The sequence below is a fragment of the Spermophilus citellus genome (assembly GCF_964194105.1).
Source record: "Spermophilus citellus genome assembly, chromosome: 2".
NCBI lineage: Eukaryota > Metazoa > Chordata > Mammalia > Rodentia > Sciuridae > Spermophilus > Spermophilus citellus.
Window position 1 is genome coordinate 225,012,085 of NC_138183.1, and position 249,896 is coordinate 225,261,980.

Below are 249,896 nucleotides of genomic sequence, written 5' to 3' on the forward strand. Positions count from 1 at the left end.
GTTCATCTTATTTGATAGATGGTAAAACAGAGGAAGAGAGAGGTTAAGTGACTTGCCCAGTCTCTCACCACTTCACTACATCTGCCAGAATTATCTTCCTCAAAATAAATATAAACATGTCATTCCCCTGCATAAAATCATCAACAGGACTCTGGCTGTCCACAGGGTAAAGTGCAAACTCCTTAGCAGAGCATGTGAGTCCCTTCATATCCTGGCCCCCTGCTCCTTAGCAGCTTCATCTTCCACCGCTTCATCGGGCACTCCAACTCCCCCAGCCACATGGAACTCCCACCAGTCCCTGACATCAGCAGCTCTCAAGGCTGCATGTCTTTACACATGTGGTTTCCTCTGCACATGTGGTTTCCACTGGTGTATCCCAAGCACCTAGAATAGTTTCTGGCACACGAGAAGTACACAGTACCTTCAAAAGGCATTAATTAGGGGCTGGGGTGTAGTGGTAGAGAGTTTGCCTAGTTTGCAAAACCCCAGCTCTGAAAAAAAAAGGCATTAAACTACTACTACTATTCTGGCACTGAGGCTACATAAATGAAGGAAAGTTCCTTTATCCTAAAAGAGAGCCATAAATTGAACCATTACAATGCACAGTGGCTAAGTGGAGTGATAGAGACAGAGGTGAGGGCTGTGTGAGCTGAGGAGGCAGATAAGGAGCAGCCAAGGAGACAGAGGCCCAGGGAAGGCTGAGGTTCCTTCCAGAGGAATATGTAAAGGGACCCTTGACAATTGTGTACAGGTCAACCAAGTTCAAAAGGAGATAGGGAATCATAAGTAATTTTTTAGAGCTTCATTAGGGTGCACATGGGATAAAATATAAAACTAGAGAAATATTTATATCTGTATGGAAAAGGGAGACAGAGCTCCTGAGCAGAAGGGACCATGTCTCAGGCTCAGATTTTCTACTTCCAGAACAACTGTGTTTCACAACGCCCTTTCTTTGTAATGAAAAACTGCTGGAAATTATTAATTCTTATATTACTAATTTAGAGATAAAAACAGTCAGGGCACTTCACCTCGATCACCTGTGACTTTACAAGAAATCCTAGAGCACATATCTTCAAATATTAAAGCTTAAATATTAAGCCTGCTCATTGATGGAGCTTCTGGATCAGCAGAAATTTGATATGGTTTCCTTCCTTAAAAGCCCTTTCCTTCACCCTTTTTTAGTTGGAAAGAATTTTCATAGAGGTAGATCTAGCTAGAAATGAATTGTAGTATTTGGCTTAATTTCAAGGAGGTGATATTTTCCACCCCTTTGGCTCCTTTTAAGCCATCTAATGAGCATTAAGCACTGTGCTAGGTCCCTTGCTACACAGAGTAATAACTCATAGACTGGAAGTATAATATAATGCTATAGAGACCAAATATGGACGTATGCACAGGGTCCAGGGGGCAGACCAGAAGGGAGTGCTTCATTCCTCAAAAAGAAGAGGAGCAGGAAGCAAGCACAGTGTCTCAGAAGAGGTGACATGTGACCCAAGGTAACAGTGGGCTACTTTATGCTTTGAATATAGACCTTGCTTCTCTACCACTGCGACTTATTTATAAAATGACATGTTTCTTTCTCTTCCTCTCTCTCCTCATCTCTAATCTAGGTAGGGAGGGTAGAACAGGAGTATCTTTGTTCCTCATCCTAGGCAGAGCTATCTGTTCCTGAGTATACACCCACCACAGGAGCAAAGTAATTTAGATTTGGGGATAACACCAGAAGATCTAAGAATTGTCCATCTTCCAAATTAACAAATGAATTACAACTCCAGAGAACCCATGGAATGTTGCCTCTGAATCACCTCTTCAAAAAACCAGTTTCCTCTAATGGGCAGAGAACCACAGCCTCTGGGACAGGAGTCCCTGGTGTTTCTCCTTTGCTAGCAAACCCATAAAACTTCCTCTGTTTTTTAAAAACCATGTCTTTATTATTGGATTGGCATAAGGGACAAGAACTGAGTTTTTGGTAACACTGAGGTCTGAAGTAGGTGTGTGTTCATCAGTGAACATTAGACAGTGAACATTCAAGGAAGAGATAAGCATGGGCAAAGGCTTGTGATCTGAAACAGACTGGTGCATACAGGAAAATACAAAGAGTTCAATACAGCTGGACTCAGTGCATCTGTATGTGCATGCAAGCACATGCACATCTAAGCCCTTGTTTGTGATACATGCCATGGTAAGAAGTTGGGATTTAGTTCAATAAACTAGTGTTTCTTTCTCAAATTGTGGTTTGAGGAATACCTGCCTCAGATTCTTTAGAACTTCCTCATTAAACTGTAGCTCCCTTGGGCTGGGGATGTGGCTCAAGCGGTAGCGTGCTCGCCTGGCATGCGTGCGGCCCGGGTTCGATCCTCAGCACCACATACCAACAAAGATGTTGTGTCCGTCGAGAACTAAAAAATAAATATTAAAAATTCTCTCTCTCTCTCTCTCCTCTCTCTCTTTAAAAAAAAATTAATAATAAAAAAAAACTGTAGCTCCCCTCCAAATCAGAATCTCAAAAATGGTGGATGAAATTAAAAAAAAAAAAAAACCATGAATGTGCAAAACTCTCTAGGTGATTCTTAGGTACAATGAAAGTTTGAGGGCTGTTGTCATAGACGAAACAGCCATTTAAGGTTTTAAGCAAAAGAGAAACAATCAGATTTGCTTTTAAGAAGATTTTTTTCTTGGTAGCAGTATGACACAAGATCCTCAGCTCAGATGTTTACAAAAAAGGGACACATAATTAAAAAATAAAAAAATAAAAATAAAGTAAACCACAGTTATGAGAAAATGGGGCGTGGTGGTAACACAAACAGCACAAGACTTGGCTAAAGTTGCACAATTGTGCAACTTCAATTAATTGTCCCTAGCAGGAATTTCAATCCAGTGCTGGGGACTATTGCTTTTTCAAAATAAATTGAATATCTTAGTCAGTTTGCTGTTGCTATAACAGAATGCTGGAGACTGAGAACTTATAAAGAAAAGTTTATTTGGCTCCCAGATCTAGAGGTGGGGAAGTTCAAGGACATGACATTAACTTCCAGTCTTTCATACTGCCTCAGAGTATGACAGAAAAGCAGAAGGGCAAGCAAGTACATGTAAACATTTACAAAGGGGGCCAGATCTACTTTTTAACAACCTACTTTCATGATAAATAACCTACTAATATGAGATATGCATTAATCCCTCTAGATAATGCAATCAACTCTTAAAGGCCTCACTTCCCACACTGCCACAGTGACAATCAAATCTCAACATGTGTTTCAAAGAGGACAGACCATATTCAAACTATAGCACTGATCATCCATACTTAACATAAAATCTCCCAATATTTACACTGCAACTATAACCAGGAAAGCTCTAAGTTGTAAGGGACAAAAACTGTTCCTGGGTTATAAATCAGAAAATATATTACTAAAAATGTATTTGAACAGGGAGTTGTGGCACATGCCTATAACCCCAGTGACCTGGGAGACTGAGGCAGGAGGACTGCAAATTCAAGGTCAGTCTTAGCAACTTAGCAAGATCCTGTCCCAAAATAAAAAATAAAAAGGGCTAGGGATGTGGCTGAGTGGTAAAGCACCCCTGAGTCCAATCCCCAGCACCAAAATAATAATAATAATAATAATAATAATAATAATAATAGGGCTGAGGTTGTGGCTCAGTGGTAGAGTGTTCCCCTAGCACATATAAGGCCCTGGGTTCCATCCTCAGCACCACATAAAAATAAATAAACAAAATAAAAGTTTTGTGTCCAACTATAACTAAATAATAAAATATTAAAAAAGAAATACTATATTTTCAAAAAATAATAATGGTAATAATAATTGTATTTGGCATATTAAAACAAATAGCTTGGCAACAAATACCCTGTGTTCCAACAACCTTATCCTTAGACCTATTCCTAACCAAAATGCACAGGTTTATTTCCTAAAAGACCAAGTGTAGCATATCCATAGCAGGACTATGAATCTTACAAAAGCAGAGAACTACCCAAAAGCTCATTAACACTAGAAAGGATAATACAGTGTGATACATTTACACAGCAGAATACAACACACAGAAATCCATGATATACAATTATATGCAACAATACTGATGATTCTATTAAGCATAATGTTGAACAGAAGAAGACAAGAAACAAGGGTACATGTAGTATGATTCCATTCATTTTTAAAGCAAAGATAGGCTAAATTAATCCAGCCTGTTAGAAATCAGAATGATGGTTACCCCTGGGAAGGAGCATGGTGGGTATTTTTAGGTTATGGTGATATTGTCTCTCTGGATACAGTAGAATGTTCAGTTTGTGCAGATTGATTTACCACACATTCATGATAAAGTGCAGGTATGTACCTAAATTATTATTATTTAATATAATTATAATAATATTATTAACTAGTATTATTAGTATTATTTATTAACTAGTATTCATTAATTCATAAACTATATATACATGTATAACATGTATATGTTATACATATATGTATATATACATGTATAACACATATACATTTATACACACACACACATACACACACACACAGAGTAACTGAATCAATTGCTTAAAACTTAACCATCAAAAGGTTTTTGGGGGAGGACTATTTTATCACTGACATTATTTAAACGTTGATGGTGATGAAAAGCAGTGACTTTTAATCAGTTTTACTATTATTTTTAAATAATTTACAGACAATGCATCTTCTTATTGGCTGCACCTTCTTATTGGCTGAACCTACATATGGCCCCTCCCATCATCAGGTCCTCAGTGTACTATCAGATATGTGTGCTTTTCTATTAGTATATTGTGCTTCAATAAAAAGAGGAGGAGGAGAAGGAGAAGGAGGGGGAAGACGGTGAGGGGGAGGGGTTGGGGTGTGGCTCAGTGGTAGAGGGCTTGCCTAGCACTGTCTTTTCTTCTCAGTACCGCATGAAAATAAATAAATAAAATAAAGGTATTGTGTCCATCTATAACTAAAAATTTTTAAAAAGGAGGAGGAGGAGGAGAAAAAATAGTATTCTAGGCAGCTCACAGAATTTTGGGAAAGCTGGACATACAAGCTTGAGGCTATTCTAGAAACAACAGCCCAACCCACATGGTCCACCTGGCCTAATATGAAAACCCTCACTGCTGCAGCTTCCCCAGGGAGAAGAGGAAACCACTATTGCCAGTTTTGTCACTGGTCACAAAAACTGTGCCACCACATTGCCAACAAAACAGGTTTTGCACATAGCTCTCTTCTTCAAGTTGCTCACCTCTAAACATTAGTTTCAAGTGGGTTTATCTAAATGATGGAGCCTAAGTCAAATTTGGGGGGGATTTGTTTTCTGGATTCACCCTCAGGAAAAATGGTAATCAGAAGACTGGCAATCACAACAAGGTGTTCAAAAAGTGCTAGATATTCCCCACTCCAAAATATATGAAGGTCCACTACCACACACCATTTAGCTATTCAACATCAATATGTCCTTATTCTATGTCTAAGAACACACTAACAATCACATAAAACTCTCCCATATAACAGTGCAAATATCCCTCATGCAAATAAAAACACACTAACTCTCTGTCTGAAAGGGAAACAATTTTTTAAAAACCAGACAAAAAAATACCTTATCCAAATACTGCATCCAGCTCAAAATATTAGCTCTCTGGATGATGTGCACATCTAGACATGTCTTGTTACAGTCCAGTGAGCTTAACACAAAAAAAGATAAGGTAACCACCTCCAACACACTGAAGATACAACAGAGAAGGAGCAGGATGGCAATAAAGCACTCCAAGTGAAGAATGAAGAGACTAGGAGCACACAGAAAGCATGAAGTATCAAACCTGTTTCTAGCAGAGAACAAGGACTCCTTGGTTTGATGGTGGAACAAGATTGTGGTTGGCACCTCAGAGCCCTAGGTTCTACTTTCTGAAGGAGTCCCCCATAGCCCATTATTATCCATGGCCTCATCTGACAAGGGTTTTGGAAAGGATGCCTTTCTCAGTGCCTTTATAAAACCATCATGGCTCAATTCTGGTAGGTGTATGATTAGGGATCTGGCATGGCTATCAGGGTTGAAAAACCATAGCTTGCTGCCACCTAAGCCTGGAATTTCTTTCATAACACAGATAGTTCTCAAATTAGGATGGTTTGATTTAGGCTCCCAATTATTATTATTTCACTTAACAATGGAAAAAAGTGAGAGACATTCAGCAGAAACCGTACTGGAAATTTCAAATATTGACTATATTTTTTCAGGCTGGTGATATTCGGTAAAATACTCTCTCATCATGCTAGGCAGCTTTAGCACATGATTCCAAGAGAGAACAACTCATACTTTACATTGTGCTTTGTTGCTAAGCTAGGATGCTCAATAGGTTAGGTGGAGTAAATGCATTTTTGACTTAATGATATTTTCAAATTACTATGGATTTGCCAGGGTATTAACTCTACCATAAGTATCATACTATTGGGAAACAAGTTTCCACGGGTCTCTTGTATCTCTACATCTCTTTCATGCAGAATCATTGACTGCTCTGTTTCAAATGAACTTTTCAAGGATGTTTGTAAACAATCTAGGAAGATACAGTGTCTTTATATAGAAAATGTATGAAATATTTGGGTCTTCTAAGCTCTGGTTATTCTCATGTAACACAACCCACACTGTAAGCTGGCAATGCAGCTGGGTCCATCCACATAGCCCCCATGGGAACTGGGGGTAAGGGAAACTGATGAAAATGTGCTAAGTGCTCATGGTACTTATTCTCTGGTAATGAGGTACTTTGCTTCTGACCCATGAATCTTGTTGTCTTCTACCAACATCCATGAAACTATGGTAAACTAACTTGTTATCTTGCAAGTAGGATAAAGTCTCAGAGCCTTCACAGTTCTTAATACAACCAGCCTCAAACATGTGGAAGGTTTCCCATCACCTTTATGCAGGAGTAGTCATAACCATAGATTTTTCCTAGAGCTATTAAGTCTTTTCTTCCACCTATTAAACAATGTGTTCTACATTCTCCTAGCACTTTGATAAACAGTTTTTTAGTTAATTTTCACAAGGGCAACATCACCCTATGTTGATCTTTCTGTTCTCCGTAATGCCATTTCCTTTTCTTCTCCTCCACCATGTTATGATGCAGCCAGGGCCCGGGATCCTCACTAGGCACCATTCTCTTGGACTTCCAGAACTGTGAGTTAAATAAACCTCTTTTCTTATAAAATATCAAGCCTCAGACATTTTGTTATTGTAACACAAAGTGGACTAAGATGGTGGCTGTCAGACGAGTTGTTTTATTGTCCATCTCTGCTTGCAAAGTAGCTAGCTCTAGTTTGAATTTCTCTCTATCCTTTGGGACTTTGCTGAAAGTGAGAAGAAGTAACCAGGATCTATCAACACAAATTATATCTATTCTTTTCTCTAACAAAAATGTAAAACATTATGGTTTATGTCCCAAGAAACAAAAAGAGACAGTTGTCCATGAAGAATGTTTTCACACCACCATGTAACAAGAGTCATGTACTTTCTAGCCTGTGAAAACTGTGTCCTCATTGTCAAAGTCTTATTTCCTTCTTTAAGCCAATGTCATATTTTAGGTTCTATTTCCTGATGTATTTCATTTATGGTACCAGATCTCTTCAGTACGATTGACTAAAAGTAATAAAATTGAATGGACATAAAGAGGCTTAGGCAAATAAGCAGTATATTTTCCTTATAAAACTAGAAATCTAGGTAAGATATCCAGGGCTGAAAAGATGGTTCCACAATGAACCAGGACCCAGGTTCCTTTTAGCTTTCAACACTATTCTTTTAGTTTATGGAATTCATCTTTAGCTTGTTAACTTGAGTTGCAAAATGGCTGTCCCACCTCCAGCTTCATGTCTATTCCCAAGTTATTAAGGAGAAAGGCAAAATGATGAAGGTCCTACAAATCAAACCTGTCTCCATTTAAAGACCTTTCCAGAAAGTCTTACATTGCAACTTTCTTGTCTTTTTATCAAAGATGTCACATCTCCAATCCCAACAGTAAAGGAGACTGAGAAATATAATTATTCAGCTTGGCACAATAATACCACCCTGAGCAAAAGCAAGATTCTACTAGTGCTAGATAAATGTCCAATGTCCTCAACAGCTTATGCATTGGAGGCTTGGCCCTTAGCCCATGTTGCTTTTGGAAAGTGGTGGACCTTTAAGATGTGAGGACTAGCTGGAAGTCTTTCAGTCATATGGGGACATGGCCTTGAAGACAATATTGGGACCATGGCCCCTCTTCTCTCTGTCTTTGCTTCCCAGTGACCATGAGATAAGCAGCTTCTTCTACCATGCGCTCCAGCCAAGATGCACTGCCCTCACCACAGACCCAACAGCAATGGGTCCAACTGACTGTGGACTAAAAACTTTTAAAACTGTGAGCCCAAACAAACCTTTCTCTATAATTTTCAGGGACTGAGGCTGAGGCTTAGTGGTAGAGCACTTGCCTAGCACACGTGAGGCACTGGGTTTGATCTCAGCACCACATAAAAATAAAATAAAGGTTATTGTGTTCACCTACAACTAAAACAAATATTTTTTAAAAAGATAATTTTCAAATATTTGTTATAGCAACATAAAGCTAACACAGCTAGAAAAGTAAAAAAATAGATATTTTCAACAGTGTCTGCCACAGCAATTAATTTAAAAAATTTAAACACTATATAGGACAAATAAATCTTTCAGCTCTGTATTCTGAAGGTCCTCTAAGCACAGAGAATAGAAAGCAAGACAATGAAAGTGGAGGTAAGGGGAATGGTTAAGAGTTGACTTCAATAGTCCTAATAAGAAATAATGAAAGTCTGAATAGCAATGCAAAATGAAAAAGATGGAAGAACCAGGTGTTGGGAGAAACAGCCCCTCCCCTCTTCTAGGTGAAGGGAGCTCTACAAAGTGTCCATTGATACTTCTGGTCTTTTCATATCTTAATCTTACTCTGCCCCAAGGGGAAGTTGAATGATTTATCAAATTGGTATGAGCCCATCTCAGGTCTGCCATTTTCTACTAGGGAAGAATGACCTTGTGCTGGGAAGTGGAGGTTTCCCTTCTGATCCTGCAGAGTCAAGGTCAGTCAGTCTACCACTTTTCCCTCTTGGGCAAGTTGGCCACAGAGAGCTTGAGTCTGGACTCCATGGTGCCTTACCATATTGGAGACCACCTCCCTATGCAGTCTTGCCTCTGCCTAATTCTGGAGTTGAGGATAACTCAGCATATTTAGTTAACAAATCAAAAAACATATTATATGATCTAGCCTGTAGCAGTAATGAAGACATTATCCCCCATATGCCTTTCCTGTGTGTGCACTTTTTCTTTTTTAAAAAAAACAGTTGTATTCATGTAATTCACATACTATAAAATTCATTCATTTAAAGTACATAACTTGGTAGTTTTCAGGACACTCACACAGTTGTTCAACCATATCCACAATCAATTTGAGAACATTTTCATTGCCTCACAGTTAGTTGCCACTTTCCCCTTCCCTCAGGCAGCTGCCACATGTAATTATATAATATATATAAATTATATAATATGTGTTGTTTCTGGATTTTGTCACTTAGTGTAATGTTCTCAAGATTTGTTTTTATTGTAGCATCTAAAAAGTCTTCAATTACTTTTTATTACTGAATAGTATTCCATTTATAAATATGCCATCTTTTATATAATCCGTTAATGGACATTGGGATATCATGAATATTTTTATTTGTATGAATAATGCTGCTATGAGCATTTATGTACATGTTTCTGGGGCTAAGTTTGGTTTGTTTACAGTGCTGGGAATCTCACCCAGGGCATCACACATGCTAAACACATGTTCTTCCACTGAGACTTTGTGTATGTTTTTGTATGGATGTATATTTTAAATTTTCTTGGACATACATAGGAGTGTAATTACTAGGTCATAAAACTCTATGTTTCACCTTTTAAGAAACTACCTGGCTATTTTCCAAAGTGGCTACACCATTGTATATTTACACCATTAACATATGAGGGTCTCAAATTCTCTATATCTTTATCAACGCTTGCTGTTTTTCTTCCTTTTTTTAATCATAGGCATGCTGGCAGATATGAAGTGGTATCTCACTTATTTGCACTTGCATTTCCCTTACAGCAGTGAGTCCCTTTTCTAAAATAAAACAACAAAAAACCCTCGGATGATGGCTACATTTCACTGTGATACCTCATTGAAGTGTGTACTTCATGTTTGTGCATTTTTCTAAACGTAAGTTATACTTCGATACAAAAGTTTATCCCCAAAGTACATATTATTTATCTGGTAAAAAATTCTTACATTCTATTTTTAAAATGAAAGCACCCACAACAAAAAGAAAAGAGTATCAGCTTTTAAGTGAGAGACCTGGATAGGAATACTTGCTGATCCATATTCCATGTATCCTGGTAGCTTGTACAATCTCAATTCTTCTTGAGCAGGTGTTATTTTTTTGCTACTGCCTTTGTCCATGGACATAAGACTTACTTCTTTAGCCTTTGAAAGTTGGCTCATATCCTCAACTTCCCAGGGAGGTTCCAGATCTTCAACCTCAAATTAGGGCTGCATCAATGGTCCCTCCTGTTCTAAGGTTTCCAGCTTCTGGAACTGGGCAGCTACTGGTTTCTCCTGTTCTTCGGCCTGTATATAGTTCATTGTGGGACTCCCCAGCCTCTGATCAAGGGAGCCAATCTAATAAATTCCCTCTTGTAATTATATACACACATATATATTCTTTTGGTTCTGTTCCTATAGAGGACCCTGACTAATACAACAGGGTTGTGTTTAGTGTAGCTCCTGTAGAGGCTCAAAAATAAGTTTTTCCCCCTAGAGCATAAAAATTATTAGCTCATAAAACTACTCTTATATGTGCATTGTTTGCAGTTGATAAGCCTCTTGATGAGCACATTTAGTTTTTTTCCCCTTTGGTACACATATGCCTTTCTAAAGCCATTTTAAAAACATGAATGATGATATGTCTACCTTGAATTCAACAGATTTATGAATGTTTCGATAACTGGCTATGTCACGTGAATTGAAGAGGTTAACCTTATGAATTTTCTCTTACTACGAAGACTAATGGGAAGATTAATGCTTTCTTGTGGTCAACCTGTTGAAGATTTAAGGTACTGTATTACTTCTACTGTTGGATCCTCATCTCAGGTGTAATATATATCAGCGAGGCAAAAATTCACCTGGTTTAAACATCATTTGTTTCACCTATAAAGTCACTATAATCATATATTGCATCACAAGTATAAAATTTAATTATTAGCTATAAATCTCTAAGATTCTAAAATGAGAGCAGCTTTGTAAATTCAGTGTTATACCACAACAGCTATGAGAGTCTAAGACTCACACCATAAATATGCACTATAAATTTTTTAAAACTTGCTCTTATATAAACCTTTTATTTACAAAATCATGACTCTGGACTTCAAATTTTCTCTCTGTGCCAGTTAAGATTAGGTTCGTCCATATGGGAGAAAACAATGTAACAATACATAAAAAAGACAAAAGTTTATTTTTATCTGATGTTAAGATAAGTGCAGAGGTAGGCAGTGGTGGGTTGGCACCACTTCCTCCTGATATCAGGGATGTGGGCTCCTTCCATCTTTCCTCTCCACGATCATGACTTTCACCTTCAAGACCACGGTTCAGTCTGGTTGCAGCAGCTCCTACTACCAAGCCTGTGTTTTAAGCAGCAAAAAGGAAGAAACAAGGGAAAAAAAATCAGCTTTTAGGCTAAGTTAGCTTCTGTTTAACAGCATTCCTACAAGCCCCTCTCAAAATTTTTATTTACATCTGATTGGTTATGTCTAGCTATTAGAAGTCTGATAAACTTAGTTTCATAAGAAAGGTACACTGCTACACCTACTAAGGTACACTGCTACACCTACTATTAAACCCTAATTTGCTACCAAGGAATAAGAAGATGAATATTGGATTGGTAAGTCTTTGCCACATTTCTTGAAAATTCTTTCCCAGGTCTTTCTAGAACATCATAATTGTTTTCACACAAAATTAAAATTTAGAGCCCAGAGATCAGGAGGAGAGGCCTGCCTGCCTTGTCACACTATGGCCCAGAGATCCAAAGGACAGGCCACCATGCGCTGGGGTTCCTTATTCACCAAAGTGTGGCTCCACAGACCAATATCAGGGTACATAAAGGCTTGAGGCTGCCATCACCATGAAACTGGGATATTGCCGCTTCTCTCAAAAGACAACATTAAGGACCTGGTAAGATGTCACCAAGGTCCCTGTGGGCCTGGCTGCACCAGAGGTTTCTCTACTAACAGTTATCCTATTTCTCTGCTAACAGTTTTCCTGTTGCTGAGGTAACAGGGAGTCTTGCATGGGGTTGACTATCTCTTGTTTCTTCTACTAACAGCCAACGTCTTATGATTACCCTCTCACTTGTCATACAATCTAATACCTCCATATTCTCACATCCTACCTCATAAACATCTCAGCCAACACCCTAGTGCCCCTTCTACCATTAGAAACTGTAAACCATTAGGCAAACCTAATGACTATATGGTAGAAGATAACCGAACTCATCATTTTTTATTTTAGTGACAAAACTGTAAATGTAAAAATAGAAGCTAACTGCATGTTGGGTACATTGAGTGCTGTAATATTGTTCTTTCCATTAAAAGTGAGGTATTGGTAACCTGTAGGGACACTATAAGACAATAAGGCAGAAGCTGTAATAGCTCAGATCTATACTTCAAGAGAGGAAGACACATAGACATCATGAAAAAACAAGGAAGGAAAGTGCCCCAAACAAACCAAGATACTACAACAATAGAATCCATAGATAGTGAAGTAGGTGAAATGTCAGTGAAGGAGTTCAGAATATATATATAACTAAAATGATTTGGGAATTAAAGAATGACCTAAGTGAGCAGATACAGGCAAAAACTGATCACTGCAACAAAGAGATAAGAGAACAAATACAGACAACCATCAATAATACCAACAAAGAGATAAGAGAGCAAATATAGGTTACAAGAGATTACTTCAAGAAAGATATAGAGATACTGAAAAAAAAAACAGAAGACTTGAAATGAAAGAAACAAAAAGCCAATTAAAAAACTCAACAGATAGCATCACCAACAGACTAGATCACTTGGAAGTTAGGACCTCAGACAATGAAGACAAAATATACAGTCTTAAAAATAAAGTTGACCTCACAGTGAAGATGGTAAGAAACCATGAACAGAATATCCCAGAATTATGGGATACCATCAAAAGACCAAATTTAAGACTTATTGGGATAGAGGAAGGTTCAGAGATTTAAACCAAAGGAATGCACAATCTCTTCAATGAAATAATATCAGAAAATTTCCCAAGCATGAAGAATGAACTGCAAAGTCAATTATAAGAGACCTTTAGGACATGTACAAAATTACAATAGATCTGCACCAAGACACAATATAATGAAAATGCCTAGCATACAGAATAAGGATAGAATTTTAAAGGCCAGAAGACAGAAATATCAGATTACTTATAAGGGAAGACCAATTTGGATACCAGCAGATTTTTCAACCCAGACTCTCAAAGCCAGAAGATCCTGGAACAACATATACCAAGCTCTAAAAGATAATGAATGCCAACCAAGAATCTTATATCCAGTAAAATTAAGGTTCAAATTTGATGATGAAATAAAAACCTTCCACGATAAACAAAAGCTAAAAGAATTTACAGCAAGAAAGCCTGCACTACAGAACATTCTTGGCAAAATGAAAAACAACAATGAAAATCTGCAAAGGGAAGATCTACAATAAAGAAAAAGCCAACCAAAGGTGAAACCAAGTCAAGCTAAATACCAAAAATAAACAAAAATTACTGGTAATACAATCCATGTCTCTTTCAGCCCTTTTGGATAAATTTTTACCCATAAAAATTTTAACTACAATATCTTCTAATTTTTCAGGTGTTTGTTTATTTTGTATTTTTTTTTGTTTTCCATTTCTCTTCACAAAGTTATGTACATATTTTCTTTAAAAGTTTTAGCATTTTAGGAGCTTGGGTTGTGGCTCAGCGGTAAAACGCTCGCCTAGCATGGGCGAGGCCCTGGGTTTGATCCTCAGTACCACATAAAAAGAAATTAATTAATTAAAGATATTGTATCCAACTACAACTAAAAATAAATATTTTTAAAAAGTTTTAGCATTTTATGTATTTTAATATACAATTAATCTTGTGTGTGTATATACATTGCCTATGATATGAGATGAGGTATATTTTACATTCTTATAATTTAAAAAGCCATTATTCAAGATTCAAGGATGATAAAGATCAATCAGGGTAAAAATTATTTAATAAGGCATTTATAAAGGTAAGGACAAGGTTGAAGGAAGCAAACAAATTTTGTGAAGCACCTTTTCTTCTGTAGACTTGGAGAGGTAGGACGTGAAAGTAGAGAAAGCCATTATGAAAAACTGGTAGGAGAAGGTGACCTAACTGAAGTTATTCCCACCAAAAGCATGTAGAAACCAACTCATAGTCTTATAGGGAGGAATAAAGCACCTTGTTCTACTCTTGTATATTCTAAGTTCTTCTCCTTGGTGTCCCTTTCTAATGGAACTCAACAAGAAACCACATAACAAGGGGACTTATCATGCATCCTACAGCATCTGTCTCACCAAAAGGTGAAAGACGGAGAAAGGAGCCAATATGGCAGCCATTGGTTACATGAGGCTATTGAGTATTTGAAAATGTGTCTACTCTGAATTGGTGTGCTGTGTGTTAAATAGATTCCAAAGAATTACTAGGACAAACAAAATGAACATGAAATATCTTACTAACAATTATTTTCTTTGCAAATTATGTCGGTAATCCATTGGGTTAAATGAAAATATATTAAACTTAATTTGTTTAAAAAAATAAAGGAGAATAAGGTAATATGCTCTGTATCTTGACTATAGTACTATATATCCATATAAGTATGTTGTCATTTTTTATATTCGTGTTGCCAAAATTCATATAACTATAAAACTAATTAGGGAAAATTGTACCACATATAAATTATATCTCAACAAACATGACTTTAAAAAGAAATCTAGTTCATGAAGTGTTTTAACAGTATTGAGCACATTCTAAATATCTGATAAATAATGGCTATAATTATGATTCATTAAAACAACTAGCATCAGGCTGTTTCATAGTGGGGTAGGGAGGGGCAGCATGGAAGTAATAGATGAACTCTAGATAGGGCAAAGGTATGGGAGGGAACGGGAGGGGGCATGGGGTTAGAAATGATGGTGGAATGAGATGGACATCATTATCCAAAGTACATGTATGAAGACACGAATAGAGTGAATATATTTTGTATTCAACCAGAGATATGAAAAATTGTACTCTATATGTATAATATGAATTGTAATGCATTCTGCTGTCATATATAATAAATCAGAATAAAAAAATAAAATTTAAAGCATTTATTAGAGATTTGTTACCAATTTAATAGATTAATTCTTAGACTGTCTTTCATTTATACAATAAATACTTATTAGTAAATTAGAAAATTAGTAAAGCTGCTTTATATTAGATATTTTGATAAAAAGTGACAGGATATCATAGTGAACACGTTTTCAGAGCTCACAGTTCATTGATTCATTACAATTATTATGTATTATTGTTGTTATAAGTGATGCCTATTTGGGATAGGTTACCCTTTCTGTATAACATTAGTATTTAGGTAATCAACTGCCTGTATTATTTTAACATAGTATATATTTTATTATATGAATAACTTCATAGTTTTGAGATACCTGACACAGACTTGAAGACAAGTTTTATATACTGGTATCATGCAAATTATTCTCTTTGTTCAAACCAAAAAAAAAATGTTTGTAGTTTTGGTTCAAAAATAAAAATTTCAAGTGAATACATTAATATGGTCTTTGTAAAAAGAATTAGAAATATAGCTAAAGCTATGTTTTCCAGAATTTTAAATCAGAAATAACAAAGAAATAACAGAGAGAAAGTAAACAAATAATTAATCAAGCTATAAATATTAGGTTGTATTTTTCAGGTTAAAAAATGAGCTAAAGGAATATTGTCTTGCAAAAGATGGGGGGCTTTGTTCATATTCCTGGTAGTTCTTTTTTGTGAAATTCCTAAGAATGTGTTTAAAAACTCTAAAAGAGAATATGATATAATAATAACAAGTTGCTATCATGATGGTATATAGACAGCTCTTGTTTTATAACCTTAAACACACCAGTAACCTATATTTTATTTCAAGTATAGGGTCAAATTAGAATTATCCAGCTCCAATTTCAACTGTCTCCAGACTTCTCTCTTTATCTAAAACATTTGGAACTTTTCATGCCATATATAGCAGAATAGACAATATTTCTCACACCACTTGTCTGAGTTAAGGGAGATTTAAATGAAAAAGAAAAACAAATGGCCATAGAACATTCACATTATTTAATTAAAAGCTTACATTTTGTGATTCATTTTAGAATAATTTGACCTGAGATGATAGTATTAAAATTGAATATAGGGCTATGGGTATAGCTCAGTGGTAGAATGCTTGCCTCATATGCACAAGGCCCTGGGTTCAATCTCAGCACAACAAAAATAAATATTAAAAGAGAATATATTGGGGCTGGGGATGTGGCTCAAGCGGTAGCGCGCTCGCCTGGCACCACATACAAACAAAGATGTTGTGACCGCCGAAAACTAAAAAATAAATATTAAAAAATTCTCTCTCTCTCTCAAAAGAAAAAGAAAGAAAGAAAGAAAATATAAAGCACAGGCATACAGAGTGAGTATATACCTTTTTCTATGAGACTGGTTCCAATCTCCCTCTAGAGAGTGGTTCCCTTCTCAGAGGTTATTAAGAATGGAACTCAGTTTCCCAACTTCTGAGAATTAAAAGAAAGTTAAGAAAATGGATTTCAGACTGGGAAACATAAGCATTCCTATCTCCATTCAAGATGCATCCCTTCATTTGTTCTCTCTAGTCTCTCAAGTGCCTAGAAGTGTTTGGCATATAATGGAGATAAATACTTTCTTTGAATGATGAAGTGTAAAGTCTCAAATAATTTTGTTCCTATTCTTTTACAGTCTTCTAGTCAAGAATTTCCCTGGGAGCAAAGTTCTTTTTACTTGAAAAGGATCATAGAATGAAGAAAAAAATAGAAAAAGGACAAGCCTTTTAAATATGCAATGAAATGCATGTATTTTTAAAAATATCTTTATTTTTATTTTTATATGGTGCTGAGAATCGAACTCAGTGCCTCACGCATGCTAGGCGAATGCACTACTACTTGAGTCACATCCCCAGCCCCAATGCATGTATTTTTTAGTTTCTATTCCTAGAGGTGTGAAATAATACATTATTTTGTGGGAGAACTCAGGAACTATTACTTCAGTACCAACAGATATTTATTAAGTGCTTGTGGGTGCTGGGTAGTGAGGCAGAAGCAGGGAATGGAGGTGAAATGTGACACCCAAGTTCTCTGCCTTCAGGTTCAGTTTCTACATCAGTTTTTACATCCATGCAAGAATGAATCATTTTAAGTTTTAATTGTTATGTGTCCTCCCTTTCCATACATTTTTAAAAAATATTTATTCTTTAGTTTTTAGGTGGACACAATATCTTTATTTTATTTTTATGTGATGCTGAGGATTGAACCCAGTACCTCATGCATTCTAGGCAAGCGTTCTATCACTGAGCCACAACCCCAGCCCCACTTCCATACATTATCTGTGCCTGACATTTTTTTATGTTGAGATATAATTGTGATATCAACAAACTGCACATTTTAAAAGTTTACAATTTGATAAATTTTACATATGTATACAATCATAACACAATCACCACAAAATGATGACATATCCATAATCTGCAAAGGTTCCTCATATCCCTGTGTAATCCACTTCTCCCTCTTCTTTGCCCAGTCCAAATCCCTCAGGCCACAACAATCTATAGTGCTTCAGTATAGATTAGTTTGATTAGAGTTTATATGAATGGGATCATACACTATGCCCTGCCTCCTTAGACAGCAAACTTATTGTTTAAAGCAAATTTGCTTTAAATAGCAAATTTATTTTGAGATTCATGCGTGTTACAATTATCTATAGTTCATCTGTTTTATTGCATGGTAATATCCCATTACATGAATATATAACAATTTGTTTATTCCATTCATCTACTGATGAACATTTGTCATGTTTCCTATTTTCAACTCTTAAAAATAAAACTGCTGCCTTTTTTGAAAAATAGTTCCTCAAAAGGTTAAATATATAATTATCATGTAACCCAGCAATTCCACAAAACTTATATATGCATGGTTATTGAAGCATTATTCCAAATCACTGAAATATGGAAACAACTAAAAAATCTCAAAAATATCTGTTGGTACTGAAGTAATAGTTCCTGAGTTCTCCCACAAAATAAGCATTATTTCCAAATCATTGAAATATGGAAACAACTCAAAAATGAATAAACAAAATGAAATACTGCGAAGCAACAAAAAGAATGAAGGACTGATACATGGATAAATCTTGATGCTATTATGCTAAATCAAAGGAGCCACATATAGAAGGCCATATGTTTTATGCTTCCATTTATATGGAATGTTCAGAAAAGGCAAATTCATAGAGACAGAGAGTAGAGTAGTGGTTGCCAGAGACTTGGATTGGGGATGGGGAATAGAGAGTAACTGTCAATGGGTGCAGGGTTTCTTTTGGTGTTTTTGAAATGTTTTAAAATTAGTAGTAATGGTTGCACAGTTCTGTGGACATGCTAAAAACTACTGAATTATATACCATAAAAGGTATATGGATTTTATTACATAGATTTTATTTCAATAAAATAATAGTAGAACTTTAAAAAGATGCAACGAGCATTTATATAGAAGTCTTTGTATGATTATATGTTTTCATTTTTCTTGGGTAAATAACTTGGTAGTAGAGTAGCTGGGTCATATGATGGTTCTATGTTAAATGTTCTAGGAAATTGTCACTGTTCTGCCAACTGCCATTTTACATTCCCAGAAGCAGCATATGAGAGTTCCAGTTCTACACTTAGCCACCAACACTTGGGTATGGTCATTCCTTTAGATATTCTAGTAGATTCTTAGTGCTATGTCACTGTAATTTTAATTCATATTTTTCTATTGACTAATGATGTTAGTATCCTTCCATTTGCTATTGGATATTTGTGCATATTCTTTGGTGAAGTCTGTTCAAATTTTTTGCCCACTTTCAAATTGTTTTCTTTTCCCTCCCTTTCTCTTCATACCCTCCATCACTTTTTTCTTTCTTGAGGACTGAACCCAGTGGTGCTTTATCAATGAGCTATATCCCTAGCCTTTTTATTTTTTGAGACAGAGTGTTGCTAAGGGCTCAGGCTGCCCTTGAACTTGCAATCCTCCTGTGTCAGCCTCCCAAGTGTACACCATCAGAATTAGCTTATTTTCTTACTACTGAGTTTTGAAGATTCTTATTTTCTTACTACTGAAGTTTTGATTATATAAATTGGCTCTCCATATCTGCTGGTTCTGTATCCACAGATTCAATCAACAATAGATCAAAATGTTCAGGAAAAATTGTGTTTGTAATGACTATATGCAGACAACTTTTTCTTGTCATTATTTCCTGAACAACATAGGATAACTACAATTTACGTTTATTTTGTATCAGGTATTGTAAGTAATCTAGAAAGTAAAAGTATAAAAGAGGATGTGCATGGGTTATATATAAATACGACATTGTTTTGTTTCAGGGACTTGAGAATCCATAGACTTTTGGTATCCTGGAACTAATCCCCAACAAATACTGAGGGGCAACTGTATATTCTTATCAGAAATGTGGAGGTTGACCAATATTTTCTCCCAGTCTGTGGCTTGTCTTTTCATTTACTTAGCAGTGTTTTTCAAAGAGCATAAGTTTTTAACTTTAATGAATTCCAATATTTTGGTCAGTTTTGTTGTCACCAAAAGAACTAATAATAACATTTAGAGAAGGAAAAGTTTATTTGGGGGCTCATGTTTCAGAAGTCTCAGTCCATATAGAGCTGGCTCCATTCCTTGGGACTTAAGGCAAAACAGTGTAGCAGAGGAAAGCAGGTCAGGACATGGCCACCATGTAGGGGAGAGAGAGAGAGAGAGAATGCTTTGCTCAATGACTACAAAATATAAACCCAAAGGCATGCCCTCAGGGACCCACCTCCTCCAGCCATGTCTTACCTGCCTACAATTACGATCCAGTTAATCCCTGTCAGTGGATTTACACACTGATTATGTTAAGGTTCTCATAACCCAATCATTTCACCCCTTAACTTTCTTGCATTATCTTACACATGAGCTTTTGGGGGACACCACATATTTAAACCATAACATCCAATTTATAATTTTTAAGTTCATGAATCATGATTTCAAGCATCTATCTAATTAATCTCTATATAACCCAAGATTTAAAGTTTTTCTCCTAAAAGTTCAGAAGTCCTAAATTTAGCATTTAGGTCTATGATCAATTTTAAGTTAATTTTTCAATCTGGGACAAGGTATGGATTCAATTTCATTTTTCTCACATGTGACTATCCAATTGTTCCAGCACTATTTGCTTTTGTATCTTGGTTAAAAATCAGTTCATCATAGCTAGGTGCAGTGGCACATGCCTGAAATCTTTGGAAGGCTGATGCAGGAGGATCACAAGTTCAAAGCCAGCCTCAGCAATGGCAATGTGATAACAACTCAGTGAGAACCTGTCTCTAAATCAAACACAAAATAGGATTATGGATGTGGCTCAGTGGTTGAGTGGCTCTTGGGTTCAATCCCAGGTAAATCCCCCCACCAAAAAAGTCAATTCACCATATATGTATGAGTCTATTCCTTGACTTTCTATTGTTTTTTGACCTATTTGTCTATCTTGAAGCTAACACCACAATATCTTGATTACCTTTGCCATTTTGCATTTCTGCCAGCTAATAGCTCCAGTTGCTCTATGTCCTTGTAAGCACTTCACATTTCTGATTTAATTTATTTATTTAGCAGTACTGGGGATCAAACCCAGGGATAGTTTACAACTGAACTATACCTTTTTAAAATTTTGACAGAATCTTGCTAAATTGCCCAGGCTGGCTTCAAACTTGTGATCCTACTGCCTCTGGAGTTGCTGGGATTACAGGTGTGATCCACCACACACAGTGACGTTTTTGGTAATTTTTAAAAATCTATTATGAAAAGTGTGTAGTGGTACCCCATACTAATTTGAATTTGTATGCCATTTTCTTACTACTGAGTTTCCCATCACTTTTTCCTAGTTTCCTAAACAATAAGATAACCATTCCAGGTGTGTATCAAGTCTCTTGTATATCAATCCTCTTCCAAGGATTTCTTGCGATTTCAAATAAGAGGAAAGTAGTCATCCTTGGATTGTTTGAGGGTACTGGCTTAAGTCCAGGTGAAACTTTTGGAATCACCTTGATTTCCTTTATTTTACACCCTATATCTGGATCTATCAGTAAATCTTACCAGTTTTATCACTAAAAGAACCAGAATTCAATCAATGTCTAACTACCACTCCACGGTCCTCTTTACTTGGATTTTTTTTTTTTTTTAAAGAGAGAGTGGAGAGAGAGAGAATTTTTTAATATTTATTTTTTAGTTCTCGGCGGACACATCATCTTTGTTTGTATGTGGTGCTGAGGATCGAACCTGGCCGCCCGCATGCCAGGCGAGCGCGCTACCTCTTGAGCCACATCCCCAGCCCCTCTTTACTTGGATTTTGTAACAATGTTCTAAGGGGAGTCTTCCTAATTTGGTCCTCACCCAACTGAAGTCAGTTTGCAATACACCTGCCAGAGTGATTCTCTCTCTCTCTCTCTCACACACACACACACACACACAGCTGGGCTGGGGTTGTAGCTCAGTGGTAGAGCGCTTGCCTAGCACGTGTGAGGCACTGGGTTCGATCCTCAACACCACATAAAAACAAATAAATAAAATAAAGAATGTTTGGAGCATGATATTCCCTTTAAAAAAAAAAATCTGACCACTGCCCTTGCCCTTTTTGGCAATGATTATCTCACGCCTCTCTCTTCTTCATACTCAGCCTAGAGGCCTCCTCACACCTGCCTCAGGCCATTGGTCCTTGCTGTCTTCTGAAAGAAAAACTTTCCCACATATTTCTGGGTACTTTCGTCATTTCCTTCAGGTCTCAATATCATTTCAGCTGTTTTCCTTGATTACTGTAACTAAATAAGCATGCATAGCCACACACCACGCTTTGTTTTTAACTTCTTAGATTTTACCTTCTTAGTTCTACTTAACATGTTCTTTAATTATTTAATAACAACGCAGACAGTGCTCACCGTATACTAAATGCCTTCTATAATTACTTAATCATAACAATGCTGAGGTAAGTACTTAAGTCCTCTTATATTTCCAAGAAGAAATAGAAATCCAGAGGTTAGATAATTGCCTTAAGTCATACCTCCATTCAAGGGTGCAGCTAGGATTCCACCCCACAGAACTAGGCAGGATGACATTTAGGACGGCCTTTCTAATTCTTACTAATGTTTATATTCCGTGTGTCCCCACTGGAATGCAGGCTGCACGCGGGAGCTTCCTTGGAAAACTATCGTTGACCCCATCACAGGGAACATTGCCTGCCCGCTGCTCCCTCAAAGATCGAAAATCCTAACTGGCGGGATTGAGGGGGGATGTCAGACTTAGCACCGGACGCCTATCTCCATGGCTCTCCCGGAAATGCCAAGAGCGTATTAGGATCCACGAATAGACAGAGGCAGGCCCGCTTGACTGGTAGGCAGAAGGGGACGGGGCTAGAAAATAACAACTGTTCTTGGCACACGTAATCTTCATTGGCAGAACAAGCCTAAAATTTCAGAGAAAAGGTGGATTCGGAGCGGCGCCGGCGGAGAGATTAACTAGACGTCCAAGCGGCAACGAAACGCTGAAGACCAGAAGCCGCGAGGGGCGGGCGGGAAGTGGCCCAGCTGGTGCCGCCCACAAGATCCGTCTGCCACGCCTCCAGCTGCGGCAAGAATACGCGCTAGGATTGGCCCCGTCCATCTCGGTGACCCCCGCCCCACCCAGGCCGGCGCGGGGCTGACCCGGAAGTAGTTGTGGAACCGCCGCGCGGCCCTGCTTTCTTTTCCGGTCGGCGTGGTTTGCTGGGGAAGCGTCCTCGGTTCCCGGGCCTTCATCATGAGCGTCCCGGCCTTCATTGATATCAGTGAGGAAGATCAGGTGTGCTCGCGGGCCACAGTGTCGCTAGAGGGATGTGGAGGTTGTCGTAGGGGTATAACGAGTCGCTGCCGAGACTGGGCCGAGTGGACAGGACGCCGCCCCACGGAGCCGCCCCGGGGATGAGACCTGGAGTTCTCGCCCCCACGTGTACGAGTAGGGAGGCGGCCATATGATGGAGGCGCACATCTCTTGAGTCTTGAGTCGCACCAGGCGGTCCACCCGCGATCGCGGTGTGGGGTCCAACGTTCCACCGCCAGCTTCCTGGTCGGCGTCGAACTCCCAGCTGGCGTCACTTGTGACATAGTACTCCTTGACCGATTAGAATGGGGTCTGCTGCTTTCCCCAGCGCAGCCACATCGGGCGCGGGTGGGGTGGAATCTGTCTGTAGTCTACATTAGCAGTTCAGGGGAAAACAACTTTGTAGTAAGAATTAAAAGATTTTATTGTGCGGTCACAAAGGAGTAGGTGGCCCATTATTCATGTTTAGGGTTTTCTAGTCCTAGTTATGAAAGTACTGTAACCCCCAAATCATATGCTGTGAGGCATACCTGTTGTGAAACATCCCGATACTTTTTAAGTTTACTTATTGGCGTTGTTCTTTGGTAGGCAAGGGTGCTGTTTGTATTTTACCTGTAACATAAGTTGAATTGGTGAGAGCTAAACTGAACATGAAATGACATTGTTTAATTTTGTGTAAATGAAGTCCTAAGTTTATCTTTTTTTTTCTGTTACTCCGCTAGCAGGGAAATTTTGATTTCTATACCTTTAGTAGCATAAGATAATCCTATAGAATTGCAGAAGTGATCCGTTCCCCTATAGTAGAATTGCGATCCTGTAGCCCTGTAGAGCAAAGAAAGAAGGGGAAATGAAAAGGGAGGTCAAAAATGTGGAGGGAGGACTGGTGTTGTGACTCAGTGTTAGAACACTTGCCTGGCATGTGTGAAGCACTGGGTTCATTCTCAGCACCACAAATAAATAAATAAAGCTTCATTGACAACTAAACATTTTTTTAAAAATAGGGAGGGCGCTAAGCACAGATAGAATGATGTGAAGCACAGGAAAAAAAGCCAACAAACTAGAAATGGAAGTTGATACCAACAATTCGCTGCTAGGTTAATGAAAAAGCATTTGACACTTTCTTTTAATTAATTTTTTTAAGTTGTAGTTGGACGCAATACCTTATTTTTTATTTATTTATTTTTATGTGGTGCTAATGATCAAACCCATCTCCTTGTAAGTCTTAAGCAAGCACTCTACCACTGAGCCACAACCCCAGCCCCGACACTTGTTTCTAACATAGTGAATTTGTGAATTGAGAAGTTTTTGTCACTGATTGGTCTTCAGAGTCTGATATCTGTCTGTGTGGTGGTGCATGCCTATAACCCCAGCTTCTCCAGAGGCTAAGGAAGGAGGATCCCAGGTTGAAGGGAACCCTAATCAACATAGTGAGACCCTGTCTCCGAAATGAAGTGCCATTTCTTATTGTAATACATCAATTTCATGTTAGCCATTCCTTTCAGGGAAATATTCTAATTGTTTCAGGGTTTCAGGTTTAGTCGAATTGTTTGATTAGAGTTAAAAAGTGGAATTGTAATCCTTGTTTGTTTTCCTTTGTCTTGTACTGCTGCTCAACTATTGTGGTCTGTGAAAATGATATAAAAAGAGTAAACTTGATTAGTTCATAGAGAGTTTAGTATCCAGAGCCGAGAACACCTTTTTTTCTCGATTGAGCCAGATATTTCTGCCTTAGGGAAGTATGCTTTCCAGTGGTATTTTTGTTCTAATATGGTGACAGGTAACTTTTTTTTTTTTTTTTGAATCTTGCTTATAATACTAACTCTTTAATGAAGTTACTATGTGTTGCCCAAAAAAATAGCACCAAGAAGTCTACAACTTAATATATTTACTAAAAAACATATTTGTGGGTTTAAAAATCTCGATGGCTGAGCTGGGGCCATAGCTCAGTGGTAGAGTGTTTGCCTAGCGTGCATGAGGCACTGGGTTCGATCCTCAGCACTACGTAAAAATAAACAAATAAAGGCATCTGCCCATCTACAACTACAAAAAAAAAAAAAAATCTTGATGGCCTACACCAAGGTGGGTTTTTTTTTTTTTTAATAATTTTGTCTTGAAAATGTGGGGCCTGTGCATTTATTAATGGTATCCTTTCATCTGCTTGTTTTAGTTTTTCAGTTTATTATCTTTAAAACCATTTATATTCATATTTGGCTACCATGAATATTAAGCACTCAAATGAGAAGGATTATTAAGTATCAGCTGGTGTGGCATGCCTGTAATCCCAACTTCTTCAGAGACTGGGGCAGGAGGATTACAATTTCAAGGCCAATTTAGGCAAAAAAAGGGGGTACTGGGATGTAGCAATATGTATGAGGCTCTGGGTTCAATTCCTAGCACAGCAAATAATAAATAAATAAATAAAATAGGAAATGTCCAAATGACTAAATGTGGTACTTTAGTTATGTTTTTATTGGTCCAAATGTACTTTCTCACCCAGATACTTTTTTAAGAGATTTGTTACCTCCTATGTCCAGTTTTATACATTTTATTCGAGGCAATATTCAAAGACATGTCTTTAAAATATCTTTGCATCTCTCAAAATTTATGTCTCAAATAGATTCTCAAAAATTAAGTTAACAAGTGATTACCCTCTTGACCCAGATGATGTTTTAAACTTTCCTAGTAGCTGTGTGTATATATATATGTAGTTGAGAACAATAAAATTTTCATTTCTTTCTAAAGAAGTTGAATTTGCCAAGTCAAATCAATTTCTTCTCTGTGCCCCCCACCCCATATACATGTACACATGGAAGGCCTTTGGGTTATATTAGAAAGCTTTTTGCTATATATTGGAAGTCTAACAGGATATAGGTGACATAAGAGACTTTGAAGGTGATCCTTGTGGTGCCAAGTGTGTCTGGGGCCATAGGCCTTGTGGGGGAATCCTGTGATTCCTATAGTAGAAGTGAGGAAGAAGTCCTTCAATATAATTTGAAGTAAATTAATTCCTAAATATAGTATTTGCTTTTTGGTTTTTCAGAAGTAGGACAGAATGGTTTGAGTTTTTATATTTTGACATTTATAGTCACCTTTGTAAATATGCACATAAAAGAGACTTGTGACAATCTTATTTGGTTCAACAGGCTGCTGAACTTCGTGCTTATCTGAAATCTAAAGGAGCTGAGATCTCAGAAGAGAACTCAGAAGGTGGACTTCATGTAGATTTAGCTCAAATTATTGAAGCCTGTGATGTCTGTCTGAAGGAAGATGATAAAGGTTTGTTTTATTTTTTCTAATATTACTAATTATGAAAGAACCTACTTTAAATATTTTCATGTTAATTTTGTGTTTTTCATTTCAAGCCAATTTTGAGAAAACCTTTAACATTGTGTAATCCTTGAATGTTATTACACACACAACTGCTAGTGATTTTAGAAGGAACTGAAGAAAAACAGTGAAGCTCTTTGCTCTTCATGAGGTTTAGATAAATGCCAAAGGGGGGGATGATAGCGTTTCAAGTAGTCTAAAAGCCATTTAATTATTAGACCAGTTTCACATGTACTGAGTTAAAGTGGGGAATTTTTAAAAATTGTGGGTTCCGAAATCTCTTAGAGATTAAACTTGGTATATGGATAATCTCTATGAAACTTGAAAATAAGCCCATCAACCAGAAAGTTAAGACTTTTCATCTCTTAATAATTTTCTACACATAGATGAAGTTTTCCTTAATTGAAACAACATCCTAACCAAAAGGCTAACAAATAACTTCCAGAATGATTGAATATAATGCCAATGTTGAAATAAAAAATATGCATATAGATACTTGCAAATCACTCATTTATTTTTCTAAAATAGAAACCAAATCTTGGATAACAATTTTCTTCCTCACTAATAAGATGTGTAAATTGCTCTGTGAATGTTAGCTGTGCAGAAGAGCTAGTTCAGTTTGAACTCATACTGAGTATATTTTTGCTGCTGTCCATTGAGGACAACTGTTTTATAGTAGCCAGGTTTTCTCTTTCTAAATTGTCTTTTAAGTTTTGTGGCTTTTGTTGTATTAAAACCCTGGAAATATACATTTAACTAGACATTATATCACAATAGTTGTGTTATTGATACTTGTGTAGATGTGGAAAGTGTGATGAACAGTGTGGTATCCCTCCTGTTGATCCTGGAACCTGACAAACAGGAAGCATTGATTGAAAGCCTGTGTGAAAAGCTGGTGAAGTTTCGGGAAGGTGAACGCCCATCTCTGAGACTGCAATTGTAAGTTAAGAAGGAAAAGAGGTCTGGTTTTTCACAGGGGCTATTTATGTGTCACTACCTGTTAATGGTTAAGAACAGGCATTCTGGAACTTGACTGTCAGCTGTGACTCTTACTATCTGTGAACTTGGGCAAGTCATTTAACCTTTCTCTGCCCTAGTTCCTTCCTTAGTGACATGAAGTTACTAATAGTATGATTCCAGGTTTGTGGTGAGAGCATATCCCCTCATCTTAATATTATGGTTGCTGATCTCAAACATTGTTTATTGTTTGTTAACCAGGCTAAGCAACCTTTTCCATGGAATGGATAAGAACACTCCTGTAAGATACACAGTGTACTGCAGCCTCATTAAAGTGGCAGCATCTTGTGGAGCCATCCAGTACATTCCAACTGAGCTGGATCAAGTGAGTTACTATGGGTAATAGTGTTTACAAGAAATGTAGCTTTATGTTGTAGCTAAGATAGGAAGAAGCTATGTGTATTCTAAAAAAATTGTCTTTTAGATTGTGAGAATATATTCAGCGGTGTTACTAATTTTTCTCCTTTTGCCAATCTCATTATAGGTGAGAAAATGGATTTCTGACTGGAATCTTACCACTGAAAAAAAACACACCCTTTTAAGATTACTTTATGAGGCACTTGTGGATTGTAAGAAAAGGTATTCAGGAGTAATGAACTTACAACTTAAAAGCGTATAAGTAGTGGGAGTTTTTTTTTTTTTTTTAAGACAGGAAGGGCCAGTAATTTTGTTCTATTGTTCTCCACAGTTAAAAACATATTTCTGTAAATTTACCTACTAAGTTAAAAGATTACTGCAAAGATTGGAGTGATTTTCCTCATCTTTAAACTGTTTAAAAAGCAAAGTCTACTTTTGTTCTAAAAATGATAAAATTGTTAATCCTAAAACTGTGAAAAACATTAGCCTAAATTATTATTTTTTTGTAGTTGTAGATGAACAGTATGCCTTTATTTTGTGTATTTTTTTTTTTTTTTTAATGTGGTGCTGAGGATTGAACCCAGTGCCTCACACATGCTAGGCAAGCACTCTGCCACTAAGCTATAGCCCCAGCCTCTGGCCTAAATTATTTAATGGTGCTTTGTTGTCTTAGTAGGGATAGCGCTATTGCTTTTGTTGAATGATGGTGAGGGCCCACCAATCAAATGTTACCACAAAGTCTCATATAAACAATGACCCTGAGCTGAAACTTGGCATTGAGCTGTACTAAATGAGTATCTGTTGGGCTTTGGCAACATCTTGGGTTTCTAAGGCTTCTGTTTAACCCCATAAACTTTATGCCCAAAATATTTATTCTTCTGCATACTCAGTTTTAGAATGCCTACAAATGATATGTTTGGCTCAATTTTTAAAAATTAGTGATGTTTTTGTTTAATGAAGGATAATTCTAACTTTTTGACCTACTTTTTCTCTTTTTTCATAGTGGTCAAAGACTTTCAGGAAAAGTAATCAATCTTCAATTTTAGTTTTCTTGCACAAATTTCTCTGTCCTGGCTTTCAGGGCTTTTCTGTTGTGTTAAAAAACTGAACTTTGCAAACCAAAAAGAAGAGGAAATGTTATATTTTTGTTGTGAAATTTGGAGTGTTTTGTCATAAAGTAAGCAGGAGATTCTTGCCCTTATAGTGTAGTCATTCAGAAATAGTGGGTACTTTTATATGCTGGTGTGCTTCTGACAGCATTCCAGCCAGTTGTCAGTACAGTATTAAGAGGAAGTAGTTTATACCAAAGACCGTTTCAAATGGAGAACATTAAAAACTATTAGAAGGGGCTGGGGATGTGGCTCAAGCGGTAGCGCGCTCGCCTGGCATGCGTGCGGCCCGGGTTCGATCCTCAGCACCACATACCAACAAAGAGGTTGTGTCCGCCGAGAACTAAAAAATAAATATTAAAAATTCTCTCTCTCTCTCTCTCTCTCTCTCTCTCTCTCTCTCTCTCTCCTCTCTCTCTCTTTAAAAAAAAAAAAAACTATTAGAAAAAGAATCTGTATTTTAATCCAACTATTAAATGTGCATGTGGAGTCAGACTACTGGAATTCAAATCTTGGTTTTGCCACTTATATGACCCTGAATAAGAGACATAATGTTGCTATGCTTTAGTTTCCTACTTCAAAGTAGAAGTGATAATATTAGTGCTTATCTCAGGGTTGTTGAAAAGATTAAAGATATGTACATTACCTTAAATGAATATTATCTATATATTGATGATTTTCAACTATTTCCCTCTGTTTCTTGCCTGAACTTCAGATGTTATTCCTATTTGACTTCTCCATTTAGGTGTTCAAAAGGTGTCTCAAATTTGACACCTACAGAAGTAAACCATAGATTTTTGTTTTCTTCTAAACCAGTTCTGTTTTACTCAACTTACGACAAAACCATTTTTATACTTTCAGTTGCTCAAGACCAAAACTGGGATTCATCTTTGACTTCTCTTATTTTATATCCCACATTTAATTTGTCAGTAAATCTAATCAACTTCTTACCACTTTTTTTTTAACTTAAAAAAAATAAATGACACCAGAATGCATTGCAATTCTTATTACACATATATAGCACAATTTTTCATATCTCTGGTTGTATATAAAGTATGTGGACACCAATTTGTGTTTTCCTACCTGTACTTTGGATAATGATGTGTATCACATTCCACCATTCTTACCACTTCTGATGCTACTATGTGGTCTCAGCTACCATTGTTTCTTATTGTGATTATTGAAGGAGCCTCTTACCCAGTCTCTTTTGGTCCTTGTCCCTCTATAGTCTGTTCTTAATGTAGTTGCCAGAAAGTTCTGTTTAATGTGGAAGGTCAGATTGATTATTTTTCCCCTCTGGCCGGGACCCCCTAGTGGCTTTATTCAGAGTAAAAGGCAAAGCTACCTCCAGTACTGTGGTTCTGGCTTTTCTTCCTAGAGTACTCTCCCAGGTTTCCATGTGACTCCCTCTTTTCAGATCTTTAAGTACTTAGCAAGCATAAGAGCTTGGACATAACTCCCAGTTTTTAGACATGTGAAAATTAGTTTCCAATATTTGAATTTCTGTTCCTTCATTTTTAAGAACAGATACAGTCCAGTGGACATCTGCACTCTTTGTCATCTTGACCTTTCAGTAGCATGTGGCCATGGTACCCCTTCCCTCAGAAACTCTTCTCTCCACTTAGGTGACACCACTGTCCTTGTTTTCCTCCAGACTCTCTGAAGTTCAATCTGACACATTTGTAAATTAGTATTCCTCTGTTCCTTTAAAGGTTGGTGTTACTCAAGATGTTGCCTTGAGACCTTTTCCTCAGTCTGTTCTTTCTTCTTAGATCATCTCATCTATGGCTTCTGTCACAAAATGAAAATCCATGTCTTTAATGCTGGCTACTCTTCTAAGCTTCAGATCTATACGTCCAACTGTTTTCTGTTTTCACTTGGATGTGTCCAAAGGTGTCACCAACAGTGTGACCAAAATGAATTTATTATTTTCTCCCTCTAAGATAAATCTTCATGTTCAGTAAATGACAGGACCATTTCCTTAAGCAAGAAAACTTAGTGATATCCTCGATTCCCTCCTCTCCATCTCCTTTATCACCACATCTGGTTATTTCTGCTTCTGCAGTGATTTTGTCTCTACCAGCCTTCATCATTGCTTCTCTGGGTGGTTTCAGTAGTCTTCAAAGTGGCCTGTATTGCATTGTACAACCACAGGAATTTTTTTCTGAAACAAATTTCATCTTATTTTTTAGGCTTTATTTTTTTTAGGAAGTGCAAAATTCTTAATGTGGTTTATAAAAGTATATAAAAGGGTAATTAACAATGAGTAGAACGTGGTTTTTCTTAGTTTCCCTTTGAATTTTTATAGTTCTATCACTGAATTTAAAAAGCTAACTGCCACTTAATCATCCTATAATTATATTTATACATCTTAAGAAACCTTGATTTTGAAAGAATTTTGGAGTACCATTAAAGTTTTAAAGATAAATGATGTAGTTCCAAGGAGTTGAAGTTGAATGAATGCATTTAATTATTTTATGTTTTTTTGTGGTGGTAATGTGATCATCTATGTAATTTTAGTGATAATTTAATTGAAAGATGATCTTGAGTAGAATGACTTAAATATATGATGTTGGCTCAATAGCCATACTGTCCTAACAGTTTCTGGGACACACCAAACTTTTTCCCTACCCTGAGCATTTATTTATTTATTTATTTACTTATTTATTTTGGTTGTCAGTGGACCTTTAATTAATTAGTTAATTAACTAATATGTGGTGCTGAGAATTGAACCCAGTGCTTCACACATGCTAGGCGAGTGCTCTACCACTCAGTCACAACCCAGCCCCACCCTTGGTATTTATAATACTTGGTCTTCTCTCGGCCTAGAAATTCATCTTATTCCCATCTTCCACCCCTAGATTTTATTACACCCAAGAAAAGAACATTAAAGGGATATTTACATCCTTTCAGTATCAGCCTACCTTCCTTGCCCTGCTCATGATCTCTAAAATACACTCTGCTTTCTGCCCTATTCTGTTGCATCACCTTATATTTCCTTCCTAACACTTACTTATTATGTTTCCTTGGTTGTCTGATTTTCCTACAAAAAGGAAAGTTCCATGACTTTTTTTAATAGGTGGGGACTATGTTGTGTTTCTTGGTCACCATTTATACACACACACACGTATATATCATCAGTACGGGCCTGCCATTAGAGTATATTTTTTAATTAAAGAATGACAGTTATGATGCATTCATATTCCTAAAACAGTATTTCTCCTTAGTGATGCTGCTTCAAAAGTCATGGTGGAATTGCTTGGAAGTTACACAGAAGACAATGCTTCCCAGGCTCGAGTTGATGCCCACAGGTAACATTAAACATTGTTATAATAAGGACTGAGGCAAATTGGATTATTGAGTTACATGATTCTGAAATCATGTCTGCAACCAGTAGTGAGCCAAAGCTATTCAATAATGTGTTTCCTGGTGGTTCTGATGTTGATATTCAGATTCAAGATTGGGTTTTGGAAGAACCATAAATTGTATGTGAAATAGCCACTTGGTGTATATGGGATCTTGCTGGTAAGGGGTAATGATTCCAACCCAAGAACTAGAATCTAGTCTTGGGTCAGTTTATCTTAATATTGTCATGTAAGTGGGGAAAAGTTGATGAATTGCTTAAAGTTGGACATTGCAAATGAGAAGGGCTTTAATACTAGCTTTAACAAGTGAAAATAAGAAAAGTTATTGATACACATGGACATGTACAGTGGTAGGAGTTGTTAAACAGAGTAGATAGTGGTAAAAAATTTTGACGGGGTTAACAGACCGAATTCAAATATTTACTCCATCCTCTAATTAGCACTTGTTCTTTCTGAGCCACTTTCATCAGTAAAACAGTAAGATAATATTGTGTCTCAGTGCATTGTTCTCAGGGTAAATGAGATATGCTTGTAAACCACTTTTCTAGCACATGGTAAGGTGCTTCTGTTGGCTATTTGCTTACCATTGTTCTTTCTCTTCAGCTTTTTAATCACAACTTTTTTTTTATCATGTTAAAACAGACCTGATAAAAATATTCATCTGTTAAAATCCCTTCCTGTACCATTTTTAACGGTGTATACATTGGACTCTTACTGAATTAAATACATTTTGTGACTTGCAAAAAAGTTAGTGAAGAACCAGAATTTCAAAACTCTGAGCTTGTGTTTTTGTTTTCTGGTTAAGGTGTATTGTACGAGCATTGAAAGATCCAAATGCATTTCTTTTTGACCATCTTCTTACTTTAAAACCAGTCAAGTTCTTGGAAGGCGAGCTTATTCATGATGTAAGTAGTTCTTCAATGTGAAAATTTTTCGTTTCCTAAATATTGCATACTGAAGCAGCCGTATTTTTTTTTTTTCTTTCATTAATGAACATGACTATGGATAGATGTTACTCTCTCTATATCAGGAACAGGCTGATATTCTCTAACCACTACATACAGTCTTGTTCTTCCTCCCTTTATTTGTCTCCTAACTTAGCCTGGCCATTATGGACCTCAATAATACACATTTCTTTTTTAATTTCTTGTGTCATTAGCCCCAAATAGGAAGATAAGTCTGATATTTAAAAACACATGAACATACTTTAAAGTGCAAGTATAAATATTTTTTGGATTATTTTCCATTTGGGCTCTACCAAATGTTAACCACCATCTTTCAGTATTGATAATTTAGAGCTCACTATATTTACTGATTGTTTCATTTTAACAAAGAGTCATATGAAAGGAAGTGGTTTGGTAATTTGATGAAACATTGATATTTTACACTAAAAGAAATGTGGAGTTTTATTGTTAGGAGTCAGTGTCTTAAAAAGTATCTTGAGTATAAATCTTGATTCTATCTTGATAATTTTTTTTTCTCAGCTTTTAACCATTTTTGTGAGTGCGAAGTTGGCATCCTATGTCAAGTTTTATCAGAATAATAAAGACTTCATTGATTCACTTGGTAAGTTTTGAAGGATAGAGGTTGGAACATATTCCTTTGATATAACATGTCATATCTGAACATAATTGTTCTGTGAGATCCTGCGAATATGGTTACAATTTTATCTGTTGATGGCCCTAGCAAGCTTGATAGAACAACAACAAACAAGCAGACAGTTTTAAGATTATTTAGAATGAATTGGTAACTAGAAACCAAGTATATAAGATAGCATTTGTGATTTTAAAAATAGACAAGAGAGCATGAAAACCCATAAAGGAGACCGTGAAAGCCTGCTCAGACAACCTGGGCTTATTGAACTTGAGGCCCTTCCAGCTCTACTATCCCAAGTTCTAGCAGGAATCAGGTGCTTAGGAGAGATTCAGATAGAAATAGTTCCATTAATAATGGGTGTTTTTTAAAATTGGGATGAGAGAGGGAGCAGCAAAGTAACTAAAAGGATCACCATGACTTTGATCATAATGGTGACCTTTGGAAGTATGTGATAAAATTCAGTGATGAAAGGTACTTCATTAAGCTAAAGGTTGTTTATTTGTAGAAGACTTCATTCCTTAGATGTGCAGCAATTTGTATTTTTATTTCTTTTTTTAACTTTTTAAAGATGTAGTTACAAAATTGTAGGAGAAAATGTTTTTTCCCCTCTACTATGTATTTTGTGGTTGGATTATGATTCCTCCTCTGTCAAAAAAATTTAAACTACAAAAGTATATAATAGCATTGCTTATATTTTATATGTATAATTATGTATTATATATTAGTTCTGGGGAGTTAAAATGGATACGTAGTGATTTTACATGATAGAAACTTTGCTAACTTCAGTTTATGAAGACAGCATAAGAATCTGATTTATATCTTTGAATTTTGTTGTCTGAATGCATCAGAGTTCAGTAAATGTTTGCCAAATTGAATTGAACCTTATCCTCTTGAGCAAACCCATGTATGTTCAGTATTTTAATTTTCTTCTGGAGCATGTTTTAAATAATAAAATTATAAAGAGAATATTTAGAAAACCTGCAGTTGAACAGATTTTAAATGTCCTAAAAGTACCAGTTTTTTGACAGCTTTATGCAACTACAGGGATTTGATATCCTCTTAGGCAATAATCAAAATATGTTAGAGGTCAATTATATGTTTCATATTAACATCGATTATTAGTCATCTTGGTTGTTTGAGATATAGATGAAGAGTACATTTATAATCTACTTGGTTACGCTTAGCTTTCCATTTACTGATCAGTAATTCCTATCACCTATAAATTTATGCAGCCAATAGAATTGGTGAAGATTGGCTTATTCAAACATAGGCATTTGAAATACACCAAGATTAAGTAGATTTGAAAGTGTGTAGAATGCTTTGCCAGGTGCAGTAGACCCAGAAAACCACATTCTGTCCCAGTTAATTTGCTTTGTGGCATGAAGTTGTGTGATGGAATGTTAATGTCAGCAACCTCTTTATTTACGCACCAAGGCAAAAGGAGTAGTAATTAACACTTTGACACTCCCCCATTGATGTGTAATTGACTGTTTCAAAGGAGCACTGGTTCATAAGCTATTGCATGCATTAAAATTGCGTTTTCTATATTGCAGCATTTTAAGACAAGGGTCAGTGACAATGCAGAAATTGCTCAATGATGCACATTTTTTTATTACTGCATTAAGGTTTTGACATATTAGTAATGAATAAATGTTTCCATAAAATTAGATTTTTTATAACTTTAAATGAAATATGACACAGAACACCATGACTTACTCTTTGAAGGTAGTATTCTAGTTTTATGAAACAAAGAATGACTTCCTTCTCATCTTTAACTCCTACTGCACCAGCTTAAGAGTTTGATTTTTAAAATGGGTATAAAAGGCTTTATAAAGTATGGTTCTTTGTTTTACAAAGCAATGAATGACTTTAATCATCAATATGAGATGTTTTTAGAGACAAGTTTTCATAGGTAAAATAGATACTGGTTTTATATAATTCATTTTAGAAATAGTTCATTCCTCTATAGGTTTTTTCACTTATGCTAAGAGTAGCAGTAACCTTGATTTTAAAGAGTATTTTGGTTAATATCTTAGAAATATAAGGAGGTTTTTTATCATTCATCGTATTGCAAGGAAACTCTATGCCCAAAGAATTGGGAATGTTAAGAAATTTTTGAGAATCTTTAGTATTCTCTGATCGGAAAAAATTCCCAACATATTACTTTATTGTGCTAACTGGAAATCAAACTCCCTAATTTGCTTTTGTTTTGGGTATACCTATTAATTTTCTTCTATATTAGAAATTTGTTTATAGAAGATGCTTTTGAGAAAACATTTTATTAAATTTGTGTTTTGTGTTTTATAGATGCATTGCTAGACATTTATTATAGTTGAAAGATTACAAATGTCCAGATTCCACAGGTAGCATCTGTTTGTCAAAACGTTTTTTTATTAATGCTGACACCACTTGGGCCAACAGTATCATTGTCTTGTGTCAACTGAATTGCCCTAACATGTCCACATGTAATCTGGTATTATTCAGTTGCTACCTTTTTGCTTCAGAAAGTTAATCAGCATCTGATTTGCATTTGTTAATTAGGGTTAATGTGCACTAATTGATTTTTTGATGCTTGTAGATTTCCATTAAACCCAGTTAGTAATACTTACTTGTGTACCTCATTCGTTTGAGTTATGATGATCATGTTTTTGTTGAATCTGTGCCAAAGAGGAAGCGTGCATCATAATTACAGCTAATTAATAGATGATCTTGCCCTATATTAATGGGCTTCCCTAGTCTTCTACTAATGTATGAATGTTATAAATTTCAAATTTATTTATGGAGTGTTTAAATAACTTTTTTTTTTAAATACAGATTTTAGGCCCTGAATTAGTAGAGGGCACATAATTATTTACTGAGTTTACATAATTTGAAAGTTCAAAGAAAAGGAACATGAAAACAATTCAAGATAAGTTTTAGAAACCTGTTTTTATTAATATATTATCAAAACAAGTATATGTGATACTTGTGTTTTAATTTTTCTGTTTAGGACCAGTTTATAATTTGGGTAACTAGAATTTGCAAATTATTTTGTATTGTCTTTTTTTTTCATACTGGGGATTGGACCCAGGGTCACTTTATCACTGAGCCACATCCCCAGCCCATTTGTTTTGTTGAGACAGGGTCTCCTTAAGTTGCTGAGGCTGGCTTTAAACTTGTGATCCTCCTGCCTTGGCCTTCCAAGCTGCTGAGATTACAGGTGTTTGCCACCGAACCCAGCTGTCCTGTATTTTGTAAATGAAACTATTTTGTGGGTCTGAAACTGCCACTTTATAAGTCCTTTAATGTCTTTGCTCTTTGGTTTTCTTTTTGTAAAGTAAAAGTATCAGGACTAAAACTTGATAAGTTTTGTTCTAGGCTTAACAGTTGTTTGTGATCCAAATAAAGTATAACGGCATATTTTACTAAAAATTAAAAGGCAAGCTGGGGTTGTGGCTCAGTGGTAGAGTGCTTGCCTCTCGTATGTGAGGCACTGGTTTTGATTCTCAGCACCGCATATAAATAAAGAAAAGAGAGTTCATTGACAACTAAAAAAATTTTTTTTTAAAAATTTGAATTTTTTAAATTATTTTCTACTTCAGCTTTATAAAGAAAAAGTATCACTGCTAATGGTATGGTTTAATTTTATTTACTAAGTATATTGGCCTCTAATGTTTAAATGATAAGCACATTTTGATTTTCATTTGTAAGTATTAAATCCAAAGTAACCTGAAGGGAAATTGAATGTTTTATAACTGACAATGTTTATGAAAGTATTTAAAATTCACATTTACTAGTAACAGTGACACAGAACAAGTTAATATATATATAAGGAATCCTGTGTATTTAAATAACTAATAGTGAAAATAAGCTTAAGTACTTTAACTATGTAATGTATTTTGATTTTATCTACTAAAATATATAAATAAAAAATGTGAAATGTTCAAAACTTCCAGGGCCTCATTATTTATAGTCCATTCTTAACTTTGAACCTATCAGTCACCTGTGGCAGTGACTTCATTATAGGGTCACCTTGTGGTCTGCAAAATTAAATTGTGTAGGTCTTTAACTAGTATGGATACTTATTAGGCTTCGCTATCTTTATTCAGGCCTTTTACATGAACAGAATATGGCAAAAATGAGACTACTTACTTTTATGGGAATGGCAGTGGAAAATAAAGAAATTTCTTTTGATACAATGCAGCAGGAACTTCAAATTGGAGCTGATGATGTTGAAGCCTTTGTTATTGATGGTAAGGCAATTAGAACATTTTATTTCTTCTATGTGGAATGTAAGATTTTGATCTTGAAATGAGCCTTGTGCAGATGAAGCTAGACTCTTGTTGCAAATGTGTATGTTTAGTAGACAACTAGGTATATTTGTAATAAAATGAATTCAGTAGGTATGTAAATAATGTGGGTTTTGATGTTCTAGCTCCTGAAATTGTATAGAATCAAGTCCTTTAGGCAGTGTAGTGTTGTGGTTAAGAGCACAGATTTTAGCATAACACCTACGTTTGAGACCAGGTCTTCCTGGCATGTGGGAAATAGTTTGTACCTATTAACCATTTCCTTTTTGTAATAAGTGTAGAAATAGAACCTTCTTTCCCTGACAGTAGTATTATAAAGTGACTTAACTATTAGTCAGGAATTTTTTCCCTGAACTTTCAAAGTTTATACATTGATGGAATTTAAGATAATTAAGATAAGTGTATAGAACTATTGGTATTGTTTCTTCTAATGATCTTGATCTCTAGTGGTCATATAAGGAAGTAATATCTTGTAAGGAAGTTCATTTTGTTCCACCATATGTAAGTGCAGGGAGAACAACTAGAATCTTAATAAAAACTCTGAGCCTGTAATGAGCAAGGCCCTGGTTCAAAATAAAACTGGGGATGTAGTTCAGTGGTAAAGAACCTCTGGGTTCTATCTCAAGTGCCAACCCTGCGCCCCCAAACTGTGTTAGTGAATATTTATTATTTATTGGGTGTATGAAACCTTTCTCTTTGTTACATCATATTGTTTTGCTCATTATATTCAAAGAGTTGGTTTGTAAAATAATGTTGGTAACAGCGTAAAGTTTTATTATGACCAGTTGGACATACCCTAGCAGTTTTTCTTGAAATTTTCTATATAACATTATCATGTAAAAAAAAAATAATATATTTTTTTTCAGCAGTAAGAACTAAAATGGTCTACTGCAAAATTGATCAGACTCAGAGAAAAGTAGTTGTCAGGTAAGACATTTAATACTTGCAGCATTTTGTAGAATAATTTAGTTTGTTCTGATTATTTCACTTAAATGTTTAGAGAACCAAGGTGGTGTTCTTATCAGTTGACTGTAGTTAAGTAGTTGCTATTTATCATAATTTTATTAAAGTTCAGACTGAATGTGATTAGCTTATTTAATGAAAGAGTCCTATTTTCCAGCACATTTCATTTAATGGCTGAGCATTGGCTAGAATACTAATGACTTTTGTGTCTGCTTTATATAGTTGTTCAGGAGAATAGAAGGTTTCAGATCAGTGTGGTAAAGGTGTTTTTAAAATAAGTGTCTAAAATTCTCTTATAAATCTAAATCATGTCTTATACTTAACTTTGCTTGTAATTAGATTCAACTGTGTAGTGTTATAAAAAGAACATCAGAGGATAAAAGATTGACTAATGCATTGTTTTTAATTTTTCAATTTTTAGTCATAGCACACATCGGACATTTGGAAAACAACAGTGGCAACAACTGTATGACACACTTAATGCCTGGAAACAAAACTTGAACAAAGTGAAAAACAGCCTTTTGAGTCTTTCCGATACCTGAATTTTAATGTAAATGATTTTGTTCTTTCGGGAGAAAAATCAAAACCTTAGTAAAACATTATAAACTAAAAATTTAACTAGTCTGGGCATTTATTGTCTCAATTCTAAAGAAAAATCACAAACCCAGAGGATAGAAAGTAACACATTATAAAGGGTCACTTTGTTTTTTATATATAATGACCTAAGTTCTGTAAGGAAGAATATTAAAGGAACAAGCAGCACTTTGAAAGAAATACATAAAGAAGGGAAGACAAAAGTTTGAAGTTAATTGGGTGCTTAAGAGCAAACTGCAAAATAAAGGCAGCTATCTTAAATGGTGTATTTGCAGAATCAGATAACATACAATTTTAATAACGACAGAAACAAAGTTAGAAAAGTTGAAGACAACTGTAAAGCTTTAGGTGTAAGTTATTTTATTCTGGTAATAACTGTGCCAGTGTTCCAGTTTCATTTCACTACTGAAAGTATCTGTTAACTTCACTTAATCTGTCTTTTCAAACATCTCTTCAGCTTTTCTTTTTTTGAATTGGTTGCCATTTTCTAAGCTTAAAAACTTTTCAGTTATCTGATTTGTCATGAGGCTCTTCCAGTTGTTGTTACCAGAAAAGGCAGCTAGATCAGGAGCATCTTTGGCCTTGATTGCCTGAAAATGGCTTTGTAGCACAGTGGAAATCAGAGGCTTTGCTTTGACCTAGGAAAGATAAGTCTGTTTTACCATTTAAATTTTACAAATGACTTTTTATAAAGAATCCTTTTAGCCTCTGCAATTACAAGTAGATGATAAAAGCCAAGGTTTTCATGCTGATTTACAATTACTTTAGTAGTATTGGTACAATACAATATATAGTACCTCTTCAAAATATAAGATATTCCAAGGATACCACAATTATTTTCTAAAAGGTCTTGAGTTTATGGTGGAAGGTATTTAAAAATATTATGAGGTAAAAATTAGTTTCATCTTCTATATCCTTTTCAAATGTCTTTCATCAAAGCTAGGAGAAAATAAAAATTCAGATAGAAACAACCTATAAAATTTGCCTTTTCATGTTTCCTCTCATGCTTCAGTGTACTATTGTTGAAGAAACAGGAAAGAGGAATGAGGTATTTTTGAAGTTGGCATGTCTCCAGGAACTGCACTGCCGTATTTATACTGTGTTTAAAAAAAATAACTTGTTTTAAAGATTTTTTTTCCCCCTGATAAAATACTGGACGTTCAGAAAATGGACAAAAGTATTAAAAAAAAAAAAAACTTAAAATCATTAATCCATTGCCCAAAGAAACCTGTCAATACTTGGGTATTGTTTATGTCGTTCTTTTTTCTGGTTTTATCATATTGATTGTTCTGTAGAATTTTCTATTTTGCTTTTCTTCTGTGAGCAGTTTTCTGGGTCTTAAATTTTTCATGAATAACTCTTAAGTGGCTGCAAAATAATCCCTGTAGAAATGATTTAACTTCTTCAATTAAATGTTTACTTTGTTTGCAGTTTATGCCTCTTAAAAATATGATTGAGGTAATTTCATGGAAAAGAATCTTTGGTCTTCACATACATTACTAGATAAAATCTTCTATTCAGACTTGGATCATATTTTTATCAGTTCACATAGCTGTGTTGAAAAGCATTTTATCATCTTCCCTTTTTTTCTTTTTTAAAGAGAGAATTTTTTAGTATTTAATATTTATTTTTCAGTTTTTCGGTGGACACAACATCTTTATTTTATTTTTATGTGGTGCTGAGGATCGAACCCAGCGCCTTGCTCATGCCAGGCGAGCGCATTACCACTTGAGCCACATCCCCAGCCCTCCTCCTGTTCTAAAGTCTTTTAAGAAGATGTTTCTGTCCCATTGTTCCATATTTAATCCATTTTTGGACACTGAAACTGTAGATCAGGCTATAATTAGTATCATTTGTTCATAAATTCTTACGAAAAATCTGAGTATTGCTTTACATTAAAATCTTTTCCAGGGCTGGGGTTGTGGCTCAGTGGTTAGGGTGCTTGCCTAGAACGCATGAGGCATTGGGTTCGATCCCCAGCACCACATAAATAAATAAAGGTCCATTCACAACTAAAAGATTTTTTAAAAAAAGTTATTGTGTCCATCTACAACTGAAAATTTTTTTTAAAAAAACCTTTTTCAGTTTTATTGGTAAAGGTGGCATTAACATTTTCATTGTGAAATATTTTTTACATGAGCTTAAATGTTTGTTAGAATTTAACCACCATTCCCTAAGAGAGTGCTCTGTTTGGCTCCCTGAAAAATTCTACCAGTCCCCTCTAAGCCTTGCCTCTGATTTTGGGGTTGATACTTTTGTATTTGTCTAATTGCTAATGTTCTTTGAAAAGTGTCAAGGTCCTCAGTTTTCTCATCAGTTTCTTTTACCTCCCAGATGCTATTACTGAAAAGAATGAGTAGTATGGAATAAACATGTTCGTAGATGAGTGTATTTCTGATAATGGTCTGATAATATGTGTTTAATATACTTCCAACACATCAAAATGGATTCTAAGTGACCCATATGATAGACAAGATAAGGAAAGATAGGTAAAATCTAAATCTAATCTTGAAGTAAAATGATTGTTGAGCTGTGTGATTAAATGGCCCAAAATGCTTGGTACTTTTGGCATCTCGAGCACAAATTAGCAAGCACAAATTAGAGATTTCTCCAAATCCTGATTCTTTTATTACTTTTTATCTTGATGATAATGGAAAGGAAGGACAGATCTGTTTTAGCAACCCTCTTGGTGGGAGGGGTAAGAACAGGGATTGGCTCTACAGAAACAAAATACAGATTAAGGTTTTTTGCACTTAGCCTGTCCTATATAGCATAAGAGGTTTCTACCGCCAACTGCAATAATTTTAGTTCCATATGTTGGCACATTTCTTTGCTCTTTCCCTTCTTTTTAAGCAATTTATTACCTCCTACCCTTAACATTTCCCCTAGCTTGGTACTAGTCCTTTAGAATTGAATGAATAAAATATATAGCTCTGAATCCTCTCTCCATCCTCATTCCTGGATATGATAAAGATTATAGCACACTACCAACCTAAATCCAAGAATAAGAACACAAAAATCGTATCTTTTCAAGTTGCTCTAAACCCATATGGAAAAGTGGATTCGCACCTAAATTTAACAAAATTGGTGTGAAGAGTGTATAAAAATGTTAAAACATAAAAATTATTTTTCTTTTCTGGCTACAAATACAAAATTCATTTGTGTTCATTTACAACAGATTTGGCAAACTTTTTCCCTGCCAAGAATCAGATAATATATATTTTGAGCTTTGTAGACTTCATGACTGCCTAATCCTGTCATTGCAGTGCAGAAGCAGCATATGAAAAGGAATGGGTGTAGCTTTGCTGTACTGTTTTACTTACTAGGAAGATCTACTTTGATTTTGTCCCATGTTACATGTGGTGCTGAGAATTGAACCCAGTGCCTCACACATGTTAGGCAAGTGCTTAGAGCACTGAGCCACAACTCCAGCCCCATGTACCAGTATTTTTGAGAAGAAATTTTTCTATTATGAAAGTTGAAAAAGCGTAATTCAACATTTGATTAAGAGCCAAGACATCTAGCATAGATTCACTGCAGATAATGTCTCAATGACCTTGAAAAATAATTTTACTTTTATATCACTGTTTCCTCATCTGTAAAATAGAAAAATGTATTTACCTTACAGGATGTTGTGGGAATGTTTCTTTCAAAAGGTTATAAATTCTACTAATGTAAATTTTTAAAAATAACACTAATTGCAGGAAGAAAACTAGGAATTAGACACAAAGAACTTCCGTATTAGGTTACTTATAAAAATGGACTTTGAAGGAAATTGTGAATTTTTCATCATCCCCTAAGATGTTTGAAGGTAGAATGTGGGGTTTTTTTAATATTTATTTTTTAGTTATAGGTGGACACAATATCTTTGTTTTTATTTTTTTATGAGGTGCTGAGGATTGAACCTGGTGCCTCACACATGGTAGGCGAACAACTCTTACCTCTGAGCCACAACCCCAGCCCATATTGTGGTTTTGATCTAATTAGCAACAGAGTATCTAGCTTTGCTCTCTAGCTTCCTTTTTGCTTTAACTCTGACTTATCCAATTGACCAAGACCACAACCTAGGTTTTCCAGTGCCAGATTTACTGATCTCTATTATAAATACATACTTGTACACACCAACCTGAAATTAGACTGCTGTTTTCCAGTTTCTAAAATGTGAAAAGTTGAAATGCATTCTGCTGTCATATATAACTAGTTAGGAAGAAAAAGGACAGATCTGATTTTTGTTTCAGCTCTGCCAAAGAAGAATTATGCTATCTCATTTGAGGTTCTCCAATTAATAAAGTACATTATTAACAGTTGTTACTTATTAAGGATGTGTTAGTGCTATGGTTTTTTTGTACATGCTAAAGAGAAAGCTGTCTCTCAAATATAAAATATACAGTAACTTTAAAATCTCATTGTGCAGTTGGTTGTTTATAAATAACATTTTAGATCATCTTTGTCAGTTGTACTTGTCTTTTAAGACTTAACAGTACAGACTTTTTGCTAAAGTTCTGCACAAGATATAGAACTTAATAAATTTAACCAAATAACCTGTCAGCTGTAGTTAGTTGCTTTTCTTTATGACAAATGGACTCCTGGGAACCATATGAGCTGTACAAATACTTCAGTATATACATTCATACTTACTATCATCACATTATGGATATTTTATCCTTTTACACTGTATTCTATTTTTTTCTCAGTTTCCAAAGATAATATAAACTAAACAAGGCATTATTAAAAACTAGACTTGCTTAGCTTATTTCTAAGCGTCTTTATTATAAAATTTAAACACTAAAATGTCACTTTCTAAACTTAAGTGACTAAAAAGTAGAAGTACATAGTATGATGCCTCATCCTCTCCTTCCCCAAACAGGCTGGATTGTATCTATTTGATTTATACACTGTGACTTTTTCCTGCTGTTTTCTATCAACCTTAATTGTGAAAAATGGTGCCATGTTGCCCTCTTGATATTATTTTGGAGATCAGTTAGGTCTTAAAGCATCCAGATGCATACAGTTCTACACATATCTGTAGAATTAGCTCACTAAGGTCTGCTCGGCAATATTTTTAATTGACTTACATGTTCTGTGGGAAAAGAGGAATCATAAAAAGTCTTTGCAGTTGCATTCCTCTCTTCACTGGGCTCTCCCTTGGGATCTGGATGGATACTCCAGTTATTCAAAGTGTCAGCAACTCTGTTAATGGTGGTAGTATCTGATTGACAAAGAGGAAATGGCAACAACCGAATTTTATTCTCTAGGCACTCATTTTAGTGACTGAACTTTCTCTCTCATCCTGTGCTTTTGTATTTAAAAAGCAACAATATCTCTTTACTATGAATCTTATAGTTTTCCTAGACTTTCCTATTACACTAAGCATTTCATTTCACAAAACAAGATTTTATTATTGCTCCTTTATAAAACCTAATCACTATAATTTCACATAAAAAAATAAGGTGGTATAAATATCTTCTAAAATAAAACAACTTCTAAAATGCTAGCTTCCCTTCCCCCATTACTACTTTGCCCACACACACACATAAACATTTATAAAATGACCATTTTAAGTTTGAACAAGCTCAGTGCCAGATTGATAAACTAATCTGAAGAAACTGGTTGTAGTAACAAGCCCTCAAAAAGGCTATTTAAAAAAGAGATCAGTGGGCTTTAATAAACAGGTTAAATAAATCAACTGTAAAAATTAGAAGATAACAGTATTTAATGAGTATTTTACAAGTTCAATTTCTACAGAATGCTAGACATTTCTCCTTAATATCTAATATCACTGAAATGTAACTTAAGAGGAAACAACCTCTGAAAAAATAGAAAGTGTTACACCAGACCCTAAAGCAGCAATTGACTAACTCAATAGAATATGAAGTAAACTTTTATTATATTTTAAAAAAATGACAATTTGGGAAATGAGATTATATGGTATTTTGGTGTTTTCTGTTTTCCTCTACATTCCTTCCTACTGGTGCTAGTAAAGGTATGATTATTTTGGTTTTAACCCCCAAATATTATTTAAATTTTTTTCTCAGTTTACTTTGTAAAAGAAACCTGTTTAATCTGAGACCATAAAAAACCGGATTTCCTTGTAATACACGTTTCTTTAATGGGTCTAAATGTACATTGTTAAACCCACAGTTTTCTTTGTGTGCTGGTGCATGCTTGTAATCAAGAGGGTAAGGCAGGAGGATTGCAAGTTCAAGGCCAGCCGGGGCAATTTAGCAAGACTCCATCTCAAAATATAAATTAAAAAGGGATGGGGATAGGGACTGAGGTTGTGGCTCAGCGGTATTGTGCTCACCTAGCATGTTCGAGGCCCTGGGTTCTATCCTCAGCACCACATAAAAATAAATAAAATAAAGGTATTGTGTCCAACTACAAATAAAAAAATATTTAAAAAAGACAAAAAGGGATGGGGATATAGCTCAATAGTAAAGTGCCACTGGGTTCAACCCCAGTACCAAAAACAAACAAGCAAAACTTAAGAATTTCTTTTTTAACACTCTTGACAACTTTATGAGATAGCTATTAGCAAACATTTTTTCTCATAATTACTAATTATTGCTTTTATCTTCAATTTATTTAAATTTAAACATAACAGGTACATAAGTGTTTATATACTACCTATTCTTAGCATGTTTTTAAATATTAAAACTATGAAAAACACATTGATTATGTGAACCTCAATGTACCTACAACCAACTTCAACATCAATATTAAGTAATGTAAGTTCATCTAACAGCTCCCTCCTACTTTTTTCCTAGAGTATTTTAAAGCAAAACTTGGACACCATGTCACTTCATGTGCTTATTTTTAGGAATAAAACAGCCCCTCTGCTCTGAAAGGTGTTTAAATTTGAACATAACAGGTACATAAGTGTTTAAAGAGTGACTGATATCAATAATATAAACTGTGATGCTTCACTTGCTTATAAAATGAGAAGAACAAAATGAATTTGTGGTGGTGCTAAAGGAACAGATATTCGAAAAACTGAAGGAAAGGAGAAAACTAGGAGATGAAACACATAGAAATTATAATGTGGTTTTGAGGGAAAGAAGTTTTTAAAATTTTTTATTGGTGCATAATAATTATGAATAATAACAGGATTCATTATGACATTCATACATGCATATAACTTCAATTTGGTCAATTTAATTCCCCAGTACCTCTGCTTGCCCTCCTTCCCACTGATTCCCTTCCTCTACACTACTGGTCTCTTCTATTCTCATGAGATCCCTTTTCTTGGGAAGGAAATCTTTAAGGATGCTGAGAGTATAGAGAGAAAAGGAGTAAACATGCACATTGTCAGAACCCTCATCACTAAATTCATTTGCTCGAAAAAGTAAAAAAAGGAATCAGATTAGGTAGTTATTCCTAATTTAAAATTAATGACTCAGAACTGTTGGTTGTTTTTGCTTTTCTTGATAATGGTAGGGAAAAAAAACTTTAAAAAAATTTCCAAATGTGATTGTACATTAATAATACTGGCCCAGAATTAGGTTAAAAGAAGCTCACTTACATTTAAATAAAATCTTTCCTGCTTTTACATATCTATGTGTTTGTAGTATATTAGCTTAGGGGCAAAATCATTTAGTATAAACATTTTCACTGAACACAATCTTTTTAGAGACTTTATCAAGAATAATAATTAGTAAAACAAATTTGGGGAATTAAAATATAACCTTATTTTCTTACCTGGTCCAATATCCTTTCTGTCATCATCCATACCAGCTTTTTCACAAATGGTCTTTGAAACTCTCTTTTTATTTTCTGTTGGAGCTACTGGTTTCTCTTTCAGCAACAAAGGAATGCTAGAAGTTGAAGTGTTCACTGTTTGACTCTCAGTTTGATTTACTTTTGACCAAGGATCAGGGTCTAAAAAATTCATGTACACTGGAGTTTTCTCAGTTTTTTTATCTGTAGTGAAAAGATCAAAGGTTGACCTTCCACTTCTGTTTACTAAATCACCAGATGGCTTTATGTGAAATGAATCTGATTCTTCCAGCTGACCTTCACTGTACATTTTTCCTGAAACTATGCCATTTAATGACTCTGTTTTCTCTGTGTTATTTAACAACATATGCTGTGTTTTGTTCACATTTACAAAAAGGAAGAGGTCATTTTTTGTGACTTCAGTTATCTGATTCTCATCAATCTGACTCTCATTGGAAAACTGTATTTCTTTGGAAGTTTTCATATGAACATCAGTTTTGAAATCTCTGGCTTGTGAAGTATGACTATTCTCATCATTAACCTGAAGATGGGAAATGGTGATATTGTCTTCTAAATATCCCAAACAGTTCTTAAATTGATGATTTTGCATATCATTCATATTTTTCCACACAGCTCTTTCTCCGGGGATTGAGCTGAATTTCTCCAATGTAGGTGTAATATTAATACTGTTATCTGTATTCTTAAGTGCTTTCACATTATCACCGAAGGCAGCAAATGAAATGAGATGGTTAATTACTACATCACAGGGAGGAATAAGTTCAGTTTTCTCTGAAGTATCTTGACATATTTGCTGAATATTCGAAGTTTGTTTAAAAGGTAATATGCTGTATTCACTTTTTTTATTGAATAGTTGTATTTGTTTTATTTTATACTGTTTATCATCTAATATAATATGACTTGAATCCTGTGAACCATACTTCTCACACTGACCAGGAATCATTTTTATATCTGGAGATGAATCTAAATCTGTTTTGGTTTGGGCGCTATTAATAATTTCCTTCCCTGTAGCATTTTCTTGAGTCTCCAGGTGCAATCTGAATTGTTGTTCAAATGGTTTATGTTCAGAAACTTCTTTATTATTCCTATTGCAAGCTGTCTCATTTACAACATTGTTAAACGAGGCTCTGTTATTTTCAATTTCCAGATGTATATCTGTGTGATGAAGATCTAATCCTTCCATTCTTTCTAAGGGTATTTTTTTGGTTTCTGTTGATAGATCCACCACTAAAAGTGGATTATTTTGTGCTTTAAATTCTGTACATTCATTGTCTTTTTCCACGACTGCCTTGTATTTTATTTCTGCAGTAACTGATTTTCTACAGTGAGTAACATTCACAGTTTGTTTTTGACTAATTATATCTTTATCTAGGTAGAGGGCTTTGCTTAGGGAGATTTCACTTTGATTTTCATCCTGAGAGACAGTAGTATCAATTTCATTCTTGACACTTTTTTCAAAAAGCTGTAAACCTGTCATGATGAAGACACAGTTAAATTTTATTTTATATACTAATGCTTTTATAAAACATGTATCACCAGTATTTGTAAAAACATTTATCCTTATTTTATTGACCAATAATTACACAAACATAACAATGTCAATTTTACATAAATATTGAGTTCTCTTTAGTATAACAAGCATATATTTAGATGCTACCTATTCAACTTTTCCCTATTGAATTTTTATTATATAACAGCAAAAGTATTTTTTTAAAGAAAGGGGAAGTAAGCTGGGGTGCTACAACATGTTTTTTTTTTTTTTATTTATCTCTTGTCTATTGTTGTTTGGACACAACACAGTCTTATAAACAGAGAGCTGATAAAAATTAATCTATTCTGATAGGTTCCACTCTAATTTCTATTATACCTAGTCCAGTCCAGCAATTGTGCAGAAGAAACTGCCTTCTTTGAATCTAACAACTGTCACTTTTTTTATTCACTACCCTATAAATATTTTTAAATTCTGGAAGAGTTCTGAGCAAATGAATAGGATATCTACTTGACCAAGACATTAATTTTATTCCTCTGTGTTCTAACCATAGATAACAAATCTTAAGTATAGATAAAATAATCTAGAATTAAATTTAAGGTCTTGAAGGGCCTTTTTAGTCCATTCTTTCTACAACATCTCCACCAAGTGGTTGTTCACCTTCAATCAGTACCATCTTTAAACAACTATTTTCAAAATGGAAGCATTAGTAAATAATTTCAATAAAGAGGGTCATTTGAATTAAGAAAAGTACACTAGTCATTCATCAGAAAGCTATTGGTGACCCAGAGAACATTCTCAAAGAAATGAAGGCAAAATAAGAATGCAAAAATAGGTCAAGGAATAAGAAATGAGGAGAGGCAGAAATAGTACCTTTTCCCAAAACTATTGATAAATATTGACTGTTTGAAGGTTGCTTGTTTTCTTGATATATGCAAATGAAAAGACTATCCTATGTGGTCCTCAAAGCAAAGACTATAATCAATATTCCCTCAGATTCCATAGAGGGCCCTGCATGGTGCTTTAGCAGTTCCTTTGTGTGTGTGTGTGGGGGGGGGGGAAATCTCAATACACAAGTTAGAATTAACCTTAATTTTATGGTTACCTTCTGTGATGATTTCTTCTATAGGTAGGTCTTTCTTTTCCTCCTCTTCTCTATCTTCAACATCTGAATAAAAACTCTTAGTATTTTCTTCCATTATTTCTTGCCCAGAATTGTATTTCTGTATGATGGCATTTTCTGATTTTTTAGTTCTTTCACTGTTTTCATTATTTATTTCTGGAACATTCTATTATAAAATGAAAGAGAGTCCTTCAATGTAAAAAAAAAATTGTTAAAAAGTATAAAACAATTGGGCAAACTTTGTTGAGAGAAGAGGAATCTGTATTTCAACTCAACTATTCATCAATTTCTATTTGAAAACCAGACAAACTTACTTTATAGTATTTAAACAAAAAACCCTTAAACATGTTGCGTGCTAAGGAGTTCCAACCTTACCAGGAAGACACGGAGAAGTCACTGAAGGACTTTTAAGCAAGGAGTGAATAACATGATCTGATCAGAAAGACCACTCTGGCTGCAATGTAAGAATGGATTAATATCCCCAAACTTCATTAACTAAAACCAGCCACGAGAATGTTTATAACTCAGTGTGTATACCAAAATATTTCCTATGATACACTGATGTTTTCTATGCTACTTTATTTTTAGCACAAACTACTAGTCAAATTTTCATGAATCACTGATAGGTTGCACCTAGAAATCTGAGAAACAATAAAAGGGAGACAGTACCTGAGGCAGAGAGATGTATCGGAGAGTGCCATAGTAGTCTAGGTGACACCAGTATAGAGGAAGAGTGATAAATAGTCTCTTAAATCATTATAAACTAACAGCAATAAGATTTGGTCAACATTTAAATGTGAGGATTGAGAGAGAAGTTAAATTACTCAAAAAGTTTACATTGTGTAACTAAGTGATTGGGATGTCAGTCACTGAGCTACTAAAAAGCAGGAGTAGCAGATTTGATGAAAATACAAATTCAGTTTGAACCTGTTTAATTTGAAGAGTTTGTAATACAATTACAGTGGTGATGTGAAATAAATATTAGATTATGAATGTGAACTTAAGAGATAAAAATAACCTGCAACTGTAGATCTGAAAATTAACAGCAGGTGCACAGCAATTGAAGATGGGGGTATTTTGAGGGGGGAATAAAAAGGACAAAGGATAAAATGCTGATGAAGGGGCTGGGGTTGTAGCTCAGAGGTAGAGCGCTTGCCTAGCACATGTGAGGCACAGGGTTCGATCCTTAGCACCACATAAAAATAAATTTTTTTAAAATAAATAAAATAAAGGTATTGTGTCCAACTACAACCAAAAAAATTTTTTTTAAATATTGCTGATGAAGTCTTCCAAGGGAAAGACAGAAGAAGAGACTCTTACAAAGGAAATTGAGAAAAATAATATGGTAGTTACCAGAAATAGTGTGCACATCCTGGTTTTCATATATATTAGTTTTGAGATCCTAGAAGGAAACTTGTAGTGGTTATGAATAAACAAAATTTGGTATACCCATACAGTGGAGTACTATTCTACCATTAAAAGGAGTGAAGTTCTAATACAGGCTACCAAAGGATGAAGCTTGAAAACATTATGCTGATTGAAATGAGCTAGAACAAGAAGATAAATACTATATAAACACTATATGATTCTACTTACATAAAATATACAGAATAGGCAAATTAGAGTCAGAAAGTAGATGAGAGAGTACCAAAAATGGGGTGAGGGGAGCATGGGGATTTACTGTTTAATGGTTACAAAATTTCTGTTTGAAGTGATGAAAATGTTTCGGAAGTAAGACAGCAATGATGGTTGCATAACATTGCAAATGTAATTAATGCCACTGAATTTTAAGTTTAAGTGTAAGCACTTTAAAATGGCACACTTTGTATTATATATTTTACCACAACAAAAGAAACTGATAAATAAAAAGAACTACAAAATAGCACAAAAATATTATCTTATTTTTTAAAGTATCTTATATGAATATTTGTGTTTATTTCTATATGAACACATGTATAGAAAAATTCTTAGAAGGTTCATCTATCAAAACTTTGGCAATTATTTCTGGAGGTGATATTATAAATGACCTTCATTTTCATATTTTATTTTTTAGTTTGTTCTAATTAGTTACACATGACAGTAGAAGCATTTTGACACATCAGACATAAGTGGAGTATAACTTCTCATTTGTCTGGTTGAACATGATATAGAGTTACACAAGTCATGTAATCGTATGCACAAAGGGTAATAATGTCTGATTCATTCTACTATCATTCCTACAAATACATGGAATGCTTCATGAATTTGCATGCCATCCTTGTGCAAGGCCATGCAAATCTTCTCTGTAACATTCCAATTTTAGTATATGTGCTGCCGAAGGGAGCACTCATTTTCATATTCTAAAGTTTCTACATTGTCTACATTTCTTAAAATGAAAACATTACTTAAGATCTGATAAAAGAGCTATTTTCAATTTGAAAGTAAATGGATGCTGAAAGATTTATTTATGAATGCAAGTTTGTATTCATTTCTATAAACAATCAGATGGTATAAGAATTTCTTGCCAGGCTGGGGTTGTAGCTCAGTGGTAGAGCACTTGCCTTACATGCGTGAGGCACTGGGTTCAATCCTCAGCACCACATAAAAATAAAGAAAGAAAGATATTGTGTCCATCTACAACTAAAAAAATATTAAAAAAAAGAATTACTTGCCATTCACCACTCTCAACCTGTATTTATGAATATTAAAATATTATCTTAATATTAAAATATTATCTTCTACTGTCATGTATAACTAATTAGAACAAATTAAAAAATAATGATTCAGAGAAAGATAATATCTCTCTCTGGAGCCAGGAATAGTGGCACGCACCTGTAATCCCAGTTACTTGGGAGGCTAAGATAGGGGGATAGCAAATACAAGGCCAGCCTTAATAGCTTAGCGAAATCCTGTCTCAAACTAAAAATAAAAAGGGTTGGGGTCTGGCCCAGCGGCAGAGTGCTTGCCTAGCACATGCAGGGTTCTGGGTTCAGTCCTCAATGCTGCCAAAACAAATCTGCCTGCACTATTGCAGTGTTCTCCAACCTGCCACATCTTTAGTCTCATCTCATTCTAGTCTCTCCATATATATCATCATTAAAATCATCTTTCAAAACAGTAAATCTGATCACTTTACTCCTCTGCTTAAAACCTCAAAAAGGTTAGAGGTAAGAACAAACTTCTACAAATGGACTATTCAGCTCTCTTTAGTCTGCTTTCTGCCTGTCTTTAAAGATTTTGTTAGTTAGCTTTCCATCACTGACAAAACACCTGAGTAAATTAACTTAAAGGATGAAAGATTTATTTTGGCTCCTGGTCTCAGAGGTTGCAGTCCATGATTGTGTGGCCCCATCACTAGAGGCCTGTGGTAGGGCAGACTATCATGATGGGGAACACACAGCAGAACAGAATTACTCACCTCATGGCAGCTGGTAAGGAGCGATGGGAAAAGGGATGAGGATAAGAAGGAAAGAGAGAGGCAGGGGACAAGACACAGACTTCAAGGATGAACCCTAGTAGCCCATCTCCTCCCATTCTGCCCACTTTCTAAAGTCTCCACACTTCTCAACAGCACCACCAGGTGGGTATCAAGCCTTCAACACATAAGCCTTTGGAGGACATTCCAGATCCAAATTTTAACAAAGATGAACCCTATCATTCTTCAAGTTTACTTCCTAGGGATATTTTTTACATTACAGCCCCGGGGAGGGAGAGGGTAGGTATAAATCAAGACAGTCTTGCTTATTTGAGAAGAGAGATCCCAGAGATCAGAGTTAAGAGAAGCTGAGGTGGCCTCAATTTGTGAGGCAAAGTACTCAAGGTGAGGGAACTATGAAGAAAAAGAGCTGTAGAAAACTGCACAGTCTGTTGAAAAATTAAAGATACCCAAAAAAAGAATCAAATGGAAATTCTGGAGATGATATGTATAGTATCTGAAATAAAAAGTTATTAGACTTAGTAGCAGCTTAGGCATTTTAGAAAGATAAGTGGACTTCAAGACCCAATAATGAACAATACAGACTAGTGTAGAGAAAGAAAAAAGACTGAAAAAATTTTGCAGTAGAGCTTCAGTAATCTGTGGGACAACCTCAAGCAGTCTAACATGTGTACCTGAAGTTCCACAAAAGAAGAGGGGAACAGAAAGAAATAACTGAGAAACAATGACCCCGAATCTTCCAAACTTGACGAAAACTATACCTTGAATTTACAGATACAAGAAATTCAGTAAGTCTCAAATAAGACATATACAAAGATCATGCCAAGGTATATCAAAATTAAATTGTTTAAAAATGGTCATGAAGGAGTAATCTTAAAGGCACCCAGAAGTAAAAGACATTTATAAAGAGAGGGTATAAATACAAGATTTGTCCCAGTCTTCCTTCCAGAAGCAATACAAGCAAATAAACAAATTTGAATCTTCTATTATTAATTAACAAGAGAAAAAAACCTGTCTACCTAGAATTTTATATTCCATGAAAATATATATCATTTACAATCAAAGAAAAATAGGCACTTTTTTCAGAGAAACAAAATTTGAATTCCTTAACAGCAGATATGTACAAGAAGAAACATTAAAGTTCTTCAGGTTGAATGAAATATTACCTGGTAGAAAACTGGGTCCACACATGGGAACAAAGAATGACAGAAATAACAAGTGTGGGAGTGCATATAAAAAACTACATAGTATTTTATTTTTCCTTCTTCTTTTTTTTTTTTTTTTAGTATATGTGTGGTACTGAGGATTGAATCCAGCAGCACTCTACCTCTGAGCCACATCCCTATTTCTTTAGATTTTGTATTTATTGAGACAAGGTCTTACTAAATTGCCACTGCTAGGCTTGAACTTGTGATCCTCCTGCTGACTCAGTCTCACAGGTGACTGGCATTATAGGTATGTGCCAGGCTAATTTTTACTGTTTAAAGTAAAATTCCAAAAAATAAACCAAAATTAAAAACAATATTAGGACAGGGTTTATAACAAGTAGAGTAGCCTGGTACAGTGGCACATGCCTGGAATCCCAGCAACTTGGGAGGCTGGGGCAGGAAGATGGCAACTTAGCCAGCCTTGGCAACTTAGCCAGCCTCAGCAACTTAGCAAGGTCCTAAGCAACTTAGTGAGACCCTATCTCAAGATTAAAAATAAAATTAAAAAGGCTGTAGATGTGACTTAGTGGTAAAGCACTCCTGGGTTAAATCCTCAGTACCAAAAGGGGGGGGGGGGAATTAAGAAAAAAAAAAGAGGGCTGGGGATGTGGCTCAAGCAGTAGTGCGCTTGCCTGGCATGCGTGCAGCCCAGGTTCAATCCTCAGCACCACATACAAACAAAGATGTTGTGTCCGCTGAAAACTAAAAAATAAATATTAAAAAATTCTCTCTCTCTCTCTCTCACTCTCTCTTTAAAAAAAAGAAAAAAATTATGTTCTGGTAATAATTTGAAGAGTAAAATGTATGATCACACTAAGACAAAAGACAGGAAGGAGAAAATGACAATATGGTATTGAAAACTTCTTACCTTAACAAAAATTGGATATAATATTACAAATTTGGCATAATATTATTTGAAAGTATACTATGATAAATTTACCTCTAGAGGAGAAGTTGACAAACTATGCCCAGAGGGTCAAATCCAACTCACTTTCTGTTTATATAAACATAATTTTGTTGGTATATAACCATACCCACTTGTAAATGTACTTAAGGCCATTCAATAATACATATTAAAGATGTGCTAAAAGAGTAAACTTTATATTATATACATTTTACCGCAATAATAAAGTACAAGATGGGTGTGGTGGCAAATGCCTGTAACCCCAGTGAATTGGGAGGCTGAGGCAAGAGGTTTACAAATCCAAGGCTAGCCTCAGCCAATTAAGTGAGATCCCACCTCAAAATAAAAACTAAAAAGGAATAGGGATATAGCTCAGTGCCCTCTGGGACTTTAATGAATCATCATCATCATCATCATCATCATCATCAAACAATAGTTCTCAAAGAAAATAAAGGACTTCCTCATGTTATTACTCAATAAAAAATGTGCATAATTCCTTTAAAAACAAGATGAAAAAGATATGTAATGCAAACCCTAATCACAGAAAATGTGGTGGCTATATTAGTATAAAAAAAAATAGACCTCAGGACAAGAAACACTAGTAGGATAGAAATGGATATTTTGGAATGACAAAAAGGTCAATTAATCAGGAAGCCATAACAATCATAAATCTGTCATAACTATCAAGAATCATATATCTAATATCAGGCTTAAAACAGATGAAGCAAAAACTAACAACTGGAGGGCTAGGGTTGTGGCTCAGAGGTAGAGTGCTTGCCTAGCATGTGTGAGCCACTGGGTTCAATCCTCAGCACCACATAAAAATAAAATAAAGGTATTGTGTCTACCTACAATTAAAAAATAAATGTTTAAAGAAAAACCTGACAACTGGAAAGAGATAAACTCATAGTTACAATCCAAAATTCAAAACTCTTCTCTCACTAATTGATAGAACAAGTACAAAACATCAAGATAGCCAGGTATGGTGGCACACTCCTATAATCCCAGTAAATCAGGAGGCTGAGGCAGGAGGATTGCAAGTTTGAGGCCAGCTTGGCAACTTAGTAAGAATCCATCTCAAAACAAAAAATAAAAAGGACTGGAAATATAAGTGAGTGGAAGAGTGGCAGAGTGCCTCTAGGTTCAATCCCCAGTACCTTAAAAAAAAAAAAAGATAGAATATGAACAAAATTATCAACCAACTTGACCCTAATTTACAGTTATAAAACATTCTATATATCAATGGCAGAATATGTGTTTTTTTCCCCTCAAGGGGTACATGAAATATTCACCAAGATGGACAATATCCTTAGCTTAAAAAATCATATTTAAAATGATAAAAATCTTATATAGATTGTTCTCTGACCAGTCAAATTAAATTTGAAATCATTATCAGAAAAATATTTGGAAAATCTTCAAGTACTTATAAATTCCACAACATACTTCATAAAGGTCATACCTATATTCATGGGTTAAAGAATACTTCACAAGAAAATTTTTAAATATTTTGAACTGAATGAAAATGAAAATATATATTGAAATTTGTAGGATACAGCTAAAGCAGTGCTTAGAGGATATTTCATAGCTTTGAAAGTTCGTATTAGAAAAAAGAAAGGCATAGGGGCTGGGATGTAGCTCAGTGGCAAAGCGTCTGCCTTGCATTCACAAAGCCCTGGGTTCGACCCCCAATTCCAAAAAAGACAAGAAAAAGAACCCCACCAAAAAAAAAAGTAAGATTAAAAAAAAGCCAACCTCAGCAATGGTGAGAAACTAAGCAATTCAGTAAGAAAAAAGAAAGGCAAAGAATCACTTTAAGTCTAACAATAAGCAGCTAGAAAAAGAAAGCAAATTAAACTCAAAGTAAGTAGAATTAAAGAAATAAGAAAGTTAATAGCAAAATTCAATAAAATAGCAGGTAAACAAAAATGAGAGGAAAATCAATGAAACCAAAGCCTTGCTTTTCAAAAAGATGAAAAAAACTGTAAAACCTCTAACTAAACTGATCAATAAAAATGAGAAGACTCAAATTACTAATATCAAGAATGAGAGACATTAATGCAGATCTACAAAAGAATATAATGATAGGGAATATTATGAGTAACTCTTAGTCAATAGATTTGGCAACTTATGGAAAGGACAAACTTATTGAAAGACAAAAATTATCCAAACTATGTTGGGGGTCCCCAAGATCACTTCCAGTATTAGTGATTTACTAGGAAGACTCACAAGGTTCAATATATAATATTGAAAACATATATTTTTTCAACATATTATTCAATATATTGTATTCATTATATATTATATTCACTATATTGTATACATATTCAATACATAATATCTCATGGCTAAAATTATTACAACAAAAGGATAAAAAACAAAATAGGCAAAGGAAAAGTCACATGAAGTAATAAAGTCTAGAGAAAACCAGGTATAAGCTTTCAAGAGTCATCTCCTAGTAAAGCTATAAAAGACATGCCTAATTCCTACAGCACTGAATTGTGACAACATATGTGAATCGCTGTCTACCAGGGAAGCTCATTAGAGACTTAGTGCTCAAGGTGTTCTGGAAGGGCTGGTCTTACAGGGCACTCTCTACCTAGCTCATGCCAAACTCCAGACTCCAGAAAAAAAGAAATGTCCAGAAAAGGCCAGCTTTTTATACTAACAGTGAAGGCACTGTCAGCCACTCTTGTTAGGAAATGGTGAGAATGCTCTCAAAGTTTCCAAGCATCAGACAAAGGCCAACTTTTCTAAGAATAGCATTCTCAGGCCTGCTATGGTAACTCTTTTCTGCATACCAACATAATAAGTAATTGATAATCTGAATAGCCCTATAAATAATTTAAATACTTAATTCATCTAAAATATTCCCACAAAGAAAAAGCCCAGATAGCTTCATTGAGAGAGAGAGAATGAATCTTTTTTTTTTTTTTTTTTTTTTTTTTGTAGATGGACACAACACAATGCCTTTATTTTTATGTGGTGCTGAGAATCGAACCCGAGTCCCACCCATCCTAGGGGAGCGCTCTACCACTGAGCCATAATTCCAGCCCCAATTCATTGGTGAATTCTAACAATTAATAAAGAAATGATACCAATTCTACACAAACTTTTCGAGGAAATATAGGAAGAATGGACATTTTCCAACTCAGTTTATGAAGTGGCCAGTATTACTCTTGACACAAAAACCAAATAGTAAGGAAAACAAAATAAAACTTACAGGCTAGTATTGTTTGTCAATGCTAAATCTTCAACAAAGCATTAACAATTCAAATCCCGTCATATATAAAAAGGATAATATATTATGACTGATTGGTCTTTATCCAAGATGCAAGGTTATTTTAACATTTGGAAAACAATTAAGGTAACTAATAGATAACAGAATTTTTTTTTTTTAAAATGATCATATTAAAAGATATAGAAGGGCTGGGGTTGTGGCTCAGAGGTAGAGTGCTCGCCTAGTGATACCGCTGTTGACCGGTGACGAGTCCTTGCTTCCCCGATGTTGAAGAATAACACCAAAGAAGCACGCCGAGGCAAGGTCAGAGTAGAAATTACAAGTTTATTAAAGGACAGCAGAAAAGACTTCTCCCGGAGGAAGAAGGGGACCCAAGAGGTGGAATCCGTGGAAGTGCGGCTGTTTCCCCTTTTTGTAGTTTTGGTGATGGAATGTAGGTGGGAAGGGTTAGGACACAGGTGGGCCAAACGGGCAGGAAGGACTTTTGGGATGGGCTTATCACTTCTCTGGGATGGGCTATCTCCAAATCTGTTGGGGGCTGTTTCTTTGAGGTGGACTTTGGCCTAGGGCCTTTTCGGGACTTCATTAACATTCCATGAGTTGTCCTGTGTTTTCCCTGAGTCATTCTCAGCATGGCCTCCATTTTAGATTTCACTTGATATTAGACCCGATTTACCTAACTACACTGACTACCTAACTTTAAATCTGGCTTCACTAGCATACATGAGGCACTGGATTCGATCCTCAGCACCACATAAATGTAAAATAAAGATATTATGTCCACCTAAACTTAAGAATAAATATTTTTTTAAAAAAGGTACAGAAAAAGCATTTGACAAATTTTTTTTTGGAGGGGGGTACTGGGGATTGAACTCAGGGGCACTCAACCAGTGAACCACATCCACAGCCCTAATTTTGTATTTTACAGTGAGACAGGGTCTCATTGAGTTGCTTAGCCCATCCCTTTTGCTGAAGCTAGCTTTGAACTCATGATCCTCCTCCTCAGCCTCTTGAGCCCAGTGCATTTGACAAAATTTTATACCTATTTGTGGTAAAAATTCATTCATGACAAAAGCTCAGCAAATTAGGAATAGAAGAAAACCTTCTTAACCTGATAAAGAATATAAACAAGGGCTGGGGTTATAACTCAGTGGTAGCACACTTGCGTACCATGTGTGGGGCATTGGGTTTCATCCTCTGCACCATATAAAACTAAATAAAATAATAATAAACATCAACAATTAAAAAAAATTTTAAAAAAGAATATAAACAAAAAACCCCAACAGCTATAATAATACAAAATGATGAAATATTAAGTACTCTCCATCTGAGATGAGAAGGCAAGAATGCTCAGTATTGTAACTTTTATTCAACACTGTACTAGAGAGTCCTAGCTAATGAATGCTGTTGAGATACAGCATAATACTACATGTTATACTAAACCACTATAACAATAAATTTTAAAATGAGGTCAATGTAGAAAAATCAACTATATTTCTCTATGCAAAAAATGAACAGTTAGAAAAACAAAAATGTAAAATACAGTGTGGTAGAATCTGTGCTTAGCATGCATGAGGCCGTATGTTCCATCCCCAGCCCCAATACCCAACAGGAAAACCAAACAAAAAATACAACAGGATTCCAAAACATGAAATACTCGGATGTAAATTTAACAAAATATTTGAAAGATCTATACAATAAAAATTACAAACATTTCTGAGAGATTTTTTAAAAATATTCCCCTAAATGGAAAGCAATACCATGTTTATTAACTATAAGATTCAGTATTGTTATGATGCCAATTCTTCACAAATTATAGATTTAACATAATCCCTATCAAAATCCCACAGACTTTTTAAGTCTGATTCTAAATGTGATTAAAATGTAAAATGCTGAGGGCCATTGCCAAGTAGGAATGTCAACAGCGAAATTCCAAGGCTTGTTGTTTAATTAATCAGAAGGGGGGAGATGCTGAGGGCCATTGCCAAGTAGGAATGACGCATCGAAATTTCCTTGCCAGCGTACCCCATGTTAAATGGACTTGCCTTGGAATTTCGCTGTTGACATTGCATGTAAGGTGACCTTGCTCAAGGACCAGGGCGGATCCGGGTTTAGAGCTGATCAGGTTTGAGGAAGTATCCCGGTCCTTGGGTTTAGGGCGTTCCGGGTTTAAGACAATATGGGTTTTAGGGAAGTTGGAGGTTGAAGATTATTGCTGCTGGAAATAGGGCATTCCTGCTGCCTGAGCTCCCGTTGAGTTCTCGGGAGATTCAAAAAGTATTTTTGGGAAGAAAGCCTCGTGGAGTAGGTGAATTGGGCGGCAGCAGAACTGGGATTTCCCCAGAACGTGTGTAGAGGCCGGTGTGAGTTCAGGAATAAAGAATTGCTGTTTGAATCTACAAACCTGTGGTGGCTGGTGATTCTGTGCCAAGACATTGGCAGTAAAAGGCCTAAAATAGCAAAAAAAAAAAAAAAAAAAAAAATTGAAAAAGAACAACAAAATTGAAGGACGTATACTACATTTTAAAGCAATACTAGGGGCTGGGGATGTGGCTCAAGCGGTGGCGCGCTCGCCTGGCACGCGTGCGGCCCGGGTTCGATCCTCAGCACCAAATACAAACAAAGATGTTGTGTCTGCCGAGAACTAAAAAATGAATATTAAAAATTCTCTCTCTCTCTCTCTCTCTCTCTCTCTCTCTCCTCTCTCACTCTCTCTAAAAAAAAATAAATAAATAAAGCAATACTAATAAAGACAATGTGGTATTGGCTTAAATATAGACATATAATCAATGAATGGAACATGACAAAGAGTCAAAAATAGACCTGTAGATATTTGATCAACTGATTCTCAAAGAAAGTACCAAGGTATAATGGTAGAAAGAACAGTCTTTTCAATAAATGTGTGTCTCCAAACAACTGGAAATCCATATCTAAAAAATGACTCTTGATCCTTATATCAAGAGCCTGTCAAAATAAAAATAATTTATTCATAAAGTTGAAAAAGAATCTTCACACAAAAGTTAACTAAAAATGTACTTCAGACAACATATGTATACTCACTGAAAGCTTAAAATATAAAACAGGGAGAAAATTATCAGTGATGCAGGTTGTACTCCCCAATGTATTTTAATTTTACCTGAAACTTCTTATATTCTTCAACTTTTTTCTGACAGCATAACTTGTTGTAATGTTCTTGAAACTTAATATGAATTTCTTTAAGTGATGATAATTCATTTTTAATCTTGTTAATTTCTCCAATAAGTTCTTCAACCTATTATAACATTTAACCAAAATGAGCAAGTATATAAACATTTTTTTGTCTGAAATTATTAAAATAAGGTTTAGAAATACTGAGAAATAAAAACAATCACAAAATAATTAATAATACTAAATACTAGTTATTGGAATTATGCTAACCCTTAATAAATGTAATTGCATACTCATAAAACTCTATAAAATATTTTTATGCCAAATTTATGGGTAAAAAAATGAGAGTCTCGGGCTGGGGTTGTTGCTCAGTGGTAGAGCACTTGCCTAGCACATGTGAGGCACGGGGTTCGATTCTCGGCACCCTATATAAGTCTATTTATAAGTAAAATAAAGGTCCATCAATAATTACAAAAGTATTTTTTTTAAAAATGAAGTTGTTAAGTAACTTGCTCCCTATAATGCAGATATGAAATGTCAGGATTCAAATCCAAAGATAAATCTAGGTGCTGTGTTCGTAACTACTACACTAAGCCACCTCTTATTACAATCGAAAATTTATAATTTTTATTTTTAAAAATTCTACAAAAGTTATATCTTTCTTGCTTTCTTAAAGTTTTCTTTTGTTGTTGCAAATTAGATATAGAGATTTTTAACTCAACCAAATGAAGAGTATTGAGCACTAATGGTACAACAGAAAATGACACTTTAGCCTGATATTTACATCCACAAACTGAACTTAAGCTGCCTATAAAATTTAATAATATTTTTCCTGGGGGAGTATTCTTTCATGGAAACCTCAAATATGAGACACAATTCCACTGAAGAGGAAAACATAATTTTTAAATTAAAGATAATAATTTTATCTTGAAAACTTCTATCATAAATCTCCCAAATGCAATAGTAGTTATAGAAGCCAACAGGTATAAACTCACATTACTTTCCTTTGCTCATCTATTTTTAAAATATCTTTTAATTTGTTTTTTCAAGACTAAACTCTCCATTTGGTCTTCATCCCATCCTCTTCTATCTCCTTACTGCAGTGAATTTCTCTTCTGCCCATTCTCATGCTCTCACATTATACCAGCATTCTCTCCTCAGTCCACAAAGGTCCTCTATTCACATTCTTAATTTTTTTTCTCCTTGACCCCAGTTACTCTTTCTCATTTTGTAAAATGAATAACCCAGGACTGGGGATGTAGTTCAGAGATAAAGCACTTGCTTAGCATGCACAAGGCCCTGGGTTGGACACCCAGCATGCATTCATAAATAAATCATCAATCAATCATTGTTTTTCTTGGGAGAAAGTCATTGTTATAGTCTTATCAGAGAAAATGAATGTTTAAGTTTCTCAGCTCAACCAATTTCTTTTGTGGCATGTTTAGCCTATTTCAGTTTATATTTTTTTGCACTTCACAGTTTTCCTTATTCTGACAGTACCATTTCCATAATCTTTTAATCATTGTGGATGAGAAGAAGGTACTGGGATGCAATGGAGATTAATTGAAATTACTATGCTTATTGCTTAATGATAAATTTTATTGGTAGAGATTATTAAGCATTTTTTGGTATTCTCAAATAATTAAATATATAATACTTTTCTTAGATTTGAGAAAAGCTTATCAAAATCTTATATCAGTGATGACTTGGTTTTTCCAAACTATAAAGTAAGAAAACATGTTAGCTACAAATGAACTATATCAAGAGTTATTTGTATCATAAATCAAACAAAATCATCTACAGAAAATGATACAAAGCTGATATTAAAATACACATTATATTACTATATCAATATTGCATGTACTTTCATTAATACAATAGTCTTAAAATATAATCATACATTTCAAAAATATCACTTCCCTAAACTCGTAAGTAGTGACTTTCAATTGTTATTATTATTATTATTTGGAGTGCTTCAGATTAAATCCAGGGCTTCATGTATGCTATAGCCCCAGCCAATTGTGTTAATTCTTTAAAAGAACTGAAGAGGCAATGAAAATTGATATTAAAATAGAATAGTCAATTTTGTGGTCCACCAATCTTTAAAGTGAACCTTTGTATTTCACAACTTGAATTTACATCATTTATAGCATTATTTTATCTACTTCACTGAAATTAAAATAAATGCTTATAAAAATATTTATTAAAAATAAATAATTTTGGGTTAAGGAAATAATAATGTTTAAAGATGTTAATATTACAGAACTACTGCACACATGTTCTAAACATGGCTCTAATATATCTCAACAAAACTGCTGAGGAAAGTAAATAGATCATCTAACAACAGTAGATATATAAGCCTTTGTTTTAATCATTTACTAAAATACAATGCAGTGGTTTCATGAAAAGGTAAATTTTATTTGCCACATATGGAAGGTCATTTGATACATATTCATATATACACATATATATTTATGTATAAACACAAACATATATGTATGATCTTTTATGCATGAAAACATTACGGGAAATTTTGTTAAATTTAGCTCTTAAAAAGCACTCACTTTTTGGAAAAATAAGTGCAAGAAGAAAATGTGTCTGACTTTATTCCTGTATTATTTTTGCAATATTTTCTTAGCACTAAATAGGTATTTTAAATGTCTGCAGTTATTTAAAATATTTTAATATTTTATAGTTTAATAAACCTACATGTCTCTTCCAAGTTCCTTGTGCTTTCTCATGCTCATTCTGAAGATTAAGGAACTTTTCTTCATTTTCTTTTACCTTCTCCCTTTGCAGCTCATTATCTCTTTCAAGGGTCTGCAATAAAATTAATTATCCAAAAAATAATCAATACCACATTAATGAATTTTGATGTGTTTTATGTTGCTTGGACCTTTGCTTTCAACATGCTGAAAGTGCCATACAGATCAGTGATAATGTGCTATCTCAACAATAATTTTCATAAATTAACAGAAAGGTGCTTATAGTTTAGCTAACAGGAAATAGGGGGAGGTTATGATAAAGAAATGGCTATAAAAGGGTATAAAAACATTGCCATTATTCAGTTTCACTGCATAACTTTTAATGTACTGAAAAAGTAATATAAAGTACAGCACTGAAAAGTATGAAATGTAGCATAATCCAGTCTAACACTACTAAAAAATTTTAACTACCACAGAATAGTATTTCTTATCGTTTATTTTAGAAATTAACTGGCTAGAAAGTCCTGAAATACAATTTTAATTTCAAATTCATACTTCTTAGCATAACTTAACTATTTACCACATTAACTTACTTACTTCATTAATTTCACCACACTACCACACTACTTCCCCACCCCAAATAAAACCTTTAAAAAGTAAAAATAGTACCAAGTATTTTCTAAGATTAGGGTTTGTGAACTATTAAATTCTTGTCACCAATATTATTAAGTTTCTTCAATGTGTGCTTATAAACTTCTGTGAAAAATAAATAGTAACAACTTTCATTAACATGTCTAATATTCGGTGTTTAAAAGTTTATTTGTTTATTAGATGTCTGCTTGGTAAAATTTTCAAGCTACACAAAAGGATATCCAAAGAAAAGGTAAGATTATCCTCTATTAGTTATTCTTCCCCCTAAATAATTACTTTAGCATTTTTTTCTATAATTATAGAAACTGCCTATAGTCGTACAAGAATTGTTATGGTTTAGATATGAGGTGTCCCACAAAAGCCCATCTGTGAGACAATGCAAGAAGGTTCAGAGGGAAAATGATTGGGTTGTGAGTCTTAACCCAATCAGTGAATTAATATCCTGACAAAAATTAACTGAGTGGTAACTGAAGTGATAGGGTGTGGCTGCAGGAAATAGGAATTGGGGCATGACTTTGGGGTATATATCTGTATCTGGCAAGTGGAGACTTCTCTGCTTCCTGATCATCATGTGAGGGGCTTCCCTATGCCACACTCTTCCTCCATGACGTCCCGTCTCACTTCAAGCCCCAAGAGCCTACTGTCTATGGATTGAGACCTCTGAAACCATGAGTCCCCAAATAAACTTTTCCTCCTCTACAAGTGTTCTGGTTGGATTTTTTAGTCACAGCAGTGAAAAAGCTGACTAAAACATATATATATGTTTTAATATATACATATATATATATTTTAGTATATATATATATACACACATACATATAAATGCATATATATATTTAATATTTACTTTTTAGTTGTAGTTGGACACAATATCTTTAATTAATTAATTTTTATGTGGTTCTGAGGATCGAACCCAGGGCCTCGCCTGTGCTAGGTGAACAATCTACCATTGAGCCACACCCCCAGCCCCTATATATATTTTAAATACGGATGAACCATGTTACATGTACTATTCTATATTCTTTGTAAAAAACAAAATAATGCCTTGCTTACTTTTTTTTAAAAGAGAGAGAGAGAGAGAGAGAAAGAGAGAATTTTTTAATATTTATTTTTTAGTTTTTCGGCAGACACAATATCTTTGTTTGTATGAGGATTGAACCTGGGCCACACACATGCCAGGTGAGCGCGCTACTGCTTGAGCCACATTCCCAGCCCCCTTGCTTACTTTTCATACTATTATACATAGATCAATTTCATTTTAAGGCTTCATAATATTTTATTTAAAGAGTTATCAATTACATCTAAAGTATTCAATATGAAAATACACAATTATTCAAAATAACAGCAACTTATCTAACAAAAAGCATGTTACAACTTGTAATATGAAAATTCCCCTCTATTTCATAAGAAGCTATGCACCTTGAGAGCACCCAAATGAATACCTATTTCGATTGCTTCTATTTCAGGATAATGAAAATGTTAATACAAGATACATTTCCTTAATTTATGTTACATATAACAATGGGGAAGTTTCTAAGTATTTACAATAGTGTATAATTAAGCCTTTTAGTACTTTTAACAATTAAGCAAATATTTTATAGTTTTTAAATCAGTAACATACTGTATTATTAAAAATAGACAAAAGTTTAGGGAAGAGAATGGAAGAATATAATATAGTCTATATCCTAGTAATAATAAATAACCAAAAGCAACTTTTTATTTATTGAATGATGTTGAATAAGGTGATTTGAACAATAAAAATAAATAGAAAATCAAGACTGTAGTATTTGAGTGGCTTATGTTTGAGTTGTAGAGGTAACTGAAGGGCAAGATCTAGGAAGAGAGCATCATAGTCCTGAATCAGTGTACTGGAGACATAAATCATTTCCTGTCCCACTTCCCCATGTAAAAGAAACTGCCTCCTTCAAGTATTCTCTCAGTTTGTTTTGGACACACCCCATCCTTTCATTATAATTTAAATTGATTGCTTTCAGTCTACTGTACAAAGCAGGTTATCAATTAGGATTCCCTTCTCTCTTCTGTTGTGTATCTTCCTGTTTCCTAGATCCATGGTTTTCTCTTTGGGTTTACTCCCTTTTCTTGGTAAACTTTGTTACTTCTCAATAAAGGAGACATAGATGGTAAATTATCTGAGACCTTGCATGCCCCCAAATTTGTTTTTCTTCCAATACTTGGCAATTAGAGTAGCTGAATACAATAGAACTCTACTTTGGAAATCAATTTCTTCCCAATTTCAGCAGGCATGATTATTTTCTTATATCTTCCAATAATACCATTAAAAAGTCTAACACAAATATGTTACCATTCTCATTCTTAATTCTTTGTATGTAATCTACTTTTTCTACACAGAATTTTAGAATCATCTTTTTATGTATAGTACAAAATTTCATGATGATATACATTGGTATCATTATAAAATCATATCATTCAGGTGTGGGTAAACTTTTGTATTTCTCTTTGATTATTTTTTCCCTCCATTTTCTCCATTGTTTCTCTGAAACCAGACTCTTTGGACTGATTCCCTAATTTTCTTTCTCTCATTTTCCATCTTCTATGTGTTTTGGTTCTACTTTATAGAAGATAAATAACATTATAGGGACATCAACATTTATAGAGATATCAACATTATCCTCCAACCTTTCCATTGCATTTTTATTTCCTGAGTGTTTCTCTATAGACTCCTAATTCTTGTTTTGTGGATTATATATTATTTTCACATGGTTTTTCATTATTTTATTTGTTCTCTGAAATAGAATGTATTTTGACATTTTATTCATATATAGAATATAACTTCTCATTCTTCTGGTTGTACATGATGTAGAATTACATTGGTTGTGTAATCATATATACACATAAGAAAGTAATGTCTGATTCATTCTACTATCTTTCCCATTCCCATTCCACTCCCTGCCCTTCATTCCACTTTGTCTAGTCCAAAGTACTTCTATTCTTCCTGCCCCTCCCCATTCATTGTGAGTTAGCATCTGAATATCAGAGAGAACATTTGGCCTTTTGTTTTTTGGGGACTGACTTGTTTCACTTAGCATCATAGTCTCCAGTTCCATCCATTTACTGGCAAATGCAATAATTTCATTTCTCTTTGTAGCAGAGTAATATTCCATTGTGTGTGTGTGTGTGTGTGTGTATATATATGTGTGTGTGTATATATATATATATATATATATATATATATATATATATCTATCTCACAATTTCTTTATCCATTCATATGTTGAAGGGCACTTAAGCTGGTTCCATAAGTTTAGCTACTATGAATTGAGAAGCTATAAACATCACTATAGGATGCTGACTTTAAGTCCTTTGGGTATATGCTGAGGGGTAGGGTAACAGAGTCAAATAATGATTCCATTCTGAGTTTTCTGAAGTCTCTCCATAATGCTTTCTAGAATGATTGCACCAATCTGCAGTCCCACCAGATCCCACATCCTCGCCAACATTTACTATTACTTGTATTCTTGATAATTGCCATTCTGACTGGAGTGAGATGAAATCTCAGTGTAGTTTTAATTTGCATTTCTCTAATTGCTAGAAATGTTGAACATTTTTTTCATATATTTATTCACCATTTGTATTTCTTCTTCTGTGAAGTGTCTGTTCATTTCCTTAGCCCATTTGTTGATTCGGTTATTTGTTTTGATTTTTTTTTTTTGGTGTTAAATTTTTTGAGTTCTTTATATATCCTGGAGATTTTTGCTCTATCTGAGGTGCAGGTATCAAAGATTTTCTCCCATTCTGTAGGCTCTCTCTTCATATAATTGATTGTTTCCTTTACTGTGAAGAAACTTTTGATTCCATCCCATTTATTGATTCTTGATTTTACTTCTTGCACTTTAGGAGTCTTGTTAAGGAAGTTGGCTCCTAAGCTGACATGATGTATATTTGAGCCTGCTTTTTCTTCTATTAGGAGCAGGGTCTCTGGTCTAATGCCTAAGTCCTTGATCCACTTTGAGTTTTGTGCAGGGTGAGAGATAGGGGTTTAATTTCATTTTGCTATATATGGATTTTCAGTTTTCCCAGCACCATTTGTTGAAGAGGCTATCTTTTATCCAATGTATGTTTTTGGTGCTTTTGTCTAATATAAGATAACTGTAATTATGGGTTAGTCTCTGTGTCCTCTATTCTGTACCATTGGTTTACACGTCTGTTTTGGTGCCAATTCCATGCCATTTTTGTCACTATAGCTCTGTAGTACATTCTAAGGTCTGATATTGGTGCCTGCTTCACTTTTCTTGCTAAGAATTGCTTTGGCTATTCTGGGTCTCTTATTTTTCCAAATGAACTTCATGATTGCCTTTTCTATTTCTATGAAGAACATCTTTGGGATTTTAATAGGAATTGCATTAAATCTGTATAAGCACTTTTGGTAATATGGCCACTCTTTAAAATATTTTTTTGTTGTCAATGGACTTTATTTTGTTTATTAATATGCAGTGCTGAGAATTGAACCCAGTTCCTCACACATTTGAGGTAAGTACTCTATCACTGAGCCACAAACCCAGCCTAGTATGGTCATTTTGATAATGTTAATTCTGCCTATCCAAGAACTTGAGAGATCTTTCCATCTTCTAAGGTCTTATACATTATTGATGACTCTACTGATATAGAAATTAGGAAAACTATCTTACTCACAATAGTCTCAAAAATATTTGGGTATTATTATTATTATTATTATTACTGATGCTGTTCTGTTTTTCATATTGGAGGCTTTCTTCAAGTGTTCAATAGTAGTAATTAACTACCTGTTCATAGTAAGGATGTGGTGTTAAAAAGCTGTTTCAAGTTTACTGTGAGTTGACCTGGATGAACTGTTTCATTTGGAAAGCTTAATTGCAGCAGTTATAGTCTTTTTTCCAGGCAGATTAATTCCTTTAACTGTCCTTCAAACTCCCCAACCTAAACGTCCAACCTTCTGCTAAGTAGGAGAGGGACAGTGACAATTTGTACTGGGTGAAGAAGAGAATCTAAGTTTGCAATAGCATCTTATATAATCTTCTAGTATAGGATTTCAACTGCACACCCTACTTCTAGAGACACATGATACTTACAATTCCTGATCATTTATGTTTTATTATGTTTATGTGTGTTATAGTAGGGAAGGGAAATGGCTGGAGAGCAAACCCAGTGTCTTGCGCATTCTAGGCAAGCACTCTACCACCGAACCCCAACCTTAGCCCTTATTTCTGCATCTTTGACTTAGGTTTCCATTTCCTCTTCTGTGTAAATTACCAATTGTCCAGCTAGTTCCCATTTTTAAAATACTATTTTTATTGTTTCCTCCCCCATTTCCTTTTCCTTGGGATTTATTAACGTCATTTATTACAGTTTCGGGATGGGGTAGAAGTGAATATGTATTCAAGTCATTGTTTAACCACAAGCCCTGATCAAACAATATCAGAACTCAGGAAGAATATGAGTTATTTCCTGTTCATCATCCATTCATTTAATAAGAATAAGCTCCTCCTGTGTACCAAATGCTATTTTATGTTCATATAGTACATCACTGAAAACATTGCTGCCCTCATGGAGTTTATATTCTATCAGGAAATTATTTGGTATTACTTATAATTAGATTAAAAAATCTGATAGTCTTGTGATTAAAAAAAGGATATTGTGGAAGGTAAAAATAAAACCATCTGCTAATGCTTTAATCTACCAAAAACTAAATAAATTGTCCTAGTTAGTACTATGTTACCATTGTAACTATAGAAATAAAATATGCAAAGTTATTTTTCTTAATATTGTGACTATAGGAACAGAAATAGTCTTATAGTACACTAAATCATAAAATTAAATCACAGTAGAAAATATTTTCTCTCATGAGTATTTAGGTCTCTAGATTCTAAAATTTACTACTAAAAAAGTAAGACAGATGACAGCATGATTGCTGAGCACTGAAAAACAGTTGGCCATTATCAAGAGTAATGATCCCTTGTAGTGCAGGTGGAATTAGAATGCTCCTCAAGAAAACACTGGCTATCTATGCAGCATAATCCTTAGCAACAGTTCAACATTAATATTTTGTTGTGCTATATATCAGTGGTTCTCAGACACTAGTCTGCAGATAAGTACTGATCCATGACAAAATTTTCACTAGTCCATGGCAAAAAAAAAAAAATGTCAATATAAGGCCGTTAAATTACTTTTCTTGTAAAGAACTGTCCATTATCTTGAGATTATGTCCTTAATATACTTTTGATATTAAAATGTTCATTTTAAAAATGATAATGATGATAAATGGTATTGCTTGTTTTTTAATGAGCTTGCTTCTCAAAATAAGCTGACAGTTCTATTTTTTATAAATTTTGAATCTTTACTGTTTTACATCTAACTTCAAGGGAGAGGTACTAATTATGATAATTAATGATAGTGGTTTTGTTTACCAAGATAACAGTAGTCATAGTTAAAATATCCTGGGATTATCTTGATAGTCATTGTTAACTCAAAAGAAACCCATAACTATACATTTATGACTACTATCGGCTGTTTAAAATTCAGTAATACTTAAGAATTGGAATTAGAGTTTATGAAGAGACAATTAAGAACCATCTTAGTATAAGTGCTCTAACAAAATTGGCAGCTCTCATAGATCTAGGAAAGAATAATAGTATGAAGTTGTAAAAACAATGCCTGATTAAAACCAGGATAAAAGTTTAATTCAAGTTTTGCCACTATTACAAGGCCTTGTATGACACTGCTTATATTTTCGTGAACTGAAATGTTTTGATTAGTCAATCTCTAATATTTTGTTCCCCTTAAAAATCTGTTTCAACTTGGTTCTATGAATTAGGAGATGCTCCTGCTAATGCTAATACTGCTAATACTGATTCCTACATGGGAGGTGATTATAGTTTTCATGGAAAATATTCAGCTTTACCTTTTCTCCTTGCTACCAAAAATCCCAGAAGAGGGGCAGAAATGTCTTTTATGGGCCACCCCAGGAGAACACGCCCCTACTTCTGTCTAAGTAGACATCACATCAGTTGGCTTAGGGGTACTCAGGGCATTTCCTGCCCTCCACTTCTACATTTCTGTATGTAGAGCCCAGAATGAGCAGATTCTCTCTTACGCACACTTCTAGAGCCACAGGTATTAGAACCAACAAATACACTTCAAGTCTTACTAACAGAGATTTTTCCCCAAAACCTTCCACTTTGAAATTTCCCGACCAGAACTGGGCATTAATTAATATGTTCTTGGTAAATTTCCCAACTTCAAGAAACATGGCAAGCTTCTTCACATGAATTTACCATATTTTATTCTACTGACAACACCAGGAGTGGATCTCAAGTGTTCATACAAGGAACAAGGGGCAGTCTTCCCTTCTTGTACCTCAATCTCCATAAGGGATTTTCTTTTAGACTCTCACACTTAGCATCATCCCCTTCCACTATGGAAGTAGAGAAAAACCTCTCTTTTTTAACACTGCACTCTCAAAATATCAGTGACCATAATGTATTCCCTTCCAATAATTTTCTTTTTAAATTTTTTTTGTAGTTGTAGATGGTCAGACAGACTTTATTTTATTTGTTTATTTTTTTATGGTGCTGAGGCTTGAACCAGTGCCTCATGTATGCTAGCCAAGTGCTCTACCATTGAGCTACAGCCCCAGCCCCCAATAATTTTCAGATATATAAAATATATTATGTATATAATATAGTATATATATTATATATGATATATAAAATATATAATTTTCATATATATGTATGTATTGTGTGTGTGTGTGTAATATATATATATATTAAAAAATATATATATATGGAAGAGCTGGGATGATTGTGCCAACAGTACTAGTGCTATCATATTCCTAAGAACACAGTTCTGCCCTGAAATTATGAGAGCTGGTTGACTGCTCTTTTATAATGTGGATGACACTTTCACCTTTTTTCTTTCAATATTATTTTAGTTGTTGATGGATCTTTATTTTTTATTTATATTCAGTGCTGAGAATCAAACCCAGTGCCTTGCGCATGCTAGGCAAGTGCTCTACCATTGAGCTATAACCCCAGCCTGACACTTTTTTATTTTCAGTTTTAGACCTCAGCCACAATTCTAAGACAAAGAAATATCCCATTCATTCTATTATAAAATGAAATCAGACATTTCATTTTATACTTTACTTTAAAGACTGAAAACAAAAGTTGATGGAGTTCAGTATCTTGCCCCTAAAATTAAAAAAAATCAACAAAATTGCACAGATGGATACCAATTAAACAGGCAAAGCTCATTAGAAATATGATAAAACACTATAAACATACATGTATATAGTGTATATATATATGTGTGTGTGTATATGTATATATATAACCTGATTATTTTCTTTTAGCATCTTCAATTCTGCATCCATTTCAGTATTAGCTTGAATTTGTTGCTGAAGTAACTGCTGCATATGTTGAAAAGAAATGATGATAGCCTTTAAAAATATATAAATATATCAATTTTTAAATGTTTACTATAACAGTCATGTCTCTAAACTCATTCTTCATATACATTTTGTAATTTCTAATTCATTATAGTTTAATTTCAATATTTTATTAAACTAATGGCAAATTTTATAATAAAATATCTAAAAATATTTCTTACATAATTTCCAAAGAAATATTATTTCCAAGAGTCCCTTAAATAATTAACTAAGTTTTTTTAATTGGACCATGACACTATTGAAAATTTTGAAGAATTCAAAACTAAAATAAACTTTTGTTGACTTGCCGCCCCCTGCAAAATAGCAAATATATCTCTACTAAAATGTCATATGGGCTATATTACAAGATGTTATAATGAACTAGGATGTCATGAATCAAATGGAGGAAAAGCAGAAGAAAAAGAACAGGAGTTTTCTTTCATGTACCTTTTTAAAAAATTAGAATAATTATAAATATCAAACAGATTCATATGAGAGGATAATGTCCTGAAAAAGTAAGCACTATGTATAGATTCATATGAGAGGATAATGTTCTGAAAAATCATGCATTGTGTATAAATACACTTCAATAATTACCTGCTAGGGCACGACTTGTCTGAACGAAGAAAAAAACTGATCTTTTAAAAATGGGAGTATATATGTGACCGTTATACACATTCTAACTGAAAGCTTACTATTTGCTACATATTGACTTAAACATGATTCCATGTGTTACTTTATTTCCCACACTGTAGCTGATTTTAAAATATTTACTGATTTCATAAATATCTTATGATTGCTTACCTGTTTTTCTTCTTCAGTATGGGTAATCTCATCATTAATCTTCTTATTTAATTCTAATTCCTTCAAAAATTTGAATAATTTTAAAGTTATGGTACAAAATTCAAATTCTACATTCAATTCAGTGCTCAAAAAACTTGAGAATGACATGACCTATTACTCCAGAGCACCCACATTTGCTTGTGGTTGAAACAATGGCTCCAATGAATTGAGGAAGGTATCAGAATTCAATATAGAGCCGGGTGTGGTGGGGTGCATGCCTGTAATCCCAGTGGCTTGGGAGGTTGAGGCTCCTATCATGAGTTCAAAGCCAGTCTCAGCAACAGAGAGGCACTAAGCAACTCAGTGAGACCCTGTCTCTAAATAAAATACAAAATAGGGCTGGGGATGTGGCTCAGTGGTTGAGTGCCCCTGAATTCAATCCGTGGTACCAAAAAAAGACATTAGAAAATGAAATATAATATAGTCTTTAAAAAAAGAATTCAATATAGATTTGTACAAACTTGGAAAGGTTAAAACTACAAAATCCCTCATCTTTAAAGCTCTTTGGAGACACCATTGTATTACAATATTATCCAAAATCAAAGTGAAAATAAAATGGTTGCAGCTAAATTTTTTGTCCTTGATAATAGCAAAAATTATCTAATAATTAAAAAAATTCATAATAGCTTGAATTTTTACTATGTATGGCAATTTTGAAAAGAAGAAACATTTTGTGCTATAATCCTAAAATTCTCATGCATTTAAAAATAATTACTTTTATAAACTTGAATACATTAAATCAAATACCATGTTGAGTCTTTCTTGAAGTTCTTCAAATTTCTGTTCTTTAATTCTTATATTGATGTTTTCTTCTTCTATTTTATATTGACATGTGACCTTGGACTTTATCAAGTCAGAAGCTATTTTTTTTAGTTCCTTAATGTAAAAAATATGTCAACAAAATTCAGTACACATATTTCATCAAAGTAAGGTAGTTCCCTGACAATTTCAAAATTCATCTTTAAACCTATAATTATAATTCATATATCAAGTTAATACTACCAGTATATCAAGATCTACTTCCTGTAGCTCCTTTGCAAGATTAGCCAACATGGGAATGCAACATGGGGTTAATAGAATAGGCAAGACCAATCACATGGGGATAAAAAACATGCACTAACCAACCAGAAAAGTAGAGGGTTTTCATTCATTACTTATTCAATAACCATCTTCTGAGATAGCTGGTCATGGTGGCACACACCTGTTATCCCAGTGACTTGTGAAGCAGAGGCAGGAGGATTGAAAATTTGAGGCCCCTCAGCAACTTAGTGAAGCCCTAAGCAAGTGAGAGCCTGTCTCAAAATAAAAAACTAAAAAGGACTGGGAGTTGTAGCTCAGTAGTAAAGTGCCCATTGGCTCAACCCACAGTACTGAAAAAAAAATCTTCTGAGATAATGAAAATGATAATATAGGATTCTCAATTTGATTAGCATCAAGTAAGAAATAATTAAAATATAATGTATTACAGAAATGTATAAGAAGCATAAAGAAGGAAATGGTTTAGTTATAGACATCAAGAAGTTATTACACAGAAAAGTAGCATTTGAATTGAGTCTTTAAAGATTCAGAAGGGGAAGGGGAAAATATTGGTAATGTAGCTAGAAATCTGGCAGGACTCAAATTTTAAGAGGAAGTTGTCAAGATAAAGAATTTTATTTTTATTCTAGGGACAATGGGAATTAACCACTGAAGGATTTAAGGGTTTTTTTGTTTTATTTTTTTATTTGTTCTTTTTAGATACTCAAGACAGTAGAGTGTATTTTGCCATATTATACATACCTAGATTATAATAACTTATTCTAATTACGATCCCATTCTTTTGGTTGTGATGTAGAATTTCATTGGTCATGAATTCATATATGAACATAGGAAAGTTATGTTAGATTCATTCTACTGCCTTTCCTATTCCCATCCCCGCTTCCTACTAAAGAATTTTGAATAGGATGATAAGACAAGATTTGCTTTAAAAAATAATTTTGGCAGTGTGCAGAAAGTATAATTTAGAATTATGAAAGAAGTCTTCATTTGTGAACCATTACATGTCTGTTTAGTTTAGCTGATACCAATCACATTAAAATCCTAACATATCAATTTCTAAATTAGTGTGCAACTGATTGTATTGCTGTTTTGTGTATCTATTAAATACCCAAGAAGTGATTTTTATAGCCTTGATTACATAGCTTCTGAGCTCCCTTTGTATTCTGGAGGAACTCTGCATTATAAGAACCCACTGTGCACCAGAGAAGCTAAAATACTAGATACTTGCTTTATAAGCTTGAGAACAGACTCTGCTAATCAGATGCACAAGTCTTGGATGTTGGGTCAAGACTATTACAAAGGACAAGGACTGCTGCAGATCTGTCTGTTGGTAGACAGTGGGGACAGTGTCAGTAACTTCAAGCTTCCATGGGTAACAATGATGCCTCCCAGACAGTAGTGCATCCACTATGGTCAGCTGAGATGATACAAGGTATACAGTAATCAGCAGTGGGAGCTGGTTTTATGCTTTTGTCTTAAATATACTGCATGGTCTCCCGTTGGAAGCCATGTATGAATTATGGATTTTGTTTGAGCCATTAGGGCGGGGAAGCTGCTTTTCTGGAAACTTCTGGGTAAAATTCCCCAATTTGAGAAAGCCCAGATCACGCTGGCACTGTGCCTTAGTTCACAGCCCTAAGTTCAAATGCAGCTGCCCAGAGCAACCACCAAAGAACCTGTTTTTCCCACTCTTATCCTGTTTTCCTGAAGAAGCTTGCCATTCTGAAACCTTTAATGTATTTCCCCTTAAATAAAGGACTGGCCTTTTTCACTTGTTCAGTTCCAGTTCCTATCAGGGCTGGAAGACCCACCAGGTGCTCCCTTTTTAAAAATCTAATTTCTGTCTTTGTCTTTTATACCTTAGTGATTATTTTCAAACTTTTTATTCTCCCAGCCAGTTCACATCTCCAAACAGGAATCTGCTCTACCAGAGTGCTGGTAACCCTGGCAGTCTCCCTTGCTCCTAATGATTTTTCAAGTCTGAGATAATCAACATTCTTCCAATAAATTCTTTTGCTGACTAAGTCAGCTTGCAATTAAGAATCCTGACAAATATACTTCAAATTTTTGGTTTCTGAACTACCTAAGCAATAGATTCTTGACTCTTTAGTTAAAAATAAAAAGCTGAAACAGTAGGATGGTTAAGGTTACACAATTTTAAAAATTGATTCATGTTCTCTATTTTTTAAAAAATTAAAAATTTCTTATGTGGTTTTCAAAATAATATTTACAGTTACAGAAATAAGTAATTAGAGGACAGAAGATGACAAATAATTAAGTCCTAAGGAACTCCACTATTCACAGACTGAAGATGTCAGTATAAAAGGCCAAAGAGTACAGTCAACTGAGGTAGGAGGAAATCCAAAAGTGCAATATCAAGCAAGCAAAACAGAAGCAACAGAAAATAGGGCTGCCAATACTTCTGAGTTCTACATGTTACAGTTTCAGCCCACCCAGAGAGAAATTTACTATACTACATCATATTTCAAAATCCAGAAGAAAGGACTCATTAGTCTTAGCTTACATACCACCTTTGGATATGTACATTGCATAAAGTGACTGCTAAAAGTAATCAAAAGATAGGGCTCTATACTCAGAAGAACAAGAAAACAAATTAATATCCCGGTATGATGAAACCAATCAGCATGTATTAAAGTAACGTAAAAAAGACTGAATGAAGGAGGAGAGGCAGGTTTGAACTGGGCCTTGAAGAATGAATAGTAGATTGAATATCCTCCATTTGTCCCTCCTTCACTTTCTACCCTTTCTGTACACTGCTTTGTGCCCTGTTGTGTGGCTAAGCTCTTTGAGTATAGGACACCCCACCCTGCCCTCTGGCTCCTTGTTAGGTTAAATCTGTAGGAGGCATCAGTGAATCAGCAGGCTAGGAAAAGAAAGAGATTGAGGTATTTTCCCAGTTTCTGCCCTACCTAATCACAATTTGGCAATGGTGTTGTATCTTGACCAAGTCACAGCTTCTGACTTTGGCCTTCTTTTACAACCATAGCTAGTTCTTGCCACATTTCAGCATCTGCTTCATTCCCTTGCCCCTTCTAGTATAGGCATGGTAATAAACTCCCTACTACTTTTATCCTTTGGTACTTTACCATCCCTTGTTGGTCTTCCTTAACTCTTCCCACATTTATGTAAATAGCTTCTTCATTAAATCTTTCTCAATTACCAGTCCCAATGTGCCATCTGATTCCTAACACAACCTTGTTTAATACAAACAAAATAAAGAGAAGACATTTCAAGAGTGGGAGCAAAAGTAGAGGAAAGCAAAAGCAAAAAGGAAGAACTAAGAATAATACTAATGGCCACAAAGATTTTGGTTAAAATAGAATGGAACATATCTTTTAAGAAGTAGCAGGAAACAATGTTGAATATGTAGAATGGGCAAACCACAGAACCTCTGGAAAGCCAATTAAAGAAGTTTGGGACTTGATTTGGTGGGCAAAGGAAAACTACTCAACCCATCATTCCTTCTATATACACCAGGTACCTACTCTGTGTCAGTCACCTACAACTGGTACATTAAACCAGTATCTCAGTGAACTCTTGTCAAAAAAAGTGAATAAAATCTGAAGAAAACACAGGCTAAGAGACTATTACATTAATTCAGACATGAGATGATGAGTGTCTATACTATTTAAAAATGGGAAATGGGGGATAAGACATTCTAAAAAAAGATATCATCAACTGAACAAACAAAATGAAGATAAAAAATGATTCCAGAGTATATAGATGAAGGTAGACAAAATGAAAAGGGGGAATGAAATATGAAAGGCAGAAACATAAAAATGAAAAATCTGCTTCACTGATAAAAGATATGAAATACGTATTACAATTTCATTTAGGAGAGAGAAAATGTCATGAGATAGACTCTTAAGAAAGCCAAAATGGGGACTGGGGCTATTAGAAAACAGATGGCATGGGGCTGGGGTTGTGGCTCAGAGGTAGAGTGCTTACCTAGCATGCGTGAGGCCCCCGGGTTCAATCCTCAGCACCACTTTAAAAAGTAAAATATATTGTGTCTGTCTATAACTAAAAAGTAAATATTTTTAAAAAAGAAAAAAAAAACAGATGGCACATTGGAATTGGTAGAGCACTTGCCTTACATGTGTGAGGCACTGGGTTTGATCCTCAGCACCACATAAAAATAAATAAAGATATTGTGTTCATCTACAACTATAAAAATTTTTTTAAAAAAGCCAAAATGCACAAATCATTAAGCCTAAGCTGTTACTATTTTGGGGAAGGGAGAGGGTTACTGGGGATTTGACCAAAGGGCACTTTAACACTGAGTCACAACCCCAGTCCATTTTATTTTTTATCTTGAAACAGGGTCTGGCTAAGTTGCTTAGGGCCTTGCTATATTAAATTGCTAAAGCTAGTCTCGAATTTTCAATCCTCCTGCCTCAGCCTCTCAAATCACTGAGATTACAGGCATGCGCACCACCACCACACCTGGCAACGCTGTTACTATTCTCAAAACACATCCTTCATTTATATATATATTATTTCATATTATAAAAGGTAGCACCCAAAGAATTTCCCCAAAGGAAGTGTCAGTGTACCAATAATGACTTACCTTAACAAGCAGCAAGATGGTTTCTTCTGAAGAGTTGTATGAATTTTTTTCAGGGATAATAGGATAGTGAAGAATCCAATATATGATTAACCTTGAAGTTAAAGTCACAAAAAGGAAATAACCTACAACCAGTTGAAAATATGGAACTAGAGAACCAAAAACAGTAAGTAACATGTGTTTATAGTTCCAGCTACTCAGAAGGATGAGGCTCAAGTGGATCACTTGAGCCCAAGCGTTCAAGACCAGCCTAGGCAATAAAGTGAGACACTATCTCTAAAAATAAGTAAATAAATAAATATATTTTAAAACTTAAAAGAAGGGCAGGAAATGTGTATGGGAAGTCATTCCTGAAGAAAATGACTAGATTAAGAAATATAAACTCATTGAAAGACAGATGATAAAAGAAAAATAGAGACCCGAGGATAGTTTTGGAGAAACAGGAGAAAAGGGAATAATCAGGGAGCCAGAGGAATTAATTTGTTAGAGTACCAGAAAACCTTTAAATAGATCACTTTTACATAAATGTCATAAAACTATGTTTTAAAGTTCCTTTATGCTTATAGTTTACTTTTTTAAACTTCATCACTTGTACAAAACACAGTATTCTATAATGGAAAACAGTGTGAGAATACCCATAGGATGCCTTGGTTACAAATATCAGAAAATCATAACTAACCTACTAAATAATAAGTAAATTGACTCTCACATAACAGGGTGTCCAAAGTTAGGCAGGTTCTAGTGCTGGTTGATTTGGGCACCAAATGTGTGTTACCAAAGACTAATATCTTAATTTCTCCAGTTTCCATTCATAGGACTCTGCTTCTTTGGACTAATAAAAAAACATATTAAATTGTGACTATCTCATTCTGGAACTCTTTCTAAAGAGAAAGAAAAAAATGTTCCTTGAACCACCTCCTGCTTACCAAAATTACTTCATATGCTCACTCTTTTTAGTGTATTTTAATTATATATAATTATATTTATACATGCAAATGACATACTTTGACCATATATGACCCTCATATGCTCATTCCTGAACTGAATGCTGGCATGAAGAATAAAGTGATATTAATTGGCTTAGACTGCTCATCGGAAATAGAAAGAGTGTTGTGAAATGATCACCACATCCATCCCAAGAAGAGTTTCAGCTAACATTATAAAAGTTTCAGATTATTTAAAATATAACTCAAAAAAGTAAAATAATTAATTAATTGATTACAAACAATATGCAGAATAAAGTGAAAATAAGTGAAGGATCTTTTTTATAAATTGCTTGACAGTAAATAATTCACCTACTCTCTTTGGGTCTCAGTTCCTTCTCCAAAAAAAGATGTTGGATTCAGTTAACAGTTTTCAAAATCGTGCAGTTCCATGGAGCTTTTGCAGGGATGCTTATGAAGAAGAGTAGCCAACAGATATAGTTCCAGAGTTCCTCCAACTTTCCCTTCAAATGAAGCAGCTCTACATTTATTCGCTTCAAACCCGAACACCTACATTTTAAACAAAGTATTCTGCTGCTCAAAGGAAGATGAAAACCATCAGATTAGATGATCCCTATGGTTCTATGAAATTTAGAGATGATCTGTAAAGGATAAATAGTTTGCAAAGAACTAATCATTGTAGAAATAGAATATAGTTCAAGCCTAAAGGAGGAAGAGCAGTCAAAAGGATTTTCAGTCTTTGCTATTGGAAAAGGCATTTAAGAGCAAATGAGAGATTCCAGTCTCTCTTCACAGCATGATCACTTTCTGCAGCACATTCATTCAGGATAACAGCAATAGCTGAGGTAGTGAACATTGGTTTTATCAGAGGACCTGAACAGACACTTCTCAGAAGATGATATACAATTAATCAACAAATACATGAAAAAATGTTCATCATGGCTTTCAATTAGAGAAATGCAAATCAAAGCTACTCTAAGATTTCATTTCACACCAGTCAGAATGGCAGCTATTATGAAGACAAACAACAATAAGTGTTGGCGAGGATATGGGGAAAAAGGTACACTCACACACTGCTGGTGGGACTGCAAATTGGTGCAGCCAATACGGAAAACAGTATGGAGATTTCTTGGAAAATTGGGAATGGAATCAACATTTGACCTGGCTGTCCCTCTCCTCGGTCTATACCCAAAGGACTTAAAACAGCATACTACAGGGACACAGCCACATCAATGTTCACAGCAGCACAATTCACAATAGCTAAACTGTGGAACCAACCTAGATGCCCTTCAATAGATGAATGGAAAAAAATGTGGCATATATACACAATGGAATATTACTCAGCAATAAAAGAGAATAGAATCATGGCATTTGCAGGTAAATGGATGGCACTGGAGAAGATAATTCTAAGTGAAGTTAGACAATCCCAAAATATAAATTGCCGAATGTTTTTTTCTGATGTAAGGAGGCTGATTCATAGTGGGGTAGGGAGACAAAGCATGGGAGGAACAGACAAACTGTAGATAGAGCAGAGGGGAAGGAAGGGGCATGTGGTTATTAATGATAGTAGAATGTGATGATCATTATTATCCAAAATACAGGTATGAAGACACGAATTGGTGTGAATATACTTTGTGGACAACCAAAGATATGAAAAATTGTGCTCTACATGTGTAATAAGAATTGTAATGCATTCTGCTGTCATATATAAATAAAAAAGATTTTTTTAAAAAACCTTCTAATTGTTAGATAGTCCAGAAAAAGTCCTCTTGAAATTCAAAGACCAAATTACAGCAGAAAATGCATTGTTTTAGCCAGCTTTTTTTCTGCTGCAACTAAAAGATCTAACAAGAACAACTGTAGAGCAGGAAAGGTTTATTTAGGGGTACACGGTCTTAGAGGTCTCAATCCATAGAAGGCAGGCTCAGGCTCCATTTTTCTGTGCTCACAGTGAGGCTGAATATCATGGCAGAGAGAAGTAGCTCACATGGTGATCAGTAAGCAGAGACAGAGAGAGAGAGCGAGAACTCACATTCTTTCAGATACAAAATATATATCTCATAGCCATGTGCCAAATTTAGCACTTCCTCCAGCCACACCCCACCTACCTCCAGTTATCACTGTTAATCCCATCAGGGGATTAAGTCATTGATTGGGTTAAGGCTCTCATAACCCAATCACTTCTCCTCTGAACCTTCTTGCACTGTCTCACACATGAGCTTTTGGGGTACACCTCTCATCCAAACCATAACATGCATCTAGAAAGAATCATCCGGAAGGAAAAACTACAATCTCCAATAAAATTACGAGCTGTATTTTCAGTTGTTACAGGAAGCAGGCATCAAAACTGATTTCACCAGCTGGAGGGAGACAGCTTTCATTGTGCCCCAGATGTGAAATGATTCTAATTTGAGTGGATTTGTAGAATAGTGATTGGTTCTTTTCTAAAAATAATTCCTGGCATCAAGAAAGTATATAAGTTTTGCCCACCTCAAGTGGAACATTTTTCAAGGATGATGCCAACAATGATCCTTAGTTGTACGAGAAACAATTAATTGCTACAAAATTTTGCTTTGTTTAACTTGTTATAAGCCAGAATTAAGTAGATAAGTCATGCTACACATGTTTTTTTTTTTTAAATACTGAAGAAACCCTGGTTGTCTCAGAACTGTTACTCCCAGTGCTTGATATGAAGATTGAATCTAGTGTTTATGTAACCACCAAAAAAATTGTTCTTGCTGATGTCATTTATAATGACTTCTGGAGACTCTGGCCATTTGGAAATAGAAGCCAGCAGAAAAAGTCTTATTATGACATGAAAATAACTCCTGAAAGGCTCCAGATGGTAAAGAAAAACAGTGGGTCACATAAAAAAAGGTAGCAGAATACAACAGTCACTAATATGCCATTATGCAATAATGTGAGTATGTAACAGAAGTGATTCTGCAATCTGTATTTGGGGTAAAAATGGGAGTTCAAAACCCAATTGAGTCTAATGTATGAAAGATGATATATCATGAGCTCTGTAATGTTTTGAATAATCAATAAAAAAAAGAAATAGAAATCAGGAAGTCAATGCAGGGTTATAATACTGATGGGTTCAGCTTCTGATCTGAGTCACATGGAAAAAAAATCAAGAAGGCTTGTGGAAATTTTGGAATTCCATGTGAACTTCAGGTAACATCTGCCCATAAAGGACCAGAAGAAACTCTGAAGAGTAAAGATGAGTATGAAGGAGATGACATTCCTACTGCATTTGGGGCAGTGGAAGGTAGAAGGAATGGTTTTTGCCCAGTGATATCTGATAATACTGCCTATCCAGTTATCAGCTGTCCTCTCCTCACACTAAACTAGGGAGCTCAGGAAGTATGGTCATCTCTTCAACAATCCAGTGGTCTCAGATATTCAACCGTATTTTCTCATATAGCTCAGTTTGCTGCTCAGATATTTGGATTAAACAGCCATTTGGTATGGATCAAACTGCAAGCAAGCAATATTACCAAATGGATTTCCTTGAAGCAGTCTAACAAAAGATCAGAGAATATGATTCTGCTCCCTGCCCCTGCTACTGAGGGTTAAATCCAGGAGTGCTCTACCACTGAGCTACATTCCTAGCCCTTTCTATTTTTTAAGACAAGATCTCACTAAGTTACAAAGGCAGGCCTTGAACTTGTGATCCTCCTGCCTCAACCTCCCAAGTAGCTGGAATTGCAGGCATGTGCCATGGTGCACAGCTCAGAGAATATAATTTATAAGAAAGAATGTCAGGGCTGGGAATGTGGCTCAAGCCGTAGCACATGTGTGCGGCCCGGGTTCAATCCTCAGCACCACATACAAAGATGTTATGTCTGCCAAAAACTAAAAAATAAAATATTAAAAAATTCTCTCTCTCTCTCTCTCTCTCTCTCTCTCTCTCTCTCTCTCTCTAAAAAAAGAAAGAATGTCATTTCATTTCTTGGAGAAAAAACTAGAAATTTCTAGTTTAGCTTCAGAAAAAAGTCAAGCAAGATGAAAACATGACTTTAAGACAGAGGAAACAAATTTATTAATGAATAAAAAAAGCAAACAGGCTGTTTTAATTGTCTCAAAAGCCTATATATACTAATAACTCACCTGTAGTTATGATGCAGAAAATCTGAGTCTGTCAAAACTACTTTAATCCTATTTTAAACTTAATTTCATTTGAAACAATAATTTCATACATTTCTATAGCATGTGAATGAAACTTTCTGAAATACTTTCTCATGCACTTTACAACTTTATATTTATTACATATGTATTAAACAGGAAAGGTATATATTATGATACTCATATTACAAATGAGAACACAAAGCCAGGGGCAAGGGGAGGGGCAACACCAGTATGTCCCGAGTGGTACACCTCCTTAAGACAACTATAGTTGAAAGGTTTGGTTTTAAAGAAAAAGTGAAGTGATGAGTTAATATAAACAGAATAAATGAGAAATATTATGCAGGGAATTTCATATAAGCAAGAACAGACTAATGGACTGAGTGAAGTAACTGGAATAAAGGACTAGAGGTAGGAGATTTGGGCATGTGATGGTACATATCATAGAAAAGGGTCCTCTGATTGCAGAAAGTGGAGGGCTGAATGAAAGTGCCCAATGGAAGCTCAGTTGCAATGAATTTCAAGGTAGGGACAAGCTAGTGTGTAGTTCTACAGTCTAGGCATATAAGAAGATGGCAGTTTAATAGTATAAGTAGTCAACAATGTACCCTTTTAATAAATATAGGATTTATCATGAATAATGCAGAAGAGAAAAAACTTATATAGCATGAACTGCTTGTGCTGTTATTCTATTATCATAAGTGAAATGGTTAAGATCACAGGGTCTGGAGCCAAATTTGTTTGCATTCCATTCTTGATTCTATTTTCCTTGTTTTGTAACTTTAGACAAGTTACTTAATACTGCCTCAAATTCCTTATCTGTAAAATGTAGATAATAAATTTTTTAAAGTTCCTGGCATATAAAAATCCATGCAAGAAATATTTCCTAAGTATCTACTATGTGCTAGACACATCATCTATTTACTAGGTTGAATACAGGGGATTCTCCGCTACAACTGTGGTGTGATATAGAATTTTTCCTGCTTGTAAAATAAAGTACTATGAAGTCTTAATAAATGTCATGAATAATTAAGTATTATTTTATGTAAGGAATTAAGATTCATTCCTCATGGTTAATAAGAGTTTTGTTGAATAAGCTCTTCAGAAAAAGGTACCAAAGGGTACTTTTTGTATATTATATATACATATATGAAAATGTCACAGTGAAATCCATTAATTTGCACAATTAATGGGTTTGTACAATTAATGCATGTTAATAAGAAGATACTATATCTTATACTTAGTTTATGTTCCATGGCACTTTAATAGATTCAGAAATCTAACAGGAACTAAAAATTAGAATGGATATAAATAGAAAATAAAAATAAACATATGAATAAAAATATGACTCATCTTTGTCTATAATAAAATTTGATGAAATCAAAGATTTGATTCACTCAGGATAGAGTAAATGGCAATAAAAATGACTGGTTAATGTCTGCCAAACAGACTATTAATGACACAACAGTTCAGTCAATTTGCAAGATTGCCTTAGAAAGTGGTAGACATAAGTATAATGCTGAGGGTTCCATAGTGATTGAATCAGTTAGCTTCATTATACAGCACTTTAGACTGCCATATTACAGAGAGATACTCCTTGTTTAACTGTGAACAAACCACTGCAGTTTTATTACCAATACTGGAAAACTTAAGCTTACCAGATGGTGAATTATTAGCATTATGTTAACTTTAAAAGAACAGCACATTTTATGGCTGAGAATAACCTTGACTATTGTAACCAACATTCCTAAACTGTGAGTTTAAAATAGGTTATTTCTGTATTCTAAGTTTATAGTCAAGAATATACTAAACAACAATTATAAAAATTAGACATTATAATAAATAATTATTCTACTCCAAAGGCAAAATAGTCTTTGACTTAACTTATTGAACAATTCATTGATTCTATCATTTCCACCCCAGTTAAATATTTTAAAACATGAGATGATAGTTTAAATGACTATGGATATTGAAAGATCAAAAATTAAATCTAGTTGTTTTGGTAATTCATTTCTTAAGAATTTATGAAATTAATTCAAAGGTAAAATACCTGAGAGAGGATCATAAAAATTTTGGGGGGAGAGTTATAGGAGATTGAACCCAGAGATTCTTAACCACTGAGGCACATCCCTCACCCTTTTTTATATTTTATTTAGAGACAGGGTCTCCCTGAGTTGCTTAGGGCCTTGCTAATTGTTGAGGCTGGCTTTGAACTCATGGTCCTCCTGCCTCGGCCTCCAGAGCCACTGGGATTACACGTGTGTGTCACCATGCCTGGCCATAAAATTTTAATCTCAACTCATATTTACACATTTGACTAATACTTACATTGTATTGTTATGCAGTATTTAGTAAAATACTATCAGAGTATTTAAAAAATCTCTTATGCTCAACTGATTCTATTTTTAAAAAAAGAAACCAATGATATTGACTTTAACATGATGTATATCATTCTTTACATAATAGTGTTTCTATAATCTTGCTTTCAAGTGGCTTTTTTTATACTAAGATAACTTTTAAAGGAAACCCAGCAATTATTTTTGAATCTTTATTTTTATTAGGTTTTCCTAAAGCAAAATACAACTATATGAAGTAAACAAACATTCAAAGTAATTTAGAAAGTAAATTACTTGATGACTTATTTTGTACTAGTGATCTGTTCAAAGTTTACTCCTAAGACACAATGTCCTATTAATAAGACGTATATGGCTAAAACTTATATTCACTTATATAGCTTACAATTCTCTGAAGAAATCAAGGACAACTGGTTTTTCAAAGTTTTTTTCTTCCCCAATGTTACAAAATGCAGCAAAGTTCTATGCTTTTCTACCTTTTTCAAATAACTGAAAACAAAAACTATTGGAATCAGCTGTCTTACGGGAGATATCCTAAAATGTATCAATTCCTATTAAAATAATTGTTTTAAAATAGTAAGAAGGTTTATAAAATGAGTTAGGGATAGAAAAACAGTGTATGGCTGGTAAAAATAAAAAGTAATAATTTCTTCCATCTTTCTCTTTCTATTATGCATTAATTAATCTTAAGAGCACAATAAATTAAAATCAAAGACCTCCACAAAATGATTTTCCACTGAAAAATATGCTTTTGATTTTATAGCCTTTATAAGCTTCTAAATATCCTGAACTTTTAGTACATTTTGGTTTTCTAACCATTTTATTCAAAGCTATTAGTGCAGCAAATAAACAGCACATGCTTTGATCTCATTAAATTACAACTTATAGTTCCTAGAGTCATAAATACTGTGCAGTTTTCTCCTTCACCCCTCCTTTTCTGGCATGAGGTAGTCTGTTTAATATCACTATCTCCTTGAGTGCTCTGACATTTACTCAGACAAACAGCAGAGGTTATGAATGTTTCTCATAGATAATATCGGGAATTCTTCATGATTGCCATAATGGTGAACCCAGCATTCAGAACTATAATACCTAGTTTTATCTAACAACTAAGTTTGATCTGTTTAACTGCTCCACAAAAAAAGGAATTCCACCTTATCACAAACCAATAACTTAACTGTTCTGGACAAAATCAGTATAAAAGAAAAATGAAAATTATCTTTGGGAAATTAATGTTTAGAAGTTTTAAATGAGTGATATAACCAATGTTGCTAGACTCGATTAGTTTCTGAAAGAGAGTAAAAAATAAAAGTCATTGTTAAGATTAAAAATCAAATCCACATAAAATACACAAAATATAAAAATTGTGTACCTAGAATGTCTAAAATATTAAAAATCAGCCCTTCAAACACATTTTATATTGCTTACCTCTTGCAGTTATTTAGACTTTTAAGTCTCAAAGATAATGAAATCCTCTCCCTTGGCCCTTTCATATAGTCTCTTCCAAGAACAATTAAGCTACAATGGACACACTGACGATAATGCTTTCTAGAATGACAGAGGCCACCACTGCATAACCTATTACCACATTTAGGTGGCCCTGGCTGAGGCCCCATGGCCTGAGAAAAAGAAGCAAGTGTTCTCAAGAGCAATATCATTCCACCCATGCATAGAAAGGGACATTCTTCACCCTCTTAAATAAATACGCCAAGGGTATCTCTCCCTGGATTTAGAGGAGCCTCATCTACTCTACAGGTCAGAGTCTTAAATTATGTATTAGAATTTGATAGTCTATTTTGTTACAATGAAACATTTGTTTATATTTAAAGCAAATATATAATTTCATACTGAAATTTATACTATATAATCTTTTTAGTAATAATACAGAAACTAGCTGCATAAAGATAAATGAATATTTTAATATAATTGCCAAATATGGATACTATTTAAGTTACTGACAAACATATTAAATAAAAAATAAATTAGCCTAAGAGATGTCACTGAAAATGTACTTATTCATGACTACTAGATTAACATATAGTTATTTATATTTGCATTTGAAATTTATATTGATAATAATGAATGGTCCTTTTTAACTATTCTCTGATTTGGAATTCCAGACAAATTTTTAAAACTATAGCTATTCCTCCTTATGTTAAAAAGAGTTATCTTCATATTCAAGGATAAAAGAAACATTTTATACACTAAATGAAATATAAGATTTTTTTAAGTGGGGGTACCAGAGCTTGAACTGAGGGACACTCATCTAGTGAGCCACATCCCCAGCCCTATTTTATATTTTATTTAGAGACCGGGTCTCGATGAGTTGCTTAGTGCCTTGCTTTTGCAGAGGCTGGCTTTGACCTTATGATCATCCTGGTCTCAGCCTCCCAGTCCCTGGGATTATAGGTATGTGTAACCATACCCAGCAAGACAAAAGACTTTTTAAGAATAGAAATATATGATTATTCATCATCCATCTGAATCTTCTCTAACTTACCAACACCTATGCTCCTACCTTCTGATCTCTCAGGTATAAGAAGAGAGTCCAGGGAATATATAGCGAATTTACTGACAGTTATTAGATCAATGATTTATATACAACAACATGTTGTAATGTTACAAATATTAATAGTCTTTGAATTCATGCATTAAAGCATGTCATTCATCTGGCAGCATACTCTTCAAAACTTATGCCTGGGTCTCCAGATCCTTAATAATATTTTAATTTCAGTAAAATTGTATTTAAAGATAGAGGGATTTCCAATTTCTCAATGGGCATGTAAAGAGCTTAGAAGTCCCCACTCCCTCCTAATAACAAGTAAAAAACCGAGCAAACTGAAAAATCAACAACTCTCTTTAATCTGTCATAAAAGTGAGGTCATATGGCAAACTGAATAAAAGAGAGAGACAGGAAAATACAGAGAATCACAATTTAACTGGAGCAGAAACCTCCACAAGAACCAGTGCCAGGGTAAAAAGACCTAAAAAGTAATTGTTAAATTGCTAGAGGCTCACTGTGGACAACTCTAAAGTTGAAAATTCCTGGGGTACCCCATAAGAGGGGTGTAGGGGTTACATTTGTGGGTATTACTTCCAGAAACTCTACCAGATCTCACAGTGAACATTGGTGGAAAATCTCCTTGTGCTTCAAGACGGGGAAGGGAAAGAGGAATCATTTTGAAATATATCAAAGCATATTCTTCTTAACAAGAGCTGTCTTCCAAAGAATCTATTTTAAAGAAAACACCAAATCAGCTATAGTTATACCTACCTAATCTACCTGGAAAAGAAAATATCCAACTCTAGCCCCGTCTAGTCATTCTATCCCTACTGAAAAACACTGTTGAAGTTCTCAATATAGTGGCCCAGGTTCACCAAAAGATAGACCTAATAATAAAACTACAGAATGCTTCCCTTCCCCTGACACCTTATTACTAAAAGTCTAATTACCGTTGTTCTTGCTACCCACTATATCATGTTCACTTTTCAACAAAAAAATCATAAGACATATTAAAACACAAAGAATAAAATTTCAAAGGGCTGAACAAGCATCTGAATCAAAGTCAGCTATGACAGGAATGCTAGAATTATCAGGCCAAGAGTTTTTACAAGTATGATTAATATGGTGAGGATTTTAATAGAAAAAGTAGATCACATGTAAGAACAGATCAATAAAATAAGCAGAAAGATGGAAATTTTAAGAAAGAGTCAAAATGAAATGCTAGAGATCAAAACTACCATGAAGAATTCGTCTTGTGGACTCATTAGTAGTTTGCACATGGCTGAGGAAAAAATCTCTATTCTAGAGAATATGACAAAAATTCCCAAAGCTAAGAAAAGAAAACAAAATTTAAAAAGAACAAAATCCTGAACATAATACCAAGAATGGTGTGACATCTAAAACTGTGTAACATATACATAATGGAAATACAAGAAGAAGGAGAGAAAGGAACAAAAGCAATATTTTAAGCAACAATGACCCAGGATTTTCCAAAATTAATGTCAGATACCAAACTACAGATCTAAGAAGCTCAGAGAACACGAAGCCAGGATAAATGCAAAAAAAAAAAAAAAAAAAAATCCATCGGAACTGGGGATATAGCTCAGTTGGTAGAGTGCTTGCCTTACATGCACAAGGCCCTGGGTTTGATCCCCAGCACCACACACACACACACAAATTCACAACAGAAGTAGAGAGTAGAATAGTGTCGCCCCTAGAGGTTGAGAAAAGTAAGGAGGAAGAGAGAGAGAGGAAGGCTGGATAATGGGTACCAAAATATAATTTCATGGGAAAAGTAACTTCTAGTGTTCTACAGCACAGTAGGGTGACTAATAGTTCACAACAATTTATTATATATTTACAAAGAACTAGAAGAGAGGAATTTGAAGGTTCCTAACACAGAAATGATAAATATCTAAGGAAATTGAAATGCTAATTACCTTGATTTGATCATCACACATTGAATACATTTATCAAATTATCACACTATATCCCATAAATATATTCAATTATTATATGTCCATTAACAACACTTAAAAAGGTCAAGATAGACATCCCTCCAAAGATATACAGATGGCAAATATGCACATGAAAAGATGATCACATCATATGTCCTTAGGGAACTGCAAATCAACAAGATACCACTACACACCAATTAGAACAACCAAAATCCAAAATGACTGACATCAAATACTAGTGAATATTTGATAGTGAGGGATGTTTGTACATCTATACATAATAGGAGTATATGGGAACTTGGTACTTGCTATTCAATTATACTATAGACCCCAAACTGCTTTAAAACTAAGCTCATTAACTTAAATATATTAAATAAAAATAGTGAAATTCTATGTATATAAGAAGACATTAATGTTTGGGGATTTTTTTTCTTTTCTTTTTTCTCCTTTCAAAGGAGAATCCTTTACCTAAAGCATTTACTTTGAAAAAAATTAGTACTTAAAGCAGCCCGCCCCCAGGAAAAAAAAAAAAAAAAGAGCAGACTGCTTTGGAGTTAAGATGACAACACTAACCCAAATAAATAGAAATAATTGTTCTTCAAATTTATGATACATCTGAATTGCACCATTCATACTTCTAAAAAAATTTAGTTGTAGATAGACACAGTATCTTTATTTTATCTATTTATTTATTTTTATGTGGTGCTAAGTAAGGATGGAACCCAGTGCCTCAGGCAGGTGAGGCAAGTGCCCTACCACTGAGCCACAACCCCAACCCCATTCATATTTTTTCATTCCTTGAATTCAAAATATATTTTTACAAACTGGCTAGATAAAAAAATCTTTCACCATGAAACAGAATTTTCTCTGTACTGAATCAATTAGTCTACACAGAAACTAAATTCATAATTTTTGGCCTCACTAATGATATGCCCTGACCAAGCATACATTCACAGTCCAACCTGGAAATATATGGCATATATAAATTAGGGTATTTTGAAGATGGTTTATTTGCAAACGTGTCGACAGGATATAAAAGAGTCACAAGGATTGAGATTGTACAACCTTGTTCCGTCAGAGGAGCTGTCAGCAACTTTAGCAAACAATAAGAAGGTTACTAGAACTCAAAAAGGGAATAATGTATAAAATAGGCTAATTCAACAGAAGTAGTGATCTGGTGAGTGACATGGCCAACCTGAAGTGATCACACAGAGAGGGATCAGAGGGTTTAAATACCCCGATTTCTTTTCTTTCCTTTCTCCCATCTTCTACCCAGGCTTCACTGGCCCTGCTCAACAGGAAGCCAGAGGATTTGGAAGCCCACTAATGCAATTCATATAGATAAGATTTCCAGGCATAACTTTGGAACTGCAGGAAAAAGTAGAAAATATTTTGTGTACCAATAAATAATTACAAATTAAGTGCATTTTAAATGGTACTCAACAAATGTTTTGAAAAAACATTTTCAGTTGTTCATGTTCAGATCAGTAGAGATAGGCACTTAATTCTCTCAGGGGTAGGGAAGCAGTCCTAAAATGATTTGAAGTGGTATATTTGAGATGAGGCTTTGAAGGGAGTAGGGAAAGGAAATTAGAGGTCATTTTTTACAGAAAGAAGGCCTTACCTATTTCTTCTTTTCATACTAACTCTCCCTTTGTATCATTTGGAATATTTATAGTTGCAAACAATGAAAAACAAGTATCCCTAACCAAGCTAGCTTAAGTACTAATGGGGACTACTGGCTCACATAACTGAAAAGTCTAGAGCCAGGAAAAAATGCAGGGACTCAACATGTTGTAGAAGAACAGGTTTCTTTATATCACACCAATCTGCCTTCTACATTAAGTTCCTCAGGTTTTGGCTTCTCTCATGATTGGTAGCCACTATGGGGATTACATCTTTCCTGGTTTTCAATTCCTGAAGGAATGATTGTGGTCAGAGGAAAGAAATATGTTTATAGTTTTCTGCCAATTTGAAGCTCAGCTCTAAAGCTGAAGGCATCAAAACAAAAATTTGGATAAGGTTAGGAAGAAGAAAAGGGGATACTGGTGTTCAAAGAGCAAATCAATAAATATTCAATGGACACTTTTATTCATGATGCTGCAGCCATACCAGACTTCTTCTAGTTCTTCAAATGTACTAAACTCTTTCCTGTATTAAGGTTTTGTACATGCTGTTCTTGCCTGAAACACTGTTCCTTTTCTTCCTATACTCCTTTATCTTCAATCAATAAAAATCGCCTGTTATGTCATCCTATCCTGACTTTTTCTTCAGATTACTTATGACAGTTTTAAGTTATTTGATCTGTATATTTACTTGTTTTCTGTCTAACTCCCCACATTAGACCGTATAAAATTAGGAACATATTTTATTTTCTTTATAGTTGGGTCCTTAGTGGCACATAGTACTTGGCAAATATAAGTCATTGTCGTGAGCCTTCTGTGGGCTGTGTGTGAATTTTGTCAGCATTGCAACCCAGTGAATAGGAACATCTGGTGTCTGGGAACTTCCTATGGACATTTCCTCTGTGTAAGACTACCCAGAGACATATTGTGAATTCCTATTCTGCTCAGCCATGTCTCCCACACAGCACCTGAGATGGGTGTGACCTGAAAAAGATGCCAATCAACCTGCTGACTGCAAGACATCAAAAAGCAAGACTCCACCCTTGAAACCTTACCCCTGACTTTGTTGTACCTCCTTAAATAAACTACTGGAGCCACTTTCTTTTGTCTAGCTCCAGCTCTTGTGTGGACTGGATCTATCAGGAGCTCCGCTTTGGAAAATATATTTCTGACTCTTTGTCTTTTGTTCTTCACTAATTATGCTAGACTTTAATTTCTCAGGTGGCTTACACCTTTTGCAAGAAGAAAAACCCTCCATGGAGACACTGGCTGTCAACCTATAAGTCACTAGATAAATACTGAATGAATGAATGAATGGTGCTAATGAAGCTGACATACAGTAAATGTTCACTGTCTATTCACATCACCATAAAAATTCAAGTCACTCAAACCTAAACAAATACAGTTATCTCATACTAGACAAAGGTGCCAAAAACACACATTGGAGAAAAGATAGCCTCTTCAACAAATGGTGCTGGGAAAACTAGAAATCCATATGCAGCAAAATGAAACTAAACCCCTTTCTCTCACTATGTACAAAATTCAATTCAAAATGGATCAAGGATCTAGGAATTAGACCAGAGACCCTGAGCCTAATAGAGGGAAAAAAGTAGGCCCAAATTTTCATCACATTGAATTAGGACCTGACTTCCTTAACAAGACTCCTAAAGCACAAGAAATAAAATCAAGAATCAATAAATGGGATGGATTCAAACTAAAAAGCTCTTCTAAGTGGAAAGAAACAATCAATGAGGTAAAGAGAGAGAGCCTGCATATATATGGGAACAAATTTTTGCCACACGCACATCAGATAGAGCACTAATCTTATAAAGAACTCAAAAATCTTAACACCAAAAAAACAAACAACCCAATCAATAAATGGGTTAAGAAGCTGAATAGACACACCTCAGAAGATGACACACAGTCAATCAACAAATATATGAAAAAATGTTCAACATCTCTAGCAACTAGAGAAATGCAAATCAAAATTTACTCTAAAATTTCATTTCATACCAGTGAAAATGGCAGCTATCAAGAATACAAACAACAATAACTCTAAGCGAGGATGTGGGGGAAAGGCACACTCATACATTGCTGGTGGGACTACAAATTGGTGCAACCAATCTGGAAAGCAATATGGAGATTCCTTAGAAAACTTGGAATGGAACCACCATTTGACCCAGCCATTCCACTCCTCAGTCTAAACCCAAAGGACTTAAAATCGGCATAATATAGTGACACAGCCACATTAATGTTTATAGAAGCTCAATTCACAATAGCTAAACTGTGGAACCAACCTAGATGCCCTTCTGTAGATGAATGGATAAAAAAACTTTGGAATATTACTCAGCATTAAATAAAAATGAAATATTACTTAGCATTAAAAGAGAATAAAACAGCATTTGCAGGTAAATGGATGGAGTTGGAGAAGATCTTGCTAAGCCAAGTAAGCCAATCCCAAAAACCAAAGGCCAAATGTTCTCTCTGATAAGTGGATAATGATCCATAATGCAGGGGAGGGCATGGGAAAAATGGAGGAACTTTGATGGGGCAAAGGGGAGGGAAGGAAAAGGAGGAATGGAGATAGGAAAGATGGTGGAATGAGATGGACATCATTACCCTAGGTACATGTCTGACTGCGCATATCGTGCAACGCTACATCGTGTACAATCAGAAAATGAAAAGTTGTGTGGCAATTGTGTACAATGAATCAAAATGCATTTAGCTGTCATATATAACCTAATTAGAATAAATAAATAAATTAACTTTAAAAATTCAAGTCACTGATTATAAGTCAAAACAATTTTTGAATGGATTGGGATTAATTAATTATTAAATGTACTAGAATCGTAATTCAAAATTTATGAATCATGTTCTATCAAAAAAATTCCACCAAACTGTTTTCTAATAATATTCCATAAGACTGATTATTTTAGACTATAATTAATTAATATTTACTAAGGATTGAACCCAGGGGCACTCTACCACTGTGCTACATCCCTAGCCCTTGTTTTTATTTTGAGACAGGGTCTCACTAAGTTGCTTAGGACTTCACTAAATTTCTGAGATTGGCCTCAGCCTCCCAAGTCACTGGGATTACAGACATGCACCACTGAACCCACCTTAGAGTATTTTTTTTTTTACTCAATACTATAAAATTATATCAATCATACCTTCTTCAAACTGCATATTTCAGATTCTTGTTTTTTATTTAAAGTTGAAAGTCTTTTGTTTAATTTTATTGCTTCTTGTACTGTAACATCAAAGACATTAGGAAAATATTATATTCATCATATATTTCAAAGAAAATACCACGAACACAGACAGGAAAACAGTTCCAATGTAATTTAAATAATTTTTATTTAATTTAATGTTAAAGTGCCATTTACTACTACTAATGTCAAGTAAATTCAATTTATTCATGATAAAATCTATTTAAATATTCCTTCTTGAACATGTAAGTTTAAACAAAATAGCACCTACCATTTTGTTCTAACTTTCCATGATTCTCTTTTACCAATCCAAATTGTTTTGTTATTGTAGCATAGTATTTCTCAATTTCATTCAGTTGTTTATGATAATCACCTTTAGCCAAAAGATGTAACTGGACATTTTGTTCCTATTTTAAAGAATAAATGTTATACGTACCACACACACACACACACAAACAAACAAATATATATAGTGGTAAACAACTCTTGTTAATAATATACCAAAAATAAAAGTTATGAAAAAGTGCTGAGTACACAATAGAAAAAAAATGATTAGTTAACAGATATTTCTAAATCTGTATAAAACTTAAAGCAAACTTTCCTTTCCCCTGGAATAAATATAGTCAATTTCATTTTATATTTCTTTTGTTTACGATGTCTTTTTTTTATTGATTGTTCAAAACATTACAGAGCTCATGATATATCATCTTTCATACATTAGACTCAATTGGGTTTTGAACTCCCATTTTTACCCCAAATACAGATTGCAGAATCACAACTGTTACATACTCACATTATTACATAATGGCATATTAGTGACTGTTGTATTCTGCTACCTTTCCTATCCCCTACTATCCCCCCACCCCTCCCCTCCCCTCCCATCTTCCCTCTCTATCTCCTCTGCTGTTGTTCAATTCTCTCCCCTTTTCTCCCCTCCCCCTTGCCCCTCATAACCTCTTATAATTTTGTGTATCATTGAAGGTCTCCTACCATTTCCATATGCTTTCCCTTCTCTCTCCCTTTCTCTCCCCCCATTCGTCTTTGTTTACTGTTAGTCTTTTCCTCATTCTCTTCCTTCCTGTTCTGTTCTTAGTTGCTCTCTTTATATCAAAGAAGACATTTGGCATTTGTTTTTTAGGGCTTGGCTAGCTTCACTTAGCATAATCTGTTCTAATGCCATCCACTTCCCTGCAAATTCTATGATTTTGTCATTTCTTAGTGCTGCATAATACTCCATTGTGTATAGATGCCACATTTTTTTATCCATTCATCTACTGAAGGGCATCTAGGTTGGTTCCACAGTCTAGCTATTGTGAATTGTGCCGCTATAATCATTGATGTGGCCGTATCACTATAGTGCACTCTTTTAAGGTCCTCAGGGAATAGTCCGAGAAGGGCGATAGCTGGGTCGAATGGTGGATCCATTCCCATCTTTCCCAGGAATCTCCATACTGTTTTCCAAATTGGCCTCACCATTTTGCAGTCCCACCAGCAGTGTACAAGTGTACCCTCTTCCCCACATCCCTGCCAACACTTATTGTTGTTTGACTTCATAATGGCTGCCAATCTTACTGGAGTGAGATGGTATCTTAGGGTGGTTTTGATTTGCATTTCTCTGATTGCTAGAGATGGTGAGCATTTTTTCATGTACTTGTTGATTGATTGTATGTCCTCCTCTGAGAAGTGTCTGTTCAGGTCCTTGGCCCATTTGTTGATTGGGTTGTTTGTTATCTTATTGTTTAATTTTTTGAGTTCTTTGTACATTCTGGATATTAGGGCTCTATCTGAGGTGTGAGGGGTAAAAATTTGTTCCCAGGATGTAGGCTCTCTATTTACCTCTTTTATTGTTTCCCTTGCTGAGAAAAAACTTTTTAGTTTAAGTAAGTCCCATCATCAAAATGGCGATATTACCCAAAGTTCTCTACAGGTTTAATGCGATGCCAATCAAAATCCCAATGGCATTTCTTGTAGAAATAGATAAAGCAATCATGAAATTCATATGGAAAGACAAAAGACCCAGAATAGCAAAAGCAATTCTAAGAAGGAAATGTGAATCTGGAGGTATAGCGATACCAGAGTTCAAACTGTACTACAAAGCAATAGTAACAAAAACAGCATGGTACTGGTACCAAAACAGGCAGGTGGACCAATGGTACAGAATAGAAGACACAGAGACTAATCCACAAAGTTACAACTATCTTATATTTGATAAAGGGGCTAAAAACATGCAATGGAGGAAGGAGTGCATCTTCAACAAATGGTGCTGGGAAAATTGGAAATCCATATGCAACAAAATGAAATTGAATCCCTTTCTCTCGACATCCACAAAAGTTAACTCAAAATGGATCAAGGAGCTAGATATCAAATCAGAGATGCTGCGTCTGATAGAAGAAAAAGTTGGCTCCGATCTACATATAGTGGGGTCGGGCTCCAAATTCCTTAATAGGACACCCATAGCCCAAGAGTTAATAACAAGAATAAACAAATGGGACTTACTTATACAATGTCTTTTTCTTTCTTTTTCAATATCAACTTTTATTTATAAAAAGTTAATCAGCCTAGCAATAAATAAAGTAGGAAGATATTAAAGCAATAGTCTTAGAACCCTAGGAAATCATTTTTCTTTGTCTAAATCACATGAATAATTAGAACCTAACCAGAGCATGGTTTTGATTCTTTGTGCCTTCCTTTGTGAGTATAATTTTGGTGTGCAACTCAGGTAATTTTTCTGAGATTAATTTTAATGAATATAGTACCTTCTCACTACATTAAAAATGAAATGGTAAAGACAATATTTCTGTGATAGAAAGGCAATATAGTTGAGTAGAAAACCTACTTAAACTGGAGAAATAATTGGTTAAAAAAAAAAGACTGGATCCTACTTATAGTATAATAAGGGTCCCATTACCTTCAATTAAAAGAACTCTCTTTTTAAATTTTTTCTCTTTTCACATTTTTTATTGGTGCATTATAGTTGTACATAATTATGGGATTTGTTGTTACACATTCGTACATGCATATGATATAACAATATAATTTGGCCAAATCACTCCCCAACACTTCCCCCTTCTGTTCACGCGCCAGTCCCATTTCTCTACTGATACCCCTTTGATTTCATGAGATTTCTGAGATGACTAATAGTTAAGTACATACTGGTTTTGTTCTTTTTACCTCTTAAATTGATGTAAATTATTTTTTCTTTTATATAATTTTATTATTTGATGCAAGACTTAGTCCAAGAAAATAATGTCAGATGTACTGCTTTCTAAACACATATGTACCTAATTTAAAACAAATGTAACCTATTAAAATCAATATTAGAAAAAAGACAACATATGCATAATTATGTGTGTGTATATGTGTGCAGAGACATAAAGTTTACTTTAAAGCCTTGATGCATTTAAAATAGTAATAGTAATAGTATTATTTCAAAATAATATTTAGACATAATTTTTAAATATACTTTTACTAATAAAAGATCTAGCTGTACAATTTCCCCCTTTTCCCATTTACTTAAGGAAACTAATTTTTGGAGACAAAATTAACTTCCTTAAAACAGTTAGCTATAAATAAATTTTAGAGGAAAAGATAAAAATCCAAAGATAAACTTCATATATTCTTAATTTTCAATTTTGCAACTTCTAACTTCTTCAATATGAACCCAAACTAATTTAATGGAGTTATAAAATTCAATTTTTAGGGCTGGGGGATGTGGCTCAAGCGGTAGCGCGCTCGCCTGGCATGCGTGCGGCCTGGGTTCGATCTTCAGCACCACATACCAACAAAGATGTTGTGTCCGCCGAGAACTAAAATAAATAATAAATTCTCTCTCTCTCTCTCTCTCTCTCTCTCTCTCTCTCTCTCTCTCTCTCTCCCCCCCCTTTCCTCTCTCTAAAAAAAATAAAATAAAAAATAAATATTAAAAATTCTCTCTCTCTCTCTCTAAAAAAAAATAAAAAAAAAATAAATAAATAAAATTCAATTTTTAAAATGCAAAAGCATCTTTCTTCAGATCGTTTTACCTTTCTAATCTAAAGATGTAAGGCAAATACTACTTACAAAATTATGCTAATGTACATGTGTACAGATAAAGATAATATTTATTATCCTGAAGTTATTTCTAGACAAGTCTTCAGTCTAAAAACATTCTACTCTGAAAGAAAATATGATTATTCTCAATAATATCAAAAGCTTCAATATTGAAATTTTGCTTTAATAAAAATATGAGAAATAAATATGACTTAAACGTGGTTTGATAAGTTTTTACTTCCTTAAATAAGCAGAATTAACTTACACAGGTATACAACACAGCCACCAATAAATTCAGTTACACAACATATTATCTGCACAGTAATTACTTCAAACAACAGGAGAGATTTTTTTCAGTGACCAAATCACAATGATAGTTAACTCAATTTTCTAAAGCTTTTCTTTAACATGTTTTGCTGTATTATTTTATTGGTAATGACTGATTTTTTTTCAAAGGGTGATTTGGGTAGGGATGAACAAATCTTTTGATTTATGTGTGATATGTTAATTTATCTAGAAATGTATCACCACTTTTATAAGAAAATTAATTTACTGAATTCCTAGAAGACAGAAATTTGTAGTAGTTTACTGCTCACCTATAGCAGATCATGAACTTCTTTAAAAATTGCTTACTACTTTTCTGAAATAATTTGTCTTAAGACATTTGACTTTATTGCTTCCCAAAGTCCCTCCTTGGCACTATTATAGTGGCTATCTTGGACCTTGTCGTACCCATAAAGACAAATAATATAAAAGAATAATGTACCGCTACAAATAAAATAAGATTAACTTTGAATGAAAAGAAGGATGTAAATTATATAAAAACAGCAAAAGTAATAATAAAAGAATTATAATGTAAGATAAATACATCCAAGAATGTTTAGAAAAAATATTATTTTTAACTTTTAAATAAGAAATATAAATATTCAGCCAGAGTGATCATGGAATATTAAATATACATATCAATATCTAATTATTTTAAGTGAAAAGTGGTATAAATGCTTTAAACAACTATCAGAAAAAATATTATAACTCAAATAATAATTTTGGTATGTTAAGAGGTTATAATTCACAATAACAAAAAGCTTCGAAGTATGACCAAAAACTAGAATAGGTAAAATACATGTTTCCATGTTTTTTTAAAGATTTTAAGTATCTGTTTAATCAAATTTTAAACTGAAATAAAACAAAACACATTATATGTTGCCTTTGATCTTTAACTTGTAGCCTTATCTCCCAGGTCAAAGGGCACATTATTCAATTTCACTATATTTTGTGTAAAATCACTGTAGCGTTGAAGATGACTTTCAGAACAAATGTCATGGTACTTAAAGCTAAAGTGGAATCTAGTTTTTCAGCTTCTTAATTAAAATCACAGTTTAAAATAGTCTGACAATATTATTTTATTCTTTCCAGTTGAACAGCAACAGAATTTTCACATCTTTTATTCAATCAAGCTTAGCAATCTTTCTATGGGCTCTTTTATTTTATAACAGACCAAAACAATTTAAAGAAGCAAAATACTTACTTTATGTTTTTATATTTAATATCATAAGGAATGACCTCTGATTTCTTACATACACCCATATATATATATATATCAGCCATACTCAAAAATTAATTTTTCTTGCTTTACAGTTTGCTCCAATGAAGACTGAATTAGTGTAAACCCACTCAAGAAGTCTTTTGAAGATTTAAGTGGATATAAAAGAATTTTGTTCAACACATGCACAAAAAATACTTCTGAATAAATTGGACTAGAAAAGTAGAATATCAAAGTAAATATTCTATAAAATATTATGCTATAAAACAAAAATATTAGTTTTTTATATATAAGGAAAAAGAAATTCACAATAAATACTTGTTGAATAACAAATAATGAGTTCTGCATTCTAAATGTAGAACATTAAAGGATAAATGCCATACCCCAATATGTATTTCAATTTTTTCAGTCTACAATAACTATTTTTTTCCATAAATATGTAGGAAAAAAATCATTAAAATAATAGGTTTTAGAATTTATTCTATAAAATATAAATACCATGTAATCTGCAAGTAACTTTGTAAAATAATTTAAATTATACAGTATTTAAATTATGTCAGATCTTTACAGGGGAGAGCAATATCCAGTTTTAAGTATTCCTTTTTTACTATAAATATCACATTTACATTCACAAAATTACTATGCATCTTATGTACTAATCCAAGTGAAAAAAAAAAACAGGTATTTTGTAACTTTCTTACCATTTCACTCACTTTCTTCTGTAAAGAATATTTAGAAACCTTGAAAAATAGAGGGGGAAAATCTCATTAAAATTCTTTACCACAAATTCCCTGTGATATCAAAACTGCATGCTATAAAATTAGGTACTTATTTCTGTGCACAGTTTTTGGTGATTTTTTTTTCAAAATTTTATTTATAATAACCCTCTTCCTTATAACAAAAACAATACATTCTTTTATTCAACACATATTCATAGCATCTGTATGTGCTAGACTTTTTCCTAGGTTCCTGGGATATAGCAGCAAGCAAAACAAAGTTCTTGCCCCTTTTGGGGGGGCAGGGCAGGTACTGGGGATTGAATTCAAGGGCCCTTGGCCACTGAGTAACATCGCCAACCCTATTTTGTATTTAGAGACAGGGTCTCAAGTTGCTTAACACCTGAAGCTGGCTTTGAACTCAAGATCCTCCAGCCTCAGCCTCTCAAGCCACTGGTATTACAGGTGTGCGCCACTGCATGCAGCTCAAAGCCCTTACTCTTAAGAAGCTTTCTTTAAGGTAAGTGCATGCCTGTAATCCCAGAGACTCCCAGAGAGTCTAGAGGCTGAAGGAAGAGTATCCCAAGTTTGGGGCCAGCCTAGGAAGCTTAGTGAGACCCTGTCTCAAAAAATAAAAAGGGCTGGGGATATAGTTCAGTGGTAAAACACTCCTTGGTTCAATCCATAGTTCCACCAACACAAACCCCCCCAAAATGTTTTCTTTCTAGAGGGAGTGTTGGTTAACAAATATAAGTAAAAAGTGTGTTAAAGAGTGATAACTAGCCAGGCACAGTGGCACACACTTGTAATCCCAGTAACTTGGGAGGCTGAGGCAGGTTCAAGGCCAGCCTCAGCAACTTAGCAACCTATTTCTATGCATTTATAGTTTAAAAGAGGCTCAGAAGGAAGTGATGATAATAAATGTTATTTTAACTTAATATGTAATAAATGGCTTTCTAGGACAAATATACAACATAACCTTTTTTTGGTACTGGGAATTGAAACCAGGGTTGACTTACCACTGAGCTAAATCCCAGCCTTTTGTTGTTGTTGTTTTTGTTTGTTTGTTTGTTTGTTTGTTTTGAGGTAGGATCACACTAAACTGCTGAGGCTGGCAATCCTCCTGCCTCAACCTCCGGAGTCATTGGGATTACAGGCATGCACCAACTCACCCAACTTCAACTTAACCTTTCAATGGATACACATTAATTTAACTTTACCTAATTGTTCTCATTTGTATGGCTTTACCCAGTATTCCATTTTTAGTATTATGAATTATTCTGAAATAAACATACTTGTACCTAGAATTTTGTAGTTACTCATTTTAGAAGGACAAATTGAAAAAAGTGAAATTCTTGAGATTTGCTCATTTTCATAGGCTTTTAAAAATTGCTACATAGTAGTTAACTACATAGTGACTGACCAAGTTAAACTCCAACCAGCCATTATAAGTGCTCAATTTCTTAAACCCTATTTACATTTGTTAAATTTTAAACAAAAATACAATGATTACTTCACATTTCCTATGAATTAAATTGTTAGCCTACTTTCATGAATGAGCTGATCATTTTATTTCATTTTAGTAGAATTGACTATGTGTGACTCATTTCTTCAACAAATACTGAATGTTCATTGTAGGCAAAACATTGATGAAGATATTGGGGATAGTACACTGGAACCACAAAAATCCTGCACAATTTAAATTCTGGGTAAGTCATATCATAAATAAGTTGAAACATATGGTATATTAGACATTAATAAGTGCTAAAGAAAAATAACAGATCAGGGAAGAAGATTACATAGGATGGTCAGGAAAGACCTTTTTGAGAAAACAGCTTCTGAGTAAAGACTTGGAGAGAAGGAAGAGTATTTCAGCAAATGCAAAGGCCCTAATGGGGACAATACTTGGTATGTTTAAAGAACAGCAGGGATACCCATGTGGTTGGGAGGAAGTAGGCAGGAGAAGAACAGCCAAAGACAAGTTTAGAGATGGGTAAGAGAAAGCAGAAAAACCCAAATCATTGCAAGCTTTATAATATGTGATAAGTATTTAGGTTTTAACAAGGAATGAAGCAGAAAGTTCCAAGCATAAATGTAACATAGGCTGACCTTTTTTTTTTTTTTTTTTTTTTAAGGATCACTCTGATGTCATGTTAACACTAAAAGGGGACAGAAGTTGAGGAAGGAAAACCAGTTAACTGGCTACTGAAATAATCTAGATGAAAGGGATTGGTGAAAGGACTACAGTGTTTGTAGCTGATGGAGTTAAGTGAACTGAAAAAATATGCAATTAAAAAAAGGGGGATTTTATGGCTTCCTTTTAAACATGTCAAGTTTGAAAGTAATAGAATTAGATTGACATACAATCTTTTTATGTATGCTATATTTAATTTATCATTTTTTAATTCTAAAAATCACATATGATTGCTTTATAATGTCAAATACAGCTGTCTTTCTGATATAAGAATAAAACTATACTGATACTAATTAATGTACTAACTACAGAAGATAATCTCAAAAATGACATACAGATGTTTATTATTATGGTTATTCCTTATTTTATGGAAATTAAGAATAGCTAAAATGCTTACTCTTTAGAGAAAAACTGTTTTCCTATTAATTTTCCATTAATTGGATTTATGTTAATTGGAAATAAAGGTCCCTGAAACACAATGTTAAAAACGTTTAATCTTTTTCTCTTTCTGAAAAAAAAAATTCAATCCTAAACCCACTAGATGAGGCAGAACAAAGTAGGGAGTCTGTGAAGATGTGGTGAGGAAGTCATGACTATAGCATTACAGAACAGGGTATCTATCAGGCCTGAATGATGAAAAAATGATTCCTGGTGAGAAGGAGGAGAGTCTATTGTGGGCAGTCAGAGAATGAGTAGGGTAGGGCCAGGGATGTAACTCAGTGGTAGCACAAGTGTTTAGCATACATGAAGCCTTAGGAAAATCCCCAGTACTAAAAGAAAGAACAAAAAGATGGCTAAGGCAAAATATATGAATAAGGCCAAAAAATGTAATAGGACATCCCATCTCAAGGTATCAGATTCTACTCAGGGAAAGGAAGGCATCCACCAGAGGAAGGAGGGGACAGCAGAATGATTGACTGGTTACGCATATGGTGATTTATCAAATAAATAAATATATTAACAGTAATGAAATTTCAAAATTTTCACTGAAAGAACAAAAAGGTCTAATTTACAGGAAGGAAATAAACTAAAATGAGCTTTTAGACTGCAGTGGGACATGGTATGAATTCATGATTTTCAATATATAAAAACTGATGTAGAAATAAGATAATTGTAAATGTTCATATGTATGTAAAGACATACACATTGGGGTAAAATTGGGGGTTCATAACCCACTTCAATCTAATGTATGAAATATGATATGTCAAGAGCTTTGTAATGTTGTGAACAACCAATAAAAAAAAAGACAAAAAAAAAAAAAAAGACATACACATATTCTCTTGCTGTATTCAGGGGGTCAGAAGAAGTGATAGATACCCCATACTAATGTGTATAATAGTACCCAGATCTTATCATCTACATACCATTTCTCCACTAACAGGAACCAGTTCAACATGGAGAAATGATTCATTCCAGGAAAAGACCATGTAAAGTACAAGGTATTCTGACATATTTTTATCTGAAATCATAAAAATGGATACTGGGGTTGTGGCTCAGTGGTAGCACACTTGCCTAGCATGTGTGAAGCACTGGGTTCGACTCTCAGCACCACATAAATAAATAAAATAAAGGCCCACTGACAACTAACAAAATATTTTTTAAAAAATGAAATCATAAAAATGCTAAAATACTATAAAGACATGTCAAAACTAGCTTAAATGGACTCCTGCTGTCCAAAAAAATAATATGAGCATCAAAATAAATGATAGTCACAGTTTTTAATCCATTGAATAAAATAATAAACTAAATTTATATTGATATTTAAATATAAAAATAAACACATTTTTTTAAATTGATATTCATATAGTTTCAAAGTACCTCCCTACAAAATACTTCAGTTACAAAGAGGGAAAGGGTAACTTTTCAGAGAAGAAACTTGTCAGATACTACTTTAAATATCAATGTGAAAGCATGAACTTTCTGATATAATTTAATATTAAGAACACAGCACTATTTCTGTGATAGTCCTGCCAGAGATATGTAAACTAAATCTGATTAAGAAGAAATGTTAGTCAGAAACTGAGGCACAGTCTACAAATTAATTGGTCTATAATCTTTAACAGTATCAAAGTTATAAAAATCAAACAAAGACTGGGGAACTCTTCCATACTGGAAATTATTAAACAGCTATGACAAATAAATGCAACAGGATTCTTTTGCTATATAACACTTTATTGGGACAACTGATGAAACTTGAATGGTTCCTGAACATTATAGTTATGTACCAATAATAACTTCCCAATTTTGATGATTGTGCTATAGTTTTATAAAGAATGTCCTTGGGCCTGGGGATCTAGCTCAGTTGGTAGAGTGAAGAGAATGTCCTTGATTGTAAGAAAAATATACTACAGTATAGGGGTGACATAGTAACAGAATCACAAATTATTCTCAAACTGCTGAGGAACAATAAACTCTGTGTAAGCTTATGATAGTTTTGAAGAAAAATAAGTCATTTAAAAAACTTTGTGGAATGAACAAATATAAACTATTTGAAATTACAGCATTTTAAAAAAATAGTTTAAGAAAGCCCTTGGCGTAGCAGTCACCTTGGCAAGGTGTGCTTTCACCCCTTTCTGAGTGCCTGGCCAGTCTCTGCTCCCTGGCCAAACATGGACTTCAGGAAAATTCTTCTGATAGCTTCCAAAGGACAAGGTGTCAACAATGGGCCAAAAAGATATAGTTTAGGAGTGGGAACTCCAAATAAACACCCAAAAGTTAAAGGTGTCCAATTAGCAGCCATATAAGCTTTTCTTAGAAGAAAAGAAAAGGAGCTCAGACAAAAAGCCTTAGAAAAGGAGAAAAGAAGAACTAGTGAAAAAACGAATTGCCCTCAGACATGACAAGAACACAAAAGCTATGCTCAAGAGGACAAACAATAATTTCCATGGCTACAATGGGATTCTACTGAGGAAAAGTTAAAGAACAGGCAGGCAACGGAAGACCACATCAGTCAGGCAACTGAAAAAGAGTACAAGATGAAAGAAGAATATGAATTTTTAGAATACAATCAAGCAGAGTCAAAGCAGGAATATAAGGAAGAGCAAGTACCTCCCAAAGTTGAAAGCAAGCCAAAGGTCCCCCTTAAAGTGCCCCACCACCCATGAACTTCACTGATTATACTGAAGCTGGCTGACAAAAAGCAGTTGGAACCAGTGGAGATAAAGGTAGTGAAGAAATTAAAAGAGCAGCCTAGGACTGCAAAAGAACTTAGGGAGCAAGAATTCCTGGAACAAAAACACAGGAAAAAGAAACTTGAGACAGATACAAAACTACCTTACCTCCCCTGTGTCCAAAATGGCACCTCTCAGAAAGAAAGAGTAGGCGCAAAACTTAGCAAAGATTCTGGGGACAGTCATCCTTCTTCTAAAGGAATGTCCTTTCCTCATACTGAGAAGAAATCCAGACCTAGCACAGCCCATGAGAAACACTTATTAGTGTCTTCACCCAAATCTATGCTAGGAGAGAGGACTATATAGGATGGGGCTACATAGTTCCCAACCCTCACTTCATGAAGTCATGACAGACCTGTTCACCAGCACCAAAGACTTCTGCCAATGGGACTCAGAAATCTACTACTGAACACAAATAATTTCATCCTTCTCATATTAGCCATTCCAAGTCTGGGCCATTGGTCACCCCCACAATGAAGCTAAGCGTCCAGGTGCCAGGCAGTGAGTCAGTAACTCCAACTCAGCCCCTGTGAAACCCAGCCCAGGGACTGCTAGGCCCACAATTAGTTCTGGCCTTGTGCCAACACACCATAATGGTAGCTCCAGCTCAGGACCTGAGCGCTCAGTCATGAGACCAAGAAGCTAGACAGTAACTTGAATCCCTCTGGGAGAATAGTCACTGGTACAAATAGCCCTAGACAACCTGCAAGCAGTTCAATGGCCCCGGGGCAACCCATTAGTGTCTCAGGTAGTTCTGGGAGACCCGTGGGCAGCTCTGGAGGCTCTGGGCAACCTATAAGCAGTCCACATGACCTTCAACAACCAGTGAGTGCCCCAGGACCCCCCTGAGTGGCCAGTCAGTGGGCCTGGACGATTCATAAGTGGTTCAGTTCCAGCTAGATAGACTATCAGTAGTTCAAACCCTGGAAGACCAGTAAGAGGCTTACGACTTGTGTGAACAGTTAATAGCCCAGGTCACCCTTTGAAGCCCAAGTGTACTGTTGCCACAGAAACAATATCTTCCAAGAATATTATTAGTGGAACCAGAAATGAACAGATGAATGTTCTCTAGCTACAGATCTGCCCAAGGTCCTCAAAGACTTCCCTTCTTCCCTACTGGATACAGAAGGCAGTGAGGAAATGAGGAAGAAGAGGATGATGATGAATGTGACTCTGAAATGAATGATTTCATTAAAGATGAAGGAGAACCTCAGGAAGAAATATCCAAGCACATTCGAGAAATCTTTGGCTCTGACCAAAAAAGAAAAAAAAATACAAAGTTGAAAGTGATTATGCCTTATGTTACATGGAGAGTAGTTGGAAAGAGCAGAAGGAAGAAGTAAAGAGTTTAAGACTAGGTATGCAGGAGGACTTAGAGGAAATGAGACGTGAAGAAGAAATGAAATGTCAAAAAGCCAAGAAGCTGAAGAGACATTAGCTGCTATTTTATTTTTGTGAAATTCTAGAAACACTGCTGCAAGGATTTTCTGCCTTTAGACTAAATAAGTCCCCTTTATCATTTTAGATTTAGACTTGGTGCTCAAGGAGAAGGAATGCATACTGTTACTTGCAGGCTGTCATTTGACCATAAAGTATTTTCAAATACTCCAGGGTGAAATCAGTAATGCCCACAGTGTGCTATTATGAAGTTAACTGTTCACAAATGCCAGCCTTGATCCTGATAAGCTACGCACTCTAATGTGGGGCCACTCACAAGTTGGCTAATCTTCTTTTGTTTCTTTGCTACTTTGAAAGTAAAGAAAGGATTGCCTCTTGACTCCTTATAATTCTGCTGATGTGAACAGAGACTGCCCAACTCCCAATCAAACTTTTTGTCTTTATGAGGAACCTGGCCCTTCCATGAATGTTTCCAGCAATAAAGTGACCTGTCCTAATCTATATGCTTGGATTGAGAACTCAAAAATGCAGAGTAAGTTTTATAATTATCACACAGATGTCATCCTTGTGACTCTAAAGTACAATATATTGTATTCTGCATTAAACATGGATTGCATTACTAAGCATTCTTATCAATTTAGGTGATTAGGCAAATAAAGGTTTTCCGGTTAAAAATACAAGTTAGGCCAGTGTAAGAATGTTCTTTTCTGAGTTTTCCTTTCAGATTTATCTTTTTTTTTTTTAAGATTTCTTGTTATGCTGGCTTTAGTTTAAAACAGACAAGGTCATTGTGCTGATTTATTTTATCTAAAAAAGTTCATTTTTATATTGAAGAAAAAAGTTGTTTTATTCAAATGTTGGATTTGAGAGAGTATTTAAAAAACAAGGAAGTTACATGTGAGGCTCCCCCAATACAAATATATTTTTGAATCCCAATACCCTGTCTCTAAATAAAATATAAAAAAGGACTGGGGATGTGGCTAAGTGGTTAAGCACCCTGGTTCAATTCCCAATATCAAAGAGAGAGAGAGAGAGAGAGAGAGAGAGAGAGAGAGAGAGAGAGAGAGAGAAAGGCAAATTCCCATATGCTAGAAACAAGAAAGAAAACTCAAAAGTTAGAGTATATAAACTGATGCTTTGGTAACCTAGGAATCACTAAACTCAGGCATAGGCTCTAATGGTTAAGTTATGAGCAGAGATCCAAGATATCTGGAACAACAATTAAGAAAAACTGGTATAAAAAAGAGACACTAGGGGCTGGAGTTGTGGCTCAGGAACTGGGGCTGTAACTCAGTGGTAAAGTACTTGCCTAGCATGCATGAGGCACTGGGTTTGATCCTAAGCACCATATAAAAATTAACAAATAAAATAAAGGCATTCTGTCCATCTACAACTACAAAAAAATTTTTTAAAGATATTGTGTTCACACCATTTGACCCAGCTATTGCCCTTCTAGGACTATTCCCTGAGGACCTTAAAAGAGCATACTATAGGGATACTGCCACATCAATGATCATAGCAGCACAATTCACAATAGCTAGACTGTGGAACCAATCTAGATGCCCTTCAATAGATGAATGGATAAAAAAATGTGGCATTTATACACAATGGAGTATTACGCAGCACTAAAAAATGACAAAATCATGGAATTTGCAGGGAAATGGATGGCATTAGAGCAGATTATGCTAAGTGAAGCTAGCCAATCCTTAAAAAACAAATGCCAAATGTCTTCTTTGATATAAGGAGAGAAACTAAGAACAGAGCAGGGAGGAAGAGCATGAGGAAAAGATTAATATTAAACAGAGACGAGTGGTGGGAGGGAAAGGGAGAGAGAAGGGAAATTGGAAGGAGACCCTCAGTGTTACATAAAATTACATATAAGAGGTTGTGAGGGGAAAGGGGGGAAAAACAAGGGAGAGAATTGAACAACAGCAGGTGAGGTAGAGAGGGAAGATGGGAGGGGAGGGGAGGGAGGATAGTAGGGGATAGGAAAGGTAGCAGAATACAACAGTCACTAATATGGCATTATGTAAAAATGTGAATATGTAACCCATGTGATTCTGCAATTTGTATTTGGGGTAAAAATGGGAGTTCATAACCCACTTGAATCAAATGTATGACATGTATGTCATGAGCTTTGTAATGTTTTGAACAACCAATAAAAAAAATAAAGTAAACTTCAGCTGATTTGTGTCTTTGGCAGGCACCTCTTTCTATACAGAAAAGGGGGGGGGGAAAGAGGGGTAAGAAAAAAAAGATATTGTGTTCATCTACAACTAAAAATATTTTTTTTTAAAAAAAGAGAGATGCTAAAAGAGCTGCTAACTCTGGCAAAGAAGAACAAGAAAAACAGCCCACCAGCAGAACGAAGCTTATTTTTGTCTGGATCTCTGGGTCAAAACCAAAAATTATTCCACGAAAAATTGAAAAACCTAAACTTGGAGCACAAAAGTGTATAAAGGCCTAATATACACACCCCTGCATGGTGTACATATTCTAAGATGATAAATTAACAGAACAAATGTAGACTAATCAGTAAGACCTTTAAGTCTCAAAGCAGAAGCAAATATAGCAGAGCTCTGTAGAAAGAATTCCACAACAAAATTTCACCAAAAAAGTATAATTTTCATTGAAGTGAGCTCACAATTTAAAATTTATGAACTACAATAAAAATGAAAATGAGGAGGCAGCAGGCAGCCACTTCAAACAGGAATATGTGTACCCCCCAATAGCAGATGAATATTAAAGATATAAAAGTTATTTTAAAATTACTAAAGTCATAAAAAATATAATAAAAAGTATGAGAAATGTATAGGACACTATTAAAAGGCAAGTATGAAAATGTACCAAATAGAACCTATAGAAGAAAACTGTAGTCATGAACTTTAAAAACTTAATGGATAAATTACACAGTAAATAAAACTCAATTAAGAATTAGTGAACTAGGGCTGGGGATGTGGCTCAAGCGGTAATGCGCTCGCCTGGTATGCGTGGGGCGCTGGGTTCCATCCTCAGCACCACATAAAAAAAAATAAAATAAAGATGCTGTGTCCACCGAAAACTTAAAAATAAATATTTAAAAATTCTCTCTCTCTAAAAAAAAAAAAAAAGAATTAGTGAACTAGTAGATCTAAGGAAATTACATAAAATGCAGCCAATCCACCAAGATAAAGAAATAGAAAGTGTACAATGTATAGAGACATAAGGTAAGAAGACTCAATATATATTTCTTTTTAGAAGGTAGAAAGGAGAAAATATAAAAATTGTTGGGGAAAGTAATTCTTGAAGTGATAATGGCTTAAATTTTCCAAAAATAATTAAAAGTATTTTAAATTATAAAAAAATAGAGGGGAAAGGAAAAATGTTTTGGTAATAAAAATTCTTCTAATTCCATTCAGAAGGTCTGAGGGATGCTTTTTCAAAATATTGTTTTCAGGGGCTGGGGCTGTAGCTCAGTGATAAAGTGCTTGCCTCACATGTGTGAGACACTGGGTTCAATCCTCAGCAACACATAAACATAAATAAAGATACTGTGTGTTCATCTACAACTAAATAAATATATTTTTTAAATGTTGTTTTTCAGAGCTTATTTTACAGCAAAATTGAGAGGAAGGTATAGAAATGTCCCATAGACTCCCCACTATCTACATCTCTCACCACAATGGTACATTTGTTACAACTCCTGAACCTACACTGACACATCTTTATCACCCAAAATACACAATGTATACAAGCATTTACTTTTGGTGTTATACAGACTATGGATTTGGACAAATGTATAATGACATGTATTTATAATTATAGTACCACACAGAGTATTTTCACTGTCCTAAAAATCTTTGTACTCTGCTTTTTTATCCCTCCGTCTTTCCTAACCCCTGGCAACCCCAGGTCTTTTTATTGTCTCCATAGTTTTACATTTTCCAGAATGTCATAGGGTTGGAATCACACAGGCATTGCAGGATCATCTGCCTTATTTAAATTTAAGTTTTTCTCATGTCTTTTCATAACTTAGTAGCTAATTTCTTTAAGCACTGAATATATTCCAATGCCTGGATATACCAGTTTATTTCTCAACTCACCTACTAAAACACACCTTGGTTGCTTCCAAGTTTTGGATTATGAATAAAGCCACTATAAATACCTGTATGCACGTTTTATATATACATGAGTTTTTAACTACTTTCAGTAAATACCAAGGAGCATGATTGCTGCATCATATGGTAAGAGTTTGTTTTTGTAAGAAACAGCCAAACTATCTGCCATCATTGTTGTACTATTTTGCATTCCCACCAGGAATAAATGAGAGTCCCTGTTGCTCCTCATTTTCACCAACATTGAGTGGTGTCTGTTTTCCAGATTTTGGTCATTCAAATTGGTGTGTGGCATGAGCTATGTAATGCTTTAAATAATCAATAAAAAATTTAAAAAAAAAAAACAAATTGGTGTGTGGTGGTATTTTTGGTGATTCCCTGATGATATATATTGTGGAACATCTTCTCATATGCTGATATACTTACTATCTGTATGTATATTTTCCTTGATGAGTTGCCTATTAAGATCATTGACCCGGTTTTTTTTATTTGAGTTGTTTTCTTATTAAGTTTCAAGAATTCTTCCTATATTTCAGATAGCAGTCTTTTATCACATGCACCTAATGCAAATATTTTCTTTTAGTGACTTATCTTTCATTCTCTTGACAGTAATTTTCAAAGAGAAGTTTTAAATTTTAATGAAGGCCAGCTTATCAGTTCTTTCATGAATCATGCCTTTGGTGTTTTTATCCAAAAAGTGATCACCAAACCTCTGATTATCTAGATTTTCTCCTATGTTATCTTCTAGGAGTTTTATAGTTTTGGTCTGTGATCCATTTTGAGTTGTAAAGGATATAAGTTTGTATTTAGAATCTTTTTTTTTCCTATAAGAATGTCCAATTGTTCCAGTACCATTGTTGATGAGGATGCTTTTTTCACCTTCCCAACTCTGAGACCTTTGTTTTGTTGTTACATGTCTTTCTCTTCTTCTCTAGATGACAAAATCATTCAAATGCCTAAAAATTCTTTATGGAAAGATAAATATACACTCAAAGGTCTGGAAATTTAGTTCCCTTTTGTCAGTGTGATTAGGTAAGGCCTAATAAAATTAAGCTTCAGTTCTGTAAGAAGAACTGGTATCAAATCCTATAAAGTTTATATTTAATGACAAAATAATGAAATAATAATACTGTAAAGGTCATCTATCTCATTCATTATTTTCAATTCAGTTTTTCCATATTCTCCCTACACTCTCTTATTCATACTTCTTCTGCTTGTTCTACTTGCTCACTCCTGTCATCTTGAGAAGAAAATGTATATATGTTATTGCTTCACAAATGGTCTTGTTTGGAAAATGCTAATGTAGTTCAATTTCCTCATCTTAACCAAAGGAAAATTGGAACTCCAAAAGAAAGAATCTTGTCACAAAACTATATAATAAGTCATTCATAGGCAAAAACATATTACCTACTATCTATAGGACAACCAGCAAAGTATCTTTACTTAGCTCTTTAGGCATATTATTTTTATAAGCAAAGTTTAGTCACATACTTGAGATGTTAGAAAGGTTGTCCTGCTTTAAACCCATCCCTCTGAAATCAATTAACAAAGTGTCACACAAGAAATGGAATACGTTCCCATTAAAGCAAAAGTAATGCCAATTTTGGGGTATGTGGTTTTTGTTTTCTATTTGTTTTGGAATTCAGTAAGTAGGATCTCTTAATTATGCACTCCAAAATAAAAGCCACTGCCTGATTTTTTTTTTAATTTCTGGTACCTAGCACATAGTAGGGAAAGAGATGAAAGGGCAAAGGGAGAAAGAAAAGTAAGAGTTGCCTCCCCACCTATGCCTAAGGGGACAAGCTCAGTGGTAGAGCTCTTATCATGTTCCAGGGCCTGAGTTCAATCATTAGGATTGCCACCCCAAAAAAAGTTTTCCTCTGCCTAGTGAATTTATATCAGATCCTTCCTTACTTGAACAGGAACTTAAGTTTCTTCAGTTTGGGGGCAGGGGAAGTGGGAATCAGAAAGATGTTCATTGTTCTAATGTATCATGTTTAGCAGACCATGAGTTACCTTATATATTACCAGTACTATGAATAAGGCAAAAAAAAAATTCTTACAACCCTTATAAAGGTCAATCATATGAAGGGATTTCTTTTGCTTTGAAAATACTCTCTATATTATTCAGATAATTAAATATGTATGCATGCCAGGAACTGAAATAATTTAAGAAGGAATGCTAAAAGAATGAAGTACTAATGTTAAAGGTAACATTACTGACAACTTTTCAGTAAGAAAAGATGTAATAGTTTTTAAACATTTACCAAGAAAAAAGAAATTAGGCAAAATAAGAGGCAAGTTATGCTTAGTTCAAGACACTAAGAAAACTTAACATTGGGTGTTGCTTTTTGTTTTCCTAACAGCTAAAATGGTAATTTGTTTTCTCAAGTTATAAGAAATGATTTTTAAAATTTTTTCCAAATAAGCAGGAAAAAAGTTTACCCACTGGGATCATCTTGAATTGTATATCTGAGGTATGGTAAGAATCATTAAACTTTATATATATAAACTTTAAACAGTAAACTTGGACCTCTCTGATTTCATCAACTTGAAAGAACATGGCTGGGTATCAGCATCATCTTCCTGCCACACTGTTACTTTTACATTGAGAATCTCAAAAATATTTAAGTTTTATTCTGTAATCATAATTATGTCTTCCATGCTTTGCTTATAGGTTAATTCTAAAAATGGAAACCAATAATATTTACATTATTACAGTCAATGTATATATTGTTTGGTGCAGTTCTCAACAATGTGTTAATATTACATTTCCTTCTTTATAAGTCTAGTGTGCTACTTGAAGGATTATTTTATTAAGGTCAGGACCTAAATGCTTTGTCTCTTTTTATATTCCATACATTGCTCAAAAACATTCCAAATTTTAATTTGCTTTTTATCTTTCTAATACAGATGTCTGGTTTTCCTAGAGATTATAATCACCTTCTGCTTTTGTTGCAACAAGGATTATTTATTACATCACAAATATCTTTTAGCTTATTCATTCTGAGACAGAGAATCCATTCTCATATTTTTCTTAAAAATATTTATCTTGGAGTTCATTGACTTTGGTGATTTAATTTATTTTTCTTTGTTATATCAATGTAACAAAAGAAATCCAATATTAATAATTGCCTAAGGCTGGGGTTGTGGCTCGGAGGAAGAAACTCTCACCTAACATGCATAAGGCACTGGGTTTGATCCTCAGCACCATATAAAAATAAAATAAAGGTACTGTGTCCACCTACAACTAAAAAATAAATGTTTAAAAATTGTGTAATATCTCAAATTAAGAGTATCTAAACAGTGTTAAAACAATTGGATAATAATCTGGAAAAATATGAACTTAGATACATATCTTAAACAAAGATAAACTTCAAGAAATCAAATATCTAATGTAAAATTTGAGCACATCAGAGTAATACAAGAAAACATGGGCAAATTCTTTATAACCTTGGAGTAGTGAATGGCCTTCCTGCATGTCTTAAACTCCAAAAACCAAAAAAATAAAAAGAGAATCTTACTTTAAGGCAAGAATTAAACAAAAAGTCAAACAAAAAACAAAATCAAAAGATAAATAGCTGAGAAAAACTGTTTGAAACTCATATAATAGACAAAGAAGGTTTATTTCATAGAAATATAAGGAATTCATGGAAATAGGAAGTAAAAAATCCAACAAAACAAGAGAAAAACAGTCATAAAAAAGTACTTCACAGAAAAAGAAAGGCAAACATCTTTAAAATATTGACTAAGGCTGGGGATGTAGCTCAGTTGGTAGAGTTCCTGCCTTGCATGCACAAAGCCCTGGGTTCTAATCCCCAGCACCACATACACAAAAAGACAAAAATATTGACTCATAATAATCATGTTATATCTCACCATTTATTTAGATCTTTACTTTCTCTAGGCAGTTTTACAGTTTTCAGTGTACAAGTATGGCATCTTGTTAAATTTTCCCCTAAGTATTCTCTTAGTTTTAATGTTGTCCATAAACTGTGCTGTAATTGCTTTTCAATTTGATTGTGCTTTGTAATTGAAATATAATTGGTTTGGATGTGTTGACCTAGTATCCTGTGACCTTGCTAAACTCATTCATTAGTTTTAGTAGCTTCTTTGTAAGTGGTATCAGATTTTATAAGATGGCTATTTTGTCTGCAAAAACAGTTTTGCTTTTTCCTTTCCAATGATATACCTTTTATTACTTTTATTATTATGGAATTTTATATCCAGATAAAAATTCTTCATGAATGAAGGCAAAATAAAGAAATTCTCAGATGAGGAAAACTAAGAAAATCTGCTATCAGCAAACTTGTTGTAAAAGAACTGCTAAAAGAATTTCTTCAGACATAAAAGAAATTAAATAGAGGGACCTTGGAACAAAGAATAGAGAATGAAAAATCTAGGTAAACAGGTTATTCTTTCCTCCTTGACTTTTAAAAATTCTTTTTCTGGGCTGGGGATGTGGCTCAAGCGGTAGCACGCTCACCTGGCATGCATGCCCCAGGTTGGATTCTCAGCACCACATACAAACAAAGATGCTGTGTCCACCGAAAAACTAAAAATAAAAAATAAATAAAAATAAATATTAAAAAATTCTCTCTCTCTCTCAAAAAAATAAAATAAATAAAAAATAAAAATTCTTTTTCTTAAAAATATTTATCTTGGAGTTCATTGGCTACATTTGACTATTGAAAGAAAAAATTATAACATTGATATGATGTTCAATGTATAGAGAGGAAATATTAAGACAGTTATATCAGGAAGCATGAAGGGTAAGGATCTAAATGGTGTTAAGATTTCTACACACCACCTAAAATAGTAAAATGTTGCTAGAAGTAGACTGCAGCAAATACACATATACATATATAAATACACATTTTTAGCCACTAGAGCAACTATTATAAAAATTATAAAGGAGACAAACTAAAAAATAAACCTCCCAATCTTTCTTCTAAGAATGATCTTCTCCAGCTTCTCCCACATTCACCAACTTTTAACATTTTCCATACTTTCTTTGTGTTCATACATACATAATTTTTCCCTGACCTATGTGAAAATAAGTTGCAGCCATCAGGAATCTTCACACTTAAATACTTCAGCATGCATTGTCTAAGAATAAAAACTTTGTCATGCATAACCATAATACCAATAATACACCTAAGAAAATTAACAACTCAATATCAACTCATATAGTACTATTCAAGTTTCCCCAATTGCCCCTTAATTTTTATGGCTATATTTTTCCCTGAGCATGGATCCAATGAAAGTTCATATATTGCACTTCGTTGTTATCTGTTTTTATTCTTTTTAATCAAAAATAGTTCACCCTTCTTTTTTTCTTTAAGTTTTTTTTTATGACACTGAAGTTTTTAAAATATTCCAGGTTAGTTGTATTATAGGATATCCCACATTATGAGTTTAATTGTTTCTCCAGTATTAGATTCAGGTTAATTTTTTGGTAAAAGGGTAATTACACTGGCCCCGGATAGTGACACATCCCTATAATCCCAGTGGCTTGGGAGGCTGAGGCAGGAGGACTGGAAGTTCAAAGCCAGCCCCAGCAACAGCAAGGTGCTAAGTAACTCAGTGAGACCCTGTCTCTAAAAGGCCTGGTGATGTGGCTCAGTAGCTGAGTGCCCCTGAGTTCAATCCCTGGTACCAAAAATATTTATATTATATCGGTAAATTTTTGTGCCTCTTACTGCATAATATTATTTTTTTTCTCTTTTTTTAATTTAATTTTATTTTTTTATTGGTTGTTCACAACATTACAAAGCTCTTGACATATCATATTTCATACATTAGATTGAAGTGGATTATGAACCCCCAATTTTACCCCAAATGCAGATTGCAGAATCACGTCGGTTACACATCCACAATTTTACATAATGCCCTATTAGTAATTGTTGTATTCTGCTACCTTTCCTATCCCCTACTATCCCCCCTCCCCTCCCCTCCCATCTTCTCTCTCTACCCCACCTACTGTAATTCATTTCTCTCCTTGTTTATTTTCCCATTCCCCTCACAACCTCTTATATGTAATTTTGTATAGCAATGAGGGTCTCCCTTCATTTCCATGCAATTTCCCTTTTCTCTCCCTTTCCCTCCCATCTCATGTCTCTGTTTAATGTTAATCTTTTCTTCCTGCTCTTCCTCCCTGCTCTGTTCATAGTTGCTCTCATTATATCAAAGAAGACATTTGGTATTTGTTTTTTAGGGATTGGCTAGCTTCACTAAGCATAATCTGCTCTAGTGCCATCCATTTCCCTGCAAATTCTATGATTTTGTCATTTTTTATTGCTGCATAGTACTCCATTGTGTATAGATGCCACATTTTTTTTATCCATTCATCTATTGAAGGGCATCTGGGTTGGTTCCACAGTCTAGCTATTGTGAATTGTGCTGCTATGAACATCAATGTGGCAGTATCCCTGTAGCATGCTCTTTTAAGGTCTTCAGGGAATAGTCCGAGAAGGGCAATAGCAGGGTCAAATGGTGGTTCCATTCCCAGCTTTCCCAGGAATCTCCAAACTGCTTTCCAAATTGGCCACACCAATTTGCAGTCCCACCAGCAATGTACAAGTGTACCCTTTTCTCCACATTCTCGCCAGCACTTGTTGTTGTTTGACTTCATAGTGGCTGCCAATATTACTGGAGTGAGATGGTATAGCAAAGTGGCAGGATATAAAATCAACACCCATAAATCAAAGGTATTTCTGTATATCAGCGACAAAACTTCTGAAACGGAAATGAGGAAAAACACTCCATTCACAATATCCTCAAAAAAAAATAAAATACTTGGGAATCAACCTAACAAAAGAGGTGAAAGATTTATACAATGAAAACTACAGGACCCTAAAGAGAGAAGTAGAAGAAGATCTTAGAAGATGGAAAAATATACCCTGTTCATGGATAGGCAGAACTAACATCATCAAAATGGCGATATTACCAAAAGTTCTCTATAGGTTTAATTCAATGCCAATCAAAATCCCAACGGCATTTCTTGTAGAAATAGATAAAGCAATCATGAAATTCATATGGAAAAATAAAAGACCCAGAATAGCAAAAGCAATTCTAAGCAGGAAGTGTGAATCAGGCGGTATAGCAATACCAGATTTCAAACTATATTACAGAGCAACAGTGACAAAAACAGCATGGTACTGGTACCAAAACAGGCAGGTGGACCAATGGTACAGAATAGAGGACACAGAGACTAATCCACAAAGCTACAACTATCTTATATTTGATAAAGGGGCTAAAAGCATGCAATGGAGGAAGGATAGCATCTTCAACAAATGGTGTTGGGAAAACTGGAAATCCATATGCAACAAAATGAAGCTGAGACCCTTTCTCTCGCCATGCACAAAAGTCAACTCAAAATGGATCAGGGAGCTAGATATCAAATCAGAGACACTGCATCTGATAGAAGAAAAAGTTGGCTACGATCTACATATTGTGGGGTCAGGCTCCAAATTCCTTAATAGGACACCCATAGCACAAGAGTTAATAACAAGAATCAACAAATGGGACTTACTTAAACTAAAAAGTTTTTTCTCAGCAAGAGAAACAATAAGAGAGGTAAATAGGCAGCCTACATCCTGGGAACAAATTTTTACTCCTCACACTTCAGATAGAGCCCTAATATCCAGAGTATACAAAGAACTCAAAAAATTAGACAATAAGATAACAAATAACCCAATCAACAAATGGGCCAAGGACCTGAACAGACACTTCTCAGAGGAGGATATACAATCAATCAACAAATACATGAAAAAATGCTCACCATCTCTAGCAGTCAGAGAAATGCAAATCAAAACCACCCTAAGATACCATCTCACTCCAGTAAGATTGGCATAATATTATTAACAATGCTGCATTTGATCACTTGGTTAAGGTGATGAACTTCAGGATCCTTCCACTGTGAAAATTTATATTTTGCTCTTTGTAATTAGTGTTATCTATAGGGTAATATTTTGAAATCATGAGAGTATACCCTTTACCAATGATCTTTATTCACTCTTCATTATATTTTTTTGGATGTTCCAGAAGGGAAATGATTATTTTTTCTACTCATCACTATATCCTTGGTGCTAAGAAAACTGTCTGGCACATAGTAGACCTTCAATAAACACACTGAATGTATTATCATTAGTTAAATATTTCTGTATTTTCCAAGAGACTGTGACCAACATAAGAGCAAAGGTGATGTTTCCTAGCCTATATTTGTAGAAAATAAGCACAATACTTATTAGCACATGATAAAAATTCAATTAGCACTATTTTAACTTTTAAGGACCATGGGTAAATTAAAATATATGGAATTTACTTGTTTTTCTCATGTGAAAAGTGTTTTAAAAGACTCCAGCTTTATTACTATAAGAAATAGTGAGCTGGGTGCAGTGGCACACATTTGTAGTCTCAGGAACAAGGGAAGCTGAGGCAGGAGGATTGCAAGTTCAAGGCCAGCCATGGCAACTTAGTGAGACCCTGTCCCAAAATGAAAAAATAAAAAGGGCTGGGGTGTAGTTTAGTAGTAATGTTCCCCTAGGTTCAACCCTCAGTAAAACACACACATACACACACACACAAGAAAAAAATAGTAAAAGTAATTCAGTATTTTTAAAAAATAAAAGATGATGAAGCAAAGATACTAATTTGAAATTTAAGTCTCTTGGGAAAATAAAGTACTAAACTATGTAAAATATATAGTACGAATTTTCAGCTTTGCTTTGCTAAATTACATGTTTAATGATGTTTTACTAAAAACAACAATAAAATATCAAATTACTTTTTAAGTAGTACTGTTACTTTACCTGTAATGCTTTTAATGTTTCCTTCAATCCTTCTATTTCTTTTTCTTTTATTTCTGCAGCAAGTTGATATTTTCCCTTTAAGTAAAAAACTATATTTTAATACTTTCTAATGTAAATATTATAAAAGGAGGAAATATAATAGCTCAAGAACCAAAATTTGTAACTTAAATCTAATACTTCATAGGCTTTTAAGTTGTATCTGCACGACAAAATATATTTCTAATGGCTTCAAAAATATTAAAAAATAAGGCTTTTGCATGAGTATAATGATCATAAAATGAAATATCTCATTATAATGACTAATCATTTTATCAAGATAACATTCATAGAACTTTGAGATACTATATAATTATTTAATTCTTGCAGTTAGAATAAATATACAATCATCTCACAGAATATGCAAGGAGTTGGTTTCAAGAACAACATGAATACCAGAACCTAAGGATTCTCAAGTCACTTAAATAAAATAAAATAGTAGCCTGGCATGATTGCACATGTCTATAATCCCAGCAACTCAGGACACTGAGGCAAAAGGCTTGAAAGTTCAAAGGTAGCCTCAGCAACTTAATGAGGCCCTAAGCAACTTAGCAAGACCCTGTCTCAAAATAAAAAATAAAGAACAGCTGGGATGTAACCTATCCAAAAAAAAAAAAAGCCTAGTGTTCATATTCACATACAACCTACACATGTCCTCCTATATATCTTAAATCTAGATCACTTATAATACCTAATACAATGTAAATACTATGCAAATGTTTGTTATACTGTACTGCTTATAGAAAACAAGAAAAAAATCTGTACATGTCTAGTACACTCAATTTTTTCTTTCCTGATATTTCCAACCAGCAGTTGGTTGAACCTGTGGATGCAAAACTGTGGATACAGAGATTTGATTGTATTCTAACTAATAAAGTACAGGTACATTTATATTATATTATGAATATAAGGATGGGGAAATTTTTTTAAATTTAAATTTTTTTTGCTAAAAATACTCAGCTATAATTATTAAAACAGCAAACTGTATGCTCATAAGCATAATAAAAATATGTATTAACTAACAAACAGCTAGAGAAAATATCTAGCACCTGGTTAGTTTCTACATTTGGGAATCATTTCTCCTTTCCAGGTTGGTCTGCACTCAAGTACAAGTCATTTCAATGTGTTTTAAAGAACATTGAAAAAGCACTAAATAAATACATTGAAAAAGCACTAAAAACATTAGAACATTGCAGTAGAGTGGAACAAACATTAATTTGGGGGTTGAAATTCCCAACTTTGCCATAGCAAATCATTATATCTTCATTGAGCCTCAGTCTTCTCAATTGTAAAATGACAGAGGTCAAATAATGTAATTATTTGGGTTCTTTCCGTTTCTAGGATTTTAAGCAATCAACATTCTCCCCCATTAGTTTATTACCAAGGCTGTTTTCTACTATAGTGAATAACTGAAAATTTAATTCATTTACATATGCTTTAAATTATTTTAAAAATTAATAAATACCTTTTCTTCTTCCAAGGCATACATCTTCATTTGCAACTGATAATTTTTAAAATTAAGATACAGATAAGTAAAAGAGTAACAGTAATTTCTGCTGGTTAATAGGATTACAGAAACATTTCATATTTCTGTATTGTTTGAATTTAATATAATATGAATATGTCATTTTTACATCTAGAAAATAAAATAATAAAGATACAAAAGAGAGGGCTGGGGTTGTAGCTGAGAGGTAGAGCGCTTGCCTAGCATGTGTGAGGCAGTGGGTTCGATTCTCAGCACCACATAAAAATAAATAAAAATAAAGGTCCATTGACAACTAAAAAAAAAAAAAGATAGAAAAGAGAGGAAAAGACAGTCAACAAAATAAGTGAACAATTTAATCTCACCTAGAGACATCAATAACCCTTCAAAGTTTCATTTTCCCCTTTAGAAATTTCCTTAAATGTCTGAATATATCATCATCTACTCCTAAATAATAGCATGTGTACTTTTCTGAAGGTATAATTTTATGAAATCATTACAATTTTTATTTGCAGACAGTATTTGTGCTCTGAAAAAATTTTAAATGCATATGATAGTGAAATGATGACTTTTTAAAATAATGACATTTTAAAACAAAAAACTGAAAAACACATATCAAAGGACAATAATGAAATATTCTATATTACTCAGCAATAAAAGATAATAAAATCATGGCATTTGCAGGTAAATGGACGGAGTTGGAGAAGGTAATGCTAAGTGAAGTTAGCCAATCCCAAAAAAACAAATACTGAATGTTTTCTCTGATATAAGGAGGCTGATTCATACTGGGGTTGGGAGGAATAGACAAACTCTAGATAGGGAAAAGGGGAGGGTGATGAAGGGAGGGGGAAAGGGGGTAAAAAAGATGGTGGAATGAGATGGACATCGTGACCTTAAGTACATGCATGAAAACACAAAAGATGTGAATATACTTTGTATACAACCAGAGATATGAAAAATTGTGCTCTTATGTATAATATGAATTATAATGCATTCTGCTGTCATATATAACAAATTAGAATAAAAATTTTAAAAAAGAAATATTCTAAGTAGCACAAGGATACTTAGCAAAATTGTCAAAAAATAAATTTTTTCTTTGAAATGTTCCTATCTCCTTTTCCACACTCCTTACATTCAAGAATTATTTATTTAAAACAAACATAAGGCGGGGGATTCTGCTCAGTACTCGCCTAGCGTGCTTAAGACCTTGGGTCCCACCCCAGTGGAAACTCAAGAGCACTTTCTCCCTAACCTTCAGATAACTGTGTGTTCTTTTCTTTTCCAAGTCCCTTGTGATAGCAGAGATGTACATTTGTTCTATTTGTTCTCTCCTAGAGAATACTAAGATACTTTTTTGGCTTCTGCTTCCATACCCTTCAATTAAAATTCTCATAAATTTGATGAGACCTATTTCAGATTGAAGGAATAAAGTTCATTATTTGTTTAAACAAATTCAAACTAATGTGTAAATCATCAATAACCATAACACACTAGTGATATAGCTTTTATAGGTTTATTCTTTAGGTACATTTCTTTCTCTAAACAGACACTGCATAAAGATGAAGACAACAAAGGAAGGAAGGAAAAGGAAGTACAAATGAAGATAGTGGGATAAAAGGAAAAACTTCCAGAGGCTAATTTATTTTGAATGAGCATATTTTTTAAACTAATATTTTCTAGCTACGGACTAAAGAGAAATTTGAAGCAGTCAAGAAGACCTAAGAATTCAAATTAACTAAAAAAGTGCTGCTATTCATTCCTTTAAAATATTTTTCTTTTGTTTTTTTTTTTCTTATTTATTTCATTAGTTACTTTAAGTTGGTTGAATTTATGGAAGATTCTGTGCATGGTAATCACCTCTCATCCTTTATATCTCCTTATTTGCATCTCAGCCAGTATTATGACTGACTTTAGTAAAGGAGGAAAGTGGAAAAGGTAAGATTCCAAGATACTCTAACAAAAGAAAGAGGAAAAGGAAAAGAAATAAGAATTCATGCACATCATTCACCTAAATTATTTAGAAGAAATGAAAGTACATCTCCATCTCTGAGAAAACATTTTTCCCAAACACTCTTTATTATCAGTCATGATTTAAAGTAGCTATTCAATTATTACTCCTCATAATACCCTTTTCTCCTTCTTGTCTTCCAGGAGTCTGGAGAAAACCCTGCCTTCATATTCATGCAAAAGGGAGGAAGTGCATTATAGTGTCTAAAATACCTGCTTTTTAAAAATTTCCATTGCTTCTTTGTGTTGCTTCACTAATGCTTCCTTTTGACTCTGAAGAGTTTCCTATTTAAAAAATTATGAGAAGTCAAAACACAAATTCTTATAACCTCGTCTGCTTAAATCTTAATTTGGTCCACAGCTTAATTTAAACACATTGCATTTTTATCCTCTTGAAATGCAACTTTAAACCAATTTTATGTGTTTTTTTTCTCATGGAATCATTATGTAAAAATTTTACTTCCACTTCCTTCTTCACAATAAAAACACATTGTTTTTAAAATTTTTAGACTCTGGAATGCCTGGCTCCAAATCTTTCTTCAAGAAAATACCTTTTAGTAGGGGATAGGAAAGGTAGCAGAATACAACAATTACTAATAGGGCATTATGTAAAATTGTGGATGTGTAACCGACGTGATTCTGCAATCTGCATTTGGGGTAAAATTGGGGGTTCATAACCCACTTCAATCTAATGTATGAAGTATGATATGTCAAGAGCTTTGTAATGTTGTGAACAACCAATAAAAAAAAGAATTATAATGCATTCCACTATTGTGTATTTAAAAAAATAAATTCAATTAAATAAAAAAAGAAAAATCAAAATATAATTTTAAAAACATGCAATTTTCAAATCACCTTATTAAAGAAATAACTTACCTGAAAAAAAAAAACAAAATACCTTTTAACCAAAGATATTAAAATTAAAAATTCTAGTACACAAATAGACTATGGTCTTAGGATTTCTAGAGAAATCAATTTTATTATCTGAGCACAAACATTCACATGGCAACGTATATGACTTGAAAGTAACTGAAATAACTTTTTTTTTCTTTTCTTTTTTTTCTTTTCTTTTGCATAACCAAAGCTATCTCAGGACCTTTTTTTTAAAAAAAAAATGCACATATATGGTCCGTTTCTTGCTCCCTCCTTTGGTGGAAGTTATATGTTTTGTCCTTTAGATTCAAGATAATTTTAACATTTTCTTCTATTTTTATAAAAATCAATAATTCTCATCATTTAAAAAATACGTCTAAGTGGCAACCACTTTTCTTATTTACTTCACAATTTCTACATAATGCATTGACTTGGCAATTTTAAAATTTTTTCTTTGACCTCCTGTTGTGTTGCAAGTCTAGCTTTCTTATATAACTATTACTCCACATTTTCTCCTAGTCTTCCAACAGTTATATCAAAATTATGCCTGAAATCAATAGTCAATATTTACACTGTTATGACTCTGTAATTATTATTTAATACTGAGCCATGTATTATACTGTGATAAAATTTTTATTTTATGCCTTTTGTTTTTATGAACTTCCTAATTACTTTAAAATATTTAAGTTTCCAAAGTTAATTTTTTAAAAAATAATACTGCCTTTCCCAGATCTACGTCAATTGGTTCATATTCCCAGATGACAAATGTGAAGCAAAAATTACTTAGAAAATTTCCAACTTCCTAGGAAACAGATTTAGAAAACCTTTAGATAAGCCAAGTACAGTGATGCACACCTATAATCCCAGCTACCTGGGAGGTTGAGCCAGGAGGATCTCAAATTTGAAGTCAGCCTGGGCAACTTAATAAGACCCTATCTCAAAAAAAAATAAAAATAAAAAGGGCTGAGGGTGTTGTTTAGTTGGTAGAGTGTCCAAGTTCAATCTCCAGACCAGAAAAAGAAAAAGGAATATATCAAGTAGGCAAATCAATGATATTGTTTTGGGAGGAAATCAATTTCTCACTTTATCCTCAAACTTACAAAGAGATATTTCTCTAAATATTAAAGATTTATAGGAGTTACTCATATAATGGGCATTTCTGATGCCTGATGTTCACCCTATTCCACCTTGTAAATGTTACCTTTGAACCCCCAAATGAGAAATATTATTTTCTCCTTTATGATACCACATCTTACTTTTACACGTTATTCACATATATGTGTGTATACATATATGAATACATTCATATATATGTATATGATATTTTACATACAACAAAACTAAGGATTTTAATGGAAAACAGGTTTTTAAAATTTATTTATTCTAATTTGTTATACATGACAGCAGAATGCATTTCAATTCATAGTACACATATAGAGCATAATTTTTCATGTCTCTGGTTGTACACAAAGTAGAGTCACATCATTCATGTCTTCATATATGTACCTAGGGTAATGATGTCCATCTCATTCCATCATCTTTCCCACTCCCATGCCCACTCCCTTCTCCTCCCTCCCCTTTGCCCTATCTAAAGTTCCTCCATTCCTCCCATGCTCCCCACTCAACCCCCATTATGGATCAGCATTCACATTAGAGAAAACATTCAGCCTTTGGTTTTTTGGGGGGACTGGCTTACTTCTCCAACTCTATCCATTTACCTGTAATTGCCATGATTTTATTCTCTTTTAATGCTGAGTAATATTCCATTGTGTATATAGCCCACGGTTTCCTTTTCCATTTGTTTAGCTATTGTGAATTGTGCTGCTATAAATATTGATGTGGCTGTGTCCCTATGGTATGCTGTTTTTACGTCCTTTGGGTATAGAGTGAAGAGTAGGATACCTGGGTCAAAAGGTATTTTCATTCCAAGTTTTCTGAATCTCCATTCTACTTTCCATATTGGCTGCACCATTTTGTAGTTCCACCAGCAATGTATAAGTGTGCCTTTTTCCCCCCACATCCTCACCAACAGTTATTATTGTCTATATTCTTAATAGCTGGCATTCTGATTGGAATGAGATGGGGAGGGAAAGAGAGAGAGAAGGGAAATTGCATGGTAAAGGAAGGAAACCCTCATTGTTATGCAAAATTACATATAAGAGGAAGTGAGGGGAAAGGGGAAAAAACAAGAGAGAGAAATGAATTACAGTAGATGGGGTAGGGAGAGAAGATGGGAAGGGAGGGGAGGGGAGGAAAGGGGAGGGGAGGGGGGGGAAGTAGAGGTTAAGAAAGGCAGCAGAATACTACATACATTAGTATGGCAGAAGGTAAAAAAGTGGATGTGTAACCGATGTGAATCTGCATTATGTATATAGGGTAAAAATGGGAGTTCATAATCCACTTGAATCAAATGTATGAAATATGATATGTCAAGAACTTTGTAATGTTTTGAACAACTAATAAAAAAGAGATGAAATCTTAGAGAAGTTTTGATTTGCATTTCTCTAATTGTTAGAGAAATGTTGAACATTCTTTCATATATTTGTTGATTGACTGTATATCATCTTCTGAGAAGTGTCTGCTTAGTTCCTTGACCCATTTGTTGATTAGGTTATTTGGGTTTTTTTTGGTGTTTAGCTTTTTGAGTTCTTTATATACCCTACAGATTAGTGCTCTATCTGATGTGCAAGTGGTAAAAATTTGCTCCCAAGCTGTAGGCTCTCTATTCACCTCACAGATTATTTCTTTTGCTGAGAAGAAGCTTTTTCATTTGAATCCATCACATTTATTAATTCTTGATTTTAATTCTTGAGCTATAGGAGTCTTATTAAGGAAGTAGGGGACTAATCCCACATGATGAAGATTTGGGCCTACTTTTTCTTCTACTAGATGCAGGGTCTCTGGTTTAATTCCTAAGTCTTTAATCCACTTTGAGTTTTGTGCAGGGGGAGAGATAGGGGTTTAATTTCATTTTTGACGCATACGGATTTCCAGTTTTCCCAGCACCATCTTTGAAGAGGCTATCTTTTCTCCAATGTATATTTTTGGTGCCTTTGTCTAATAAAATGTAATTATGTGGGTTAGTCTCTATGTCCTCTATTCTGTACCATTGGTCTACTATGGCTCTGTAGTGTAGTTTAAGATCTGGTATAGTGATTTCACCTGCTTCACTCTTCTTGCTAAAAATTGCTTTAGCTATTCTGGGTCTCTTATTTTTCCAGATGAATGTCATGACTGCTTTTTCTATTTCTATGAGGAATATCATTGGGATTTTGAGTGGAATTACATTAAATCTGTATAATGCTTTTGGTAGTATCATCATTTTGACAATATTAATTCTGCCTATCCAAGAACAAGGGAGATCTTTCCATCTTGTAAGGTCTTCTTTAATTTCTTTATTTAGCATTCTGTAGTTTCCATTATAGAGGTCTTGCACCTCTTTTGTTAGGTTAAGTCCTAATTTTTTTTGAGGCTATTATAAATGGGGAAGTTTTACTTGTTTTCCTTTCAGAGGATTTGTCACTGATATACAGAAATGCCTTTGATTTATGAGTATTGGTTTTATATCCTGCTACTTTGCTGAATTCATTTACTAGTTCTACAAGTTTTCTGGTGGAATTTTTTGGGTCTTCTAAGTATAGAATAATACCTTCGGCAAATAGTGTTAGATTGAGCTCTTCTTTTCCTGTTTCACTTTAATTTCTTTCATCTGTCTAATTGTTCCAGCCAGTGTTTTAAGAACTATGTTAAACAGAAGTGGTAAAAGAGTGCGTCCCTGTCTTGTTCCAATTTTTAGAGGGAATGCTTTCAATTTTTCTCCATTTAGAATGATGTTGGCCTGGGACTTAGCATAGATAGCTTTTACAATGTTGACACATGTTCCTGTTATCCCTAGTTTTTCTAGTGTTTTGAACTTGAAGGGGTGCTGTATTTTGTTGAATACTTTTTCTGCATCTATTGAGATGATCATATGATTCTTATCTTTTAAGTCTATTGATGTGATGAATTACATTTATTGATTGCCATATGTTGAAATAACCTTGCATCCCTGGGGTGAATCCCACTTGATCGTGGTACACTATCTTTTTTGATGAGTTTTTGTATTTGATTTTCCAAAATTTTATTGAGAATTTTTGCATCTATGTTCATTAGAGATATTGATCTGAAGTTTTCTTTCTTTGATGTGTCTTTGCCTGGTTTTGGAATCGGGGTGATACTGGCCTCACAGAATGAGTTTGGAAGTACTCCCTCTTTTTCTATTTCATGAAATAATTTGAAGAGTATTGGCATTAGTTCTTCTTTAAAGGTCTTATAGAACTCCATTGTGTATCCATCTGGTCCTGGCTTTTCTTGGTTGGTAGGCTTCTGATGGCATCTTCTGTTTCATTGCTCGAAATTGATCTTTTTAAAATGTGTATATCATCCTGATTCAGATTGGGCAAATCATATAACTTTAGAAATTTGTCACTACCCTTGATATTTTCTATTTTATTGGGTAACGGTTTTCAAAATAATTTCTAATAGTCTTCTGTATTTTTGTAGTGTCTGTCATGATATTTCCTTTTTCATCATGGATGTTAGTAATCTGAGTTTTCTCTCTCCTTCTCTTCATTAGCATGGCTAAGGGTCTGTCGATTTTATTTATTTTTTCAAAGAACCAACTTTTTATTTGTCAATTTTTTTTATTATTATTTTATTGTTGGTTGTTCAAAACATTACATAGTTCTTAATATACCATATTTCACAGATTGATTCAAGTGGGTTATGAACTCCCATTTTTACCCCGTATACAGATTGCTGTGTCACATCAGTTACATTTCCATTGATTTACAAATTGCCTTTCTAGTGACTGATGTATTCTGCTGTCTATCCCATTCTCCACTATCCCCCCTCCCCTCCCTTCCCCTCCCCTCCCCTTCTCTCTCTCCACCCCCTGTACTGTAAATCATTTCTTACACTTATATAATTTCTCTCCTACTCCTCCTTTCCTCTTATATGTAATTGTGTATAACCCTGAGGCTCACCTTCCAATTCCATGCAGTTTCCCTTAACTCTCCCTTACCCTCCCGCCTATCATCCCTGTTTAATGTTAATCTTCTTCTCCAGCTCTTTGTCTCTACCCTGTCCTTGGTTACTCCCCTTATATCAAAGAAGACATTTGGCATTTGTTTTTTAAGGATTGGCTAGCTTCACTTAGCATAATCTGCTCTAATGCCATCCATTTCCCTCCAAATTCTATGATTTTGTCATTTCTTAATGCAGAGTAATACTCCATTGTGTATAAATGCCACATTTTTTTTAATCCATTCATCTATTGAAGGGCTTCTAGGTTGGTTCCACAATCTTGCTATCGTGAATTGTGCTGCTATGAACATCGATGTAGCAGTGTCCCTGTAGCATGCTCTTGTTAGGTCTTTAGGGAATAGACCGAGAAGGGGAATAGCTGGGTCAAATGGTGGTTCCATTCCCAGCTTTCCAAGAAATCTCCATACTGCTTTCCAAATTGGCTGCACCATTTTGCAGTCCCACCAACAATGAACAAGTGTACCCATTTCCCCGCATCCTCGCCAGCACTTGTTGTTGTTGGACTTCTTAATGGCTGCCAATCTTACTGGAGTGAGATGGTATCTTAGGGTGGTTTTGATTTGCATTTCTCTGACTGCTAGCGATGTTGAGCATTTTTTCATGTACTTGTTGATTGATTGTATGTCCTCCTCTGAGAAGTGTCTGTTCAGGTCCTTGGCCCATTTGTTGATTGGGTTATTTGTTATCTTATTATCTAATTTTTTGAGTTCTTTGTATACTCTGGATATTAGGGCTCTATCTGAAGTGTGTGGGGTAAAGATTTGTTCCCAGGATGTAGGCTCCCTGTTTATCTCTCTTGTTGTTTCTTTTGTTGAGAGAAAACTTTTTTAGTTTGAGTAAGTCCCATTTGTTGATTCTGGTTGTTAACTCTTGCGCTATGGGTGTCCTATTGAGGAATTTGGAGCCTGACCCCACAGTATGTAGATCATAGCCGACTTTTTCTTCTATCAGATGTCGTGTCTCTGATTTAATATCGAGCTCCTTGATCCATTTTGAGTTAACTTTTGTGCATGGTGAGAGAAAGGGATTCAGTTTCATTTTGATGCAAATGGATTTCCAGTTTTCCCAGCACCATTTGTTGAAGATGCTATCCTTCCTCCATTGCATGCTTTTAGCCCCTTTATCAAATATAAGATAGTTGTAGTTTTGTGGATTGGTTACTGTGTCTTCTATTCTGTACCATTGGTCCACTCGCCTGTTTTGGTACCAGTACCATGCTGTTTTTGTTACTATTGCTCTGTAGTATAGTTTGAAGTCTGGTATCGCTATACCGCCTGATTCACACTTCCTGCTTAGCATTGTTTTTGCTATTCTGGGTCTTTTATTATTCCATATGAATTTCCTGATTGTTTTATCTATTTCTACAAGAAATGCTGTTGGGATTTTGATTGGGATAGCATTGAACTTATAGAGAACTTTTGGTAATATCGCCATTTTGATGATGTTAGTTCTGCCTATCCATGAACAGGGTATATTTTTCCATCTTCTGAGGTCTTCTTCTATGTCTCTTTTTAGGGTTCTGTAGTTTTCATTGTATAGGTCTTTCACCTCTTTTGTTAGGTTGATTCCCAGGTATTTTATTTTTTGGGGGGATATTGTGAATGGAGTAGTTGTCCTCATTTCCGTTTCAGAGGATTTGTCGCTGATATACAGGAATGCATTTGATTTATGCGTGTTGATTTTATATCCTGCCACTTTACTGAATTCATTTATTAACTCTAATAGTTTCTTTGTAGACCCTTTTGGGTCTGTTAGGTATAGAATCATATCGTCTGCAAATAGTGATAATTTAAGTTCTTCTTTTCCTATTTTTATGCCTTTAATTTCTTTCGTCTGTCTAATTGCTCTGGCCAGTGTTTCGAGGACTATGTTGAACAGAAGTGGTGAGAAAGGGCATCCCTGTCTTGTACCAGATCTTAGATGGAATGCCTTCAATTTTTCTCCATTCAGAATGATGCTGGCCTGTGGCTTATCATAGATTGCTTTAACAATGTTGAGGTATGATCCTGTTATCCCTAATTTTTCTAGAGTTTTGAACATAAAGGGATGTTGTACTTTGTCGAATGCTTTTTCTGCATCTATCGAGATGATCATATGGTTCTTATTTTTAAGTCTATTGATGTGGTGAATAACATTTATCGATTTCCGTATATTGAACCAGCCTTGCATCCCAGGGATGAATCCTACTTGATCATGGTGTATAATTTTTTTGATACGATTTTGAATCCGATTCGCCAGAATTTTATTGAGGATTTTTGCATCTAGGTTCATTAGAGATATTGGTCTGTAGTTTTCTTTCTTTGAAGTGTCTCTGTCTGGTTTAGGTATCAGGGTGATGTTGGCCTCGTAGAATGTCTTTGGAAGTTCTCCCTCTTTTTCTATTTCCTGAAATAGCTTGAAAAGTATTGGTGTTAGTTCCTCTTTAAAGGTTTTGTAAAACTCTGCTGTATACCCGTCCGGTCCTGGGCTTTTCTTAGTTGGTAGTCTTTTGATGGTTTCTTCTATTTCTTCTATTGTTATTGGTCTGTTTAGGCTGTCTATATCTTCCTGACTCAATCTGGGCAGATCATATGACTTAAGAAATTTATCGATGCCTTCACTATCTTCTATTTTATTGGAGTATAAGGATTCAAAGTAATTTCTGATTATCTTCTGTATTTCTGAAGTGTCTGTTGTGATATTGCCTTTTTCATCCCGTATGCTAGTAATTTGGGTTCTCTCTCTTCTTCTCTTCGTTAGCATGGCTAAGGGTCTGTCGATTTTATTTATTTTTTCAAAGAACCAACTTTTGGTTTTGTCAATTTTTTCAATTGTTTCTTTTGTTTCGATTTCATTAATTTCAGCTCTGATTTTAATTATTTCTTGCCTTCTACTTCTTTTGCTGTTGTTTTGCTCTTCTTTTTCTAGGATTTTGAGATGATATATGAGATCGTTTATTTGTTGGTTTTTTCTTTTTTTAAGGAATGCGCTCCAAGCAATGAATTTTCCTCTTAAAACTGCTTTCAATGTGTCCCATAGATTCCGATATGTTGTGTCTGTGTTTTCATTTAACTCTAAGAAGTTTTTAATTTCCTCCTTAATGTCTTCTATAACCCATTGATCATTCAGTAACCTATTGTTCATTCTCCAAGTGATGCATGATTTTTCCTTCCTTCTTTTATCGTTGATTTTCAGTTTCATTCCATTATGATCAGATAAGATGCATGGTATTATTTCTACTCCTTTATATTGTCTAAGAGTTGCCCTGTGCCATAATATATGATCTATTTTTGTGAAGGATCCATGTGCTGCTGAGAAAAAAGTGTAACTACTTGATGTTGGGTGGTATATTCTATATATGTCAATTAAGTCTAGGTTGTTAATTGTGTTGTTGAGTTCTATAGTTTCCTTATTTAACTTTTGTTTGGAAGATCTGCCCAGTGGTGAGAGAGGTGTGTTGAAGTCTCCCATGATTACTGTATGGTGGTCTATTAGACTCTTGTACTTGAGAAGAGTTTGCTTGATGAACGTAGCTGCACCATTGTTTGGGGCATATATATTTATGATTGTTATGTCTTGTTGGTGTATGGTTCCCTTGAGCAGTATGTAGTGTCCCTCTTTATCCTTTTTGAGTAACTTTGGCTTGAAATCTATTTTGTTTGATATGAGTATGGACACTCCTGCTTGTTTCCGCAGTCCATATGAGTGGAATGATTTTTCCCAGCCTTTCACCTTCAGTCTATGTATATCTTTTCCTATCAAATGCGTCTCCTGTAGGCAACATATTGTTGGATCTTGTTTTGTGATCCATTCGACTAGCCTTTGTCTCTTAATTGGTGAGTTTAAGCCATTAACATTTAGGGTTATTATTGAGATTTGGTTTGTTCCTCCAGTCATATTTGTTTATTTATGTTACTAAACCTGATTAGTTTTCCTCTTTGATTACTTTCCCCCCTTTACTGTCCTACCTCCCACTGATGGTTTTCAATGTTATTTTCAGTTTCCTCTTCCTGTAATGTTTTGCCAAGGATTTTTTGAAGAGATGGTTTTCTAGCTGCGAATTCTTTTAACTTTTGTTTATCGTGAAAGGTTTTAATTTCATCTTCCATCCTGAAGCTTAATTTCGCCGGATACATGATTCTTGGTTGGAGCCCATTTTCTTTCAGTGTTTGAAAAATGTTATTCCAGGATCTTCTAGCTTTCAGAGTCTGTGTTGAGAGATCAGCTGTTATCCTGATTGGTTTGCCCCTAAATGTAATCTGCTTTCTTTCTCTTGTAGCTTTTAAAATTCTCTCCTTATTCTGTATGTTGGGCATCTTCATTATAATGTGTCTAGGTGTGGATCTCTTATGATTTTGCACTTTTGGCGTCCTGTAGGCTTCTAGAATATGGGATTCTGTTTCATTCTTCAAGTCTGGGAAGTTTTCTCGTATTATTTCATTGAATAGATTGTTCATTCCTCTGGTTTGGAGCTCTGTGCCCTCCTGTATCCCAATGACTCTTAAGTTTGGTCTTTTAATGTTATCCCATAATTCTTGAATGTTCTGTTCATGGTTTCTTAGCAGTCTTGCTGAACTGTCTATGTTCTTCTCAAGTTGAAATACTTTGTCTTCATTGTCTGATGTTCTATCTTCTAAGTGATCTATTCTGCTGGTAGTATTGTCAATTGAGGTTTTAAGTTGGTTTATTGCTTCCTGCATTTCTAGGATTTCTATTTGTTTGTTTTTTATTACTTCTAACTCCCTGTGAAATTGATCTTTTACTTCCTGGATTTGTTTCTGTAGTTCCTTGTCAATGTGATCTTTCATTGTCTGATTTTGCTGTCTCATATCTTCCTTGAGAGTCCAGATCATCTGAAGCATGTATATCCTGAACTCTTTATCTGACATTCCATCTGTTGCAGCTATTACCTCTTCTAGAGTTGAGTTGACCTGCATTGCTTGTGGTCCTTTCTTTCCTTGTCTTTTCATATTGCTTGCGTTTCTTTCTGCTTGGTGAAACTGTTGTGTTTTTGAAAATTTTCCCCCTGTTTATTTATATTGCTCTTGTATAGTTGGGATATCTCTCTTGTAGGGCGGGTAGTGGCTGTGCTCCTCCTCTAATCAGGGTGATCTATCCACTACGCTGGTTGGTCGTAGGTCTGCCCACCCTGCGGGCATGGGTGGCTGCTCTACTCTGCCCCCACTCCAATTGCGGTGACGTTCCTACCACGTCCTCGGATCGTTGGTCCTGATCCGGATGTGGGCGGCAGCTCTCCTCCACCCCTACTCCAATTGATGTGACGTGTCTACCACGCTGGTCGGCCTCCAAGCCTGTTCCGCCGGTGGGTCTCAGATCTGCCCACCCTGCGGGCCTGGGCGGCAGTTCTGCTCAACCCCCACTCCCAGTGGGGGTACCTAACTGCCTCTCCAACGGGTCTCTGGGCTCCTTCCGGACGCTGGCGGCGGCTCTGTTCAACCCCCACTCCAACCAGTGTGACGTGACTGCCTCAATGCTACTCGTCCACCACACTGGCAGGCTGCCGAGCCTGTCCTGCCAGTGGGACGCAGGACTGCCTACCTTGCAGGATCAGACGGCGGCTCTTCACGGCCTCCACTCCAAGTGGGTTGACTTGGCTACCCTGCCGTCAGGTCGCTGGTCCTGTTCCAGGCGTGGGCGGCTACTCTCCTCGGCCCCAGCTGCAGTTAGGGTGTCGCGATACCACACCGGCGGGACCCTTAGCCTGCTCTGGGCGCAGGAGGCAGCTCCACTCTGCCCCCCAGGCCCCCGCAGCACCCAGCAGGACCCGGACCAAGAAGCAGTCCCTGTAGGATCCCCAACCCTGAGCCAGAGCCGCTTTGGGAGCCAGGAGCCGGTCTCTCCGATCCCCGCCACGTTCTGCTAGGAGCAGGCTCCTCAGATCAACCGCCGCGGGTTCCCCAATCCCAGGCCAAAGCAGCCCCGGGAGCCCAAGCCTGGCCGCACCAGACTCTCCCTGCTCGGTGCACACTCCGCTGGGAGCAGAGTCTAAGACGCACTTCCTGCGGGCTCCCCAGCTCCGGGCCAAAACTGTTCTGGGAGACAGAGTCCCGCTGCCCCTCGTCGCAAGTTTCACTTGTGGCTGGCCTCAGCTCGCGGTCCCCGCAGGCTCTGCAGCCCTGGGCTCAAGCAGCCACGGGAGCCAGAACCCAGCCTCTCCGATCCCTGCCACACTCTGCTAGGAGCAGGCTCCACAGAGGTACCCCAGCCTCAGGCCCAAGTAGCCCCGGGAGCCCGAGCCTGGCAGCTCCATCCTCTCCCAGCTCAGTGTACGCTCAGCCAGGGGCAGGGTCAAAGACGCAGTCCCTGCGGGTTCCCTGGCCCCGGGCCAAAACTGTTCCGGGAGTTAGCGCCGCCCCTCAGCGCACAATCCACTTGTAACTGGCCTCCGCCCGGAGTCCCCAAAGGATCTCCCGCCCTGGGCCACAGCAACCCGGGGAACTAGAATCTGGCCGCTCAATGTCCGGCGCCCGCCTTGCCAGGGGTGAGGCCCGAAGAGTATTCTCCTCAGGTTTTCCAGTCCCGAGCCTGAGCGATCTGTCTGCGCGACGCAGGCAAATACCAGCCTGGAATCACCTGTTCTGTAGTCGAATGAGCTGAGGTCAGTAGAAAACAGAAATGATTGCATCAGCTCTCCATGATGGCGGCTGCTGTCCTCCTCCGTGTTCCGACCGGTGTCGGGAATCGAACTGGACCGGTTCTCTCCTCTGTTTCAAAGCTGGAACTCAGCACTCAGCGCGGCCAGTGCGCCACTGGCGCCACTGGCAGGAGCCTCCAGAATCCGCTTCGCTGTAATCCCGGGCGCGTCCCAGACTCCATCCACGGGGCGGTCCGCCGACCAGGTACTGCTTCCCTCCGTGCGGAGAAATCGCCCGCGACCAAGCCCCTGCAGCCGAATCCCGTGCGCTGGAAATCTGTCCTCTAGATTCTGGAGCACCTCAATTTCACCGGGGATTCCCACCAAGGTAGGCTTCAGCCGTTTCACCTCGTCTTTCTCCCGCACAGTGGCGCAGCGCACTCTGTCAATTTTTTTCAATTGCTTCTTTTGTTTCAATTTCATTGATTTTTCCTGTCTTCTACTACTTTTGGTGTTGATATGTCCTTCTTTTTCTAGGGCTTTGAGATGTAATGTTAAGTTACTTATTTGTTGACTTTTTCTTTTAGGAATGAACTCCAATACATTTTCCTTTTAGTAATGCTTTCATAGTGTCCCAGAAATTTCAATATGTTGTATCTGTGTTCTCATTTACCTCTAAGAATTTTTTTAATCTCCTCCTTGATGTCTTTTGCAACCCATTGTCCATTCAGTAGCATATCCAGGTGTTGGAGTAGCATTTATTTATTTATTATTTCATTTATTTCTAATTTCATTCCATTATGATCTGATAAAATGCAGGGTAGTATCTCTACTTTTTTATATTTACTAAGAGTTGCTTTGTGGCACAGTATATGGTTTATTTTCAAGAAGGATCTATGTGCTGCTGAGAAGAAAGGGTATTTGTTCATTGAAGGATGAAATATTCTATATATGTCAGTTAAGTCTAAGTTATTGTTTTGTTTTTTCTTCTTTTTTATTAATTTTTTATTTATATTGATAGCAGAATGCATTACAATTCTTATTACACATATAGAGCACAATTTTTCATATCTCTGGTTGTATACAAAATATATTCACACCAATTCGTGTCTTTATGCATGTACTTTGGATAATAATGTCCATCACATTCCACCACCATTTCTAACCCCATACCCTCTCCCTTCCCCTCCCTCCCTTCTGCCCTAATTAAGTTCTATAGTTTCTTTGTTCAGCTTTTGTTTGGATGATCTATCCAGTGGTGAAAGAGGTGGTTAAAGTCACCCAGAATTACTGTGTTGTATATATTTGACCCTTGAACTTGAGAAGAGTTTGCTTGATGAATGTAGACACTCCATTGTTTGGGGCATATATACTTATAATTATTATGTCTTGTTGATATATGGTTCCTTAAGCAGTATGTAATATCCTTCTTTATCCCTTTTGATTAACTTTGGCTTGAAGTCTACTTTATTTGATCTAAGAATGGAAAAACCCCTGCTTGTTTCCACAGACCATGTAAGTGGTATGTTTTTTCCCAACCTTTCACCTTTAGTCTGCAGATGTCTTTTCCTATGAGATGAGTCTCTTGAAGGCAGCATATTGTTGGGTCTTTTTTTAAAAATCATCTGCCAGTCTATGTTTTTTGATTGGTGAGTTTAGGCCATTAACATTCAGGGTTATTATTGAGACATGATTTATATTCCCAGTCATTTTTGTCTATTTTTGGTAATTTAACTTGACTTGGTTTCTCCTTTTATTGGTTTTTCCTTTAGTGTAATACCTCCCTTTGCTGATTTTCATTGTTGTTTTTCATTTCCTCTTTGTGGATTTGCTGAGGATATTCTGTAGTGCAGGCTTTCAAGTTGTAAATTCTTTTAATTTTGTTTTTCTTGGAAGGTTTTTATTTCATCATTAAATCTAAAGCTTAATTTTGCTGAAAATAAGATTCCTGGTTGGCACCCATTTTCTTTCAGAGCTTAGTATATGCTGTTCCAGGATCTTCTAACCTTCAGGGTCTGTGTTGAAAAATCTGCATATATCCTAATTGGTTTCCCCCCTATGTAATCTGATTCCTTTCTCATGCAGCTTTTGAAATTCTCTCCTTATTCTGTATGCTAGGCATTTTCAGGATAATGTGACTTGGTGTGGATATCTGTTGTGAAATTGTACATTTGGTGTCCTGTAAGCCTTTTGTATTTAGTTTTCCAATCCATTATTCATGTTTGGAAAATTTTTCTGATATTATTTCATTGACTAGATTGTTCATTCCTTTGGTTTGGAACTCTATGCCCACCTCTAACCCAATTATTCTTAAGTTCTGCCTTTTTATGTTATCCCATAATTCTTGAATGTTCTGCTCATGGTTTCTTACCATTTTCACTATGTAGTCAACATTCTTTTCAAGATTATATATTTTGTCTTCATTTTCTGAGATTCTGTCTTCCAAGTGATCTAATCTGTTGGTGATGCTATTGAGTTTTTAATTTGGTTTATTGTTTCTTTCATTTCAAGGATTTCTGTTTGTTTGTTTGTTTTCAGAACCTCTATCTCCTTATTGAAGTAATCTTTTGCTTCCTATATTTGCTTATGTAGCTCTTTATTGAAATAACCTTTTTCTGCCTGTATTTGCTCTTTTATATCATCCTTTAAATCACAGAACATTTTAATTATGTACATCCTGAACTCCTTCTGTCATTTCTTCTGTTGTGCTGGCCATGGATTCTAATCATGTAGTACCTTGGTTTGTTTGGGGCACTCTCTACCCTTGTTTTTTCATGTTGTTCCTGTGTCTTCCCTTTAGGCACTGTGGATCCGAGGTGTTACAGTTTTTACCCTATAGGCTTATAGTGTCCCTGCAGGGTTCAAATACCTCTCCTTTAAGGGGGAAAATAATATTAACAGACCCCAATACAAACAATATACAGCCTTAAACCAATTAGCTGATATTAAAATGTTTATGGTTTTGTCACAATATGCAGAAATGGAGAGTTCAATTATTATCCACAATATAAATAGTAGGTTTGCAAAAGTGTCTACAGTTTCTGATGGTGGACAAAGAGAGAACCAGAGGTGGGATGTAGGATGAGATATTAAGGAGGTAGGAGGTGAGGATATAGAGTTATTAAATCTTAGGTAGCCTGAAAGAGGTATCTAAAGAAGTTAGCTAGTAGCAGAAGAAAAGAGAGAAAGTGATTTGGGGGAGACAAGTGGGAAGACAAGAGAGAGTACAAAAAAAACCATAAAAATTAAGAAAAATAAAAATGTAAAAATAGGAGATAAAAGAATATACAACACAAACTGTAATATACTATTCAGACATCCCAGACCTCAGTAGCTTAATTCATGAAAAATACTTTGTTTCACAAATGTTGGAGATGTGAGGGTAGAAGAAGAGAGAGAGTGAAAAGAAGGGAGAAAAAAATCTCAAAGGGGCTGAGGTCATGGCTCACTGATAGAGCACTTGCCTAGCATGTGAGAGGCACAGGGTTAAATCTCAGCACCACATATAAATAAAGATCCAATGACAACTAAAACAAAATCCTCAAAGGAAAATATAAGGATTGATTTTGTTGGAGTTCATTATCTTTCCTACTTCCCTTCTCATCCAATAGGTGAAGTTGTCTGCTGTTTGTTGGTATCTCCACCCTTAGGATGGTGAAAGTTATTAGGGTAGGAGGATTGGTCTTGGGGGCAGAGCTCCTAGGGAGGTGGGGTATAGCACTTACAGGTCCCACTGGGAGATTGCACTCCAAGGATCTCCTTTGGGGTGTGTTAGTATGATGTGGGTGCCTGATCTAATATCCTTATATCACCTGTAGACCTCACAATCCCTGGTCTCTAATCTGTATATCTCACTCACTCCCCCATTCCTACTTCCCAATCAGGAACCTCTCTCTCCAGAGGTCTTGTGGTCTGTGCTCTGGGGGCTGTACACCTGTGAGGAGAGGTGTTTTGTATTGGGCAGTTCATGCCAGGTTTTGCTATGGACCAGCCCTGTAACTGCAAGCATGGTGCTGGGTTAGTAGCTATGGGGGAGAGGGAGGAAATGGGGACTATAGGTACTTTGATATTGCTTCTAGGCCCCAAGCTGAGAGTTGCCCCAACTAAAGATAGATACAAAGGTGTCCCAAGATGGAGGCTGCTTTCAGAGATGGGGTGTCAGGTGGGGTTAGGTTGGGTGGTGGCATTGGGTGGTGTGTTCAGAGATGCAGCTCTGTGGTGAGCAGTGTTGTGGCTGGCGGCTATCTCTAGTCCCTATCCTATGTCTCCAGGTGAAAGCTACCACATGTAGGGGACTATGGAAGTGATTTCAGTGTCCCAAGATGAAAGCAACTGGGGGAGCCTCACATTGGTAAATGAGGTCCACAAGGGAGTGGCAGCTGGAGGTCTCACGTGTAGACAATGGCTGGGTATCCTGTGTGGGAGAAGCAGTGGGATTCCTGCATGGGTGTAGCTGTTGGGGGTTCTCTAGTAACTTGCAGAAAAACAGTATTCCCACTACTAGAATCTTAGTCACAAAACAACACAAAATCCATCCTCCTTCTAGCCTGCCATCTTGGATTACCAGAAAACAGGTTTTAAATGTTTTTATGTCTTAATGGAGAAAAAAAAGTGATATAAAACAAATTGCCTGGCAAACTTTCTTTCAAGAAATATTTTGATAATCAGTGAATTACTAGAGAAAATCTCTCTCTTAGCTCTTTCTTATAAATGTTGCTGATAGAGAAAATGTGTTTTTAAAAGAAGAAGAAGAAGAAGAAGAAGAAGAAGGAGGAGGAGGAGGAGGAGGAGGAGGAGGAGGAGGAGGAGGAGGAGGAGGAGGTAGTAGTAGTAGTAGTAGTCTGCTGCTCTTCTTCTGCTATCCAAAGGCAAAATGACAATCTAGTCTCTTGAGCAATGACTGTGGTACAAACTGATCTATTAGAAACCCTCCCTAAATTGAAGTTTAATCTCATTTGTGAATAGGTCATTTTTTAAAGAAAAATGGGAAAAATATCAGACAGGACACAGCACAGCAGTCTCAACTGACCTATCTTATGACTCCTTACCAGAATTAAAATCCGTCCAGATGACAGAACTTTCAGCAAAAGCTTGCCAAATGTCAAGAGGTAAGTGAGTTAACATTAACAGCAGTTATGCCTTTGGAGAAGCCCATGCTTTTAGACAGAATTAGGGTTTCCAACCTCAGTAGGAATCCCAATTTCAAATGGTCAACAATTTTCAGTGTTGTAATGCTTCTTGAGGAGGTGGCTATCGTAAATCTACACTTTCAAATAGCTAAAAAGAAAAAAAATCAAAAGAATAGCAATCTTCAAACCATCTGAAAATTGTATAAAATTTAAATTTCAGTGCCATAAATAGTGTTATTGGAATACAGACTCATTTATTCTTTTTTTTTTTTTTTTGAGCCAGGGCAGAGTACCAGGGATTGAACTCAGGAGCACTCAACCACTAAGCCACATCCCCAGCCCAATTTTGTATTTTATATTAGAGACAGGGTCTCACTGAGTTGCTTAGCGCCTTGCTGTGGCTGATGCTGGCTTTGAACTCATGATCCGCTTGTCTCAGCCTCCCGTGCTGCTGGGATTACAGGTGTGTGCCACCACGCCCAGCTGACACATTCATTCTTTTAAATACTAAACATGGCTGCTTTCACACTGTAACAACAGAGTTAAGTGGCTATGAAAGAGATCACAGGGTCCACAAAAGCTGAAATATCTACCATAGGCTCTTTACAGAAAAAGCTTGCTGACACTGAATTCAGATAATCAGATTGCAATGCCTAGTTTTGCAGGGTTTTGTTCTTTATTTTCCCAAATGTTTTATTTCCTCTTTGGTAACAATTTAAAACCTTAAATAAGTAAACATATTATTTCTTAATCATGATATTTCCAAAGTCCTTATCATTAATATTGCTCTCTATTCTTGGCCACTCTGTGATATGAATCTAATAACAGACTGAAATTTGTTTGTGATTGGGGATGTCCTTTGTCCTCTTGCTTTTACTTGGATATTCTTGGCTGCTGACTTAGGAAAAATCTACATAGTCTAATAATAATTTTTTCTCACCATTTTTTCATATTGGTATATTCAAATGTGTGACTTCTAGAGTCTTAAATACTATTGTACAGACGCTGTCCTATCAAAAGATCACTCAAGAAAAGAGGGAAAATGTACAAATATACATAATATAAACAACTACTATAACATGGAGTAACACAGAGAATGGATGTCAGGTGGGTTCCCTGTCTTAAAAATTCAAAGAATGAAATCCATGGACACAAGGGTAAAAGTAAAGGAACAGGATTTATTAGAGCAATATAAAGAAAGAAAGCAGAATTCCCAAAGAGGGAGGGGTGCCAAGAGAGGGATGCCAATGGATGTCTGTTGTCTAGGGAATTGTATGGGCTTGATCTGTCCATGTAGGTGATTAGTGGAATATAGGATTTAGAAAGGGGGCCAATCAACTATTTTGCCTTCTTCAGCAAATATGGAGAATTTGACAGATTCATTACAGAAGTATAAGAAAACTGTTGGTTTTGAATATTGATCTTGTATCCTGCTACTTTGCTGAATTTGTTTATCAGATGTAGAGGTCTTTTGGAGTTTTTCAAGTTTTCTAGGTATAGAATCATGTCATCAGCAATGGAGATAGTTTGACTTCTTTTCCTATTTGTATCCCTTTAATTTCCTTCTCTTGACTCGTTGCTAGAGTTTCAAAAACTATACTGAATAGGAGTGGTGAGAGTAAACATCCTTATCTTGTTCCTGATTAGAGGAAATGCTTTCAATTTTTCCTCTATTCAGTATAATGCTGACTTTTGTTTAACATACATAGTCTTTATGATGTTAAGTTCCTTCTATTCACAGTTTCTCCAGTGTTTTTAACATGACTAGATGCTAAATTTTTGTCAAAGGACTTTTCTGTATCTATTGAGATGATCATATGATTTTTGTCCTTGATTCTGTTTATGCAATGAATTACATTTATTGACTTATTAATTTAAACTAACCATGCATCTCTGGGATGGTTCCAACTTGGTCATGCTATATAATCTTTTTTATGTGTTTTTTAATGTGGTTTGCTAATACTTGATTAAGAATTTTTGCATCTTGTTCATGAGAGATATTGGTAGTTCTCCTTCTTTGATGTCTCTTTTTCTGATTTTAGTGTTAGGGTAATACTGGCTTCATAGAATTAGTTTAGGAGTGTTCCCTTCCTTCTTAATGGAATATTTTGAGAAGGACTGCAGTTAGTTCTTCTTTATTTATTTTTTAATATTTATTTTTTAGTTTTCGGTGGACACAACATCTTTATTTTATTTTTATGTGGTGCTGAGAATCGAACCCAGCATCCTGCACAAGCCAGGCAACCGCCCTACTGCTTGAGCCACATCCCCAGCCCCCCCTTTTTTCCCATTTATTTATTTTTAATTTTTTTTATTGGTTGTTCACAACATTACAAAGCTCTTGACATATCATATTTTATACATTAGAATCAAGTGGTTTATGAACTCCCATTTTTACCCCAAATACAGATTGCAGAATCGCATCGGTTACACATCCACATTTTTACATACTGCCATATTAGTGACTGTTGTATTCTGCTACCTTTCCTATCCTCTACTAACCCCCCTCCCCTCCCCTCCCATCTTCTCTCTCTACCCCATCTACTGTAATTCATTTCCCTCCTTGTTTATTATCCCATTCCCCTCACAACCTCTTATATGTAATTTTGTGTAACAATGAGGGTCTCCCTCCATTTCCATGCAATTTCTCTTTTTTCTCCCTTTCCCTCCCACCTCATGTCTCTGTTTAATGTTAATCTTTCTTCCTGCTCTTCCTCAATGCTCTGTTTTTAGTTGCTCTCATTATATCAAAGACCCATAGCACAAGAGTTAATAACAAGAATCAACAAATGGGACTTTCTTAAACTGCCCTTCTCGGACTATTCCCTGAAGACCTTAAAAGAGCACACTACAGGGATACTGCCACATCGATGTTCATAGCAGCACAATTCACAATTGCTAGACTGTGGAACCAACCCAGATGCCGTTCAATAGATGAATGGATAAAAAAAGTGGCATTTATACACCATGGAGTATTACGCAGCACTAAAAAATGACAAAATCATGGAATTTGCAGGGAAATGGATGGCACTAGAGCAGATTATGTTTAGTGAAGCTAGCCAATCCCTAAAAAACAAATACCAAAGTTAGTTCTTCTTTAAAGGTCTGTTAGAACTCAGCTGAGAATACATCTAGTCATGGACTCTGCTTTGTTGGAAGGCTTTTAATTACTGCTTTGATCTCATTGCTTGAAATTGGTCTGTTTCCATTTTCTATATCAATATGGGTAGGTCATATGCATCTAGAAATTTGTCAATATATTCTAGCTTTTCTAATTTGTTAAAACTTAAGTTTTCAAAATAGTCTGTAATAATCCTCTGGATTTCAGAAATGTCTGTGGTGATATCTCCTTTTTCATCTCCAGTTTTGTTGATTTGGGTCTTCTCTCTCATTCTTTTGGTTAGTTTTGCTAGGGGGCTATCAATCTTGTTTATCATTCCTAAAACCAACTTTTGGCACATTGATTCTTTGTATTGTTTTTTTATTCTCCATTTTATTAAGCTTTGATCTTAAAAATATTCCATCTTCTACTGGTTTTGGAAATAGTTTTTTCTTGTTTGCTAGGGCCTTGAGATGGAGCATTAAATTGTTTATTTGCTTATTTGGGGTCTTTTTGAGGTTTTTTATTTTAATGTGGGAATTTAATGCTATAAACTTACCTCTCCCTACCATCTTCAGAGTGTCCCAGGGGTTTGGGTATATTATATCACTGTTCCCAATTTTAGAAATTTTCAAATTTCTCTTCTCATTTCTTTGATGAGCCATGCATCATTTAAAAGAGTACTGTTCAATCTCCATATGTTTTTGTGGTTTACATATGTTTTCTTGATGTTGATTTCTAATTTTGATCCATTATAATCTAATAAGATACAAGGAATATCAATTTTTTTATATTTGCTAAGACTTGCTTTGTGTCCTAAAATATGATTTATTTTGGAAAAGACTTCATGAGCTGCTAAGGAGAAAACATACTCAGCTGTTGTTGGGAGAAATATTCTCCCAAAAATATATGTCTATTAGGTCCATTTGACTTATAGTATCATTTAGGTCAAAAGGTCTTTATTGATTTCATTTGTGGATGTACCACAAGTTAAACATTGAGTTTAACTAAAGCAATACTTTTGAAAGTGAAACAATGAAAAAAATTTTTTCAGTTTTTTTTTCTTTTTTTTTTTTTTTAACAAATGTTCTGGGTCAGTTTACTACCTGGGGAACAAAGGTGTTAAAATATAGCTGTGCTGAACTGAGCCACTTATCTGTACTATATAGTACCTGAAATCAATTCTAAAGTCAAGATATAAAACCTTTTTGTTTTATAGCTACCTCACTTAGAGGTACTTTTCTTTCCCAAAACAATCAAAACTTAATTTAAAATTTGACTCTACATAAGTTTTATTCCTCCTTCTATCTTCAGTTCAAAATACTAGTATCATTGGTAATAAGGTTTATATCTTGTCTGATCTGGATAATGTGGTCCAGGAAGTGGGGTTTGAGAAGGCAGATACTGAATTCATGAAGGAGGAGGTGGCTCTCTTTGTGCAGGACATATACCAGGACTCGTTTCCTCTAGTTCTGCAAATGGAGGGCTCAGAGTTCCTTGATCTTCAGTAAACTGGAGTAAAGGATTAGAATTATAATGGTGAGGAGGGGTGCAGTTACATGTGGAGCACAATGTTGAGGAGGGGGAGTGTCTGGAGGAGGATAATTTCATATATGTTGGCATCTAGGCAATGATATATGCGGGGACAGGGGGTTATTGGTGGTGGAGCAGAGGTCACTGTTGAAGGTAGAGCCTGGCTAAATACCAAATGAGGAGTACCTGTAGCCTGGGGAAGATGTGGCACTGGATGGCTTATTGGTGGTTGAGGAGGTAGAAGTGGTAAATAATGTTGCTGTGGAGGCATAATATGGTGAGGATGTGTTTTAGTCAAGTTTTTCACTTCTGTGGCTTAAAAGACCTGACAAGAACAATTTTAGAGGAGGAAAAGTTTTTGGGGGGTCTCACAGTCTCAGAGGCCTCTGTCCATAGACAGCCAGCTCCATTTGTCAGGGTTTAGGATAAGGCAGGACAGTATGGCAGAATGTGGTACAGAGAAGCAGTTGATCAGTAAGTAGACAGAGAAATTCCACTTGCCAAATACAAAATATATACCCCAAAGGCATGCTCCCAATGACCCATGTCCTCCAGGCACACTCTACCACTTCAGTTACCAGTTAATCCCTATCAGAGGATTAATTCAACGATTGGGTTAAGGTTCTCATAACCCAATAATTGCTTCTCTAAACCTTCTTGCATTTTTTCACACATGAGCTTTTGGGGGACACCCCACATCCAAACCATAATAGGATGCCATACCACTGGTTGACCCTGGATAGTCAGGATGATAGTGAGCAGGTACTATGGCAGGAGGTGGTGGTTCTATAGCATCTGAATTTGAGTCATCCTGAATAGGAACAGTTATTAAAATGTTGTGTTTTCTTATTGAAATGCAAAAGATTTTCTTACTGACTGAATGAGGTGGAGGTATAAGTTCCAAAAAAGGTATCCAGGAAAATCTTTGATGCTTTCCCAACAGTTTGCTCCCTTTACAGTCATACCATTCTTTAATTATAATTATAATTAAATCCTTGCTGATCATCAGATGGAGCCTTTTTAGGCATCCTGTTTATAGTCCTTTGTGTTTGAGATACAAGTTTGACTTTTTTCCCTTGTTTGGAGATAACTCAAATATAGGAATTCATCTGCAAACATCAAGACCATCCAATGATTCAGAACTATTAGTACTTTGTAATTAATTCATTGTCAGTGTGATTCACGATTCAGCTCCCACTATGGGTTTTTCTAAGCCATCTTTTTGAAATCTTTCTCTGATTTTGCTGTAGGAGCAGATTCCAAGGGTGAGTCTCTATGGTGTAGACTTGTAGTATACCAGATGCTTCCCAGCCCCTCTCAGAAAAGGGGAAGACAAGCAATAGCAAACATAGTAGTGATCAACATCAGCATTAGAATAACTGTCCTCTGATGCTTTCTACAAGATATACACCATTAATTACCAAAAGAAATGGTGGGGTTACTATTTAATAACAGCAAAACAACAAATAACTGTAAACTAGATCTAGCATTAAAGTACAAAGCAGGCGTCAACTATGCCCTCCCCGGTACTAATAACTGCAACAACATGAAAACTGGGGGTAGTAATTATGTAAACTAAATTGTTCTTAAATATAGCAAAATTACAGTTAATTAAGAGAAAAGAAAATAGTATATGAAGGTAAAATAAAGTTTAAAATATTCAAAGGATACAAAGATACAACAGGGACAGGTAACAAGTAATGGCTATAAAAAAGGGGGAGTAAAAAATAAAAGAAAAAGAATAAATAACAAGATAAAGAATTAGCTAATTTGGCTATTGAAGGGGAAAGAGAGGAGAGAAGGAGTAATATGAAAAAAAAAGGGCCAAAACAAAAAGTCAATCCAAAACACATAAACAAAAATAAAACCCCTCCTCCTCTAAAGTCAAAACAAGTCAAAATAACAAATAGTTGAGAAAAGAAAAAGTTTTAAGATTTTTTTTTAAAAGAAAAGCTCAGATGTGACACAGCAATCTGTATACGGGGTAAAAATGGGAGTTCATAACCCACTTGAATCAATCTGTGAAATATGGTATATTAAGAACTATGTAATGTTTTGAACAACCAACAATAAAATAAAATTTAAAAAAAAGTCAAAAAAAAAAAAAGAAAAGCTCAGGCTAGGGCTGTAGCTCAGTGGCAGAACATTTGCCTAGCATGTGCAAGGCACTGGGTTCAATCCTTAGTACCATATAAAATAAAATAAAGGCATTCTGTCCATTTACAACTACAAAAATAAATCTAAAAAATCCGGGAGTATAAGTCAGTGGCAGAGAACTTGCCTAGCAGGTGTAAGGCCCTGGGTCTGAGAGGAGGAGGAAAAGGAGAAGGAGAAGGAAGAGGAAGAAGAGGAGAAATGTGGAGAGTAGATGAGCCCCCAGTCATCAGCTGGTCATCAGCTGATCCTATAGCATCAGCAAAAGCCAAGCCTGGGAAACATTCCTGGGTGCGGCAGAATGTTCCTACCACTGCAACAGTAGGATAGCTGCAAAAAATGTTCCTAGCTCTGTAACTTTTTAGTACACAAAGAGCCTCTGACAACTCACAAGCCTTGAACAATTCACAATGCCCCTATAGTTTAACTTTCTGATTATGAGACCCTATACAATAAACTTGTGGAGCTAGTTCTGGGTCACTGTTCCTCCATCAAAGTGAAGTATCTCACCTGGCCCCATCTTTGCTTAAAAATGTCTTTGTGTTTTCTTTGTGTTTTTCTTCATCTCCAGTCACCCCTACTCAAGATTCCTTTATGGATGCTGCATGGGTTACAGCAAAGAAAGAAGGAAAAAAAAGAGAAAAATGAAGAGAAAAAAATGAACATATTTATGTATGTGTGTTCATGAGCCAAACAACATAGCAAGAACACCTATACCCACACATACACACATTTACACTCACATTTGATAGAAAAACGAAGGAAAAATTTTAAAATATATACATTTTTAAAGTGAAATAAAATAAATCTTAATGAAAAGTGGAGGGATTTTCACCACTGAGGTGGTCAAAATTATTGACAAGAATGGATGTTCACTGCATATGCCATACTGGGACAAAAAGAGTCCCAACTTTTGTCTCTAACTCTATGATTCTGATATGGAGATCTGGTTCATTTCCTGTGTACCCACCTCCCTTGGAAGCAGTATGAATTCTCACTGCTTGAATCCCTAGCTATGGAGCAACTGGAAATTGCACCCCTCCTCTATTCCACCATCTTTGTCTAATACTATTTATTGAATAATCTATTCATCCTTATTGACTTGAAAGCCATCTTTATCATTCACTAAATTATTTTATGTATCTATATTTATGTATACTATTAGTTCCACTGAATAAGTATTCACATTAATAACCAAGCTATTTTAATTATTATAGCTTTATAACGTGCTTATAAAGTATGTGTAAGGCCCTGGGTCTCTTCTTTCTCAAAACTTTCCCAGTAATTCTTGTATGTTTATTTCTACATAAACCTTAGAATCAACATATTCAGGGAACTTAAGCTCCCTGAACATGCTGTTGGTATTTTAAATTGGATGGTATTAAACCACTGGTTAAATTAGGAATTCTGATGATTTTTATACCATTGATTCTTCCTATACAAAAACAAGATAAAGCCAGGTGTGGGCTGGGGTTGTGGCACAACAGTAGAGTGTTCTCCTAACACATGTGAGGCCCTGGATTCGATCCTCAGCACCACATATAAATAAATAAAATAAAGGTACTGTGTCCACCTACAACTACAAAAAAAGTATTAAAAAAAAAGTCAGGTGTGATGGCTCACGCCTATAACAGTCCCAGCTACTCAGAAGGCTGGGGTAGTAGGGTCATTTGAGCCCAGGAGTTTAAGACCAGCTTGGAAATACAGTGAGACCCTCCAATCTCAAAACAAACAAAACAAAAATAAAAATCAGAAACAAGATATAACTTTACATTTTGAAATGTGCTTTGAGCTTTGATTTGTACTTACTATTTACCTGTGCTTTCTAGCCACATTCAGGCCTATTACAAACCTGTCTCTCATTTAATCTGACTCTGATTTTTCTTTGATATTCCGATATAATCTTGAGTCTGTCTAGTCTCACAATTTGAATCATTTTTAGTTAGTTTTAATCTCTATCATCTGAATTATGATTCTGATGTATTAACTGTAATTTCCTGTTTCAATTCTGCCAAATGAAAAGGAGAAGAATCATCATCATTAAGCTTTCACTTTTTTAGCTTTAAGATTACATGGAGGGAAAGGCATAAGAAGCACTATCATAAAGCTAGATAGAAAAACCAGAGCTGATGTTATTTTTGTCTATTTGGTTACATTATGTAAAAACATCCCAGGGAAAATATGGCACTAATTCCAAAGTTTCACTGATTTCAAAATACTCTTATTCTCTTATAGTATGTTTCTCAAGTGTAAAATAATATATAGAAATTTTCAGTTATCCTCAATGTTATAATACCAAAAGCCTAAACAAAAATTTTATCCTATTTTCTGGAAGTCCATTTGTCACCAACAGTTTTACTTGGAATTTTCTTGAGATTTTGTTTCAAATAATGTACTACCCCTGAATATGTTTAGGAAATTTAAAAATTAATTCTGTAATACAGATTAGAATACATTTTAAACAGATGTTAAAAATGCTAATCTGAGGGGGGAAATACTTACCTTTTGCCATTTAAGTTCTTGTGTCTCCACAATAATTTTACCAATCTGCTCTTCATATTTAGTTTCTGCTTCCTAAGTAAAAAAGAAAATGTTATGAAAATTAGAACTTTCAGACATTTAATTTTACCTCTTTCCAGAGAAACTGAAATGGTATCCTCTCACACAATTAGAACAGAGTTGGACAAATTCCAAATTATTTGAACAAATCCATCAGCAAATTGAGGTCGCAGATCAATCAAATAACCCAAAATCTGAGCAGAGACAGGTACCTGCAGGGAGGAGCACAATCCCAGCATTTGCTTACTTGGGAAACAAGCCACTGAGTACTGGTAAGAAAAGTTAGCTAAAAGTCCTTAATAAATTTATAATAGCAGAATGTGGGCTACTGTAAGAATATAAATCCCCTGATGGCCTTTGAAATAGGGAGGCTTGTACCTTCTGATAGGCTTTTCTTGAAGAAACCCACTAGGGTGTTATAGGGAAGACTAGGAAGAATCCTGAGAAAGCTTATCCCTGTGATAATGATTATGAAGGAGAAGAGCAGTCACAAGCTATCTTTCCTATTTCCTCTACACACCAAATTTCTTGATCACAAGGACAAGGGGAAGAGAAATGAAAACTACACCCAAGTAAACAAGTGGAAACCATGTGCAGTTAACAAAGAGAACCAACAGTCACTACTGAAAACTACTTAAATAGGCTTGCCTTCCTTATCTCCTTTAAGAAATGAAAGCCTTAATCTACAAGGGGAAGGCCAATAAAGATCACAACCTCAGAGCACCTGTGGAAACCCACTGCAGTTGGGAGGACTGATGTAAAACAGCTGTGTCACTAGAGGGGCAGAAATGCATGCTAAAGGAAGGATCAGAACACGTGTGAAGGCTTCATTCTGAAAATCATATTACCTAAGAGTGAGGCTTACTGAGAATATAAAAAAAAGTCCCCTTCCTCCCACCTGTTGCCACCCACCACCACACTAATAAGTATTAATTTAAAAACATTCAGATGGGGTAGCTGCAATGACAGATTCTCTCTAAACGGAAAACCAAAAGTCAAGTGGAGACATACAAAGCCAAGTAGGAAGCAGTCATTTAGAAACACCTTCTGTTTTTTTTTTTCCAAAATAACATAATACTCTTGAATTAACCTACATCATAAACATAAGACATCACTAGAGAAATCCGAAACTTCTAATGAAAATCTCAACTGCCTGGTTGACTGTTGAAGATGTGCCTCAACCAACACATAGAGCCCTTATGCAAAGACTAGGTGGGTTTTTATTGTTGTTTTATTTTCCTTTTGGCTCTAGGTGTTTAGGAAATCTCTGTCACATCATTACTTGATCATGAAACTAACAGAACAGCAATTTTACTGGCCACACACAAAGACTACAGACTTTACCAATAGTTCAGAAAAGTCACCAAACAAAACATAAGCCAGGCTGGGGCTGTAGCTCAGTGGCAGAGCACTTGCCTATCATTCAATCCTCAGCAGCACATAAAAAAGTAAATAAATAAAGGTGTGTGTTCATCTACAAATGTATATATATATAATTCTAGAAAGGGGGAAGAATTGTTTTTCAGAGTTGATGCATATCTAAAACATAGTTTTCAACAGAAAATCACTAAACATGCAAAGAACTTATATGACCCACACACGGGGAAAAAAAGTTAACAGAACCTCCCCACAAGGAAGACAAGTCATTGGACTTACTACCCAAAGACTTTAAACCAACTATTCTAAATATGCTCAAAGAACTAACAGAAACCATGTACTAAAATACTAAAGTCATATCATCTCACTCCAGTCAGAATGGCAGCTATTTATTATGCATATAAACAACAATAAGTGTTGGAGAGGATGTGGGGAAAAAGGTACACTCATACATTGCTGGTGGGACTGCAAATTGGTACAGCCAATATGGAAAGCAGTATGGAGATTCCTTGGAAATCTGGGAATGGAACCACCATTTGACCCAGCTATCCTCAGTCTATACCCAAAGGACTTAAAAACAGCATACTCCAGGGACACAGCCACATCAATATTTATAGCAGCACAATTCATAATAGCTAAACTGTGGAGCCAACCTAGATGCCCCTCAGTGAATGAAAGGATAAAAAAAGTGTGGCATATATACACAATGGAATTTTACTCAGCAATAAAAGGGAATGAAATCATGGCATTTGCAGGTAAATGGATGACGTTGGAGAAGATAATGCTAAGTGAAGTTAGCCAATCTCAAAAAAGCAAATGCCAAATGTTTTCTCTGATATAAGGAGGCTGATTCATAGTGGGGTAGGGAGGAGGAGCATGGGAGGAATAGATGAACTCTAGATAGGGCAGAGGGGTGGGAGGGAAAGGGAGGGGGCAGGGGGTTAGCAAGGATGGTGGAATATGATAGACATCATTATCCAAAGTACAAAGACATGAATTGGTGTCAACATATTTTTTTGAGAGAGAGAGAGAGAGAGAGAGAGAGAGAGAGAGAGAGAGAGAGAGAGAGAGAATTTTTTAATATTTATTTTTTAGTTTTTGGTGGACACAACATCTTTATTTTATTTTTATGTGGTGCTGAGGATGGAACCCAGTGCCCCATGTATGCCAGGTGAGTGCGCTACTGCTTGAGTCACATCCCCAGCCACAACATACTTTATATACAAACAGAGATATGAAAAATTGTGCTGTATATGTGTAATAAGAATTGTAATGCATTCTGCTGTCATTTATTTTTTTTAAATCAATGAAAAAAAGAAGGTAACGGAATGCTAAAAAGGAGTTTATACTAATAAATTTGACAACTCACAGAAATAGACCAATACTTCAAAAACCACCACTTACATGGAATTTCAAGACAATCAAAACTGAGTGTGAAAAAATTATCAAAAGAATGATTGCCTCTTGGGGATAGGAAGTGGAATTTGCCTAAGAAGAGGCATGGGGGAACTTTCTGGGTTTATGGAACAAACCTTTTTTCTTTTTCTAAAACGAAGCCATATTTTATTCCATTTCAGACCCTTAGAAACAATTTAGTAACTTGTTCTTGAAATACATAATACAACAGAACCAGCAATGAACTTGTTTAATTTGTTCTTTTTATTTATACATGACAGTAGAACTTATTTGACATATCATACTTAACTGTAGTCTAATTTCCCATTCTGTGGTTGTACATGTTGTGAAGTTTCATTGGTCATGTGAATACATGATCAATGAAATATGACCATATATGAGCACAGGAAAGTTATGTCTGATTCATTCTACTGTCTTTCCCATTCCCATCCTCTCTCCCTTCCCCCCATTACTCCCTATCCAATCCAGTGAACCTCTATTCCTCACCCTTCCACAGCCTATTGTGAGTCAGCATCTGCATGTCAGAGAGAACATTCCGCCTTTGGTTTTTTGGTATTGGCTTGTTTCACTTAGCATGATAGCCTCCAGTTCCATCCACTTACTGGCAAATGCCATACTTTCATTCTTCTTTATACCTGAGTAATATTCTATTATGTATATGTTCATTTTCTTTACCCATTCATCTACTGAAGGCACCTTAGCTATTGTGAGTTGAGCTGTTATGAACATTGATGTGACCACATCACTATAGTATGCTGATTTTAAGTCTTTTGTGTATATGCCAAGGAGTGGATAACTGGGTCAAATGGTGGTTCCATTCAAATTTGTCTGAGGAATCTCCATACTACTTTCCAGAGTGGTTTCACCAATTTGCAATATCACCAGCAATGTATGAGTGTACCTTTTCCCCTACATTCTTGTCAACATTTACTGTAACTTGTATTCTTGATAATTGCCATTATCATTGGAGTAAGATGAAATTTCAGTGTAGTATTAATTGCATTTCTCTAACTGCTAGAGATGTTAAACATTTTTTCATATATTTGTTGGCCATTCATATTTCTTCTTCTGTGAAGTGCCTGTTCATTTCTTTTGCCCATTTATCAACTGTGTTTGATGTTAAGTTTTTTAAGTTCTTTATATATCCTGGAGATTAATGCACTATCTGAGGTACAGGTGGCAAATATTTTTTCCCATTCTATAGGCTCTCTCTTCATGTTCTTGATTGTTTGTGGGAACACATCTTGATAAGGGTTTGCAATATACAAGTATAGGCAACTGTCAAAATAGCTAAGATCTGTACATTTTGTTGTTTATAATATTTAGTATGAAGAAAAAAGCTGTGAATAATTGGTGAAATGTGCTTAATGATAGGCATTTTGAAGTATTTCATAGGAAATGTACTGGTGCCTGCACTTTACTTTGAAATTATCAAAGAATAAAATTTAAAAAGGATAGTTAGGGGGCTGGGGTTGGGGCTCAGAGGTAGGGTGCTCACCTAGCATGTGTGAGGCACTGGGTTTGATCCTCAGCACAACATAAAAATAAATAAAAAATGAAGGTATTGTGTCCATCTACAACTAAAAATAATTTTAAAGGGATAGTTAGGTAATCAAGCACATATAGTAAAAATGTTAACAATATTATAAATATCTAGTGTAAAATTCTTTCAATTTTGCTGTGTGTTTGATAATTTTCATAACAAAATGAGGAAAAATCCAAGAATAATAATAGATTAAATGTGTTTTTAATGAAATATTTTCCTTGTGACTCTCTTATGTGTTCTTTGCTTGCTCCACATATACACACTTGTAAGCACACACTTATGCTGTGTTACTCAAAGACTTTCCTGAAAATTGTCTCATTTAAAATGGTTTCAGAAACAAGTAACAACAAAACCTAATTCACAGGGGCTTATAAGAGTGAAAAGGAAACTAAAGATAGGTTACTTCAATAATTGACTCAATATCATCAAGAGCTATGATCCTATCTTTCTATAATTACATTTTCATCTTTCTATTTTTTTCATTATGAAAGTGATTTTCCTTAGGCTTTCCACCCCTCATTGTTGCAGAATGGCTACCAAAACTGTAGACATTAAGGGGAAAAAAAGGAGAATAACGTGCAGTCAAAAAAGTATATTCTCTCTTAATAAAAAGATAATGAAATCTTTCCCCAAAGCTTCCCAACAGACACCCCAATGCACAACCACTCCATAACTGAATTACACGCCAACTCCTAAGTTGGCAAGCAGACTGTCATTGAACCATCATTAAGTAACTAAAACCAGTGAGGGTTTATCTGATTCACACTGGTGAGAGATGAAACCAAAGACACAATTGGGGTTCCTTCAACATAGAAAGAGGAAGCAAATAAATGCACAACTAACTGTGTATGCTACATGATAAATACAGTGAGGAGAGATAAGAATCCCTTGCAGTAATACTTTTCCATAATAAAAACAAATTGGCCAGGTGCAAGGATATGTTTCTGTGATCCAACTACTCGGAAGGCTGAGACAGAAAGCAGCCACATATAACATGCAGCCCTTCCCAAAGTGATTGGACTAGAAATGTGCAAGATACTAATACTGCTTTCATCATGTAGGTCTGATAATACACTTCTTTCTTAGAGTCTATGGGTTTAAGATCTTACCATAATCTAGATATTGCCCTAACCAGTTTTTATGTATTGATTAATCTGGGATATAATTTTATAAGATAGGTATTTTTACCATGTTTATTAGAACATTATATTTAGACATAGTTATATGGATTCCTTTTGACATAATTATACATAGTAGGAATTTGATTTCAATTCCCATTCCCCTCCTCTTTCTTCCACTTCTCCCTCCCCCCTTGATCTCTCCTCTACTCTACTGATCTTCCTTTCACTCCTTTATTTATTGATGGATTGATTGGTACTTTATACATACACATAAAGGAGATAGTCCCTTTGACACATTTATATACATATATGTTAGATTCACTCCATATTTTCTTACCTTTCCCTCTTTATTCCCTCCCATTCTCCTACTTCTAACTTCATGAAATCTGATCCCCCTCCCACACTGCCTTCTTTCACTTATTTTGTTTTAGCTTCCACATATGGAAAAAAATTTCAACCCTTGACTTTCTGTCTTATTTCACTTAGCATGATTTTCTCCATTTCCATCCGTTTACCAGCAAATGCCATTATTTCATTCTTCCTTATGGCTGAGTAAAACACCATTGTGTATATATACACAACATATTCTTGATCCATTCATCTATTGCTGGGCATCTGGGTTGATAATCTGGCTATTGTGAATTGTGCTACTATAAACATTGTAGTGGTTGTTATTGCTGTAATATGCCAATTTAGTTCTTTTGGTTAAATACTGAGGAGGGGATAGCTGGGTCATATGGTGCTTCCATTCCCTAGTTTTGTTTTTTGTTTGTTTTTTTTTTTTTAGGAAATTCCACACTGCTTTCTTAAGTGGTTGTACTAATTTGCAGTCCCACCATCAATGTAGGAGTGTGCCTTTTCCCCTACATCCTCACCTGAATTTATTATTCATATTCTTGATAATTGTCATTATGACTAGAGTGAGATAAAATCTTAATGTAGTTTTGATTTGCACTTCCCTGATTGCTAGAGATGTTGAACATTTTTTCATACATTTGTTGATAATTTGTGTTTCTTTTTCAGAAATTTCTGTTTATTTCTTTTGCTCTTTAATTGATTGGGTTATTTGGGTTTTGAGTTTGTTTGTTTGCATTGAGATTTTATACTTCTTTTTTTCTCACATTTTTATTGGTACATTATAGTTGTACATACTGATGGGATTTGTTGTTACATATTAGTACATGCACACAATTGAGTTCTCTAAACATTCAGAGGATGAGCTGGCAAAAAATTTCTCTCATTCTGTGAATTCTCTCTTCACTCTCTTAATGGTTTCCTTTGCTGTGCAGAAGCTTTTTAATTTTATGACATCACACTTATTGTTTCTTAGTTTTATTTCTTGAACTTTAGGGGTCTTTTGAGAAAGTCAGTGCCTGCATCTATATAATGGAGCATTGGCCCTATGTTTTCTTCTAGTGTTTTAAGGTTTCTGGTTTAATTCCTAAGTTTGTTTGTTTGTTTGTTTTGGTTGTTGATAGACCTTTGTTTTATTCATTTATTTTTATGTGGTGCTGAGGATCGAATCTAGTGTCTCTCACATTGCTAGGCAAGCACTCTACCACTAAGCTACAACCCAAGCCCTAATTCCTAAGGTTTTGATCCATTTTGACTTGACTTTTGTGCAGGGCAAAAGATAGTGATCTAAAGTTCACTTTCTACATATAGATATCCAGTTTTCCCAGCACCACTTGTTTAAAATGCTGTCTTTTCTTCCAACGCATGTTTTTGGCACCTTTGTCAAAACAAATGATTTATAATGGTCAAAATAAATGGTTGTAAGCATGTAGCTTTGTCTCTGTGTCTTCTATTCTATCCCATTGGTCTTCATGTCTACTTAGATGCCAACACTTTTGCTGCTTTTGTTACTATAGTACTATAGCTTTGTTACTATAGCTCTATAATTCGTAGGATAACCTTACATCCCTGGGATGCAGCCCACTTTGTCATAGTGTAATATGTTTTTGAATGCAGTTTGCTAATATTTTATTAAAGATTTCTGTATCTATGTTCATTGGGAAGAGAGGTCTGTAGTTTTCTTTCCTAGACATGTCTTTTTCTGGTTTTGGTATCACGGTCATACCAGCTTCATAGAATCTATTTTGGAGTGTTCCTTCCCTTTTGCTTTCATGGAATAATTTGATAAAAATGATAATAGTTCTTCTTTAAAGGTGTGGTGTAGAATTCAGCTGATAATCCATCTGGACCTGGGCTTCTCTTTGTTGGTAGACTTTTAATTGCTTTTTCATTACTTGATATTTGTCTGTTTAGGTTTTATCTTCCTGGTTCAATTTGGGAAGGTGATATGTGTCTAGAAATTTATCCATGTTTTCATATTTTGTAGTTTATTGTACTATAAAGTTTCAAAATAATTCCCATGATCCTCTGGATTTCAGAAGTATCTGTGATGATTTCTCTCCTTTTTCATCTCTAATTTTGTTGATTTGAGTCCTCTCTTTCTTTTGGTTAGACTGGCTAGGGGTTTGTCAATCTTATTTATCTTTTCAAAGAACCAACTCTATGTTGCACTGATCCAGTGTATTGTTCTTTTATTCTCAATTTCATTAATTCTGTCATGATTCTCATGCTTTTCACTTCCTACCAATTCTGAGGTTAGTTCTTTTTTGAGGACTTGTGGTGGAACATGAGCTTATTTATTTGGATATCTACTTTTTTGATGTAGGCATTCAATGCAATAAATTTTTCCTCTTAGTACTGCTTCCATACCGTCTCAGGGATTTTGATAGTTTTATCATTGTTTTCATTTGTTTCTAAGAATTTCTTGATTTCTTCTCTCATTTCATCTTGTATATATTATTCACTTAAGAGTATTGTTGAATCTTCATGTGTTTATATGGTTTCTATTATTTTTCCTGTTGTTAATTTCTAGTTTCATTCCATTGTGGGCCTATAGGAGGTATGGGATTATATTTTTGTTTGTTTGTTTGTTTGTTTGTTTTGGTATTTGCTAAGACTTTCATTGTCACCTAAAATATGGTCATTTTGGAGAAGGTTCCATGGGCTGCTGACAATAAGGTAATTCAGCTGTTTTATGGTGAAATGTTCTAGATGTCTATTTGGTCCATTTGATATATAGTATTATTTAGGTTGAATATATCTTTACTGATTTTATGCTTTGATGATCTGTCTATTGGTTACAGGGGTGTGTTGAAGTCACCCAGTATTATTATATTGGGGTCTATCTGGAATTTAATGTCAAGAAGTATTTTTTAATGTAATTGGCTGCACTAACATTTGGAGCACATATATTTACTATTGTTATATCTTCTTAGTGGAATGTTTCCTTTATCAGGATATAATCACCTTGTCTCTTTTGGTAAATTTTTGTTTGAAATCAACTCTTTCAAATATGAGAATAGCAACTTCAGCCTTGTTTATGGACTCTGCATGGAATATTTTTTTCCATTCTTTTACCTTTAGTCTGTGTCTGCCTATGATATGAGTCTCTTACAGACAGCATAAAGTTGCACCTTGTTTTTTTTTTTTTATCTATTCTGCTAATCTATGTCTTTTAATTGGGAGTTGAGACCATTTATTTTCAGTATTATTACAGATATGTGTTTGTGGTTTACTTCCATTTTGATTTTTTTTATTTAATTCTATCTTGATTCTTATTTAGAGATAATCAATTTTCTATTGCTCTTCATCTATTTGGAAGTTTTGAAATTTGTTTTTGGGTTCCTCTGTATGCAGTTTATCTTTTAGTTTATCCTTGTCATGGAAAGTTACTTACCCATCAAATACGAAGGAGAGATTTTCTGGGTATAGCAATCCTGGTTTGCAACTGTTTTCTTTTAGAGCTTGGAATATCTCATTCCAAGCCCTCCTTGCTTTTAGTGTCTGATTTGAGTCAGATATGAATCTTATTGGTTTGCCTCTAAATATGATATGATGTTTCTCTCTTGCAGTTTTCATCTTCTGTATTTGTTCTCTTGATTCATTCCTTCAATCATCTTTTAAATCACTGAACATTTTAATTATCAGTTTTTTATAATCAATTTTTTTTATAATTTTTAATATTTTCTCCTTATTTTCTTTGTTAGACATTTTGATTATGATGTGCCTTGGAGAACTTCTCTTCTGATTAGGTCTATACAGGATCCTGTATACCTCATGTGTGTGGATGTCTATCTCTTTCTGTATGGGTAAAGTTTTTTTGTTTTTTTGTACTGGGGACTGAACCCAGAAGCACTTGATAATTGAGCCACATCTCCAGCCCTATTGTGTACTTTATTTAGAGACACGATCTCACTGAGTTGCTTAGCACCCTTCTTCTGCTGAGGCTAGGTTTGAACTCTCGATCCTGTTACCTCAGCCTCTGGAGCCACTGGGATTACAGACATGAGCCACCATGCCTGACTGGGCAAAGCTTTTTTGTGACTATCTCATTGAAAATGTTCTTAATGCCTTTGCTTGTATCTCCATGTTCTCTTCTATCCCATTGATTCTCAGGTTCGGGCTCTAGGTGTTGTCCCAGAGTTCCTGTACATTCTGATGGTATTCTGTTTTGTTTTTCTTTACTGTATTCTATGCACTAAAATTCAGACTGAGGTCCTGTTTTTGTATGCTAAAGTTCTATTTTCTACAAAATCTGATGGAGATGCTGTCAAATAAATTTTAAATTTGATTCAGTGTGTCTTTCATTTCCAGGAGTCCTGATTGGTTTATATTCTACTTCTTTATTGAAACAAGCTTTCATCTTCTGTATTTGTTGTCTTGATTCATTCCTTCAATATCTTTTAAATCACTGAACATTTTAATTATCAGTTTTTTTATAATCAGTTTTTTTATAATTTTTCTCTGCAATTTCATCCTCTTTCATATCTGTGGGATCCTTTATATGGGAATTGTGAATTTTGGGGGGAGATCTGTTTGCATGTTTCCTCATGTTTTCAGAGGTCCTGGACTTACATATCAATTAAGATGGATATCCCCTCCTCTTGTATATGTGTCCTTACACGTGTAGTTCTTTTTTTATTCTAGGATTTCTGTTTTTGGTAAGAGTAGATATTGAGGGGTAGAACCTGAAGTTCCCCCTCTAGTTGTTCTACCTTGGGACCTAGTTTTTGGCTTGTGGTTTTTGTCTCCCCAGTCTACAAACTAAAGTAATATTTAAGCTCACATAGGGCTAGATATGTGAGGGGTGAGATTCTCTGTTGCTTAGCTGATCTGTTTGCCTGTTTCCTCATGTTTTCAGAGGTCCTGGACTTACATATCAATTAAGATGTGAGGGGTGAGATTCACTGTTGCTTAGCTGAGTTGTGTTTCTCAGCAGCAGGATCTCTACTCTGTGATCTTGAAGTGTCCCAATCACTTGAAGACCCTCTTAGATTGGGGACAGGGAGCCAGGAGTAGCACTAATGTCAGTCCTGTACAGATAAATGTCCAGTGCCTACTTTGTCATCTATTATACTGTCACCTCACTGAGAAGCCATTTTCCTGCTTTTAAGTCCAGTGTTGAGGAACTGTTGGAATGTCCATCCTTTCTCTAGTCTTCCATCTTCCCCCTCCTTACTGTGTTTATTTTATAGATGAGAAAACTGAGGTAGCAAAAGGATAAATAATTTGCCTAAAATCATACAGCAGGTAAACAGTTGAATCAGTTTTGAACCCATATTATCTGTCTCCAGAGTCTCTTAAACACTGAAATATATTATCTTTAAGAAATTATAAATTCTGTAGAGCAGTATGATTTGTTATGATACACTCCATTCCTATAAAAACTTCAGAATTCAATTTTCACATCCCAAAAAGAAAATTATTCAAAAATTTACCTATATTAAATATGTGAGTATATTCTGGTTTTTGATAAAACATATTTCAAGTTTAAAAACTAGAAATCTTTATTGCATGAACAAAATAATTTAAGAATCACTGAATATTTTATACTAATACTTTTCCATATCAAAAATCTTCATAATTGATTAAGTTCACTAATGTAAAACAGTAATTTAAATACTATCGGGAAAGGGATTTTTTTAATTAAATTTAAAATTATTTCATGAATATTAGAGATATTTTTCTTTAATACTTTAAGCTAATAACACCAAGAAACTATCTGGAGGAGTTCTTAGTATTTTGTTAGACAACATAAGAAACAGAATCGAGCAATTTTGTAGGAGGTGGATTATGAGTTTGAAAAGAAGAGTAAAAGTACCCTGTTACACTTTGGGCTGCTTGGGCATGTTCCTGCTATACATACTGTGTTCCTAAATCTGTTCAGGGTCAAGAATTGAAAAGGTCTGACCAATACACAGCCTATCTTGTAAAACTACAGCCTGAAGCAAGCACTTTAAAAAAGCATGACACTTACTAAAGGTTATAAAGAGTAAATAAACCATCAAATGACTCCTCTTTTATTGTTTTTGTAAAAAACACTTAAATCCTTGTAGTCCTAAGGCATCCAATAAAAAATAAACACTTTTAGGATTCTATATTCTGGGATACTTTATTGAACTTCAAGATTGGATTTTCTTACTAAATTTAATACATTTTTTCTCACTGACAATTTCATAGGAGTGTTTGTTTAAAACTTTAATAAAACTGCTTGAAGACTGAAGAGAAAGGAAAGTTTCAAATAAAAAGATAAATAATTTTTAATAAAAGCATGAAATTAAAATACTATAATAGAAGAAGCATATAATGATACTACTTTGGGGAATGTAGCTATTACCCATTTTATAAGTTTTCCAAGTAGGCTAAAGATACATGTTCTACAAATCATAATGATCAGAAAAAGGTATGATTCTACTCACAGCTTAAGTAATTTTATGGGGCACTGAAATCCATTTAATGTTATTTACCACATACTATACCATTAATTGTTCAGTTTTCTCTCACAATGACTTTAGCAAATCATTGCTACTTTAGACTACCCAAAAGCCCATTAAATTTTTTATTTATTTATATTTTCTATTTGGTTTTCAGTTATATGAAGTATCTAGGTATGGTTTTCTCTGTAAGTATCCCATATGGATTTTGCAGAGCTTCTTGAATCTGTATAAGGTATTTCATCTATGTTGAATATTCTCTCCTGTAATCTGGTTCTATAATTTTTTTTTGCACTGATGCTGAGGATCAAACCTAGGGTCTCATGTGCTAGGCAAGCACTGTACCACTGAGATACACCCTCAGCCCCCTAATCCTGTGTTCTACTTATCTAATTAGCCATTAAATCTATTGAGTTAGAATGTGGAATATTATATTTTTCATTTACAGAATTTCTATTTGATTTTCTTATTTATATATTTCTATTCTTCAGTGAAATGCCTCAGATACTCCTCTGTTTTTCTCAATTTCTAATTTCTTCAATGTATTATAATAAAATTTTTCTTCCTACTTAAATGCCCTTTTCTGTTTGACCTCCAATGCAAATCACAAACAATTTTATTTTTATTGTCTGATTTTTCTATTGGTTTGGATCATATAATATCTCTTGGCATACCTAATACTTTATTACTTTCAGTATCTAATTGTAAAGGAATTTCAAATTTCAGGAAATGTGAAAAAAACACTACAAAAAACTTTCCTGATACATTCAAGAATAACTTTCCAAAATGATGCCTTATTACCCTCTAAAACTCTCCTATTAAACACACTCTTCACAAGACAAAAATACATCAAATCTTAAACTAATACATATTACTAACATAATTCTTAGACCTGACTGAAATGTTACTACCTGTCTCAATAATGTTAACTAATAATGTTTTTCTTGGTCTTAAAAAATATTTTTTTTCATTAGTATCTTGTGGATATACACAATAGTGAGATTCACTATTGTCTATTCATATATGCACATATATGTATGTCAAACTCATTCCACTATCTTTCCCTGTCCCATCTCCCTTCCCTTCCCTTCATTCTCTTATTCCCCTTCATCTGCTCCACTGATCTTTCTTCTATTTTTTTAATCCCCCACCCCCAATTTGGACTAGCTTCCACATATCAAAGAATATATTCAACTTTGAATTTGGGGGACTTGCTTATTTCACTTACCATGATAGTCTCCAGTTCCATCCATTTATTGGCAAATGCCATCATATATAGCCATAAGACACTAATTTAAAATGTATGTGTATATATATGTGTGTATATAATATATATATATGTATATAAAATCACATTTGTAGTGCAGAAAAAAGGGAACGGGGGAAAGAGGAGTGGAAGGAAGGCAGAAGTACTGAGAATTGAATTAGAATAAATTATATTCCATATTTTTATAATTATGTCAAATGAATAACTTAAAAGAACCAATAAAAAAGGAAAAAGAAATAAACATAAATTATTTTTACATATTCCAGCAGAACTTTAATAAAGTGCAAATTTTTAAGTGTGTATTTAGTAAAATACAACTGAAACAAAAAATTTAATCTCTAGTATATCAAAAATCTAACACTGTACCTAACTTGTCTTTCACTATACTTGACCAAACAGTGACAGAAGACTTATGTCGAGTACAGGCGCGGCTACAGAAGGCGGGACGCCGCAGAGAAGCGATTAATTAGCAAGCAGGGAGGAAAGTGGCTGCCATTCGGTGGAACTCCGCCGGCCAAGCCCGCACTGACTCCCGGGCTGAGTACGGGATTTCAGATGGGGAAGGAAGCGATACAGTCCCGTCCCCCACAACGGAAACTCCACCAAGGCAATCAGCGGCCACCATCTTGGAGAGCTGAAGTATCCACCGCCACTCTCCGACAGACTGCAACAATAAAACAGGTCTGTGTCTCCTAGGCTCTCCTAGGCTTTCCGGGGGAGGAAGTATCAGAGTGAGCCCGCATAAAGACTAGGGAAAAACTAGAGACACCTGACCTTCAACTCCCCCTCCCATCAGCAGCCAAAACGAAACCTGTCTAGCCAGCGCTGGGGGAGGGGCAAGCAGAAAAAATCAAAACGATAGAGTGCCAGGGATCCCAATAGCCAATTGTGCGACCCCGGGGATCCGGGCTGACTGATTCGCCCGGCCTTCCCCACGGCTACAGAAGGTGGGGCTCCGCAGAGAAGTAATTAATTAGCAAGCAGGGAGAAAAGTGGCTGCAATTCTGTGGAATCCTGCTGGATGAGCCCGCACTGACCCCCGGGCTGAGTACGGGATTTCAGAGGGGGAAGGAAGCGGTACAGTTCTATCCCCCACAACGGGAACAAAACAATAGAGTGCCGGGGTCCCCAATAGACATCCTCCACACCCAACAAACGGCAGGTCCAGAGTACAGTTTGAACTGCTGAGAGCCATCACTCAGGGGAAATCTGGTCTAGCAGGAGAAACCAAGACTAGCAGGAGAAACTAGGGGACTAGAGGCCAGGCCCTCGCGACTGGGCGGCTGGAAACCGCAGGCCCGCCGGCAACAGTTCACCCACTGCCCGCGTAACTGGGCGGTAGGAGAACGCCCGCCCACCGGCTACCGACCGCAGGACGGGGTGCCTAGAGATTGCCCGCCCACCGGCGACAGCCGGCCCGCTGCCCGCGCAACTGGGCGGCTGAAGTCCACTCCCCCACCGGCGACCGATCACCCGCCCGCTGCCTGAGATACTGGGCGGCTGGAGACTGCCCACCTGCCTTGACGGGGAGCTGAAACCAAACAGAGACAGTCCAGTCACACAGCCCCATTAGGACACCCCAGCAAGGAGCCTGGGGCCCGTCATAGCAGAGTAGTGACGTCACTGGAGCTCGGCCGTCGGAATTCCTTCCCAGCAGAATCCACGTTAGCAGGCACAGTTTAACAACACAAAGAAGAAACAACAGAGTAATACAGAACCAAAACAAATCTATAGAAGAGAGCAGAAACACGGCAATCAAATAGAGCTGGAAAGTAACATGGACAACCTGAGAAAACAAGGGAAAAAAGGAGTACAAACAATACAGGACAACTTAATTCTACAGGAGGACATAGAAACATCAGAAGCAGGGATAGGGAATGAACTCAAGGCCTACCTAACTCGAATGGAAAGGAATATTAGGGAAGACATGAGACAGCAAGTCCAAGCAATAAAAGTATATTTTGAAAACGAATTAAACAAACAAATTCAAATGGCAAAGAACGAGCTCTACCAGGAGATAGAGATCTTAAAAAAAAATCAAACAATAATCCTAGAATTGCAGGAAAATATAAACCAAATTAAAAACTCAAACGAGAATATTACAAACAGACTTGATCAAGTAGAAGTCAGAACATCATATAATGAAGACAAGGTTTATCAACTTGAAAAGAATATAGTCAACACAGAAAAGATGCTTAAATCCCATGAGCAATCTATTAAAGAGATATGGGATGTCATAAAAAAACCAAACTTGAGGGTCATCGGGATAGAAGAAGGCACAGAGACTCAAACCAAAGGAATGGACAGCATATTAAATGAAATAATTCTAGAAAACTTCCCAGAGATGAAAGATGAAATGGATTGCCAAATCCTGGAAGCCTACAGGACCCCAAACATTCAAAACCATAATAGACCAACTCCAAGACATATAATTATGAAGATAGCCAACGTACAGAACAAGGAGAGAATATTAAAAGCTACGAGAGAAAAGAGGCAGATTACATTCAGGGATAAACCAATTAGGTTAATGACTGATTTCTCATCACAGACTTTGAAAGTGAGAAGATCCTGGAACAATGTATTTCAAACGCTGAAAAATAATGGATTCCAACCAAGAATACTGTATCCAGCAAAATTAAGCTTCAGATTTGACGATGAAATTAAAATCTTTCACGATAAACAAAAGCTAAAAGAATTCGCAGCAAGAAAACCAGCACTGCAAAGCATTTTGAGCAAAATACTACAAGAAGAGGAATTGAAAAATAGTGCCCAAAACTAACAGCAGGAGGTGTCTCAATAAAGGGGGAGGAAAATAACCAAAAAGTAAAAACAGCCAAACTAAAATAAATAAACAAAGAAGCATGACTGGAAGTACAAATCATATCTCAATTGTAACCTTAAATGTTAATGGCCTAAACTCACCAATAAAGGGACATAGGCTAGTAACCTGGATCAAAAAAACAAATCCAACAATATGCTGCCTTCAAGAGACTCATATGATAGGAAAAGACATACACAGGCTGAAGGTGAAAGGATGGGAAAAAATATACCACGAACATGGCCCTCGGAAGCAAGCAGGAGTGGCCATACTCATATCGAATAAAATCAACTTTAAACCTAAGTTAATCAAGAAGGATAAAGAAGGACACTATATCCTGTTAAAAGGAACCATCCACCAACAAGACATAACAATTATCAATTTGTATGCACCAAACAATGGAGCTGCAACGTTCATAAAACAAACGCTCCTCAAGTTCAAGAGTCAAATAGACCACAACACAATAATTATGGGTGACTTCAACACACCGCTCTCGCCACTAGACAGATCCTCTAGACAAAAACTGAATAAAGAAACTATAGAACTCAACAGCACAATCAATAACCTAGAATTAACCGACATATATAGAATATATCAACCATCATCAAGTGGATACACGTTCTTCTCAGCAGCACATGGATCCTACTCAAAGATAGACCATATATTATGCCATAAGGCAACGCTTAGTAAATATAAAGGTGTGGAGATAATACCATGCACCATATCTGATCACAATGGAATGAAATTGGAAATCAATGATAAAAGAAGGAAGGGAAAATCCTATATCACATGGAAAATGAACAATATGTTACTGAATGATCAATGGGTTACAGAAGACATAAAGGAGGAGATGAAAAAATTCTTAGAGCCAAATGATAATACAGACACAACATACCGGAATCTATGGGACACAATGAAAGCAGTTTTAAGAGGAAAATTCATTTCTTGGAGTTCTTTCCTCAAAAAAAGAAATAACCAACAAATAAATGAACTCACACTACACCTCAAAAACCTAGAAAAGGAAGAGCAAAACAACAGCAAATATAGTAGAAGACAAGAAATAATTAAAATTAGAGCAGAAATCAACGAAATTGAAACAAAAAAAACATTGAAAAATTGATAAAACTAAAAGTTGGTTCTTTGAAAAAATAAATAAGATAGACAGGCCCTTAGCCATGCTAATGAAGAGAAGAAGAGAGAGAACTCAAATTACCAACATATGGGATGAAAAAGGCAATATCACAACAGACACTACAGAAATACAGAAGATAATTAGAAAGTATTTTGAAACCCTATATTCCAATAAAATAGAAGATAGTGAAGATATCGATAAATTTCTTAAGGCATATGATCTGCCCAGATTGAGACAGGAAGACACACACAATTTAAACAGACCAATAACAAAGGAAGAAATAGAAGAAGCCATCAAAAGACTACCAACCAAGAAAAGCCCTGGCCCGGATGGGTATACAGCGGAGTTCTACAAAACCTTCAAAGAAGAATTAATACCAATACTTTTCAAGCTATTTCAAGAAATAGAAAAAGAAGGAGCTCTTCCAAATTCATTCTATGAGGCCAGCATCACTCTGATCCCAAAACCAGACAAAGACACTTCAAAGAAAGAAAACTACAGACCAATATCTCTAATGAACTTGGATGCAAAAATTCTCAATAAAATTCTGGTGAATCGAATACAAAAACATATCAAAAAACTTGTGCACCATGATCAAGTAGGATTCATCCCTGGGATGCAATGATGGTTCAATATACGGAAATCAATAAATGCTATTCACCACATCAACAGACTTAAAGACAAGAACCATATGATCATCTCGATAGATGCAGAAAAAGCATTTGACAAAGTACAGCATCCCTTTATGTTCAAAACACTAGAAAAACTAGGGATAACAGGAACTTACCTCAACATTGTAAAAGCTATATATGCTAAACCTCAGGCTAGCATCATCCTAAACGGAGAAAAACTGAAGGCATTCCCTCTAAAATCTGGAACAAGACAGGGATGCCCTCTATCACCACTTCTATTCAATTTAGTTCTCGAAGTACTAGCCAGAGCAATTAGACAGACAAAGGAAATTAAAGGCATAAAAATAGGAAAAGAAGAAATTAAATTATCGCTATTTGCGGATGACATGATAATATACCTAACAGACCCAAAAGGGTCTACAAAGAAGCTTCTAGAGTTAATAAATGAATTCAGCAAAGTAGCAGGTTATAAAATCAACACGCATAAATCAAAGGCATTCCTGTATATCAGCAACAAAACCTCTGAAATGGAAATAAGGAAAACCACTCCATTCACAATATCCCCAAAGAAAATAAGATACTTGGGAATCAACCTAACAAAAGAGGTGAAAGATTTATATAAGGAAAACTACAGAACCCTAAAGAGAGAGATAGAAGAAGATCTCAGAAGATGGAAAAATGTACCCTGTTCATGGATAGGCAGAACTAACATCATCAAAATGGCGATATTACCCAAAGTTCTCTACAGGTTTAATGCGATGCCAATCAAAATCCCAACGGCATTTCTTGTAGAAATAGATAAAGCAATCATGAAATTCATATAGAAAGACAAAAGACCCAGAATAGCAAAAGCAATTCTAAGCAGGAAGAGTGAATCTGGAGGTATAGCGATACCAGAGTTCAAACTGTACTACAAAGCAATAGTAACAAAAACAGCATGGTACTGGTACCAAAACAGGCAGGTGGACCAATGGTACAGAATAGAGGACACAGAGACTAATCCACAAAGTTACAACTATCTTATATTTGATAAAGGAGCTAAAAACATGCAATGGAGGAAGGATAGCATCTTCAACAAATGGTGCTGGGAAAATTGGAAATCCATATGCAACAAAATGAAATTGAATCCCTTTCTCTCGCCATCCACAAAAGTTAACTCAAAATGGATCAAGGAGCTTGATATCAAATCAGAGACGGTGCGTCTGATAGAAGAAAAAGTTGGCTCCGATCTACATATAGTGGGGTCAGGCCCCAAATTCCTTAATAGGACACCCATAGCACAAGAGTTAATAACAAGAATAAACAAATGGGACTTACTTAAACTAAAAAGTTTTTTCTCAGCAAGAGAAACAATAAAAGAGGTAAATAGAGAGCCTACATCATGGGAACAAATTTTTACCCCTCACACCTCAGATAGAGCCCTAATATCCAGAATGTACAAAGAACTCAAAAAATTAAACAATAAGATAACAAACAACCCAATCAACAAATGGGCCAAGGACCTGAACAGACACTTCTCAGAGGAGGACATACAATCAATCAACAAGTACATGAAAAAATGCTCACCATCTCTAGCAATCAGAGAAATGCAAATCAAAACCACCCTAAGATACCATCTCACTCCAGTAAGATTGGCAGCCATTATGAAGTCAAACAACAATAAGTGTTGGCAGGGATGTGGGGAAAAGGGTACACTTGTACACTGCTGGTGGGACTGCAAAATGGTGAGGCCAATTTGGAAAGCAGTATGGAGATTCCTGGGAAAGCTGGGAATGGATCCACCATTCGACCCAGCTATCGCCCTTCTCGGACTATTCCCCGAGGACCTTAAAAGAGCGCACTATAGGGATACGGCCACATCAATGATTATAGCGGCACAATTCACAATAGCTAGACTGTGGAACCAACCTAGATGCCCTTCAATAGATGAATAGATAAAAAAATGTGGCATCTATACACAATGGAGTATTATGCAGCACTAAGAAATGACAAAATCATAGAATTTTCAGGGAAATGGATGGCATTAGAGCAGATTATGTTAAGTGAAGCTAGCCAAGCCCTAAAAAACAAATGCCAAATGTCTTCTTTGATATAAAGAGAGCAACTAAGAACAGAACAGGAAGGAAGAGCATGAGGAAAAGACTAATAGTAAACAAAGACGAATGGGGGGGAGAGAAAGGGAGAGAGAAGGGAAAGCATATGGAAATGGTAGGAGACCTTCAATGATACACAAAATTATAAGAGGTTATGAGGGGCAAGGGGGAGGGGGGAAAAAGGGGAGAGAATTGAACAACAGCAGAGGAGATAGAGAGGGAAGATGGGAGGGGAAGGGAGGGGAGGGGGGATAGTAGGGGATAGGAAAGGTAGCAGAATACAACAGTCACTAATATACCATTATGTAATAATGTGAGTATGTAACAGTTGTGATTCTGCAATCTGTATTTGGGGTAAAAATGGGAGTTCAAAACCCAATTGAGTCTAATGTATGAAAGATGATATATCATGAGCTCTGTAATGTTTTGAACAATCAATAATAAAAAAAAAAAGACTTATGTCTCTGTATATAAAATCAAAAGTTCCCTTCAAAAGTACAGCACACATACATAGGATATGTCAATCTCTTCCCTCTTCTGAGGTAACCATGGTCAGTGGTTTAACACATATCCTTCAAGAATTTTTTTCTATAGCAATATAAACATTTTTAAAATTTTTGTCTTTTACAACTTGTACTTTTCACTGACTAATATGCAGATGATTCATATTTATATATGTAAATTTTAGTTTATGGCTTAATTAAGGACATTAGTTCCCCAATAACATGGTTCAAATTTCATTTACCATGGCACATAATTACACAAACGTTACTGCTAGCTCTTCAATCCATAAATCACTAAAGAACACACATGCACATGATCAATGATCAATCATATCACTTCTATTACACTCTGTCAGTGACTGGACACTGTTTTTCTATTATTCAATCTACATTTACAATAAAAATTCAAGTATTCATATACATACATATATATATATATATATATATATATATATATATATATATATATATATCTTTATAGTGTCCCAATTTTAACTCCACGTGAAATTTTAGAAAAAATGGGTAATCAATAAGAAGGCCAATGAAAGTGTGGCAAAAAAAGGAGGAGCAGGGATGGAGGAGAAGAAGGAGGAGAGAAAAGGGGAAAGAAGTAGGGAGAGAGAACAAAATGGAGGCAGAAAGAAAAAATAACACAAGGAGTAAAATTCAAATCAAATAAGAATGTTATAGAAGAAATAGCTGACCATTCTAGAAAATGTAGATACGCAAGCAGAGGAACACAGAGAAGGGGAATTTGTCAACATAAATAAGGAAAGTGACTATGGTGAAAAGATTAAAGATGTCCTAGAGAAATAGTGACTAGCAAAGACATCATATTAAAGAAACTCAAAGATATTTCACAATATTGAAACTATAGGGATAAAATGTAGGAAGCTAATCCAATCTTGGACAGGAGTATTATGCAAAGGTAGAAAAATGATGCTTACTTCATATCCTAAGTTATACAACAAGAATAAGGTAATAGGCTGGGTGCGGTGGTGCACACCTGTAATCCTAGCTGCTCAGGAGGCTGAGACAGAGCCTCGTAAGTTCAAAGTCAGCCTCAGCAAGGGCAAGGTGCTAAGCAACTTAGTGAGACCCTGTCTCTAAATAAAATACAAAATAGGGCTGGGAATGTAGCTTAGTGGTTGAGTGCCCCTGAGTTCAATCCACAGTATCAAAAAATAAAAATGAATAAGGCAATATACAATTAATTGCTGTCAACCATAGTCACTCTACTATGTTACAGAATGTTGGAAACTATTTCTCCTGTCCACCTGAACTTCTGCATCTGTTAACCATCTTGTCTCCATCTCTCCAACTCTCTATTTCTCACAAGATCAAGTTTTTAAGCTTCCACATACATAAGTGAAAAACATGTATTTGTCTTTCTGTGACTGATATTTCATTTGACACAGTGTCTTCCAATGCCATCCATATTGCTCCCAAGTGGAGAGGATTTTGAATGTTCCCAACACAAAGAAATGATAAATGTTTAAAGTGATGGATATGTCCATTACTCTGAACTAATTATCACACATTATATGCATGTACTAAAATATGACACTTATTCCATAAATATGTACATTATGTATTGATTTTTAAAATTAAATGTATTTTTAAAAGAAAAAAAGATAAACACAATTTAAACTATCTTGATAAGTTTTTAATCAAAAAACCTTTGTCTTTCAATGTTTCTGTTTTAAATTGCATTTATTATTTATTTGTGTACTAAATATTTTCATTGGTTATTTACTTCCTTTTATATTTATGACTAAAGACATTATGTTTTCACAAATGTTTTTAATAAATACAAAATAATCACACTTTCATCACCGTTTTGTTTTTTTCATATTTTATTCATGCATTGTAGCTGTACATAAAAGCTCATAATACTTGCTACATATGTGTACATGCACACAATATAACAATATTATTTGGCCAATATCATTCCCCAGAATCTCCTCTTTCCCTCCCTTACCATTTATTTTTAAAATCACTTCACATGGTTTCAGCTTTCAGAGGCATTTTTATGGTCCCACACTACCATATAAAGGAAAGACTTTCTGTATTCCACACATCTTCCATGTTGGTCTGTATGTACCTAACTCATTAATTTTCATAATTACAGAATAGTCCACATATCTGATTTGGTCATCTAACTATGCATATCAAACTACATCAAAATTTAGCAGTTTAAAATAACAAAAAATTTATTAAATCTCACAATTTTGTACATTGACTCAGCTCACCTGGGAAGTTCTGTTTCACAGGGCATGGATAAGGTCACTAATGCACATGTATTCATACTGTAGTTTGGCTGGGATTAGAATGATCACGATGTTCTCTCACTCTCTAATGTCTCCTCCTGTATAACTTCTCATCATTCAATAATCTATTCTGAGCTTTATGACATAGCAGATGGCTTCCAAGATGATAAGCCCCAAGGTTCAAGTATGTGTCAAGTCTATAATGCTTCATGTTAACTAATATCCTATTAGCCAAAGAAAATCATGTGACCAGATCTAAGTTAATATGAAAGTGATCTATTCTAGGGCATGAAGGATGGTTCATCAGAAGTCACAAATGTAATAATATCATTTGTGTACCCTGCTGACCGATATTTTGATTATAATTTTTTCCCATTTCAATGATATAATAAATATTATTAAAGAAAAATCTTGACCCAAGTTAGCCCAAACAAGGAATTATCCTAGATTAAAATATAAACTGTTCATATGTTAAGATCATAAAATTTTAAATTCTGATTTAGACAGATAAACTGAATTTTCATTCATGATCTGTATTAATTTACATCAATAAATAAAAGATACAGAAGTACTCATTCCTGAAAACTTGCCAACACTGGAATTTATTAATCTTTTTGTTTTTCCAATCCAGGTTTTCAATGAAAGTGGCAGGGCCCCTTGGCAGCTGTCCACTTGACAGCTTGCTATGTGGGCTTGGCTGGGTAGTCAGGGGGAATGTCCAGATGGGACCCTGCTCCCGGTCCTCAGCCTCACTATCAATGTTGGACTCCTTGGAGTTGGACTCTTTGCCATGCCCCTCAGACTTTCCAAGCTTTTACAGTCTATGAGTTCAGTGAGAAAGGAGGTCTTCTTGGTGCAGCATTTGATGTATGCTTTAGCAACTCCTTTGCAGTGGGTCAGAATCAGGGGGTTCTTGTTGAAGAAGGCCTCCACAAACTCTATGAAGGGCTATCTATGGTGGCCCTCCAGTGAGGGTGGCCTGGTCTTAGGAATCAGAATCAGAACATATATGGGATAGAGGTTGGAATTGGGTAGCTCCCCCTTTGCAAATTCTATGGCCATGATGCCCAGGGACCAAATGTCAGCCTTAGGCCAACCTGATGACCTCGGGTGCCTTCCAAAAAGGGATGCTTGCAAACATGTTCCTCCTAATCTGCATGTGCTGTGAATTGCCCTGCCACCCTGAAACCTGCTAGCTTCACGTTGCCTTGCTCTGACAGCAGGACACCAGCAACTTTGCTGTCTCAGTGAATCTTGCACTCCGTGCCGATAATCCCAGCCCTTCAGAATCTCCCGCAGGATAATGGCAATGTAAGTCTCCTCCAGGGAATCGATTTCAGCAAGTCCAGTGCCAAGCGCCCACCCAAGTACATGATGATCAACAGCTTGGTCCTCTTCAGGTAGAAGTCAAAGAAGCCCATCAAGAGGGACTGTCACACTGGCTGTGCATGGTGATCTCCTGCTAGATATCCTTGTTCTCATCTCTCGCCTCCTCTAGTTCAATGACCTTGATGGCCACTACCTACTTGGTGTGGTGTTGATGCTCTTGTACACCTCCCCAAATGAGTCCTTGCCAACGTGGTCAAGCTTGGTAAAGAGCTTCTCAGGTTCACCCAACAGTGTGGGTACAGAGGTGAGCCAGGCCTGCACCACCTAGGCACCAGCCCTTGGTCCACTGCCTAGAGGCCTACTCACTCAAGCAGCTCAGGAAGCTCCATCCTGGAATCCTGGCCTGCTCTGCATAGAAAACATGGGTGCCTACCACAGCCTTACTTGCCTAGAAAGCCCAGGCCTCCCAGCTCATGAGAAGGCAGCAGTGAGGGCCAAAAATGTATAAATCTTTTTAATAATTTTCCAAATTGGGAAGCAAAAATATCTCATTTTTGTTTTAATTTGTACTTATTTTAACATTAATAAAGTAATGCTACTTCTGTATTTTGAGTATTCTTTATTCTTTGTTCTATCCATTTTTCTATTGAGTTGTCTTGATCCATAGGAATATATTGTAAATAAGTATTGATCTCTTTTCCCATTTCACATGCTGCAGATATTTTCTCAGCCACTTTTTAAAAAAAACTTCATTTATGGTGGCTTTAATTCCAAAGAAGCGAATCATTTTTATATCCGTCATCTTTTCCTTTACCAAGGATAATCTATTCCCAAGACCATAAAAATTATTTCTTCCTAGGTAAAGTAATGCACACCTGTTAATACCAGCTACTTGGGAGGCTGAGGCAGAGTGATCACAGGTTACAGGCCAGCCTGAGCAACTTAGGGAGACACTGTCTCAAAAGAAAACAAAAAGGATGAGTGCTGGAAGCCATCCATGACCCATACATGGACTGTGCAATATTCCAGCAATTAAGTAGGGAAGCCTGGTATCAGAAACTCCCAGGAGGAACCAATCCACTGGTTCAAGAACACCTGATTCACATGGCGCCCTGTCTAGCTCACCACTCAAGTTCTAGCTCAGCTCTGGAGATGGGAGCCATACAGCCTCTCGAAGATGGGTGTAGCTTCTCAAATGCCAATAAACCTGTTTACTCCAAGACCCCTGCCACAACAGAGAAGCAAGCACCAAAACAAGACTCCTCCCATTGAAACCTTATGCCTGCCTTTGATGTAATCCCTCTTAAATAAAGAATTGGGGCCTTTTTGTCAGTTGTTCAGTTCCAGTTCCCATTAGGACTGGAAGACCCATCAGACATTCCACTTTATATATCTAATTTCTGGATTTGTCTTTATTTCTTCCTGATTGCTAACTTTTTATTTTCCAGGCCAGCTCACACCTCCTGGGCAGGAACCTACTCCATCAGGGTGCTGGCCACCCTGTTATAGATAGGGATGTAGCTCAGTGGTAGAGTCCCCTGGGTTCAATCAAACAACAAAATTAAATGTTCATCTATTATTTGTATCTTTTTTCCCCTTGTATTTGTATCTTTTTTTCCTAGTTTTTCTTTGTCCTGAGCTTAACTTTTGTGTCTGAGGCATGTATGAATGGTCCAAATACCATTTATTGACTGTTCTTTTCCCCCACTAGATTGATTTATTCTTTCACTTATCAATTTTTCTATTTCTTCAGTAGTCACACTTTTGTTACTGCATTAGAAACTATCTTAATATATTTGATAGATCAAGTAACAATTCACTGTTTTGAAATTTTTCTTGGATATCCTCATGCCTTTTTTTTTAAAGACATGGTCTTGCTACGTTGCTTAGATTAGCCTTGAACTCCCTGTGCTCAAGCAACTCTCGTCTTAGCCTATGGAGTAGCTGGGACGTAAACCACTGTGCTGACCTCTCATGCATTTTTTTTACATATATAACTTTAGAATCATCCTGCCAAGTTCCAAAAACCATTGCATTCAATTCTGGCTGGCACTGTATTAATTTTTTCAATTTTCAAAGGAATATCTAGAAATGAAAAATATAATCACTGAAACTTAAAAACTCTAGGTAAGATTAGATAGCAAGTAAAAAACATCTGAATAGACTTGAAAAACAGGTTGGAAATACAAACAGACCACAATAAAATGTTTAAAACATAAAAAAAATATGAAATTTTAAATAGTGGCCTAAAGTTGTTTCATTTAGAAAAGGTAACATTTTAAATTAATGTTGCAAAAATATTTCTTTATAACACTTAATCAAAGATACCATTTTTCAGAAAAATTTCTCCTTTAACAGATTCTTGTTACACCAATAAGTAGCTTTATATAGGACGAGCACTGTAATATTTAAATTTTCTTATTATAACAATAAATTTCACCAATTTTAAATCCCAGAACAAGGTTCATATAATATGTTATTTCAGATCTTTTTTTTCCTCTGACTTGTAGTTTATTTTCAGGAAGTTACTTTATCTATCAATTCTTCTGCCTCTTTTGTTCTATCTTCATAGACATGTATAAGTCCTAGTAAATATACTACTGGATCACTACTGAAATAATTTTATAGTTTATTTTCTTCTCTTCAAAACCCTTTGAACACCAATCATCCTACAGAGTTAAAATGTATTTTTCAAATTTAGATCCACAGAGGGCTAGGATCAGTTATGGGGCACTTGCCTAGCAGGTGCAATCCCCAGAAGTTCAAGAAAAAAACAGTTCCACACAATCTCAGAAATTAAATGCTTTTTAACAAGGTTTACACAATATAGATTTCCTGTTGAAACCAAGATATTTTACAGGTAATATATTGGACATCTCTTTTTTAAAATTTCAGCTATTACTTTAAAAACTAAGGGTATTTGATTCTTTGAACTCAGAATACTTACTACATACATTTATTTTGTCACTTAATCGTATATTGCTGTGTTTCACTATTTAATCATTTTTACAGGAACCTACCATACTATCTTAAAAAAATGTAACCTCACCAAGAGCAGTTCATTTCAATTTGCAGAGCATCTAACCACAGTGCTATCTATATCCCCAGTGGCCCCATCAATAGTACCTGACTTATTAATTATATAGCAATCTGAAAATCCCTATCCTGTTTGTTTTAGTTTCTAGATCTTTCTTAGTTCCTGTTCCCTGGTCATTGTCTTAATTGCTGTGTTTTTATGTCATTATTTGGACTGCATATTTTCTTTCTAAACAAGAGGTTATTTTCTTGGGTTCTTATTTTCCCCCTTGAGAAGCAATAACCAAAAAAAAAAGGATAAAAGCAAGTTCTCTTATTTAAAAAATTCAAAAAAGGAACTTACCCTTTTCATACGTAATTCTTCTACTGCTTCCAGTAAACTTGTTTTGAAATCTAATAACTGAATGGAAAACATTGTCTCTGAAGAATGTTGAAGAGCAAAGGCAGATGATGATGACTCAGTGTTGAAATTGTTCTCCATAGTAACATTTATTTCCTGTAATATAAAAAGGTTTCAAATAAAAAATCTGTTTTCCAAGTAAAAATATAGTTACCACAAAAATGTAACAATCTGTATCCCATAATCTTCCAGGTTTGATAGTACATACAGTTTTTTATCATTCCTACTCCATCTTTCATACAAAAACACTTAACAGCAATAGTGCTATTCAATTTCTCCATAGCTAAGGATTTTTCTGGTACCCAGGTTTCCTCAGAGACATTTTCTGCCCTTAAACACCAGTCTCTTAATTAAAAGTTGTGTTCCTCGTATTGCAGGCAAGGTTTGACCCTTCATAGCTCCTGCATGCCAAGATAGATGCAAATTCTTTTTTTTTATTTTTTTTAATTGGTTGTTCACAATATTACAAAGCTCTTGACATATCATATAGATGCAAATTCTTTTCCTAAACTTTGCCTTGACATAAAGCTATTACGCAAGGGATTGTGTGAACACTAATTAACAGTAACATGACCTTTAAAAACTCAACAAAATTGCAAGAGGAGGCTGTGGTAACTGCTTTTTATTTAAAAACAAGGTACTTAACATCTTCTAAATCCAGAAAAATGTATGAGTCAGGTTTCAAGAAACTTTCCTTTTCAAATTTTCAATGTCAAATAATTATTGGAAGTAGTTGCAAAGCAATGTACAGGACCATTCAAGCAACCTCCTCCAATGTTAACATCTTGTAGTATAACAAAAGGACAATAAAATATTGTGTATGACACTGATGCAATCCCCAGAATTTAGGATGTTACCAATTAGAGGTGCATTCATTTGTGTGTGCATACAAATGTGTATATTTACTTTTATGAAAGTTTATCACAGGCATAACTTCATGACTATGATCATAATCAAGAAACAGAATTCTAACACCAACACAGGCTCCCTTCAAGCTCCTTCAAGCTCCCTTTGTTGCCATACCCACTCCTTTCCCCCCATCTTTAACCCCTAGAAAACATTAACCTTAATTTTAATTTCATATAAATTTGTCATGAAATTTTGTATTATAAAAGGTGGTGAGAGAAACCTTGACCTATTTATATAATCTAAAATACTTTCACCTTGGTAATGTCTGAAAAAAAACTTGCAGATGCAAGTAAAAATTCCTTCTACAGAAATGTAACTTTAATAGGGCATTATGTAAAATTGTGGATGTGTAACCGACGTGATTCTGCAATCTGCATTTGGGGTAAAATTGGGGGTTCATAACCCACTTCAATCTAATGTATGAAATATGATATGTCAAGAGCTTTGTAATGTTGTGAACAATCAATAAAAAAAATAAAATAAAATGTAATTATGATACGAAAAAAAAGAGCTTTGTAATGTTGTGAACAACCAATAAAAAAAAAGAGAAATGTAACTTTATGCAAAGGATTCAAAGAATCTTCACAAATAATTTTTCAAGGACAATCAGAAGCACACAAAGATAATCAAGTACCGATTTTCTATTTCTTATTTGGCTCTATACCTATTGTCTATTTTTTCCAAATACTCTCCAAAAAAATGTGTCACATAGCAAAAATTTTTCCATGTTTTTTAACACATTAGATGATTTTTATCATATAATGTACTTGAGTACATTATTGATACTTTGTGTTGAAACTACTATTTCCTGGTTCATATGTCTTCATTTTTGCTTTTTTCTTATTTTGACAAAGAGTAACCTCTAATTATTTTCTATGAAACTGAGGCTAAGCTTTTAGATATATAACAATTTCTACAAGAGTACTTTATTCTAACCCCAAGCTTAATTGATAATTGGGCCTCAGTTGTGGGAAAGTTTTCCTAGATATTTCTTTTAACAATATCCTCCCATTTTCTAGAACTCCCTTTAGTTATACATTGTATTACCCTTCTGGACTTCCTAATTTTCTTATCTTTTCCCTCCTATTTTCTATCTTATACTTTTGTTCTGCTATTTGAGAAATCCCCTCCACTTTATCTTCTAATCTTTCTGTTGAAATCCTTTATGTTTTTGTACCCAAGAGCTCTTTTATGTTACATTAGAGTAGGTTTTTTCCCTCATAGCATCCTGTTTTTGGTTCAAAAATACAAGCACCTCTTTTATCTAGTGATTAGTCATATAGTTTATATACTGTTTTTTTTAATTTTTTTTTTAGTCATACATGACAGTAGAATGCATTTTGATATATAATACATACATGGAATGTACATACATCAATCATATTGTCTATTCTATTCTGCTGCCCTTCTTATCCTCCCTACTCCTCCCCTCCTCTCCCATCCTCTCTCTATCCAATCTAATGTGACACACTTTTTTTTCTTTTTCTCATTACAACATCATAAATATATTCTGTATAACAATGAGGTTCTCCTCCCATCTTCTGTGCAACTCCCCTTCTCCCTCTTTTTCCCTCCCACCTCTCTTCCCTATTTAGTGGTAGTCTTCTTCTCATGTTCTTCCTCCCTATCCCATTTTGAGTCACCCCCTTATATCATAGAAGACATTTGGCATTTGTTTTTTAGGGATTGGCTAACTTCACTTAGCATAATCTGCTCTAATGCCATCCATTTGCCTGCAAATGCCATGATTTTATTATTTTTTAGTGCTGAGTAATATTCCATTGTGTATAAATGCCACATTTTTTTAATCCATTCATCTATTGAAGGGCATCTAGGTTGGTTCCACATTCTAGCTATTGTGAATTGTGCTGCTATAAACATTGATGTGGCTAAGAAGAGCATGCTACAGGGACACAGCCACATCAATGTTTATAGCAGCACAAATCACAATAGCTATATACTGTTTAAAGGGCAAAAAATCCTACCATTTCATACTTATATCACTTTAAAATGTGATTTTGTTGTTCCTTCCATCCAGACATAGAATCTTTTCTTAACCCTCTTGAATCTAGGTGAGCTTTATGACTTATTTTCATTAATAGAATGTGTCAGAATTGATAACGTATAAATTACGGAAAGTAGTATGAAAGTAGGCCTCAAGAGGTCTTGCAGCTTCTACCATTGAACTCTTAGAATGCTCCCCAGAGATCACCATCCTGTGACATAGTCTGGGATGACATACCATGTGAAGAACAAGACCCAGAAGTTTCCCCTTTTCCACCTGAGCTCAGCCCTAAGAAAATCCATAATTCAATAAATCTATATGAAAAAACATACATAAAACCAGCAGACAAATATTCCAATCCACAAAATATGAGAAATAAAAAATTATTGTTTTAAGCTACTAAATTTGGGTGGTTTATTACACAGCAATAGGTAACCAATACAGAAATAAGTATTGGAAATAGAACGCTGCAGTAACAAAAATCTACAATAGGTGGCACTGGCTTTAGGTCTGCATGGTAAGCAAAGACTGGAAGGGTAACAGAAAGACTTCTTATAGAAACTGGAAGGAAATGCAGAAACTATAACTAGAGTCTTGAAAGATTTCATGAAATAACTTCAGATATAAAATACACTCCATTAAATTCTGGATCTGATTATGAAGATTTCCAGATTTTATTTTTTTTAATATTTTTTAGTTGTAGATGGACACAATACCTTTATTTATCATTATGTGGTGCTGAGGATCGAACCCAGGGCCTCTCACATGCTAGGTGAGCACTTTACCACTGAGCCACAACCTCAGCCCCCAGGTTTAAAAAAAAAGAAGTATAAATCGGATTTTTAAAAAATCTGAATACTGAAGCTATAAGAAGGGAGATGAATTAAAGAAGAAACAGTTCAGGTTTGTAAGTCAAATTTGGAGAAAATACAAAAGATCCAAGATAACTAAGATGGAAAATAAAACCCATGTCACGTTTCTAGACTCTCCAATCAGCAAAAATTTTTCCACTAAGAAATAACTCAAAATAAATATCAAACCAAGGGTAAGGGTAATTAGGCCTTTTAAGACCACAGAAAATTCAAGGCAACCTTACTACATAAGACTCTCAAAGTCATTCGCTCAGAGCAGCCTGACATGCCTAAGGTAGAAAATAATCTACCTTAAAAAGAATTATGGATATGGCTTTAGAGAAAATGTTCACAAGAAACCCAGACAGTTTTGTGTTTGTTTGGGATATGGGTTATTTTCAATTGTACTGGCAGGATGACTGCCAGCATGAACAAAAAAGGACGTAGCACAACATTTTTTTAAAAGGCCTTTACCAAAGGAAACAAAGCAAACTACTTACTTGTGAACTGTCTTTTTTTTTTTTTTTTTTTTTTTTTGCATTACTGGATGTTAAATCAGGGCCTTGCACATAATGGAGCAAGCATTGTACCACTGAGTTATAATGCCCCCTTAGAGGCCACTTCTTTCTTTCTTTTCTTTCTTCCTTTCTTTCTTTCTTTCTTTCTTTTCCATTTTTCATTGTAATTATTAGCCATTTTTTTTCTTTTTTGATGCACTGGGGATTGAACTCAGGTATATTCTACCACTGACCTGCAACCCCAGCCCCACTTTTTTTTTTTAAACGATCTCACAAAATTGCCCAGGCTGGCCTCAAACTTGCAATCCTCCTGCCTTAGCCTCTCAAACAGCCAGAATTACATGTGCATACCACCATACCCAACTAGTGCATATTAATTGTACAAAATGATGAATATCTTTGTAACATTTTATACAGGCATATAATGTACTTTGATGGTATCCAACCTATTTGATGGTATCCATCCTCCCTATTGCCCTTTCTAATCCTATCCCCATAATCACCTTCTCATTCCAGAAGCCATTTTTCATGGAAAATGAAGAGCCTTTCTAAGAGCTGAGCCAAAAATCCAGAGGCAGTGGAATGTGATGGACATCATATCCAAAGTACATTTATGAAAACACAAATTGGTGTGAATATACTTTGTATATAACCAGAGATGTGAAAAATTTGTGCTCTATATATGTAATATGAATAGTAATGCATTCCACTGTCATATGTAAATTTTTAAAATTAGTTTTAAAAATTCCAGAGGTTAAGGCCAAGATAAAAACAAAGGACTAGGGGCCTACAATTGTGGCTCAGTGATAGAGCACTCGAATAGCATGGGTGGGCACCAGGTTCAATCCTTAGCACCACATAAAGATAAATAAATAAAGGTATTGTGTCCAACCACAATTAAAAAATATTTTTAAAAAAAGAACTAGGGAGGCTGAGCACAGTGGCGCATGCCTGTAATCCCAGTGGCTCAGGAGGTTGAGGCAGGAGGATCGTGAGTTCAAAGCCACAGCAAAGCACTAAGCAACTCAGTGAGACCCTGTCTCTAAATAAAATACAAAATAGAGCTGGGGATGTGGCTCAGTGGGCGAGTGCCCCTGAGTTCAATCTCCAGTACCCTCCCCCCAAAAAAGGACTAGGGAACATTATTTCATGCCCCTAATAACATAAGCCCACCTGTATTTCAGGCATGCTATGACCTAATGTCCTCCCTTTCTCTCCTTTTTGAATGGAAATGTCTATTTTGGTTATCCTACCTCTCTCACACCACTGTGTATGGGATGTGGAGGAAGCAGACAATCTGTTTTTTAGTTCACAGGTGTCTGGATCAAGAAGAGCTTTACCTGAGAAGCTACAGTCAAGGAGCCTCAACCACATTCAAAACTAATACAGATTAAGTGACCTCAGCTCTTTTATTCCCCTGCAGTGCCTTCAGCCCTCTGGCCCTTATGTCCAAGTTCCTTTATTCCTGTTTACTTTTCATCTCTTTAATGTTTTTCTCAAATAGATGGTGATCCCTACCTGTCTATTTATATTTAAGTGTAATATGTTAGTTAATATCATTTAAAATGCAGGGGGACTATTATAAATTAAAGGACAACAAACAGACATGACTATTAAGGCAATATATGAACATTAATTTGATTCTAGATTGAAAAAGAAATAGCTACTAAGGACATTTGGAGGATAAATGGGTAATATGAATGATGAGTATAGTAGATGATATTCCCAAATCTGTATCTTCCCAAAGCTATGAAGGAGAAAATCCTTGTCCTTGTTATTAGGAGATACATGCTTACAGTAATTCAGAGTAAAGTATTGCAATACTTACAAATTACATTCGATGAGATAAAGAAAATGCAACAAATATTTAATAACTGGTGAATCTGGGTAAAGGGTAAAAAGGTGTTGGTTGTTCTATTATTTGAACTCATAAGGTTTGATATTTTTAAGACAAAACATTGGGAAAATGAAACGACATACTATGATCAAAAAGACACATAATATTAAGTGTTGGTAAAGATGTAAGAAACTAGAAACTTCATAAACTATTAGAGGAAGTATAAAAGGGTACAACCAGGCTTTGGGATAGTTCTTGCCTAGTATGCACAAGATGCTAGGTTCAATCCCTGCGATATGTATCTGTGATATCTCCCCCCCCAACACACACACACACTCTCTCATACACATAGTATATGCACTTTAGAAAACAGTCTGAAACATGATCAATGCACTATGTACCCATTTGTGCAATTAATATATGCTAATAAAAAAGAATAGTCTGGCAGTTCCTCAAAAGGTAAAGAATAACTGAGTATGGTGACACACACATAGTCCCAGCTACTCAGGAGACTGAGATGGGACAATCTCTTGAGCCCATGATTTCAAGTCTAGACTGGGCAACATAGCAAGACCCCAACTCAAAAAACAAACCAAAAAAAAAGTGTGAGTTCCCACATGACCTAGCAATTCCTCTCCTAGGTTCCCAAGACAACACTGTACATGAATGTTCATAGCAGCACTATTCGCAACAGACAAAAGATAGAATAAACACAAATGCTCATCAAATAGTAAATGGATAAGTAAAATGTACATATCCAGAAAATTTGTCCCTAATAAAAAAACATAGTACTAAAACAATCTAAACCAGGTATAAGCCTCAAAAACATACTAAATGAAAGAAATAAGTCACAAAAGGACACATATTGTATGATTCTATTTATACAAAATGCCCAAAAGAGGCAAACTCATGGAAACAGAAAGCAGATCAATAGTTGCTTAAGGCTGGGGCCCGGCCAAAGGGCTGAAGGCATTGCAAGGGAATAGGGACTAGTGGGTAACAGGTATGGGGATTCTTTTTCAGGTGATGAAAATATCCTAAAATTGACAATGGTGATAGTTGCACAACCATGAATACACTAAAAAAAATCATAGAATTGTACACTTTGAATAAGTGAACTGTATTTTTCTGGTGTCAGGTCAAATGTTATTTCTTCAGTGAGCTCCATACCTATAACCACTCTATAGCACATTATCCTGTCTTATTTTCTTCATGACAAATTTATGTGTTAATTATGTTAACTGTTTATTACATCTCTTTCTCTCCTTTCTTGTAAAGCAGAAGCTCATCTAACTTGGCCATGCTGTGTCTTCAGCACCTTGGACAGGGCCTAGTACAGACTAATATAGAATATTTAATATTAGTTAAATATTAAATTGATTTACCTCATCTAATCCCTAAAGGTTATCTGTTTAGTGACCACCCCCCTACTATCAGCACACAATAATCATTTAAAGAGCCACAGATTGGGCATCAGTTGATATCAATAAATCTGTTAACAGGTAGCCATGTGATAGCAGACAATTCAAACATTCTGGAATATTTTATTCCCCAAATTTACTTCCAGCTCCAAAGTCCTACCATGTGACTATCATGTGAAAAAATCCCAATGATCTTCAATAATTTTAAAAGTACTCACTTGTATATTTTCACCTCAAATTTAATAAACCCAAATTTGTACTCTTCCTCCTCAAATCTTTTTAACTCCTTTTCTGTCAATAGTATCACATATTTTATTTAACTCTCCCATGAACATTCATAAAATCTTTGATAGCATTCTTTCTTCCTCATTCACTTCCTCTACTTTGCCTGGCCCTCTTACTCACTGCCTCAATCTTGTTCTCTTTTGACTCTCACTCTCTCATTCATCCCCTAAATCTAATTTCTAAATGGACCTGTTTGGTTTTCCTTCTAATTTGCCCTTACAAACATGCTGTTTCACTACTACTGTTTCTATCAATCTAATTGAAGCACTAGAGGAAGAAATGGAGGACTACTGACTGAGAGACTTCACAATTGGCCAATCAGATAACAAACCAGACTTTCCACTAGGTGTCCACCTCACCAAAGTCACTATGGAGACATGTTTTTTTCTCAGACCTTTCATTTTCTACAGAGAATTCTCCAATCTTCTTCTTGAACTGCAAAAGGAGACACGAATTATAATCACTTCTTCCTCTTTAATCTTCTCTCCCACTTCAGTCTGTCCTGAAAATTTTTCCAGATTTTACAAAACACCACTTAAATCTCATCAATCACCAAATTCATATATAAAGTTAAGCCTGAATGCATTTGCCTGATTTTTAAGGGTTCTCCCTTTCTAGTTTCATCCTCCTTTTCTATAGCAATCTTCTTATGCAACTTCTCTATTAGTTTCCTGTCTTCTACCTAATCTATTCCTACTGCTATATTTAGAACAATTTTTTTACTCCCCCACTTACCATTTTTTGGTGTTTTGTTTGTTTGTTTCGTACCAGGGATTGAACCCAGGGGTACTTAATGACTGAGCCACATCCCCAGCCCTTTGTATTTTTTTTATTTTTTATTTTGAGACAGGGTCTCATTAAGTTGCTCAGGACCTCACTAAGTGGCTGAGACTGGCTTTGAACTTGCAATCCTCCTCCCTCAGCCTCCCAAGCCAGTGGTATCATTTATCTATTTTTAATGCCCAACTTAAGGCCCCTTTTCTCCAGGAATTCCTCCTTGACTACTCTAAGCCACGCTGATCCCTCCATTTTCTAAATTTCTATTGTGCACTTAAATATATTACAACAGTTTAATAATAATTTGCCAGTTGTTCTATGAGTAATCCATCTGCCTCACCACTGGGATGTCTCTTAAAGATAAGAACTATTCTTCTTTTATTCATTTTCCCACACTCACAAAATTTAATATAGTTACAGGTACAAAGTACAGAATAAATTAACCAGTAATATATGCATACACACACAAACATAATTCCTTGCCTATGACAAAGCACTTTCACCTATATTTTTCTTTTGATCCCTAAATTGCTTCTCTGATGTTTGCATAGTCTTTCTTTCTATACCACATGATTTTTAAAAATATCACTGAACTTAGTCAAAATGGTATACAGAGATTAAAAATTTGATCACTTTCAACTGTGTACCTTGAGGTAAAGGCTTTTTTCTGAGGCTCTTTTCCTTAATTTGACGATAAACTTCAAGTTTAATGGAAGAAGATAGGCCATATTTTGAAAGATGGTTTCACAATGTCTTAAAGTATATCAGCACTATTGATGGTTTAAAACATATTTTTAGCTGGATTAACAACCATGATTAGATAGTAAATAATTCTGAAGAAAAGATAAGAAAAGTCTACAACTATGTCTGATTTCACTTTTATATTCTATCAAGATTTTTGAAAATATTATATATGTACATATAATAATAGTAACATTTTAAATATTATTACTATTTCATCAGAAAGGTATATTTCTTTAACTAGATTGGGATTTAAATAGATTGGGTTTCTGGAGAAGAGAAGATTGAACTCAGGGAGCTTTACCACTGTGCTACATCTCCAGTCTTTTTTTATTTTGAGACAGGGTCTTGTTAAGTTGCTGAGGGTCTTGGTAAGTTACTGAGGTTGACTTCAAACCTGCTTCAGCCTCCTGAGGTGTGAGGATTATAGGCATGTGCCACTGTGTTCAGTTCTTTAAGTAGATACTATTACTTATATCCCAACACATTACAAAAGAGATTTAATGTAGTGACTTGAGCGATTGCTACATTTTTGTGAATTTTAATAGTATAGTAAATAATTTAATAATAGCTGGGCATGGTGGTGCATGCCTGTAATCCCAGCAATTTGGGAGACTGAGGTAAAAGGATTACAAGTTCAAGGACATCCTCAGCAAACTAGTGAGACTCTGTCTCAAAAATAAAAAATTAAAAAGGCTGGGGTTGCAGCCTTGGTATGAAAAGAAATGTAATTTAATACTAAATTATTTTTATCAAAATATTCCTCCTATTTTTCATGATACATCAATATCAACATGTAACTCATTTATCAGAAATACACTTTAAAGTACATTTATAGTGGTATTTGTTTCTTGCTATACACACACTATCTTAAATGTTCTTTGTTCAAAATCATTAGCCAAATATCTCTAGAATTTGGGAAGAGCATCACTTTATTTTTACAGAAAAAAAATGACATTGTTTCCCAGTTTAATAACTAAAAACATTAACAACAACAATCAAACCAGTGAAATAAATAAGTGGACCAACATGAGCTACACCTCATAACCTGTTAGAAATGCACATTCTCAGACTTACTTCAGATTAGGCCCTGAAATCCTGTAGCCACTTAAGTATGAGACCCACTGCAACAAATAAACCTGTTCATGTGATACTCAATTGGTCACTGGATGTTTTCAGAATATAGAGAAAATTTAGATTTAGATTTTATCCAGGAAAACAGTTTCTATTTCCTTGTTTTACTGTATCAAATGTTGATTTAAAGGACCAAACAAAACTATGAGCACTATAATCTATCTCAACAATGTAAGCTGAGAAATTTGTTTACAGTTATTTTTTTCTGTTACAAATCAGAGAAAATTGATTCAAAGAAACCACAAATTTGCAAATATTCCAAAAATATGAGCCAGAACAACTGATTAAGAAAATTGTATATTTCCCCATTTGGTACATTTTTAAAAATTATAATCGGAGTTAGGGGTGTTATGAAAGGAGAAAATAAAAGTATGAGAATCAATTCCATTTTCTTAAAGTATATCAACATTTTGTTCTAGCCCATACATTTCTAACTGTTATGCTAACACGGTGTATTAGGAGTAGGTTACAGCAGCTCAGCAGGCTGAGGCAGGAGGATCCTGAGCTCAAAGCCAGCCTCAGCTTCTTAGCAAGGCACTAAGCAATTCAATGAGACCCTGTCTCTAAATAAAATATTTTAAAAGGTCTGGGAATGTGGCTCAGTGGTTAAGCTCTCCTGGGTTCAATTCCCAGCACCAAAAAAAAACCCCAGTAGGTTACAGGTTTGGGAGTCATTGATTTTTTTCAATTCTGCAAACTGCCAGGATCAAAACCACATAGAGATAATTGTATAATAGCCAAAAGTAACTTTTTCCACTTGTCTCTTTGCACTGTACAAATTCTATTACCAATCTATAATTGTGCCATGATATGGAATGAAAAAGTAGAAAGCACTCTTCAACCATTTCTGTTAATTCAATGATAAGGATATTTTCAGGTACAAATACAGAAAACACAATTTAAGAAAATTAAATGTTCTGGCTTGTTTTACTAAATAAAAGTCTAGAATTAGATTTTGCTTCAGGCAAGCAATGTGATCAGCACCCGGATTGTTATTCTTTTCATTTTTGCCTATGTTACCTCAATATATTCACTACATTTTGAATAGGTTATCAATTTATAATGCCAAAATACTGCAAGTAGCACCAGGGCTACACACTTGCTTGTTCCTTCTTCCAACAAGAAAAGGGGTATCTGAGCAGGACATGGTGGTGCATGACTGTAATCCCAGCAGCTTGGAAGGCTGAGGCAGGAGGATCATGAGTTCAAAAGTCAACCTGAGCAATAGCGAGGCACTAAACAATTCAAGACTTTCTAAATAAAATACAAAATAGGGCTGGGGATGTGGCTCAGTGGTTGAGTGCCTCTGAGTTCAATCCCCGGTATCCCCCCCCCAAAAAAAAAAAGAAAAAAAGAATATCTGAGCCAGTATTTGTTGCTCACTCCTGTAATGCCAGCTACTCGGGAGGTTGAGATAGGAGACTGGCAAGCTCCTATCTGGGCCTATTTGGGCCTGCTTGGGTTACTTTCCCATCATCACTATAGTAATTATTGAGCTCAGAAGTTTTTTTTGGTTTTTTTTTTAATTTTTTTTTATTGATTATTTATCGCATTACATAGTTCATGATATATCATCTTTCATACATTAGACTCAAATTGTGCTTTGAACTCCCATTTTCACCCCAAATACAGATTGCAGAATCACATCTGTTACATATTCACATTTTTACATAATGCCATATTAGTGACTGTTGTATTCTGCTACCTTTCCTATCCCCTTCTATCCCCCCTCCCCTCCCCTCCCCTCCCATCTTCCCTCTCTACCTCCCCTGCTGTTGTTCAATTCTCTCCCTTTTTTTTTTTCCCTCCCCCTTGCCCCTCATAACCTCTTATAATTTTATGTATCCTTGAAGGTCTCCTACCATTTCCATATGCTTTCCCTTCTCTCTCCGTTTCTCTCCCCCCATGGCATTAGAGCAGATTATGCTAAGCGAAGCTAGCCAAGCCCTAAAAAACAAATGCCAAATGTCTGCTTTGATATAAAGAGAACAACTAAGAACAGAACAGGAAGAAAGAGCATGAGGAAAAGACTACAGTAAACAGAAGTTTTATAGTAGCAAAGTTCAACAAACAACCTTTGAAGCTAGAGGTGAAGTCAATCCAGGTTAATTTCACAAATATCATGCACCTGAGAATGTAAGAAGGACTACTTGGGGGAAATGTCAGGTAGTTTTCAGGCAAAGAAAAGAGTATATATAGGTCAATAAATAACCACTTTCCATAACAGTTTAACATACATCTCTATATGAGCTAATATACAACATTAAAAATGACTTTTTTATTAAAGTTAGTGGCTTACTAGAAATATATTTATATATGTATATTTAAGTAACATTTTCACCTATCAAATTAGCAAGGCAGAAATCTAAATGGAAGAAATGCTTCCCAAAAAACAATTTAAAATGTCTCGAGAGTAATGCATGGTAGACAGCATGCATGTAATCCCAGTGACTCGGGATTACTTAAAAAAAAAGCTACTTAACAAAAATAGGAGACATAGTCTTCAGTTAAAGATAACAGATTGAACACTGGTATTTAGTTTTTCTCAGGAAGCTGAGGCAAGAGAATTGCAAATTCAAAGCCAGCCTCAGCAATTTAGCAAGGTCCTAAGTAACTTAGCAAGACCATGTCTCAAAATAAAAAATTAAAATTTGAAAGGGCTGGGGATGTAGCTCAGTGGTTAGGCATCCCTGGGATCAATCCCTGGTACCAAAAATAAATAAATAAAATGTCTCAAGAGTCATAAACTGTACACAGCTATACTGACTCCACTTCTAAAAATCTATTCAAAAGAAAAATCCTAAATTCAGAAAAAGTTCCATGATAACAGCTAAAAGAAAAAGTTACATGGTAACTATAAATATTATAGGTAGTAATATTTACTACTAAATATTAATTAAAACAAAGAAAGAAGTTGGAATCAACCTAAATAACCAGTAACAAAAACAGTCACTATCTGGTAGAATGTTTACAGCCACTTAAAATAATTGTTAATATTTGTTAAGCACTTATTATGCGTAAGACTCTCTTCTAATATTTTATATCTAGTTCCCCAAACAATTTTATGAGATAATTACTATCAGTATTTCCTTTTACAAATGAGAAAACTGAGGTGAGGCATAGAGAGATAAAGTAACTTGCCCAAGGTTACAAAGTAAGGGGTGGAATCTGGATATGAACCTCGTAATCTGGGTCCACACTTTTGCTCTTAACCATTACATTACATTGCTTCTCAGAACTATGTTTGTGGAGTTTACAGTAATATAAAAAATATTTATGCTATAAAGTTTTGTTAGGAACAAACATCAACAATAACAAAAATAGTCTTCAGTTAAAGGTAACAGATTGAACAATGGTATTTAGTTTTTCTCCACTAAATGACAATGGGTGATTTACAGTATAAGACAGGACAAAGAGAATAGAAATGAGACCAAAAAATTTTTTTTGTTGTTTTGAAGGCAGCAGATGGAGGGATAGATCTGAGAAAGTAAAATCAGTAGTACAAAAACTGAGGAGCAATTTGATTTACATTACTCACCACTCTTCCTTCCCATCCCTGACAACCAATGATTTGGGCTGGGGATGTAGGTCAGTGGTAGAGCATGTTCAAGGCCCTGAGTCAGACAAGCAATATCCAAAACAATTTACCTCCCAATTCAACCTTTCTCAGGAAGCTACTTACAGATATCTCCATAACAAAGGAAGACATAGGATCCAGGAAACAGGGCACCCTTGTCTCAGTCTGTCCAGGGTGCTATAATAAAATATAATAGGTTGGGTGACTTATAAATAAAGGAAATTTATTTCTTAGAATTCTGAAAGCTGAAAGTCCCAGACCAAAGTACTGGAAGATTTGGTGTCCAGTGTGGTACCACTTCCTGGTTCATAGATGGCCATCTTCTTGCTATGTCCTTCCCTGGTAGAAGGGATCAAAGAGCTCTCTGGAGTCTCTTTTTATCAGGGAACTAATATACCTACCAAAGGCCCTAACTCCTAATATTACCACATTTGGTGATTTGGTTTCAACATATGAATTTGGGGGGAGGGGAATCACAAACATTCAGCATATAGCAATCCTAGAAAGAGAGAGAGGAAAGGAACCTTGTGCTGGTGAATGAAGATACCAAGATGACACTTGTACAGCAGAGACACTATACTCCACCATTCCACAGTGAAACAGTTTAATAGGCTCTGGCAGCATCTTTCTCAACACAATGAAATTAAAGTCTACTGACTTTTTAAATTATTAGTAAGAGTTTTATGTAATTGGGAAGTCAGCTTGAATAAGTAAGGAATACATTAAAAATAAGCAACGAGAGAAAATAAGCTAAGATAGGAAGGAAAATAATCACAGGATATTACAATAGTTCTTCTGTGAACAGCACTCATGTAGTCATAAGATAACTTTAAATACTGATTCAATCAATAGTAGATATAATTTTATGGGGAGAATGAATAGTATGTAAAGGGGACAGATTTGGGCAAAAGACAAAAAAAGGCTGAATCATCATTTTTATTTACATAAAGTCATTAGATAACAAGTAAAATTTAAATATCAAATATCAATAAATATCAATGATAAACATATTATTTGTAGAAGACCTAGAGATACAGAAATAAATGTCTAAAAAAAATCACCAAAATAATTTTAAGTAGTTGCTCTGGAATTGAGAAAATGGCAACTGAGGTTCCTCTTTTTCTGAACAACCCTTTGTGAAAAATAGTATAAGTGACTTTGTCCCCCTTTATCTTTCTTTTCTATAAGGGTATATATAACTTCCAGAATAAAGGGTAAAACTTTATTCTATGATTTAAGTTGATACAGAACCCTTAGAGATAAATCAATTTAGTTACAGTTTTCATATATAAGACATACCAGAGTAGGCTAGATTTAAAATATATCAGCAATCTTCATATATGGTATACTTTAAGATTTTTTTAAGATAGAGAATTTTTTAATATTTATTTTTTAGTTTTCAGTGGACACAACATCTTTTTTATTTTTATGTGGTGCTTACAATCGAACCCAGTGCCCCACGCATGCCAGTTGAGCTCGCTACCGCTTGAGCCACATCCCCAGCCCCATAAGGTTTTGTTTAAATTATATGTATGTGTAAATACATTTATGTGTACCAGATCACAATGTGGAATGAATTTCTTACCGTGAATCACTGTCAAAAAAAAGTTCTATAATGCTGCTATAGATAGCATGATATGGTGAAAATGCACCAGTTTTAAATTTTTGTGGTAAAATATGATTTTTGGTGTGTGTTTTAAGAAAAACATGCATTTTTGTTTATAAACAAAACAGCGTGGATTAAAATTCTTTCTCCTTTTAGCTGTGTGGATTAAAATCTTTCTCCTTTTAGCTGTGTGGCCCTTCTGGGTTTCAGTTCCCTCATCTATACAATAGGGATAATGATACTTACTTCATAGTACGTGGGGATTAAAAAGGTAATATACATAAAGTCCTGGCTTACAGTAAAGGTTCAAAAGCCAGTAAAGAAACAACAAGGTAGGGCTGAGGCACAATGGCACAGTGCTTGCCTAGCATGTGTGAGGCACTGGGTTCGATCCTTAATATCACATAAAAATAAAATAAAGGCATTCTGTCCATCTAAAACTATAAAAAAATTGTTTAAAAAAAAAGAAAGAAAGAACAAGGTATTGGGAGTATAGTTCAGTGATAGAGCCCTTGCCTAATATGCATGAGGCCCTGGGTTCAATCCCTAACACCACCAAAAAGAAAAAAAAAAAAGAAATAGTTATACGTATTAAATATGTCATTCTAGTAATATAAAAAGATGTAATATTTAATTTGAAGCTTCTGTATTTCACTCTTAACAGATCAAAATAAGCTTACATTTTAAAACAGCTTTTATTGTAGGATCTCAAAAAATGCATATGCTTTCCCTATTTTGGACAACAATTTAAGTAATGATTCCATATAGGAAAGTGGCCATTAAAAAATGCTAGGTTTTGTTGTTGTTGTTTGTTGTTGTTGCTATTGTTGCAATACTAGTAATTGAACCCAGAACTCTGCATGCTTGCTAGGCAAATGCTCTTCTACTGAGCTATAACCCCAGTCCTTTGTATTTTATTTTTTTGAAACAGGGTCTCACTAAATTGCCCAAACTGGCTGCAAACTTGCCATCCTCCTGCCTCTGCCTCCCTAAGTAGCTGGGATTAGAGGCAGGTTTCACCACACCTGGCTTTAGTTAATTTCTTTCAAGTTTTTATTAATGAATTCTGATAAATAGCTTATTTATAGTAATTTATAATAATAAATTTATTACTTATAATGCTTAGTTTCAATATTTATTATATGTATTTACTACCTACATTATTTATATTTATTATAATTATTGCATTTATAATAAATATAATAAATAAAATTTGTTCTAAAGTAAAGCCAATACATTATAAAATACTTAAAGTACTACCTCATTATAAAATGCTTAAAGTTATGTAATGAATACCAGTTTTATTTTTTAAAAAAGTTTTTTCAAAAGCATATAATAAAAATCCATAGTTTACAACAATTTAAGAGCTATAAAGGATTTTAAATCTTTGAAAATATTTATTAAAAATTACATCTTAAATACTCTACAGTGAAAAGTAAGCTAACCTATAATCCTGATAGGGGTCAGAGTAATAACACAGAATGAACAAATTATACTGTCATTCTACTTAAATTATTTAAGTTATTTAATTTGACCTGTAGATAGTCTCTTGTCTTCTCATCATGCCTGACTTTTAAGTGGGAGGTCTTCATTCATGATGATCCTTTAATGGAAGCAAAGCTTTCTCCATTTAACCCATGCTGTTATCAATCATGTACAGGGATAAATGAGCCTGTAAGATTTTGCCAGTATCACAAATGACACTGTGACCTGAGGCCAACATCTTTATTTGCTTCTCCAGTGATTCACTTCAGCAGATATTAACCAATTTTATAATCCATGAAAGGCAAAATTAAAGGACACCATCCATAAAACAGAATAATTCCTATCAGCAACAAAGTGATGTGTGTATTATCTTATAAATTATATGGCCATACAGTGTGGTAATGTAATGAAGTAAAGATGGTAATAATCAAATGCCTAGGGCAAACGCTAATATGCATTTAATCACACAGCATGAAACCATTTGTCACTACAGTTGAATGCATGTGTACATAAAATACATGAGTCACGTCCTTATTGTTATACTATAACAGCATCAATTTCACACTATCATTTCACATAATAACAATTGGAAGGCTTTGACATTAGCTAAAACATTCAAAGAATATAAACAAAATTGTCAACAATAGCTTCACAACTATAAATACATTATTTTCAGCAACTAAATCATTTTTCCCAAAAAAATCTTTGTTAAAGAACTAAAACTTTCAAGTTGCTTTTCTTTTCTTCAATATATCATAAGTTGATTTCATCACATTTTCTTTTATTCTTATGACTAATCTTATGCCAGATCAGATAAATAGATCTATTTCATAGTAATTATTAATATACAATTTAAATGTAAAATATGGATTACACTTGTCACAAAAATGAAACTTGGTGTACAAAACTATAGTTATTCAAAGTGGTGTATGAGTAGAATGAAAAAGATTAAAAATATAAAACATAATCTAAAAATATATAAACACTAATTATCTGATCTCGGATGGCTATAAGATTCATTGGGAACCTCCTTAACTCCATCAAGACCCTTTGTGATGAAATAGCATTTTAAATTTACACTTCCTAAGATGTAGCCCCTCTAAAAGTAAAGAACAATGAAGTCTCTTATGCCCTATATAGCATACATGCCAAACTGAAACTGACTGCATTTGTACTCATCATCTTCCATCCCTGTATTAGCAATGGTTGCCTTAGCCACTATATTGTATGTTCTTGATCAATGACCAAGGCCTACTCACTTTTGTGTACTCACAGTGCCAAATACAATAATTTACAAAAAAGCAGGCACTCAGTATTTGTTGCACTGCATATTGCACTGAATGGAATAGATCATTCTTATTTTAAAAAAGATGGGAAGAAGGATACTTAGAAACCATGAATAAGATGGCATATGTAGAATGTTTCCTATAACTAGATTAATATTTAGACATCACAAAACTAGAAAAGAATAATTATATAGTGAAGGAAATGAAAGAGTATCTGTATACAATTTTTTTAAGGTCACTTTCTGTTGCCCAGGCAGGCCCTAAACTCCTGAGCTTAACTGATCCTTCTGCCTCACCTACCAAGTAGTTGGAATTATAGGCACACTCCACCACTCCTATCTGGATTGCTTTGTTTGGTTTTTATGGTACTAGGGATTGAACCCAGGGAATACTAGGCAATGAGTGCTCTACCACTAAATTATGCCACCAGACCCTGGATTTTTTTAAAACTAGATTTCTTATATGGATAAAATAAAGAATAAGAATAATATGCTTCACTCACTCTGTTCAAGAAACCATAGGTGATACAAGTTGGGAGTTAATGTTCTTTAATCCCAAAGTATTTACAGCACAGAAAATATAATGCATATGTTCAAGTAAGTATAGGCCCAGACATAACACGTAGCATGATATAAAAGACTGATAGATTAAAAAAATTTTTTTAAAGTGTTCTAAGCTTCAAAGTTCAAAGCCCCCAATGTTCAAATCACATTCACTTCATCTGTAAAATAAAGTTGCTAAACTAAATCTAAATTTTCTTTGTTAATTTATAATTTCTTATCTCATTGAAAAAATAATTATGAATACAATAACAAATTAGATGAGATGGTATATAGTATACTTCTTGCTATAAAACTTACATTTTTTAACCTGTGGACTTTAGACTACTGAGGAATTCAAGAAACAGGTCATGAAGAAGGATTTTGAGGTAGACACTTGGCTGATAGATGGGAGGGTAGCTGTTATTGGTACAAATGTATTTGGAAAATACAAATAAGCACTGATGAGGTCACTGATAAGAATTTTTCACAAAATGAAATATGATCTGTGGTTTAAGGTGGTATTTTAATCAGATAAAGGTAGAGGTTAGGGTAGAAACTTGAACATCTTACACCTTGTAGAAACAGAGGCCAATGAAGATGAAGCCATTAAATATGAAAAAGGGGGCTGAGTACTGTAAGTGCAGAGAGTGCATGCTTGTAATCCCCACGACACAGGAGGCTAAAGTGGGAAGGATCACAGGTACCAAGCAACTTCAGCAACTTAATGAGACCTTGTCTCAAAATAAAAAGGACTTGGGATGTGGCTCAATGGTAAAGCACCCCTGGGTTCAAGCCCCAGTACTCATCCCCAAAAAAACAAATACACATATACACATACACACACACACATACACACTCTCTCACATACATACCACATGAAAAGGGGAGCTAGATAGAGGGGAAACACATCAATTTTTAGTCTTAGAGGAAAAAAAGAAAGAAATAATATTCTTCTGTTCTTTAGAGAGCAGAGTGAAGGAAAGGTGAAAGGGCCAAGGCACAAAAATTGTTGAGTTTCCAAAAAGAAATAGACTATTGGGCTGGGATAGTGGCTCCGTGGTAAAGCGCTTCCCTAGCATGTATGAGACACTGGGTTTGATTCTCAGCACCACATATAAATAAATGAATAAAATAAAGGTTCATCAACATCTAAAAACAATTTTTAAAAAATAAAGAAAGAGGCAACAACATTAAATGTAAACCTGAATGTATTTTTAAAAAGAAAATAAAACTTAATAGAACTAAGGAGTACCTTAAGTATAAAATATTAACGAAAGCAAATAGAAGAAACAGAAAAAAGTCATTCATTCATTTGACAAATATTTATTGAGCCCCTTCTATATTCTATATTTAAAATGTAATGATTAAAAAATAGAAACTTATAGCCCAGGTGCGATGGCATGTGCCTATAATCTCAGCAGCTCAGAAGGCTGAGATAGGAGAACTGTGAGTTCAAAGCCAGCCTCACTAACTTAGTGAGGCTCTAAGCAACTCAGCAAGACCCTGTTTCTAAAAGGGTTAGGGATGTGGCTCAGTGGTTAAGTGCCCCCTAGGTTCAATCCCTGATACAAAAAAAAAAAAAAATGAAGTGGGAGGAGAGACTTGTTCTCAAGGAATTCTGATAGAGAGATAGACAAAAAAAAATAATTATTATATGATCATATGCAATGATAGAGATCTATAAAGAATACTATGTTAGCATAAGGATGAGGTTTCTAATCCAGCAGAAGAAAATCAGGGACATCTTGGGAATGTCAGATTTCCTGGAAAAGGAAACTTCTGGGCTGAGACTTAAAATCTTAAAAATTAAAACATTAGTAAAGTGAAATTTTAGGGGAGGTTATCTTAGAGGAAAAAAAGAGCATAAGCAAAGGCAAAAATGACAGAAATACAATTTTAAAGGAGGTACTAAAACAGTTTAGGGAGGGTGGAGTCTACCATGGAAGATGGGTGCAAGATGAGGCTTAAGAAGCAGACTTACGGGATCTTTTATGGCATGTTAAGAAGCTTGAACTAATATCTGCACACATTCTGCTTCTCATATTGGACGCCCTGCCCTACACTCTATTTAGACATATTTAAAATCTACATCAATTTAAAATCTCCATCTGTTCAGTGAAGATTTTTTTCTGAATCCATCTCACACCAACTTCTTTTTTAAACTAGACTTAGTGTCCAGATCATATGATTAGTATCTTATTATGTATACTGCACCATTCTTTTATTGCCTATTCTACATAACTTTTACGTTTATTCATCAATTTATAATGCTGCCATAAATATTTTTCTCAGCCCAGCATGGTGGCACACACCTATAATCCCAGTGACCCAGGAGGCTGAGGCAGGAGGACTGCAAGTTGCAAATCAGTCTCAACATCTTAGTGAGAACATAAGCACTTAGCAAGACCTTGTATTAAAAGAATTTTAAGGGGCAGAGCTCAGGATGTAGCTCAGTGGTTAAGCATCCTTCCATTCAATCTCTGGTACCAAAAAAAAAAAAAAAAAAGTCCAGAAATATCACTTTTTTCATTAACTATCTCATGTTTGCAAAAGGTTTGTTAAGTTCCAAGTGGGGGGGGGGCTTGAAAATAGTGGATATTTCATATATATTTTACTCAATTACTTTACATTACATAATTTTTTAAATTTTTTATGCAGAGGGCGGGTAAATGTCCTATATTTATTGTTGAAATCAACATTTACAGGTTACCTATCAAAAATAGGTAACTGGGAATATAGCTCAGTTGGTAGAGTGCTTGCCTTGCATGCACAAGGCCCTAAATTCGATCTCCAGCACTAAAAAAAAAAATTAAATTACAAAGTCCAGATGTTCAGTTTAAGAGTAGAAAAGGGTTTTATAACAACATTAAGTACTTCCTTCTGTTCTACAATAAGTCAGGGAGTCATTCAATATTCATCTCACTTAAGGAGATAGGAATGATGAAAAACAGATGAGAAAACTGAGGCTCAGTCAGGTGAAGTCACTTGCCCAAACTAGAAAGAAGTGGGCTATGATTCAAACCCAGGTAATCTAGTTAAAGAAACCCTCCATTCTTAACTCCAGTGTTGTTCTTTTCTGGAGAGAATGACAAGATACTTACAAGCTGTTTTAAAGAGGAGGTAGATAAAACAGTTCAGTAATAGTAATAGTTTATTCTTGTTAAATCCAATCTAGTTGGCCTAAAACTGCCTCCATACATATTTTAAGTTTGGGTTAAAAGTCCCTTCAAATACAGTGAACTGTCACTTGATTTGTAAAAGACTATAACCTACTGCTGTAATTGACTATTGGCCAATCACAAGCAGCCAACCATTCAAGCCATATTCAAATAAGACAGAAGCTGTAACCAGTTAAGCTATCTCTGTACCTCCCTTTGTTTTCAATACATCACTTCCTTATCTCTGGATATAAATATAATCTGCTCATGTGGTGGGATGGAGTGTTCTTAACCATCTTTAGTACAGACTGCTGCCTGATTCTAGAATCGAAGTAAAGCCAATTAACATCTACAAAATTAGATTTGTTGTAATGTTGCCTTTAACGTGCCTATCTGAGGACTGTCTACACTATCAACATTTGGCCCACATTCCTAAAGTCTTCTTTGTTTTGTCTCAAACTAAAGTCAGTGTCTGATCTTCTTTCAGGAAATACCCAAAAAGTTCTTTTTTTTCTCAGCCAGAAATTCCAGAGAACTCAAGGGGAAAATCTTGAAGAACCCATAACTAACCAAGCAGCTGAAGCAGAAAGCTTGGCGACCGCTCTCTGCTGGGATATGATGAGGTGTTTGCAGCAGGGCCCTGAGGTGTCCAGTTTGGGTTTTTTTGTTTGTTTGTTTGTTTGTTTGTTTTTGTGATAAGAACTGGGATTCACTCAAAGTTGATGCAAGTGGTGGAAGCCACTTCAGGATACTTGGGAACAACCATCCTCGTGGGGAGTAAGAAGCTCAGATATGTCCCGCTGATCAGCTTCTGCAAAGACACTTCTCTTGGGAACTTTCTAGGCATTTTCCAGATGCAGGTGCAGTTTAGTTCAAGTTCCTGTCATAAATTCTAGCAAATTCCAATCCTGTCCTTCGGAAATATCCCTTCAGTGTTTTCTTCCCCAGTCTCAACATCTTGGAGACCTCATGTTTCAGATAGTATAACTACAACAAAGAGAAGGCTGCCCTATCCATGTTGGAATTTGCCTTAACAACAAATAGACATTTATTATGTTAAGCCTCTGAGATTTCAGGATGAATTTGTTACAGGAGCATAACCTAATGTATCTTGACAATACACTAATATTCCTCCCTGAAACAGAAATCCCAACCCTGACTTCAGTGCAGGACAAACTAATTATCTAGAAGGTTATTGGATACACAAGTTTCTGGGATCTACAACCTGAGATTTTGATGGATTACAAGGGGCTTCAGAGATAAGGGAAAGGAGAAGGGGACTATATTTGAGACAGATAACTTAGAACCTGCTTTGCTTGGTACAAAAAGGAATGAAAAATATCTACAGAAGAAAATTTAAGGTTTTTGTGATTGTTTGGTAGAAACATTGGCAAAAAAAGAAAAAAAATCAAAGATGACCCAAGCCTTCCAGTTCGAGACTCAAAAATATAATTGTGGGAATCTACAGAGTTCATTTTTCGGAGCAAAAGTTTCACTTTGGGATGCCAGAGATTCAAACTGAAGTCTATCTACACAGTTGAAAGTATTGACTGAGATACAAATGAAGGTAGTTCTAAGGTAAGAGGTAGGGTGGAACTTCTTCTAATGCTTTTGAGCTCCCCCAGGAGTGAGCACATGAGAGAGGGTAGAAGTGCAGGGGAATGGCCTCAGCCAGCACTCTGAGAAGGTACCAGCAAAGGAACAGGAATAGGAAGACAGTTGTCCCTCTGTAGCTAAGGATGTTAGTTTCAGGAACCTCACAACTACCAAAATCTGAAGATGCTCTAGTGCCTTATATAAAATAACACAGTACTTGCATATAACTTGTTCACGTCCTTCTACATACTTCAGATTATCTCTGGATTACTGGTAACATTTAATATAATGTAAATGCTATGCAAATAGCTATTATATTGACTTGTTTAGGAAATTTTTTTAAATCCATACATGTTCAGTACAGACATTTTTTTAAAATATTTTTGATCAGGCTGGGGATGTGGCTCAAGCGGTAGCATGCTCGCCTGGCATGCGTGCGGCCCGGATTTGATCCTCAGCACCACATACAAACAAAGATGTTGAGTCTGCCGAAAACTAAAAAATAAATATTTAAAAAATTCTCTCTCTCTCTCTCTCTCTCTCTCTCTCTCTCAAAAAAAATTTTTTTTGATCTGTGGTTGGTTGGATCTGTGGATATGGAATCAACAGATCAGGAGAGCAAACTGTATCTGGACAGCATCTGTGCCATCAGTTAGAAAAAGCAGCCAAAGGTAAGGGAAAGCTGTGCAGAGGACATGGCTAGCCCTGCAGGCCCACACCTTTGGGCCACTGTAAGCACAGCTCAGGAGCTCAGGACCCCCCTACACTATGGCCCTCAACTACTCTCCTCCTCAGCTTTGGTCTAGCCCTTCCTCTCTCTATTCTCTGCTAACTTCACCAACACTACTGAATTCTTGTCCCTCCCTGTGCCCAGCCTTCTGTGCAGAATGCTCTCTCCTAGGCTCCTCTCTTCTCCAATCAAAGCCTAAAACAGACTCTTTCCCATCCCTGAATTCTGGATAGCCCTCAGAGTATTGTTTCTGAGCTAATAAAGGTCTGCAGTTGTTTCCAGTGATTAGCATCTATCCTTCCTGGTAGGTAAGGAAGGAGAGACACCTTTACAAAATTTATGCTTAGCTTTTAGGCAGATTGAGGGAGGTCGGAGAACTTTTCTTGTATGCACTTCTTCTCAATTGCCTTCAGCTCCAAATAATCTTTAGACCAATGTGGCATATTTGGGATTGGTATATGTTGCTGCCTGCTATAATTTGGATGTGGTTTAACTGTATAATTTTGTCTTCCAAAGACCCACTGTGATTGAAGGGTTGGTCTGAAGGGGGGTGCTATTGGGAAATGGTGGAAACTTCAGGAAGCTGAGGCTAGCAAGAGGTCCTTATATTACTTGGGTTTGCCCACAGGAGGTAGTTTTTTTTTCATTTGTTCTAATAGTTAAACATGACAGTAGAATACATTTTGATACATCATACATAAATGGAGTATAACTTCTCATTCTTCTAGTTGTATATGATACAGAGTTACACTGGCTATGTAATCATATATGCACTTATGGGAATAATGTCCAATTCATTCTACTATCAGTCTTACCCCCTCCCCTTCCTTCACTCTTCTCTAATACAAAGTATTTTATTTTTCCCTAGCCCTCCTCTCCTATTGTGAATTAGCATCTGCAAATCAGAGAAAACATTTGGTCTTTGGGACTGGATTATTTCGCTTAGTATGATAATCTCCAGTTCCATCCATTTACCAGCAAATACCATAATTTCATTCTTCTTTAAGGCTGAGTAATATTCCATTGTGTATATATGCCAGAATTTCTTTATACATTCATCTGTTGAAGGGCACCTAAGTTGGTTCCATAGTTTAGCTATTGTGAATTGAACTGCTATAAGCAGTGATATAGCTGTGTCACTATAGGATGCTGACTGTAAGTCCTTCAGGTATATGCCAAGTAGTGGGATAACTGGTGGTACCATTTGGTGGTCAAATGGTGGTACCATTCCATGTTTTCTAAGAAATCTCCAAACTGCTTTCCAGAGTGATTGGACCAATTTGCAGTCCCACCAGCAATGTGTGAGCATACCTTTTCCCCCACCTCTTTGCCAACACTTGCTATTGTTTGCATTCTTGAAAATCGCCATTCTGACTGGAGTGAGATGGAATCTCAGTATAGTTTTGATTTACATTCCTCTAATTGCTAGAGACATTGAACATTTTTTCAGGTATTTATTGATCAATTATATTTCATCTTCTGTGAAGTGTCTGTTCAGTTCCTTAGCCATTTATTGACTGGTTTTTGTTTTCTTGTTTTTTTGGGGGGGTTGGTGTTAAGTTTTTTGAGTTCTCTATATATTCTGGAGATTGATGCCCTATCTGATGTGCATATGGTAAAGATATTCTCCCATTCTGGAGGCTCTCTCTTCACATTGTTGTTTCCTTTGCTGTGAAGAAGATTTTTAGTTTGATTCCATCCCATTTATTGAGTCTTTGTTTTACTTCTTGCACTTTAGGAGTCTTGTTAGGGAAGTCAGTTCCTAAGCTGACATTTGGGCCTACTTTTTCTTCTATTAGGTACAGGGTATCTGTTCTAGTGCCTAAGTCTTTGATCCACTTTGAGTTGAGTTTTATGTAAAGTGAGAGACAAGAGTTTAATTTCATTTTGTTACATATGAATTTCCATTTTTCCTAGGACCATTTGTTGAAGAAGGTATCTTTTCTCCAATGAATGTTTTTGGTGCCTTTGTGTAGCATGAGATAACTGTATTTATCTGGGTTTGTCTCTGTTTTTTCTATTCTGTACCATTGGTCTACATATCTGTTTTGGTGCCAATACCATGCGGTTTCTGTTACTACAGCTCTGATGTATAATTTAAGGTCTGGTATTGTGACGCCTCCTGCTCCACTTTTCTTGCTAAGGATTGCTTTGGCTATTCTGGGTCTCTTATTCTTTACAAATGAATTTAATGATTGCTTTTTCTACTTCTGTGAAGAATGTCTTTGGGATTTTAATAGGAATTGCATTAAATCTGTATAACACTTTTGTTAGTATTGCCATTTTGACAACGTTAATTCTGCCTATCCAATAGCGTCTTTCCATCTCCTAAGGTATTCTTCTATTTGTTTCTTTAGTGTTTTGTAGTTTTCATTGTAGAGGTCTTTTACCTCTTTTATTAGATTGATTCCCAAATATTTTAACATTACATAAAATTTTGAAAAAATAATTTGAGTTTATTGAAAGAGATTACTCTATCATGTGTAAAATATTCTCTATTCACAGTAAAATCTTTGTCAAATTTTTCTTTTAAAAAAATTTAGAAATTTAGAAATACTTACACATGAATGGCTTCAGATGTGGGAAACAAAAGAACTGAAAACCATTCCCATAAAAGGATTATTATGAAACCATAATATGAACTAATCTAATAAAGGTACAATAATTTCAACTGATCTAAAACAAGAGAGAACTTTGGATCAAATACATTAAACACTAATTTTGGCCACCTTACAAATAAAATTTAGGAAAGTTCTTCAAAGATTTCTTAAAACACTTATAAGCTTTAACTCCAAAATTTTCCAAATAACAAGAAAAATATTGCCAATATGACTAACACAACTAGATATTTATTGCTCGCTGAATTTACATTGAAAATAAAAGTTGTAGTTTTATATGAAATTAATCAGTGCCAGAGAATTTCATTAAGGCTTTTCTTTTTTCCCCCCAGTACTGGGGATCTATTCAGGGCCTCATACATGCTAGGCAAGTAGTTTTACCACTGAGCTACATCCCCAGCCCTTTTTTATTTTATTTTGAGACAGGATCTCACTAAGTTGCCAAGGCTGGGCTCAAATTTGTCATCCTCCTGCCTCATCCTCTCAAGTCGCTAGAATTATAGGCATGTGCCATTGCACCTGGTAAGGCTTTTTTTAATTAACAGAAAGTCTTCATGGGTCATAAGAAAATTAAGAAAGTTGAAAAGCTTCCTGATCTACTTCTCTGTTATATTAACATTAATTTTTAAAAATGGATTATAAAAAGTATTTGAGTAATTTGTAATAAAAATTATCACCTAAATGTACATTACAACAAAATATTTTTGCCTTAATTTCTGACATGATCATTTCCCAAAATGTGTTCTTAGGGGTACATGGTCCACAAGATATATCTCTAAAAATAGTGCCACATACTAACTTCCTACCATGAAGTTAGCAGTTCCACTAGCTAAGTGAGACCCTATTTAACCCACACTTCTCAAGTTTACCCTAACTATGAAATATGTTTTTTTCAAGACAGACAAATATTCTGGTAAACATGTATTCCAAAGAACAAATAAGGAAATTTTAATATACAAAATTGTTCTGTTCTTGATAACTACTAAATATTAACAAAAGAAAGAAGTTGGAAGCAACTTAAATATCCAGTATCAGAAAAATAGTAAACAGAAATAAATACCAAGTAACAGAAAAAGTTACTATCTGGTAGAATATATACAGCCACTTACAATAAAATATTTGTTAAAGTACTTAATTACGAAAGACTCTCTTCTAAAACTTTATATTTAGTTCTCCAACAATACTGTTTCCATTCAACTGTTACCAGTACTGACAGAAAAACACAATCTGTCAACAAAGGTATTTACCATTAAATAATTGCTTCCTTTGACTTCAGCCCTTTCCATACTCTCCTAAAGTATGGTTCACTAATAAACAGGAAAATAAGACAGCATAGTCTCATACAGTAGAACTACAGATTGTGATTCATTCATGAGTCAAGAAATCAATCCCAGTAGTTCTGGAGGCTGAGGCAGGTGGATGGTGAATTCAAAGTCAGCCTCAGCCACTTACTGAGACCCTATCTCTAAATAAAATATTAAAAAGGGCTGAGGACGTGGCTCAGTGGTTGAGTGCCCCTGGGTTTAATCCCCAGTACAAAAAAAAATCAATATAATGAGTCTTGACCAGAAATTTTTTTAAATGTAAGGCTAGACTAGAAAAAAATAAAATAAAAATATGAGTACATCGCTCATGGTAAAGGTGTTACCTCATGTTTTTATTTCAGATATATATATATATATGCTGTAGTCCGGCTGGGCTGCCTAAGTCCAGCTGGGCAAAATAACCGAGAGGTGACAAGCAACTTGAAGTTTGAAGCAGGAACTACTTTATTGCGAGTGAACTCAGCAGGAACTGAGAACTCAAAGTAGCGGGCACCCAAGGTAGCAGGAGCCGCTTCTCTGCCGGACCGCAGAGGTACATATACCCAACTAATTACACACAGCTTAACTTAATTGACATCATCTAGACACAGCAGTCAGTCATTAAGGAATCCTCATCATCTTAATAGCTTGCTGGCATTGGCTCACAAACCACTCCTCCTGGCATACTGCCAGGCGCCATCTTAACTTGGTTATGGCCCTCAACATATATACATACATTTATACTGCCTGCATGTAAAATGTATTTCTTTTATTCTTTTTTTTTTCCTTTTTGGTACTGGGGATTGAATCCAGGGCACTTTAACACTAAGCTACCTCCCCAGCCCTTTTTAGTTTTTGAGACAGGGTCTCACTAAGTTGCTTAAAGCCTTGCTATGTTACTGAGGCTGACCTTGAACTTTTGATCCTTCTAACAGTCTTTTTGAGTCACTGAGATCACAGGCATGCATCACCACAGACAGGCAAAACATATGAGCTATACAAAAAAGAATTAAGAATATTATGAGTTTAAAAAATGTTGAGTTAAACATGTACCTTTGCTGCAGGATGTTTTAGAGTCTTTAATGAATTCCAAAAGCATTTCTGGTTGTGGAACTTTTTTTTTTAATTCAAGTATTTCACAGGATTAGTACTCCTCAGAACACAATTTAGGGAATACTGCCTCTTGGAAACCACAACCCCCCACACACACATTATATAAAGCACTGAGGCACATTATGTAAAACCAATGCTCAATTCTTACCTGCTTCTGAATACCCAAGTTATATTTCTCATCTTAACTGTGGGTCTTTCAAAACAAAGTAACTTAACAATAACTTTGTTTAGAATGAAGCACCTAGGCTTCAAATCTGACTCTGCTACTTACTGACTACTTGGCCTTGTATGTGTTATTTAAAATCCCTTTTCCAATGAGAAACTATATCCCATCTATGTATGAAACATCAAAGTATATAAGTGCATTCTACTGTCATGTATAGCTAATTAGAACAAGTAAAAAAAAATTTTAAAAATCTTTTTCCCCAATTTCTTCATATTGCATAAGGGAAATAGAAGTAATACCAATGTCACAGAATTTGGGGTTAATTTAGGATTAAATGAGATAATGTACATATCATTTTATCCAAGTAATGGCATTGTAATAAGCATTCACCTTACAATAGCTATTACTATCAGAATAACACAACCACAGCATCAGTATGATTATAATAAGATCCACAGAACTAAAGAAACTAAAAAACACTATGCTGCCGCCTAGTGGGCATTATGATTTAAAAATCTATAGAGGAATTTGGTTTCTTCCTGACACTATGGTATGAAGCAATATAAAAATTAAAATATTTGCTCAAGCTACATTAGCACATGTTATAAATTATCAAAGTAGCAAATACAAGTTTTCAAAATTCAGCAACTAGCTCAGGCCAACCCTGAAACCCGGGATTGTTATCACCAACACTCAAATTGGCTCAAAAAATAAACATAGAAAAGAATCCTGAAGGACTAGAATAAATTCCACCACATAGCACTTGCTGATTTCAGGTTGGAATATTTCAATAAGGGTTTCTCCTTCAAGGTACAAAACTATGAAATCCATTGGCATTTTTCACAACCAAGGCAAAATAGCAAATAATCAAATGATAGAGAGTTTCTAAGAATTTCTTAGAATTCCTAAATGAAGAGTCTTAGTGGAATCTTCACACTGTCTTCCTAAACTTATAATAGATTCCCATGAATACCTTAAGAGTTATCACTGATTTTTTCCCAAAGCAAAGTGAAGTGGAAAATTAAAGCAATGATGCAAATAATTTAAATCTACATTTAGGCACTATCCGGATTAGCTCAAAGACAGTCATTTTATTCCCAGGGAAATTCCATTAAACTTTGCTTGTGCAAGGCACATCTAAAGAATAAAAATGCCATAAGAACAAAGAAAAATCAACAAATTTCCTTGGGTATTCCCACACTTCCATGACTAAAAGAATTATCCAAGAATAACTTTTACACTATAGTTAAAACATTTTGCAAAGTAATATCCAGGGTCAAAATTCGAGTTTCACTAATAAAAGTTTAAAAGTTGCTGCACGCCTGTAATCCCAGCAGCTCAGGAGGCTGAGGCAGGAGAATCCCGAGTTCAAAGCCAGCCTCAGCAAGGGCGAGGCGCTAAGAAACTCCGTGAGACCCTGTCTCTAAACCAAATACAAAACAGGGCTCTGGATGTGGCTCAGGGGTCAGGTGCTCCCAAGTTCAAACCCTGGTACCAAAAAAAGAAAAACAAATTGCTGCAAACTGAGCAATAGACTATAGGCATACACAGGTTATAAAACTTAACACACATCCTAAGGCAAACACATAGAACGTGCTTTTCTATTAAGATTCGGCAAGACCTCCATGACCAACCCGCAGCCTACACTGGGTATGGTTTACTGTGGAAGATTCTAGACACAACCTGACAGGAGTCGGCCTACCTCCGTGTTCACTGCTGTGAAAGGCTCTCGACACCATCTGACAGAAGACTTCAGGACAAGAAGGCCCCTCAAAACCCAGAGCTTGGAACCAAGAGGTCAGACAGCCAGAAATGCAGGACTACCCTTTAAGTGAACGGCAGAGCAAAAGATTAGGAGGGCTTCCTAAGTAGCCCACCAGAATGCGGTTACCACAGCGAAGGATTCTGGCACTTCCGGTTCACGGCTCCCTAACCAGAGCACTTCCGGTTCACCTTTTCCTGCCTCTGCATTCTGGTTTTCCCGTGTGAAGGTTCTCAGCCAAAGCTCAGTGGGTAATTTTAAGAGCCTGGGGCACAATGTAATTGATTTTATTATTATTATTTATTATTATTGTTGTTGTTGTTGTTGTTATTATTATTGTTTATTGTTGTTGTTGTTAATATACAAGCTCCTGGAAAGGTATTACTGGATGTTCGGTGTTTTTCTTTAAGTACAACATCTATTGACGTATGTATATTTTTTAAAAAGTCTTTGGAAGGATTAGAAAATTTGTGTTACCTGTTGACAGCAACAGGAGCTGTGAGGATGGGGAACAGGAGAGAGGGAGAGTTTTCACTGAGCACCTTCTTATACTGTTTGAGTCATGTGCGTGTGTTCACGTCCAAAAATTAAACGTTGCTTTTTTGTTTTTTTTGCAGTGAAATAAAAAAAAAAAAAAGAAACAATTGAACCCTCATGTATGCCAGGCAAATACTCTACCACTAACCCTCCTCCCAAGCCCTAAATGTTGCTTATTTTTTAAAGTGAAATATTAAAAAGGAAAGAAACCAAAGTTCTGATAACTGACAATCATACCTATTCTAGCACCTAACAATATGTTTCAATATGTTATGTTGAATATTCATTCATACTGAATACAACATGTTTCAGGCCTACATAGTTTTTCTATGCTACCAAAATCTGAAGTGGCCTCTACCCTCAAAATTTTAATGATGGGGCTGGGGTTGGGGCTGGGGCTGGGGCTCAGTAGTAGTGCACTTGCCTAGCATGTCTGAGGCACTGGGTTCAATTCTCAGCACCACATAAAAATAAATAAAATTGGGGGCTGGGCTTGGGCTCAGTGGCAGGACGCTTGCCTAGCATATGTGAGGCACTGGGTTTGATCCTCAGCACCACATACAAATACATAAATAAATTAGTTAAATAAAGGTCCATTGCCAACTTGGATAAATAAATAAATAAAATTAAGGTTTATCAACAACTAAAAAATAAAAAACTTTTAAAAAATTGAATAATATTTGCAAATAAAACTCTGAACTTTTTACTCCCTCCCTTCTTACAGACCTTTGCCTAAATGTCACTATACTAGGGAGACCATCTCTTGACTAACCTGTAGACACATGGACACAAACACCCTATCTTTATTTTCCATGAAACAATCACCATCCAGTTTGACATATTTCTTTATCGTGGATATCCTAGAACACAAGCTGTGTGAAAGCAGAGTTGAATTTTGTTCACTTTTGCATACCAGCTTCTAGTAAAATGCTTGGCTTATAAATGCCAAAAAATTGAAATGAATGAATGGAATATGGTATGTACTAACCATAACAACAATCATTTAATAATGAATAATATTTACTGATAATTTACTGTGTGCCAAACAATGAGCTGAGTGTGTTACACACATTATCTTATTTTAGTCTTCACAACAACCCTATTCCTATATGCTTTATACCTGTTAGGAAACTAAGGTGTTCAGAATTTAATGAGTTGAACTTAATAACTTCTGGATCCCCTTCCAATTCTATCAACTTTTCCGAATATTTATCACTTGGTTTGAATGTTTTTGTCCCCTCCAAAATTCATATTGAAACTTAATCTGAAATGCAATAGTATTATGGTATGTGGACATTATGAAGTGATTGAATCACGAGGGCAGACCCCCATGAACAGGATTAGATGCCCTTATAAAAGATGCCCCTTTTTTCCCTTCTGTCACTTCTGCCCCGCAAGATACCATGTTCCTCGCCTCCAGCGGGTACAATAGCAAGGCATCATCTTGGAAGCAAAGAGCAGCCTCCATCAGACACACAACCTGTTAGTGACTTGATCTTGGAACTTCTCAGCCTCCATAACTGTGAGAAATAAATAACTATTGTTTATAGATGACCTAGTATGTGGTATTTTTATAGCAGCATAAATAGACCAGTTGGTAAAGATAAAATAATCTGTTCCTAAAACAAGGATTTAAGGTAATTTTCAGAATTGTATTTTGTTGTTTCCATTCAATGAGAAGAACCTTGTTTTCAGTTGATGTGCCTTTTTAAAAATATTTTTAGCAGTAGATGGATATAACTTTATTTATTTTTATGTGGTGCTGAAGATCGAACACAGTGCCTCCCACATGCTAGGCAAGCATGCTACCACTGAGCCACAACCCCATCCCTGATGTGCCTGTTTTAAAACCAGAGCTTTATGCCAGGTACAATGTTGCATTCTGTAATCCCAATGTCTCAGGAGGCTGAGGTAGGAGGATCACAAATTTGAGGCCAGCCTTAGAAACTGAGTAAAACACTGTCTCAAAATAAAGAGAACTGGGGCCACAGCATAGTGGTAAAGTGCCCCTGGGTTCAATACCTAGTACTTCAATATAAATAAATAAAACCAGAGTTTTGTTAATCATTGCATTAACAAAAGCAATAAGACTGAGCATATCTTTTGCCCAGTAAACACTTTCAAGAAACATTCCAAGGAGAAAAAGCAAATGGAGACAGATGAAAATAATATATATAAGGGTGTTTATAACAGTGTTATTTAAAATAGTGAAATTAAAACAAAAATTTTTATTTTAATTTGTTATATATGAAAACAGAATGAATTACAATTCATATTACACATATAGAGCACAATTTTTCATCTCTCTGGTTGTACACAAAGTAGAGTCACAACCTGTTATCTTCATACATGTACTAGGGTAATGATGACCATCACATTCCACTGTCTTTCCTACCCCTTTCACCCCCTCCCTCCCTCCCTCTCCTTTTCCTCTTTGCCCTATTTGAAGTTCATTTAATCCTCCCATACCCACCCCCAGAATATTATGAATCAGTATCCTTATCAGAGAAATCATTCATCATTTGATTTTTTTGGGATTGGCTAGTTTCACTTAGCACTATATTCTCCAACTCCATCCATTTACCTGGAAATGCCATGATTTTATTCTCTTTTAATGCTGAATAATATTCCATTGTGTGTGTGTGTGTATGAAGGGCATGTAGGTTCGTTCCACAGTTTAGCTATTGTGAATTGTGCTGCTGTAAACATTGATGTGGCTGTGTCCCTGTAGTATGCTGTATTTAAGTCCTTTGGGGATAGACTGAGGAATTCGATAGCTGGGTCAAATGGTGGTTCCATTCCAAGTTTTCCAAGGATTCTCCATGCTGCTTTCCATATTGGCAGCACCAATTTGCAGTCCCACCAGCACTGTATGAGTGTTCCACATCCTCACCAACACTTATTGTTGTTTGTATTCTTGATAGCTGCCATTCTGACTGGAGTGAGATGAAATCTTAGGGTGGTTTTGATTTGCATTTCTCTAATTGCTAGAGACATTGAACAATTTTTCATATATTTGTTGATCAAATGTATATCATCTTCTGAGAACTGTCTGTTCATGTACGTGGCCCATTTGTTGATTGGTTTATTTTTTTGGTGTTAATATTTGAGTTATTTGTATATTCTAGAGATTAGTGCTTTATCTGATGTGCATGTGGTAAGAATTTGTTCCCAATTAGTAGGCTCTCTATTCACCTCACTGAATGTTTTGCTGAGAAGCTTTTTAATTTGAATCCATCCCAGTTATTGATTCTTCATATTAATTCTTGTGCTATAGGAGTCTTATTAAGAAAGTTGGGGCCTAATCCCACATGATGAAGATTTGGGCCTACTTTTTCTTCTAATAGATGCAGTGTCTCTGGCTTAATTCCTAGGTCCTTGAGCTACTTTGAGTTGAGTTTTGTGCATGGTGATAGTTGTGCATGGTGAGAGATAGGGGTTTAATTTCATTTTGTTGCATATGGATTTCCAGTTTTCCCAGCACCATTTGTTGAAGAGGCTATCTTTTCTCCAATGTACGTTTTTGGCACCTTTGTCAAATATAAGATAACTGTAATTATGTGAGTTAGTCTCTGTGTCCTCTATTCTGTATCATTGATCTACAAGTCTATTTTGGTGCCAATACCATGCTGTTTTTGTTACTATTGCTTTATAGTATAGTTTAAGATCTGGTATAGTGATGCCACCTGCTTCACTCTTCTTGCTAAGGATTGCTTTATCTATTCCAAGGTCTCTTATTTTTCCAGATGAATTTCATGATTGATTTTTCTATTTCTATGAGGAATGTCATTGGGATTTTGATTGGAATTTCATTAAATCTGTATAGTGCTTTCAGTAGTATGGTCATTTTGAAAATATTAATTCTGCCTATCCAAGAACAAGGGAGATCTTTCCATCTTCTAGGGTCTTCTTTAATTTCTTTCTTTAGCAATCTGTAGTTTTTTGTTGTAGAGGTCTTTCACCTCTTTTGTTGATTCCCAAGTACTTTATTTTATTTTTTTGATGCTATTGTAAATGGGGTAGTTTTCCTTGTTTCTCTTTCAGAGGATGTGTCACTGATATACAGAAATGCCTTTGATTTATGGGTGTTGATTTTGTATCCTGCTACTTTGCTGAATTCATTTACTAGTTTTAAAGTTCTCTGGTGGAATTTTTTGGGTCTTCTAGGTATAGAATCATATCATCTGCAATGGTGCTATTTTGAATTCTTCTTTACCTATCCGTGTCCCTTTCATTTCTTTCATCTGTCTGCTGGGTTGCTCATGACTAAAACACTCAGGGGTCACTCCAAGGGAACTGGGCTGCATGAAATAACCACACAAGAGACAGAAATACCTTTTGCTTTGGGGGTGCTGTGACGGCTCCTCTGACCTTAAGGGTCTGCAGAAAAAGAGAGAGAGAGCACGTGCTGACCCCTTTTATTAAAGAGAAGCTATTCAAATGAGGCAAGGGGCCAGGTTTCAAGGAGCTGAGTCTAACTTCATGATGTCTGCTGTCAGCAGGTTGACTGACATCTAAGTAGGCCACACCCAAGGGCATAGTAAGAGAAGGGGACACTCAAAAGGCATTTCCATGGAACATTCTATCTTAAACAGGGTAAGGGATAATATTTTAAAGGAACAGGTGAGCATAGCTCCACCTATGGGGCTGTAGGAAGGCATGCCCATGCACAAAACACAGTTACTAGAACCCTAGAAGACTGGGGCTATCCAGCAGAATGACCGCTGCCAGATGCCACACTACTCACCAGGGGAGTTGGACCCACTCACATGCTAGTCAGCCTTCCACATCTGTCTAATTGCTCTGGCCAATGTTTCAAGAACCATGTAAAATAGAAGTGGTGAAAGAAGGCATCCCTGTCTTGTTCCAGTTTTTAGAAGGACTGCGTTAAATTTTTTTCTCCATTTAGAATGATGTTGGCCCTGGCTTAGCATAGATAGCTTTTACAATGTTGAGCTATGTCCCTATTGTCCCTAGTTTTTCTAGTGTTTCTATGCTGCATTTTGTCAAATGCTTTTTCTGCCTCTATTGAGATGATCATATGGTTTCGATCTTTAAGTCTATTGATGTGATGAACTACATTTATTGATTTCCATATGTTGAACCAACCTTTCATCCCTGGAATAACCTTACTTGATCATGGCGTACTATCATTTTGATAATTTTGTATTTGATTCGCCAGAATTTTATTGAGAATTTTTGCATCTATGTTCATTAGAGATATTGGTCTGAAGTTTTCTTTCTTTGACAAGTCTTTGCCTGGTTTTGGAATCAGGGTGATATTGGCTTCATAGAATGAGTTTGGAAGTGTTCCCTCTTTTTCAATTTCCTGAAATAAATTGAAGAGTATTGGTATTAGTTCTTCTATAAAGGTCTTGTAGAAATCGTCTGTGAATCCATCTGGTCTTGACTTTTCTTGGTTGGTAGGCTTCTGATGTCATCTTCTATTTCATTACTTGAAAATTGATCTGTTTAAATTGTGTATATCATCCTGATTCAGTTTGGACAAATTGTATGACTCTAGAAATTTGTTGATGCCTTCGATATTTTCTATTTTATTGGAGTACAAGTTTTCAAAATAATTTCTAATTATCTTCTGTATTTCTGTAGTGTCTGTTGTGATATTTCCTTTTTCATTATGTATGTTAGTAATTTTAGTCTTCTCTCTCCTTTTTGTTAGCATGGCTAAAGGTTTGTCAATTTTATTTATTTTTTTCAAAGAACCAACTTTTTATTTTGTCAATTTTTTCAGTTGTTTCTTTTGTTTCAATTTCATTGACTTCAGCTCTGATTTTAATTATTTCCCATCTTCTACTGCTTTTAGCATTGATTTGTTCTTCTTTTTCTAGGGCTTTAAGATATAATGTTAAGTCATTTATTTGTTGACTTTTCTTTTTTTAAGGAATGAACTCCATGCAATGAACTTTCCTCTTAGTACTGCCTTTATAGTGTCCCAGAGATTTTGATATGTTGTACCTGTGTTCTCATTCACCTCTAAAAATTTTTTAATCTCCTCCTTGATGTCTTCTGCAGCTCATTGTTCTTTCAGTAGCATATTATTTTGTCTCTGTGTTGGAGTAGCTTCTATTTCTTATTTTATCATTGATTTCTAGTTTCATTCCATTATGATCTGATAGAATGTAGGGTAGTATCTCTACTTTTTTATATTTGCTAAGAGTTGCTTTGTGGCATAGTATATGGTCTATGATCCTTCTCTAAAAGAAGGATCCATGTGCTGCTGAGAAGAAAGTATATTCCTCATTGAAGGATGAAATATTCTATATATGTCAGTCAAGTCTAAGTTATTGATTGTATTATTGAATTCTATAGTTTCTTTGTTCAGCTTTTGTTTGGATGATCTATCCAGTGTTGAAAGAGGTGTCTTAAAGTCACACAGAATTATTGTGTTGTGGTTGATTTGACTCTTGAACTTGAGAGGAGTTTGTTGAACATAGACGCTCCATTGTTTAGGGCATATAAATTTATTGTTGTTGTCTTGTTGATAAATGGTTCCCTTAAGCAGTAAGAAATATACTTCTTTATCCCTTTTGATTAACTTTGGCTTGAAGTCTACTTTATTTGATATGAGAATGGAAACCTCTGGTTGCTTCCACAGTCCATGTGAGTGGTGTGATTTTTCCCAACCTTTCACGTTCAGTCTGCGGATGTCTGTTCCTATGAGATGATTCTCTACTCTAGGAGGCAGCATATTGTTGGGCTTTTTTTTTTTTTTTTTTTTTTTTTTTTGGTCCAATCTGCTAGTCTGTCTTTTGATTGATGAGTTTAGGCCATTAACATTCAGGGTTATTATTGAGACATGATTTGTATTCCCAGCCATTTTTGTTTATTTTTGGTATTTAACTTGACTTGATTTCCCCTCTAATTAGTTTTTCCTTTAGTGTAATACCTCCCTCTGCTGATTTTCATTATTGTTTTCTACTTCCTCTTTGTGGAATATTTTGTCGAGGATGTTCTGCAGTGCAGGCTTTCTAGGTGTAAATTTTAATTTTTATTTATATGGAAGGTTTTTATTTCATTATCAAATCTAAAGCTTAATTTTGTTGAATATAAGATTCTTGGTGGCTGGGTTGTGGTTCAGTCATAGAGCTCTCGCTAGCACATATGAGGCACTGGGTTCAATCTTCAGCACCACATAAAAATAAATAAATAAAATAAAATTGTGTCCATATACAACTAAATTAAAAAATTTTTTTAAAAAAGATTCTTAGTTAGCATCCATTTTCTTTCAGAGCTTGGTATATGTTTTTCCATGATTTTGAGGGTCTGGGTGAAATGCTGAGATAAGAACTGGTCTCCCCCTATATGTAATCTGATTCTTCTCTCTTGCAGCTTTTAAGATTCTATCCTTATTCTGTATGCTAGGCATTCATATAATGTTCCTTGGTGTAGATTTGTTGTAATTTTGTACATTTGGTACCCCGTAAGCCTCTTGTATTTGATTTTCCAAATTCATTTTTCCTGTTTGGGAAATTTTCTGATATTATCTCATTGAAGAGATTGTACATTCCTTTGATTCGAAACCTCTGTGCCTTCCTCTATCTCAATAACTCTTAGATTTGGTCTTTTGATGCTGACCCATAATTCTTGGATGTTCTGTTCATGGTTTCTTACTATCTTCACTGTGCGGTCAACTTTATTTTCCAGATTGTATACTTTGTCTTCATTATCTGACATTCTTTCTTCCAAGTGATCTAGTCTGTTGGTTATACTTTCTATTGAGTTTTTTATTTGGTTTATTGTTTTCTTCATTTTAAGGATTTCTGACTTTTTTTTTTTCAGAGTCTCCATCTCTTTCTTGAAGTAATCTTTTGCTGCTCTCTTCTTTGTGGAGTGATCAATTTTTGCTCATTTAGGTCATTCTTTAGTTCACAGATCATTTTAATTATGAACCTTCTGAACTCCTCCTCTGACATTTCATCAACTTTGCTGTCTATGGGTTCTGTTATTATAGTATCCTGGTTTGTTTGGGGCATTTTCCTACCTGTTTTTTCATGTTGTCTATGTGTCTTTCTTTCTTGCAGTGTGGATCTGAGCTATTACAGTTTCTACCCTGTATTCTTGGAGTATCCATGCAGATTGTTTGTACCTAACCTTGATGTTGGGCTTCCAGACCCTGCTGGTGACCCTCAATGTATGCTACTGCAACTAAAGGTGGTGGCAGCAATAGCCGAGGTAACTGGAGATAATAGTGGAGGTGCCCCAAGATGGATGCAACATCTTACAGAGATGGGGTTGAAAGTGTGGGCTTTACACTGTCTTTGGCATGCCTGCTCTGAGATGAAGCTGCTGCTAGGCCCTGTCTGGTGTCAAAAGATAGGGGCCACTGCATGAGAAGGGATATGGTAATGTCTGCAGTGTCCCAAGATGGAAGTGATTAGGTTTGGGCTCCCAGGTAGGGAGGGGAGTGGCAGACTCAGACCTAACCTGGGCCTGGGTCTGGTGTATGTCCCTGTAGGCAGATCTGGGCTGGGCCTGGGCTCCGGTGGTTGTCTGCTGGTCAAGAAAGGCAACCCTGTGCAGGAGTCTGAGCTCTAACGGATGACTGCCAGTGGCAGGATGGACCCTAACCCTACTCTGAGCCTGCATCCCACACAGGTCGGTGTGGGAGGATCTCTAAAATTGTGAAATTTTTGAAATAATTCCTCTGAAATAGTTTTGTGTTGGGGAAACTGTATTGCATATCAATAAACTCAAACCCTTCACAAACTTCAGGTATACTCACATAAAATTGTAAGTAATCTCAAAATGAAAAAGATAGGTATACTGTTTAAAACTATAAATGCATTTTTGAATTCTAAGAAGGATCAGGAAGAACTTCAGAATGATGTAAGTGATCATTTAAACTCATGGAATTTTTAATAAATTGTTGAAGTATTTAACAAAACTTAATGAAGTCTAGGGTTGGGGGTGTAGTCAATGGTAGAGTGCCATGCATGAAGCCCTAGATTGTATCCCTAGCACTGGGAGTAAAAAAAAAAAAAAAAAAAAAAAAGAACTTGATAAATTCTAAAGCCTTATATTTTCAATTTATATTGCTTTGGCCATATTTGAAATTTTTATTTTACAAACTATGAGAAAAACCTATGAAATGACCATCCTTGCAGTTTCTCAAGGAATGACAACTCAAAATAAACTTGAGTTAGTATTTTACTTCTATTAGATTAGCAAAATTATTATTAAATTGTAATACCCACTACTGGTAAAGAGATAATTAAAATGATACTCACATACTTTTGGTGCTTTTATGAATATTACAACCTTTTTAGAAAGGAACATGGTAAAACACAAGAAAACTATTAAAAAATCTTTTCCCTTTTCCTCCCCCTTCATTCCTGGGAATTTGCCTGAGGAAATACCATGAGAAAAAAAATATACAAAAGACGTTTATTGAGCATTATATATAATAGAATGAACTTGGAAAAAAAGCTAAATATCAAGATAAAAAAATGAGTAAGTTATGGTCCACTAAAGTGATACTTTAAAGATTGGCCAAAAATAATGCAAAAATTGTGAAGAAACAAACATTTATTGTAGTCATAATGTTCTCATTGCATAGAATTTTATTTATCACATTTTATTATATTGTCTAATGGATTCATACTAGGAACAGTGCTACCTACCCCCCGTACCTGTCATCAATAAGTCAACCATGTGGGGAAGAAGAGGAAGGATGAGGCTTAAGACTAAAAGGGGAAAACCCTTAAAAAAGGCTGTATCATCCACCTCAGGCCAGGATTCTTCACAGAAGGACTATGGAAGTCAGAAGCCCTACGTGAGTATCCATTTTAAAGTAGATACCCTTATCCCCATGGAGCTTTTTCTTACAATGCTGTGTCATGTGTAACCTTAAGACATGTTGCCTGCCTTGTTTTTTCTTCTCTGAGCGTCAGAATTTTTATTCTAGAAGCTGGATAGAAAACCTAGTCCACTTATCTATGCCAACTTAAAAGAATTTTAATACAGGGCAATAAAATAGAAGTTATCAATTTTTTTTAATGTTCACATGTACAATGACCTAAAAGTGATACCGCCAAAGTGAAAATAGTAGTTGGATAAATCCTTTAAATTTTTAAATTTTTATTAAAATTTGTCACATCTGGGGTTGGGGATATAACTCAGTTGGTAGAGTGCTTGACTCACATGCACAAGGCCCTGGGTTCAATACCCAGCACCACCACCCAAAACAAAGTTACATCTGTATAGTGAGTTTTGTTTAGTGGATTGGCTATTCTCCTTTTCTCCTCCTTTTCTTTTCTTTTTGTCTGCATTGCTGGGGATACAGCCAGGGCTTCAAGTTTGCTGAAAAAGCCCTCTACCACCCTCCCACCCCTGCACAGCCCTCTTTTCCCTTTGAAGAAATAATTAATAGAGACATGCCCTATCAAAAAGAATAAACACAGTAAAAATCTAGAATTCCATACATCATCTTTCATTTGACTGACCTATCCTTGTAGTCCTCTTTCCCTGCCCTTCCTCCCTAGGATGTTACCCCAAACCTCAAACCCTTTAGCCTTTGCACAGAATGCTCCCTCTAGCTAGAATGTTCTTTACTGTCCCTAGGCCTACCTAAAAACACCTTCTCATCCTTTAAATTCCAGTTCTCAGGTGCCTTCTTTGATATTTCATCAACTCTTCACTACCATCATTCCCTCTTAGTGCAATCGCCATATTCTATATATCCTTATTGTTGTGTTTATCATATTGTATTACAATTATTTTCATATAAATTCTCTCTCCTAACAGTCTGTGAATCTTTGAGGACAGGGACCTTGTCATATTTACTTTTAAATCCCCAAAAGCTAGCACAGTGGATGGCATACAGCATAGTAGTCAAGAACTATGCTGTTATTGTTCATTACATTTTTAAGGAACTCACTAGGTATTAGTTGACTGAATGAATTAATAAATGAAGCATTAAACATATTTTGTCGATATGCAGGTATCTAAATCCAAGCTCAGATGATGGAAAATTAGTCCTCTTTCTTCTGTATTCTCCTTCTGTCTCCTTTTATTCTTTGTCCCCATTTGTCCCTCTCAATTAATTTAGTGTAACTTTACATATATGCACATTAAAAGCTTTCTTCAAAACAAAGTCTGTTTACTTTTTTATGACTATAATGTGAATTTTAATGTAGAATTATTTTATACTTGATATAGATTAAAGCCTCAGAATGTCTTATTGCAGTCCTAACCATAATTGTCAGAGACTTAAAGTATGTCATTTTTATTTGATGTAATAAAGGGAGTAAGAATATTTACATGTCTCCCAAACTAGATTATTTCTAACAACATTATTCATATCCTATATTAATAGACCTTGAGCTAGTTAAAATTCGTTGTGAATAAAAACAATGACTCCCTAAGAGAATAACAGGAGATAATATCTACATCAAAAAATAATAAATACACAAAGTAAATGAACAGGTTTCTACAGCCTACTTACATTGTCATAGTGAAAACAAGTACTTATAACTTGTTATGGTTACAGTACTTATCACATTTCACTGTAGTTATTTGTTTCCATGCTTGTCAGAGATGCATCTATGTTTGTTTTTTGGGACAGGGTCTCTCTGTCTTTCCCAGGTTGGTCTTGAACTCAGGGGCTCAAGTGATCCTCTTGCCTCAGCTTCAGGCAAGAGATATTAAGTATTTTAAATTAATACTTAAAGTCAAAATTGCTTATAACTCAAAGAATTTCATGTAATAATTGGTAGTACCATGAACTCAGTAGGAATCTCTCTAAAATTTACTGGATATATTGGATTTTCACTCTAAATTTTCATTCTGATGTATATAATGAGACATGTCAATTGGATATTGATTTTTAGGTGTCAATACCAGGATGGATGATTAATCAACATTATCTAGAAGATGTACTACATATGCCATAAATTCATAATATTTTAATTTATGATTAATTGATTTTATTCAATTTTATATATAGTATTCATGGGAGAAAAAAATCAAGTTATTCCCTATAGAAATTTTGATTAAGGATATTTTTCCTAAGACTTTTTTTTAGTTGATTGACTTGGTTTGGTTTGTTGGTTGGCTGATTTTTGTTTTGTTTTGTTTTGCTTCTAATTCAAACTTTAATGAAAGGCAAGAAGGCAAACTCAACAGGTTTATTAAATTTATTATGTTGGCATCCTAAACTAAATCCTCTTCCTGACCCCTTTATTTTTGTCAATAGTATTATTCTCCCTGGTAATCAAGAAGGAAACTTCATAGTGTGGTGTACTTCTCTTTCTTTCCTATTTCTCTCCTCCAAGGTACAGAACTTACTCCTCAATGCAGAACTTACTGATAGATTTTGGATGAAGTAGGTAAAGGAAAGTGAAATGACTCCTAGGGTTCCTACTTGAGCAATTGAATAGATGGTATGGGCATTTAATAATATGTAAAAGGAAAAAAAAGGCCAACATTTCAGGGGTAAAAATTGTTATCAGGATGCTTTTGGTGGCAAATAATAGAAAAATTCAATTTGAGTTAATCCTTAAGGAACTACATTATTTCAGAGATAGGAAGTCAAGAAATGGAGAACTCCAGATGTGGTTAGTTAAATCTCTACTTCTCAGTGATTCTCTGTTTTTCCTCCCCTGATATTGGTTCTGTCCTCACATTAGTAGAAAGATAGCTTTCAGTTATGAGGACTGAACAGATATTGTACTTGGATATCCAAGTACAGTAATATCAAGAGGGAATCAAGTCTATACTGGCTGAAGGGGAGAATCCCTGTCTACACTAGGTCAAGGAGAACAAGTATCCATCGACAATGACTGAAGGCAAATGTGTTCCCATCTACACAGGCTCAAGGTGAGCGAGTCTCTACACTAAACAGGAGAGGGAGGCACAGTGATCCAGGACTTGGAGAAGATGGCTGGTGGGCTTCTACCCTTTCCCTGAGCCTTCTTTTTTTTTCCCTTTCTTTTTCCTAATCTGCCTTTTTTTAAATCTTTGGAATGTCAATTTCATTGTACAATTGTGAGAAACAGAAATTTATTAAGAACAATCTCCGCTATCCCAGAAGCACCGAACAACGAAATATGAATGACACCCAGGTTCCAGACATCCACCAGGGGGCCCTCATAGTCTTTCCACTGGCAACTTTAGTAACAAAGTACAGGAGAGTGCCCCAGTACTTGTTCACCTTCTACCCAGTGGTTGAACCTGGTGCTCAGGCCAAAGTCAGTAGTTTCATGTTGCCTCTGGCATCCACCAGGATATTCTCTGCCTTCAGGTCTAGGTACCCACTGCCCTTCTCATGGCAATAGTACAGGACAATAGTACAGGACCTGCCTGAACTGGCCTCCTCCTCTTGCATGCCACTGGCTTCTGGGCTGCAGTGCCATAAATGTCCCCCACCCACATGCTTCATAAATGTTTTTGATGGTCTCAATGCTCAAAAGAGCCAAATCACATTTCAGTATTCCATTACCATCATCATATCTGATTCAGATAGGACAGACATGTTCCACTCTACCTTTGGCAGAATTTTCACTGCTGCTTTTGTCCTGTGAGGAGATGATGGGTTAGTTTCACCTCTGTCTGATGTCCCTCAAGACCTGAAGTGGTCCACGAAGGTAGTTTCATACCAGAAGCTGGACCCCTGCAGCACTATACTACTCTGTCTATTCTCATACACATCCTAAGCCAGAATACCAACTAAGAATGCTAGCTAAAAAATAAATAACAAGAAAAAACCCACAAATCTAAAAACTAATATCAAAAGACCACAACTGGGCTGGGGTTGTGGCTCAGCGGTAGAATGCTCGCCTCTCACATGTGAGACCCTGGGTTCCATCCTCAGCACTACATAAAAATAAATTAGTGAAATAAAGGTGTGTGTCCAACTACAACTAAAAAATAAATATATTTAAAAAAAAAAAAAAGACCACAGCTACCAACCACCCAATGTGCTATCTGGGAGTCCAACAGGTCACCATAAATAGCTTCCTGTACTTATGGACAAAAATCCAGTCCCAGCTACCCTCCTATATAGCCTGTGTTTTAAACTCCCTCACAGTGGCTCCTTGTGAGGTCAGAGCAAACAATGGCCAGTGGTCATCTCTTGGCCTCCAGAACTTTTCCACTATCACAATAAGAATAAGGTCTCTGGAAACTTTTTGCTTCAATGGGCTGTGGAGACTGATATTCACTTGTTTAGAAATTAAAATTTGTAGGATACATAATAATAATAATATCATCAAGAGGAAAGGAAAGGTCACACTGTCCAGTGACTACTTTTCCAGAAGCAGACATCCTATTGTATCTCATTGGCTCAAACTCACATGCCTATCTTAAATAGTGATAGCACTAACAAGAGGAATGAGATAACCATGGTTGGATTAGATTCATCAAGTTCTACCCCTAGAAAAGGACAGAGTCATTTACCCTGAGCCACAGGATGGGGACGCATATGAGAAAAACTAAAAAAAATGTAACTCTGCCAATAAGAAAAAAGGAGAGGCCAGGCATGGTGGCACACGCTTATAATCCCAGTGGCTCAGAAGGCTGAGGCAGGAGAATCGTGAGTTCAGAACCAGCCTTAGCAATGGCAAGGCGCTAAACAACTCAGTGAGACCCTGTCTCTAAACAAAATACAAAATAGGGCTGGAGATGTGGTTCAGTGGCTGAGTGCCCCTAAGTTTAGTCCCCAGTTGTTGGGGGCTGCCCTGAACAGGAGCTATGCACACACCTTTAAGTCCTGAGTAAAGAGGTACTGCACTGGAGTTGTACCCTGCAATGCAACTGGACTTTTCCTCCACTCGGATAAGAAAGGTACAGCTCTGTGAGGGGGCATCACCCAATGGAGTTGAATTACACCCACCTGTTTGTTGTAGTCCTATCCTTTTGCCCTTTTTTGGATAGAATGTTCCATAGATTAGCTCCTCCCATTAATAAAACCCGGGTTTGAGGTGTGCTTCTCTCTTTCTTACCTGCCTTGCTCCTTGGTGGGAGCTGGGTCAAAGGGGCTATCACAGAACCCAAAGAAAAAGGTATTTCTCGGGGGGGGCTGGGGTTGTGGCTCAGTGGTAGAGCTCTTGCCTAGCATGTGCAAGGCCCTAGGTTTGATCCTCAGCATGACATGAAAATAAATAAATAAAATAAAAGGTATTGTATCCAACTACAACTAAAAAATAAATATTAAATATATATCCCCTAAAAAAAAGAAAGAAAAAGATATTTGTCTGTGTGTCATTATTTCATGCCAGTTCAGTTCTCCTGAAGTGACCCTTGTGGCACCCAGTAACCCCCCCAAAAAAAGAAAAAAGGAATTCATAGTAACCAATAGCATCTGTCACAAAAATTAATAGTTCTGTTTTTGCAGGTGTTAAGATTTATATCTATGAAACATTCACATGAAAAGATCAAAAAGGCAAATGGAAATGTGAATCTGAAGCTTAGAGAAAGGTCCCAGGTGGGTATATAAACTTGGGAGTAAAAAGCATTGTTTAGTCCATGAGATTAGATTTAGATGAACCAGGAAAAGAAGATAGAGAAGAGAACTTTAAATTGATCATCTCTAAAGCTTAGATAATAAGATTACATGTTTTATTGGATTATTATAAGTCAATTGATAGGAGTATAAGGCATTGTATACATAATGAACACTTGATATCTATTAATTATATGCAAATTAATATCTCTGATGACAAACTTCATTCATAATAACTAACATCCCAGTTGAAAATATATTTCAATATATTCCAAATATCACACTTCATAGATGATTGCCTATTGTACTAACAACTTGGAATGTCTAATTAATTCCAAGTTCTGTTTTTAAATAATTACTAATATAAATGCATGACCAATTTTTGAACACCATAAAATATGCTTGTTATCAAAACACACCACTTATAATTTAATTTTATTTAATGAATCAAAAATTTGTCACCACGTTGATTGATATCTCTGTTTTCATTTATATCACCAATTGTGGAAATATTAGTTAATATGACATAACACCATTATATTAAGATTGTATACTTCTAATTCATTCTCTTTCTTTCCCTCCCTCTCTCTCCCCCCACCCTTCTCTCTCTCTTTCTTTCTCTCTCTCTCTCTCTCTCTCTCTCTCTCTCTCTCTCTCTCTCTCTTTCATGTCCTTTTGCCTGCCTTCTGCCATGGGGTGACACAACAAGAAGACCCTTGACAGACACTAGCATCTTGGTATTGGGCTTTTAAGCCTCCATAACTGTGAAAAATAAAATTCCCTTATTTATAATTTTTTTTAAAAAAAGATTGTACACTTCTGAACTGGGGATGTAACTCAGTGGTAAAGCACTTGCCTAAATACATGAGGCCCTAGGTTAAATTCCCAGCACCAAAAAATAAAGAAAGAAAAGATTTTAAACTTCCATCAGGAAGTGACAGATGATCAGAAAGAAAGCTGTATACCAGAAAAATAAAAGCAAGTTACAAGCATCACCAATAGCTGATGGGCTTACATATATGTAGAATCCTTCCTCACAACAGTGCATCCTACTTTATAACTTAAAAGATTGATCTAGCTGAACATGATAGTATAATCCCAGCTACCTGGGAGCCCAAGCTAATGGAATCACAAGTTCAAAGCCAGCCTGAGAATTTAGTAAAACCATGCCTCAAAATAAAAATAAAAAGAGCTAAGGGTGAGACTCAATGGTAGAGTGCTCTCCCAGCCTGTGCAGGGACCTAGGGTCAATCCCAGAACCGCAAAAAAATTGTTCTAACCAAGCAATTCCTGTTGATTATTAAACTGAAGTTTGTGAACCACTCTCTCATAACTACTGCTCTGAAAAAGAACTTCTTGTACATGACTATTATAATTTTAGATCATTCCCTTTTCTGAAACTTTATTTACTATAAAAACTTTTGATCCTAGTTTATTATCTTCCCCAGTAGACTAATGCACTAAAGAGCATGAACCTCTTATTGAATATTAACAAATCACTTATCAATTTAGTTCATATGATTGGAGTCTTTAGTCAAATTAATTCTCTGTGAGGACAAATAAAATTGGATTTTTGCACCTTTAACTTAAGTACTAGATTGAACCTTGTATATACCCATCCAATTGCAGCTATCCTGTGTTGCCATGCCTGAAATAGTGTGTATGAATTGGATTATCCTGGATGATATAATGTGACACAATACTGGAGAATTTTCTCTATATTTGAAGATTAGCCTGCTAATCATGACTGACTCTCTTTAATTAAAGTATGACATAAAACACAAATATGTGATCATTTGTGGATAATTCTTTAAACCTCATATTCTTATAAAATTGAAGGATATCATTTCTCATTACTTTTTCTTCATGGTCAGGAATTTTCTTTACTAACTAGAACTAGTTAAAATACCATGGTGTGTCAGGGGATTAGAATTAGCTTCATTCACATTAGCTGCCAGTTGAAACTACCTTTTCCTAGGGACTTCAAATACTGAACTATTCCTCCATTCAATAAGCCAAGTATTTCCCCAGAAATAGTAGATGGATTGCCCTGAGCCTTCTGTACTCTACTCGTTCTTTTTCTACCATACTATGATGAGTTAGTCCATAACCTCAAAACAAAGTTTACTTAAGTTCTATTTGAATGCTTTTGATTAATAAAGAGGGGTGTTCCTTACCCAATAATTATGTTAAGATTTAAAACAGACTCCACTTATGCCAAAATATGTAATAAATGCTTATCTCTGCCCAGCCCTCTAAGTTATTTCAAAATTAATTGTGGAATATAGATAAAATCTGTCTTTTTTTTCTGACTCAGGATCAAAGAGTAGATGCAAAACCAAATCATCTTAAGAGAACAACAAATCATGAGGAATAAATTAGCTCTATCCTTACAATCATTTATACACTAATGCAAACGTACAAAATCTTATGTCCAAAAAAGGCACTTCTATTATTTAGCCTGAGTAGTGAGCTTCTTCCAATATTCTCTCATGGTAAAGTGAACAATAGGTAGTTACCTACATAATTCTCTTCAATTGCGTAAATAGACATATCATCAACATTGTATTTTATTTGTTCATGTTAATGCCATCTAAAATTTTACATATGCTCATAAACATGCAATACCATTTTTTATGAATACCATTTTTTAAGCCTAAAGACTGCTTACAAGCTTTTCTAGGGCACAGAATTACAGTAAATCCCTGTAACATCAGTTGGAATTACACATAAGTAGAAAAAGGTTAAAAGAACTCTTAAAACTTCTTCTGCTATGAAATACGCAGAATAGTTATTGGACCCCTTACTTCATAGAGTTCTGTAAATCAAGTGTAAGAAACTGTTTACAAAGTGTGGATCTAAGTTAACACACACACACACACACACACACACACACACACAAAGCAAATTTGAGATAATTTTATATAAAAAAAATTCTTCAATCTGGGCTGAAGCAAGAGGATCACAAGTTCAAAGCCAGCCTCAGCAATTTAGCAAGACCCTGTCTCAAAATAAAAATAAAAAGAGCAGTGGATCAGATTTTACCATCTCTTCTGGTCAAAGAGAATACTCAAAGATAAACTACTCATCCCATTGTTAAATAAAATTATGGGAGGTCATAGATTTGAACATGGCTCCTGCACTAAGCCCCAGAAAACCAAATAAAAATGGTAAAGTTCCATGCTAAAGTTCCACATCACAGAGCTGAAACTAAGGTGTTAATCTGGGCTTCTGAGACATCAGGAGAGGCATGATAACCAAAGCCCCAAAGAGGCAGTTGTTGGCCAGCATTAGGAGGAAGTCCCCTCTGCATTAACCCTTCCACAGAAAGAAACCTGAAGATCCTGGTGTGAACCAATCCTTTTCCTACTGTGGTTCTTCCTCATTCCTGCTCAAATTACTTCATGAAAATGGACAGCTATGCCATGCCAGGGGGGCTTGTCTAAATCTTTAGATGGGATGTTGCCAGGTTAATTAATGGTAAATAAAATTCAATTAAATCTGAAAAAAAAAGAGCTGTGGATGTGGCTCAGTGATCCAATGCCCCCTGGGTTTAATCCCTGGTACAAAAAAAAAAAAAAAAAAAAAAAGTTTTTTTTTTTTTTATTATTTTATTGTTGGTTGTTCAAAACATTACATAGTTCTTAATATACCATATTTCACAGAATGATTCAAGTGGATTATGAACTCCCACCTTTACCCCGTATACAGATTGCTGTGTCACATCAGTTACATTTCCATTGATTTACAAATTGCCTTTCTAGTGACTGATGTATTCTGCTGTCTATCCCATTCTCCACTATCCCCCCTCCCCTCCCCTCCCCTCCCCTTCTCTCTCTCCACCCCCTCTACTGTAAATCGTTTCTTACACTTATATAATTTCTCTCCTACTCCTCCTTTCCTCTTATATGTAATTGTGTATAACCCTGAGGCTCACCTTCCAATTCCATGCAATTTCCCTTGACTCTCCCTTTCCCTCCCGCCTATCATCCCTGTTAAATGTTAATCTTCTTCTCCAGCTCTTTGTCTCTACCCTGTCCTTGGTTACTCCCCTTATATCAAAGAAGACATTTGGCATTTGTTTTTTAAGGATTGGCTAGCTTCACTTAGCATAATCTGCTCTAATGCCATCCATTTCCCTCCAAATTCTATGATTTTGTCATTTCTTAATGCAGAGTAATACTCCATTGTGTATAAATGCCACATTTTTTTAATCCATTCATCTATTGAAGGGCTTCTAGGTTGGTTCCACAATCTTGCTATCGTGAATTGTGCTGCTATGAACATCGATGTAGCAGTGTCCCTGTAGCATGCTCTTGTTAGGTCTTTAGGGAATAGACCGAGAAGGGGAATAGCTGGGTCAAATGGTGGTTCCATTCCCAGCTTTCCAAGAAATCTCCATACTGCTTTCCAAATTGGCTGCACCATTTTGCAGTCCCACCAACAATGAACAAGTGTACCCAATTCCCCGCATCCTCGCCAGCACTTGTTGTTGTTGGACTTCTTAATGGCTGCCAATCTTACTGGAGTGAGATGGTATCTTAGGGTGGTTTTGATTTGCATTTCTCTGACTGCTAGCGATGTTGAGCATTTTTTCATGTACTTGTTGATTGATTGTATGTCCTCCTCTGAGAAGTGTCTGTTCAGGTCCTTGGCCCATTTGTTGATTGGGTTATTTGTTATCTTATTATCTAATTTTTTGAGTTCTTTGTATACTCTGGATATTAGGGCTCTATCTGAAGTGTGTGGGGTAAAGATTTGTTCCCAGGATGTAGGCTCCCTGTTTATCTCTCTTATTGTTTCTTTTGTTGAGAGAAAACTTTTTAGTTTGAGTAAGTCCCATTTGTTGATTCTGGTTGTTAACTCTTGCGCTATGGGTGTCCTACTGAGGAAAGTTTTTTCAGACCAGATTTGTCTCCCTGCTGCTTACCAGCTCTCTGAACCACCACATGCTCCTTCCTGTGGCAGTCTCACTGTAGCTGAGGTTTCAGGACCATACCCAAGTTTACCATTAAAGAATTTTAGGGCCAGAAGGAAATATAATTTTTAAAACAAACAACAATGTCAATAATGCAAGAATCAGAAACTCAGAGATTTCAAATACTTTTTCCAAAGTCAAGTAAGCTAATCGTTCTGACTCTGAGGTTCATTTTGTGTCTTCTCATGGCCCAAGACCCATTTTTTGAAAGTTTTTTTTTCCTTGCTATGAAGTAGTAAATTAATTTGACCCAAGATAATAAATGGTGTTTAGCTCACATTGCCCTATGTGAACTTCCTGACTGTATAATCTATGCTGTGAGCAAAAAAACAATTAAATAAGGTTTAAAATGAAAGCTTATTTTTATTATGTATTGAATGTATTATATCCAGCCAAAGCTTCTTAAAATAACACTTTAATTTCTATTGGTTTCTGTTAACATACAGGAGAAACAGGATAAGGCATGGAGAAAAAAATAGTCTTCCAACTAGATTTTTTCTAGGTACTTATCTTCCCAAAGACCAAATCCCAGAACTGGCCATGAGGACAGAATGATCAGGGAATTTTTTGGAGATCATGAACTGTGGAGCCAGAGCCTATAAAGAAAAAGGATGGCACAGTTGAGAATTCTGATATATAGATCTAACATGGGGTCCAGGCCAACAAAATTCAAAAAAGTCCTCATTCTTTCGGGTAGTAACCCCTGTTGATAATCAATAACATGCAAATAAAGAAAAATCTCTGGATCTGTTTCAGTCTGGTCAACATAATGAGACTCTGTCAAAAGAAAAAATAAACATTTTGAATTGCAAAAATAAGAAACCACCTAGAAAGAGGGCCTACAAGCTTTTTCTGTAAAGGACCAGATATTAATCTTGACTGCTATAGGTTACAGAGTTTCTGCTACAACTCTGTCCTACAATATAGCAAGAAAACAACTAGTATAGTCTTCATTGTGTTTAAAAAAAGGGGGGGTGCAGCTACAGATGCAGGAGGAGAGTGGATGTCTGTAAATCCCAGTGATTCCAAAAATGAATGAATTAATTAATTTGAGTCTGGGAATGTAGCCCAGTAGTCACACATCCCTGAGTTAGTCATTCCCCAGTAATGCAAAAAACAAATTTTAAAAAATGTGTTTGACCTTCTCTACAGATCTTAATCAAAGTCTCAATATGCAGCTTGACTTCAACCAATATGGTAGAGTTCCCCCTCCCCTTTGACATTGGGGATTGAACCCCAGGGGCACTACCACTGAGCTACATCCCCATCCTTTATATTTTTTTTTTTTTATTTTGAGACAGGTCTAGCTGGCTTTGAACTTGTTATCCACCAGTTTCAGCCTCCCAAACCACTGTGATTACAGTCATGCTCCATCATGCCCAGCAGAGAGATGTTTTTCTGTTCAATGCAAAATTCAAATGTCATGAGTGTATAGGACAATTTAGGGATCAGAATATAGTGCTTTCAACAGTGGTAAGATTAAGGGAATCTGATTTTCTTTTGTTTTTATTTTTGTTGTTGTTGTTTTGCTTTTGAGAAAAAGGAAAAAGAAGATTTATTGCTTTGCTAGCAAAGGGGAAACACCGGGGACTTCTGTCCCAGAGGCTGTGATTCTGCCCATCAGCAGGAACAGGGGGCATTTAAAGAAGTGATTCAAAGGCTACATTCCATGTGTTCTCTGTTGGAGTTGTAATTCACTTGCTGGGAATCTGTATTCTTGCAAACAACTGAAATAAATCCTGGTTCACATAAGCCAAAGAAGAATCTATTGGAAATACATCAGGCAGTTTACAAAATCAATAAGAAGCTTAGAGAGGAAGCTTGAGTAGCAGGAGCAACAACCCAGGCAATACTAGGGAAACAGTCTGGTTAAGACATGAGGAGGTGAGGGTGGGGAGCTGGGGTGGATAGGATCATACCACAAGACATGACTGACAGCAGAAACGCAACACTATTGTAGATTCTTGCTATCTTTGCCACTACAAGTAATTTCTATATTCTTTTGCATCTGTGTGTCACTCCCTGAGCTAGAGTGTCTAAATCTGGGAACCCAGACAAGGTGATTTTACTCAGGCTGTCTCAAAACAGGGAGGAAAAGGATCATCCTTCTTTGGTTTCAGTAGCATAAAGAAGGCCCTGTGTCCTCTAGAGTTGCACATAACAGGAAACTGCCCTAAATAAAAAGGAAGGTATAGAGGGGAGGAACATGTATATTTCAGTGGCTTGGGAGGCCACTGAATGTTCATGACAAAAAAATTACCATATTAGCTTCATTGATATGTTGTAATGATAAATGATTTAATATTGACAAACTACATTTGACATCTTGGGAAAAGGAAGCATCCATCATATATACAAATTATTCTAATTAAGGAAATTATAATTAGTAAAGATTGCAATAATAGCTAGTGTGCTTCAGACATAGGTAATAATAAATGTTACTAAGTCAAACATACTGAAAACTGCAGATATTTTTGTACTAACTACATTAGCATATATAAGCTTAATTCTTAAATCTGCATTAATTTTTATTTAATTTTTAAATTTTGTTTATGTAAAATACAGTTCCAAGGCTTAGAATTGAAGAGGGGAATAAAGATGCATAGACAATTCAGCTAGTTGGATCTGTTACATTAATTTCACAATCTGTGAAGGAGTGGATTGCTCCTTGAATGGTAATGGAAAATTAGTTTCTTTATTTCTTCATTAAGACTGTGGGAGGAAAATTAATACTCTCTTCAGCTTTTCCAAATTAATAGAATATATCTTTATTAAAATGATAAATGTACATGCCTACTTTCTTTTTGGTTGAGAGGCTTTCTAACACATAGAATGACTCAACTTGAAGCTAAGCCTTCGAAAGCATCTTTTTAGGAAACTGAGTTTCAGTGAGGCTAATTTATTTACTGAAGATCACACAATTAATTAAAGACACAGCAAAACTAGAAAATTGGGTTTCTTGTTTTATTTTTAACCCAGAGATACTTTACCACTGACTAAACCCCCGCCCTTTTTACTTTTTATTTTGAGACAGGGTCTCACTAAGTTGACCAGGCTGGACTCAAACTAGTCACTGGGATTACAGACATGTCCCATTTCACCCAGCTCTGATTGTTATAATCCAGTGCTCTTGCAAATTTACCAAGCCCCTTAGAGGAGAAAAAAGGAAATTCATTTATTGTATTTTCCCATTGTTGGTGTATATAGTACTTCAGTTTTCTATGCTCTGAGAGGTAATAAAATCCTCTATGCAAAATCATAAAAGGAAATATGTAACTTTCACCATTTTCTTTTGGTGAGGTTCAGGTGGAAAGAAGTGGAACCACTGTCTTGGAAATGGCCAACCTATGTAAAATCATGAAGTCAAGTCTTTCTTTAGTTGCTTCTTTCTCCATTTATACTCCTATACAAACCTGGTTCCCAATTAACTCATTCCCCACCCCAGAACTTGTCTTCATTAAAACTCCTCTGAAATTTTATTTTACTCTTTCATGCATAAATGGCATATGTTTAACACATAATGACCATGCATGTGTACACATGCACCTGGGTGTGCCTACCACTCATTTTAGGAAATAAATCAATGGAACCTCTTCTTTATCTATTCCTGATTACATCTTCTATCCACTGCTCAAAAGCAACTAACCACTCTCCTGTCATTTCTACCTATAATTTCTTTGCTTTTTTATAGTTTTATTACATATGAATATATCCCTAATCAATACATTATTTAGTTTTTATGCATACTTTCAAACTTCATATTATTGGCATAAACATACATGTTCCTATATCTTTCTTTTTTCCCTCAACATTTCATTCGCTAAAAATTGTTATATATGTTTGTGATATTGTGATTTCTTGGTTTGGAGCCACGGTTCCTGGCTTAAAACTCCCTCCCCAAAGAAGACCATAGAAATTAAAATTTCACTTTCCCAAGGCAGGTCATAGAAATGCTAATCTTCCCCTGCCTCTCTGTCTTGAGCTGGCCCTATAGAAATGCTCTGGTCTATCCTTGTCTAAATGTAGGTCATAACCACCCCCCACTCAGTGCAGAAGGTCCTGGGAGTACCCAGGAGAAAGGACTAATATACAGAGAAGCCAAGCAGAATCTGAACAGACAGACATTTCTGAGTTTTCCCACTCAGTCTACTAACATTAGATCATAAACTTTTTCTTTGATCACATTTTGAATGGTTGTACATGTTTTAATTATGCCTATGCGATGGAAGTTTCCATAAAAGACCCAAAAGAACTGGGTTTCTTCTTTACAACTGCTAAAAGAAAACATATGGTCAACCCTCCATCATATAGGTGCTGACACAACTTCCTTAACAAGATTCCTAAAGCACAAATTATAAAACCAAGAATCAATAAGTGAGATGCCATCAAACTAAAAAGCTACCACACAACAAAGGAAACAATTAAGAGTGTGAAGAGAGAGCCTACAGAATGGGATCTTGGCCACTTACTCTTCCAATAAAGAATTAATATCCAGAATATTCAAAGAACTCAAGCATCGTACCAGACATGCCTGTAAATCCATCAGCTAAGGCAGGAAGATCACAAGTTCAAAGCCAGTCTCAGTAAATTATCAAGACCCTATCTCAAAATTAAAAATTAAAAAAAGGGCTGGAGTTGTGGCTCAGGGGTTAAGCACCCCTGGGTTCAATCCCTGGTACCAAATAAAAAAAAACAACTACACACCAAAATACCAAATAATACAATCAATTAATGGTAAAAAGAACTAAACAAACTTCTCAATAGAAAAAACACAAATGGCCAACAAATACATGAGAAAAAAATGTTCAACATCTCTAGCAATCAAAGAAATGCAAATCAAAACTACAAAAGATTTCATCTCATTCCAGTCAGAATGCAATGATCAAGAATACAAAGAACAGGAAATGCTGACTAGGTTGTGGGGGAAAAGATACAATTGTACATTGTTGATGGGCATATGGACTAGTGCAACCACTCTGGAAAGCAGTATGGAGACTCCTCAAAAGGGGATGTGGCCAAGTGTCACTGAATTCAATCCCAGTACCCCAAAACAAAACCCAGGGATGGTACCACCATATGAACCAACTATCCCACTCCTTGGGATTTTCCCAAAAGATCTGAAATCAATATACTACAGTGATACAGCCACCTCAATGTTTATAGAAGCAAAATTCACAATAGCTAAATTATGGAATCAACCCAGATGCCCATTAATTGATGAATGGATTAAGAAATTGTGATATATACACAATAAAGTTCTACTCAGTCATAAAGAAGCACAAAACTATGGCATTTGCTGGCACATGGTTAGAAATGTAGAATATCATGCTAAGTGAAATAAGCCAAACTCAAAGGTCAAATGTTTTCTCATATGTGGAAGCTAGAGTAAAATAAAGGAAACAGGGAGGGAACGACAGAATAACATAAAGAACCAATCAACTATAAATTAATAGATGAGCGAAAGGAAATCTAGTAGAGCAGAGGAAGAAGAATGGGAAAGGGGTGGGAGGACACAAAGGAAATGAGGAGAGGAAAGCGGGAGTCATGAATTGAAATCTATTTCTGTGCATATATCAGTTTGTCAGATGAACCCAACTATGTATAATTATAAAGCTCTAGTTAAAAGGAAGAAGAAAAAGAACAGGGTTTCTGGAGATTCAGGATAGCTGAACACATGGAGGTTCCAGAGGGTGGTGCTTCCAAAGAGGGTAAGGAAGCTCCGCAACCTTTCTTTCATATGATCTTATGCGTCTCTTTGCATCCTTTGTATTTCCTTTACAATAAACTGATAGATATGAGTCCCTGAATTCTGTGAGTGACTGAAACAGATTAATGCAAGAAGAGGGTTGTATGAACTCCAATTTATAGCTAATGTGCCAGAAGCACAGGTAAAACAACCAGGAGCTTGAAGTTGGCATCTAAGCTATTGGGGGAAAGGGCGGTCTTGGGGACTGAACCCTCAACCTAGGGGATCTGAGCCAGTCTCCAGGTAAATAGTATAAGAACTAAATTGAATGAGAGGACATCAGCTAGGTGTCTGCAAAATTCCTTGTTCACTTGCTGGTGGGGAGAAATCCCCACATCTCTGAGGTCACAGAAGTCTTCTATATTGATTGTGGTATGATGTTGATGAACGTTGCTTAATGTATTTGTTTTCAGGACTGTCTTGCCTGTCTTTAGATGAAGATAGCAAAATATATTTATTTGTTCACTCTTCTGGTGATTATTGATGCAATTTTTTATTATTATTATTATTTTTTTTTTGCAATTACAAGCAAGTAGCAGAATTGCTGAGTGATCAGGTATGGGTACCAATAATGTCAACCAACTTGTTTTATTTAGATACTTTTACCAATTTCACTCCACTTTTACTCCAGTCCAGAAATAAATATTTATAAATAGATTATAAATATTTTGTTATATAAATAGTTTGTCTGCATCCTTTGTATTTCCTTTGCAACAAACTGATAGATATGAGTCCCCCTGAATTCTAGAAGTGACTGAAACAGATTAATGAAATGCAAGAAGGGTATTATATGAACTCCAATTATAGCCAATGTGCCAGAAGCCCAGGTATTTATATAACTATTCATATAACTATTTATAACTAGAATATAAACAACATAAATATAAATATTTCCAAATATTTATAAATATAAACAGTTCCCATTATCTATATCCTGAACACTTGAAGTATCAGTGCATTTCATTTCTTTCAATTGTGAATTTTATTTTTATATTCATCTGATTAACTATGACATTCAACATCTTGTCATGTATTTATTGGCCATCCTGATTTTTCCTCTGAACATTTTTATGGGGTTATCCGTCTTATTCTGCTTCATTTTTAAAGAGTTGTTTATATATTCCAAGCATCAATTATTTGTCAATTATCTGCTTTGAAAATATTTCTTCTCTTTTTGTGAATTATCTTTTCAAAATTTTCATTATGTCTTTGGCTAAAAAATTATCTTATATCATTTACCAATATTCTTCTTTGGGATGAATTTTTTTTAAAATATTTATTATTTTTTAGTTCTTGGCGGACACAACATCTTTGTTGGTATGTGGTGCTGAGGATCGAACCCGGGCCGCACGCATGCCAGGCGAGCGCGCTACCGCTTGAGCCACATCCCCAGCCCTGGGATGAATTTTTAATGTCTTATTTAAGAAATCTTTCCCTTCCCTTCTTCATATTGTTCCTAAATTTTTTAAGCTTTTGATTTTTATATGTAAGTGTTTAAACAGCTTAAAATTATATAAGTATATGAAGACTGCATTTTTTTCCCCAAATGGATAATAAATTTTCCTAGATTGATTTCTTGAACATTCCTTTAATCCTGGTGATTTGCAATGTCAAATCAATTTATACATAGTATAAATTTATAAATTTCCCATGTTTCTGATGCCAGCTTCTATCTTCTATTCCATTGATCTTAATAGTATAATATTGCACCATCTTTTTTAATATTTATTTTTTAGTTTTAGGTGGACATTATATCTTTATTTTATTTTTATGCGGTGCTTAGGATTGACTCTTCAATCTGTTATTTAAGACACTTTGCAATATGTCCTCATACCATATTCTCATCATGATCTCAACTTCCAGTTTCCTACACATACCCTATGACCTAATTTAAATTATGTAGTCATTATTTTCTAAAACATGACCCATGATTTCTCATTTCTGTGTCATCATCCAATGATGAAAATTCATATCATGAGTGCTACAAATCTCCCCTCCTGTGCCTGTGGCAGATATTCCTAGTTAATCATCACACTCTTTCCTTTTGAGCTGGGATAGAATGTCTCAATACAGTGCTACCGACAGCCACTACCAATTAAATGGAATTGGCACTCGAGGTGAAACTAACTTGCCAACCCTGTAATAGTTCTTTCACCTACTTGGCCTTCACCCTAGCTCCTCTTCTTGAATTTGTTCCCATCAATTGAGATTCACTTTAAATGCTCATTCCTTTAGAAAGGCTTTCTTATTCCATGCTGCAACTCCAATTCTCTAAGCACATTACATGGCTCGTATATTTCTAGTTTCATTTGCCTTTTTATAAAAAAAAAAAAATTGTGTGCTATCTTCTGTCCTTTTTTTTATTTATTCATTGTTGATTAATTTTTAATTTGTGGTGCTGAGAATCTAACCTAGTGCCTCACACATGCTAGGCAAGCACTCTAGCACTGAGTCACAGCCTTCTGTCCTTTTTAGACCATAAGTGTCTTAAGGCAATAAGAGAAGTAAAATTTTGGATTCTGGAACCAGAATACCATACTTCAATCCTGGATCTGTCCCAACTATGAGCTCTTGAGCAAGTTGTTTAACACCTATAAGCTTTAGTATCATCTTCTGTAAAATGGGCATAATAATTAGACCTACTGCAGAAAGTTGTGAAGATTCAATGAGAAAATGCAAGTCAAGTGCTTAGCCAAGTGCCATACACATATTAGGCCTTCAAAAATGTTATATATTTCTCAAAAAATGTAAACATTTGACCTAGCAATTTCATTCCTAGATATAAACACAAGAAAAAATTAAAATATACGTTCACACAAAAACTTATATATGAATGTTTAGAGAGTCACATTATTGATAACAGCCAAAAAGTGGAAACAGTCCAAATGTCTGTCAACTGATGAATAAAAAAAAATGTGGTATAGCCACACAATGGAATAATAGCGATAAAAAGGAATGAGTACAATATACAATATGGAAGAACCTTGTAAATAATGCTAAGTGAAAGAAGTCATATCACAAAAGACCACATGTTGTACAATTCCATTATTATGAAATGTACCAAAGAGGTGATTCCATAGACACAGAATATTTATTGGTGGTTGCCAGGGGCTAAAGGGAAGGAGATATAGGAAGCAACTGGTTGATGGGTATGGGGGATCTTTTTGAGGTGATGAAAGCATGCTAGACAGTGGCGATGCTTTCACAACATTATGAATCGACTGAAAACCCCTAAATTGTACATTTTAAAATGATTGAAGTGGTGAGTTTTATGTTATGTGAATTTTATGTCAGTTTTTAAAATGTTATTATGCTGCATGTGGGGGCACATGCCTATAATCCCAGCAGCTCGGGAGGCTGAGGCAGGAGGATTGCAAATTCAAAGCCAGCCTCAGAAACTTAGCAAGGCTCTAAGCAGCTCAGCGAGACCCTGTCTCTAAATAAAATATAAAAATGGATGGGGATGTGATTCAGTGGTTAAGTGCCCCTGAGTTCAATCTCTGGTACCCACTCCCCAAAAAATGTTGTTTATATTACCATCCATCTTTATGTAGCTGAGAATGCCCAAGGAGACACCATTAAAAATATTTAGAAAAAAATTAGTATGGTTTTAGTTTTTTTTGCAATTTTATTGGTTCTTTTATGATAATAGAATTTGTTTTCACATAAATATAAAAGTATCAAATGTGGGCTGGGGATGTGGCTCAAGCGGTAGCGCGCTAGCCTGGCATGCGTGCAGCCCAGGTTCGACCCTCAGCACCACATACAAACAAAAGATGTTGTGTCTGCCGAAAACTCAAAAAAATAAATATTAAAAAAAAGTATCAAATGTAATTTGTTCTAGTTCAGTCTCCAACACTTCCCCTTCTTCTCCCTTCCTCCCACTCCCTGTTCCCTTTCCTCTACATATTTCTATTTTCTTATAGGTTGTTTTTTTTTTTAATTAGTGTCTTGTGGATGTACATGGTGGTGAGATTCACTGTGGTATGTTCATGTATGTACATATGAATGTTAAGTCAGATTCATTCCACTATCTTTCCCTACCTCATTCCTTCTCCCTCCTTTCTTTCTCCTTTGTCTACTCCACTGATCTTTTTTCAATAGCTACCATTTTTATTTTGGATTAACTTCCACATATCAGAGAAAACATTTGAACTTTGACTTTTAGGGACTGGCTTATTTCACTTAAGATGATAGTCTCTATCTAGTTCCATTCATTTATCAGCAAACTTTCATTCTTCTTTATGGTTGAGTAATATCCCATTGTGTATACAAATCACATTTTCTTTATCCATTCATCTGTTGAAGGGCACCTCGGTTGGCTCCATAGCTTGGCTATTATAAATTGTGTTGTTATAAACATGATGTGGCTGTGTTGCTGTAGTATGCTGATTTAAAATCCTTTGGATATATACCAAGTAGTATGATAGCTGGGTGATATGGTGGTTCCATACCTGATTTTTTGAGGAATCTCTATACTGCTTTCCAGAGTGCTTGCACCAATTTGTAGTCCAGCAATGTATGAGTTAACCCTTTCCCCCACATTCTCACCAACATTTATTGTTACTTGTATTTTTTTTTTGTAGTGGTTGATTGACAGAATGCCTTTATTTTGTTTCATTTTTATGTGGAGCTAAGGATCCAACCCAGTGCCTCACACATGCAAGGCAAGTGCTCTGCCACTGAGCTACTGCCCTAGCCCGTTACTTGTATTCTTGATAATTGCCATTATGACTGGAGAGAGATGAAATCTCTATGTAGATTTAATTTGTAGTTCTCTAATTGCTAGAGATGTTGAATATTTTTTCATATATTTATCAACAATTTGTATTTCTTCTTTTGAGAAGTGTCTATTTCCTTTGCCCACTTATTGATTGGGTTATTTTGTGTGTGTGTGCATGTGTGTGTGTGTGTGTGTGTGTGTGTGTGTGTGTAAGTTTTTTGAGTTCTTTGTATATCATAAATGTTAATGCCCTATCTGAGGAGGAGGTAGCAAAGATTTTCTCCCATTCTGTAGGCTCTCTTTGCATACACTTGATTGTTTCCTTTGCTGTGTAAAAGCTTTTTGATTTGATGTCATCTCATTATTGATTTTTATTTTACTTCCTGGGCATTAGGAGTCCTGTTAAGGAAGTCAGTTCCTGAGCCAAAATGTTGGAGTGTTGTGTCTACATTTTCTTCTGCCAGGTGCAGAGTTTCTGGTTTAATTCCTAGGGCCTCGGTACACAAGTTGAGTTCTGTTCAGGCTAAAAGATAGTGGTTAAATTTCATTTGACTACATATGGATTTCCAGTTTTCCCAGCACCATTTCTTAGAAAGGCAATCTTTTCTCCAATGCATGCTTGTAGCACATTTGTCTAGTATGAGAATACTGTATATACGTGGGTTTGTCTTTGTGTTTTTCCAGTTTTGTGATGCCTCCTGCTTCGCTTTTCTCACTAAGGATTGCTTTGGCTATTCTGGATCTCTTATTTTTCCAAGTAAATTTTATGACTGCTTTTTCTACTTCTGTGAAGAAGATCATTACAACTTTGATGGTAATTCTATTGAATCTGTCTAGTGCTTTTGGTAGTATGGCCATTTTGACAATATTACTTCTGCCTATCCAAGCATCTGAGAAGTCTTTCCATTTTCTAAGGTCATCTTTAATGTCTTTCTTTAGTAGTTTTCATTGTAGAAGTCCTTCACCTCTTTTGTTAGATTCATTCCCAAGTTTTATTTTTTTTTATTTATTTTTTATAGTGGTAGTTGGACACAATAACTTTATTTTTTAATTTATTTTTATGGGGGCTGGGGATGTGGCTCAAGCGGTAGCGCGCTCCCCTGGAATGGGTGCGGCCCGGTTCGATCCTCAGCACCACATACAAAGATGTTGTGGGGCTGGGGATGTGGCTCAAGCGGTAGCACACTCGCCTGGCATGCCTGCGGACCGGGTTCAATCCTCAGCACCACGTACAAACAAAGATGTTGTGTCCGCCGATAATTAAAAAATAAATATTAAAATTCTCTCTCTTAAAAAAAAAAACAAAGATGTTGTGTCTGCTGAAAACTAAAATGTAAATAAAATATTTTTTTAAAAAATTTATTTTCATGTAGTGCTGAGGATCGAACCCAGGGCCTTGCACGTGTGAAGCGAGTGCTCTACTGCTGAGCCATAATCCCAGCCCCCCCAAGTATTATTTTTGAGGCTATTGTGAATGGGATAGTTTTCCTTTTTTCTTTTTCAGAAGATTCATCATTGGAATATAAGAGTGCAATTGGTTTTGGGGTGTTGATTTTGTATCATGCTACTTTGCTGAATTCCTTTATGAGCTCTAGAAGTCTTCTGGTGGAGTTTTGGGGGTCTTCTAAATATAGGATCATATTGTCAGCAAACAGATAATTTGAGCTCTTCTTTTCCTAATCATATTCCTTTTATTTCCTTCTCTTGCCTAATTGCTGTCACTAGAGTTACAAGGATTATGTTGAATAGGAATGGTGAAAGTGGGCATCCTTGTCTTGTTCCTATTTTCAGAGGAAATGCTTTCAGCTTTTCTCCACTCAGAATAATGTTGGCCTTAGGTTTGTCATACATAGCCTTTATGATGTTGAGGTAATTTCTTCTAGCCCTAGTTTTTCTAGTGTTTTAAACATGAACAGGTACTGTATTTTTTCAATTACTTTTTTGCATCTATTGAGATAATCATCTGATTTTTGTCTTTAAGTCTATTTATATGGTGAATTACATTTATTGATTTCTGTATGTTGAGGCAATCTTGCATCCCTGAGATGTAACCCACTTGATCATGTTAACTATCTTTTTAATGTGTTTTTGCATGAAGTTTGCCAATATTTTATTAAGAATGTTTGTATCTATGTTCATCAAGGATATTGGTTTGAAGTTTTCTTACTTTGATATGTCTTTGTCTGGTTTTTGGTATCAGGGTAAGACTGGCTTTGTAGAATCAGTTTGGCAGAGTTCTTTTCTTTTCTATTTCATGAAATAATTTGAGGAGGATTGGTATTAGTTCTTCTTTAAATGTCTGGTAGAACTCAGCTGGAAATCCATCTGATCCTGAGCTTTTCTTTGTTGGAATGTTTTTGATGGCAGTTTCAATTTCATTTCTTAAAACTGATCTGTTTACATTTTCTATATCCTCCCAGTTTATTTTGGGGAAATCATATGTCTCTAGGAATTTGTTAATATCTTCCTCAAGATCTTCTAACTTATTAGAGTATAAATTTTCAAAATAGTTTCTGATGATCCTCTGGATTCCAATAGTGTCTGTGGTGGATATTTACTTTTTCTTCTTGGATTTTGATCCTTTGAATTTTTTCTGTCTTTCTTTTGGTTAGTTTGGCCAAGGACTTAGCAGTTTTGCTTATCCTTTTTTTTTTAATATTTATTTTTTAGTTCTCGGTGGACACAACATCCCTGTTGGTATGTGGTGCTGAGGATCGAACCTGGGCCGCACGCATGCCAGGCGAGCGCGCTACCGCTTGAGCCACATCCCCAGCCCTTTGTTTATCCTTTCAAAAAAACCAACTCTTGGGGCTGGGGCTGGGGCTCAGAGGTAGAGTGCTAGCCTGGCATGCATGACGCACTGGGTTCGATTTTCAGCACCACATAAAGTAAAATAAAGACATTGTGTTCACCTATAACTAAAAAAAAAATATTAAAAAAATTAAAAAGCCTACTCTGTTTTGTTGATCTTTTGTATTTTTTAAAATCTCAATTTTGTTGATTTCTGTTCTGATTTTAATTACTTCCTATCTTCTATTGATTTTGGTGTTGATTTGTACTTCTTTTTCTAGGGCCTCAAGATGTAATGGCAGATTGCTCATGTGGTATTTTTCTTTTTAAATGTATAAGTTCAATGCTATGAACTTTTCTCTTAGAATTGCTTCATACTGTCCCAGAGATTTTGATATGTTGTATCACTATTCTCATTTACTTCTAAATATTTTTTTAATCTCACCTCTGATTTCTTCTTCTATACATACATCATTCAAAAGTATATTATTGCATTGTTGGTATAATGGCGAGCATAGTTGCCTTCCAAAAGTGTAACATTTAATATCCATGTGTTATTCTGATTTTTTAATCTTATTATTGATTTCTAATTTCATTCCATTATGATCTGATAATATGCAATTATCTCTATTTTTTTTTTATTTGCCAAGTTTTGTTTTGTGGCCTACAGTATGGTCTATTTTAGAAAATGTTCCATATGCTGCTGAGAAGAAAGTGAATTCAGTCATTGGTAGATGAAATATTCTATACACGTCTGTTAGGTCCATATTATTAATTGTATTTTTTAGTTCTGTAGAATCTTAGCTTTTGTTTGGATTACCTATACAGTGATGAATGAGGCATGTAAAAGTTACCCAGTATTATTGTATTGTGGTTTATTTAGTTTTTAATGTTGAGAAGGGTTTGTTTCATGTATGTAGATACGCCATTGTTTGAGGCATAATTATTTATGATTATTATTTCTTGTTGTTGTATAATTCTCTTAAGCAGTATGAAGTGACCTTTTTGTCTCTTCTAATTACTTGGAGTTCACATTATCTGATATGAAAACAGTAACTCCTGCTTGTTTACAAGATCCATGTGAATGGTATATTTTTTACCATCATTTCACCTTCAATCTGTGAATGTATTTCCTGTGAAGTGAGTCTCTTGCAAACAGTATATTGTTAGGTCTTACTTTTTAATCCAATCTGCCAATCTATGGCTTTTGATTAAAGATTTTAGACCATTTACAGCCAATGTTATTATCAAAAGATGATTTTTATTTACTGCCATTTTGCTATATTTCGAGTGTTTACATTGGGCTTGGTTCTCCTTTTATTGATTATTCTTCTGATGTAATTCCTCCCTATGCTGGATTTCATTTTTTCTTCAGGAAATAGTTTATTTATTTAAATAGTTGTTTATTTTCGTAGTGCAGGCTTTCTAGTTATCAATTATTTTAGCTTTTATTTATCATAGGAGGTTTTTATTTCATCTTCAATTCTAAAGTTTAATTTTGCTGGCTATTGTATTTTTGGTTAGCATCCATTTTCTTTCAGAGCTTGGTATATATTATTCCAAGCCCTCCTAGCTTTTTTTTTAATGGACCCAATACCTTTATATTATTTATTTGTTTGTTTGTTTGCTTTTTATGTGGTGTTGAGGATTGAACTCACTGCCTCATGCGTGCTAGGCAAGTGCTCTACCACTGAGCCACAACCCCAGCCCAGCCCTGCTAGTTGTTAAAGTCTGGGTTGAGAAATCCAGATTGTTTTACCTCTAAATGGGACCAGTCAGTTTTCTCCTACAGATTTTAAAATTCTATCCTTATTCTATGTTAGGCATTTTCATAATAATGTGTCTTGGAGAGAATCTATTGTGATTTTGTATATTTAGAGTTCTAGATGCCTCCTATATTTAAATTTTCATTTCATTCTTAAGGTTTGAAATTTTTTATTATATTATTTCATTGAAAACATTGTGCATTCTTTTAGTGTGTATTACAGAGCCTTCATCTACCTCAATGAGTCTTAAATTTGGCCTTTTAATGTTATCCCAGATGTCTTGAATATTCTATTCATGGTGTCTTAACATCTTTTCTCTATGGTCAATTTTATTTTGATAATATGCTTTGTCTTTAAGGCCTGAAAATCTATCTCAAGGTGGTCTAATCTATTGGTGATGCTTTCCATTGAATTTTTAATTTGGTTTATTGATTCCTTCATTTTGAGGATTTCCATTTGGTTCTTTTTCAGAATCTCAATCTTTTTGAAAAATCTCTTTATTACAGTGATATTTTACTTTCTGTATTTTCTCTCTGATTCACTGCTTACATCTTCTTTTAGCTCAGAGAACATTTAACTATGAAATTTTTAACATCTTTTTCTGACATTTCTTTCATTATGGCGTCAGTTAAGTGTATTATTGCAACATTAAAGGTTGTTTGGGATTGTTTGTTCCCTTGCTTTATCATATTATTTGTCCATCCACCTATACAAGTCTGTTTTCTCATTTTAAGTGAAGGATTACTTTGTGGGCTTAATTTTCTTAAGAGCCCTGGGTTAAGTGAATATCCAGATAATGATATTTTAAGTCAGTGTGTGATATCAGTACCACTTTAAGAGGTGCCACTGAGGGCTGGGGATGTGGCTCAAGTGGTAGGGCGCTCGCCTGGCATGCGTGCGGCCCAGGTTCGATCAGCATCACATACAAACAAAGATGTTGTGTCCGCCAAAAACTAAAATATATATATATATATATATATATATATATATATATATATATATATATAAATTCTCTCGCGCGCACTCTCTCTCTCTCAAAAAGAGAGAGATGCCACTGAGCCCTATTTACTATATCACTTCTGAACCAATCCTTGTTCTATTCAGCCTTATAAGAAAAAATAAAAAATGAGTTGTAATAGTTCT

General features: G+C 35.3%; 2 protein-coding genes and 2 pseudogenes across 5 annotated transcripts; 2 read left to right on the plus strand and 2 right to left on the minus strand.

Annotated features, from left to right (window-relative positions):
* The first annotated feature begins 23,073 nt into the window (after positions 1–23,073).
* EIF3M (eukaryotic translation initiation factor 3 subunit M) lies at positions 23,074–39,883 on the plus strand. 2 transcript variants are annotated; one of them, XM_081279381.1, is made up of 11 exons: positions 23,074–23,229; positions 26,391–26,523; positions 27,375–27,513; positions 27,793–27,916; positions 28,076–28,170; positions 32,285–32,368; positions 33,228–33,327; positions 33,907–33,988; positions 38,107–38,250; positions 39,174–39,234; positions 39,692–39,883. In XM_081279381.1, exons 1-11 carry the CDS (start codon positions 23,188–23,190, stop codon positions 39,810–39,812), a joined length of 1,125 nt encoding a protein of 374 aa, XP_081135507.1. In that variant the 5' UTR covers positions 23,074–23,187; the 3' UTR covers positions 39,813–39,883. The 2 variants fall into 2 exon arrangements, with proteins under 2 accessions (XP_081135507.1, XP_081135508.1); XM_081279382.1 differs by having other exon boundaries at positions 39,177–39,234.
* A 140-nt stretch (positions 39,884–40,023) lies between these two features.
* CCDC73 (coiled-coil domain containing 73) lies at positions 40,024–181,422 on the minus strand. The gene is made up of 17 exons (XM_081279380.1): positions 181,276–181,422; positions 153,548–153,619; positions 126,811–126,882; positions 124,573–124,608; positions 123,072–123,146; positions 103,388–103,426; positions 97,386–97,521; positions 97,076–97,155; positions 75,512–75,640; positions 74,726–74,785; positions 73,829–73,933; positions 64,832–64,942; positions 62,112–62,246; positions 50,193–50,376; positions 47,563–49,068; positions 44,940–45,073; positions 40,024–40,502 (listed from the first exon to the last, which is right to left on the minus strand). Exons 1-17 carry the CDS (start codon positions 181,411–181,413, stop codon positions 40,293–40,295), a joined length of 3,222 nt encoding a protein of 1,073 aa, XP_081135506.1. The 5' UTR covers positions 181,414–181,422; the 3' UTR covers positions 40,024–40,292.
* LOC308642835 (protein SPT2 homolog) lies at positions 108,206–110,204 on the plus strand (annotated as a pseudogene). Its single transcript has one exon. The product of its transcript is annotated as a protein SPT2 homolog (transcript).
* LOC308634873 (serine/threonine-protein kinase 25-like) lies at positions 177,109–178,698 on the minus strand (annotated as a pseudogene). The gene is made up of 2 exons: positions 178,645–178,698; positions 177,109–178,220 (listed from the first exon to the last, which is right to left on the minus strand). The product of its transcript is annotated as a serine/threonine-protein kinase 25-like (transcript).
* Positions 181,423–249,896: the final 68,474 nt, after the last annotated feature.

Bases quoted from the DNA above. Each gene is read 5' to 3' on its own strand.
- EIF3M (XM_081279381.1), top strand. From the start codon at position 23,188: ATGAGCGTCCCGGCCTTCATTGATATCAGTGAGGAAGATCAG. The intron at 27,514-27,792 runs GTAAGTTAAGAA...TTTGTTAACCAG, and splicing joins CCATCTCTGAGACTGCAATT to GCTAAGCAACCTTTTCCATG. The intron at 28,171-32,284 runs GTATTCAGGAGT...ATTTCTCCTTAG, and splicing joins CTTGTGGATTGTAAGAAAAG to TGATGCTGCTTCAAAAGTCA.
- CCDC73 (XM_081279380.1), bottom strand. From the start codon at position 181,413: ATGGAGAACAATTTCAACACTGAGTCATCATCATCTGCCTTTGCTCTT. The intron at 97,522-103,387 runs GTAAGAAAGTTA...TCTTTAAAATAG, and splicing joins AGAAGAAAGTGAGTGAAATG to GAACAAAATGTCCAGTTACA. The intron at 62,247-64,831 runs GTAGGTTTATTA...ATGTTATAATAG, and splicing joins AAGGAACTTGGAAGAGACAT to GTTGAAGAACTTATTGGAGA.